This window comes from Leuresthes tenuis, unplaced genomic scaffold (genome assembly GCF_036924035.1).
Source record: "Leuresthes tenuis unplaced genomic scaffold, fLeuTen1.0.hap1 SCAF_20, whole genome shotgun sequence".
In the NCBI taxonomy this organism is placed as follows: Eukaryota; Metazoa; Chordata; class Actinopteri; order Atheriniformes; family Atherinopsidae; genus Leuresthes; species Leuresthes tenuis.
Window position 1 is genome coordinate 15,395,465 of NW_027325374.1, and position 203,604 is coordinate 15,599,068.

Sequence of the window (203,604 nt, forward strand, 5' to 3'; positions counted from 1 at the left end):
CTTGTCCAACTGTGTGTTGCAACCTGGGGTTTGCTTGCATTAGTTTAAAAATACGACAAAGTTGCATAATCACAGATCGACTGGCGATATCTCTGACTATAATCTCACATTGAAGGCTCAGAGTATTCTTTTGCAACACCTTAAAGAGTTCCCATGGCAGCCTGAGTGCAAATGCAAATGGGAGCTTTGTGCATATCAGGGAAGCATCTAAAACATTAAAAATGCAACATTACAAAGGGTCCACTCCTCTTGCAGCCTTGCTTTAACTCAGTCGAGCAGGGAGCACATCTGGAGAGTGTAGGACGTCTACTTTTCAGGACCTGCCTCCATAAAAGGAAAGGGGCGGAGCCAGCGCTGGTTGGATTTCACAGCCAGAGAACGTGATTGCAATGGTTGCCTTTGCGAAAGCTCTGCAAAAACTTGCCTGCTCTCTGAACGCGTCTCGCTGCCACTTCTAGGGTTTCCTCGGCGGGTAATTTCCCCCAGCACCCGTGAGAGCCACTGTATGGAGAACTGAGAGCGGGCAGAAAACTTTGAAAAGACCAGCGTCGTGGAGAAATACAGTTGCCCGACTGAACTTCCACCAGCAGTCCGAGAGAAGCGGGAGGAGGAGTCAACAGGTCCCAGGTATTACCATACACTTGTCATTGACAGCTTGTCAACATTTGACAGCATGTCTCAGGTTCTGTAGAGGGTGAGCCCGGTGCTTTATTAAATAGTTGCCGTTTCACCTGGAAGGTTTTGAATGCGTCTCGCTTGGGAACAGTCATAATGAGCACGGGTGTGACAGGTCTTTTTTTCTTTTTTTTTTTACGCTGTTCATTGTCAGAAACACACTCAATAACTAAAGGACGAAACTGCTGACAAGCCGGTAATCCGTGCACTCTTAAACATCCGGCTGCACTCGCTGAAAGAGAGTAGAACTGTGTTCTTTTAGGGGGCTTTGTAGCCCGTGGATTCGCCGTGCGTGTAGCTGTTCGGGCTGCTAGCATCCGAAGCTAGCGCTTCTTGGCTCGTGTGTTGTGAGGACGCCGGGACACACAACTGTATTTTAGCGCTGACAGTTCCCTCGTGTCAATTAGCAGAGCCACCTCACTAACCACCCGGCTGGGCAAGTCAGAAAAGTGCCGATGTGAGGAGTTACAGCCACGTAGTGCGTGTGTCCGGGCGCGTCTGTGCCCTCTCAGAGAGGAGCCACTGTCCTACCTAGTTGTGTACATTTCTAATGTTCGGCCAATGTTCTTTTGTGAAGGAAACTTTCCTCGAGCGCATAACGAATACCGACCATACACCCTCCTCGGTGTGCTGTAAGTGGACGGATTAGCTCGGAGGAGGGTGGTGGTGGTGGTAGCAGCAGCAGCCACCTCTTGCATTCTTTTCATGATCCGACAACTTGAAGACCCGAGACAAACACTATGTCTTCTGTCACACACTCAAATGAAAGGAGACAAAAACGAAGCCTCGAGGTTCTCGGGGCAAATTGGCAGATATCTGCCCCAATTTGTTAACACCCCTGATTATGCCCTGTCAGGATAATGTGGCGATTTGAGGTGTCTGCATCTCCTCTAATTAAATGTCAGGACTGTTACAACATTTGAGTTACATACCCTGCAGCGTGGAAACCTGCAGTGTTATCTTGTAAAGTGTTGTGTCTCGTAAAACCACAGATTACAGTGCTCATTACCCTCCATTTAAAGCTGTAACAAGCACTTTCCACCATAGATGTCTCCTTTTGCTTTGGCACAGTATTTTTATTTTTTATTGTCTTGATACTACGGATTTTATGACTAATCCTAATTTCCCTTTGCTCACTGCAAAGCAGGGAAAAAAAGTGCTGTTTTTTTTTCTTTGTGGAGGGGGGGATGCGTGTAAAGCTGGAGGTAGATGCCCGACCTTTTATCTGACAACCTGTGACATTCAGAGCAAGTCGCATTGGAGAAAGAGTCACTCAGTGGGAAATCTGGTGTGGCTGAGGGTTTTCCCACCCTGTCACCTCCTCTCCGGGTGTGATTCGCAGTTAAATGTTGTGGCCGCGTCATAATTTGAAAGTTTTTGTTGGGCCAAATAAAGGACTCGCCCAGAAAATTGTCCCATAAGATAAAAGATTCTGGCCATAACTTAAACAAGATGTTGTGATCTGCTATAATACCTCGTGTCATGCGGTGCCCATCACCGTACTTTGAAAACACATCTCCTGATAAGCTCTGAGGCTATCTGCAAAGTCTGATGTTGAAACTCTGAAGATAACGTTTTGATCAAGCACAGCGATAAGATTTGGCGAAATGACAGTTTCAGTGCTTCCCTTTTCCAAGCAACAAATTTAAACTGAAATAGCCTATTAAACTGCTTCTTTTCTTTTTATATCTTTCATTTGAACAAGTCTGTTTTCTGCCTTTTTGCAAGACAAAGGTGTTTTTGTCAAATAGCCGCACCAGTAGTCTACGGGAAGTCGGTCCTCGTTTATGTGAATAGTGCCAGTTTAAGGCCTAGCGTGCCACGGTTTCGTTTAGTAGACTGAAACCATCATCAAAGCGGAGGCTGCGGCACACTCGCACTGACACCCTGCCACCCCCTCAACGTGCCCCTCTCTCTCCTTTTCGGATTGTCAGAGTCAAGTGTGAAAAACACTGGAGAGGTTTTCTGTTGTCTCTGTTGTTGTGAGTCATTAGCTCCTGCTCAAGCTCTCTTGAGTTTTAATGCTGACACGTGACAGTTTTACCCCTCACCTGTGGAACAATTGATGAGAAGTGATGAGTTGTTTTTAGATTTGTTCATATTTGGAGATAATCACAAGCAGGGTACGGGGCTATTCAGTCTGCCCTTCCTATTATATAGTCCTTTCATTCATCTGAAGGATATGAGACTACTGTGTCTAGTAACGGTATAATACCAGAATTACCTTTGCTGGCAAAGTGAGTGACCATATTTCATATTTCAGTCTTATTCTTCCGCTTTCTTTATGATGATGCCATCCGTTTGGCTCAGTAGATGTAGTAGGGTTCAGTAAATTTGGCAAGTTAGAAGCGCACAGGAAGTCTTTCAAAAACGAGATATGCCCTCAGCTAAATTTGGAGCTAGTTTTCTCTGAAAAAGTCCTCCGTGTGTCAGGCGGTTTGGTCTGTAGTGGTCTGTTGCCACAGCAGCCTGCCACCCCGTCGTTGACAAGCCAGGCTGACTCAGAAGGCTGTGGCCGTGCGGCACAAACTCATCAGGCGCTGACAGATGAGGCGTGTGCCTCACAATGGCAGCTCACCCCGAAGATGACACCTGGTTCTTACTTAACGATAAACACCTCTACCTAGTCCCACCCACACGCTGTCACATTTTTACTGCTGGCATCTCTGTTTTTTTTTTTTTTTTTGGATTAGGAAGTGCTTAAAGTGAAAACCACACAGCAGAATTGGAGTTTCAGTCACCGTTAATAGAAAAATGTGTGTCTGCGTGAGGGCGGGGGTGTTGTTATAATTTGTTTTGATTTTCACGCGCTGCTTTGATTTTGAGGAATAGCCAGCAAGAGGCATGTTTAAACGAGAAACGGTTACTTTTACACATGGAACCCGGTGGAACCACGTAGTGTAGTTTTACACTAATAAAACCAGCCTTGACCCAAATCAAAGAGGCCCAGAGCCTGCCAGAATAAGTAGAAATAAATTGGGATATTACAGTGGTTTTGCTGTGGTGCCCAGTGACGTAGTCTTTGCCTTAGGGACAGGGGCGAGTGTGGGAAAAGTGGGAGAGAAAAGGGGTGGGAGCCGATATCAGGGGAGTGTAGCCAAAGCCGAGTGGGATTTTTTTTTTAAATTTATTTTTTATTTTCAAAGGGGGTGTGGAGCTGCTGTGATGTAGAAATGTGGGAGCTCCACTCAACGTTGGCCAGGAGCAGTTAGACAAGCCCGCTTTGGCATACTGATTCCCTCTCTGTTGCTTTCCACATGCCAAACTGGCGCTGCGCTGCCCGACATGTGAGGGTTAACTTTGTCTCCCTTTCATAGCGCCTGCGTTTGTTCCTCGTTTTTATGGCTTTGATGGTATTAAATAATCTTTACGTGTCAGAGTGTACGGCTCCCAGTGTTTGCGTAAGTGGAGTGGGAGAGCAATTAGGTCAGAGTGGTAGAAAACTTGGTTTCATCACAGCCTTAAAGCGGCAGGGTACCTCATTTCAACTTGCTCCTCACATGTTGGGAGTGAGGTTTTCAAAGAGGTCTAAGGGCAATGGGGTTATCAAAGCACTCAGAGAAAGGAATTTTTGCCTTTCTATTGTACACTCCCATAATAAAATGTCCCAGAATGGATCATTGGTTGGGATATTTTAGGTTCTTCACTATGTTAATTTGCCTGAAGAATCAGGCCACATTTGTCTTCTTTTTTCCTAATGAGGCTGAGCTAAAGACCCAAATAAACCATTATCCTGGTTATTGATCTGGAGTGTGTTTAAGGCTACAGATCGTTTTGGACCTTGAAATCATTATCATATCTGCGCAGTTTGTCCTGTTGCCTCAGTTTTAGAAAACTGATCTTTAAATATACCACAGAGCGATAATGAACTGAATGTGTGTGTTGTTTTTTTTTTTCTTTTTGTTACATTTGACATGATCTCACATGATCTGTGTTGATAGGTTTCCCACAGCTTGCTGTCCCATGTTTGAGGTTGCAGTCCCAACTATTTTGCATGCAAATGTTCTGGCCCATGTCAGTTTCTCACTGCCTGAGTTGTCACACAATTTCATACTATTTTCCACATGTTTTGTACCTTGGCTTTTTACGAAAGTGTCTCTGCCCAGTCCGACAGTCCCCTGGCGTGACGGCTGACATTTCCAGTGAAAGAGCCCTATTGTTGGTTCTTAATCCCCCTCCACCCTCCTCTCCATAAAACAATGGTATCAATTGCTTCCACTGAGTACATCCACAGCTCTGAGAGAGAGACAGGCTGGCTGGGCCTGTTGGCTAGCCTGCCAGCCGTCCTGCTAGACAGCCGGGACGACTTCTTCATCTTCAGTGGTAGCTCTGTTCTCGAGCCCACAGATTCCTCTGCAAACATCTGCTCCGATATGATCACTGTAGCTTAAAGAGCACCTCTTGATTGTGGCTGCACTGCCACCTCGTAAATGCACAAATAACGTGTCGTGTATATATTTATTTTCCTGGAGAGCCAGTGACACACCCCTACCCCCACCTTCTTAATGAATGATCTTTATTTCATTTTCCGGTGACACTGCCATTAACTTTGACAGATGATGTGTTCTTTCACCGAAACACTGATCCTGCGCACACTGTCACTGGAAATTGGATTTGTACACCCACCCCTTTTGCTCCTTTTCCTTTCTCGGTTTCTCCTTTTTCTCTTCATCCTCCTCATTCTTGTTGCTCCTGCTCAGTCTGCACCGAGGGACATGCTGTTAATATTCCTTTTAGAGCCGCACTCTACCGCCGAGCTGACAAGTTAACCCTCTGCTGCCATGAGTCAGACAGTGAGCAAATAGCAGGTGTCACTTACACAAATGTCTGACAAGCCAATCTGTCCTTAAGCACTCCTTGATAACACGAGTACTTATCTGAGCCAAGTGTGTGTCTTCACTAAGTTATTGGGACTGAAACATGTGAGTCTGCTTAGCAACGGCCAGGTTCAATTTCAAATCATCACACTAACGAAAGCATCTTAGCCCTGATTTCAGTGGAACAAATCCTCTGTTTTGTCCCTCCTGTGTGGGCGTACGTGGCATTTGACACTGTATTAGCCAGCTGCTCTGATTGCAGCTGCTTGGGCATTAGCTCAAGTTGCTGGGTTCACATTTATCAGTGTGAAGAGAGCACCACAGTGGAGATAAAGCAACTGAACCAAGATGATAGCGCCCTTGATCCTGCTAGCACAAGCAACCGGCTCCCTGGAAGTGGCTCAGCACAGAGCATCTTTATCCTACAGCTCTGCTGCCTTGGCTTGTGCCAACCAAGTCAGCATAGCTTGTGAGCTGCAGCTGCTTATTCTGCCTCCACGGGCTGTCATCGCAGTGCAGCCCGTCACCCTGAAGAGCCATCGCACCAAATCATTGTCGTGTTGAAACACTATAGCGCAGAGCCTGCTATTTGACTGGATTTCTATGTTTGCAGCTGGAGAAGTGGACACGAAGTTGGACTTGCTCAAAAAGAGGGAAGGAAGAAATGAATACACCGGTGTAGTAATTAATCCTCAGAGTTTTGTACATGTAAAAGCTATTTTATCCATATATAAACTGCGTGTACAGAGCATGCGAGGAAGGTATGTGAGAAATGCACCCTGCCCAGAAAACTCAGCCTCAGCCTTGCAGATATTTGTTTGGCGAGGCAGCATAAACTGCGGTCGTAAACGATCTGCATTCTCTCAGCGAGACTGTGGAACACTATCAATAACGACAAATTTTTTGATTGGTTCCGTACTTAATTTTGTGTCAGCATAATTTCCATTTTTCTTAGCTTTTTTTGTGTTGCAGTAATAATTCTGTAATATGGCGCCACAGACGGCATATGGCTGCCATTCATGATCAACAGCCTCGGTAAAGGGGTGACTGGAATATGCAAATGCCTGCATGCTAATGGAGTAGTAATGTAATGAAGTACGTTGTATATGGCCAATAATGAGCTCTGGTTATTGAGCGTTGATGGCTTCTTCTCAGCCAACCATTGTTGTTTCACAAGCTGCAGTTTTCTTGTTTGTTCTTTTTGGCACACATATACACATCATCACCCGCAACGCATCTGTACATAAAAAGGCGCTGGCACACTCGCACAGACGTGGATACATGAACATTGCATTCTCTTTTGATTCATTACAATGGGTGAAAAGCATATTGATAAATACCTGAAGTGCTTGCCCATTGAAATGGTGAAACTAAATTGGGCAGAACTGAGACAGATGCGGCGCAGTAAATTAAACAAGCGATCTTCTCTGCTGGGTGACAGCACAATGGTGATTAGGGTTTCATGTGAGCTGCCCTGCATTATTTATAGCTGTGCTGTGGGCCGCCTGCAGTTGAATGGACCCACAGTCCATTGACTGGGCATATTATTGGATGCCGACTTGTAGTGCGAAGGGGGTTAAAAATGGCTTTATTTCCTCTCGAGGAGGTCCATTTTCATCTAAATGAAGGTGGAAAGCCCAAGCGTGTTGTTTCCAGGCCCTGCATGTGCGAAATGTGTTGACTGTGTTCCAGGAGATTTCTCTGCACCATTTTGTGCTGTGTTTAAGGTGATTTCTGCCGAACCCCTCATTTATACACCTCAGCAATCTGCCTACTCAACTTATTACTAATGGCCAAGTCGTACATAGGCTGGCCCTCCTATACTTATCATTCCAGATGTCATTTACAGCTGAGTATCCAACTAAATGTTAACATTTTCTATATACCATAATACAGTCACTGTTTTTCTAGAAGTGGGACACCATGAAATAAAAAAAAAAAGCAGATTGCAATGATTTTCAATGATTTTCAAATCTCAAAAAACAGTATTTTCCTGAGCAATAGAATGTGGAAAACATGTTGAAATTGAGATATTTTAGAATTTTGAGAAAAAAACCTCAGCTCACCTTGTGCATGTATTATGATTTATTACAATTGATTGAATTGGATTCTAATTGGCTCGAATTGAACTGTGTATTTGAAGTGCCTTGAGATGACATTTGTTGCTATTAGCGCTACATGAATAGAACTGAGTTGAATGTAAATGTGTTGGTAGTGTAGTTAATTATTACCAAGTTAATTATTTATCAAGTTGAGTTCTCAGTGGTAGGAAATGGAACAGAAGGTAAACTAAAAGACAAAACCCAAAACATCTGTAAAGATAGTCAATCTCCTGTAGCCCTTACACTTGTCAAATCACCTAACCCTTGTGTGTTGAGGTATGCTTTCCAGTGAATAGAGTAGATTATGAATAACAAATAAATGGAGAGGATCACAAAGAGATAGAGCTTTACTTAATCCATAGAAAAAATGCACTGTTGGCCTCAATCCCCAATTTACACATCCCCCAGGGATGTACCTACACGGGTTTAAGCCTCCTACAACCGCAAACTATAGTCCTAAGGCCTGTTCAAGGTAAGTCAGTCGTACGTTTGTTGTGTTGTGCCTTGCTGCTCATTGTGTAAGATATAGAGATTTTTATGGTTTTATGGGAGGTTTGCTTTTGTACCTTTGAGCCTGCGGCGGAGGTAGTCGCAGAGCCGAATGTACGTCCGTGTCAAAGGGAGAGTCAGCCGGGTGGAATATGCCATACTGCCGTTGTTTTATCATGAGGGAATAAAGGCGAGCCAAGGCAGCTAAATAAGGCGCTGCGTTATAGTGTGATTTCTGGATGAAAAGGGCTGCGGAACTGCGAAAGAACTCAAGGACACTTCTTGTGTCAACAGAGAACACGCGAAAGAACTCTTTACATTGTTCAACGTCAAGAGCATAGATGTTAAAGAAATCTTTTCTCTTTGAAGGCATATAGAAAAGCATTTCCTTATGGCCTCAACGATCAGATTGTGTTTACATGAACAAGACCAAATAGTTGCATCGCACTTAGTTTTGCCATATCTAGGGCCATAACATTGCATGTGATTGTTCACTGGCAAACCCTACTGGGACATTTAGATAGAAAGTTAAACTTTCATAAATTGAGGATGGCTTCACCGGCTCTCCTTCCGTCTCCTCTGGTAAGCCGCTCACTATCTGACCGTCAGTGACGGCGCAGAAGTGACTGCTGCTGTTCAGGTGTGAATGTGGACGGCTGTGGTGGGAGCTACAACAGGAGAAATGATGAGAGAACTATGTGCAGAGCATTTGGAGTTCTGCCCATTGTCACACCCATGCACTGGTAAATAGGATGCCTCTGTGCCTTTTGACTTCGCTCTCTCTGCCAACAGTAATAGGTTTCCTGCAGTAAATGATTATGTTTCGCTCAATGTTTGGTAGTTTAATCAACTGGATTACAGTGGTGATGACTGAACATACATAATATTGTCTTGTTCCAGCTGTGTTTTTGCAGGTCATCTGTTCATGCACCGAGAAAGTGAAAGCAGGTGTCATCCTGCGGAAGGGGGAGTGTAATCGTGATGCACATACACATTTTAAAGATCTGTTGTTGTGATGAGTATTTTAATAGTTGTAAATCAAATGTAACAGTAACTGTTTCTGTTTGCCTTTCCATAGACTTGATGAGGTCTTTATTGCATCATATTTTCAGATTATGAAGCAATAAATTCTTTACGGATTCCCGCCTTCACTATTTACATCGTGCAACATCTGATACCCTGTTACGGTTTTTCCACTACTGTGACGATTGACTTTTTCCACAAACTAACAGAAACTGGATGATGCTAACACATCCTTGTCAAATGTGTGGTTTTATTCATTTGACCCAGTGGAATGCTTCAGATCTTTAACAGCCTTTGTTGAAGTTTGTGTAAGCCGTTCGAAGTTGTTGTTGATTTGTTTTTCTGCGCGTTGGAGGTGTGGGATACGGGTTGCCATCTGTAGTGTGCGTTTGGTTTGTGGAGTTCCCATTGTAGACCATCTGCCCATGCACAAGTTATAAAATGGTTAACAAAAAGGCTTTGTTTTATTTGTGAAATTAACTGTCATCTACACTTGATGGATACGTGTTACATGAGTATGTCGTAATTGTCTTTATGCACAACAGTGTGTTTCATCTCAGCTGGCCTCTGGCCCAGGATACCCACTCATAGTGTCTCCCACTTGTCCAGTGCGCCAAAACAATACTAAGCTGGCCGTGCTCCTTCAAAGAGCTACTGTCGGACAGTTCACTATGTAAGTGTTTTTTTTTTTCTGGTCTTCAGATGCTGCTTTGTCCTATCCACAATGTGACAGTGTGGCTGAGCTACAGCTCTGCAGATTCCCAGCGTTCAGATACCTTGTGTGGCTGCCATCAGAGCCTGGATAAACCTTCTTGCTCAATCGCAACTCTTTCATCTCCCAGCCATTGTTGCCGGCTCAAATTAAAGTTATTTTTGATCTTCCCATCCGAAGCGTTGAATCCAGTCATTTTTATTGGCATTGGCAGATATTCAAAAATCGGATTTGATCCAATATGTGCCCATTAAATGATCAGAATGATGTAATGTTTCGCTGCTGCTACTGTGTGCCAACATGACATGTTTTTCCACTTAAGCATTCCACTACTTGTCTCTGTCATAAACACGGAGCATCTGTGTGTTTCTTTGGACCCGGACAGCAAAATGTGGCTGAATTTCTTCAGAGAGAAGCTGCCTTTCTCATTTAGCAGCTTGCGTAGGTATGATAAATGTTACTTGTCACCTACTGACCCCAAAAGGTCGAGCTTTAGCCCCGTCAACCATCACACACCTCCTCCCCTCTGACTCCATACCCTGTGGATAGCCTTTGCTCTGCTCAGGGAATATTTTTTTTCTCTCTAGCTTTGCTTGACCACAGACAGATACCAGGCAGCACAGCTATGTTCTTTCCTTGTTTGCAGTTGATTGTGAGATGTTTTCCTCTTCCAGACTTATCTTTCCAGATATTTTTTGGCCTCATTCACAATTACGATTAGATACAGTTAGCCCAAGCTGATATTCTCTCCTTCCTATGTTCTCAGCCGCCTATATCAATGCCAGGTTTAAGCCAGGAGCTTACGGAGGAGAAGAGTAAATAGAAGCAAGTGTGAGATTATCTCCTGGAAAAAAAAACAAATTTAGTAACATTTTTAAGGAGTAGGGGCTTTAATGCACACACGCTTTGCACATGCACGTGTGACAGGGTCTCTGTTCATTTTGTTTTCCACTGGCAGTGTAAGGAATCAAAGAGGAGCTTTTGTTCTTTTGAAAATCCACCTGATACTGTTGGTAGCTGGCTCCTTGCCTGAGCTGGCTGGATTTAACAGGCAAAAAAAAAAGAAAAAGAAAAAACACTCCAGAAAAAAAACCACTCCAGTCTCCCGTGCCCACCCTAGTGCTACACACTTTACACATCCAGCACAGTGGCCCAGATTTTTCCACAACCCTTAGAGAAACGCCTTTTGTGTTTGGAGCCTTTAGAGTACATGGCAAATGTCATTTTCAAGGGAAAGCCCTTCAGAGTTGATGAGGGCAGCTCAGGTAGCAACAATGGAAGCAACGTTAGAATGACACTAGCGGGATGCCAAGTTTTTTGGGTTCACAGATAGGCCCTTACTTCCCCCTTAAATGGTCCACATGAGACTGATTGAGCCATTTCGTACTGCTAAGCTGCGTGAAGAGTGCTACTTTTATAATGAAAGAATACTGCTAAATCAGGGCTTGACAAATCTACTTTCTCCATGTCCCCACACTGAGGGTTGGAGGATTAGCCTCTAATTTTAGTGCCACTTATCTCTTCAGCTGCTTTTAAGAATTAGTTCCAAATAACAAAGAAAAAAGTGTGAAAAATGTGAAGGGGTTTTCGAGAAGTTGGATGGGCGGGTGGCGAGAGTTTTCCATTGTCAAGGAAGCATGGCTGTGAAGAAGAGATTGTCGAGTTGTTTCACACAAGAGTTAAAATTTACATACAGATCTCCAGGGGGAAAAAATGCTGGTGGTTGGCGAGAGGGCAGCCGTTAAACAGAAATCTTTGAGGCATTTTTTTCAGTCACCATTACTCCTTCCGCACAGAGTCTAAAGTGGCTTCATGAGATCACTGAGCCTGATGGAGTTTTGAGACAACCCCAACCATGAAAAATGTATCAAAACTCCCTCTCTTCTCTCCCTCAATCAGTTTTCCAGTGCAGAAGCTCAGATCCTGTGTAAGTGCAGGTGCCACTTTGTGTGCGTTGTTTTGTTTTTCAGTTGTCTAGCATCTAGTTGTTTCAGTGCAGTGAGTTCAACTGGCAAAAAAACAAAATCACACTTTTGTAATAATGTCACAGCGACCCCGGTAATTTGGACCTTTCCATCTCATGCGTATTTGCCGCCTGTGACACGTCATCAATACGGAACAACTATCAATACCCTGCTGGAGGCAGGTGCATTTAAAACAATGGAGGAGGCAGCGTTGGTGTGCATTCAGCACTTTTGAATAGCCGTCAGTGTATTGATTCTCCCTCAAGGCCGGCATCAATACTTCTCTGCCTGCTCTTTTCTGTTTGTGATGGCGGAGGGCAAATGCGTGTTTAAAAAAAACTTGCTGCTCGATTGAGTTGGGAGGGGTAGACCCATTAAAGATAGACCCTCTATGGTAGTTTCTACTCAGATATGCATTTCTTGGATGGGAGCCTTTGATGGTGAGGATGGTGTTTGGGTGTGATTATGTAATTCATCAGGGTTTTACTATAAAAGGTAGAGGGCGGGATGTGTTTAGGAGCTAGAAGTTAATAGCAGTGCAACTGATGATCATCATCTAGCAACTGCCCGGGGGCAAGAATGTTTTGTATGCTGATGTGTCCGACAGGTGGCTAGGAGACGCTAATTGATTAATGATCAGGGTGATGTATGAGCCCCCTCAGCCAACCTAAACATAAAGGCTCAGAGCGCCAGTGTCGCCCTAAATCATTTCCTACCAGGCCAGTAAACCCAAAACGGTTCCCTCGTTAGCATTTGAAAGGCAAATCGCGAGGACTGTGGCTTTCAAGCCCTTTGTAGACCGCCTATTGTCAACATCCTGAGTCCGAATTAACAGGCTAGCATTTTATGTCACATGAATAATGACAACAAAGATGGTTTTATCATAAGGGTCACTCAGCACTAATGAATGATGAACAGATCTCCGCAGTCTAAGCCTCTTATGCTATTTGGATTTTGTTCAGCTCATGTGTGGCTTTTGGCAGGAGCAACGCTGAGATGTAATCAGCTGTTATTTTACTACAGAACATAAAAAATTGTTAGAAAACCCCAAGTTGATTGAATGCGTTTCCACCACATACAATTACTGTTGCAGTTATTATACTGCAGTTGTCTCTCACTGGGGATCAGGTAATTTACATTTAATTTATGTATATCAGTTTTTCTTTCTACATTTTGGAGCAGTGTCAAAGTGTTGCTGAATAATGGAACTCACCTGGAATTCACCTGTCCCCTGGTGATCGTATTTTGCATTTGGCGCTCTATATAGCGCTGCCACAGTACATTATTCTTTCTCGATCTTTCACTAACTTCCTGTGTTTCTCTGTCTCTGAATCTCCATCTGACTCTCTGGTTATTTACCATTCCACAGGGGGCCTCGCGTGACCCTCCTCATTGTTTTCCTTTGGATGACTTTGAAGAACAATGGCAGTCTGGAACCTTGGCCGGCACCCAGCATGTGTGAATCTGCATCTTTCCACTGGGAGTTCTGTCCTCCAGTGTCATGAGAGGTTATGTGATCTGTGTGTCACTGAAGGGGCTTTCCACCGCTGAGAGTCAGAGCCTTAAGAAGAGTTTATCTTTTCTTAATGCGTGTGTGCGTGCATGCAACAGATGGAATTTTATACAACCAAGCGAGTTAAAACAACACATTGTGTCTGTTTAAATATGAGCTCATGACTCTCCCTGCAGGGCTGCCATTCCTAAGTAAGCACTTCTTTGCAGACTGCTGGTTATACCCAAAATCAGATTTTTATATATTTTAGTCTGTGGAGAGGTGATGGTGCCACTCTGATTAAGTTTATCCCTGAGCTGATGAATGATTTTACTTGAGAGTTGGTTTGCTTCCCTTAAAACCTTTTAAACTATCAACAGTAGAGCAACTCAAAGTCCCAGATGCTGATATTCGGCTGTGCATTGAGGCACGGGGTGACCATACGGTATTATTTTTAGGCTCTCCAGTGGAGAGACCGAGTTCCTGAGCCATCAAGGCCTCCATCTATGTGGAGCAAAGTGGTTTCCACTTAAAAATAAGGCAGACTTGTCTGGCATGGGTCCAACAGCAAGAGCTCTATCTTTTTGTTTGTGTATGTATGTTAAAGTTGAATGTCAGCAGTAAGCTGCTCTCACCCACAGGCAAAAACATAGACATGACTACCTGAGGCTACTCCTGTCCGCTCACATAAGAATATTCTCCAGGCTTGGACACACGTGCATATAAATGCACACACAAGGATTTAAGCTGCTCTTGATCAAGGGGACTAGTAAAACGCACCATTCAAATGCCATTCTGACTCACAAGCAGGAAGAAAGGGTGCGTAATAAAACAGGAAGTGCCAAGTCAAGGCCTGTGTGCAAATTACCTGACTGGCTTATTGTTTGGTGGGATAGATAATGAAAGGATAAACGCACTCAAAGAGCCGATGTCTTCCACATGAAAGTGCTTTCTGTTGGGGTTATAAATGGTATTTCATTACCAAGACCATAAATTAGGCATTTAGCTTGCAACTAAATGCTATGTCTATTATCAGTTTGACTTTGAGCCTTCACACGCAAAGCTCATGCCAAGTCTACGTATTTCACTTCGGCTGTAGGCAAGGCTATAGGTATTGCTTTCCGGATGAATGCAGTGTTGTACATGGGAAGGACTTACCACCTCACAATTCAAGGTAATGATAGTTTCAGGGCTAATGTGTGGCATTAGCAGAACAAGTGTGCAGTGTCTGGTTGCATGAGACGGTGCAGTATTTTTGTAATATTCAAGTCTGCACAGAAATCACTACAGTGAGGCTGACTTTGCCTCTTGGTAGTCTATTCTTGTTTTTTTCTAGATGTCAAGTACCCTTTGAAGACTTCTCTTGTGAATTGATGCTAAGTAGAATTTGAATTTAATTTTTTTCTCGCTCCATCCACTTTGCTCTACAGGCTACATAAACGTGCGTAGCATATAGGCCCCTGCATGTGAACGGTACTTTCTAGCACTTGGTGAAAGATCATTTTTGTCTGTTTCGCAAGTTTTTCTTCATCAAATCAGGATTTAGCAACCAGTTGGAATTGTGCGATATGTAAATTAAACCATTTGTGGCACAGAAAAATACACAATTTATCCTAAAACCCTATATTGATGCCTCTTTTGTTTCACTGTCCTCAGGAACTTGTGATAACAAATCAGTGTGAAATTCATTTGCTGCTTGTAAAATGGCACCAAGGCAACTTATGCCTGGAGGAAGGGTATTTTTTTGTAGCAGTGTCTTCTTCCGCCTTGACTTTTCTAAAGAACAACCATCAATGAGGCCATTAGGAAAGCTCTGTCCGGCCACAACTAGCTCTTTTTCTGTAACCGAGTTAAAGAAACGTGGTTTCTCATCGTGACAGTAAAATAAACCCAAATTGAACACAGTCTTAAATGTCATTGGTTGCTCTAGATGCCTGGCTTTGGAAAACCTTGCTCTGTTCCACAAGTCTACAAACCGAAAGACAGGACAGCTCAATGCTTTTGAGTGCTTTTAACACAAACCAATTTTCTATTCAAACAGGATTGGTTGTGACTATGCAGTTTGGCTTTTCTGTTGAATCAGTGAAATCGAACAAAGTGCCTTTAAGCATGTGCAAGCCACCATGCTGTAAGCAGTTGTCTGTGTGCAGTTGTTTTTGGTTAAAACCATCCGCGTAACACTTTCCAAACTTTCTACAGCACAAAGCTGCCATTTATCAGATGTCCTAAGTTGCCACATGACTCTTTCAATCTGGATCTGCCACTAGATCTGTTGGTAAACATTTCCTATAGTGTAGCAACATGGATAAATTAAAAAAAAAAATTGGCATTATTCCCACACATGCTTCAAGCTCATGTTGCAGGATGACTGTCAGTGGCAGCCATTCATCCTTACAGCGTCGGCCGAGCTGTGCTATGAAGAGATGACACGCCACTTCAGATTTTTCTGTCTTGCCAATGAAGGCGCCTCTGTGTCCCTATTTGTGTATCAGGCTGAGGGGATTTCTAGACCGCCACCTGATTCACATTGCTGTAATTGAGTTGTGCCCATAAGCACTACTGTGCCTGCCTAGGCCCTAGGTAATTCACACACCACAAAAGCACTGTTTCACTCCGCTTTTCACATGATGTTTGAAGCACAAATGCAGCAAGTGAGAAAGTCCAATCTATCGGAAAAGGGTGGGGAGATTACAGAGAGTATGAGTGGGGAAAAAGAGTGTAAGAGTTTTCATGTAGCGACGCAGGTCTGTGCCAGAGAGGCTTGGGAGTCACTGAGTCTGCAGCACGTGGATAAGGACCACAAAGCCGTTGGTTTCAAATATCTTTCTCTCTGTTTCTTTCTCTCTCCTCAGAGGTTAGGAGCTGCAATCGATTCAGTGGGAGATTTTCTTGGCCAAGGACTGAGAGATTGACGTTTTTGGGGTAAGCCCGAATTTGTTGTTGCTTTTGGCCCGGGATAATTGGACTTTCAACACTTGTCTTTTGGTATTGTTCCATCCTCTATCACATGCCACAATTGTACCATAGTCACAAGGCTAAGTGTGTAGCTCATGATTGAATCTGTTGTCATTGTTTTCCTGTGCCATGTCCTCTGGTTTAAAAAGGTCAGTGCTTGTCAGACCTGTGGAATCACTCTCTCACACCCACACAGGGATATGCAGTCTTGTGCTCATATTATCGAGTCTTATCCTGGGTCTGTTGCATCTGAGATGAAGCCTGGCAGCAGAGAGATTCGGTCTGTTATGTTAACGGGACAAAAACTGCTGTTCAACCTTAGAAAACTGTTTTTGTTGTTGTTTTTTTGGGCTCTGATTTCTCTTCCTTGTATCAGCATGTGGCAGCAGAGATACAGCACTGGTCATTATGGGTGCCATCCCTGAAAGCATTAAGGTACACATATTATTAATGTGCATACCTATTCCACTTCTTATTTAGTTTCTATTTGAGTTCATGTGATTTTACTAGAATCTTGATGCAATGAAGACTGACAGCAAGCAGTTGGCAAATTCCCCTCAGCCAGTTGAAGCACCAAGTTTGTTCAGCTGCATGTAGAAACTTGTGTTTTCCTACTCTGTCCTGTCCCCTCATATCTTGTCTTGTCCCATCCTGTTTAGCTTTTAATGTCTCTTTTTGGCACTGTGGAACGGTGATCTCTTCCGTCAGAAGAACATCTGCCCCAATACGAGACTCTAAGCATTAGTAAACCGAGTGGTATGAGTACCTGGATGTATATGCCATCCATAACCCAGAAGAGTACACACTCCCTCCACAAATCACTTGCTTCATTGGATACCGACATCAAACCCACAGAAGATGTTCATGTTTTGTAAGTGGGGATGTCAAGTGGTCTGGCAGACATTCCCCTGCTGGCAACTGTTTGTCAAGATTGGCTGACTGAAAGCAGGCATTTTGGCCTTATCTGCTTACAAATGTGAGATGCTTGGACATTTTTTTTAATTTGTCTTGGCTTCTGTAGACTTAAACTCGTTGCTGTAAGCTAGGAAAGAAAGCTGGGAAAAAATGTCTGTATTAAAGTAGGTCAGTTTTAAATTCAGTTTGGTTTTCCATGTCTATTCTTTTCATTACTCACGTCGTCCGTTCAGGATGGAACGCCGCACTTTTTGGAAATCGTGTAATTATTCCATTTGCTGCTTCATTTCATCGTTGCTGCTTTATTTTGTGAACTGGCACAGGCTACGTGCATTACTCTCCCTCTCTGTGTCTTTCTCTGTCTGAGCGAGCAGGCTTGGGGTTTTCATCTCCACGTAAAATGGTATTTAACCCCCCTCCCGTCATCATTTGGATCCAGTCTCATAAGTGGGTTGGGAGGCAGCCCCAGCAGTTGATGTGGAACACATGCACTTAATGATTCACACGGTGCGGTAGGTCGGTGATGACTGCTGAGCCCGCTGCCTCTTGCTCGGTCTAGAGTGGGACTTCTGTGTTGTTTTTTCTCGATGTTTCACATTTTTCTGACTCTCCTTCACACATGGGAAATTAGTGGAAGTTGAAATGTATTGTTTATGCCCAGCTGTTCCTGTGTAATTTTGCTTTGTTGGTAATTATTATCTATGATCATAGCTGGAAAGACCCGTACACTCTTGATGATTTTAGATTTTCTCATGTTTTAGTGTAATTGCCTTCTTTTTGTGGATGTGTGCCAAGTTCTTTGACACTCCAGTGGCATTTTGTACTCTTTCATTGTCAGACATTCAACTGTGGCATGCTGGAGCTTTTCCACGTTTATCTGCCAGCTGTACACAAACCCCTGAATTTAGAGAGTCACAGTTGAGTAAATGACTTCTGGCTCAGTTTTTATTTTTTTCCTACCGAGCTCATTTATTGTAAGAAATTTGAATAGCAAGACCTTGTGTGGCATTGTACTTCCTCACTATTGGCAAAATAGCAGAAGTGTGCTGCGAGTGCTGATGCTGAATCAGTTTAAGTGCGCACAGTTGCAAAACTGTATAGTTTACCATATTGTGTGTGTAAGTGGGAAGTGTCTGACTGTACAGTGGCTGCCAGCATCTGCGCTGACAGCGCATCAACTGAGATGGTTGGACGGTCATTCAAGCTGGCGTAAACTGCTTCCTCTTTTTGGTTTCACCGTCACCCTAATACCAACCTACATGTTTTCATACACGCATCCATCATTCGTTCTTCCTCTTTTCTGTCTTCCTTTGTCTCACAGTCCATGGTCCCACGTCGCTTTGGGTGTTCTCGTCTGACCCTTCCTTCCTCCAGTCGCACGCATCGCTCCATCTCCCACCGCATACACTTACGGGACATCACACATGCCTGACACCAAGACGAACGGCTCACGTCCCAGACATAACTCTGAATGTCTCTTTGCCTTTTTTCCAGTAACAAATTTTCTGGTGTCCACAGCCGCTGAGAGATTAATAGGCTTATTAACAATGACAAAAAGGATGCTCGTATGCTGTGGCTGACTCAAGACACATTGTATTAATGTGCAAAAGAATGCAGTTAGTAATTCTCTGGCAGCAATTTGACATGTTTTTGATATCATTTAGGGAAATGCCTGCATGTGTGCAGGTGTGTGTGTGTTCGGAGAAGCTCTGCTCTTTGATTTAAATTGAACTCTTCCTACAAGTGCTTGAAATAATGCCCTTGAGTTTACCAGTCCTGTTTACTATGTGTTTAATGTGATGGTGCTCAGTTTTTACAATGCCCATAATCCACCGCATAACAAAGTTCCCCTTGTAAAAGTGTTGCTTTATTGAAACTGCGCCTTTGTGCTGTTTTTTTGTAGTGTGTTTTGAGGAAATTGGTGTTAATCTGCGAAGGATCGTAAATGAAGCTTTCTGTTAGAACTTGCTGTAAGAAAAGTGGTTCCTCTCAAATTTGGCTTTGGAACAACACATTTTGGTCTGAAGTGTATGAGCGCCAAAACTGATGAGGAGACCTCCCTGAATTCAAGTGTGGCTACAAAGCACCACTCGATACCGTATGCAGAAAACCCCAGTCATACGAGGCAAGAGGGTGTAGCTCACAGTACTGAGTAGTCTGCAGTTCCTCTTTGGGGCGCCTCCTGACAGGAACTTGGCAGCAAGGAAACATAAACAAATTCCCTGTGGTGGGCTGGCAGGCGGAGCGGCGCGGTTCCCCCCTTGTTACCATACATGCACAGTGAAGCGCAGCCCTACTCAGGCTAGCCTGCTCAGCTCAGAACCCACAGACTGTGAGAAAAAGATCTTAAAGGGACAGGTGCTGCTGGCCCTCTTTGAAGAAGCCCAGGCCCACTCTTGTGTCTGCAGTCTGTTTTCCTTGTTGCCATCATACTCGCAGAGGCCAACACATTTGCCTTTTCACTGTTACTGTTTTCGACTGACAGTGATGAGTGTTGGTCCTGGTGCACTGACCTCTCTGAGCAATACAAAAACACCATGCGCGCTCTCCTGCGGGAGAGAAACCGATGCCGGGGGTTCCAAAGTGGTTGGCTGTGCTGAGATAGCAAAAAACTGCAGCAATGATGATGTAATTGTGTTTTGGAGAGGTGGAAGGGAGCTGAATTGTTGCAGTGTAAAATGAAATAGAGAAATAGAGGTGTATCCAGCAGCCAGAACACACACATACACACACATGTGGAACATTTGCACTATCAAAACATGTATTCTTGCACGCTTGTCTTATTTGTATTGTAGTGTGTGCGCACGCACAGGCTCTCATGCCTGCATTTTTCTTTTTCTTCTTCTCCCACCATCTCCAAACACAGTGGTGTATTGTGCAGCCTGACCTGGTCCCTGTCCAAAGGCAAAGAGAACCCAGATTGCTGAAGCAGAGGGCCCACTACTAATAGGCTGACCAGGCAGCAGTTGTTAAAGCCTGCTGTGGCCATCCAAAGCAACAGGGGCCGCATGCTGAGCCCAGAAATTAAGTCTGTCTGTACGTGTGAGTCTGTGCATATTCTTTTAGATCAGCTACTGAAGGGTTTTTTTGGACGGCACTTTTAGGAGCCAACATGGCACCTAAGTGTAATTTCATGAGCACTGGTAAAGGCATTTGACTGACTTTTAATAGTCCTCCTTCTCCATAACCTCATCCAAATGCTCTATTTTCAACCATCCTTTTGGGCAGTGCTGTGGAGGTGGGACACAGAGGGGAAGAGAGAGTTTGTGGAGGAGGAGGAGATCCTTCTCCATCTTTAGTTCGAACTCTGAGGATTAAATGCCTCAGTGGTTTATGTCTCCTGCTTGACTGGCTCATTGTGTACTTTCATATGATTAGCACCTGTATTAGCGTAGCATAGTTACAAAGTACAGTGTTTTTGACAGGGGCGGATTTTCCATGGAGAATGTTTTTTTCTTTCTTTTTCTTTTACTTTTTATGGTATTGCTACAACTATTTTGGTAGTCTAGATCCTCTTAAATGGTTTCCCGCTCAAAGTGATCTTCAAATACTATAACCCGGATAGTATAGATCAGTGTTTCTCAATTCCGGTCCTCATGACCCACTGCCCTGCACGTTTTCAATGTTTCCCTCCTTCACCACACCTGATTCAAATGATCAGCTCATCACCAAGCTCTGCAGTGGCCTGATAAGGAGCCATTCATTTGAATCAGGTGTGGTGGAGGAGGGAAACATCGAAAACGTGCAGGGCAGTGGGTCATGAGGACCGGAATTGAGAAACACTGGTATAGATACAGGGCACATGCTTTATTATTTCCTTGAATTTCCCTACTCTTACAGTCCACAAAAATGTGGATACAACTATGCGAGTCCAGACCTTTGACTAGTAATGATCAACTGAGTCCCTTTCCAAAAGTCATTTTTTTAGATATTTATATGTACAGGACCACAAACAAACCCTTATGATAAATAATTGCAGATACTTCAAGGACATGTAAAAGGTGGGAAATTTTGGGCGGGTGGAGGGATTGTGTTACTGCCAGACATTGTGTGGAAGTAACAGCTGTATTTGTACACATGCGTGCTTATAGAACAGTTAATGCTGTCTATATGAAGAGCAGAGCGGTGGAGAGTGATTATGAGAAGGGCATGACAGGAAGTCTCAGGATAGAGAGACCATTAAATGAATTAAAGGGCCAAAAAGTATCTGCTCTATTATGGTCTAAGCTGAGGAGTTTCAAAATAGGAAAAGGAAACAAAATGAGCACAATTCTCCTGTGGTACAATTTTGTGTGTATGAGTGTGTGTGTGTGTGTGTGTTTTTGTGAGTACGTGGATGTACATTATGTGATGCATTATATTCAATCAGGCTCTTCCTAATGCACACACTCCTCCACCTTTCTGCTTTAAACATGTGTGTTCCAGTACTCACGTAGAGTAAAACCTCTCACCAGTGAGGTAAAGAAGATACATCAAGGGCCCCAGATGTATCTTTACCCCCACTCCTTCTCCCATGTCCCAGTAGGCGCATTTCTGTAATGGCCCCCTATCGATTCTGAGGCCTCCTTGTCCACACTCAATGCCCATCGATCGGCACCTCGCAAAGAGTCTCAGAGGGCTGCTACACATGCTGTCACTATGGTGCGCTGTGTGGCGAGTGTGTGTTTTGCGTGCATGTCTGTAAAATAGCACTTGCTTAAGTTCTTTTAGAGAGGGGGACGCTGTCTCTGTACGCCAGCGCGTTCATACATCTTTGTGTGTGGGAATGTGTGCGTCCATCCCTTTCTGTTAACCTTCCTGTACTCTGTTAATGTATCTGGAGACCTTCAGTGAAATCGCCTCACTGCATCATGAAGTGAAGGCCTTAGTCTCATTAAATCGTGAATGATTCAGGCCTCCTTATCTTAAACCTTGCAGCATGAAGACATAAACCCCCGACATAAAGAGACTCGCACGGCAACGGCTGTTTCAAGAGACACAAGACCACAAAAAAAAAAAAGAAAAGAAAACTGTTGCGCTTTCCACTTAAAAAGGAGGGGAAAAAAAGACTACTGATTAATCAGTCAAGCCACATGAAAACTTTGCTTGTTATTGTTGCTGCTTGATTTATTGAAAGCTCAAATCTGGGTCAAGCTCCCCCTTCTCCATTTTGCTCGTCTTGCTTCTTTTTTTTACCCTCTCTGCCTTTTTTTCTACCTAAATAAGAGCCAACCCCCCACGTCTCTTCCCTTTGTCTCTCATCTGGTTTTCTGTTTTTGTTAAAGGACACTTGATTAATGGTGTCACAGACAAAGCCCACAGTCTGTTCTCAGCGCGGGCTCAGATCAGGCTCCACTCGAGGTAAACCAAAACACGTGTGCTTCTGACTTCCACTGGAAACTCCTGAGGAGAAAGAGAAGAAGTCCACGACGGTAGTGGCTGATTTTATATCTGCAACAGTTTGGGTCCCTCCTGTGCTTTGAATTAGAGAGCAGAAGGTAGAAGGAGCCAGGATGAGTTGGCATGTTCAGATCGTTGCCCGTCTCTCTGTTTGTGAGCAGCTACGATCTAGTTGCATGAAGCCAACCTCTGTCTTTTCATGCGAGCGTGGAATTTTCCTACTTCTCAGGCTGAGTTTTATCTCTCACAGTGTGAAATTGCACATTTTTAGTCATTTTCATGTAGTGATGAGACATCCTAGCACTTGATTATGGTTGCTTGCCTGCAGGCTCCTCAGGATTGAACTCCGTGCCACTGACAGTCCTATAGAAGAGAATTGCCTTATTGAATGATAATCGAGCATTTTATTCCTGTGACTGCATTGTTAGTTGTCTTTGTAATGGCAGGGCTTGACACTCATGACCAACTTCATTGCTACACACTTCTATGTTTGTGCAGCTTTGACGTGGTCTAATTGAGTGTGTTTGCTGCCTAAGGTAAACTTGTCCTCTCTGGAATTATTATCCAGAAGGTATATTGGCTAATAACAGTTATGTGTTTGCTTATACTATATGGCAGTGACTCACTGGACCATTCTACCTCCTTTCAATTTATATCTTTGTGTACAGTGCACTGTGAGCCATTACAAACACAGTATGGTCTAAATGTACTGTATGAGGAGAGATGTAAAATGATGAACTGGCATTAATGCCTCTGTGCTTCTGTTTTGTTTTTTTCTTTTTCTAGCCTGACATATTTCCCATGAATGTGCTTTTGTGGTCATGCTCTATCGGTAATACTAACACCACTCTCCACCTCTACTGTAGAGGTTCAGGGAAACAAGAAGTGTGACCAGCTTAGCCGCTTGGACAGCGATTTTTGTTCACTGCATAAGGAATCCTTGTCTGTTAAACTTAATAATTGGCCTTACCTCGCTCACATTTCTCTGCTGACTCTATTGTAAAATTCTAATCATCGCTGCCTAACCTGAAGCATGCGGGGGGGGGGGGGTTAACAGGGCACGAGTGTATGCTAGTTCAGAGTCGGTCAGAGAGATCCAGAGGGAGTGTAGCTGGTCAGCAGAGTCACTGACCAACAGCAACAACACAACTCTTTTTAAAATAATGTGCACCCAGGGGAAGGATAGAGCTCTCTTGATGGGCCCGTTGCAGTCATCCATTGCACTTCAACCAGTGACAATATGTGCCTGCGAGCTTGCTGCCTTTCCCAGTTCACATAGAATGATGCTGAAGCCTTCCTCAGGGTCTGTGAGGGATTAGCAGTGTCACGTGGAGCGCCAGAGGTGGTGGCAGTCTGATCAGATAAAATTGTTCAACCCTATAAGTTGATGAAGGCATTTAGAGTAGAGTTGAAACGTTATCACACTGTTTGTGGGATGTATTAGTATGCCAGCGAGAATGATAAAACAGTAAATACATAAACTGGATTGGTTACAGACGGCTGATGAGAAAATGCACCTGGGACTGTTCACGATAAACACTCAAACTGCAAACTGCAGTGCAGGTAGGCGGGTTCTTTTTCCAAAAGATTCCAGCTGGTGTGTAGGAGTCCAGGAGTGGAGTAGCACTCAGAAACGTTTCCTTTCTCCTTTTTCTTTTGAACTGTGGATTGAACCGGACGACTCGCTAATGCTTCCCTCCTGGTATTAAGATCAGGTGAAAGGAAAGCGTGTGTGTGTGTGTGGAAAAAAAATTAAAAAAAGGGCTCTTTTTAAAGTGTTGAAATAAACGGCAGCTCAATTTTTATTTTTTTCCCACTTTCGATATCGCTAATGTAGAAAGAGGGAGCAGAGATGTGTAGCGGATCCGAAAGAATAAATAAATGAACACACGGAGCTCTGTTCATGGCAGTGGTGTGGGTGACACGCCAGTTCTAGACTCTGTCGCCTGCTGTGGGGCCTGAGCAGTGTAGTCCAAACGAGCTCTGACTGCCATGGAGGCAAGTGGCTCATCTTCACTTTATTAGACTGAGCACTTGTTAATAATTCATACCTCACTTTCTCTGGAAGCACAACCAAAGGCTCAGCTGCGCCTGTCTGGCCTTATTTCTTATCACTGGACATTCAAGTCATATCCTGTTTTTGGACTGCAAGTTATTTACTCACTTACACCTCAGCCTATACCATACATTGTGCACCTGCCTGGATGAGCAGGTGATACTGTAGAGCCAGAGGCAGAGGAAGAGTGGCTGTGGCATGTGTGTTTTCTCATCTTTGTTGTCAGCTTTCTTTCTTTCTTTTTTTTTCTTCCCCTTTTTCTGTCATTACCTGCAGTCTCACTGCACTAAGACAGTGTGTACCGAGCACACTTTCTCTCTCCCTCCACCCCGTGCGAGTTCTTGTGTAATTTTTGCCTTATTTCGCTCTCCTGCTGCGCTCTGGAGTCAGATTTGGTTATGCATGCACCCCGTGTCTTTAATCCCCCATGCATCCCTGTATTGTGTACATTGCATAACCACCCACTGCTAACCCAAGGGGTGTACCTCCACCATCCATCTCTCTCTCTCCCCACCCTTCCACCCGTCTTTATCTTGCTTTTATGGCGGCAATCCAAATCATCACTTCTTTCCTCCCTTCCATACCTTCTTTCCAAAACCCCAAAAGTCCAGCCAGTTGATGTCTATCTCTTACTCTCTCTGTGTATTTGTCTTTTTCATACTCCCCTCTTGTGTTGCTGTTCCACTCCTTGCTCCCTTGCTTCTACTAGTTCCCATCCTTTCTCTCCTCTCTCCAGTCTTCATCCTCTCCCTGCCTCCTGCGCTCCATTCTCCCCGTGGTCTCATTAGGCGAGAAGGAGACTGCCTAGTGTGTGTGTGTTTTCTTATCCAAAGTCTTACTTGACTGAGCATGCCACTTGCACTAGCAAGGACCTGGGCTCCATTATTACCACAAAGCTGTCACAAATAGTGTATAAAGTAGCCTCCTGTTGCTAAGTAATGGGTGAGCACAAAGGCCGCTCTCTTACCATCGGCTGCAGCCACTGCTCATTGTTACTAGTACAAGAGAAACAGTTGTCAGTATGGTGGAATAGCCAATGAACCTCAATGCCAATAAAGAGAACAGAAATTAGACGCAACAGTAAGGTATGCACACATAGCTGCTCTGCAGTTTTTCCAGCTCACGCTGCTCCTAAAGCCACATACCAAACACATCTGTCTCCTCTTTATAAAGGCACCCCACCTATGTGGTCCTGCCTCTGGGATGTCCTCCTATCTACTGAGTGAATGAGTGATTTTATACCTATATATGTACACTTGTGTGTGTTTGTCTGTGTGTGTCCACAACTGTTTTGCTAGTGTCTAGTTACAGGGATGGGGCCTTGCACAGGAATCTCCGCTGCCTTGCTGGCAGGCCTGACCTCAGCGGGTCATCGTCCATTACCACATGAAACCTAAATGTCAAGCTCAGCCCCCTGCTATAGCCATTTGTCTTTCTCTGTGGGTCAGTCAGCCTGGATCCACATGTACATGCAGGCACTCTCACCTGCCAGTACTTGTCTGTGCACAGAAACCCGCTTCTATATAATTCCCTGTAACAAGTTTGGAGTTTCATTGCTGTTTTGGGACTGACGGATCCTGCTGGTAGCCGACAGTTGTTTAGCTTTAGGTTTTCTGTGAGATGATAGAGTGACCCTTGCTGTTTACACTGAGTAGTTAATGAGTAGACACGGAAAACAGAATACTGCAGATGTTATGCTCCTTTTCACTTTGGAAAAAACATCTGTTGGCGACTTCTTTTAGTCATTTTGTCTGCTTTTGAGAGTTAAACAAGATTTGTCAGACTGTCAGATCTGTGCAAAAGTGTATTAACTAGTTGAAGAATTTAGGAGAAAAGCCAGTCTGTTGAAACGTCATTTGCAAGGTCACATCGTGTGAATGATTCATTATCTGCTTGAATATTTATCTGGATGGTGATTAAGCACGGAAAACATATTTGTTCGTGCTCACCTGAAGCAAGCTTTCTAACCTCGTGTCAGTATGATAAAAGCACTTTTTCCCCTGTGTGCTGTGATGAGCCCTAACAGCCGTAATCAGAAAACACTCCAGCCTCCTCCATCACGTGTTACCCTCATTATTAAACAACCACAATCCATTTTGATAGATAAAGAACAGAGGGAGACTCGGGAGTGCGTGTTTTGATAGCCGCAGTAACCGTACGCACGCACATATATAAATATATGACTTGTTTACAGGATGCTGTCAGCCATGTGTCCTCATGATAAATAAAGAGTGAAGCATCCCCTTTTTTAATGACGGTATATACAGGCCTGCACGCCGAATATTGACGGAAAGATTGAAAGCATTCTCAGGGGCCTTTCTAACATGACATATGGCTCTCAGTCTGTATTTTTCCCCCCTCTGTCCTTCATTTCCACCCCTCCCTTTCCCTGCCAGCTCTTCTTTTGCTTGTCTTTGACAGTAGCTTTTGCAGGGGTCTGCATTTCAGACATGGACATTTCAGACATGGACAATTCAGACATGGACATTTCAGACATGGACATTTCAGACATGGACATTTCGTGACGCTTGTGTTTAAGCACATTTATGAACATATAAGGAAGTCAATAACTTGCAATAAAGGTTGACAGTTTTCATTTCATATTCGCATTCTCTTCAGAGAATGATGGGGAAAAAAAGAAAGGTTTAAGAGGACTGTGACAAATGTGCCAAGTTATTTTTTTTCTTTTTTTAGAAAACCCTTAGGAAACGGGGAGCTATTTCAAACAATGCCTGTTTGAATTTCGCAAGAGATCCCAAGCGCATTTATCAAGAGCTGCCAGCAACGGGGAAAGTACAAAGAGTATGAAAGACAAGTATTTAAAAATAAACCGAAATGCACAGGGTAACTAAAAGTATAGTGGCAAGAGAGAGCAGCTTGTTGTGGGGTGTTCACAACCCAGCTAGCAGTGGTATATCCGGATACTGCAGCAGCAGTGCCACCTGCATTAACAGTCTGTGCAGTAGATGCTGTACTCTTCCTTTTGATAAATGTTTCATTGTGTATGCTGTCTTTGTCTCAGGTTCTCCCTCCTCACACTGGTGAGTGTTTTCAGACACCGGCAAGCCTTTTGCCAAGTGTTAGTCAAGTATTTGATGTCGGTCCCAGTTGTTGTTGTTCTCCTGCCTCCTCGGGACCAGATCGCAGGCAGCGTTTGCTAATCTGCAGGTTCAGACACACAGCTAAGGGACCACTATCAGCAGGTTCTCTGTGTTCTTTTCTTTCAACCAAAGGGAGAGAGTTGATAGTTCTCAACTTGTTGTGTTACCTGTTCCACACAAAGACTTACACTGATACATGCTGATGTCACTGTGCTGATCGCTCAATTTCTTTTGCCTCTCTGGCCTCTTAAAGTTGCTGTTTAACCCCATTATCTGATTAGATGTGTGTGTGGCAGGTTAGGGATTATTTTTGTGTTGCTTATACGTTTAAGTGTGAGTCCCAGTTGCCTCACAAAGATGAAGAGCTCCCTCTTTACCCTAGGGGGATGGGGTTTGACAGTACTGTAGCGCCCCCACCTACCCCCCCCCCAACGCACACCTCCTAACCCCACCATCCCCCACTGCTGATAAATGTGTTTTTCTTAAGGGAAGGAAGTGGTTGGTTTAGGAGAATCTCTTTTAATGTGGCTTTTTTTCCGTGTGTGTGTGGCTTACTAATGCAGTGCAGGGCCGTGCAGCAGGGTTAGGCAGACTCGGAGGCAGGCCCGCAACCTCGACCTCAGCATCATTTGTTTGGACGAGGGCCGTCAGCGGCTGTCACAGGGCCCATGATGAAGTGTCAGTCGGTAATTGTCCCTGCGAAGCATCCACATCTCAGGGGGTGATGGTAGAGGGAGGGAGGATGGGGGAGGCAGAGAGCTGACAGAGAGAGAAATTACACCCAGAACTCCTATTCTCTCTCTCCTCCTTTCACTCCCCATTTCTTTCCACTTTTTCTCCTCGCTCCACCTACAGTTGCACCTCATATAAAGGTCTGCTGTGTGCATGGCTCAGACCGACAGCAACCATAGAGCTTCAGCTGGACCCCAGTGTCAACAAAATTCGTGCATCTACTATATATGTGAGTCTAACGTCAAGGCACCAGGAGGAGGATAGTATTCCTCTGCATTCGTGTATGTACCTTATCTAGATCAAGTATTTTTCTCAGCAACAGCTCCTCCTCAGTTTTTGTCTATCCTCTTCACCCCAGTCTGTCAGCTGTCGTTCGCTGTACTTAGAATTGAACATTTATTTTGCTAAGACTCCTCTTGAAACCTCTTTGGTCAAAATTGCCGCTTGTACTTCCCCACTTATCTTAAAAATGCATATATATTTATTTTAGTCCTGGTCCATGTCGTAATTAGATTTGGCAGGGTCGTGTATTGACCGAACAATGTCTCTATGTAATGAAAAGCTTTTACAGGACGCACAGCAGCTATTTATAGTGCAATCCATAATGTCTTCCCATATGTCAGGGCTCCCTAACGCACATCGTCCAGGCTCCTGTCTATAAATTGCCAGCAGAGGTTTGAAGTCAGAGCCTGATGTAAGCGCTCCATGATAGACAAGTTGTGGATGGACTATTTGGATAAGAGGGGGGGGGGGAGGATGGTAGGATTGAGATATTAACACACAGACCAAGGGGGAGGTGTAACAGAGAAGGAGGGGAAACAAAAATGGCAAAGACTAAGGAGGATCCAACCTGGAGAGAAAGTATAGAAGCTGAATACTGCAACCTTATTTCAGTGGAAATGGAAAGTGGGAAGGACAGGATTTGGAGGAAACCACTTGGATACAAGAGTCCTACGTTTGAACTCTCCTCTGTCCTTTATATAACTCCCACCACCATTGTAATTGGCAGCTTTGTGATGATGGGCTGAAAACTATAATGAATGACAGATTAGGACAGGCGAGGAAGAATTGGAGCGAAATTCTAAAGAATTCTGTCCAAAGATGAAGTGATGTCAGAGAGAAGAAAGACGTATGGGAGGGTAGAGGAGGAGTCTCCACTTTCTGGCTTGTGGCCACCTATGACACCCAAAGGATATCAGGTGAATTAGGGGCCAGATGGGATACATCCTGGTCCTCGTCCCTCTGTCTGCCAGTCTGCTGACTGCAAGCAGAACATGGGCAGCCACTCCTGTTGTCTAAAGGAGGACCCCACCCCTCCTAACTCACACATATGCACTGCTCCTCTGATTCTTCCCCCTTAATGGGGCGCTGGCCTGGGGCGCTGGACCAGCTCCCTCTGGTACAGCACACAAGCGGCATTCACACACGCTGATCACACATTACAGACACTCCTGGATGCCCGTGCACACACAAAACTGGGAGAGGACTATGAAACCTCAGCCCACTAAATTATGTTCTAGTCTGTGAGATGATTAATCTGGTTGGTGATTAGTTAGTTTAGGAGGGAGGCCACAGCTTAGGCCATTTTAATGGGCCATCATTCGAGAGATGACTCTATTGTCCTATCCCTTTTGACACTTGAATCCAATCAAACTGGTTGGCACTGTGGCTTAAGACAAGAGAGTCTGGGAGGGGTGGCAGGGCTGCCGGCTGGGGACAATTGATCTCTACTGGAGCATCTATTCCTATTGGCCTATGGAAATATAGGAATTTCTTCATGTGAATGTGCCGTGTCTTTAGTGTGGGCACAGACCGGTGCAGAGACTCCGTGTTACACTATGTACATGTATGACAGACGAGCAGTGAATGTATGGTAATCTTTACATGTTATTTCTAGCGGCAGCAGCCCAGTGCATAAAAGTTCATGTAAGCAAAGTCCGCATCAAGATACTAAAAGAATCCTCAATGAAAAAAAGTACTTTTAGCCAAGAATAACCAATTAAGTAGACTTATCTGTTATTCTAATTTTTTTTAAATAAATTCCAACCAGCAAACTTTGCACAACAAATACAAAGAAAGTTGCGTTTTCTCCCATACACACAAACACCACAAGGGATCAACTTTTTTTTTTTTTCTTTCTGCTCCTTATTACCACGGAGGAGATGCTCAGCTTGATTAACACTTCTCTTTCATCCTCTTCATTAGGAGAGTAAAACCACTGCAGCAGCTGCAGCTCCTGAAAAGAAGGCATGAATTAGAATCCACTTGTTCCATAGGCTGCCGCTAATTCCACACAAAGGCGGTTAATGGTGGGAAGTAATAGGAAAAGGGTGTTTCTAATTGTTTCTTTGGACGACGCAGAGTGCGCTGCGGCAGCTGTTTCCTCAGAGCGGACCAGGTCTGAACAAAGTCCAGCGGCTGCAGTGGAGGCTCTGCCACACGACTATTCGGTTCCATGGACCTTATGAGCAATAAATGCGCGTAGACGAGCCAATTTCCTCTGGCGAAGCGTCCTGCCGAGTGGAGGAGCATGGGCCTCAGTGGATGAGAACCACCTGGTGCTGAGGGAAGTGATTAGGGTTGGCACCACTATGAGCGAAGAGCTGTTTTGTTAAGTAGGATCGAGATGCAAGGAGGGAGAGCTCACACGAGTTACGTTTGCTGGAGAAATATTGACATTTCGCTCTTGTCAGAGCAAGATCTGAGGCACAGTGTTGTTTTGTTAGTCCCCAATTAGAGGGAATTATTTTGGTTACAGCATGTGTTTTAAATTTTGACACTGGTGCTGATTGTCGAGCCCGTTGGAGCGTGGGACACGCCACAACAGGGTGGGGGGGGGTTCAACTCCCAATGAGCTACGTGCGTAGCAGCTGAAAAGTCAGAATTGTTAAGAGTGGCTAACCATGGAGAACATGAACACTTTGTCTGCACTCTTGGGAATTTTATTGCAACCTCAAAAATTTGTCTGGAAATGTATAGAGAGTGGTGATGATATCTTTTAGGAGGTTCACACACACACACACGGGTTGGATAAAACCCCATCAAGTGGCATTCAATGTGCTTGGTTACAGCATTTCACTGTGACACTGAGTAGAAACAGCCATCACGATACCATCTGGAATGCATTAAACTACGTAAGCTGGCCCTGGTTAGTAGATCCCAAACTTTCTCTTTTTACGTCAAGAACTGGAGCCCAGGGATGTCAACAGCCAAAAAGCCCCATTTGTGAGTATTTACTGTAAGAGAAGTCCGTCTCCTTTATAGGAATTACAGCAAACACTGTCGAAATGAGGCTGTTATGAACCGAAATGACGTTTTCAACAAAAGAAAAAAAAAAAATGTGAGAAAGTAATGGAAATAGATAATTATGTATGATGCTCCTCATTTTCTGAGAAATAACCCTCTGGCCTCCGAGTTGCGGCACTTTTCATCTGATCTCGTTCACTTTGATGTCCGTCTAATTCGTTTGACCTTTTAATTCAACACGGCACGTCAGATCCCTCTCAGGTGTGTGTGTGTGTGTGTGTGTGTGTGTGTGTGTGTGCCTTCTCACAGGGGTTATTGCAGCCGAGTGAATGTTGGCTCGCGGACAGTAACTCTAATCCCATTTGATGATGGAAATACAGTACATACCACTGAGGATTATGTGTGCATTTGTGTATGCGTGTGCATGTGTAAACAAAGGCTGTGAACATTAAGACATGATGGTAGTTGTAGTTGTGGTAGTTGGGTTTATGCTTGTTGTTATTTTGGGGGAACTGCTCTTGGACCACCACAGCCGCAGCACTCATCTTCTATCAGAGTTTTTACTCATCTCTCCTTTTGGTTTATTCTTTCTTGTCATTTCCAATTTCCTGTGTATCTGTGTACTGTCCATCCAGCCCTTTTTTTTTCTTTTTTTTATCCTGCTCTGTCCTGCTCATTTGCCTCCTGCTGCCCAGTTCCCTCATTCATCTTTTAATCTCTCTTCATCTGGTCATCTCTCCCCAGTCTGGATCTTGGCATTGAGGCCTGTAATTGAGCCGCCGTCACTCGAATGCTTCATAAAGCGGGAACAACAGAGAATCTCGCCATCGTTTTCTGTGCCTTTGGTTTGAGTGGGAGAGCGAGACGGCTTTTAGAGAAAAGATAATGGTGACGATTAGATATCTTTGGAATAATTTGAATGTGTATTGCATTTTTGTATGTATTTTTACATATATTTGTTTATTTTCAAGTTGCATTGCATATATTTAGCTTTCTTCATTGCCGTTTTGAAAGTGCATGCTTAAGATACATACCAACAACAGCTATTAGAGACTGCATTTGGACAGTTTCTAGTTGGACAAAAGAGAACTTGAGTTTTTGTACATTTGAAAAAAAGAGTTTTTTCTCTGAGTGCTGTACCCAAAACATTTGCCAGATTGTACTAATATGGTCCAAACCTCTATCACAAATGCCAACCTTGAAGCAAGGAAAGATTGAGTCTGTCTTGAATGTTCATTATTGTGAGAATCCTTGTGTGCTAAATGTCAGTGGTTATAAAATTTTTACCTGGCATTTGCTGCTGCTTTTCTGTCCAGAGGGGCTATCCTGCCTGATCTTGTCCTCCTTTTAGCTGAACACCCATTACTAAAGAAAAAAGCTAAATCCGTTTTTCTAAATGTTTGTGTAATTTCTGGCTAACTACAGTGTGCCGCAGAGGTACTGATCAACCAGGGTGTGGATGTTTGGTCTCTTCTTTTTCTAATGCTACTGCTCTAATCTTTTTGCTTTCTGCCCGCGAGCCCCTGAAACTGTGCGTGTGCGTTTGTGTGTGCTGTGCTCGGAGCTCCATATCTCAGTATTATAAGTTTACTTTGTCAGGTGAGATGGAGAGGAGGAAGGAAAGTGTGAGTGAGTGAGAAAGAAGGATGGCGAGAAAGAGATGTTCTGAGCTCTCGAGTTTCAGTCTGAAAGAGGATCCACTGCAGGATGCCCCACAGGCAACTAACAACTAACACACACACACACACACAGAAACTGAAATATGAAACATTGGCAGCACACATCAGCACATACAGTGCAAGATATAGAGCCCACATTCACACACACACACTGACATCTACACCAAAATGTGTGTGTGTGTGTGTGTGTGTACATGTCTTTGTTCAGTCTGGCTGTCCTCTTGGCACGTAAATCATAATGGATCTCATTATCCAGCTGGGATGGCTTGGTGGGGCCTGTCTGGCAGGAGATGATAGCTGGATGGCTGAGGGGCTGCTATAACACATACACACACACACACACACACACACACACACTCATCTTTATCCATATACTGCACTGATGTTATTTAGCTTGTGTAGCTACTGTAGGTGCATTTATGTCTCATTTTAACAAAAATAACCTCAAGAGACACACTGACAACCACATGCATGCACACACACACACACACACACACACACCAATAGACTGGTGTGCATTTGCAGCCCATTCAGACACAATGGACATTAGAGGCTCAGCTTGCCGTCGGACAGAAGCGATGCAGAGCAGAGGGAGGGAATGATGAAAAATGGATCTTATCGTCTTGCTCTTTCTTCCTCGCTATCGTTCTGTCTGTCATTCTTTCCTCGCATATCTGGTTTTGAGGTTACGTTTGTTTCTCCTTTTGAGTGCACAAGAATTTTGGCTGCCTATTCACGGCACTGTCTCCCACACTTGATGCAAGCCAGCCATGAATTGCAAAATCAGTCCATGCAGAACACATCTGAATGAGCTGTTGGGGGAAGGGAGGGGGGACCCAACAAAAAAAAAAAAATGTTGTGTCTTGGTAAAAATGTATTGGTCTTGTACAGTACACACGCTGTAGCCCTTCTATGTTGGAGCACTGCAGCCCCTTGTGCTGTGAACACAGGCCGAGCAGTCGTCTGCTCTTAACACAGTTAGGGCCTGCGCTATTTGTCTGGACATGACCATTACCCAAGCCAATTACTGGCTGGTGTGCAGGCTAGTCGCCAGCAACCTAATGTTTTCCCGTCATGCCCGCCTCCCCCTCCAAACCCCTCCTTATTGAAACACACACACATAAACAGAAGGAGGGGTGAAGGGTAGAAAAAGATGGAGAGGAAGGTTGAAGGGCCTTGGGCGAAATTCCCAACCCCATCCGACTACACTGACTGATACAGCTAATAAACTTTCATTTAAGCTAATGTTCTTTTTTCCTCTATTTTTTTTTCCGCTCCCCCCTTTCTTGCCTTTCTTTATCTCTGCTGTTGTTTTTATGTCATTTATTTCCACTCTCCTCCTCGCTGATCTCGATTTTTTTTCTGCCTGTGCACCCGCAGAAGGGTCTGTTCGGACAATCAATGCGGGTAGTACACCAGCCGGAAGCCCAGTTGTCCGAACAGCACACCTCTCAATCAGTCTGAACAGCAACACCCAGTGAGGTAGACACACACACACTCGGTACATCTTGAACTGAACTCATTTTATGCATCACGTACACACTCTGCGACAGTGGTAAATGTCATACGCTGAGGTTTATACATCAAAACAAAGCCAACAACATGACATCAAAAAATTCAGAACCATTTTTTTGAAGCGTCCTTGCCTCTGCCAGCCCATGCATCTTTGAACACTTGAGATAAAATGCTAATTGAACTTTCAGACAAAGCAGCTGCTTTTCTTCTCTTGTTTTTATAGCAGGTGAATGGGCTTTGTCCGAGACCGCAGTTGGCTCAGTACACGTGTGGTTTTCCCTGTGATGGCTACAGTGTCAGTATGTGCTGACAGTGGACAGCCACATTGTTTGCTGTTGCTGTACTTTCACCGGTTTGGTTGCTGGGTGTGTGCAGCGCATGCAGTTTGCGTCTCTGTGGCGACTGGATTCTAGGATTTGTGTGGGATTTCGCTGCATTGTATATCTGTGCTGATCGTGATATTTATGAGGACAGCGTGCGTATGTTGTCATTTGAGCTGCTGTGGGTGTGTGATGAAAACAGTTTTTTGATTAATGTCCCGGGATTAGTTAAAGGCCTGCGTTTCTCTTATTTTAACCATTTAAAGGAGCTGTGTTGGGGCAGCCATGGCTCACAGAAATGGTGTGTGTGTTTGAATGGGCCAATAATAGAAACACTGAGATTCCTTGTGTGGAACGACGTGGAGGTTTAAAGCCATTTTGTATATAGGGCTGTCATGATTGTAAAATTGTGGACTGTGGTCCAGATGAGTGTCCTGGTCGAGCTGTAACTGTAGCTCAACTTAACTGTGTGTAAATCCCATTTATTGTGGCTTAATTTAGCTGCTTTCCTAAAGGTGAATTAAGACCATTACAACCATTGTGTGGACAGGATTTTCAGGATTCATCATTAATTTTAACAAGTAGTATGTAGGTGCAGACAACTTTACCTCGGTGTTCTCCTGAGTGCTTACCTGCAAAAGAGATGTTTAGAAACTAGATGTTTTTCCTCAAGCATCACGCTTATTTCAGAAGTGAATGGGAGTTGTGTGCAATTCCTGAGCATGTTTGGATATACAGTATGAATTATTGTTATTCTTTTCCTTTAGACGAACAGGTGCTGAGAACATTACTACACTGTCCATTTGTTGTGCCTGTATAGCAGTTTTTACACTCTTACTGCTTCATTCAGTGAGGCTTCAGACCCTTAGATGATTAGATGACTTTTTTATTATTATTATTTATTCAACGGCCAAGAAAAAAAAGTCTTGCAACATTTTGAACAAACTATGGCTACACTTTGATTTTAAAGCGATCAAACAGCTCCACTTATTATCTGGTTCTGTGAGAAACACTTTACCTACAAGCTACAACTTTACCAAACTCTTTATAAGCATACCTAAGCATAGCTGACAAGGAAGGTTTAGACTCGGTTGACTCTTAAATGAGTACTCTTGTGTTTTAAAGTGAGAATCCCCAAGAATCTGAGTCAAATTGTGTAGCAGTAGAAGATTCACAGCACAGGAAATGGACCACATAAACAGTAAAGGAAAACATGGCGAATCAGGGTTATCAGATGGCTTGCTTAGTAAGATGAAGTGCACATGCTCTCTCAAACGGCCAAAGTTTATTGTCAAGGAGCAAGAGGTTCCTCAAACTATCTGGTCCCTTAAAAGGTTCTTTGCTAGTCTTTGAATAGTGGAAGAAGAGTGCAGAAGATCTGTTGAGTGCAAAACATCCTGAAGCAGAATTACTTAAAATTTCTCTTTTATCTGCTAACATACAGGTGAGCACTCGCTCCGTTGCTTTGTATACTCGTCTGGATTTCTTTTGATGCTTAAAGTTCGCAACGAGGAGCGCCACACGTCCTTCACACCCAGGACTCCGGGTTCGATTCAACGTGTGAGTCGTTTCCGTGGATACTTAGAGCATTTTTGACATCCTGTTTTCCACCCCACAGCCTTCAAGTTGAGCTCAGCCACATTTTTGTGCAGACTTCAAAGCTTCCCCACATGGATCCATAAAGGTGCAGCCCTGCTGTCTGCTCATCCGTCCTGATGTGAAGAGCTCTCCTCTGGAGCTGGAGGTGTGATACAGTAGGTGAGCCAGACAGGCTTAGTATTTTTTAATAAGATGTGCAATAACAATAAATCCTACAGGCTAATCACTTACTCTCCAATAACCCACCCCATCTAAGTCCCAAACCCAGGGCGATGTGGCATTACCCCTCCGCCGCCTTCAATTACACCATTCATCATGTGTCTTATCCGGCCGCTGGTTTGATTGAGTGTTCAGTGGGAGGAGTTGCAAATCCTGCGTTCTTGTATCACTGCGTTTGTTGTGTGTGTGCGTGTCTGTGTGTGTTCGAGTGCTGACAGGAATGGAAAGCCGCGTTCATTTTGGAGGATGTGGGCATATATGTGTGTGTGTGTGTGTGTGTATGGGATGTATTGGGATGTATGAGTGTGAGTGTGCACAAGAGATCTACAGGAGTGTATAAATCAAACCAGATGATTGTCCCTCACTCTGATCCGCTCTGTCACAGCAAGTGCATTTCTCTTCTTTTTTTCTTTTTTCCCGCCTCCTGCCATCACTTCACTTCCTTCCTTTCTCCCTCCTTCTTCCTCCTCCTCTTCTCTGGAACAGATTTGTCTGGGGGCCCCCATATAATCTCCAGCAGTGCCCGTTGTTGGGAGACGGGCGACAAATTTTAATAAGCAACTGGGCGCTGTAATTTAACGGCCTGGGAGGGAGATTAGGCTGATTGATGCTGGGCTCGCCTAATGGTCCAGCCTACGGCACCCAGCCCAAATTGGTGGTAATGAAAGTTTTGTGCAAATTGAGATGGAGGAAAATAAGGCATCCACATATCTTCTCTCACTCTCCATCTTCATTCATTCTACACTTCTCTCTCGGATTCTCCCTGAATGTTCATTTTGTTCTCTGCACTCTCAATCTTTTTGACAAGGTGCGTCTTCTCCCTCTCTCTCTCTCTCTCTCCCTCTCTCAGTGATGTCCTCTCTTTCCTCCCCTCTTTTTATTCCTTATCTGCTTCACTTTCTCTCTCTCAAGCTGTCCCTCATCTCACCATCATTGTTCATGCCCTCTTTCCCCTTTGTCTTCTTCATGCTTACCCCTTGCTCTGCCTCTTTGCCAAAGTCGATTTGTCCCTCCTCTTCTTTTTTTCCCTCTTTCACTCTTCTCATTCGCGAGTTTTTCTCAGGCACTCATACCACCACTTAGTTTGCTATTTACTGTTATTCGCCATCAATGACACCCTCATTTGCTTCCCCTCTCCTGTCTTGGCTATGCCCGTAGGTGGTTTCTTTTGTGTGCTAATGTATTGCAGATGGGCTAAGTTATCTGTGCTGCTCCTGTGTTGTACGGAGAAAATGCATTTAGACTTGCAGGGACATTTATTTTTTTTAATATCCATCCCTCTAAATCAGGCTCCGCTGACTGCTCCTCTCTCAGACTTCTGCCAAGCACCATTAGCCATCTGAGATAGCCAGACGCTTTACAGGGTTTGGCAAACTTATGTCTTCACCCAGCACCTTGTCTGATCTGCAAATTGTTTATGGTTTTCTATTTTTCCTCAGTGTTTCATAGCGCTGCAAATCACAATTTGCTTTACCATAAAGTTAGTTTGTAATGAATAATTCCTTGTTCCAGCAGTATGCTTTGGATAAATAAGAGTAATGGCTTCAGTGCTCTCAGGCAGGAGCAACTTCATAAACATAAAAATGGAATAAGAAATCATTATTGTTATTCGACTCTCTGCTGTCTAAGTGCTCTGCACCAAGTATGTCAACATAAAAGCAACTTAGTTTTCCGCCCGTATGGGTGCTTGTATGTGGCTCGGGAAACTGAGGTTTTATAGGTTGTGCATGAGCAAATCTGTGTCCGTACTAAATCTCCAGCTTCCTTTGACCACCACTCCCTTAAGAGAGAGGCACACACACAAGCAGAGGAAAAAAAAAAAAGAGCAAAACCCATGCGTACTCAATGCAGGGAAGTACAGAGTGGCCTTGGTGGGGAAAAAAACAAGCAGTTAGTGGAGTGGTATGGGGGTGGGCAACGCTAATTCACTGGTAATGGAAGACCGCAGCGCTCTGTGTGGTATTTCATATTTCACATGTTATGAAGTCCCCTGAGAGTGGAAGAGATGTGGCAAAGTCACGTGGGACTCCTGCCCCCCCCTCCCGCCAGGAGTTTAGCTTTGATGTGTTTACATATGCTCTGTAAAGATGAGCCGTAATGCACGCATTCATCAGCAAAAACTTACACTCTCTGTATGGACAGTGTTGGCCAGCTCCGGTTCCATTATCCCTACAACATAACGAATATCTCTGGGCACTCTTCACTTTTCCTTTCGCTTAACTCCCACACAGCTCTCTACTTGCTGTAATTATTCCCAAAGGCGATGCTGGTGATGTTATGCGTCTCCTCTCTTGGTGCCACTTTGAGTTATTCAGTGATCTATCATTAATTACTTCATTTCTCCCCTCTAAAGCGCTCGCTTACATTGTTCTAACTGCAAGATGAATTCTCACTTAAATGTGAACCTCTTGAAGTCTTTGTTACAAAAGCGTAGGCGGGTCGGAGGTAATAACACCATCACACTTGGAGAGTTCCCAACATAAAGCATGTACACGGTCCCCCAAATAAGCATTCCTTCCTTTGTCCCCCTTGAAGGCCTCCTGTTAAGTGTGTTTCCTCATGTTGCACAACAAGCAACCTTTAGCAATATCCTGGACAAATGTGAACAAGAGCAACATTTCTTCCAAACCCAATCTGCAACTAAGCGTGTAAATAACCAGAAACTGTCTGAGAAGTTTATCTTGGCGAGAGGCGGCCCTTGTTGATTTCTAACCAGAGTCTGTGGTTGGAATCCCAGACAACACAATATAAACTTGCCTCCCAAGTCCCAGTAAACTGTTTTAAAACAGTGCGGTTGAGGAGCTGGTATGGGAAGTTTCAGATTAGATGTGGCCTCCCTCCACAGGAGCTGTTACAGCTTTGTAAGGCTCACACTCGACTTACCAAAGCGGTTTGTTCAATTTCATTTTGGGAGGAGACAGAGGGAGAGGGGTTTTTTGTGTGTGTATGAGAAGGACGAAGGAAACACTGGATGTGGCTCAGATTGTAAACTTGTGGGAATTCTCAGCTGCTGGTTTCCTTTTTACAGATGCAGTGTGTTTAAAATGTCCAGCAGTAATTTTGGCACCGTTCAGCGTGTTGCGCAAGTTTTTTTTTTTTTTTTTATGCAGGCTCGTATGCCTAGCTATTTTTTTGTTTTTTTGTTTTCTTTCCGAGAGACAGGAAGACGAGGCCATTTTAAAATGAATAAACCCTTTTGACAGCAGAAACTGTGAACAATGTTCAGCCGCTCCTGCTATTTTCTCTCTAGTCTTTGCCTCACTGGATTTTGATTTAAGCATGTTTGTTTAAGGTTTTTTTTTTTTTTTTTTCAAATACAGAGTGATCACAGACTGTCTACCTCCCATGATACAGGCTAGTGAAAGAGCAGTAATGCAGTTAACCAAGAGCCTATGAATAGCCTCTGTTTTCTGAATGCTTTCCTCCCACCTCATAGTTTTATGGTGGATGACGCTTTGAGATATTAAACAGGGTAACAGAACGCTTTGAAGTTCCCCTTCATATGATTGTGGGATATGGCTGATAGTATGAGCTGCAGGGGAAGGGCGGGTTTCGACTCCCATGACTGGTTGCAGTGGATGTAAGGAAGGGGAATGAGGGGCGTATGGTGGGGGAGGAAAGGAGATGGGAGAGGTGCTGATGGGAAATAGACGAATGGCGTGCCAGTGTCAGAAGTGGTCATGTGCAGAGGAAAGAGTAGGAGAGAATGAGAGAGGGAGGATGGAAGGAGGGCTTGACTGATTAACCTGTTTACCTCCCTGAAAATGCTCCAGGCGCCATTCTGATTAAAGTTCAGTCTTTCATCTATCATCGCCAAGGCCGGCTTGAGCCTTCAGAGCTGCCGATACCAACACTGTCACAACGATCGAGCCTCCAACCTGTGCTATCACCACACCCTCCAAGAGCACACCTAATACTCCCAGCCAGCAACATAATTTGCATCTCATTCTTTCTTGTCATCTCCTGAACCCCACCTTCTTATATTTCTCTCCATCTTTCTCCCTCACATGCTGAGGTTGTATATATGTCTCTCTTTATCTCCCCCCTCTAAGCTTCTTGCTCTCAAGGCTCACAGGGAATAGTGTCTCAGCCTGTTTGCCTCAGTGACGTGCTTTCCAACTTAAGGCTTTTAGCACCTCCAGCATAATACGATTACACCCGTTTGGGGATGGGATATTGTCAGCGGCTTTCTATAAATATTCCTCCAGTGCAGTCACAGTGGCACAGTAGCACTAGAAGTGGACTGCATGCAGAGATGGGAAGAGGTACATACAGCGTTTCTGGCCACATGAGCACCAATGGTAGCTTTTAAAGGCTTTTTGCACTGTCACAAGCCCAGTCTGGATGAAGACAGTCATATGGAAAAGCTGAAGATGGATTTACAATTAGGTTGGACCCTAAGGATTGTTGAAGGAATAAAGCAGACGTATAACTTTAAGTCTTAAAGAATGCACTTTTGTACAAATAAAATGTCACAATATGTGGAAAGAGGGATGTTGGGTAGGTTTTTTAAAAAAAAGAAGTATCCATCAGCCGTGACCATTGCACACACTATATTCTCTAACCTTTTTTATGATGACTGTCTACTAATCCTGTTGAATTAATCATTTTAACCACAACCAATTTTTTTAAAAAAGCTTAACGTCTAACTTTTACTCATACCACGGTCTCTGTTTATTAAATCATGTTGTAATCTAACCACAGTTTAACAAAGAACTGCAAAGGCCTGGTTAGGTTAAAAGGAAGAAGAAAAAAAAGCTTGTTCATCACAGATTATCTAGCAGAGATTCAGTTTTTGAAGAGGGGGGGGGGGTTATCTTATGACAACACGATTCATCATTCATCTTCTGTGCCCTTTTCCAGGCAAAGCGCACACAACATTTTTCAAGCAGACCCTTGTTTTCACAGTGCCAGGCTGCCTCTTTGCATCAAAATCTTGGCTGTTCAATAAAGAATAACGTGGAGTCATGTTGGTTGAGTTTGCCAGCATCAAATTCCTTCTGGTTATCACCGGTTGAAACAATTAAGTCTTCTTTGGTTTGAACAAAACATCTGCTGTTTTTTGGTCGGTCTCATTTCAGCTCGAGCTGTCCAAGATGCGTCTTAAATGGTTTTTGCATATTCATTTGGGTTAGCTGCCAGCAGCAGATGTTACACTGGATGCTTCTACTGATGTTCAGCAGTCTTCATGGACACAGAATGCATTGGCCTTGATTTCATTGCATTACAATTAGTGTTGACCTTCCTTTCTTTTTCTTTTCCAAGTTTGGTCAAGTTTTTCTGCTTTAATTGTTCTCAGGCAGTAATCCAGAAGAATGCTAATGCTAAAATGCTTCGTTGTTTTACTGCTCATTCTGTGTCTTATAGATCTGCCTCCCAATGCTCCGTCTCCCTCCATAAGTGAGGGTTGACTAAAAATGCTAAAAAAAAGCCCTCACATTTACATTTGACTCACACTTGTAGCAGTACCTGAGATTCCAGTACTTGGTTACAGCTTTAAAAACAGTTTTTTGTGTTGTGCTGTAGCGAATAAATGAATGGAAGGATATACTTAGAATATTTGCTGGCACTAAATCCTTAAAACAAAAGATAAACAGCTTTCGTTAAAGCTATGCTGCTCCCTTTGTGTTTCCAGATTGTACACCAAGGGATGATTTTATTTAATTTCTTTGAGTAGTGGGATGTTGCTCTTTCTTGGTATATTTGGATAATCAGTGTTTTGAATAAAATGGGCAGATGGATGTTCTATTGTGACTTGTGAGCTATCTGTGTACACAAAATTAGCTTTGAAGGTGTTATTATCAGTCTACATGGACCCTAACCAGGGGCAACAGGAAGATTTAGGTGTTTCCACATCAGCCCTGACAGCTTATATGGTGTTACAACGGCCGGTGATGGACTGATTTAATCCCACTGATGGCGCTCATAAGACACGAGAAGAGGAATAGACATTTGTGCATGCGCATACACACTGAGTTAACCATCAGTCATACATGCAAGCGTGATGGGATTGCGTGTGTGTGTGTGTGATAGTGTGAAAGAAGGTCAGAGGTGCTAACGCAGTCCCCTGGCTGCTCTCAAGGTTAATGTGAGACTGACAGGGGATGCTATTAGCAGCTTTCAGATGGTTACCACCTCCAATATGCAGAGCCGATTCATTCCGGTGGCAACAGTGCATTAAGATGTAACAGCTTTATTCCCAGGTGTCACTCACCCCTGGAGACAGAGCCTATATCATAATTCCCCATTTCCTATTAACTCCTATTGTCTACGCCCAACCAAGATGGTCCATTAAAGGGATAGGTGCTGCGGTTACTGCCTCATTCTCGCAGGTCACGTCATATATGTCATTATTTCATGTCATTCTGTTGCCTGTTAATTGAAATACCACCGGCGTTGTCTGTACGGCCCATTAAAAGGACAGAAGCTCTGTTTATGTCTGTGTCACCACTGCTTTAGGTGCGAGCTCATTAATTTTGAACGTCTGTGTCGGAGTTATACAGGTGGGGTTTTTGAAGGTGAAAAAAAGATTCCACCAAAAGATGCACACACACTGGCAAGTTTCACCTAAACCATTTAAACCTCATTTACATTTTAATTCAAAGTCATTAAACAGATGCTCTTATCAAGTGTGGGTTGACGTTTAGCATCATGCTCAAGGACACTTCGATGAGTAGGGTTGCGCATTTAAATGACAAGACTCAGAAAAGGTTCTCTGTTTTCATAGTCTCCAGAATATTTACTTATTTAGCATTCTTTTCTTTGGTGAGGATCCATTTTGTTAAATGACCTTGCTGTGAGTTAGCACAAAGCTTTTGGAGGGAAAATTGAGCTAAAACTGCTTGAGACTAGCTCAAATTTACAAAGACGTACTCTAAATTTAATTTGTAAGTATCATTCAGATGTGGGTCGTCATTTGCTGTTAATGCGGAGCTCAGTCCTGTGTTGTGTTCCTTGATTTTTTCACAAATACTTGCATAAGGGAAGGCTGGCAGTGGTGTTCACATAAAGACTAATGATGTTGCCGGCTCACTGTCGACTGGATGTCAATCAATCAGTTAACCGATCAATAGTCATCAGGTGACCGCCTAAGGACACTGGGAAAAATCTCCCAGAAGCACTTGAATCAATGACTTTTTGCCTCAGCCGCGGTGTCGGGCTCAGGTGTCTGAACCACACGTGTACACGCATATCTACACATGATCAACAGCACGGTTTTGGATTTATGCTTACGCAGACTTTTGGGTTGAAGTCGCTACCTCCCACTCATCCACATGCCCAAAACACCCAAGCCTCACATCGCAGTGCCATGGGAATGAGAAAAATGGGTAAATTCTGTTTCTCCCCTCATTCCTCATCCTTCCTCCTCCATCACCTCCTCTTTCTCCCTCCCTAATGGAAAGCAGCATTCCCTGGCTGCCATCGTCGGCTGCAGCCAGCTACACTGTAACACAGTTAATAGATAGGCCTGGCAGCTTATGGAGCCCATGCATTTTTAAATGGGATTTTATGACTCCTGAAGAGCGGGAAAGGGAGGAGAGGCAGTAATATGCTTGATATTTGTATCATGAGAGTGTGGGTCCATGTATATATCTGAAATGGTAATGAGAGAAGTATTGAGATCCCCTTAAGTAAAAGCGCTAATACGGCCATACAGAAATACTCCGTTACAAGTAAAGCTCCTGCATGAACAACCTACTTAAGTAAAAGTACGTGATAGCAGCAGAATGGAGTCAAAGTATTCAAGTAAGACTACAGGTTTAGTCTCTCTGCTGACATTTTGTTATATATCACAGCATCCAGTTATTTCTTTACAGATGCATCAGTATTCAGGCAAGATGTTTTGTTCCATGCTGCAATCAATGTTTGATTGAAATTCATTTTTAAAAAGGCTAAATCTTGTTTGGCTTCTCGCCGTCTTGTGATGGCAGATTACATTTCAGCCAGTGTCTTCTGCATCATTAGATCATGACCTTTTGCTTGCATGCAGCCAAAGCTTGATCAGATATAATTGGTCAATATGACTTTGGCTTATAAATTGTAAATCTCCTCCTTCCAAAGTCTTGCTCCTTGGCTGCAGATTCTGTGTATTTTATCTGCAGATATCAGTTTATAGAGCAGTGAAACCAGTGAGAAGTTTGGGGAGAGGGAGTTCACCTGCGTTTTGTTTGACAGAAGCCGAAAGGTTTTGAAACTACAAGTTCAATCTTTAATAATTTACCGTGCTACAGAAGTCTGATATTATCTGTTGTCTGATTTTTCAATTCCACCGCTGGTATCGCATAATTGTAACTTGGAAATAGAGCTGTCAAATAAATGTAATGGAGTAAAAATCCCAGTGAATTGTGGCGAGGTGAAAGTGTAAACTGGCTTATGGTACTTGGGAGAAAAAAAAGAAGAGAAAACTGAGGACATGGATTACTAACAGATTTGATTTCCTCTCATTTTATGTCTCTCAAAATCTTTTTGTGTCTTGCTTGCTTGGTTAAAGACGCACACACAGACTGAAAAGCGTAAGGTCACTCTTGTCGTTAGCCCTGGGCAGGATGTATACTGCTAACCAGAATCCAGCTGTTATTTTTACATTTATGCTTAGTTTCTCATGCTTCCAGATGGTCGATGGATTTACATGTGCAATTTATTGTGTGCGCGTTCGCCTGAATTTATGTTGGTAATCTTGTAGCTTTGGTATTTCTAGAACGACCTCTGGCCTGCGCGGTCTCCATCACATGCGCGTCCACACACACACACACACACGCGCGCTGGATAGCTAATGCGTGTGTCCTAAAAAGGTCACAGCCATTGACCTCAACTTGGTAGTATTCATCTGTGTCTGGCTTGACCCAAAATAACCCCACCCACTGTTTTATATAAGCATTAACACACATGAATACACACAAATGCATACTGGCAGTGCTCTAAGTGATCTCACTCTGACCCACATACTGCTTCTGATGCCCTGCTTGCTTGGCCGTAACAGTGGTGAGTTATAGAAATATGCTTTTTCTCTTAAGGGAAAGAATAACTTGCAGCAAGGAGTGCAGTTTCCTCAGGGGTAGTTCATGGGGGCCGTGGCCACAGTGAGTTGCAGCTTCGGCTGTGTAAGACTTGTGTATGCTGCAGCATGTGTGTGCTGGCATGCTTATTGACATGTCTGCACAAATGTTTCAGTCCAGCCCTGTGCACCCTCTTGTGTTGCGTGAGGTTCTTCAGTTAGGATTGTTACAGCTCTTAATGAGGGACAACAGAAGCATGTTCTTTACCCCTTCCATCTACTGCCCACATTTGGGTATTGTATTCGTTCTTTTTTTTGTCCCACTTCATCTTAACATCTCACTTGCGTGGCCTCTAAGACTAACTGCAAGGTTGTGTGCGTTATGAAAGTATCTGTTCTTGGCCTATTTTAGTTTTTTGTTTTTTTTCTGTTGTGCTGTGAAATGTTTTATTACTGTTTCACCTTCATGGACTGCAGCCCCTTTTTATTACTGTACCACTGTCGGTAAGAAAAGCGGTTAAAGTCCTTTAAATATGTTTACGTACGTACACACACACACACACACACACACACACAACAGTAAATCATTCAAGTAATTGAATTTAGCCCTATTTAAACGAGACTCTAACATGCCCTCTGGAAATATGGTGACATTTATACGGGTCAATGGAGCCGGCTTTTTGCTTCACAAACCCGCTAACACACGTGCTGTATGTACTTTGCACATCATACCTACATATTCAAACTACCACAGTCGTGGCTGCAGGACACACAGGCCCTTGCACAAGCACCTTCATAGGGGTATTACACTGAATAGGATAGTACTGCATAGAATATTTGTAGCACAAAAAGGCTCCTGTAGCCATAATTATTACTTAGTCATGTGAGAAAAACTCTTTTCATTTATATTCTAAGGTTGTATCTCTCGAGATGTATTAAAAACAAAGGTCCTTTTTTCCTTTTCTTTGTATATTCAACAAAACCAAAAGTGAAATGCAGGTCGCCTGCGCTGCAAAATAAGCTCAATTCATCAGCCCTCTCACCGTTATTGGGATTGGATGTGTCAGCTTCGGTCTCGTCTGTCCAAATAACTTTGTTCAAGAGGTCATGTTGTTTGTTCAGATGCAGCTTTGCAAACCCACGCTGTGCTGCCATGTACTTTTTTAGAGAAAAGAGGCTTTTCTCCTGCAGCCCTTCCAAAACAAGCCGTACTCGTTCAGTCTTATTCTAACCGTGCTGTCATGAGCTTTAACATTTAACATTCTAACTGTAGAGTCCGCGATGAACTTGCAGAGATGTCCACATCTGGGCATGCTGGTAACCTCTGCTTTTATAAGGCTGCTGTTGATCAGTTAATCAACTGCATTTGCTGCTACTTACCCTCTTCCTTCCTATGGAAGCAGCGGGGGGCCTGCTTAGTTTTTCAAACACCTCTTCTGCATTTTGGCATAATATTTGTTAAATAAGTAATGACGCAATGTGAATTCTTGTGTTGTTCTTAAAACAGAAAGAGGATGTAGTTCCTTTTTCACATTGGACACTTATTTCTGCTTGAGTTTGAAATCACACCATCAGACTTATTGTGCCAGTATAATTTGTTTGTATGAATAAAAATCTTAGTATTGTCATCGGCGCTGATTGCAGAAGCCACAGGCTGACCTGTTTTAAGAGGGCACACCCAGTCTTAAGAGCTCCTGTTTGATCCTCCGGCGGGTAAGTGTTGCTATAAACAGGAAGGGGCCCTACACTTTAGTGCGTCATTTGCTCTTGTGTCATTATATCTTCTGTGTTGAAATGTGCTTAAGTGTTTTGTATAACATTGTCATGCTGATATCCTGGATATGTACACAAAGGTGACACAAGCATAAGGACAGGCAGACACCCAAAATACTTGCGCTGCAGAATGTGTGTGTCTGCTGCAGGAAAAATGCAACATCCTCTTGAGGCAACTGTGTTCTGTTCCCTTGTGAACTGAGCGACGCCAAGGTGTGTGCAGACATGCACTGTATGTTTATACATACGAGGTATGACAGCCTAAGTCAGTAGATGTTCTGTGGGCACGTGGACTGTACGAATGATTCTCAGAAATATGGAGACATCATTGGTGTAGGACCTCTTTTCGTAAATTGGGTTTGAGGTGGACTGAGTTTAACCCACTCATGCTAATGGATGTGCTTGTACTTGGGTCAGAACACACTCAGCCCACTGTCTGTATACAAAGCAGTGTATTATGTTGTTTCCAGCCAGTAAATAAGTGTACCATCTACCCTTGCAAATATTACAAAGAACCTCTTCCACTTTGTCCTCGGCACTTTTATACTAAATGGAACCCAATTAATTTTGGTCGTGACTGACGTTGATGTCATTCACAGTACAGGTTGTTATGAAAGGGTTCTTTTTATATGCACAAAATATCCATGCTTGTATAAACATTCCTGTTTTTGGTAAGGGCCAAATTCTAAAGAAACTCTCCAGTCGTTAACAAAAGCTCCATCATTGTCGACTACATGAGTTGCATTAGAAAATGACTGAGAATAATTACAATAATTACGGGCATTTCTTCAACTCGAAATCTTCTCCCTTTAATGCCGCACTTGAGCTTGTTGTTTGGTTTGAACCATACATGAACAGCTGTATATAAGATAAAATGAACAAAACGCAATAGTTACTAATGATTTGCCATCACATGTGGTCACTGTATAGAGCTACTGCTGTGGGCAGGGATAGCCTGCACTGTTCTTAATTGTATCTCTGCTGAAGAAGCCTCTGGCTGAACACACTTTGATGTTTAATCGCCGTGTCAAGTTGAGGGTGTACAGTGGTTTCCATTATATTTAGAAACTTGTGAAGCATTGCTTAGTATTTAGGAAAAAATCTTAGTTTGTACTCCTCAGATGTTTTTATCTGCTTGTTTTTAGTGATGCATCTATCTTCTATAAACACTTTATCTTGTTGAGGGTAAAAGGAAAGCTGGAACCATCAGGCCCTCTCTGGTGAACTTTAGTCCAAGGCTGACCTAACGAGACAAGTACCTGTTTCCCTATTTGGAGCAGGAGAGCTTTTTTTTTTCGTATTCTTCTTGTCTATAGAAGGTGGATTGTGGTCCCTGTGCCAAGACAGGGCCGTGAACCAACCAGGGAAGACCGGCTGAGATGGTTCAGGAACCAGATAAGGATAATGCGCCCCTCCCTTTAGAGGTTTAGTGGGCACGGCTAATTGAGCGACCCAGGACTAATTATAACTCCCTGCTGGCCTAGAAGCACCTGGGGATTGTTGCTGAAAACTGATGCCATGGGCACAATGGACTCTTTCTTTTTTCTCCCAAGAGGACATAAGTCTTTTTGATACTTGTAAAATATCAAAAAGCGAGAAACGGCAAGAAACAAACTTGCGGTACAATTTTCTGATTCACATAACAGACTGAAGGCATGTCTTACCCTCAGGTTTTGCAATAAAGAAAAGTAAGAGGTGGCTGATGGAGCTACAAGAAGAGATTACCAGGAAAGTGCCAGATGGTTGTGAGACAGGACAGAATGAGTAGAGGCAATGTGTGATTATTGGGAAAGAATAACATGAGCTGCAGACCCAGACCACAGGAGGCATGACTCCCTCACCGCTGAAACCTCGAGGCTTTCTGCTCTGTGTTGTCCTTACTCTTTGCTCCTCTTTTAGCCGACTTCATGGTCTCTTCTCCTCTGATTCCACATTGCCACACTCACACTTGTTCTTTTTTCCACCTCCTGTCCCTCTTTATCTGAATGACTTCCCAATCCGGAGCACATTTAGCCTTTAACTCCCTTTCTCTGATAGCCCACCACACCCCTCTCATTGGCTCCGTTCCCTCTTTTCTCCCCAGCCCTCTCACTTTCTCCACTCTCTTCATATTTCATATTAAGCAATCCTTTCCACTGAGCCAGCTGTGTAAACAATAGGGACTGGCCCTTCATGTTTTCTCCAAGCGGGAGAAAAATGCTGGAAAAAAAACCCAGATACAAGGAGCTCGCTGCACGCCGTCCACATGGATGATCTATGGCCCTTTGTCTCTCTGACCCCCTTTGAGCACGAGAGGGATTCTCTGGTCAGATTTGTTGTCTTATATATATGTGTGTGTGTGTGTGTGTGTGAGGCAGTGCTAACCGTACAGGACTGTTTATCTGGGTATGGGAGCCATGTTACCACAGCCCCCTACAAATATTGACCACGCTGAATAGCTACAGTGAGAGGAACACTGCATGTCACGGTGGGACAGATATACCAGTTGTTTTGAGATAATTCAACTTACTAAAGTCATTATTTTCACATTTACTCCCTACTTCTTTCCCTAAATGTTTTTTTTTTTCAAGTTTTGATGTTGATGTTTAGAATCCAACCCTAGCTTTGTATCACATCATGCAGCTTATCTATGTTTAGCACAAGCACTGGCCAGCATTACCGTTCTGTCTATAATCTGTCTAATTATAGTGGGAACATCCTATTTTTACACCGATGCTCCTGGGGGTCACTGGTGTTCAAGGGATTTCATTGTCTTCCTGAGGTACTCTTTATTTAATAGTTGGTGGGCAACTTTAGTTGTAGGTTTCACTGACTTTGGCTGACACAATTCAAGAGTGCAGGTGTGTGGGTGTAGGTGTGCCACTGTCAAGGTTTATCTTTGTGTGTTTGTAGGTCTGTATGCATGCATGCTGGTGGGCAGATGGTCCAGTTCTGCACTGACAGCCACAGTCGTGCTCTTTTTGTGCGAGGATAGCAGGCTACCCTCTAACTCTGACACACACATACACACGGCTCATCCCAGGCTTTATTTTTTTGCAGGTGTGGTGCTTGCTGGCATTTGAGATAATTAAAGGCTGACCTTTCTTGGGTGAGCAGAAATGTCACCCAGCCAGCCTCCCTGACAAGTGGATTCACCCTGCAGGGGGCCTTGGCAAAACGGTCGAGGATTCTCGCTGCCATGGATGTGCACTTAGCACCCTTTAGCCTACTTGAGCCACACTCTCTGACATGAGGAAGAACCTCCCACCTCTTGTTCTCTCAGCCGCAGCGCATCGTCTTGCTGGGATTCTGACCATCGGTGGAAGGAGCAGTGAGGTCGACGTATTACTGGGTCGAATAGTTTGCAGCAGAGCATTTTGTGATTGTTATGATATAAAATTGATCAAGTATTTGGTCGAAGGCCTACACAAACACATGCGCTTTTGCTGTTGAAATGAAATTCTTAAGCTCTGGTTTGGCCAGAGCTTAAGAATTCTTCTCTTGCTGAACTTGAGCAACCCTGATCAGTGTCACTATATTTGCAAAAGCCTCTCAATTTGTACTGTCTGCGTTAACTTTTTCTTTTTTTTTTCTTTCACATTGTTGTGGTAAATGACAGCAGACCGCGTGTGTCATTTGACTCTTGTACCGGTTATGCCTTAATGCCTGCGGGAGCTGTAGCTGGATGCATTATATTTAATTTATTATTTATCATCGTGTTTGGCTGAATTTCTATTCAGCCACCTGTCCTTTTTTGTGAATGCGATAGCTCTTGTATGCTTGAGGGAATCACCTCAGATTTTTCAGAAAGCTTTAACTGCAGCACGGGGACGAAATGATCGGTTTTATGGTCGGATCACGCTCACTGTGACCTCATGATAGATTGGCCATAACTCAGTTAATTTAGTCATTCTGACAAAATCTCACACAAAATGCCAAATTGGATAAAATGACGGAATAATGACATTTAAATGTGGAAAAAGGTCAACTGCCAACTTCATTGTGACATAATTTGCAAAAATCACATCTCTGGTCCCTTTCAACACCAAGGAACAGACGGGGAGATGGTTGCTACATTTCACATTTGGTTAGATGCGAAAACGTATTCAATATCTTCAAAGTTATACTCCAATTATTGGATGTAAACTTCAGCTTGACTCGTTGGTTGCGTACTACGGTAATTCTATATTTTAAAGGGCTGTTGAATGATCCAAAGAAGCATATTAAATTATGCAAATGTGCTGGATGGTGTTCTGCCCCAAGAAATGATAGTTACTTGAACTATGGAGCTCACTGACAAACCAGACAAACGATAACTGTGATTTGTAATTAAAGAGATAGTTCAAATGTTGTTTTCTGTTTTCTTTTCTTTTTCTTTTTTTTAAGCGGGGTTGTATGAAATACTTCAGTCAGTCAGTGTCTTACCTACTCAGTTTGAAGAGTTAGAAACTTTTCTTGTGAGCTAATTAAAGCTGGAAGCTACTCAGAATCGACCACCAGAAGAAATAAATTTTTCCATATCTAAAACAACTTAAACCCATAAAAAAAAGAGGCTATATTGTGAAATTTGACACTTCTGCATCAGGCACTCGTACATGCTTTTTCAACTGCTAAACGTCTTACAGCAACGTGGTCTGCGGTGCATTCAAAAACGGTCCGGTTTGCAACATCCCGTGACAGTATGGCCCACGTTAAGCCAATCGAGCCCATGTAACTGTCCAAAGCAGGGGTGATGTGGTGGAAATCCACAAAATAGCTCTTGCTTGAACTGCTATGAAATATTCTAGTGCAGAGTTATTTTAGATGGTGGAACAATGAGTTTTTCTGTTGGCCTCTCTGTGAATAGCTTTTAGCTTTAGCTCATCTTTTGGTAAACCATCCCAAGTCCATGTCAAACTCAGCTATTTTGTGTTTGTTTGTAGTCTGGGCTTTTCCTCCGTTATTTACCTATGTAATTTGTTTTATGACCGCCTGGTAGCCTTTTTTTGCCGTACCCTCAACTAAAGCTAGCTACAATAAGCAGCTTCCTCTCTGTCTGCCATTATTTCCTTATGCTAGCCAGTTCAGCTGACTTTAAAATGTCTGAGCCACAAGTAAATTGCAGCCAATGTTCTGTTTCTGGCTGCTAACTGCTGAAAAACAGAGCATTCGTTCATGCCCAGCATCTGAAAAACTGAGGAGCTGGTGTATTGCTTTGATCTTAATGGTATTGTCCCTTCCCCACAGCTATAGAAGTACCTTTAATATTAGCATGTTGTCCAGATAATATTGCCATTAGCTTTTTTTGTATACCCACACACCCAAGACATGTCAAACTAGTGAAATTTTGCCTTGTGCAGTATTGTGAAACCTAAACATCGAGGGTATGGTGGGCAACTCTTTGAGGGCTTTATATTGGTGCAGCCATACTTAACCAAAGTTAAGTACCTTGTATCTTGCCAGGTCAGTTGACTCATCAGGGTCTTGAGGTTTTAGTAAGGGGTATAAGAGCTAAATAGGTGTTTAAGGCAAAGTGTGACAAGAGGGGCTACAGCAAAACACTGTATTAAAAATTAATGGTGTTGTATATACCACCAAAGCTATGTTTATATAACTATATACAACGTACAATATAGTAACACCTGGTATTTCCACATAAGAACATTACGAGCTTTTTAAACGTGCACAACATGGGCTTTTTGATAGTATAGCATGTATTTTCTAAAGTTCTGAGCCACTTATCACTTGTCAAAGGGTCCTCTTAGCCCCCACAACTCACCGAACTATACTTTATGCAAAGCTTAACTCATCTGATGTCGTAATGTAACAGTAAATGCGGTGTACTGGAAGACGCTCCCTGAGGGCACAAAGAGGACATGCACGTGTGATTTAGGGCATAACACTGGCACACATCAGTGGGTACACACACGCACGTAAAGCCTGTGTAACTCCGCACACCACCCACCTACTTAGACACTTGTTGATGTCCTATACATGTGGATTAGACCACTGCATACGCAACAATATACACATTCGCAGTGAACCGTGTTGTATGTACACACTTACGGGAGCACACATGCACATTTTCCGCCACAATATCCTGTCTCACTTCTTGCGAGTATATATCCGCCCACGTTGCTGTCTTCATTAAAATCTGAACGTATTGCGCTTCAGCGACTTCCATCATGCGGGTTTGCATCAGTCCAGTCTGTGACGTTTGAACGTACTGACTTCCACACAGAGCTGTCATCTCCTTGCCAGCTCTGCGGAGATGCAGTTTTTATGTTGAAGCCATTGCTGTTCAATTCTAAGTTATGCGTCTGAGTCTTGGTTGGTGAAATGCAATGTCGCTGTGGTGAAAACACCATAGAAAGTTACAAGTCTAAGTAAATTTGAACAGCGTTTCTACCATTTAAGCACCCCTTGCATCACATTATGCACGTTCCAATCACATTACTGCAGGAAAGTAATTACATTAAAAGCTAGTATCTTATAACAACATAGTAGCAATGGACCTAATACTGTGTTTATTGTACTTCAATATCAGTTGCCTTAGGCTGTGGTAAAATGAACTATATAGCGTTGAGGATTCCCATCATGATCATTTCACTGTGGTGTGTGGGCTTACATTTAGAACTGTGTAATACAGCTTCAAAGCAATAATCTTCCTTTAAAAAAAGGGCTGAAATAGCAAGCAGACTCATGTTACGTAGAGCCATCCTATGTAATCATGTTCTATGTAATATCATCATAACATCAGGCTAATTCTACTCGGGTCAACAGCATTAGCAACACATTAACATGTAGTGCAGACAGTTGCTGCTCTCAGACCAGATCTGTAGCCCAAGCATATGCATATGGGTAGTAAGTTATAGATTATCGAGGCCAATGTGTGCTTTCGTTCGTACTTGTGTGAGTGTTAATTAGGATGTCAAAGCCACACTGTTTTCTAGCTCTTGACATCAACGGGTGTTTGACTTTCTCTTCCTAACGTCTCTGAACTTTGTACATGTTTGCATGTACAGACCACATCTGTGCATTTATGTGCACCAGAGTGCCTCTGTGCGTCGTGTGGTGCCATCGCCGCCCCCCGTGGCCGTGTTTTGCGTGTCTTGTGCCCGTGCGGCATGACCTCACACTGCCATTTGCTGCCTTTTCTGATTAATGATTTAGTGTTTGCTGTCACAACCAATCTCGGTCTCTCATATCCCATAACCTCTAACCTTTCCTTCTCTCTGCATGTTACGTGTCAAAGGGAGTTAAGTCCAAGTGACTCGGATTGTTTTGGGGTTTTTTTTCCTTCAACTGTATTGCGTACATTCCCTCAGGAGCTGCCCTCCATACATCACCTTGCATGTGAGCCTTTGTGTGTGTTGAAATGAAACTAAATCATTAAAAAGATTTGCATTAATGATGCCATTTTTGACTTTATGCATTTCAGCAACACGTATCGCTGCTTAATCTGAGACCTCTGGCTTTTTTGCATGCCTTTCAGATGTCACCTATGTATAGCTGCTAGTAAATTTTTGATGTGTACATAGGCTGCATATAAAAAGTTCACATGCTTTTTCTCGTCCTTATTTGATTTTGATATATTTTCTTCTTCAGTGTTGGTATAGTGCAGGCTGCAAATAGTAAGACCGAGACTAGCATCTGTGCAGCCGAATGCATGTGTCCTCCTCATTTTAATGACCCCCTCTGTGTCAACCATAGAGTCTAGCTAACAAACAAACGCAGGGAGGCACCTGCTGAGGAGATTCGAGAGCACAGTGACAGGGGAATCAGTGTGAGACATCGGTGTGTACATACTTTGTGTATATGTGCAACTGTTGTTTTATCATGTCGCGTGTTTATAGTCGAGCACATGGACTTCAGCCCGCTCTATCCAGGTTGGGATCAGAGTACGCAGCTGTTTGTGTGCACAGTGACAGGTACGAGGATGCGGGGCGCTGCCTGCCAACTTTACCCAGTTTTGGTGCGGTGTGCCGTTTTTACGGCAGATTATGCAGATCCTCCATGAGTCCTCGCATCATGGCGTGTGTCTGATGTTTTTGCTTCTGATTGTGTGTGTCTTTCATCATCACTGCTGATAGAGGGGTTGACACAGCTGCATTCTGCTTGGGTTAGCATTGTTGAGGATTGGTGTATGTCACAGGCATGTAATTCAAATATATCAAGCAGTGCTTTCCAGTTCTCAGCTTCAGACTCAAGGACCTCCTTCACAAAAAGCCGCTAAAAACATTTACACGAGTATTCGTTTTTTGTGGAATTCATTAATGCTTTAAGTTTGGGGTAAAAATAGATTGACTAATGAACTAATACACATATTGATGTCAAATATTGAAAGTGAAAGTATAAGAATAAGGCTGAATGTGCAAACTGGTCTCCTCAGTTCCCAGATGTTCGTGGGCTGTTGACAGTGGTAAACATTCCGCTTTTCTATGGAATGCATAAACAACCTTACCTCACCGTAAATCAGCAGTCGTGTAAGGGAAATCTTTGACTGCCTTTAGGTCCCTCTGGCCTGTTACTATCACTCAGTGCGAATAGATCTAAAGCTGGATGTCCTGCAGCCGCTTTGTTTATCCCGGTCTATTTACTGTTCTACCACAAAAAGAATAAGATGTGGGTGCGCCGCAACAATGGTGTGAGATGCCACCTATAATTCAAAGCAGCCCACACATAATGGTGGGGAAAGTGGCCCATTTCCAGACTGTTGGTCTCCCTTTGTCCCAGTGAGTTGTAGCTCAACATTCAAAGACTCAGCACACAGAGCCTGTGACTGCGGGCTGTTTCATGAAAATTTATCAGGCTTGAAGTCACCTCAGCATGTATTTTTGACAACTTTGAGGCATTTTACATCATTGCACAAAAATGCAACGTGGAGTATATCGAGGCTATGTTCTACGACAGCAATGGTTGTGTCTGTATTATGGGGGGGAGGAGCAAATAAAATATTAAAAGCAAATAAAACTATACCCAACTCCCGTGGGCTTTAAAAAAAACTCTATAAAAGCTTTCAAACTAATACATTACTACCCATCAGCCCATGCTCCCTGACCACCGTACACACCAGCTCAGTGGGACAGGGTGAGCTGAGAGCACTTTAGCAATGAGAACATTTAAATATGGATGCTAATAGAAGGCTTATCCCGTAAAATGTGCTCCATCTTACTTCCCAGACTTCTACACGTGTGAAGAAACATACTGAGGAGTTGATAGTTTTGCAGCTATTTCTTTTACTTTCTGGATCCCACGTGAGCCTGAGCCTAAACAGTGGAGCATTGTCATGTATACCGAGAGTAAAGACACAAAATGAGCAGCACAGAGTCACTTACAGGGTTTCTGTAATGTCGGTTCTTCCCGGCGTTTGTCGCCTGCTTCCCACCAATGCGCCCCTCTCACCTGTCATACCCTGTTGCTTTATTTGCATCATACAAGTGGGAACAGGCACACGAATGTGTCCGACTTGACCCCTCCTACTTTACAGGAGTTCAACCTTGATGTCCTGGTGTCGTTCGTGCCAAAGTGCCACATTCTTGAACAACACTGCTCATGCAAAGACCCCCCCCCCCCCCCCCCCCTTGCTTTTTCTGTGATGTCTCTGCACGTGTTTTAGTGCCTTGTAGTTTTACTGCTGCGCATTACATCTACTGCTCATAAAAAGGTCATTACAATGATAAAAAAAAAAAAAAATGTGCTCATGTTATGACAAGCTATTTTGAAGAAATATTTTTTGTCCTACTCTGGTTCATATTCTGATGCTAATGCGCTGTTTTATGGTAAACACGTTCCTGGGGTGTATAGTTGTCAGTTCTCTCATGTCAGCTCCCGCTTTCTGTGGGGATTACAGGTCCGTTTGTTCATCTCTTGCCTTTAATTTGGAAGTAAACTCTGCAGCAGAAATCTCTAGCGGTTCCTAGAATGGCACCTTAGGTCTCACCTCTGCCCTCTGTAACTGGTGTAATTAGCAAAGTTTTCCTTTGTGTTTCTCTCTTCATTTATGTTCCAGCTTGCCTCCCACTGTATTTGTTAGTCGTGTCACCGTTAACGAGCAAGTGTGTGAACACACCAAGTTGTGAGGAGGCATCGCACACTCATGGCTCTCCTTGCAACTTTAACACTCAATTAGATAATTAAGGCGGATGGGGTGTTTTCATAACATTTCAGATGAGACATTACCACTAATTAGTGTCAAAAGAAAGGAGCGCTTTTTGCTCTTAAGTACAAAGGGAAGTGATCTCTTACCTTGTCACTGAGGCACTAAATGATCCCCTCCCTCTCTCTGTTTTCTTTTTCTTTTCTAGGCTAAGGCTTTGCAACCACAAAGAGGGGGCCGTCTCTTGTGGCATCATGTGATCTGCACATTCCCCTGGAGTGCTACAGTGAATGAGTGAATCTGCATGCCTGTGAAAGCATCCCAACCACTAGCACCCCCTATCACCAGCATCGCTACTCCTGACTGCTGCCATCAAAGTCACCTCTTCGTGACTCAACTTGCCTCCTGCCTCTCTCCCCCACCTTCATCTTGAAGATAAGGAATGGCTACGGTACTTTCTTGCCCTTCCAACGCCTCTTGCAAATAAGTCCTTTTAGCTTGTTTAACAAAACCAGATAAAGGAGGGAGAAAAAGACCCTGCAGTTCCCTTTTATATTTCTACCCTGTGTCTCTTTTTTTTTATCTTTTGTCCTTAGCAACTCAAGCCTCAAGACATACTTACTAAACCAACAGGATTTTTGTGTTGCTGACATCTACAGCAGCTGTTTTCCGGGCAACATTTTTTTTAACCTTCAGGAGAATTTATTGTTTTTTGTTTTGTTTTTTTAACAAAAATTCCCAAGAGGCTTTTAAATTTTTTTTGGAATACCTACTGATCCAGCATCCCTATGGGGGATTAATTCATTACGGGAATCCCTACTGACCCCCCTTTGGCTCTGCTACATCTTGTTAAGGGTTTTCTTTTCCTGTGAGCTCTGTTTGGGACCCGAGGTGGACTGAGCCTTCATGGCTGGGAAGGGCAACCCGGTGCCGGGCGGCCACCTAAATGGCTTCCCCATGTCCACCTACTCCTACTTCTTTCCCCACATGCTGGGGAGCCTGTCGCCTCCAGCCCTGCCTGGACTACCCATCAGTGGGTACAGCACCCCCTCCCCAGCCAGTAAGTAAACTTCCGATTGTTCCTATTTTTTTTTTTTTTAACCCTTTCACTGGTAGTTTGTACTTCGGTTGTGGAACTGAGCTGTGCTCGGGCTATAGTGCAGGCTGCAAGTGGTGAGAAGATTCACTTTTCTTTGTGTGTGTCCTGGTTTACCTATGCGGCGTTGGCACCCACTTTTCCTGCACTGAGTGAATGTGTGTGTGTGTGCATATATTTATGCCTACGAGTGCTGCTGGTGAAAGAAAACTTTCATCTCATCCTGTTTAGATCATTCCAGTTTGCAAGATGTGTGTGTTGGTAAAGAGAGAGAGGCAGCGGCACACACAACACCCCACAACCACATTGCCTCCAGCACTGTCCTTAATTTCCAAATGCACCCACATCAGCACACAGACGTACAGAAACATCAGTAGAGATCATAAGGAAATGAGGCAGGACAGTCAGAAAGACACATTGTTTATTTGGGGAATGCAAATTTGGCAAGTGTTCCTAAAATAAATCTCACAAACAGTCACACAACAGCTCCCTTTGTACAATCCGCGAAAAAGCCTCAGAACTAACAGGGAAAGTGTCTCATCTGAGTCCACCCAGGTGAAAAGCCCTTTTACTTTTTCAAGCGAAAGTAACAAAATCATAGGGTCTGAAATGGATACCCGCCCTCAGGCAAAAAGTACGTGGCTTCTTTCATCACGTTCATATGCAATATTTCATGAGGTAATTTTAACTGTGTCGTGCTCTGCTCTGGTGTAGTCAAATTTCCCAACAGCAGCGGCGGCAGAGAAAGGCAGATGGAGGTGCAGGCACACAGTAAGTGTGTGTGCATCAGTGCGAACAAGCCTGGCAGACTGCGGCCTGGCTCTCACGGGTTCACAGGGGGTCACCGTATTGACTTTCTATCTGCTGGAGTTTGCATTGGCCGTCGGGGCAGAGGGAAGTGAGGAACAGTTGGTGCCCAACCCAGTCACTCCTACTTCCCCAATACCAAATACCCCGCCGCACTCACAAAGACTGGAACTCCCGTCAGATTCCTCTTTTTCAACATTTTTCACACTGTTGCAAGCGTGTGCGTTTCCCTATACATCTGTGTGTGCGTCTCTGTGTGTATCCATCAGTGTTTGCCTTGTAGGGGGTCAAGATTTCTTCCCTGTTGCCTGGACAAACATTTCCTGTCTGTAAACACTGGAGAGCCAGGGACACCACAGTTTCCTGCCACGCACGAGTGCACACTCACACTTGTGCACACGCACGACGTAAACACAATCTTTGCCCTTCATGCTGGCTCACTTTCATGGCTCACATGGGAGAGACTCCAATGTAGGATTTACGCATGCATTTATGTATGCCACTTTTTTCCCTTCTTAACATGTAAAGTATCCCACTTTCCTTCTCGAGACGTCTCTCCAGGTCGGGTTCAGATGACAGATCAGTCTGCAGGTTTACATGACAGCAGACAAAACTAAATATTGTGTTAGTCTGCCCAAAACCAGACTTTCAAAGCATGTGTAAACACTGTTCCGCTCCCATGCGTGTGTATGCTCCTGCAAAGGATGATGGTCCAAATAAATGGCCAAAATAACCAGTGCCTTATACATAAAGTGGTTCTAAGTAGCATCATTAGTATTAGAAGTATTAGTAGTAGTATCATTGCCTATTGATTAAGGCTAAATCTGACGCAACCTCTGAAGTTGAGGAAGCAGTTATGAAGTTTAGTCTTGTCATTTTGTTCAAACTCTGAATTTAGCCGCCGTCAAAACCCCGCTCTGTCGACCTTCCCTTATGTCTGCTTATCTCTGCGCACAATCCTCCTCCAGCCCTCTCTCCGAGCTGCCCAGCTCCTCTACCTCAGCGTCCTGTAGCAAACCACAATGGGCCAATTATTTGCACCAAGCAGAGCAGAAGGGTTAATCTAGACCTATAACACAATGCTCTCTCCCCCGTTTTCAACTCCAGCCTCCTGGGTTACATCTTCAGATCACATTATCTGAAAATCATCATGTTGAGGTAACTCACAGGAGCAGATCAGTTGCAGATATTGATATTGCATTTATTGCCCGCAGCTTTGATAGTTAACTTAGTATTATCCTTTGGATTGATCACACTCACACTACAGCCATGCTGGTGGGTGACTTGCTGCTGAGGTCATCACAGCCAAGTATCCACAAGTGCTCATTACCTGCACACTAAAACATAAACAAAGCACTATTTTCATGTGTGTTTTTGCTTAAATTCATCAGGCCACGCACGTGTGTGACTATGGAGTTGTCTGGCAGTAAAACCCAAAGTATTGATTGTTTTTCTCATTGTAAAATCTGCTGTCTGTCACCAGGTCTAACACTTTCCTAATATATTGTCAGAGTCTTATGAGGGATCATAATGAATGGAGCCAGCTTGCTACCTGCTGCCACAGTGGACTAATTGGCTTTTCCCCACAGAGCGCTCTTGTTTCAGCAGCCACAGTAATTGCTCACTGCAAGACTGTTTCCTAGGGCAGCTATTACACGGGCACCATCTCCTTTAACTTATTAAGGGGTGAAATGGCATTTATGAATGCGCGTTTGAGCCACAAGAAGAAATATGGCATTTTCAGACCTCAAGGAAGGTTGTGTTTGTGTGTGTGTGTGTGTGTGTTATCCGTCCCATTAAACAGCCTGTGGCGGAATGTACTAACCGTGAGTAAATATGGTTATGGTAATGCTGATATGTGTGTGTGTTGTGTGGGTGGGTTTCTGGACAAACAGGTGGTTCCTCTCTGCCTCGGTGGTCTGCAGCATTGAAGGGGGCATGTCAGTGCACTCCATGGGTGGCAGAAACACACGCACTTTCTCATTCACGAGGCATGTGTGGTGGGGGATAAACATAATGACAGTGAGAAGCCCTTGGGTTGTGCTACACTTTGGCATCAATCCCAAACGTGCGAGTGCAGTGTCCGCATGCGTTCTATCGACTGAAGCACCTTGGCGATCAGGTTATTCGGTGCCAGCCATTTAACTACTTCAGAAAGACACAGACGCTCACTGAGGGAGATCCTCAGGGAAGCTGGCTGTCATTATTGGAAAGTCATCAGAGGGGTGCTGATGCTCTGCGAGCACGCAGCCTTATTAAACATGGCGTGTAAAACATATCTAGCATGGCAGCATAGCACACATTCAGCGTCAGCTTAATGACCTTTTTAATTAACTACTTAGTACTTGGAGTCAGAAAAATGAGCTCAAGGACTTTCCTATTCTTAACATTTAAAAAAAAAAAGAAAAAAAAGAAAAAAGCTATTGTCTCTGATGCTATTCTGAGATCATTGACATTACAGATTATTAGATCTGCTGAAATCACCTCTGAAGTGCAGTGGTTGGGAGTCCTTTTGGACCTCAGATCTGATTTGGCAGCTTGTGTGCATTTGTGCTTGGGAATTTGCTGATTTGAGAGTGGCCTTCTGTGATTTGATTGAGGATCAAGGGCCGTATGGCTGTTTTTGGCTCATTAGGATATCGGGTGAGAACAAAGGCGGCGGTGGTGAAAGGCGCTATCTGCATTTCCTAAGGAAAAATGTACAAACGTGAAGTGACTGAGGCTTTGAGAAAAGTTGGCTGGAGAGTGGATGGCGGAGGCACAGAGTGGTGGGCAGACAGCGCTGCGAGCATTCTGTGCAGATGTGACAGAAGTGGGAGCAGGCACACACAGACCCAAGCTCTGGCAGCAGCCGTGTGCGGTCATCACGTGCCAAAGCACCGGCGAGCTTTACTAACAGGGGCTCCGACATGAAAACTCACCACCTTCTCCACTTACCCCGCGGCCCTCTTTTCTAGCAACCTTTCCCTTCTTCTCCATTTCTCTTCCCTGTCTCCATCGCACCTTTCTATGCTTTCTTTGTCGCTGCTCACCCGCATCTCCTCAATCTACACATCTCTTTCTTCCACTCTCTTTCATCCCTCTTTCCTCCAAGCTTCTCTTTCTCCGCTGTGGAACTTCACAGAGCTATTATTAACGTGCCACCAATTTATTTGCAGCCTATTATTTTTCATTTGCTTTGAGGAGACTCTGGGCCAAATTCCTGCCCACAACACTCGATGCTAGCCACAGGATTTATACCTGATTGCTTTGGTTAGTGTGGTCCACTCCCCCAGTCTCCCCTTCTTTTTCCTTTTTCTCTGCCCATCTCTTCCTTCCTTCTCCCATGTCTTACTTTCTCGTTCTGTCTTCCTTACTGCAGGTTTTTCCCTTCCACGGCCGCTTATGCAAATAAAGGCCCTCCTTTTCAAAGAGCTGTCTACCCATAATCCGATGGATGGCTCCATTTTCGGAGAGCTACACAAACACGAGCACACACACACACACACACACGCGCACACACACACACTTGTATAGCAGAAAGCATCACACACTCTATCAGGAATACAAGGACACGTAGTATCTCTCATAAACACTCGCATCAATTGGCACATCCACACACACATGCGCGTACAGACACACACTCGTGGGCTTACACACAAGCAGAGAGATCGCCCTTCTCTGCAGCGATGGTGTTATATTTTGAGCAGCCAGTGCTTTAAGCGGTAGTTTGGCCATAACGACTTCAAAACCCAGCAGACTGTCGCCAGCAGCCACGCAGCCCTCAGTTGGGTAAACACTGGCATAATCTAAATCTCCCTCTGATGTGCCAGCGCAAGTTGCTTTATTCCTGCGCTCTTCAAAGGCCCCTCAAGGAAGTCAAGACAAGGGTAAAGCGATAACAACTCTGTTTTTTCTCCGTTTCCTTTCTTTCCTTTAAGTTTCTCTTGCACTGATCCCCTTTGCTTTCCTCCTCTGCCTCACCGCACACGCACACTTGCGTACCCTCACACACACACACACACACACACACACACACACACACACACACACACACACACACACACACACACGTTCATCTCTATCTTTTTATGCCCTTTTTGCAATATCCATTGCATAAAGCCATAATTCACAATGCCGCATACATTCAAATGTCAATGACTCTCTCTCAGGCATCGTTCCTCTATTGTCCTTTGATAAGCGGCAGGAATGACGGCATCTGTAAAATATAGGGCAGTTACCTAATGGAGGAGACGAGGGAGGGAGGAAAAGGAGAGTGCTAAGGAAGGGTTGTGAGAGCTTGTGCGGTTCTGCCCTGCACAGTTCGAAGAGTGATTGAATTATCAAGCAGAGCTTTGCTTGTTGTCCAAGGGGGTTTCAGAGGGAAAGCCCTTTTCTCAGCAGCTAATGCGCTTTTTCAGCCTAGCACAATGGATAGCTGTGTTGCGCAAAGGAGCTAAGAGAGCTCTGTTGGGCCAGAGCTTATGGGGCCACCAGGTCTCTCCTGGCACCTCTCTAAGGGGCCTCTGGCCATACTTAACCTCAAGCCTGTCTACTAGCATTAGCACATAACTTCTTCAGAGTGGAAAGATAATGCCCTTGTGACAACATTAGCACATTATAAGGCTAAGTGTACCATAGGCTCACTAAGGCAAAATGAACAGTGTTGTGTTAAATTAATCATTAGGATTCCAGAGGTATGTAGACAGCCGTGCTTAATGCTGTTGCTGCTGATCCTCTGTGTCCTCCTGGTGTACTCCAGGCTTTTTTTTCCCTCTTGTGTTCTTTATGAAAAATTAGTCTTTTTATCTTGTACCTTTTTTACATTATTTATCGGCCTTGATAGTTTTATTCTCACCAAACGCTGACCATTTGAATCCAGTTAAAACACTGCAGGGTTTCCTCTGCCGTGTATCAGGATACAGGAAACCCTGTTGTAGGAAGGTAAAGGTCCCTTTTTTTTCCCACTCATTGTCAGGAGTGAACACGCAGGAGGTTTATTCATCTACACGACAAACAGAAAAGCCCAGAAATTGTGAGACGGGAGCATTTTTATTTGGCTTTTTGTTTAGTCTAAGGAATAGTTTAGGCAACGTGCTGCAAACCTGTAACCTTGATATTTAATCCTATCACTGTGTGAACCGTATTTTTATCTAAACCTAACTGGGATTTCTTTACGCTTTTACCCTCATGAAAAGTTGATGAAACTTTATTTTCTTGTGTGAGATTCTGTGGTGACACGTGAGATTCCGCCACCTCTGCTTTCGTCTCTTAAGAGGGATTCACTTTGTGTCATTACTGCATGTGTATATTTAAGAATGCTTCGCCTTAAACGATCATATTAAAAAGAATGAAGAAAATCAAGAACTGTCGTCAGGAAGTCCATATGTCCACGCTGTCCCTAGATTTGGATCTACAGTGCATATTTGAGACTAATTTTTACTGGTGTGGAGGGGAAAGAAACACAAACATGTGTGGCCCAGACGGGATTAAAACCACTGAGCAGCACATGCAATATTAAAATCAACAAACCTCCCTTGCGTAAATAAATTCCATCTGCATAATGTGTCATGTGTGCTCGTGCTGTATGAAAAACAGATGTGGGATGTCTTAACTTATGAGGTCCACAGGTAGCCACCAAAATGAAAACCTGCTTCAATGAAACATAATTAAAGGTGAGGTTTGTCTTTTGTTTGCGTCCTTTAAATTAAACTATATACACAGTGCTGTCTGTATTTTATTCTTGGAGTGGGAGCAGTGCTTCTGCTTTTCCTAAGTGTGATATTTAGCAAGCTTTTGTGTTTTATTTTTCATGATCTTTCCAGTCAAACTCGCCATACTTTCCTCTATAAACGCATATATTTCTTGTACAATTTGAAGGTGACCTGTTTTGGGATGTTCTTACTGGACAGTTTGCATTATATTGAGGCAGTCACCGATACAAGTTTAAACCAGAATGATCCAACCTTCATCTTACACTTTTTAACAAGCCTCCCATTGACCATATTCAACATGCTGGTTGGACACTGTCCTGCTTCTGTACCCTGGCGTTGCTTTTAAGAATGTAAATAAATTCAGTGTCAGATGTTCAAATGTCATTTAGCATCTGGGGGAAAAGAAAAGGTGGGCAAAATATGCTTAAACTTACTTTTTTATCTGGTTATTATTCATTGTGAGTCTGTTTAATTCCCATGCTTATCAGTGACATGTGTGGAACTGCACTGCAGACTGGAGTATCTTAACAGTGAGAGGCAGGGTGCCAGCTGTCTCATGAATGTGTCATACACAGGTCTGCAAGTTCTTTGGCTCCGTTTCCTCTATCATACTAGTTTACTTTTCCCTGTATTGCTTTCATATTTAGTCTCGTTCACCTCTCTTATCTCTTTTCACTCTGTAGCCTCTTCTTTTCTTTCATCAGGGAAAAAAGAAAAACCAGCTGTCCGGCTGTTCGCCTGTTATTAGCGTTAAGAGGCAGCTGAAAGTTGCACTGTTTCACTCACACAGTCAGTCATGAGATCCTTTTATTGTTGCGGTCCAGTCTCTCGCTGCTCCAGGGAGACATTTTGTAAGTATGCTCGGACTGGGCAGACAGAGGGGATGTGATTAGTGACACAGATTTGCTCCCTTTCAAAATGACCTCCTATACGACTGGTGTAGATTACACCTTGATTAGTCCCCCCTGGTTTTATCTAATGCAACAAACAGCTGCTCACGCAGTCTTGCCAGCCACAAAAAAAAAAAATAGTGTCCCAGGAACCTGTTTGTAACAGCCGCCGTGTTTGCACTTGTATTTTGTATACCTGTCACCGCCACAACCTTATCTGTCTGAGCTCTTTCCCAAAAAACACACTGGCAGCGATACAAGATGCAACATGAGGTCACAAGTTAACCTGCACTGCAGAGTGGAGGCCTCCCAATCAAGGAGGTTTCTGAACACAGGATTTTCTTTTTCCCCATGTTGGCCCCACTGTAAAGCCACTCTTGATTGGGGAAAGTAGTTTGATTTGCTGGAGTTGTGAAGGAATTCCACAGCACTGACACTGACTGATTATTTACTGCCAAGAACAAACCTCAGGTCTTGGATCATATTTACTTCAACTAAAGCAGAACCATTTCTTTGTCTTCTCACTCCGGCAGACTTCTCGTAAAACACTCGATGAGGCAAGTGGTTTTACTGATTCTGTGCTCATTTGCTTGTAGAAGCTTGCGCGGTGCACATTTTGACAAAGCACCAGCACCACAAAATCACACATCAGGAGCAGGTCTTTTGATCTGCCGCCTGTTTTGTGTACACAGAGCTTAAGACTAACTATCATTATGGTTTATCATACGAATCAGTCTACTGCTGTCCTTTTGTTCGTTTGAAATGATCTGACCCGCCTCTGTGGACACCGCTGAAGAAATTATGAAAAATAAACATGGGCAGGTAGCACCCTTATATTTTAATATGTTCATTATTGTTACAGTTGTTGAAATTGAGGCCATCTGAATGCAGCAGCTTTGCAGAAGAGGTGACACAAACCTAGAAACACAAGCCCAGAGCTCCGCTGTGCAACGTTCATTCAGGAAGGATTTGTTATAAACGTTTAGTTCACTTTTTGGTTTTACACTCGGACACACATTCAGCATGGAACATCTGATCACGGACAAAGAGGCTGAACGACACAACGTACCCCGGTCAAACCCGGGACCTCTCCTCTTTCTGATCCTTTTATTTACTCTTTCTTTGAAAGCAGGACACAGGGCTGGAAATCAGGATAGGTGCAGAGAAAGAGCAGCTCAGGGGGGGAAAGTGAGTGAGGGATGTTTAATGGCCCCTGCAGGCATCTTAAATCACAGCAGGCCCAGACATAACCGGCAAAAAGAATCTAATAAGAATAAGGAACAGATTTGCACTTTCCACAAGTGACCCCCGACTCACCAATATACCCCACATCGCGATGCAGGTGGGTGTGGATTAAGCCACGCTGACCCATCTGTTGCTGTTTTTCTGATGCCTTCTTTGGGTGATGCAGAGGCAGTTTCAGTTATGTCAGCCATTCCGAATTTTTTGTTGACGCCCCCAGAATGTAGGCAAAATGTTTCTGTTTACTGTACGCAGAGAAAGAGAGAAACAGAGGGAGGTCAGGTGATGCCAGTGATGGGATTTCGCTGATTCAATATTTACCCCTCAAACACAGCTATTTCCTGTAAGCACTTGGCCAGATTCTCCATTTCTCCCCCTCAGGCTACCTTTCTGGTTTGCTCCTTGTCATCATTCTAAACTTTTAGAAGTTTGTTGTCGTTTGTCATTGTCTCCTGCATCTTTTTTTGATTCCTCCTCTTCTTTTCTCTGACCACAGCGGCCTCTTCATAGCGACTGTGTGACTTTCAGAATAGGCTGTTAGTCGGTGTGTGTGTGTGTGTGTTTGCATACACCGTGAGTGAGCTGTTTGACCTGGAAAGTCATGCTGCTTTGAATATCGAAGTAACGGTGGTTCTCATGGGTGTGTGCAAGACAAGCAAGTGTGTTTTAGCATTTGATTAAATCCAGGAAATGTCCACACCTCTTTGAATGATCTGCGTGTGAGTTTGTCTTTCTTTGTCCCCGTGGGTTTGGCTGAACAAACAGCGCACAAGACACTAAGTGTAGAAGTGTGTTTCGGAGGAGCATTAGCCCAGGCAGATATGTCATCAAAGACCACGTCTTTCAGACCTTTGAAAAACAGCCCTCATGACTAAACCAGATCGTTTGGACCGAAGGTTCACATGGAAAGTTGTGGAGGAGCTCCAGCGGAGAGCGTTTTGACAGGAATATTTTCAGTCTTTATTGTAAAGGTAGTCGTCTGCCTGTCGACACGTTTGGTGTGGCTGCCTGTGCTGGGTGCCCAGAGGCTGACGTAGTGTTCCCTTGTGGTGCTTGCATGTGCTATATGTGCACGTGGATTCTCATCGGTATATTTTTCTGTTTATAGGTTAGATACGTACCTACATAAAGCTTGTTCAGGTTTGGTCACATTGCTTTAGCAGAGTAGACCTTTTTTTTTTATCTTGAACTGACACGGAGAGCTTAAATGTTCCAGTTATGGACAGACTCGAGTTTTTTCAGCCTGGTCATTATGTTTTTTGTTGTATTGGTCAAATAAAAAAATGGTTTCCTTCAAGTGTTCGTTGGAAAAGGGTCTCGTCTAACAAGACTGTGAATGTGTCATCTCATCTGCCATTAGCTTTAATGTTGTGGCTGATGTGCATCTGTGGCTAATACATATGTTATTAGTTGTTTCGCAACAGCTAATAAGCAGGTAACAGTTCATCTGTGTTATTCCAAAACCGTCCAATGACTGCTTTTAATTGAATCACCATTGCAAAATGAGAAAGTTGCGCGTAGAAGCCCCATCAGAGTTCGAGGCCTTTTTTACCCTGCTCAAAAACCTCTCTGACATCTGCCAACATCTGGCGTTTGAGTGCAATGGGACAGGGATTAATCCCCGCTCAGCACTGTGTCGGACGACTCTGCGGTAGTCTTGGGTTTTTTATCAGCTCCACCTCTACTCCACGTTGATGAGAACTCGGCACTCTCCAGGTCGCATGCTAATTTTCAATGAGGAAGAAAGTGTGGTCCAACCGTGCCTGCGGGACGCAGCGTGTCATACCTTCACGTCACAGACTTTTGCCCAGGGAGGTTAGACTGGACTGGCGAGTTGTAGCTAATACTGGCGACGGGAACGGCTCGTTTTAGAGGGTGTATTCGCATTCGAAAAGCTTGTTTTCAACGTGTCACCCTTTTGGTGGGGGAAAAAAGGCATTGCAATGTTCTCCAGACTCATCTGCTTTACGGGTTTATGAAGCCGTCACATTCTGATGTCTTCCACAAGAGTTTGCCTTTGCAGAAATGTGGATGGGTCTCCAGCATTTTGATTTCTTCATTGGAAGCCTTTTGTCAGCACTACCTCAGGTGTGTCGCTTCAGGACGTTTAGAAGGCAATGAAATGAAAAGCTCTTTTCGCTCACACACACACGCACTCACGTATGCACAGACACACACGTGCACGCACTGAGGGAAATTTGCTCCTCCCCTCGCAGACTTCAAAGCTCGCTGTCCCTGAGGGAACTTCAAACGATGGGGAGGCCATTAAAAGACAAAAATTATTTTCTGTACGGCCGTGATTTATTTGATTGAAAAATGAAACCACGAACCCAACAGACATTATTTTTCTTTTCCAGAGCACTGCTTCACCAGGCACAGCCCAAATTGCTACCAGGTGGGAATCCTCTTAAGAGAAGAAGGGCTCAGTCTGAGAAAAAGAAGCTTTTCTTGCTTTCTCTTGTCTTCCAGACGCTCTTTTCTCAGTCCGTTTCTGCCTCTCTGTCTATGTCCTTCTTCGTTTTCCTTGCAGAAATCAGTTCTTCGTTAGTGACCAACTGAATAAAGATATGCAGACTAACTTGTCTGTTCTGTTGTGTTTAGTGTAGCACAGGTGGAGGCTTGGCCTGCAGTGCTCGAAAACAGCCCCTCGCAGCCATCAGTCAGTGAAGAACAGTTAAGAAAAAGAAAAGCTGGAAAAAGAGGGTGGGGAGTGTGTTGGAAAGAAACTGGGCAGCGTGTGAGAGCAATGGACTTGTGTGTGTGTGGAGACAAGTGAAAAGTTGGATAGAGTGCATAAAGAAACTGGGGATTTGAATGGAGAGTACCAGGAAGAAGCACTTGAAAAAGAAAAAGAAATACTGTAAAAAAAAGATTACTTGAATATTAGGGATAACTAGCAGCTACGCTCCAGTTGTATGGCAGAAGATATTTGAACTATTTCGAACATCCAATCAAATCAAATTTAGCTACTTTCTGTAGTTATTCAGCTTGTAAAATCAGGTGAAAATGACCATACCCCACACAGAACTGACTTTTCCCAGCTGCCTCGGTCCTAATTAAAACCACGAACTTGTTGAATGTAAATTGGTTGGGGGAAAAAAGAAAATTAGGAAAACTGTAAAAGACCCCAAACTAAAGTAATGTTCACGTGCTGAAATCATCCAAAATGTCAAAGTGTCTGTGTGTGGGAGCAGCAGAAGTTGACCCTCTGTCAGCCCCTGGCTGTGGTAAACTTCCAGCTTATTAGCTTTCGCACCCACATTCGACTGCATGTGGCGAGCTCACCTGAAACTCTCTCTTTTCCACTCATCATTGCATAACAATGAAGTGATTCATAACTGTGTGGGTTGATTGAGTTACATAGCATGAAAAGGCACCTGTGCACTTGTTTGCATGAGCCTAAATGCACTCGTGCAGCAGCTAGGATTTGCCGTGCATTTGCTCGGCTCGTTCCATAGGAACGTCAGGCTGACCTTTATAAGTCCAGGAGAGGAATTTGTTGTGAGATCTCTTGTGACAGTTAATGAAAACAACCTATTACGCATCTTGTCATCCTCCTATGCAACCGCAGATTGCAGTGCTATCAGAGGATGGGATTTAATTAGCAAACTTGTTTGGTTTTTCTTTGCTGTGTGTGTATCTGAATGAAGCTTTCATGGCAGTCATGGCAACACAACAGACCAGTACAAGGGGCTCTACGCTGGTGTGTGCCTGTTATTAGGAAGCGCAAAGAAAAATATGTTTGATCTGGCAACACGAATCCGCAGGCCTGGGCTACATTCAAGATGCCACACAAAGTTCTACATCCCTTGAAGTTGTAATTGTGATATTTTAAAAAAAAAGTCCTTCTTCTCTTTGATGATACAGCAAGTTAGCGTGTTGTGACAGTTACCACTGATGGATGCTTGTGTGTTTCTCTGCAGAATAAACCGCGGGGAGGTGATGTTTTCTTTGCACGGCAGTCGAAGTTTCTGTTTCTGTTTCTGTGAATGTTGTCTCGGCTTCGTGTGTGCGGGTGAAAAGAAGCAAAGCAAAAGAAAAAAACTGTGCTTTTCACAGATTACAGGCTGACATTTTCACCAACCATCTCGCGGTGTGATCAACTTGACCACTGAGCTCATGAATCACTCATTGCAAATATGTCTCCGTGTTGCTGGGTGTATTTCATCTTCCATGCGGATATTCCCATTGTTTGTTCATGAGTGCATCTGTGCGTTGATGCGTTTGTGCCTGTGTGTAGACCGCTGATGAAATTGCGTCTCCGCCATCTCCTCTTCCACCTCCTCCTCCTCCTCCTCCTGCTAATGTTATCTCACTTCCTCTGGGCCCCTGACAAACCCACCAAACAGGGAGAAAATAGAGCACTTTATTGGGACGCCTGTCAGGACTCCCTCTGGATTTATGGCCAACAGACAGCGTTTATCACTCAGCCGAGAGAGGCAGAGTAAAAAGGCGGGTGGAGGATGGGATGGTGGAGGAAAAAACAGGGTAAAGAAACGGAGGCAACTGATCTTTCATTTGGAAAACTGAAAGAAACCCTTTCTGAGAAAGGACCATTCATTTACTGCACTGTTTAGTTTAGTCTATTGCACTGTTAACATCTTGAACAGTTACACACTGGAAACTGATAGCTCGTCCATAGTTTTGCTGAAGATGAAGCCAGTGGAATAATCATGATGTAAATGTAACAAAGCGCTAACAGGTAGTGGATTAGCATCCATTTGGTCTTAAGGTCTATCCAAATTTCTGGAGAGGCGTTTTTTATTTTTATTTCTAAACTACAGAACATTTTCATTCCATGTTGGATCGTCATTGTTTTCCATTCGGCCTTTGGAAGTCGAAGCAAAATTTTGATTCATTTCAGCAAAATCCCATTTGTAAATAGCTTGGATGTGACAACGATACTGGGTGTACAAAAATCAAATAGCGAATATATGTTTGTTGACCTCCGCTGACTGGAGTTGAGCTCTGTAGTGCTCATTATGGGAGTGACCATAAAGATATTCAAACCCTTCTGAGCTAAAAGGCTGCCGCACATGCACACTCCTCACTTTGTAAGCCGCTTTAGAGTGTCTGCTAAATCGATGTAATGTGTTGAAGAGGGCTTCACAACACGCTGCAATGAAAAAGCGTGGACCCCCGCCCACAGTTAGGATATGCTGTCTGCAAGAGGAAAAGAAGCAGGGATGAGCCGTGCTGAGTCGAGCCGTTCTGTACTGGACCAGTATTGGAGAGATGCCAAACGATAAGTAGCTTGGCATCACAGCTCATCGAGCTTTGAGTCCAGCAAAACAAACTTCTCTTCACCTGGGAACTGCACGTATGGGAAAATCAGTTTTCATATAGTAAGTGATGTTATACCCTAGAGGTCGAAGTATGGCCTTGGCATAAGAAAGGCTGGTTTTATCCACTATGACTGCATTACGATCGAGCACTAACAGAACGGCAAAAGCTACTCGCGGTGACCATCGGAACTCATCACTCAGAAGAGAGCGCCACCTCAAAGCGTACCCTGCTTCATCATCCGTTTCCCTTTAAATGGAACCACATTTCACAAAATAAACATGCTGTATCGTATAAGACTCAAAATTCCTAATTGAGTCCAGAAACTCATTAAGAAAATCTTGGCTGGGCTATTAAATCAAGGGAAAATCTTGCTCTCAGACGTGGAGGTTGGCTGTTTTGTATTTAAGTGCAGTGTCAGAGGGTTGACTGTAGGGAGCAAATATGATATCAAGTTGTTGGTTCTATCATGATTTCCACTTTAGTGGTGTTAACGCCATAAATGCTGTTAATGCTGTAAACACTTTTATGTCCATAACAACCACTAAATTTAACTTTAACGTGGTGATTTTGGCAAAACACCACATGTGTTGACCACGAATGCAGGTAAACAGGTATGAACGTCTCCAAGAGTGCGGTGTTGTAAAGCCAAAACCAACTCTGCATCAACTGTCCCGTACATCTTGCTGTGTCTTAAGCACCAGGAAGTGATACTGTTGACAAACTATACTGATACTGTCGACAAACTAATATCTTATTGGCAGAATATGTTTCTAAAAGAGAGAATTCACCGCCTTTTATCATCTGCTTTCCTCCACCCTCTCTTCTGCTTCCGTCTACTGAGGGGATGAATGCGGGGTGACCGAGCCTCTGTATAGGCTTGAGTGAAGGGAAGAGGAAGAGGGAGGGAGGAGGGAAAGCGGGTTAACTGAGTCATTAACACACGATGATTTAACTGGTTTGATTTAGTGCCGTGCAACATTTTTCTGGCATCTTAGGCTATTCTCCTGTGGATTGGAGGGGAAAGACTTTGCCTTTCTCTTGCAATATCCTTCCTTCCTGCCCCTGAGGAGTTCCCCTCTGTTGCTCCTCTGCAGCTTCTCATTGCTCACCACCTTCTTTCCCCCTCTTTTCTAAATCTTTTTCAAACACAACCACTTTTTTTTTTAGCATGTTCCCTCCATCCTCTACTTGGGATCTCCTTTTCTTCCTCTCATTTTCTCCATCTCCTCCCCAGTGTTCATGTGTATTAAGATTTAATGCCCCCAAACAAGCTTTCAGTGTCGGCCCACTGAGATTGTCAGCAGGGGCGCTCTGTTCCCCCTTCTGTCGCTGCTGTGAGAATTGCTCTCCGAGTTACTTAGGCGCAGGCAGTCACTCACAGTGTGCTTGTGTTGTGGGCAAAGAAAGAAAAAACACACATGCGGTCTCACCCACTTTAGACTTTTTTTTTTTTTTTCCACATGCTGCACCTTAAAATGATGTCACGCCTCGTCTAATCAGGACACATCCCATCACAGCCTTGAGGGTCACGCCATGTGCTGCAGGAGTGTCGGCGTACCTTTGTGTCAGACCCACCCATCACACCTCCCCTGCTCCTTGGTTTCCCTCTCTGTGGGAAGCAGGACTTCCTGCCTGACTATCAGGAACTGGATCACGCAGCATCATGACTGCATTTGGCCTTTGACTCACGCACACTCAAGCTCACACACTTACACTCTTCCTGCGGCCTCTGTCAGCACCCTGAGGCCCCATACTGGCCACACATGTGCACACATTTGCACACAAACTGTGCGTGTTTAACTTTTCGAGTCTATTTAGCAAGGATTTCTGAAACTCACGGACATCCACACACGCTGCAGACCGTACACAAGCGCACACACACAAATCTGAAGAACTAGGGCAGCAGGTAACCTCCCTTTTCATCGTCCCTTTCTTTCTTTCTTTCCTTCTTTCTTTCTTTCTTTCATCATATTCTTTCTTTTTTCTTTTCTTGTGTCTTTTCTCTCCAAAGCCCTTAATCAGAGGGACTCCCCCCTCCTCCTCCTCCTCCCTCTACCCACAGGCCGTCCCATTTCACCAGCGGGGTGAATAATTAATGCCGGCAGGGCAAGTTGATTAAAATAACACGTCAGGTCTCCTTCGGTGATGGAGCTGGTGGTGTAGCTAAAGCCACGGCAGAGGGCGGACTTATTCTTCACATTAACACTGATTAAGATTTTGTGGTTGTAAGGCCATGTTTTAGCCCCTGTTGTTGTTTTTTTTTTTCGTTTTTTTTTTCGTTTTTTTGCTGCTGACACCATAATCTGTGTCAGCAGAAAAAATGCATTTTGAGCCCAACGTAAACAGAATATAGTTTGAGTTTTAAAGGAATTGCTTTTTTTTGTTGTGGGTTAAACCAAAAAACGAGCCCTACAGTTTAAATATTACACAGCTGATAGTGATTTTGTTTGTGATGCACTGGCTTATACAGGCTTATACAGAAAATGTATTAAAAGTATTAAAGGCATGAGGCCGTTGTTCTTATACGATGCATTGGATCCTAATTATTTCGGATGGATTGAAGAGATGTAACTTGAGGGTCTCGTAACTTATCTCATAGGAATTCCCATGATTGTAACAATTCATATATGTAAATGATTAACTGACCTTTTTATGAAAGAGTTCAACCTGATTTAACTGCAAAGCGGATGAACTGAACTCATTTTCCCGGTGTATAAGGAGAAATTAAATGTTTTGTTCTAACTGAAAATTGGTTTGGGTTTCCCACAAAAACTTGCAGAAATTGCTAAAAGTGCCTCTTTGCTGCCCCCCCCCCCCCCCCCCCCCCCCTCTCCAAACCCCTCTCCCTGCTACTGTGTGCTGCTCCTCATCTTCATAACAGTCTTAAATTGAAGCAGATGGCATTCATGGATGACACATGATGCACGCTCATGTTCCCTAATTATGTCTTCGCTGGGCCGTTAGCCTGTCTTCTTTCATTCTCTTGCTGCAACAACTGTACACTCACTACTGTCAGCCGAGGGCCCGCCCCCTCTATCCCACCCCCCCACACAGTCACACACTCTCTCAATCGCTATCGCAAAGTTGTTGCTGGGGCTCCCATATTTCTGTTTGCCGTCCTGAAAAAGGACACCAAGACACAGCACAGAGTCGAGGGCAATGCTGGGGATTGGGGGGGGGGGGGGGCGTTGTGTGTAAGAATGTGTTTATGGTTTTAATAATGTGTGTTCCCATTGAAGTGCTTGGGCAGAGGTCGGTTATGGAGTGTGCGCGCACGCATTAATGTGATATTGTTGAATGAGCTTGTGTTCAAGTGGGCTTGTTTACCATTCTGCTGCTGTGAACTGTCAGATGCTGACTGGCCAAACATTGCTAATAAGTTCCTCCTCAGCTCTGTTACACACACACACACACACACACACACACACACACACACACACACACACCTCTACTTCAGTCTACTCTAAAAGCATCACAGCAGCCACTGGGGGTCATTGTTCTCCGTGGCTCCACCTCAAAACTGTTGTTCTCTACGTTCTCCAAGTTTTGCGGGTGTTTTAGTGAGCGCCCTGGTCGCCATGACTCTGCACACCAAACCCACACTGTGCACACGGACAGATTAGCACCTCACTTGTTAATACAACAACAACAAGTGAGGCTGGGAAACGTCTGAATAATAGAAGGAGATTGGGTCGCTGCTCTGTCTGAATGATTTATTCATTTGTGACCTTGTTTTCCATGAAGCATATTTTTGATCCTGGCGAGTAGGCCTCTTTACTGTTTTATTCACAGCGGGGCCTCGTTTCTCCTGGTTTTGTGGGCCCTTTGCGCGTATTTTCTCTCCCTGAAATGCAGCGTCTCTTTAATCTTCTCCACTCTGTTTGTCTCAGTCTTCCAATGCGTCTCTCTCTCTCTCTTTTTTTTTTTTTAAACTTTGCCTTTGCTCCACGAATGGTGAATTTACTGGTGTTGACTCTATTTGGATGTTTTTTGCTCGATAGAGGAATTATCCATATTCGACGACCAAAATGCTGTTGTGGTGCTTATAGTTTGAATCTTTAGTGCGCAGCCTGGTTGCCGCTATGTGTCGAGAACCCGCTCTCACCTCTTCAGGTGAGTTTAGAAGTCCATGCCAACTATTAATGGAATTCCCGCTTGACCTTTGACTCAGAGGGCAAAGTTGTAAAGTACACAACAAGCACACGATGACTGGATTAACACTTGATTCCTGGAAATACTAAAGCTTGTTGGATCAGGAAACCAACGCTACAACTGACCCTGTTTCTAGAACACCCAGATAGACTGAGGGGAAAACTGCGTACATGCACACACACATTTAGCAACAAATAGCCAGCCAGGAAGCTAAGTGACACCAAGTGACCACGTGTTGTTTTTTTTTGTTTTTTCTTTACAATCGGCTTTCTCTGGATTGTAGCTCAGCCAGTCGCACTCCCCTTCCCTCCCTTTCTCATCACAAAGAGCGGCTGTTTTACGAGGTCTGCCTGCAGTAAAAGCCAAGGGTGGTGGGGGGGCACAGAAGGCTGTCAGAGAGAATGTAAATTACGCAAATAAAACTCCAGACTGGCACTGAGCTTCCCCCAAGAGAGACACAGAGACGGGGGGGGGGGGTTATTTACTATAACTTCAGAGGGGAGAGAAGTGGGACGGACAGAAAAAAATCTGAACATTTCTGCGGAAAATTAGAAGCATTTTCTGATTGTTTCCTTCTTCCTGTAGATCACCAAGCCTTTACTGTTGTTCTGGGAGCGTAGCAGTGTATTTTTATCGCCCGTCTTCAAGGAAGAGACTGCAGCAGGTTGAGCAGAAGTAGCAGGGATTGTGGCGCATTCCTGACGTCGCACTTCATGCGCGTAATAACCATCGCCTCCAGCCTTACTGGCACTTCAAGGGCTTTGTCCCATCCGCCTGTTGGTGCACCTTTACATTCCTCAGAGGGCTTCCTGAATGCTTTGGATGAAAGTTAATTCCTGCTGACAGTAACGTGCCTCGTTTCAACCTCCACGCTGTCTTCTCTGCGGCAGCAGAAGCTGCGACCAGTGGCGTTGGTTGAGGATGCCGGATGTGTTTGGCAGTGTGTTCAGCCTCAGGGTTTCTGCTAAAAATTCTTTCCATCGTTTTAAAATTTTTATTTTCACCTACTGGTGTAGTCTGAAAATAACAAGGAAGCAAACCACAGCATATTAAAATGCAATTTCTAAATGCCGGCTCGAAATCTTGTTTCTATGCAGAAATTCTTCAGTTGATCCTGTCGACTGTGGCTGATGAAATGACAAATAGTGTGATGAATGAAATGGAAAAAGTCCTGTTTCCTCTGTTCAAGGCCTAATGCGCTAACACTCATATTAACCAAGGGATTTAACATTCTAGTTATAACAAGATGTCGGTGCTGTTGTTGCTTGGTGGAAATCAAATATGCAGAATATTATCGCTTACCGATACAATCTTGCTGAGAGATAGTTTGTTTGTTAGTTAGTTAGAGCGGCAGCTGGCTCTTCTGTCACTGCCTTGGCCTCTTTCGACTACACAATAAGCTGAGGAAGTACAGTCGTGTGACCGCTCAACCTCACGGCTGCTCTGGATAGTGGCAGACGGCAAAGCAGTTAAGTTGATTATATAGAGTTGTACATTTCCGCCGGCAGCTAAGGAGATGTTGAGAGGCAATTGTATGAGGGAGGATGAAAACAATTGGAGGGGAAAGATGAGTCTGGAATCAGATATGAATAAAGAGGGAGATGGGGAGCAAGAAAAGAGAGGAGGGGGAGGAAAATGATGTGCCAAGACGAGCACAATTGTCTCACAAGAAGGTATGTCGAGACAGGGGTGACGTGGTAGGACACGGAAAGAAAGATTGCAGCATGGTGAACGCAGGGGTTTGTGCTTTGGTGTAACATAAATTTGACATATACCGTAAGAATTACACCACCTTGGCAAAGGATGGCTTCATTTGCTGAATTTATTCCACTGTCTGCTGCAGATCTCTCTCTCTCTCTTTCTCTCTCTCTATCTCTCTCTCTCTCTCTCATTACTGGAAAAATACGAAAAATAATTTTAGAAGAAAAAAAGATTAGCTGCACTTGTGTGTTCTTAAGCATGCTCTTTTTTTCTATGTCCCATTAAGCTGAAAACCTCAACCTCGTTCCTTTGGAAATAAGTGCATTCTTCCTTGAAAATGGATGTTGTTGTTGTTGTACTATAATTTTTTTTCAAGTCGGAAAGCTTGATGATTGCACTTGTTACCATGACGGCAACGGTCTTCTCGGTGTTTTTCTCCTGTTCCATTTCTGTTAAGATGCATCACGTTGTCTGCCCTGTCCATCAGGCATGAAAACAGAAAAACATTCCACTCCAAATTTATGTAACTTAAATGTTCTTGTACTTGTGCTATTCTTTTTTTTTTTTTTAGCTGCACTCATTTGACCTTCGACCCGATCGCTGATGGATGATGAGGTTTCAGAACTATGCGTTTTGTTTCCTGCTGAGTGCAGAAGATGTGGGCAAAAAGTTGAGAGCAGCATCATTAAAGCTATTGTATGTCACTTAGTTTAAAATGCCACACACCATTAGAATTCCTGCCCTCGTGAATGAAGATTTATACTTATGGGTGATAAGTTGGATAAGTTGGTCCTTACCTTAGAAATAAATAAATGATTAAAAAAAATCAAGATTGACAAAATAGAAAATTAAAGATATTAAATAGATATTAAAGCTAGCATATGACCCACAGGCCTTGAGCTTCAGTTCCTTTACTGTTGCCTGCATGTCACCCATATTGTGTGGTTTCGCTTTGGGACAGAAAAAAAGTATACCCTTGCTGATGTGTCCCACTCAGCTCTTTTGCCAGATGACTGGGTTTTTGGCACAAAGGGGTGGGGGGGGGGAGGCAGAGAGATAGCGAGTGGATGGGGCCCATTGTTATCTCTTTGCTGGAATGATCGTGCACCTGCATGCTGCTGATGGTGGGATTTACCACATGTGCGCTGTGTTAGTATGTGTTTGCTCGCAGCTGATTGTGGCAACAGTCATTTGGAAAACATTAATGGGGAGGTATTCTTTGGCTTTCATTCATTGTTTGCACACATCTGTCGAAGCAGGCAGTTGAATGAGCCTGATATAACTGGCATCTGCTTTAGACCATTATGACTCATCATCTGCAGAGTCTAAACTATGGCTGGGACACGCATATGGACGGTCTCTTGGTGATGTCGCGGTAATGGCCAATGTTACTCAGCAGAAGCCTTTCTGACACAAACTGTGATTATCACTCCAAGCTTAGCCAGGAGCTTAGCTACTGTCTCTGCTCCATGCCTTTGGGGGATTGTATGTAGCATGAGTGTACAAGCGTCAGCATTTGCATGAGAGAAGTAGAAAAGGAGGGAGAGTGTGCAGGTTCGCCGGCCGACCGGATTTATCGGCTGAAAAATACCGGCAGCAGAAATCTAATTATTTTACAGTGCGTTTTCTGTCATTTGTGTAGCACGGAGCATATTCCATTCCATTCCATATTCGATAACTATAGATTTAGCATCATGTTGCTGTTAATATTCAGAAGGTGACAAGATGATTCGTATGTTATTTATGCCTATAATTTCTTTCAATCGTCACAAGAAAGAAATAAACCAAATTAAAACCCCGAAAACCTCGACGGGTTTGGGAGTAATGCCTCAGAATATGTAGAATGCAGTGGTGCAGTGCCACTACTTTGTGTAGCTACTAGTAATCCAGGCTGCTTTTCGAGCAGAGACATTACTCATTACCGCCAGGCTAATTTACGTAACTTCACATGAACTCGCATCACAAACTCTCTGGACAAACCCTCAACTCCAGACTACAGCACACAGCCAGTTGTCGGCTGGTCGCCGGGGCAAGCTGTTGGGCAGGAAATGTGGTTTTATGTAAATGTAATGGTCGTCCACTGTTCTAGGCGAACTGACTGCTTGACCGACTGATTTACATGTATGGGATAAATGTTTACCTTCAATGTAAAGTTAATGTGAAGTGTTGGAAGACACTGATGTAAATCCACTAAACATTTACAGCCGTCAATTTAAGAGCATTTTCACATGGTTAGATATTTGAATTCACCGCGTCGCTGTTGGTTTGTTGAATAATGAATAGGTGTGAGTCATTGTGCTCAAATTCTGACATATACTTGAGAGTGTGCGTGCCCTCATTTGGCTGCTGTGTAGTTATTTGCCTGCTGTCCAATACTGAGAGGGATATTTTATGTGAATTTCTATTTGGGACAGATGAATGTCAACAGATCCATTATCCTTTATATGAACTCCTCATAGTGGAGCGAAGGGGGAGAGGGAGACTGGATGGATGGATGGATGGATGGATGGATAAAGCATTAGTGTCCTATGTCACACTCCCGTTAACTGTCACTTTCTGTCCTTTGTGAATTATTCACACACAGTTTCTTCACTTAATGATTTGCCATCTCCCCTGTTGGAAAAGCACACACACACGCCTCACTCTTGAATACCACACGCATATGTGAAGTCTGAGCCTTGTATACACAATGTTTTATTAATTCGTGTTTAGCATTTTCAGCTGTAGTTCTGTTGTGAGCTCAAAGACGTGTCAGCTGCAGTGCAGTGGGAACTGTGGAGACCCAGATTACGCAGTGACGGAGCTGCTGCTGCTGCTGCTTGGTAGCGCTTGCCACACAAGCGCAAGCACGCCGAAGACTGTGTTCAGTTATCGAACATATGGATATCATCTATTTTGCAACATGAGGAAGTTGCAGCAAATGAGGGAAGTGTAGAAACGTTTAGTTGTTGCCGCGTTTTGAACATCACTTACTGTATTGTCCCTGTCATCGCTATTGTGTCAAGGTCGTTACATTTCTCTGTTGCAAAATCTGTGTCAAAGTGCTTTAGATTTGGTAATACATGAGGTCAAAAAGTAAACCCCGGTTTAGCTGTTAAAGGCAGAAGAGTGATGGTGCTGGGGAGGAGGAGGGGGCACGGATCACCACTTCCCCTCACAGATGTTTTGTTGAAGTGGATCCAGCTCTCACACATTCAAAAGGCTCTGCAGTAGCTTCTTGCACCTCAGAGCTGTTGAACCCCTGCAGCAATTCTACTCAACTAAAGCGCCTTAATGGCTGTAACATAAGAGCACATTCACAGACAGACACAGGGCTGCAGCATCGCTACCTGCTCTTGTGACGCTATGTGTTTAGATGAAATTGACCATAGACAAATATACGATAATGTACATGAAATTAGAGGAATTAAAGCTGTCCGATCACAAGGTTTCTTTTATCACTTTGGAAAGTTTTACTCCACAGACCTTAATTTATGTTGCTCTTGTTGCCACTGTTGCTCTCTTCTATTCTTACGCTTTATGAGGAGAACGGTTCTGGATCAAGCTTTCCATGATGGCCACCCTTATCTGTAGTAGCAGCTGCATTGGTGGGGCTAACGTCGTGTACGGATGAGGATGCAGTAAGGAGAGAAAGAGGGAAGAGAGGCTGATGGATGACACATCCACCGGGACCGGGAGGTAACCAAGTAGGTTCGAGGGGTTAGTGTTGACGTCTGCTTGGTTGCATAGAAACTTCTCCAGTGTCCAAACACATAGACCAAGAGCCATACACACCTCCGGTCAAAAATAGTCTAGACACCTTGACAGTTAGCTGGGTTGCTAACTCAAATATGCATCCCTTGTTTATTCACAGCAAACACGAAAATGATCTAAAACCTCGACTCCTGTCGAGGTATGTGAGGCCTACGCTTTCTTACCTCATCACTAAGGCTGAGCCTTCACTTTTTTTTTTTTTTGGCAGCTAGGATGGAAAGACAGAAGAAGCTCCAGAGACAGCAGAGAAAGGAAGGAGAAGAAAGGGAGGCAGAATGGGGCTCTCCATCATGCTGTCAGTATGGTGCAGCTTTAGACTTAGCGAGGAATAAAGAGTGTTTTTAAAAGGTGCTGCGAGGTGCAGCTAAGAAGAGTCGGATAAATGACTTCTCTTTTTCATTCAAAGAGCCCAGGAAAGCCCACAGGGTCACCGTGTGTATGTGTGCATGTATGTGTAGAGACAGGAGAAAAAAAGAGTGTGTATAAGGTTAGAAACTGAGACGGCGGGCATGCCTTTGACTGGAGTTTCTGATTGAGAATGCTTGCGAAAGCCAGACTTTTGACATGGCCAGCTGATGTTTTTGTTACTACTGACACTAACGTATTATTTTTTTTCTGGCTGTTGCCCCTTCCCTTTCACCACAGAGTGGGAAAAGTAATGTAGTTCAGAGGGGGCATGTAAGGTGGAACAATGGCTCAAAAATATTGAATACGGACTGAAAGGGAGCCACAGCCTGAATGACAATAGGCCAGAACTCTGGGTGAGGACTGATGATGTAGGGGGAAAGACGGTCCAGATTGATGATAGAGCTCCACTGGTTAAATATTATCAGGCCTCTTTTTTCATGTATCACCCCCTCCTCCTGCCCTGGTATCATGCAGAGAATAGCAAGATGTGGCCAGATAATGATCTTTCTCTTTTTGTATCAGCCTGTTTACTTACTTTTGAGACACCCCCCTCTCTGCGGGTTCCCATCACAGATGGCTTGGGTTGTCATAGTGACTGCCAATGGATACGATCAGTCCACAGCCAAACCATGCTATTATTTATTTATTTTTTTAGAAAGAAAAATCTGCAACGTTGGATAATTTCAGCTTTTCAAAACTAGGTAAAGTGGTTCTAAAGTAAGAGGAAACTTTTTTTAATGATTAAATGGAACTAAATGAAGAATCCCCCACTTTTGCACCTCTTTAACACCTCTACTTGTTGGTGCAGATCTGTTTATTGAAAAAGTTCCAGTCTGTGAGAGTCTGAGATCGCAATGATACGTGTAACATTGTTAAGTAACAGCACAACAGCCTCTCTGTGCTGAGAGACACAGATGCACGTTTTGGCATATGAAAAACCATGTGATGTCGGTCATGTTTTCATTACTTCCCTATTTTCCTCAGAGTTTGTTTTTTCATTACCACCTAAATTCAACTCGCCAGGCCCCAAGAGCAGAAAGTTCACATCAATTTCCACAGCAGTTCCCCGGGTTTGCTGTCCGAGCCTCACATGCCTCTTTTCTGCTGCCTGTGGCTTAGCTGTGTAAACTCATGGACTGCAGAAGTAACCACAACACAACGAAAATGTGCTCTGGTGGGACAGTATTGACTGTCAGGGTTGTCCCCAGCTGTACGCACCTCTGGGACTTCTTTCATTCAATGAACCCCCTGTCTTTCGTGCACATGAATATATATGCACACGCTTTAGAGCCCGGCAGGGTTGTGTGGTGGGCAGTAAGAGACAGAGGGCATTCGCCACACCCCATTTATTGAAATGTTGATGGGACCTCCTCCCTCACCCTCACTGGTCTGTTTTCTCCTCTTTTTAACGTGGCAGAGTCATCCATTCCATTAACCCTCCTCCTGCCTCCCATCCCAAGTAAGAATGAGGCCGACCCCCACCACCACCTCTCTGTAGAAGGCAGGGCATCAGGGGCCACGGTGGTGACGATGGCAGGGGCATTTGTCATTTGTCTGAGCTGCAGCAGTCGGTTCCTCTCCCAAGAGACTCTGTTGTCCCCAGTTCCCAAGTTGCTGACTAAGCAGGGGATTTCACAACTTTCATTAACATCTGAAGCAGCTCGAGACTCCACAACATTTCACCTTACTTTGGGGGATCGTGTGCATCCACAGAAGTATGTGCGCTTAAAACATGAAAATCAGGATGCAGCGAGCAAGGTGCCCAGGAGAGAGCAGTCGGTTTTATGACAGAACAAGGCAGGATTAGAGCTGTATTACACATACCCCCGCCCCACTCCACCCACACGTGTGCACACTCTCTCTCTCTCACACACACACACACACACACACACCACAGTGTCGGAGAGTGTTGAGTACATATTCAGCCTGCGGTTATCCAACGTGTTTGTGTGTCTGTGGGTCACATTCATTCTTTGTGCAACAAGCACAACAATCGGTGTGCCCTGCCTGGTGCTGGTGTTAGGGGCACCGCTCAAATGGAGGTCACTCCCAAAAGTGTTATAATGCTTTGGGTTGGGGACAACAAGACAGAGGGCAATCCACTTAAAGCGAACCGCTAAGCCTCCCCCTTTCCACCTCCTCTTAGATCCCCTCCAGCATCACACTTCTGAATGGAAAACGGCAAATTGGCTCTCAGTCGCACTTCAAATTCTAAAGAGAGCAAAAGCAGTGAAAGGGGCGGAGGGAAATGTTCAGATCTCTGACGGGAGACGAAATGCCTCCAATTGGGCAAAAGAGGCAAAATCCAAAGCATAATAAGCTGTGATGAATGGAAGTCTTTTTGTTTTTCTGTGCTCTCATTGTGTCCCTCTGTGCGACATTGCTGGAGATCATCTGCTTCATCAACCTCCTCACACTATTCTCCGTGCCTGTTTCTCACTCTTTACTCAGTTGAGTAGTTACCTTATGTCTTTTTCTTCAGTGGTATTCCCAATACTTGGCACTGAGTGTCGGATGTGGAAATGAAGCAAGATGTCGCTGAAATTGTGCTCTAAGAAGCACAAAGTGCCTCTTTTTTTCATCCCTGTCCCTCTTTTCTTTCTTAATGGTATTAAATCTGTGTCCAACTGTAGGCACTAAGTGTCTCCCTGTTTCTGACAGCAAATGGGGACCACTCCAAGTCTGGGATGACTGATATGGAGAAATCCTTCCTCTGGGGTAACATCCATTGCAATTTTCTTTTTATTTGCTGGGTGATGGACTTGCTGCAAAGGAACATAAGCCTAATGATAGTTGAGTAGATGGGCTCTCTAACTTAAGGCTGGAGACTGTAGATGATTACATGCTATGGTATGACCTGCGTCTCCTCCCCCCTCCCCCGTCTCCTTCTCTTTTCCTCTGCTGAGGTATTTCCAGAATGCCGCCAGCCACGATGGATTTATGAGTAGGCCATACTTTGGTAAACACTGAAGGTGGGCAGCTTTGTCCTCCCCCCAGTGATATAGTGAAGGTCCCCATAAAAAATGGGAAAACCAGGTTACGGCCACCATAGAGCTCGGCTAAACAATAAAAGGCTTTATGGGCAGATATAGGCCTGTACCATAAATGCTGGAATCTGCTGTCGGAAGGACATTAAAGGGATAATGATCGGGGGGTACTTTCACAAAGATCCATGCAGCCACTAAGAGGGTCTATTTAAAGAAGACACACACAGACACACACACACACACTGTGGACAGAAAAGCACCAGTACTGAGATCTATAGAACAGTTTAACTTTGGCTCAGGGCTTGTATGTGTGTGTGTGTGCATCCAGGAGACTGACAGCAAGGAGGTGGAAGTGATCCAGTGCTCATCGATAACTGGAGCTTGTTTTCACATCGAAAGGGTCGGGCCCTCATTACAGATTGGCTCGCTGTCGGGGGGGGGGCACAGCTGTTGGGTTTGGCGGGTGCTGCCTGTACGGGCTGCGCAAAAGCAGCTGTGCAAAAGCAGCTGTGCAAACAAACAAACAAACACACACACAGAAACGGCTAAGGACAGTAAGAGGAACGGAGCGGTAAAGCACAGGTTGCAGAGTTTCAGGTAGACTTGAAAGCAGACATGCACTGTGGCACACAGGCATGCCATCAGGGGAGATGTGATCCTGGCATGAGGAAGTCAGCTACTTGGCCTGTGCAAGCAGTAGGGGGGGGGGGGGGGGGATTAGAACGCTGGTCATTGCAGTCATAGGATAATGCTGCCGACGTGCACAATGTTGTCCCGCGGCTTCACAGATCTCTGGACTGACACAATCATTATCCTCGCATGTCTTGTTGCCTCTCGAATCGGGACACATTTCAGCTCCTTACAGTGCCTCCCTTCTGAATCTGTCTCTCCCTGCTGTGTTGCTTTATTAGGTCGCCAGGAAGATTTAAGAACGATAGAAAGCTTTGCCGAGGCTTGTCCCAACTTCTTTTATCGTCTGGGCATTAGCCATCTGCTGGCACATGTGCAGGAGTGCTTGGGGGGAGGTGTAGCTTTGAGAGCCTGTTTGTGTAGTAGCCACAAAAGCAGACAGGAACTCTAAAATTAGGCCCTGGCTATTCTAACTTGAACATGTCTGGCCTTATCTCGTCAGGAGATGGTTTTTACCCAAGCCAAGTGTTGTCCTAGAGATACGTCTGTTTTTTTTTTTCTTTCTCTAACCTGTTATGTGTCTCCAGGCAGCCAGAGCTCAGCAGATTTTTCCATGACTTTAAGACAATTTGATTGTGTTTTGATTTGAATGTCCACTCCAATAAAGGAACGGCCTGTGCAGGAGATGTTCAGAGCCACAGAGGGAAAGAAAATGTTCTCCAGAGTGCGGGAACACAAGGGTCAAAGGACGGCTTATTGCAGATGTTGGTGGATCATCTCCAGAATCTGCTGAACATTCAACACAAATACTCACTGATTAGTTGAACCAAGGTCTGCTCTGTCACTGTTGACTCCACTTTGTGCATTTGCAGAAAATGTGCTCTCCCTCCTTCTTTTATCATGCACAATAATCCAAATGACAAAACAACCTATTGTTTGTTCTAACCTGCCGGCTCATCTCCTTGGGGAAGGAATGGCAATGGAAGCACTTTTTACTGCTTCCAAACACCCCTGATTGGATTGAGAGAGAAGGAGAGTGGGGGCAGTAAAAGTAGTTTGACACCCTCAAGGTCTAGCCAGCAATCTCCTCTCCACCCTAGCCCATAAAACTCTTAGAATCGCCTCCTAAAATCCCTCTCCTCTCTCCCCCCTCCCGCATGTCTTTGCTGGACTCTCATTTACGTTGCTTCAAATCGTGGACTCTTCTGCTGTCCCCTTAAACTATTTGTCGTTCGATAAGCATTGATTTCTGTGACTCCTCCTCATCTGAATGTCGCTTGGATCAGGCCTCGCCAACAGTATGTCTGTTTTTTTACGCTACCGCGCCTTGAAGCTCGAGCCCCACATCCAAGTCTCGGCTCGCAGCGACAACTTAAGAGGCTGGGACACGATCTCATTCTCCCTGGCTTTGCTGCACTAAAGTACTTTTTCATGTTCTCAGGAGTGTGGCGCTTGTTGACGCTAGAACACGTACGGCCACCTGGACTGGTGTGTTAATGTGGTCAGGACCTCTTGTGGCTCTTGTGCTCCCGCTCTTCTTCTCTCTCTCTCTTTTTTTTTTTTACAGTGTTTACGGAGTGATGAAGTCACAGTAGTGACATCTCTTTACTTTCCCTGTATTTGTGGCAGTGGTTGTCATACGTGAGCCCCAGAGCTTACATGAATGCATGCTTATACACTTTGTGCAGTCCACATCTTCTCCCTGTTGCACTCCCCCCTTACATAATGCAGAGACCTTCCTTTTATGGTAATTGGGCGTCCCGAATTGGCCGTATTTCTGAGGCACAGAGAGGGAACGATGGGACGACGTTCTTATGCTTCTGTGCTGGCACTGAAGCTATTAAAGAGCTGAGAGCTGGCAAGATGACACTGTTGTCATGTCTCTGCCATACCGACATGCCATTTGAAAGCACACATTGGGAAGGAGATGTGAACGCATGAAGGCCAACAACAGCAGCCATAACGGTGTCTGTAGTCTCTATTCATCCATAATCTCTTGGATATATTAAGTTGGGTTTTTCTTTTTCTTTCAGCATAGCAAAGTTACTTCTTTGTCTAATAATAAAGTGGGAAAGTTGTGGGAAAAGACGTCTTCATTTCAGTCTTATCTCTTACCCCTCCCTCCCCTATTAAGTAATGATCAACAGTCTGTTATGCTTGTCCTATGCAATCACGGGGTATCACTCGAGGATGAATGCTCTCCCCTTGGAGAAGAAAACAAAGCCTGGAAAATTAGCATTTTCTGACAGCCATTACTCATAGGGCTAATCCTGTCAAGGAATGTGTGGCTATCAATGCAGGCAAGGGGTCACCATGGCCGAGGCCTGCGCATTGGCTCTTATCAGGGAGGGTAAACACACCGGGGTCTGCATTAAATAAGTGTCACAGTCAGCGGGGGTGGAGCAGGCAAAGCCCCCCGCCAGTCTCCATGCTGATAATCCTTTTCAAAAACTGCACTGGTCAGACCCAGCTGTGGCCTGTTGCTCAGGTGTAAGAGACAAAGGGGGGAGGTGAGGGATCGTCCCTCATCAGAGGTGTCATTTATTTTTAGTTGAGTTTTTACATCAATGCAGATATTTTTTAAACAGTTTCTGCCCACCCGAGCAAATTTTGAAAAACTGATCCACACTGAGATGCTAAAATATTGCCCATCTGGAAGCACAGCTGATTTCCATCAATCAAAAAAAAAACAAAAAACAACCTCCTGAACACATCTCTCCATTTTTTTCCCCTCTCTTTGATATATCCAAGGCAGTTGCTTTTGTTTATGTCTTCTAATGTCCCAACTTGTGCTTCCGGTTTGCTCCCACGAGTGATTATTACTTCCACACGTTATGTAGCCTGTGCACCACCTTCTGACGACTATACATGTCCTAGTTTATTTCCTCCACACCAGGTAATGGAAACACGACTTAATTAACTTTTTTTTTTCGGTGAGTTTTTAAAACCTCTCTTCAGATTTGCTTAACAATGAAACACGACAGCCGAGAAGCTGCGAGGAGCTCAGACACTCGCAGGCTCCCAACTTTGTCGGGGTGTTCTAATCAGTGAGGAGACGCGTTTGATTCTATCATAGAGTATGTAGCCTTTGATTATATCGAAGTTGTGCTGGCAGCTTCAAAGTAAAAGAAAGAAATACACACAGGTGATTACAGCCTTGATCACATAACAGTCCCATGGGACTGGTAGTGAGTTTGTGACGAGCTGTGTTTGGAAGGTGGTGAATTGCTTCTATTGTTTCCATCCTAATGCAGCACTGGAAGGTATTTGCATCACGTGGCTTTTAAAGTCAAACTTCACGCTTTCATAGTTCTGCCGCAGCGCTTTTGGGGTTGAGTTGAACCTCGGGCCTGGCACAGCTGCACGTTTGCATGACAAGGAAGCGACAATGCTGCATGGAATGTTGCAGAGTAATAGCAGAGTAACATTTCACGGGAGACCTGACGCCACTCTGAGGCAAAGCAACTTCCTTTACTCCAGCTGTAAGTGAACCGGGAGAAAAGTGGGACTTACTATGACTGGGTGACTTTGCCACTTTTGTTTTTTTTTGATGTGGGCTGTGTGAACCGAGGCGCCTCTATGGGCAGCACTCGAGGAAAACTGTAATGGTGTTACTCTTGGTGTACAAGGTGGGAAACCTTGAATAATGTGAGATGAGAACAAGCCAGAGAGGCGAATCCGAGTCAGCCAGTGGGTCACCAGGAGGTGAGGCTGCCTTCTTCCCTGGGTTCAAGAAAAGTTCAGCAGCATAGCATTAGGCAAATTAGGGAGACAGGGGCTTGGGGAGAAAAAAAATCGGAGGGTAGAGACTGATGGGGGTCAAATTAGTTGGAAGGAGGAGCCCAAATAGAGAGTGAGAACTGAGGAGGAACTTCCAGGAGAAAGAGCAAGAAAGATGCTTTCTGTGGCAGCTCTCATTGTGTCCATGAACTGCGTGTAAAAATATGAAAGACTAATTACTGGGCTTATATAACGACATCGTGTCCTCAAATACATTCCTTTTTAAAGCCCCCGCCGCTCGGTTTTAGGGAGGGTGGCGGGCTCTCCCCTCACCGCTTCATGCAGTTCCAGTGTGCAGAGAGAGGGAGATCCATGGTGACGTCCCTGAAGGGGTTAAACGGAGGAGGAGCGACGCATGAAAGGCTCTGAGGGGAGGCAGAAAGGGGGGGAGGAGGAGGAGGAGGAGGGAAGAGCCCAGTGGAGGTGGAGCCAAAGTCCTCAGCTGCTGAGCCTTGTCACATTTCTGCAGGATATGATAGCCGCTCGGATCGCTGTGGGAATGATTTAGGCGTCTCTCTCGAAATTCTAACAAGGCGGTGCCGCATGTTTTGCACGGAGCTGGATGTCGGAGCTCGGGGTCTGAACGAGGGAAGCGACTGGTTGGTGCAGTGCACAGAAGGACGCCGGTTCATCCGCGGAGCTGACAGGAGTCCACCCACGGCGGGCGCGAACGGGACAACCGACCGTAACCCAAAGGACGAACTACAACTCCGCGGAATCTCCTCTGCGATTCGGACGCCTGCATCCACATCCACAGTTTCCGCGTGCTGCCGCCACGGACTAAGGAGATTTGCATTCTGTGTTCACTGGATTTTAATTCGTTTTTAACCTCTTCTTTGTCGTCTAAGATAGAGCCTCATATGTTGCTCCGTGTTTTTAGCGAGGCCGACAGAACCGACACATTCAGCTGAAGTTTTCTCCCTTTCGCTTTATTTATTGTGTCGTATTCCTACGCTGGACACAATGCAGACTGTTCTTTTAGATAATGTTTTCAAATTGAGCGAAGCCGATTAGGCTGTTCCGCGCACGCTGGTCTGTTTTTGTTTTCAGTCAGTGAAAATATGCCAAATGTTCAGATGTCCCCGCTGTGTCTGGATTTATCACTTTCCCCTCGATTTTGATGCCGTTTCCCCTCCGTTTGGCCCCCTCAGATTCTACCTCTGGTGGCGAGCAGAAACCCACACGGCTCGGCTGTTCCTGCGTGCGCTACGACACTTGTTTTTTTTTTAATATAATCTTTCCCCGTCGTCTCCCTGCTGCGTATGATGTACGAGAGTGTGGACGTTGTGGGACTGAATCCCAGCCCGAACCCCTTTTTAATGATGGATTACTACAACCAGAGCAGAGGATGCTTGATCCCGGAAAAAGGACTGGTGCCCGGAGCGCCCCATCCGTACAGCACGTCCATCAGAAACCAGCACTGGAACGGCTCCAATCACTGTAGGTGCCTCTCCAACTTTATCCCACTATTGTGGGAATTTAAAGTCTGTATGTTTGTATCTGTGATGTGGTATTTCTGTCACTTTACAGCTGCAGCTCAAATTGTCAGCCCCCCATCAACTACGTGAACATCATAATATGTGCCGAGCAGCGTTGCATGTTGTCACCATCAGCGAGGCTCCTTCCTGCAATCTATACACTTGACCCAGTTTCGTTCTCCCACATCTGTTTATGTCTCAGAACGCGCCTGAGTTATGTATATTTTCTCATCCCAGCTCGACCGATGCGCTGTGATCCAAGCCAACTTAATCTAAAGCTTTGGTATTCCTGAAATGTGCACTTTTAATACAATGTTTTGCAAGCCACGCCAGCGTTAATCAGCTCAAACGTCCCCGACAGTTATCCTTTGCTCATTTTGGTAATCTGAATAGCTGCACCCTCGGCCAGAGCTCCTGAGCAGCATCAGCAGCAGCCCAGACTCCACTTGGACACCTTTTTATTTGATGTTTCAGGCCTGACACCATCTTTGCACTTATTTTCAACCAGTGATTTGTGGTTTGCAGTGCAGGGTAACAAATTAAAGCGCAGTTTGCTCCCATGCATAGTGTTTAAGGCGCACACACACACGCACACACACCAACACAGGTCTTGCGTTAGAATGCAAATTCCTGCAAAACGCAATGTGAAACGAGTGTTTGTCAGCTCACGTGTCCAGAAGTAAGGATGGCAGGCAAGGTCTATAAATAACATCTGATTTTTTTTTTTTTTTTTTTTTACAGTGCTTTCATCAGGGAGACTGAGTTCAGATCAGTGATTTTTCTTCTCTTTGTGCGCGTGTTTGGTTTTTATATGGTGAGCAACCACCAGCAACTGCGGGGTGGGTAGGTAGGGGGGGGGGGGGGGGGCTTCTTTTTACTGATGCATCTGCTGCAATAAGAGAGAGTTTTATTGCAACAACAGAGTATGGCAGAGGCCTGTCCCATTCTTTACCTCCAATGGGGCTGCACCGCACGAAGCTCAGGCAGGCCTTTATAGAGGAGATGGTTCTGTTGTCTTTCACTGCAGTGGGAGCGTTAAAAAAAAAAAAAAAAGGCAGGAATCTCCACAGGCTCTTAAGGGCCAATTTCCTCCTCGTCTCAAGACTATAGAAACAAAGGGAAATTTCGACTGGATATTCTGACGTTTGGCAGCGATAACAAAAGCACCCAAAAACAGTTTTGTTTGCGTTTGTTGTCTTGTCTCCATCCCTCTCTGTCAATGCTTGCTTCTCCGAGTGAGATGAGATTAGAGGTTTTCTTCCTGACGCAAAGAGGCAAATATTCTTTTTAAAGCAGATATTCAGCAAGCTTGACGGTACATATTGAGCTGGTCAACTAAGCAGTTCTAGTGGCAGCATTGATTCAAACCATGTGAGCTCGTCTGAGGGAGACTGTGGGGGTTTGGCCCAGGAAAAGACCTCTGATCCCTCAACTCCACATTGTTTTGCTCAAAGGGGGAATTGCAGGAATAGTGTGTGTGTGTGTGTGTTTAAGGTGGGGGGTTGCATAGCTGCTCTTTGCCTTACTGCCTGAATGTAATAAAAAATTTAATGCACATCCGGGGGATGTTGATGGGGGACTGTAGAGAGGCACATCATCCGTTAGTGTCTTCACGTGGCTCGTAGGCTTATTGGATAATAGGGGTAGAAACTAAACAGAGTGAGATTTCTTCATTCTAGCTCCCGTTCTTAAGCAGGAATCCAAACCAACCAGGTTAAAAAAGCACACGACAATCCAAAAAAACATCGGGCTTCATATGTTCCTCTGCTGTTTTTCCCCCCTAAAAAAAAATATACAAAAATCACAGACTGCAGTCTCATGGTATGTTCCTCTGCACGTGTATTTAGAAATGAATAGCTGGTAGACTTTTTTTTTCTTCTTCTTCTTCTTCCTTTTTTTTTTTTACCCCTTCAGTGCTTTTTCTTTTTTTGGGCCTCTGTTTTTTCTGCCTCTCCACATTGGATCTAACTATTCATTATAGGCTTTATCGAGGAGCTCTCTGGCTCTAAAAGTGCACCCAGTGACATCTTCGCTGAAGTGAATCTGGCCTAAAATGGCCTTCTGGACCCATTAAGGGAGCTGGGCGTGAATCCAGATCTTAGGGATGCCTCATCCCTGATGTTATTAGTTCTTTAAAGATGCCTCCTCTTCAGCTGTTTGACTGTTCTCCTCCAGCGTCTGTCAGCACAGGTTTGCAGTCGCAGGCAGTGTGAGCAAGCTGCTTGTAATTTGGTTATATTCAGAGCACTGATTATGAGTGTCTGTGGTGAAAAGTCCCGAGCCTTGCAGATTAAATGCCCTTGATTTCTCACAGAGCGCCTGTCAGAATCCTTACAACAGTTTGGGGCTCATGCATGAAAGAATGTGCATGACCTTGTTCACATGACTGTCTCACACTTTAAAAAAAAAAAGGAAAAAAAAAGAAGAGGGGGTAGAAGCAAAGAGGGATTGCATCAGGGGCTCAAATGCCCAGCAGTCCATTGGCTGTTTGTTCTTTTTCTTTTTTTCTTTTTGTCTTTCTTCTCTGGCTGTCCACAGTATAAAGGAAAGCGATCACCAGGGATTTCCATACAGTGGAGACAAAGCAGAAGGGAAGATGAGCTTTAGCTAGTTTGCCTTCTGAAGTAAAGGGACGCAAAATGGGCTACATGAGCGATGTGTGTCTTGAGAGGCAAGTGACAGGCAGCTTAATCTGACTCATGTGGTATTTAAGCACGGAAGTCCTCTTGCCTTGCAGGAGATGAGGCCCATGAAAAAACAGATGGCGCTTTATTGTTTCTTGGTGCAATGGACTGTATGAGCAGGATGCATTTTCAGTGTTGTTGATGAGAGAGGTTGGTTGGAATTATGTGGCTTTCATGACAGAAAGTCTGAGGTTTCTGGTAAAACATTAACTTCTTTAGTTTTTTTGGCTTTCTCAGAAGCTGCAGGATCAGGTAGATCAGCACAAATGTCCCTGATGGTTAGTTCTGTCAGGCAGTGTGAAGACTGGAAGTGACGTTTTGGCATTAGCAGGGCATAAGAACCAAAACTGTCACTTCCTCTGTGCTCTTTAATGCAGATTTTATTTGGCTAGCGTGTCCTGAGAACTGGGAAAACGAGAACAACATAATATAAACAGAGTTCTGTCCATAAACAGAACTGGCCAGGATACTGTCAGTTTCTGAAAAGGGGGGGGGTAGCTTTCGTAAACGGTTGGATAAGAGTCATCAGCTATGGCAGAACATGAAGTACTAAATTTATTATATTCAACAATCCACCTGGGATTTCCCAGCAAAGCTACTTACAGCTTTAATATAGAGTACAGCTTGGGCCTTTGACATGATGCAGTAATGCAAATGTCAGGTCTTAAATAATCCTGAATGTCAGTTTTCAATTTTCAGTCTTTGTCAGTGTCAAGCCCTTAGCCCTTTCATAATCTACTGCATGCTTTTCTACATACATGCGCCTTAATTCTGTCATGGACTGGCTGTTTCAGTTCTCTTTCTCGAGCTTTGTTGATCCCAGCTTGATGGGACTGACTGAATAGATGGACAGCACTGAGGCAAGGTCCTATGTTCTCTCAGGGAAGGGAAGCATCAGGCAGAATCCTCATTGTGCCACGTCTGCCTGAAACCTCACAGCCAATGGCGACAGTGATTTAGTGGCCTGAAAGCCTGGAACGCCACGGTGTGTGTGTGTGTGTGTGTGTGTAAAAGAGAAGGAGAGATCAGTTTGTCCAAAGGAACACGCCTGCTTTCAGGTGAACATCAATAACACATTTTGTCATCAAGGTATGTTTGCAATGGCAAAAGGGTGAAATGAGTTCAACGGTGCCGCTGCCACTCTCCTGGGAACGGCCGCAGGGCAGCATTTCACAACCTGCCATCACTCGCTCCCAAAACAGCACCTTGCCACCAACCTTCAAAGCTGTTGCTTCCCTTTTTTAATGCAATTCATCGTTTACTAAATTGAGATGCCCCCAGAGCGGGATGTTCATCCAGCTGGAAGGTTAACAAGAGCAACAGACACATGTTTTCTGTTTTAGGGCCTGTTGTTTCAGTCACTTTTTAAGGTATAATGAATGGGTGTGGTCCGTCGCATTGAACATTGGCAGAGCAACTGGCTTTTCGACACGCACAAACAAATGCTGGAGCTGACTGGTAACTTTGATGTGCTCTTGGGGTTTAGCGTGCAGTATGTTGGAGTCATTTTGCATACATTAAAAGTTCAGTGTCATTTCTCTTTTCTCCGGACAGTTTTCTTTTTTCCCCCTTTTGTCCACACACGAACAGTCCGCTCATAATCACCGATGGGCCCCAGCTTGTTTGTAGAGAGAATTAGCCAGAGGCATCAGTCGGTGTACTGTACACCCGTTTGGCTTGACGCTAAATCCCCAAACAAGGGTTGGTGTACTTTGCAAAGCTCACTTTGATGAACAAAGCAGGGTAGACAGAAAAGATCCAGGCAATGTCATTGATTCATCAGGGCTTAAAGAAGGCAGCTGATTGCAGACATTGTGACAATAGGGTCGTAATCTCACTATCAATAATCCCCCCCCCCCTCCCTCTCGTCTGTCCTGCGGCGGCTAACGCACACATATACACACGTATACAAGCACAGACACATGGGTGGAGAGAAGATCAAAACTGTTCAGGTGAAAGGCAGGAGGGGAGGGAGAGGAGGGTCGGCCCTATAAAATATTCATAGCTTCTTCATTTAAATCAATTCATCTCTACAGGGGCAGTCAAGCATCAACTGTCAGAAATTGAGCTGGGCCTGTTGTAATCACTTCTTTACTTATTTCTACAGATGGCTTGTTCGCAATGGGCTCTGCATGGCTAGTTCACCGACACACTCTCCCATTCCTATCTCTCCAGCCCATCTCCATGTTTTATCCCCAGCCTCCCATAATGGAACACACTTAAATTCATCTGGGTATTGAACCGCGGACATTCATCACCCCAGAATTCATCTGCGCGGCATTTTCAGTCTCAAAGTGTCTCTTTTCTCCCACACACTTTCTCTACCTCTACCTCTGTTTCCATCTCCATGGTGGCATTTCTTCGCGTGGCACGCCAGAGCCTGGCTGTCGGTGTCACGATTAATCTTTAATGTTCCCCTGGCCTAATTTCCCCTCATATTTTACAAGATTTCTTTTTGCCCTCCATCCACCTTTTTTTTTTTCCCCAGCATCTGCTGTGTATAGAGTGATTACATCGTATGTTGCTTTGTTTCATCAGTTGCGGAGGCCCTCTGGCTGCCTCTGCCTCCCCTGTGCAGTTAACCATCTTCTCAGGCCACTCGCTCTAGGCCAAAGCACAGGACTGTTGTTTCCACCAACACACTTATTCCTGAGTCCCCCTCTGGGGATCTGTGTTAACGTCACATGGATGACAACTGTGCACACCTCAAGTAGCTCACACACACACTCACACACAACACGCATCACAGTGGAATGCCCTCCTATTTTGAGAATGGGACAGCCAAGAAAATAGGGTAGAGGTTAGTGTGCTAAAAATACAAGAGGCTGGCAGTTCTGCTGGGGCAAAAAATAGCACTGTGTTGCTGCCGTCTCAGTCAGTTTTGTTAATGGAGGAGCAGGGGAGAATGCTCCGCTCATGTTTGTGTTTAATGCATGAAACACGTTCTGAAAAGAGGTCTGAATCACTCAGACTTAACCCTATTTATTTTCCGCGCACAAAAGCAAAGGCCCCTCAGCGAGAGCCGTGCTTTTAACAAGCTAGCAGCCCATCTCCAAAGATAGAGAAAAAGATCCTCGACGTGTCGGATGATCTCATAAGGGAAGCCTATCTTTCTGAGCTACTATAATACCTGATGGGCGTGTGGGTGTTTTTTTTTTTTTATTATTTCTTTTTAGCAGACCCCAAGGACACATACAAAGAGAAGAAGGCTAAACTTTTTGTCTTGATTTATGGAAGCGTGTTTCTCAAGTAACATTGGATATCCATATTGTGTATCGCCTGTTCATATCGTCCAGGTCCAGCCCTGCTCAGCTAGACTCAGTCTGGTCCCACTTGGTGACACAGCAACCAGGACAGTCTGCACAGCCACTCTTGTCTCTTTCCCACAGTCCCTCTGAATCATTTCATATTCATTATGTGTTTGGTTGCAGCCTGGCCTCTGACATTTGACTCTCAAAGACCCACCTGGGACTGGAATGAAATAGACTGCCAACAGTGTGGTGGAGGTGAGAAGGAAGAGTGTAGTGGTAGATGGTGATGGATAGCGCAGCATGTTCGACTGAAGGAGGCTGACAGGCTCAGGTTACGCTTGTTGCCTGTTTGTGAGATGTTTTGTGGATCGAGTTAACTGACAAACGTCCTGTGGCTGAGCAGCTTCAAACGGTTAAAAGATGCGATTGGGAAAAGACGGAAACAACTGGATTTTGTTTTGTATGAATGGAACCGCTTTGTGTTAAAAGGGATGCGCTGATATCAAGCAGGCCTTTCTTTTCATATAGACATGTTGTACAACCCTGTTTGTGACTTGTGGTGTCTTGTAGGGACCATTATTAGTTAAATACTGAGAGGGAGATATAGTCACTTAGAGGATATCAGACTAATTAAGTTGTCCTGTCAGATGTTCAAGAGCTCTCATTGTTCAGGGAGAAATGAATTCGTCACAAACCTCTTTGCTGCTTTGCCCTGGTGCAGGGCTCAGTAGATAACCTCCTGCTTTTCTGATATTCATACCCAGAGACAGAGCATTTGGAAAGAAACCAAGATAAAGCCCTCAGCATGGCATTAGTCTTCCCGTTTGGACTAAACTAGATACAGAGACGTCTTTTGTCTGATTCGTTTTCCAAGTCATCTTTTTCAAAAGCCCTGTCGACCTGGATGTTCCTTCAGTTTGGGAAGAGGGTCGTCGGATGCAGCAGAGCACAGGGAGCTCATTCTGTTGTTCCGTTAGATTTTTAACAGGAAGCTGAAAGGGGCTTTTTTTTTTTTTAAAATAGTTGTATGAAAATATGAGAGAAAGGTAAGAGAGCTTTTTGTTTTAGTCCGTTTTAGGGTTGATTTGTCTAATATGGGATGGAAACAGTTTTTTCCAAATAAGTTCTGAGGAAGAAACAATTTAGCTCATATGGCTGATCACATCAGTTCTCAACTGTTTCCACTTCAGGGGAAGAAGCTTGGCCAGCACTGTCTTACGGTTTTTCATTTTTCTTTTAATATGGCCAAGGCATTAAGTGGTATTCAGTCCTTCTTTAAGGTTTTCTTTGGAGTTGGATGTCACTGGTACAGTGGTATGGGCTCCTCGCCCATATTTTCACCATCTGATGAGATCACCTGGATTATTTGCTCCTCTCTTGGTAAGGCAAACGTGCGTAATTAACATTTTATTTTAAACCGTTAAAAAATGTCATTCAGTAAGTGGCAACTTGTGCTTTTGCTTAGTTTTCAAAGTTAACAGTCCTTGGTTTATAATATTAGGATATGAGGACATATTTGTGGCTCAGAGGAATTCTCCCTGTTTGTGGAGAAGGAATCAGAAGAGTATTAGCTCTGTGATAAATAGGCTTTCCTCTCCTCACTGTCTCTTCTCCAACCGTGGAGCTGACTAATGGAAAATGTGACAACAGTTTGAACCAGCCTCGTCAAGTGGCACAGCGTGGCGCTACTATCTCCTTTGCTCGTAGCGTTCAGCGGCACCGCCACGCCGGGACACCCAGCTTTGCCCTCGCGCCATACGTGGGAAACCTTTGCACAGCACTGCTGCCACTGTAGCAGTTCCACAATAGAGCTGGATTATTGTGTCTGGGCTGTCAGCACCTCTCAGCTGAAAGAAAATGAGAGGGAGGTTAGGAGAGAGAAAGCGAGGTAGAGAGATCTCAGGCACGGGAAAGGGAAGGGAGGGCTCCGGGAGGGCTGGCATTTTCAAACAGTAATCTCTGTGGAGGCTTTCAGGGGGTTTAATGTCATTTTTGGCCTCTGGATTTTTGCCCTTTTCTCCTTTTGAACAAAAAAGCAGCTGAGAGCGGATGGGGAGGGAAAAGAATGAGGAAATAAGAAAAGGGATACAACAGAGACAGAGTGAGAGCCTCGGCTCAATGACTGATATTATTTGTGTCCTAGTGCGACTGATGGGGACTTGGCATGCATCCAGTAGCTGCCAACAGGCCAGTGATGGTGAATTGAGTCTAGTACACAATGACCTATATCTCCATCCTGTTTAACACATTACAGTGTCACTCTTCATGTTGCACGTCTTTTATTTTGAACGTTTTTGGGTTTCATCAAGCCCCATTTTTTTTCTAACTTGCGCTAATTTACCTGTAAAGATATTCACATATTCAGGAATATAAATTACAAGCCCAGAAAAAAGGGCCAAGTCATGTTTTTTTTACCAAGTTTTTCAAGTACAGTCTTTTCAAGTATAGAGCGGCAACACCAACTTTTGCTCTCTGGTGTGAATTATAGATCGGACCTAATGCAGCGATTAGTCACCCACACACGTGTCTCTCTTATGCTTTGCTGTCCAGCTTATTTCCCTTTTGCGGGCATTGCTGGCTGCCCATGAAAGTCTGGCATACAGTGCAGTTCCCTGTCCTTGCTACCCAGGCTTGTCCTCCTTACACTGACCACCTCTAATGAACCTCCAAAGCGACATGCATCCTGAGGCTGGCAAGTGGGGAAAAAAAAAACACAAACTCTGCTCTCGCACATATGCTAGCTAAAGCCTTTCATGTCAGTAATCCCCCGCACTGGGAAGAGCTGCATGGGAATCCTGGTCAGCTGACTTTAAAGGGAGAAGAAGGGAAGGAGGAGCTATTGCAAGGTTGAAGTCTAAGCTCCCCTTCCGTAAAGCCTGCTGGGATTCTCCATGGGCTTGACATAACCAACCTCACCTGCCCTCACTGCGCAGCGGGAAGCTCCATCACCGCCTTCCCCTGAGCTGGCCTACTTTGGACTGTTTGATCTCATTGTGGAAGATGCAAGCTTGCCCGCTGCCTGGCAGGCAGAGAGAATTCCTTGATGCTGGGGGTTGGTGAGGTGGAGCAGTCTTCAGTGGAGAGGCTTAATAACTGTATTAACATCGGTGGCTCCCAGAGGACGCACGCCTACACGCCTCTCACTTTTAATGCTCTGGCCTAATTTTCTCCCTTCGCCTCCTCTCTTTTCAGCTCATTTTTTTCAGTTGATTTAGAAATCAAGACGTATTAAAGTAAACACGATTTCTCTCTGTCCACCCTCCCCATCTTCTTTGTACAAGTGTTTCATTTGTTCCTCAATTTCTCTCTGTGCTCCTTTTGATTTACACTCTTGGCACATCCAATAATTCCTGTGGTAATCCACTTCCTGTAACTCTTCATGTCTTCATTATTTCCTCCATTTTTTTTTTCCTGCAGCTGATTCTTCTTTCTGATTTGCATTATTGCTTTTGTTGCTCTCAATGTTCCACTCATCGATCGGATAACTTTTCCCTCGAGATTTTTAATATTACATTCAACTTTGACATGAAAGAACTATACTCTTTCCCCGCCTCTGTTTGCCGCCTTTCATGACAGTTCCCCATATCCTCTGAATTATATATCGGAAAGGGCTGAATAATTGATTGGCCTCACTTAGTTTAATGGACAGAGTTAACTCTGAGCTGTGTGCGTTCCTGTTGCAGCGCAATAACTATGAGAAATATCTGGGTTGCAGAAACTTAAGGACCCCTTCACCCCGAGGGTCATAATGAGGCCCAGGACACAGGCCAGATAGAGATAGCAGCCAGAAACGGCCAGCTGGCTAAAGGTTTATTGGAGGGAGGAAGGAAAGAAAGAGAGCAGGAGGGAGAGGTGGAAGCATTCACTCAAAGCTCACCTGAAGGCTCGCTCCTGGTTACTTTCACTCAGTGTCTTTGACAGTCATGCTCACTGTCTTTGCCACACACACAAACCAATAGAAAGAGGAGGCATGCTCGAATCTACTCTTAGATCCATATTCTGGTTCGTTTGTTCACTTTTAAAGAAACACTGCATTTGAAATTCCCTATAATAATTCACTGTTCTCACTATGCTGATGTTTTTTACAAATGGTGCATTTGTATGGAATTTGTTGACTCCTTTCAAGCACAAACTTTAGGTCCAATGCATATTTAAAGCTTAGTATTGTTGCGTTAACCATACAAATTCATGGAAACTGGAACAGTAATCTTAAGCAACTGGCTAATCAACATTATTAAGGGAATAAACTGTGATAAATGACATCCACAGAAGAAGCAATAACGTGGAGGCGTTTTTATTTCCAGGCGACCATGTCCACAATAAAACTGACAAATCTATTCTAAATATCACATGAATTTTAATTTGTTTTTTTATTTTTTATATGCTAAAGGCCCCCTTTCTCTCTCCTTTTTTTGAACGGAAAGATCAACATTGTCTCACTAAGACCAGTCCACTGACTGGTGAGCGGCCATATCGCAGGAAATAGTGTGTTTTGTGTATGCGTTGTGATCAAATGGCTCCCCCCAGGCTACAGTGAAAGGTCAGGGATCCATGCAGGAAATTAGTGTCTGCAGAGGCACAGACAGAGAGCACACACACACACACACACACACACACACACACACACACACACACACACACACACACACAGGGTAAAAGCACGACACTTACCCGGGGAAGCTAAACATGTCCTTCATTAAATTCTAGTAACATCCCACTGCTCTCCCCTGATGACTGCCTGCTCTCATCAGCCATTTGTCCTAAACACACAGCAAACTTATGCTCCCTATAGACGAGTGCCTCCATTATTTTTACATTATTTCTCTTATTTTCTTTTTTCATTTGCACTGACTCAAAAGACAAATGATTCTGCCTCTTTCCGCCCACTCGTTCATCCCTCGCTCTGCCCAAATCTTCCACTAAGGAGCCCCCCGATACTACAGATCAGACATTTGAATCCAATTTGTGTCATCACTCATGGTTAGGAGGGATGAGCATGAAAGGAGTGGCTGGCTTAGGAGTGCTAAGGATAAGGTATTTATAGCGTGCATTGTGTTCTCTTTGTAGATTTACTCACCTTAATTTATCCTAAAAAGAACTAGTCAGTCAAACTCCAACTAATGCGTTTGGGTGAAAGCTTTTTGTATTACCGATGCCTATATACCTTATTTTCATGTGCGTCTTGCCATTTTGAATAATTCGGCCATCTCCCGGAGGTGTTTAGACCATTAACCCCTGTGCTGACATGGTAACCCCCCCCCCCAGAGCATCATCGGGACCTTTAACAGACCAGTGACAGAATAACGGCACACCTGCTTCATCTTCTTGTCCACGCCTTTGCAAATACCTCCTTTCTACATCCGCAGTTCTACCCTTTCAGTTCACCCTCATTTATGAAGGGAACTGTTGTCATTATGTTTCTCATGTACAGCCGCGGAATGCACATTAACCTGCTGAGGCTTGAAGGCCGAGTTAAATTACAAGCAAGTTTAACAGTTGGCTCTAACTCATGTTGACAAGCACATGCAATGACGAACCCAGAGTTTGAGGATTTTTAAAGGAAACAACCCGGTGAGAGGCCACATTATTTAGCATCACTGAGCACATGGTCTCATCCAGCCGAGTCACGCACATGCTGCACTCCCGACCTCACCCCCACTTCCACTGTCACGCTCCCACTCTGAAGTTGAGAAGATCAAACCCTCGTAATCTATTCCCCCTTGATTGACTATTGTGTTATCCACTGAGAGGGGTAGAGGAGGAGGAGGAAGGGAGAACATGGGTTGAGAAAGGCGGTTTAACATGACAAAGCCTGTCCCCGGTGAGCCTCTCTTTTCTCCCCAGGTCCTCATGAGTCTCTTCTCTTTCTTCCCTCTCTCTTTATCCCTTGTACCCTCCTTTTTTCTTTCTTTCTTTCTTTTTTCTTTTTTTTTTTTTTTTTAGGGATTTCCACCTCCTCCTGGTCCTTGCAAGTCCACTTTAACCCTCAAATGCAAATAGCCCTTTACCCCCTCCATATTTATGACCCTTCTTCCTCCATCGTTGAATATGCGCTTAAATCCGGAGAGCCTTGAATGCTGCCAGTCACATTGGATTAGTGAGTGTCAATGGGCAGATAACCTCTCAGTTAGAGTGAGTGAAGAGCTAACACTCGAGCATAAGCATTCATGACAGTCCTTTGGCCTCCAAACACTGAGAGGCACTGTGTGTGGCACTCAGCCCAATAAAGATGAATGGGGTCTGGTTAATGTGTATAGGTGTAATTTCAGTGCAGGCAGACACACTTGTGTATGAGGCGGACTTTCCAGCCCTCCTTTCCAAGGGATTGTTTTGGGTTTTTTTTTATGCTGAGAGCAGAAATGTGTTTATGATCTCCTCACTAATTCAAATAATCTGTTCCAAATATTACGTTTTTTTCTTAGACTTACTGTTCTCACAGCCTGTCTTCGCATGTTCGCAACTCTTATTTCTTTCCCAGCACCCGTTTCTTCATCATTACTTCTAAACCCCCCCACCCCCCCCACCCCGCAAAATCCATATTACAGGTTTTGATTTAAGTCGTAATTCTAAGCTCATTTGGTTGTTGTGGTGAAGTTTCCTTGGAATCCGAGTCATCCAGATGAGTAAACGTTAACCTTTAAGGCTTCTTGATTGGCCACACAGTGGGACTCTAGTTTGGGTGGCCCAACTTTAGCACTGCTTTGGCTCTGCTGGTATGCAAGAAGGAAAGCAAGCACACAATCACCCACTCGGGCACAATCTTACTGCGCGGTTGAGGCTTAATGTATTAGAAAGCTATTTTCACAGTCAGAGCAGTGAACAATTGGTAAAACTCTGTGCTTTTACTCGTGCGTGTGTTCCTGTTATGCCTCACCGATGACCTTGATCTTGAATTATGCGTCATTAAATATCACAGCTGGAAGACACTCCAGGAAGGCTGTATTATTTAATCGTTGACAAAGGGAGGTTACTCTTTAGTTACACCGGAGCAAACATGCCAGCGTGCACGGCTTTTATTTTAGCTTCCTTTGTCATGTTTGTCTTGTACGTCACGGATCCTCTCCTTGTCCTGTTGCTCGTCTCCTCTTTCTCCTCAGATGCACTTTCATTCTCTCTGTCAGAACCTGTCCCTCATGCCGTCTAATGAAGCTCGGTCAGGATACTGAGCTTGTATGCAACTGATCGGCTACTGTAAATAACTGTGTTCAGTAGCCGATCCACTGCCAGCTAACATTCCCTGTACCATTATGAGGAGTAACTGCTGAAAAGTCTTGCTAATGACAGGCCCACGCCCTGCTGACAACCCAGCCTTTGCTCAGAATGCCGATATCTTTTCATTCTCATGCACAGTCGTACACCGAGTATCGTGCATTCATGGAGTGTTACAGGCTGTTCAAACACACTTGCGTGCCTGAACTCATCCTGGCATTCTCTGGCCGATAAGAGCTGACTTTTGCCCTCTATGCCCGCCATTATGTCCCACCCCATCAACTGATGCCAGATATCTCAGGTCACCCTGGGGCATGTGCCAACTCGTATAGTCCGACTGTCACTCAGCATGCATTGACAGCTGCTGGGTAGAGGTGCACTTTCTAACTCGTGGTTGCAAAAAGTGTTGGTGCCAGGGATCTAGTGCTTCTCTCCAGCAAGATAGATTTCTTTGAATGCACATGGTGTCGACTGGACTTCTGAAGTGTATTTGTGTTGCCGCTGTCCTGTAGTTTGTCAGGAGTCTCATAATTAATTGTTCCAAGTCTGACGTGTGGCAGCAGCAGCCCACAGCAGCTACTACGGTTAACACAAAGTCTTTCCTCAAAGTCTAGTCACCTTTGCCATCTGCTCAATCACTCGCTGCCCCTCCCCCTCCATCCACACCCTCCAGTATGTCCACACATGTTCTCAGTTCTGTCTCCATTTGCCGGCAAGCACTGATAGCAAAACCTGGTGTGTTGTTATTTCAGAGGCCTGGCAGCACAGAGGGAGAGGTTGTCTCGGGCCCCTTGGAGAAGGACTCAGGAACACGGCGGGGGCTGCTGTGCTGATTTTTAAAAAAGAAAAAAGAAAAAAAAAAACAGGCCGAGCCTTGACAAGAACATGCTGCTGTTCACCACACACACAGGCGCTCGCACACATAGAAAACATATGAAAAAGCACACACTCCACCAGGTTCACGCTAGTTTGTACATTTGTGTTTGTTGTGTTCCTTCGTAGCAGAAAAAAATGCATGTCATATACGCAGTATCTGCGTGTGCACACCCCCCACCTCATGTCAGCCAGATGTAAAGATGCCATAAATTACTAATGCTAAGTACAACCCGGTGTTTTCCCCACTACTGGTCCAACACAAACACCTCCATTTCCTGGTGCTGAGGACGGATCGTCACAACAGGCAAGAACGACTCCTTGCTCTGCACCGCCTTGCCCTTCGGCCTCTGCTCGGGCCCTCATTTATCACTCACAAATGTGTGTTTTTCTTGCTGTAACGCTCTAGATGAGGTAGTTACTTGGCCTCAATTTGGAGAGCTATCCATCAAAATGTAGATCTCGGAGTCGGTCTCGGCTACAAATGCGGTGCACAATTCAAACTCAAGCTGTCACATCAATTTCTGCACTGTCTGCTATGTTTTAATATCCACAGTGTTTGCAAAACAACAGCCTGACGTTTCTCTGAAACGTGGACCACGGCAAACTGTCCAAGATGAAAGTGATGTGTTGTTTATTGCGGGAAATTATACTGGCATCAGGCTAAACTCAAGTTGGATCCAAGCTCTTCCTGCTGCACTCCAAGAGCACCGTGGCAACAGATCTGAAAGTGAAAAAAAATACATCGGAACAGATGTATGTACATAAATCATCCCAGATCGTAGTTATCAATTCGATGGTGTGCAGCAAAGCAAAACTGTTCCCTGGATAGAAGTAGGAAGGGAGAGGGCTGGACTCAGTAAGGGGCACAGGTGGGAAAAGGGGGAGATGAAGGTTGAAAGAGGCAAGAGAGGAGGATTTGGTTACAGTGAATATAAGAGGCATGAGGCATGCTGTCTGCTCTCCTGCCCCATGTTAACCTCCCCTGGCTCTCCTTTCTCTACTTGTGTGTGTGAGTGTGTGTTTTCACTTATGCCTGCCCGCCCTGCCATTAAATTCCTCCCTCTCTCGCGTCTAATAACTGTTCACACTCCGTGTTTGAACACAAACACGACCCAATGGTACTCTCCTTACAGCTGTCAGTCTGTGCGTGCCTGCTAGCATGTGATCGCGCACGCCCGCCCTCAGCCCGGCTCATATTCAGATGACATGCGTGGCTTTGCTGTCAGTAATCAGTGTGAGGGCAGAGAATGGAACCCAGTCCATTTTCAGCAGAGAGCTGTTATGACTCTTTGTTAGAGAATGGCAGGATTTCCCTGTAAGCAAGGAAATAGTGCCATTTCCCCTCTCAGTAATTGAAGAGTGCTGACAAAGCATTCCACATACACATGTGTGTATTATTTTCCCGAATGCTTATCCACGTTCCTGCATGGAAACCAAAAATAAACTCTGGGTATTTACCTTCAAGTCAAGCACAAAACATGAGCAACGCTCTGCTCACTTGTTCGTTTGATTAATTTCACATTAAAGCTTTTACATCGCTGCAGATCATTTTTATGGACACTCACGATAGTTGTGCAAGGGGGGTTTCTATCCCCGGGGTTTCTTCATTAGAATTCCCACTTCATTATTTTTGGCAGACCTCAAAGCTAGCCTTAATGGAGCAAGCTGTGACTTGGTGGTCTCCTCTGTCTGATGTCTCTTCTTCTGCACATTCAGTGCATGGAGAGACAAATGAATCTCTCTGTGTTCCTTCATGTACTTAACAAATGGTGAGCATGTGTGTGTCCTGTTAACCCAATGGAACCCCGAGAGCACAATGGTCCGCGGCTGAGTAGGATTCAACAAAGTGGAAGACCCTTTCCCCCCCCTCATCCCTTTGGCCTCCATTTTCTCCAGTTCTTTTTACCACAGTCCAGCCTGCCAGCCTGCTAATGTAGTTAGCTTCCCTCTAATGATGGTGAAATCTCATTAATATGCTTCACAACCGAGCCCAGTAACCAGTGGGGATGACGGTAATCAAATCTCAGAGGACTAACCTAGGGCTGAACCTCAAGAACTGCTCAGTTGCTCTGGTCCGAGACAGCCCAATGTCTGGAGGCTTGATAATAGCCAGTAGGCTTGTGTGTGTGTGCATGTGTGTGTGTTTGTGGTCTGGTTGCCTTTGAAGTGCTGATGTTTGCCAGGCTATCTTATGTCAGTGTTACAGCTGAGGGCAGTTCATCATCGTAATAGATTTCATTTCAGTCTTGTGCATATTTGTCCATTTAAGTCTGGTCCTGTGGTAAATGCTCACGGAGGAAGTGGCGGCGACGGCTCAGCTTCGCTCTAAGTGCACTTGAGGCTCATGATGTATGCAAAGTGAATTTGAAGAGTGGCATTACAGACCACTCACACTTGAACTTAATTAAATCACCAATGCGTTGGCTCTGAGTTTGAGAACACCTCAGTACATTAAGCTATTAGGGCCTGAGGGGGCAGCTTACAGGCATAAGTAGACATTGTTTTTAATTCTTGTCTGGGAATCTAGGTAGAGAGCTAAATAAGTTGTGTCTGGGGACTTTGACTTGTATTCTTTTAGAATTGGTTTTCTGATTGGTGCATTCTTCATTTCTGGCCGAAAAGATGTTGAAAGTATGATTAATAGCCACAAAAGTATAACGTGATATTTAAAGAATTTTCGGGGTGCTGTGTTAGCCAAACACAGGTGTTCATACTTTGAGATATAATCAGAGATCAGTTAAAGCTTGGTTGACCTTTGCCATTTAAACACAGTGAAGTGTCACATTTGTTTTTACTGGTTACGCCTGATCTTCTGAGCTGTTTATTCCCTGCTGCTTGGACTGGTCTGACAGCATACCAGACTGCACACTTTAATTCATCTTAATGTCTGATTAATGCTTTGCGTTTCACCTCCCCGCCAAACTACAATAGGTGTCTTATCAGCATCTCCTCCCGGTCTCCCACTTAAACACTTTTCAGCGTTGCTGGTTCCTGAGTCTGCATGCCTGAATGTTATTCTCCATTCATTGCGGCTCAGTATTGGATAAAGGAATGATATTCTAACTGTACATGAAGTATTGGTTACTGCGGTGACTTTGCCGGCTCTTTAGGGGCTCTGGTCTGGAAACCGTGCCAGGCACATTTCCAGTGCTGAAATGTTGCAAGAGTGTGGAGGGAAACTCTCCAAGCAAGAGTGAGTCAGTCTTTCCAGTGTTTGTGCATTTTCTTTTTTCTTTTTTTTTTTCTTCTATTAATTTTTTTGGGTGAATCACACAATAGGCAGGCTTGTATGATGGTTGGTGTTGATCAGAGCTTGGACGCAGGCTAGTGTTGAATAATGCCTGGGTGAGGGCTGCTAAGTAGCTCTGTCCTCTCTGCTGAGCCTCTCTGCCTGTGTGTCTTTCTGTCCACAGGCCGGCCATTGTTTTGCTCCATGCCTCAACTTGACAAGGCTCCAGAAGCCAGCCATTGTATTTAATTACAGGTCGCCAGCCCCCTCACAGACTCTTGTCCTTGTGTCCTAGATTTCCATGGGTGCTCTCATTAAGAGTGTACATTCTGTGTGTGTGTGCATCCGCGTGTTTGTGTTCAACTGATGTAGCATTTTTAATGGCCGTGTGAAAGCCTATAGCTTGTTCAGAGTTTGGTATAGATGCCATTTTTGCATATGTGTGGAAAACATCTGTCTTTCATTCTCCTTTCTTTTTCTGTTTTTTTTTTCTTTCTCTTTTTCAATACAGCAGTTTACATGGCTAAAAAGGTCTGTGGTTATCCTAATAACGCAGCCAGCGCCGCAATCAGTCCACATCAAGAGAGGCAGAAGAGTGCAGAGAACGGAGTGTTTTTTTTGCTAATGAGAAAATATGCCATGTTATGTAAGGACTGCTCTGTTTAAGCTTAATTTGCTTGACATGAGTGTCGTGACTGCATCGCCCTGTGGCACGGACAACAATAGCTCATAACGACAACAGTATAATGGCAATAAGCAGCAAAGCTTCTCTCCTGGCCCAAAATCTGCCCTTTTTCTCACATTTACTTGGACTGAATCCTTACCTCCTTTGCACAAAAACCACCTCTCGTTTCGCCTCACAAGCGTTTTTATTCTCTATCTTCGTCCTTTCCCCACCATTTACTCCAAGCTGTATTCTCCTATGAAGACACTGATTACCACTTATGTGCCACCCTCGTAACTCCACCTTTCACCCCTGAAATCATACTGACCACTTCAAATGGTGAGCTCGTGAGCTTGTTGCAGGTGTGAAAGTGGCCCAAGACGTCTGGGTTTCGTTGGGGACGTGTTTTGGCCCGATGGAGTGTCACCGTTACATGTTGCAATACGAGCTTTGTTGCTGTTTAGCTTAACTGTCCCAGACACCTGAAACCCTCTCGGACGTGGCAGACCGTAGACCTTTTGAAAATAAAAGGACACAAGAACCGTAGTCATGGTCAACAGTTATTGTGTCCTTTTATGTTTTCCAGGAATCCTTGTGTTAACGTGATGATCGGGTTGGTTTTTGTTTTGGTCTTTCTGAATGTAATCTTCATCTGCATCTTTGTTCATCTGCTACAAGTAAATGGAGACAGGGAAGCAGACTTGCACACATTTACTTGCACACATTTACTCGAAAAAGATAGTATAGGTCATATAGATGACATATTTAAATATACATATTACACATACGTCAGCCTCTGGGTTCACGTAATCCATACCTCAGTCATACAAGGACTGTTTAACCACATGGAAAAAAATAAAAAAATAAGGAGCTTCATGTTGTATTTGAATTATTTTGTTCAGATGGGAAAAGAAGTGTCTCGTGGATCTTCTAACGTTGTGTTCTCTACCTTTGGGAGTGAGATTGATTACGGTAACACCGGCATATCCTTGTGACAGCTGTAGATGCTGCTGATCATTTCCTTTTTCTTACGCCATTATTTTTCATTAAAACAGCATCTGGTGCACTCCCCACCCCCCATCCACACAAATAATCAAATCTGCCATCACAGGAAAGTCCCACCTTATTCAAAGCCCTATATGCGTACCTATAGCTGTACCTGGCTGTGAGACTAATTGGTACTATGTGAGCTGTATGTATCAGTGTTGACTTTTATCTGTAGAAGTTTTGCACTGGTTTGCCCTCTAGCTTTGGATCAAACTCCTCAATAGGTGGGCCAGGAAAAATCTACAAATGCAGGATATGCTGATGTATCGTGCTTTATCTGGCAGGTTTCCTGTGCATTTCTTCAGCTTGAGCAAAACCCAGTTTCTATTTGAGGAATTTAAAGTTGCTTGTCATCTAGTGTACAACCATCTCTGTTTGCTTCACGTGCCTCTAATTGAATTTCAGAAATGGGAAAGAAGTCTTCAGTGTCTGTGGAGACCAGCCAAGTTTTGCTCTTTTGACATCAATCTAGTTATTAGTCATCTTTCATTCCTCTATTTGTTTTTGCATCCAACTCTCACCCGTGCTATCCCCCAGACGCCCGCCTCTTTAGGTCGGTCTCCAGCAATTCTTTGCTGTTTTGTATTTTGTGTAAATGCTAGGATTATACAAGTACAAAATCTAAACTTAACTGCGTAGATAAATTGGAGATATTTTTAAACCACCCATGAAATTTTAATAGGGTCATTTAAGAAGTCCAGAATTCCCCTTTACTCTCCAGATTCCTGCAAGCTCATAGTCAACATTTGCCAATAGGGATTAAGAACTTATCCAGCTAAGGGGTGAAGGTCTGTGCTGTGATTGTTTTTACAATTGATTTAAGAGCTGGGTTTTGTAACATACATGATACTGAGGTCAAAGTCTAAGACCTATTACGTTAATGCAGTTTGCGTCCCCATAATCCATGCACATATGTTGTTTGCTTGGTCATTCTAACCTTTTGCTGGGTGAAGGTGAAGTTTATTTCACCCCCTGCTTGCTGATGTGATGTTAAGGTTGTGGAGGGAAAAATAGGTTTATGCTAAATGTGATTGGAGAACTTGCCTTCTGGAGTATTTTGAAGCACTTACACGATTGACACAGGTTTGAAAAATAAGGCAGAACTCTTGTATCAGGAGAAAACTTTGATACCTACGCAGCCCCTTGCTGTGGCACCCATACTCGCAAACGCATTTGTTCACCTACAAATAATAATAATACTGAATGGCTGGATTTATTGGTGCTGTTATGAACTCTGTGTGTTGTTTGAAGACATGTTATGGGATCAGGAAGTTGTCCTCGCATTTCTAGCTGTTTTTCTTTCCCCCCCAACACATAATTAGTTTCTTTTCTGGTTTATTGGATGCATTTGAGTGCCTTTCTGTCTGCTGTGAGTGGTATAACATCAGAGTGCACGTGTGCGCTCATGACATTGTATATTTATCCCACTGCTAATGGTTCAATGCTCAACTTCTGTCAGTGCTCCATCCGATAGTGGTCACTAACCCGCATTTGTTGCTGTTTCCTCTCTGCAGCAATAGAGACCCAGAGTACCAGCTCAGAGGAGATAGTGCCAAGCCCGCCCTCACCTCCCCCGCCACCCCGCGTCTACAAGCCCTGCTTTGTGTGCCAGGACAAGTCCTCAGGGTACCACTATGGTGTCAGCGCCTGTGAAGGCTGCAAGGTGAGACTCCCGGCCTTCCTCTGAATCTGCCAAGCAAGCAAGATTTTCATCAATCTTATAACCTTCGTGTGATTTGCACTAGAGGGAAAAAAAATCAAAAAAATACACACATCTTTAGAGCCTAAGCCCAGATGATGAAAATATAAACCGGGTCATGCTGAGCGTTTCACATCCTTGTGATTTTTTTCATGGTTTAATGCTGGAATTTGATCCGGCATGACCGGCATTATCACATGCTTTGTTGTGTAACTGCCAATATGTCTTAGACGGCTTGCAGTGACCTCTTTCAACATTCATACATTGTAAAACAAGATCTCTCATATGATGGACGTGTCTCTTATCGTGCAGAGTATGAGAGATTTTGTCATCTTTGCAGGTTTTCTGCTTTTTGAATGCTGTTACTCCTCATATCAGCTTTGCTGACGTGTCCATATAGGTTTTCTATTATCAATACAGCGTTGTTATACGGGTGCTTAAGAGGCCTCATAGCCCCCATCTGCTCTGTTATCAGTTGATTGTCGCTGTATGTGTGTGTGTGTGAGTGTGCATACATGCTCTCCTCTTATTATGAACACACAGACCTCTTTATCTTACTGCTTCTAAGGCGAGAAGTCAGAGTTGTGTAAGCTAAAACGAGGCTAGAGATGAGTTGGACATGTCTGCTATATCAGATTAAATGTTGCCACCAGGTCCTAAGCTCAAACCTCCAGAAGATAAGTTTAAAAAAAAAAAAATCTGTTTTTTACTGTTGGTTTATGTTTATATTTTGGTGATCATGAAATTAGCAGAGAAATGAAAGCAGGTAAAAGTAGGTAAAGAGGCACATTCGTTCAAAAATAAATAATGGTAAGCAAGGGTAGGCACCTAAGGGACTGTAGAAAATACCTACAAAAAGATTTGAGGATGAGAAAGATTGCAAGGAGCGAAGATGGTGTGTGTGAGAGAGAGCTGACTCTTCGAGGCAGAACAGGGGAGAAGTGGGGATGGTTGGAGGGGCAGAAGATTAGGTGGACGGGGTGCTGGGGCCACAGCTGAACTCATTGACACTGAAAGAAAGATGGTCAGCGCTTCAGAGTGTGGGGGTGGGGAAGGGAAAAGTTAGGAAAGAATGCCTGGTGAGGGGAGCACAGGGAAAGCGTGCAGTTGAACTCACACATGCATACACACATGTAACCCTTTAACAAGAACCCTCTGAGGGATTCATGAAACTTAACCTACTTCCCAAATGGAACATATAAAAAGTTAACAAAGTAAATAAAAGCTGACCCCAGAGCTGCTTTGCACGGGCAACCAAAGAGAGCTGCTCGCTCTGCTGCTCCACCAAGCTAAACAGCTACTGATACACCTCACTGATGGTGAAAATAACTGAGTTGCAGCCCTAATACGAACAGAAGAAAGAGATTGTGAGGAGGGCGAGGTGGATATGTATATGTCTGCATACATGACACATTTATGACACCCAGAGAAAGTGAGCGTTAGTGTGCGACTGCGTTGGGTCATTTTTGACCTTGTCTAGATGCGATCAATGCAGTTGCGTAATCAAATTTCGCCGTTTGAAAACTGGTGCTTAGTTTCAGAACAATGATGCAAATGTTTTGGTCATGGGATGTCTTGTGGGTCCAGAAAAGGGGTGCCCAGTTTGTTTTAACTGATCAAATTAGGATTTTAATGTGGTTATGTGCTGTAATTTAGGCTTAAGGCCAACGGTTGATAGAATTAGCAACTGCCCAGCTATGTGCAAATGGTTTGCATCGTGATTGTAATTGCTTTGCATTCATGTGTGTCCATTTTTCCTCACTTGTTAGCAGTTATTAAACACTTATTTTGATTTCAAAAGGTTTGGAGCAACTTAACGTTTAATCTTTTTTTTTACTTAACATGGCTTCTGCTTCTCTGAGGCACTTATAGGCATTCTTATAGGCACATAAATAGTGTAATGAGTATTAAGGTAACGTAATTGCTGTTAATGAGATTTTGAGTTGAAAATGAGATGGGTGGAGCAGGTTTGCTCACATCTTAATATTAGTTTGATATGTCAGAGTATTTAGAAAACAGAAAGAGGGCAGACTCTTGCAGCACAGAAATGATCTCAGTGTCAGAGACACAGAGAGTATTTTAGTTCAACAACTACAATCTTCATAGTTCAACAGCTAACATCAGCTTGTCCCTCACCCGTGAGCCGGCTGCCTGCCCACTCAATATCTGCTGTGTGAATTTGAAAAATTCGGAGTGCTTTCACTGTCTCTCTGACTTCAGAGGAAACGACTTGGCTTAGCATACTCAATAATTCAAGACTACAGGCATGTGAATGTATATGGTACCTCATCTGAGACTGGGGTAAGTTGAGGGTTAGCAGCGTGGGCTTTGCTGCAGCATGCCAAACTACAAAGACTTTTCCTGGGGGCTGCAGCAAACCGAGGAAACAGGGGTTCATGATGATCGCTGCTACTTGGAGACGGCTCATTCATTTGTTGTTAAAGTTCTGCTGCCTGCACATACTTACCAGGAATGCACTTCTTTTTCGCCCGCAGATATTAACACTAAAGCATTAAATATGCATGCCCACCCCCCGTGTTTATGTTTTTATTCCTGGAGGCATGACGGAGTGGAGAAGATGATATGTCTTCCTGATGCACACTACAAAGTGAGAAATGTGACCAATTTCAAGAAACCCCCAACGCGAGTTCATGCACAAATGTCCCGTTTGCTATGTTTCTCAAATGCTCTCATGCCAAACAGATGTTGTCTCTGCTTAGCAACAGAGACAGTGTCGCACAACATAAATATTAACAAATGCATGGCCGCAGTAGGAGGCTTGGAATGCACTCTTAATCTTTGAACAGCGTGAAAGTCATGTAAGACAGGACTCCAGTGCTTCCGTGTGAACCCGACAACCCTACACCCCCCCCCACCCCCACCACTTCCCTCTTAATAACGCATTTCCTCACACACGCATGCAAAGTGGATGGCAGTCATAAACACGCGAGGCTCATAATGCACAGGTAGATGGCACTGAGAGGAGGAGCACGCGGCATACGTAATCGCAAAAGTGTCGCTGCCATCCGTGCCGCTCTCTCCTCCCTCTCCTTGCAGCTCTCTTCTCCTCCAAGCCCTGCAGGGTGGCTGACAGACCCACCGAGGGCTCTTGTCGCCGGTTGGATTAAGAGCTGATACAAAAAGAGGCTTAAGGGCCGCAGGAAGCAATGACTCCAAAAAGAAGAAGAAGGGAGGGCAGGAAGGGCGGGAAGAACTGACTGGCCCACGAACTGACAGCGGCACCCAATCAGGAGATGCTGCGAGGGGGCACCTGCGACTCATGGTGTCAGGAGGGAGTGGATGAATCCCCTTCTGACACGCAGGTCAGGGTCAGGGCACTGTCGGATCAAAGAGGAGATGATACGCGCGCTCACAAAGACCACAGACTAATCCCTCAGCATCAGCAGCCAGAAATAACATTAAAACTACAAGCCTCGTTGTCTTCACTTTGTTGTTTGCTGAGGTCTTTAGCATTTCCGGGGAGTGTTACTCTGTCTGCCAGAGGTGGTAAACCATTCGTGTCTGGCTTGAATTGCTTCAAGGAAACCTATGTTTAGTTAAAATTGTGAGTGTTTTTTTTTTGTGGAACTGTCTGACACAGTGGCGTGAGACAGTCTGCACCCACAGTGGTAGTGCCTTGCTCAAACAGATGAAACGCATGACATACCGTGCACGCTTCCTCTTTGTAGTTCATCACAAGTCTGACTCAGTTCCACTCTGTGGTGACGGACGGGAGATGTGAGAAGAGGCTGGTGATCTGGGAAGGACAAATTGTGGGCTTATGTCCACCAGCCATCTGTTGGCCAGCAAAGCTAATCCCTCTGCATTGGCTCCCTCCCTCCCTCCCTCCCTGGTCCCAAACACGCTCCTGCCCACCAAAACATGACCCACTACATTAGATCAACCCTGACACTGACACGTATCACGTTTGTCCAGGGCCCTGCTTGTTGTGCTTTTTAAAAAACGTTTCTCTATTTGACGCTCATTGGACAGAGCAACTTTTTATAAGTTGCACAATGTTAAGAATGCTGTAAGCTGTGATGCATGACTTTTGAACTGATGTGTTGTTGTTGGTCTCTGATCATATGCACTTGGCCTGGCTCTATAATTACTCATTTGAGGATGGCTAAACTAGGTCACAGTTCTCTGACACCTGGTAGTCTTGTGCTTTTCACCTCAATAGCCCCCCCCACCACCACTTTTTCTCAAATGAACATTACCAGGCAGCTGGGCAGTCTTGTGCGATTTCTGTCAGTTTCCCCCAAGTAAGATTGAAGAATTACACCAAAATGTAGCATCATGCTCCGTTACGATACAGTAGCTGTTCTGGACAGTGAGCAAATCCCACTGATTTTCTGATTTGAATTGGAGGTCGGCTTGGGTGAGATGCCATTCACTGCATCGGCTTCTGAGGTAAATGGAGCACTACCATATGTCACAGATTAAGCCCTTTACAGACTTAAGTGCTTGATGGTTCGATGCCTTTAAATTGCATCTGTATGGTAAAGGGCCGTCATGCATCGCCTCTTTTTAATGTCACTTGTTTGAACAGTGCAAGTTGATCTGTTTATGTTGGGAAATGGATGTAAAGTGTCACCACGGGCTCGTATGTGATACTGGCAGAAACACCGAACTTAGCTCAGTTCTTTATTTGCAAAGACGATATCTTTTCTGCCCGTGCTTCCACAAACTCCCGACTCACCGCCTTCTCTCTGTGTCTTTGTGGACAGGGCTTCTTTCGGAGAAGCATCCAGAAGAACATGGTGTACACTTGTCACCGGGAGAAGAACTGCATCATCAACAAAGTCACCCGCAATCGCTGCCAGTACTGTCGGTTACAGAAGTGCCTGGAAGTTGGGATGTCTAAAGAATGTAAGTATAAAATTCCTGTTTCCCAGAATGTATTGCCACCAGAGGGCCTCCAGAGCCAAGTGCGATATCTCATTGTGGTTCTTTAATGCTCAAGGGGCTTGGCGCGGTACCATTGCAGGAGGCCTTAAGTCTCAGCATTTGTTGACATTTTTTCCCACAACGTATCAGCTTTGGCTGGGATTCAGGTGTGAATGTTCATGCTTAATTTTTTCGGATTTCCGTGAGACAATTCTATTAAGTTTGGCGTTACTCCAAAAAAGCGTAAAGTAATATCACAAATCAGATATTTGCTTTTACCCTTTGAACGATTTAATTTTTTAAATATATTTCGGAATATGGTTTGTGAGATTCCCTTATATCTGTGAGATGGTTCCGCTTTTGTTTACGTTTGTTTTGTTTCGAGAGACTAGATTGAAAAATGAGAAAAGGCAGCCGTGATGGAGACCGGGAAGAACAGTCAGGGTGTCGCCAGGCTTGGCAGGCTTCTGTGATGAATATGTTCTCACCTGCCGAGACTGAAAGAGCAGGCGTCTGCTCTCATCATTGCACCCTGGGGGCTGTGCGAACATACACACACATATACACGCACACACAGGCAGTCAGACTTGATAAAGTAATTGGTAGAGGTGTGACCACAGAGAGCTAAAAGGCCAGCAGGGGTTTTACCTCAACTTTGTCACATGACACACAGTTCCTCACACAGCCACATGCACCACCATTTTACACGTTATCAGTGTGTGTCTATTGGACACATTTGTTGTAATCGCTACAGAGAAATGCTATGTAAATGGAAATATCGGATCCAAACAGGAAGGTGTAGCACCTCTCTTCCCATCACGTGCATGCAGCCTCCATCTCTCTGTGCCTCCCATCTTCCCAGCGCTATTTACCTCATCTTTCTGCTACAGCAAGTGCAAGAAGCGCTCCCCGTGCTGCAGAACTGTGGCTTACAGTAAAAGAAGTTATCCTCTGAGCTCCTTACCTTTGAATGGGGCCATTAATCATGTTTAGAAGGATCACAGCAGCCAGTTCTTTTTACACACTGAGACACGCTGTGTGAGGGAGTAGGCCATGGTGGAATTGGAGTGCCACCTAGTGGTTAAAATGTAGAACTTCACAAGAACGAGCCTGAGAGATGGTTTTCTGAATGAACTCCTGCCTTGGCATTTTATTGAAGATTTGTAGATTTTCTGCTCAGATGTGCTTTTGAAATAGTAGCAGTGCTTTATTTTCCATGTTGTGTAGAGTGCAACAGTCGCAACAGTGACTTTGGCCAGTGAAACTGGTCTGAGCTGGGAGTGAGGGAGAGGGAGGCCATCTGGGGCCAGCAGGGACTCTCTTTGCCTCCGACACTGACACGAGACGGCACACGCTCATCAGAGCGCATAATAACTTGCTTGCGCTCAAATTATGCGCGTACAAGGTGACACCACAAAGCGGTATGAATAAAAATGCCTGAACAGAAACCCACTCAGACAGCACCACTTAGAACACCTTAAACTCTCTGTCAAGCACACATGCTTACAGAAAGTGGACCCCCCGCCAGCGCCGGGACGTCTGGGTGACCTTGTGTTTGCTGGCAGACAGCTCCAGACGGCAGTGCCAGGCCTTCTGCCAGGTGGCAGTGCCAAGCATGGCAGCATCAGAGGGAGGGGGAGTGTTGGGAGCAAGAAGAGGGTTACAAAGGAAACGCCTATAACTATGTTTTACTATTAACCTGACCGTGTGGAGTATAAGCCAAAATGCAGATGAAATATATTGAAATGTTTCTATGAATAAGGTTATAGGACATATGGATTAATTTATATGCAGTGCAAAAATTCTTTTCTTTTTCTTTTTTTTAATGTTAGACAAATCCAGTGACTCGCACCTGAGGGGCTGCTACGTTTTTAAGGGCTTTTATGATGAAAAACGGGACATTCCTCTTTATTTTCTGTGTGTGTACATGGATAATATACAGTATGTCTATAATCCAAATCCACTTGACTGTTTTGTTTGTGTTCCTCCATCCCTCAGTGTAACCTTCCCGTTTCTTTTTCTTTTTTGGTTAAATTCACAAAGTTATCGTCCACATTTTCCGCGCGGAAGGTGTTGTTCAGCAATAGAAAAAGTAATAAAAGTAAAATAAGATGAAGCGCAGAATGATAAAGAACAGGGCAAAGTGAGGATAACATCAGCCGAGGAGGCGGTATATAGCGAAAGATGAAGGCTGCGAGCAGGAAGACTATTGAACTCCGAGTGAGCGAGAATGAAAACCTAGAGTTGTGAGAAGGGGGTGTTGGAGAAACGAGAGGTGCTGAGGCGTCGGGGGGGGTTTCATCATTGTCAACTGTGGCTCTGCGCTGCGAGCAGCAGGAGCAGGGGGGAACATTGACATTTTTATCTTTCCATTGAATGTAATCTGTGTGATGGACGAGCTGCCAGCGCTTTAATTTTCCTCCCGCGAATTATCCCCGTCTACCCACCTCTCTCCGTCTCGCACACAGCTGCAAACACACACTGCATACACGGCACGGTGCTCAAATACTCTTTGAAAATGAATGATTGAGTGATGCCTGTATGTGTTCCGTCACAACATTTTGCACACGGTACACACTGGTTCTTATCAATCATTTTTATGCAATGAGCAAGTAACTACAAACAATCCAGAATGCAGCCTCCCTCATTTGCATTCATAATGCCTTTTGAAAAGTTCATTTATTGAAGCTGACACACAAAAACAAAAACCATCAAATGCACATTTGCGTCCACGCGTACGATAAGAAATCAAGGCGGTATTTCTTACATTTGCACCCCCCCCCCTCAAGTTATTGCATGTGGCAATTCGCCATGACAGATCGCCAGTCGTGCCTAATAGTTCTTTAATGACTTCATTAAATTGTGTTGTGCGGCTTATGATTGTGCTGCCAATTTGTCAGTGCGGGTAATGTCTGGGCACTAGGGATGCCCCACTTTTATTTGTGAATTAATTGCACATGGACTGTTAAGCAGCCCTCTGCCCCTCCCCTCATGGCAAACAGAACACTGATTCCCAATCAGAGCCATAAACAGGGCAGGCCTGATGTGTTGAGCAGCTTACTACAGTTTTACATAACCGGTAGTCAAAGCAGAGTGTCGTTAAACAGGCCGTTCTTTCACTAAGCGAGTCATAATTACATCATCCGCGTAAATGGAAGTGAAAAGCATTTTGATGTGCGGTGTCGTGACTGTCCATTAAAAACTGTTTTGATGACAACACTAGCCTGCCTCATAAGAGTCGATAAGCACTGCGAAGTAATGCATTAGCATGATCGCAGCAGGCTCTCTTTTATTTCTTGTTGTGGCGAGCAGTGCTTAGCAGTAACATAATGCAGGATCAGACTTCCAGCCCCCGCCTTCCTCCTTCCCTTAATGTTCTCCCTGGCAGGGAGGCCTGTCTGTGGGCTGATGAATGAGCAGCAGCATAAAGTAGTGCTTTCCCTCCTTGGCCCCAGTCCAGGCCTCTCTGTCAAAGATGCTGATCTCCCATCAGCCCGTGCGCTCTCACCCTCAGCGGTGAGGGTTTGGATTAAGACAAGGAAACTCTGATCTTGGGTCAGCTACGAGCGGAAAATGCAGGTTCCCTCGAGTGCAGATAAAGATGGGCGAGCTGATAGAGCAGCGGCGGATGATTTAAAGCTAAAACATGCTGTTTTGAAAAGAATAGACCGTGTATCAATGGAGAATGAAACAAACTGAGAGGATGCCAAGGAGAGTGTGAACATCCAAACGAGGGAGGGATGTGAGAGTGAAAGAGAGAAAGCTGGAGGGTTTTTTCGGTTATGGGCTCCACAGTCGAGCCCTTTTAAAACCATTAGAGGTGGGATATTTGTCATATTATGTTATTAGATTAGCAGGGACCCCTAATGAAAGTTGTGGCAATTTGTCAGCCTTATGGATGGCTCCATCCTCCAGTACTATTTATCAACTAGAACCCCATCTCACCCAATCCACCCCCAGCCTCAACACGCACATACACAACCTTGTCACAGCCAGCTTAGATGGGCTGGGAGAAATGCATCGAGGTTGTAATGGGATTCCAATGCTAAACAACCCCCCCCCCCACCACCACCTAGTGTTTTTTATCATTTGGGGTGAGCACACTACTCTCAGCCAGATCGCCCGGAGGGAAACGGCAGTGGATTATGTCAAGCTTTTTCTTTCTATTTTTTTAATTTTCTTTTTAAAAAGAATCTTTCCCCCATCACGCTCTCCATTACCATAACCCTTCTTGGATGGAGCTGTCTCACAACATTTATCTTTAAGTGTCTGATAACAAAAAATGGGGTTGCTGCAGGCTGTACACAGAGTAGCCCTGCCTCAAGATGACTTTGCCTTTAAATCTTCTTCTCTGCTTTGGTGGCAGCATGTAACAACAACAGAGAGTAACATGCAGACTGTGTGCCGTCTTCATGCATTTTAAGAGCTGCATAGACTCCGCGCTGTACAGCAGTTTGCAATAGATGAAGATATTTTGTTTTGGGTTTTTTTTTTTTTTTTTTGATCGTTGAAATGTGCCGCAGTTTAGCAAAGTTATGAAGCGATCGGCTCAGGTTTACGGTTTGTCGAGAGTTAATTCTTGTGTTTCTTTGCTCTGTGTAGCGGTGAGGAACGATCGGAACAAGAAGAAGAAGGATGAGAAGAAACAGGAGTGTACAGAGAGCTACGTGCTGAGTCCTGACACAGAGCAGATGATCGACAGGGTTCGCAAGGCGCACAAGGAGACTTTCCCCTCTCTCTGCCAGCTGGGCAAATACACTACGGTCAGTGGCATGAGGCCGGCCACCTGCGTGTCCCTCTATGTTCTCTTACCTTTTCGAAGTTGTCGTCGAGGCCTCCATCTATAACGAAATTGATTTTGTAAACGTTTGACTTTTTACAGACTAACAGCTCAGAACGACGTGTATCCTTGGACATAGACCTGTGGGACAAGTTCAGCGAGCTCTCCACCAAGTGCATCATAAAGACCGTGGAGTTCGCGAAGCAGCTGCCCGGCTTCACAACGCTTACCATCGCCGACCAGATCACTCTGCTCAAAGCCGCCTGTCTGGACATTCTGGTACGAACAGCGGCCCAGAAAAAGAATCTCATGTCGATACAAAATTCTAGATTAGATTTATAACAAACTAACTCGTTTTTTGGCTTTCCACAGATACTGCGGATCTGCACACGTTACACACCAGAGCAAGACACCATGACGTTCTCAGATGGACTCACGCTAAACCGAACCCAGATGCACAATGCTGGCTTTGGTCCCCTCACTGACCTGGTCTTTGCCTTCGCCAACCAGCTCCTTCCCCTGGAGATGGATGACGCAGAGACAGGGCTGCTTAGCGCCATCTGTTTGCTGTGTGGAGGTATGACACACCTTTTAAAAACATTCTTTCTATTATCCGGCAAATAAAAATCGGAAGGTGTTCCAAAGCCTTAAGCTCATTAAACCCCTTCCTTCTCTGACCTGAAAGCAAACACAGTTTAGAGGGGATACTGAATGGTTTTATGTACTTTGTTGGTTTTTCCACAGATCGACAGGACCTAGAGGAGGCAGACAAGGTGGACATCCTTCAGGAACCCCTTTTGGAGGCACTGAAGATTTATGTAAGGAAGAGGAGGCCCCACAAACCGCATATGTTCCCCAAGATGCTGATGAAGATTACTGACCTCAGAAGCATCAGTGCTAAAGGTCTGTTGTCTGCCAATGTGAACAATGTTGATGATCGTTGACATTTAGTATACAATCTTCCTTGTTTTTCTCTCGTTCCTATCCTAATGAAGTAGAATTTAAGAATGAATTGCCTCTATACCTTTTGGTAGCTGACATTTTATTGTCTTTCCAATACTCCCTGCAGGAGCTGAGCGTGTCATCACGCTGAAGATGGAGATCCCTGGCTCCATGCCGCCCCTCATCCAGGAGATGCTGGAGAACTCAGAGGGTCTGGAAAGCGGGGCCACGGGCAGTCGGCCCAGCGGTGCCCCCCCAGGCAGCTGCAGTCCCAGTCTCTCCCCCAGCTCTGCCCAAAGCAGCCCAGCCACACAATCGCCGTAGTAGCGGCCCGTGTTTTAAGGTTTTTTTTTTCCCATCTTCATGTTGGTCTCTGTCTCCTCCTTTGTTGTTCTGAAGAGGGGCAAAGGAGGAGGGCCTTGACCCTAACTGCTGAACACAGGCTGGCCGAGCCAACCTCCTCCTCCCCTACAACACAAGTCCCCACCACCTGACCTGCCAGCACTCACCAAGGAAGACTGTCCAGACGTGAGGGGAGGTGAGGCCGGAGCAGGCCGGGGAAAGGGGATGCCTCTGAGATACCACACCGTAAACACTGCTGATGACTCTTCCCCCACCCCCCCCCCCACTTTCCTCTCCACTGCTGCTCCTCCCCTCTCCACCTTTCTCAAAAAGACTGATGGAAACGAATCTGGGTGCAGCAGAGACCAGTTTTGAATGAAACTAAGAACGAGTGTGGCACAATGGGACAAATAAATGGACGAGGACAATGAATACAGACTGACTTGACGAACACCAGACACTTTTTTTGTTGTTGTTGTTGTTGTTGTTGTACTCTGAGGCAGACTGCAACTTTTGGGACTTGCTGAGGCCCCACTCCTCAAAGACTTTGGGTCTTTTCCTCTTTTTCCAATTTAAAAAAACAAAAAAAAAAAAGAAGAAAAAAACAGATTTCGTACAAAAGATATATGAATATATATAGAAAAACTAAGGAACTATTGTGATTGGCATGTCCTGAACACAATTGCAGGTTGAAATGAGGACATGTTCACTGAGCTGAGATTAGAGATTGTTGTACTCCCTCACCGTTTGAATCTTTTCATACCTATCAAGAGTAAAGAGAGGGACGTTTAAGTTTCACGTTTGTATATTATTATAATTAACAAAACGCAAAAGATGTTGAAATTTCTCTCAAAAGTCTATACATGCAAACACAAACACACAAATGTGCACAGAAAACAATGAATATCACCTACTATTCCAGGTTGGATTTGTTTGCCTTTTTTCTTTTTTTTTTTCCTTTTTCTTTTTCTTCCAAGAGAATGAAAAATTGATTGTATGAACTTTGTTGTATGATATGGTCACAGGTCCTTTCAAGAAATCAAATTAATGAAGATTCATTATTAAGGTGTATTTTAAGTAGCCTTTGAGTTTGTGTATATAAGCTGTATTCATTTCTTTAAAACTATGAAGAGTTTTAGGCTTCACCTGATTTTTTTTTTTTTTTTTAAATACCTTTTATGTGTTTTTGTTTATAGGTTTGTGAATCAAGAAAAAAATACATTTTTGAGCACATTTTACTGAAGGAAGTTCTTTCATGTTTTGTGTGTCCAGCTTAAATAGTGGACAGACCTTTCACCAATCACTGGCTGTTCAGAATGTGGCTTTCACAAACAATTGACATCTCTGCCCCCTTTCATTTTAAAGTTTTTTTTTTTTGTTTTTTTTTTCTTCATGTGCAGTAGATAAACAAGGTAGCACTCCTGTCGGGGCGTAGCTTTTTGGACATGTAGCAGAAAAATAAAATAAAGAAACAAAAATGGTGAGTTAGATGCCATCTGCAGCCTGGCGAGCTCGGCTTCACAGAGAGTTATAACAGAAGGAACGGTGTATAAACTCTGTATTAAACACTTGTCATTCTTGGTACTCTCTGAATGGATCAAACTGTAACGGATGGGAGAAGACTAGATTGTAGTGGTCCCTCTGCCCTGTCAGGGTTAAGACAGGTAAGTTAGGGTCCCAAATGTGATGAAAGCCCTCACAAATCTCCCCCTGGCAGCGTGTGGTAGGAACAAACATTTGACTTTACGCCGGATCCAGAGCAACCCTGCGCCGTGTGACTCACTTTACACCAAAACGCCTTCACCATTAATACACGTCATCTGGACCATCATTACTGTAAATGCACCAATGTCTCAGGAAGAAATCATTTTTGTGTGCTTGGCCTGTTATGTTTATGTTCTGTGATGCAACCCCTAAGCCTCCAATCACAAATGCACATGTGTACACACTTCTGCTACTGAGCCCCTGAATTTTTCTCCAATCACCCACTTTTGTTAGGTCTGGCAGACCAGGACTTGCGCAAAGAGACTCGGACCCTGAGCGCTCAAGCGTTGCGACATAGGATGCCAGTGTGTGTTCTTTTTATTTGTACGGTAAAAGGCTGCTTTCATCCTTTTTAGGTTTTAACCTGTCCAGAACAGCGCACAATGTTCCCCGCCACAGCTAATCTGGAATAACAAGAGACACACCGTCAAAAATGAAAAGTATGGAATATGTTGCAATTTTGTCAAGATTATAAAGAACTTTGAAAAAAAAAAGAAGAAAAAAAAACAAATAAAAAAGATGAAAAAATAAAACCAACATTTAATAATGAAGTGTGTGTGGGTGTGTGTGGTGTTCTTGTGTCATGTTTGTTCTAGAGGCTTTTGCAGTTGCGAGGCGATTAACTTTTTTGACAGTTCCAGGAAGCGTCGGAGAACCTTCAACAAAAAAAAGAAAATGAAAAATTCTTTGTGATCCATTGTCAGTGTCTTCAATTTTTCATTTCATCCAGATCAAGATGAAATCTTCTAACATATACATAGTATGTGTCCAGTCTTTAAAGCTGTATTCAAAGCTATAAAAAAATACTACACTTATGTCAGTTTCAGAAAATTTCTCCAGCTGAAGCAATTTTGACTTGTGGTTACTGTTCAGGGGGGGGGGGGATTAATAGATTTGGTTAAAAAATTTTCAAAAAAAGATTATTCTGACTATATTTACATTGTGCACCATCTGTTGATGATCAGAATATGCAATTCTTATTAAAAGACTTCAGGTGAAGATGAAGGTAACATTAATATTAAACAGTGTTACTTCATACGAGGCTGTAGGCTCGATATTCAATCGTGCTCTTGCCTTTTAACGCGTCACACGATGCAAGCGTTTCACAAAATATTATTTTGCTTTAGCTTACTTACTTGTAATCAACCGTGATTAAGGAGTCACTTAAAAAAAGATGGGACGTTATTGCAGAAAACACGTAAAAGCAATTAAGAATAATGGTCCAAATATTCTTTTTACGGGTTACAGTTGTGCATATATAACTATTACTATTACTATTATTCCTAGAGCTTCTTCTAACATTAACTCTACAACACACGTGTGTCTACATCTATAGACGTATTATATTTTATATGTAAATGCAATTTTAAATTCACAAGCTCAAAGTGAAGCATCTGAATGAACTGTAAGAAATGGCTCTAGCTTTATCGCTTCCGTACTGTGCCCCGCCCTCTTAGCGAGTGGGCAACATTCAGCCAATCATAAGCCTTCGCGCGGAATTTCAAATATTTTCAAATTACGATTTCTTCACTGAAGGGAGATTGCTCCGCCAACTTTGTAAACAATATAGGCCCTTTAATGGAAACGCAAGTGAAATTTTATTCAGACAGTCAAACAGAACTTTGAAATTCGGTGACGGAAAACAATACATATATTATACACAAAAACATTCGTTAACCCAAGTATTTTTGTATAGTAACTGCGCGTGCATGGCTTGGCGGAGTAATACCGCAACACCTCGCTGGAAGAGACTACTGGCAGCAAGGAACCGCTGTCCACTGTAGTTTACGTTAGATCCTTGTCGCTAGTTCGGCCTGTAGCTACATTTTTTAAAGTCTGATATGATATTGTAGTTAAAAACCACTTTGTAACATCCCGGTTGATGTTTATGGATTGCCAGACGTTGACGTATTTTTGAACGGATTTTTAAGGTAAAGCTTCACTGACTATTCCAATTAAACGTTAAGTTTTTCGTTTTGTTGTGTTCTCCAGGCGACGCAGCGTCAAGCTTATACGTTGACGATATAATGTTGTCGCTAAATTACTTACAGAGCTGTATGTGTAGCCGAAAGGGAAGTATTGGTTTATACGTTGTCAGTTAACGACTATGCTTATTTGTTTGCTTTTTTTTTTGGCAAGATGATAGTGTTACTTTGGAGGCGACGTCGCACGTGGGATTTCGCAGATTTGTCATTAGTGTTTAAATCTCGATTCATTATTATTGGTCTGCAGCATTAAAACGTAGTTTTACATTAACCTTGTCTACAGAGAATTTAAATGTCATCTATTCTTGGCAAAATTATCGTTCTGTACAGAATATTGTTAGTATTTTTTTAAAATCTATTTTCTGTCTGTTTTACAGTTTGTCTTCGGTGTGTGTGATTTCAAATGCTATACTTTATACCGATCAAGTGTGGTTGCGTTCGTTTGCCTCAGTTTTCCAGAGTTTTGACCAAATTTTGCTTGGTCGTGTCCTCAGGTAACGTTGCAAAATGCCACTGCATGGAAAAATAGTCGTGATTAAGAGGAGTGGAGGAGACGGGACTGAGTTTCCTCTTACTGCGACATGTTTATTTGGAAGGTGAGAACGGTAACAAAAAAAATGCTTTCTGGGCTTCTTAAGTATGTCATGTCTTTGAAGAATTGGATTAAATCATCTCGTATCTTCTAAATATGGTACTTCTAGTTTATTCCCAAACGCAGCAACTGTGCTGCACATTTAAGATAAATAACAGACAGCACATGTCAGTCTTTCGTTTATATGTTGGCCCTGAGAGATGGTGTTAAAGCTCTTAGTTTGGAGGAGGACCTTGAGTTGATGACGTCAGTTTACATGTGTGCTCTTGTTCAATTCAGTTCTAAGATAAAGCCCAAATATAATAGACATTTAACCCTCCGATTCACACTCCCTCTTAAATTTTGTAAACTGTAATGTTTCACAGACTTTCGTTTAATCGCTGCTGCATGACATGTTATGTTGCCACATGTCCATTGCCTTAGCTGCGCTCCCCTTTGATCCCACAGGAGGCCTGACTGTGACATTCGTATTCAGCTCCCTCATGTCTCCAAAGAACACTGCAGGATTGACTTGAATGAAAATAAAGAGGTAACGAAACGCACTTAACATGTACATGTGAACCGTGGAACCTAGAGAAGTCAGTGTAACTCGCAGTGATTGTGCTTTGAGCTCCTTTGACTCTGAGGTGATTCTGTGTCTCTCCCAGGTGATTTTGACCAATCTCAGCTCGTCCAATCCAACTCGAGTCAATGGAAAGGATCTTCAGCAGTCTGAGCGCTTGAAACATGGAGATGTTATAACCATTATTGATCGTTCTTTCAGGTGAGCGTGGAAAAGAAACATCTTGGCACCTTTTTCCTTTCCTCGATGTCAAACTGAATAGCAGTTGTATTCCCAGCTGTTAGTCGAGACGATATTTTCCCAGCCCTTAACGTGCAGATGTGTTTTTTTTTTTATTTTTGTTTTTTTTATGGAACAATCTCCAAACAAGTCTTTCTCCAGCTTGGGATATTTTATTCTGCCGTTTTTCATTATCAGTTAGTGCTGGGAACGGCTTCTTTTTTCTTTTTTCAGTCTCACAGTGAGCAAGACAGCTGTTTGCACTGAATTGCATTAGGGCCACCGTCCTTTTTTCATGCTACTGTCTTCATGATGGATCCCAACCAACGAGATATCATGTTTTGTTGTAATTTTTTTTTTTTTTTTTTTTTTTTTTGTAGGTTTGAGTACCCACCAGCACCTACACCTAAGAAGAGATCTTCCATTGGAGGCAAAGCGGAAACCCTCAAAGTAATAATTGCTCTTATTATTACTTACCTCTGCTATCCCCAGTTCTTGGATTAGTTTGCACTAATTATGAATTAGATGACTTTACAAATGTGTGTTGATGGAATAATCTTATGTCTAGGTTTGTCAAGATCAGCATGTGGGTGATGCCCGTATTGCTGAGAAGGGAGAAAAGAGGCTCTCTGAAGTATCCACAGGTGAGAATGAAATTGTGTCTGCTGCAGACAGCTGTTGATTTGCTTAAAAACTGCATTCTTGAAATCAATATTTATTATGTTTTTACATAATCTGTAATCTCCCAGTAGAGGGGAAATTAATGGGGGGGGGGGGGTATGTTTTTCTTTTCTTTTTTTTTTTTTTAGACCCTCATCTCAAAGATGGAGCTAACCATGACAACATCCAACGATCCCTTGAGAAAACTTTGGAGTTGGAGTCCAAGGAAGATGGTGGCCAGCTGCAAAGCAAGAGCAACTCTCCCTTTGGCGATCTGTATCAAATGATCAAGAAATCTCTGGATGTCAAGACCCCCCGCAAATCTTCTGTCAGTCTGGTTCAGACGCCTTCTTCGAGGTTTTGCACTCCTGCTTCTGTCAGGAAGAAGAACGATGAAAAACCCATCGCTCCCAAAAAGGACGACGCTGACGTCATGGCTAGTCCTGAGGGTAAAGTCAGTGGCACCCCGTCGTCTGTTAAGAAGCAGGGGCAGCTCTTCAAGGTTCCCTCTGCTGACGGATTCAGAGCGGGAGAAGCTGGACACGCGAACAAGTCTGAAGGAACTTCACCACGGAGAAGAAACAGCGCTACTCCTCAAAGGGTCGGTGTGGGTGAGGTCATTGGGCAAATCGCTGCTGAGACACCCAAGTCGCCTAAGAGAAGAAGGAGCAAGGAGGCCACACCAGCTAAGACTGCTGCAGCAGAGGAACAAGGGGAGGAAGCCGAGAAAATGGAGACTCCTCGAAGGTCATCGCCAAGAAACTCTGGGAAAGCAGAAAAAGGTTTTAATACAATACTGTTTTCTTATTTTCTTGTGTGTGTTCATTTGAATTGCATTACGCAAATATGACTGTTACATTTATGTTAATAAGTCAACTTTTCCTTCTCAGAGTCCAAAAAGCGCAAGAGTGGAGAACTTGGGGCAGACGTGCCAACACAGCCAATGAAAAGGAAGCGCGTTTCCTTCGGAGGTCAACTAAGCCCGGAGTTATTTGACAAACGGCTGCCTCCTGACTCTCCACTACGCAAGGGAGCCGCTCCACGGAGAAGCTTGTCTCTCTTTAAATCCAAGCAGTCTCTCCTTAGACGAGCTTCTGTGATTGGCTTGATCAAAGTAAGAATGATTGCTTGGACTTGCATGTATAATTGCCATATGTCATGACCTCCTATTAAAAGTTACTTTTATCTTTTCATAGGAGCAAAGTCCTGCAAAAAGAAAGACTCCATCACCTAAGAAGACACCAAGGGCCAAGAGTACTTCTCCCAAGACTCCAACTGGCAACATATTACCCAAATCTAAGTCTCCTTCTCCCAAAGCTGCATCCCCTGGGAAGAGGTCTCCCAAGACAGCGTCTCCTGCAAGTAAATCACCCAAATCTGGGTCTGCTTCTCCCAAGGCAGCAACTCCTGCAAAGAATTCACCAAAATCCAAAAGTCCATCAGTCGCAATGGGGAGATCTCCCTCCAAAAACAAAGTGGAAACTCCTAAGGTCGATAAACAGCCTAAAACTCCCGATCACACAGCCTCCAAAGTTACTCCCATTAACAAAAGAAGGTCCTCTCTGGGAATTTCAAGTCCCGCCTCTGTGAAAAATACCTCCCTGGTTGGTGTGACACCAGCTAAAACCCCCATGGATTCAGGAGTCCAAACCCCAACGGTGCAAGGTCGCTTCTCCGTGTCCCGCATCAGCACCCCCCCTCCAGCCGCAGAAGCCGGCGCCATCGCTGACCAGGAGCCTCTGCTCGCCGTCACCCCGAAAGTACCTCTGAAGAGGAAGAGCATGAAGAGCGCCTCGCGGAAGACTCCAAGTGTCGCCAAGAGTGCGGTGAAGATACTGCAGAGAAGGAGTGGGATTTCACGGGTATCCATGAAAGGTATTTCAAAAGATGTCTTTAATACGTTTTGGACTACGAATTGAAAATGAAAAATGTTTTCCAATATCAGTGAATCATTGTTTGTGTCTTCATGCTTCTTAAAACTCTCCTTCCAGTCTTAAATTCCTGGGCAGACATTGTTAAATTTGGACAAACAAAGGCTCCAGTCGTGGCTCCAACAAAGAAAAAGATCCCCCAAAAGACAACGAAGAAAGCAGTGTCCAAACCACAGGTTGGTTTTTCTAGAGTTGGGTTCAACTTCACTTTATTTCACCCCTGTTTTTAAGCTAAACTCTCTGTGATCATCAGCCAATACTTGTAAGAGGTGTTTGGATATTCATGGCGCCGCAAGAGATCTCTGCTTATGCCCCTAAGAAGGTTTAAACTGAAAATACTTCTTTCTCAACGTGTCAGACTCCTGCCAGGAAACTCAAGGGTCTCGTGAGCACCGGACATGCAGCTTCACCGGTCACCATTGTTGTGGGCAGAGCTCACAAAAGAGTTGCGAACCCAATCGGAGCGGCGCCACGAGTGGTCACCAACACTGCAGTCCTCACAAAGAACATGAAAATGGACGAGGACCTGACCGGTAAGTTGCCTCTAATCCATCGTAACAAATGGGAACAGTTGCTCTGATTTATATTCTGGACTTAAGGTTGTAGCTTCTTATGTTTTTTGGTTTGGGTTTTCCAGGTATTTCCGAGATGTTTAAAACCCCTGTGAATGAGAGGAGGAGGAGGAGATCATCTTTCTTCAATGAGAGCAGTGCCACAAAGACACCAGCTGGCAGTCGGGGCACGTCTGTGATGGAACCGTCGGTGCTGAACACACCAGAGGAGCCAGGTAACCTGTCTTCTTGTGCTGATTTGTTAGAATAAGCTTGCTAGGACTTAGTTGGTGAAAATATATCTATACACTGCTCTTTTTTCTGCTTATCTTATAGGTGAGATGATGGTGTCTCCACTGAGTGTTGCATCCACAGTGAAGAGTAGAAAATACAACAGCGAGGCAGTCCAACGCCTCCTTGATGGAGATCAAGAATCTAGCTTCAGTAATGACACCCCGGCCTTGGAAGTTCAGTCAGAGTCGAATGGACAGCAGCACACAGATTTGAAGACAACTTCTGTAACTACTCCCAAACAGAAGCCAGACCAACCAGAGTGTCTCCCCAGAGTCAAGAGGAGCCCAAGACAGAAAGCTGAACCTTTAGAGGACCTCAGAGGGAAGATCCTGAAAACTCCTAAGCAGAAAGCAGAACAACCAGAATGTCTCACAGGAGTCAAGAGGATCATGAAGACTCCAAGACAGAAAGCTGAACCTTTAGAGGACATCAGAGGAAAACTCCTTAAAACCCCTAAACAGAAGTCTGAGCAACAAGAGTGCCTAACTGGAGTCAAAAGAATCTTTAAGACCCCAAAACAGAAGGTTGAAGCCCTTGAGGACCTTCGAGGAAAACTTCTGAAGACTCCAAAACCCAAAGAGGTCGGTGATGTGAGTTTGGATGGTGTAAAGGAGCTTCTTCAGACACCAACACAAGTGCTGAAGTCCGACAGCCAGTCTGAAGTAACAGCTGTGAAAACGCCACTCGCAAACGGGTCCCAGGCCGTGTCTGTCACTGGTGCTGTGGGAAAGGTGAAGAGTTCTCCGGCTGAAGATGTGGTGAAGAGGCTCGTGAAAACTCCCAAACAGAAGAGTAAGCCTGTCGAGGAGAACTTCGGGCTCAAGAGGCTGATGAAATCGCCCAGGCTGAGGGGCAATCCTCCAGTGGAAGACTTTGAGGGACTTCAGGAGCTTATGGAGGAGCCACCGACTGACCCATCAGGTCAACTGGAGCCAAGCAAGGTAACAACTGAAAAGCTTGCATCTATAGTCAAATACTTCAGTGAGGTATTTTTTTTCTCTTCTCTTATTTACTATTTGTTTTCTCTCTTTTACAGAATGATGATCTAATGCTGATGGATTGTGGTGTCCAAGAAACAAAAGGTTGGATTTGATGAAAATAAGATTAATCGATGAGTCATGAGTGAAATGATTAACTTAGTAAAAACTTGTTTTTTTTCCTCCCTCCTAATTGTAGAACCAAATGCAAATGAAGGTGCAGTAACTGTGTCAGCTGTACCGCAGCAGCAACCCAAAGTGGATGCGACAGATGAGATTTCACCCGTAGTGGAGGAATCTGCCACCGATCGTAGCCCTCAGAAGAAATCTGTTCGAGGAAGAAGGGCAAAAGCCACCGACGCTGTGGACAAAAAGGAGGCACCGGAGCCTTCTGAAGATCCTGTCATCGCTGCTCCAGTCAGAGGACGAAGAGTGAAGAAAACTGAGGCTGCGGCGCCACCTGCTGTCAGACACAGAACAAGAGGTGGAAATGCAGAAAGCCCTGAACACCAGGAAGTTGAGCCCACAGTGGAAGAAAGTGTCCCTCAGCCTTCTGAAGTTGCTCTGAAGCCTAAAAGAGGAAGAAATGCCAGAAAAGTTGAAGAGGTTGCTGCCGAGACTGAAAGTACTCCAGAACCTGAGAGTGAACAGAGCCAATCGGCTGATGTCGAGCACAAAGCTGATGAGGCCCCCCCACCACCGGAGAAGGCTGAGCTGAAGCCCAAGAGAGGAAGAAAACCTAAAGTCCCTGAACAGCAGGAAACTGAAGATGTTCCAGCAGCTGACACCCAAAAAGGTAAGTTATCTTTCCTATTAGTTTGAACAAAGGGTAATTAAAACTGTTTTGACCCCCCCCATGCAGAAATCAGAGGGTTTCAGTAAATGTCTCGCATTCCTCAGTGTTCATTATTATGTACGTGGCATTAATCAAAAGGAAGACTGGAGTCGGGTAAATGTAACTCTCTCTCCTTCACTCTCATTGTTTTAAACGCAGATACAAGCAGTGAGCAGCCAGGTGGAATTGATGCAAACCAATCCGATGCTGTGGCAACTGTTGTCCAGGCAACTGAAACTGAGAATTTACCCGACACGGAGACAACAGCTTGCAAAGTCACAGAAACGACCGCGGCCGTGGTTCAGAAGAAACCTGCACGAGGCCGAAGAGCAAAGCTGGTGGAGCCTAAAGAAGACGAGGACCAACATGAGGCTGCGGCATGTGCAAATGAGCCGGTTGTTCCTGCTGCAGTCAGAGGAAGAAGAGGGAGGAAAATGGAAGCTGCAGCACCCCCTGCTGTTAAACAGACGACAAGAACCAGAAATGCAAAGTCTCAAGAAAGCACCTCAGCTGTTGAAACCCAGATGATGACAGAGATTTCCACCGAGGCTGTCAGTTCCCCAGCTGCTTTGATGGATACCATTCAAGAGAAGGACTCTGTAACCCCAGCAGAAGAAGTCGTCTCAAAGACGCTCAGAGGGAGAAAAACTAAACCAACACCCTCTGACTCAGAGAAATCTGAAGCAGCGAGTGTTGAACAGGAACAGCCCATTCCCCCCGCTGCTGGGAAACCCAAGAGAGGAAGAAAGCCTAAACCTGATGCTGTCGAACAAAATGAAGTGGCGGAAGACACGGTTCTCAACGTGGACACCAAGCAGCAGTCTCAGCCTCCAGTCAGGGCAAAGAGGGGAAGAAATGCCAAACAGGAGGAGGATAAAACGATGGATGTCAAGACTACTCCACTGGAGGCTCCTAACTCCCAAGAGCCAGCTCAAAAATTAAAGAGAACAAGAAAGCCTGAGCGGGACCCTGTAGAACCAAAAGAAGATGTCCAAACCATAGAAACGGTCGCTCCAGAGAAGGCAGAAACTCCACTTGCTAATTTAAAAACAACTGAACAGGCGAGTGTGGCCACAAAGCCCAGGAGAGGAGGGCGGAAAGCAAAACCAGACCCCGAGAGTGTAAGTCTGGAGTCCACCGAGCTCAAAGATGTTGGCTCATCAGAGCAACCTAAACGAGGGAGGAGAGAAACCAAGGTCACCGAGGAAGCTGCTGAAGCTGGAAATCCTGAGCTCGAGCAACAGCTCCAAGAGGAGAAAAATGCAGAGCCACGTGTCCAAGTCCTAAAATCCAGCCGGGCAAAGGGAGTAAAAACTAAAGCAAAAGCTGAGGTTTCACAGGCTGTTCCAGCGAAGAGGTCCCGTCGAGGTGCAGCTCCTCCTCCTGAGGAGACCAGCGAAGAAGCCGCAGTGCTGGCGCCGGAGTCTACTCCGGGACCAGTCGAGCCAGCAAAAAGGGGGAGACGAGGTGCTGCAAAGCCCTCATCAGACGAGGCCCAGGAGACCGCCAACCAGGCCGAACCCTCCGAAGATTTAAGCAAAGCTTCTGCTGACGACCCGAAGGTGTCCAAGAGATCTGTCAAGTGGAAACTGGACCCGGAAGTCTTCGACATTCCAAAAGCAACACCGGTTAAGGCCACTCGGGGTAGGAAGTCAAAAGCTGCAAACCTAGTTGACACCGAAAGGGAAACCATGTCCAAGGATGCCAACAAAACTGAAGAGGATGATCTCTCAGCTGAAGTTGCGGAAGCTCAGCCCGTGAAGAGAGGCCGGCGTGGAGCAAAGGTCGCTGATGTGGCGAGTCAGGGAGGCCCTGAAGATGTGGAAGCTGAGCCGCAGCCGAAAACCCGGCGAGGTAGATCAGCTAAGAAGTAGATGCGTCTGTACATAGTCCCATCATAATTACTGTTTTTCCTCAGCGTTTTTGTACTTGTCATTGTTTTTTTTTACATTTTAAGGCATTATAGTGAGTAGTTTTATCCTCTGAAAATTAAGCACTGCTTTTTGTTCCAGTACAGCAGGGATTATTGTTTTAAGCCTTTATTTCGGTTTTTGACAAGTTGTATGTTATTCTTCATCGAATCTTCAAATATTTTATTGTTGTGGGGGGGAAAAAAGTGTTTATTAAATTCTTTTGTACTACAATGGAAAGACTGGTGCGATGGTTTTCTTTATCAGCATTTGCGGCTTTTCTTGGATACGGCTGCACAAGGTGGGATTTACGACTGTCCAGATGGCCTCGAGGCTTTTTATACTAATTCAGGTCTTTTTGCATCTCAAAGTAAAGCCAAGTCATTGATTCGTAATTTCACGTAACATTTTCACATGTTGACTATGGGAACCGATGTGTTTAGAACGAGTATCTCATCTCTGATTCCAGAATGCTCTCCTGACTCTGTTCAGACGTCTTTGCTCCCGGGTCTTTGATTGTTCCTCCTCTGGTATAGACTGGGACAACCCACTGCTCTTCTGGTCATCATATTTTGGTGTTTCAGTTGGAGTCTTTTCAGCTGCTGTCGAGGTTTTCTGCAGATGGTTGTGCACCATTTGAAAGAGGAGACGTGCCTGTTCCAAAGAGTTTTAAACAGAAATGGAGATGTGCCATATATTAAGCAAAAACAGCAAGTCGAATATAGTAAACTAGGGGAGTTATCTATTCCAGAACAGCTAATCGCAATTATCAAACAGTAAATTCTATATAAGACTTTGTCACAGAAACTGCTGCTTTTTGGTTTCCATAATATATAGATAACAATCTTAGTTTTATAGAAGGGCATATTTAGTTTTAACATCTTAACGTGTTTCTTCTAAAATTGTTGATTTTTGACAGATATGGTGTCCTAATTTTTGCCACATTTCTGCATGAAATCATCGGTTTCACAAAAGTCCTTAAAACAAAGAGAATTCACCCGTTTGTTCATTGAAGAAAACCTATTGAATATTGTTAATCTGAGTGGAAAAAGTCTGAAGCAGTAACTGTAGATGAAGAACCTCTTCATTACGTCCTAAAAAAGACAAGCTTTTAATTGAAGGATATGCCTTGGCATTCCTTTCATGTTATGAATTGAAATGGCCATTAATACTCACATGTTCCCATATGTCCGTTTCATGTCATTCTAAATGGAAAAATCCAAACCGTTTCTTTACTTTTATAAAATCTTAATAGCTAGTACGATGTATTGTCCCTATTTCAGAAATTCTGTTACACCCATTCAGGTTAAAATTTAATTTATCACCCCAAACCCTTCAAAGAAGGAAGCTATGTCAAAAAGAAAAGATCGAGCCTTTCTCTATCCCGCTCTATCTATAACAAACAGTAGTTTTTTTTTAATAAATGGGCACCGCTTATCCTAAATAAACCGAGCCACGTTCGTGTCTGACCTACCACGGGGAACCTCTTGAGAACAACACGTGAACAACACGGACAGAGTTCGGAGGCGGACGGGACACAAGTCGCAGCTCGAACGTTGGAGGGAGATTTGAGCGGCTCGTGGAGGACGTCCGTCCTCACACTTTACTTTGGTTTCACTCCCATATTATCATTGTTTTATTTTCACATTTTTACCGTCATGTCATCAGACATAAAAACGACGCCGCGGGGCTTTCACTGCACCCTGTGCAACGTCAACTTACCCAACGGTAAGCTAACGCAGCCACGCGCAACTTCACACGAATGTTGGACTTTAGAAAGTTGCGCTGTGCAGGTTGCTAACTTCGTTGTCCAAAGATAAATTCTGGTTCCCTTAAGTTATATAACATATTCAATAAATGATGTATATTTTGTATTACTGTCTTTACTTCACACTTACTCATATACGCATGTATAATCTGTGGAGGAGTTAAGCGCGATATACACTGCCTGGACTAAAACAAAAAAAAAAAAAGGAAAGAGTAATTTGTAGTTTTGATCACAGCATACATTTGCCGTCACGTTGTTTGGATGAGTTTATGCAATGTACCAACATGCATTTTCACCCATGCGCTGGGTTACTTTCTGACCAAGAACCCGGAACTATGGAGCAGTCAGACCACTGAGTGTGGTCTTCTCCAGCCTGTGCCAGAGATTCTCAGTCTGGATTCTGAGACTCTTGTTTAAGGAACGAGAAGCTCTTTACAGCACCAGTGAGAGTTTAATACGTTGTTGCCAGATGAAACGCATTCATCGCTGCTGCACTTTCGTTTTTTCTTTTTTTCTTTTTAATGACTTGCAGGTCCGAGCCTGGATCAGCATGTGAAGGGGCGGAAGCATCAGACGCTGAGCAATGTGCGGGCCACCAGGAAGACCCAGGAGGAGCACAGTGTGTTTGTCAGTGGCATTAAGCCTGACATCTCTCAGACTGACTTAACCGAGTACTTCCAGAAGTTTGGGACTGTCGCAGATGTTATCATGGATAAAGACAAGGTCAGATGACCGCATACAACGAGATGCATGTTATTATTCAACGCTATGCCCTGCCTTACCGTGTTATTCCTGACAAAGTAGCATCCATTTCGAGATAGCTGACAGCGTGCTCTGTCAAAGCTTTGGGAAAAGTTACTGACGACCCGCTGATGTGTCTGCATGCTCTCACAGGGATTGTATGCCATCGTGCAGTTCGCTGAGACTGAGGGCGTACAGCGAACTCTGTCCTGTTCAGAGCACCAGATAAAAGGCCTAAAGCTGCGTGTCAAACAGCGAGAGAAGAAGGAGTTCAAGTTGATTCCCAAGAACAAGAACGACCCCCACAACCTCCAACGAGTTTTTGACCGCCTTAAACCTGAGCTGTGTCAGTTGGCGTCTGTAAGCATTGGTTTAGCAGCTTTGTTTGATATGAACCACACAAATCTGCTGCTCTTCCCGTACATGTACTGAGAACATTCTCCTGCAGGTGGACGCGCAGATGCAGTACACAGTTGAGCGGTTTCAGCTTGGAGAAAACGAAAAGAAGGCCCGAGGCTTGCTCGTTCAGCTCCTTCAAGAGGTTTTTGTGGAATTTTTCCCAGGTGACCCCCCCTAGAAATACAGTGTGTCTCGCATGATGATAGACAATAATGCAAAGAGTTGACTCACATTTCCATGTGTCGCAGACAGCCAGGTTCTGCCCTTCGGTTCATCCGTCAACACTTTTGGCATCCACTCCTGTGACCTGGACCTGTTCTTGGACCTTGAAAACACCAAGGTGTTCCAGGCCTGTGCCAAGACCACCACAGACCAGGTGTGCTATTTGTAAAAGGTTATTTGCCTGAGTGTTGACCGAAAACGCAGGATTAGAATCACCCAATGCGAGCTCCGCAGATAAATCTGGTCCCCTCGCTCTTTTTCAGGCCAGCGAAGGAATGTCAGACGACGGCCGTTCCGAGGACTCCATCCTGTCAGATATCGACCTCTCCAAAGCGTCTCCGGCGGAGGTGCTGGAGCTTGTGGCAACCATCCTGAAACGCTGCGTTTCCGGCGTGCACAAGGTCCAAGTGGTCAGCACCGCCCGCCTCCCCGTCGTCAAGTTCCATCACCGACAGCTGAACCTGCAGGGAGACATCACCATCAACAACAGGTCAGTAGATCTCTGCCTTATGATAAAGCATCAGACGTCTTCAGACTTGGTGAGAAATGCTTCAGACTTGTACGGTGAAGGCAGTAAGTCGACGCTTTTCTTCTGTCTGTATCCCTCGACAGGCTGGGAGTGAGGAACACCCGCTTCCTCCAGCTGTGTTCAGGCGTGGAAGACCGGCTGAGACCTCTGGTGTACACCATCCGCCACTGGGCCAAACAGAAGCAGCTTGCTGGTACGATGCAGTGATTAGTTACCTATTCATTTATTTTTAAGCATTTAGATGGTTTTTTTATGGTTCTTATCTGTGCATTTAGGGAGTAATTTCATCCTTTGGTCAACAGATGTCAGTAGAACCACGCTCCTGTCCTCTGATCAAACTGTCTGAACACACGTCACTGTACTGATTTTTATTTTATTTTATTTATTTATTTTTGTGGTGCCTTGCTTTGAAAGCTTTGGTCCAAATAAATACATCACAATTACAGCCCTTTGTGTGTACAGGCAGGGATTCCTGATGTCGCATCTTATTAAGGGTGTTCTTCAGTTAAGAGCACACCAATTACCTTGACTCCTGGACCGTGTCTCGCTTGTTCCCTTTGAACTATATTCCCGATGCTGCCACTGCGCCTTTCATCAAGGCAGAGTTCGCCGAGCACGGCGGAATAAATGCCGTAAAGGTGCCGATTTAAGCCAAACTAGGATCTCGAAGCGATTGCTTTGATCAGTGACGCCAGTAATGATAGAAAATGGTTGAATGTCAGAAATAAGTTTTCGAACTTCAAAATCAAACGGAGCACAATAAACGTGTTTGAGCCAAAGAGCGAGCTTCGGTTTACATCATGTCCATGGATTCATTGAGAGGACTCCAGTGACACGTTGGAATTCATCCTGTGAATTTGAAAGAAAAAGATGACAATCAAATCATTTTTGTGCTGTAAACCTAACAAAAAAAACCCGTTTTGCCACCTGTAACATCAGTGCCGTGCATCTGTTGATGCCAGACTGCAGGTTACAGAAGGCCCTCTGCGCCATTACCGATCTGTTATCTGCAAATACAATTGCTTGGCCATTTTCTGATTACAGCCTGTTCCTGTCATCAACCTGTGACCCGTAGGTAACCTCAGCGGTGCCGGCCCCCTCCTCAACAACTACGCTCTCACGCTGCTGATCATCTTCTACCTTCAAAACTGCGACCCTCCTGTTTTCCCCACTGTGGACCAGCTCAAAGCCATGGCATGTGAGTGCTGCGTTTGTCCCAGTTTGTCTCTCTGCCTCCTGATGAGTGTTTTTTTTGCCTTTTCTTACTCGTACCCACGAGTTTTTCTTGTTTTACGTGTAGAAAGCTGGAAACGCTCTCGGCTCCACAAACGCATCAGGAATGACTTGTCCCAGCCTGCAGGACTGCAGCATTTGTGAGATTTTGTTTAAATGATCGGTTGTTTCACCATAATATCGGTGAACAGTCAAAGATATCATACTGTTAGTATCCTACATTAAGCAGGATATTGACAGTATGACTTTTAATCCGAATGAACCAGATTAATCAAACTACCTTAACCCATCTAGACCACTCGACGTACCAAAAAACTCCCAGATTCAGATCACGTGCCTCCCTTCTGCATTCCTTTGAGGAGCAGCTCTTCTTTGTTTCACTTTACAAACAGATTTCCGAGGAGTTGGCACTTCCCTGGAGTAAGACGGCAGTTAGAGTGATTGCTGTTTTGAGCATCAGAGGCACGTGCTGAAGCTAAAAACTACTCAGAACGCATATAAAACACGTCGAACCTCAAAACGTAGAGCCGTACTGCCCTAAATGCTTATAAAATGTCTGATTCTCCGAACTGAGAGCACCCCAACTGCAGTCCACTGCATTTAAGGCACTCAACCGCACTTAAGAGAAAAGCAAAGTATCCCTTTTAAGTAGTTTTAACAAGCAAAAGGGGGAAATAACAGGAAGGGTCGGCGCGGCAAAGTAAGGTGACGTATAAAGTCTCCAAACCCGTGTGCAAATGGAACCTTTTTTGTGTTTTGATAAATGAAGCCAATGTAGATCGAGTCAGATATTTTCTGCTTTATTTGTGGGAGTGCCGTCCGCCGGAGGGGGGTGACGGCAAATTGGGAACAATCGAGGGGGGCAAAAATGATGGAAAAGCGTGAAAGTTAGCACATCAAGAGGAGGGTGCATCAGATCTAAGGCATTAGGTTCACTGAGAAGTGCACTAAGGTTAAATAATTCCAAACATGCACCCTGAGGAGGGCAGATTATATTGTTGAGGAGATATAAACCAGGATATGATGGTGTATTATTTTCGGTCAGATGTTCCTCGGTGGCCTTATAGAATCCAAAAAGTGCCTCAGGAAAGTATTACTACAGGAATCATCCAACCTGTGTTTGATTTTATTTTTCATATTTTCCCCCTCAACAGTTTCTGATTAGTTGTCACTTTCTGTGTGTCGGTTTCAATTTTACAAAAGATGTGGAGAGAAAAAAACAATGTGATATGACCCCGTGATTGTATTTTCATTGCAGACCACTACAGTTTAAACAGGGGGTGTGTATATTTCTTATTGGCAGTGCAGGCAAAAGCATTTAACGTCCAACTTCCCACTGGAACAGGAAACCTGGGTTCTCTTGGTACCTCAGTGTTCCACATGTTACCTTTAAGGCTTTTTGCACACAGATTGAAAGGATTTGCAGTTATACCATACATTGAGCTTCATATGGTTTGTTTTCCTTTATGAATCTCTTGCCAGGTGAGGAGGAAGAGTGTGTGATCGAAGGCTGGAACTGCACCTTTCCCAGTCAGCCTATAGCTGTGCCTCCCAGCAAGAACACACAGGACATCTGTAAGTGTTTTGAAGAGAAAAGAAAGGGTGTGTGTAAAAACTTTCACACAGCCAAACGCTGTGCCTACATCTTCATAAACCCCCCATGTTGTGTCTTCTGCTTTCTCTGTCCAGGCTCGCTGCTCGCTGGCTTCTTCTCCTTTTATGCAAATTTCGATTTTGCCGGCAGTGTCATATCTCTTAGGGAGGGTCGGGCACTGCCAATCGTAAATTTCCTCCGTCCAAATAAAGAGGATGAGGTGATGCAGGAAGAACAGCCCACCAAGGCTCATCACCAAGGTCCCAAACTGGGCCCCCTGAACCTCTTGGACCCCTTTGAGCTCTCCCATAACGTGGCAGGAAACCTGAACGAGCGTTCTCACCGCAGCTTCCAGAAGGAGTGCCAGGACGCTGAAAAGTACTGCCGCAGCCTGCAGTACCAGCGCAAGTCCGCCAAAGGGAAGTCATGGGGGCTGGTGCGCTTATTTACCCCACATGGGGAGGTCGCACACGCCAAAACAGAGCATCTAACCATCAGCATCCCCTTCAAGTCGGCATCGCTGCCAGATGTGCTGCGCGATGAGCTGCACATGGCGGGAGACGGTTTCCGGCTGCTGTGGTTCCAGAGGGTTTGTTCTGCTGTGGAGGGAGTGTTGAAAACGGTTCTCAAGTGTCACCTCGCTGCCTCCGCAGATGCCTCGTTTGGTGAGGACGAAATGGAAACCACATCTGCTTCCCTTGACTCATCAATAAATGACAGTGTTGAGTCTCAGAACGAAAGCAGCCCTCTGGGCACAGCTGTTGTCGGCGCCAAGAGGTCACTGTCCTCAGGCAGCGATGCTTCCGTGTCACCTCCAGGCAAAAAGCCCAGATTTGTAAAAGGGGGGAAGCCTGAACTCCCCCCGTGGATCTGTGTGCAGAAGCACATCGTGTGGGCCGGCAGGAGAAAAGTGAGACGGGAGCTGGTTAAAGATGTAGACTCGAGGCCAGAGGGCAGCTGTGTGGAGCTGGAGTCCCAGGTCACCGCTTACATCACTGAGAAAGAGCCAGAACTTAAGGAGCCTCTGGAGTTTAAAGTTCAGCCCCAGATGGTGGGTGGGACAGAAAGCACAAAGGCTGTGCTCAAGTTGGAGCCAAGCAGTGACACGGCAGGAGTTTTTCAAGACTTCTTTCACTTTCTGGAGGCATTCTTACCCAAGATGGTGGAGACGATGCTGGAGAAGGAAGTGGGCAGTGCTTAAACTTAACACTGACTGTAGATATCTGTCTCCGTCTATTTCAAACCTGCCTAATGAGCACAGATCAAGCTGTTGTTCTATAGTTAAACACCAATCAGTTTATTATAGATATTGGCTTTGTCAGAATGTTGAGTTTCCTTTTTTTTCTTCTTCTTCTTCTTCTTTTAAAGACTCATACTGTATAGTTGTACTAATATGTTTTACAGTGTTATCATATTCTGATTAAGCCTTCTTTTTTGTTTGTGACCTGGCTTGGTTTCTGTCATATTTCTGTTAAAAATGATAAAGAAGATTCTCTGCGGTCATCTGCAGGCCTTTGTCTTTTTTCATGGAGCAGTTTCGCTGAGTCGGGGCTATATTTACATATCATTCATTCAAGCATCATCTTGAAAGAAAAGGTTTCATTAAAAGGTCTGTTATTATTGTGCAGCAATGTTGCTCAAAATGTATTTCATAGAAATAGGTTGGTGCCTTAATTCAGCTTGTTCTGTGGCTTGCCCAAAGGCCTTTATTAAGTCGGTCTCTGCTGGTATGACTGAGACGGATGATAGTAATTACTCAGGCAGGCAGCGGGCTTTATTACAGCAGGACAAGTGGGACCTGAGTGATGCACAGAGCTCCTGTGTGCTGATTAACACCATTCGTCTCGCTTGTTAAAGAGAAAGCGATGAGAGAGATTTGAGAGGCCGCTTACATGCTAATATGGCACTGGTTCAAGTTACTGACAGGATGTTTGTTGTCGTGTAATTAAAGATGAAACAGTTTTATTACCCAAGAACTTGATGAATGTAATCCCTCTGTGTTCAATGTAAATGATTGTCAGTGTCTTAACTGTTTTTTTTGCATATATGATAAACAAATCCATAATTTGATGCCAGCAGCACATTCTGAAAAAGAGAGGCAAAGAAACACGTAAAAGTGAAGGATTCAGCAGCAGATTGATTTGGTGACAGGTGAGGGTGTCAGGATTGGATATAAAAGGAGCATCCATCAGCGGCAAAGTCTTTCCCAAGCAAGGACTTGTTGATGATTCGGTACCAAACTATCTGTTAAGGTGAGATTTAAATATCTTTTTTTTTTACATTTGCAGAGCACGGCATTGTGAATAGATGAAGGGAATATGGGGAAATCTCGGTTGTAAATGCCAAGAAACGGAAACCAACGCTGGACACGCGTGATCGTCAAAAAACTCTCAGGTGGCACTGTCAGAAACTGGAGCTACCATCATGTTCATCTCAGGTTGACGGAAAGACTGTGGATCCGTGTTCTTTGATCAGTGTGGGTTGAATTGATGATTCTGGAGCTGATCCAGATTCTGGTGGCTCGCATGTATGTGAGGTCACCGGTGGTGGCGACTTTTCCTGGGAGCCAAGTGTTTTTCCTCTAAAGGATTATGCTGGCCTCTCAGTGCAGTAAAGTTGGTCAGTAAACGCATCATTTCGTTTGAATTTGTCTTTTAATGAAGCTTCAAACGAATCGCAGGTTTGAGTTTTTGTTGGATTTCATTAGTATTTCCCAACTTTTTTTGGGAAAACAGTGTTTCTACTTTTTGGAAAAAATAACGATTGCTTGAACATCGGCCTCCATCTTTCACTGACACTCCCAGTCTACACCAATATCGCCATTCGCTTGGTCTTCGGACATGCGCCTGATATACGAGCGCTCGCACACCCCTCTAAGCCTGGGAATGAAAGTGATTGATGTCAAAAGTGGAGCTGTGTTTGCTGTCGGCCAAAAAAAACAAGAAAACAGACATTTAACTGGTCACTCAAAGTGTTTGCCGCAAGTTTCATCTTGACAAATAAAGCAATCAGTTGGAAAGTGCTCATTAGAAGGGACAGCAACATGTGCGCTCATTTATAACAATGGGAGGTTTTTTTCTTCATTAATTATTTATGATTGACCAATTATGTCTTGCTCACTCACAGTAATTACAATGAGAATCGTGGAACCTATTCTTCATTTAGACTGCTTATTTTGGTGTCTTCTGTCGGTCCAATCAAGCCCCCCCTGAGAGACCTAAAATCTGCACTGCTTCTGGGAAAAAGATCAGTTTACGATCTGCCCTGAAGCAGCTCCGCTGAGTCACATCTGGTGTGATCTCACTTTGTTTTGTAACGGGATACTGCGGAGCATCTCTGCACATTCTGACACCTAGAAAAGCATTACATGTTTTAAGGGGAGAATGCAGATTTCCCCAAATTTGTGGCCACTGAAATGAAATCATCCACCACTCCCGAGCCATTCAATCCCTCTGACATCATCTGTCCAAGTTACCCGAGGTGGTCACTGCCAGCTCGCTCACAAACACAGCAGTTTGGGAGATATTGCTGTAATTGGTCAGCTCTGCTTTCCAAAGGAGCAAAAAAAAAAAAAAAAAGAATACAAATGATGCTTCTGCTGGCAGTGAAGATCCCCCTGGGATCCAAAAGAGAACCAACTGAGGCAGCAATGTTTTCCAAAGCAAATAAGAAGTGGCTCAAGCGCTTGTTGTGTATCTGTTTTTGGTGTAACCGCCTCTTGAGAAGACAGAAAGACTGTAGTATGAAAGATATATGTGCATACGGTCATGTTAAGTCACTCGTCGTCTTACCATCACTCAATGGCCTCCTTTCAAGCCATTTATATGCTCATGAATTATCGCACTGTGGTAGTGGGTACCAATCAACCCCCCATTCTGTGTCCTGCTCTGTGCAAACAGACCAGGCAGCATGAAAAGCACTCTGTTCATATTAGTGGCTCCCCCACTGGAGATAAGGCAGAATAAAAAGTGCATAATCATTTCCCCCTTTCTGTCTGTGACGGCAGGAAGGAGTCGGACATTCTCCGGGGAGATTGCTCCTTCACTCGAATGGACGTCTGTGCATGTGTGTGTGCATAATCTTTTTCTATTTGGATTCGAGAGCATGCGTGATGTCAGTGGAAATGGATTCTCATCTAAAGTAAGAAGAGAAGTCCTGAAGAAAAGCTTTTAAAGCTACGGCTAAATTTGCGAGGCACAGGTAGATGCCGACAGAAAGTGGATTTTTTTTAAACATCAGGATTTGTTGAGGCTCTTACCTTCTGGTAATATTGTTATGTGAGTCGTCTGCGTGTTACCTAACACTGTCACAGACGTCAGTGGCACCAGGAAAAGTTGGTTAAACTGAACAAAATGAAAAAGTTCTGATAAGCACTGGCCTCCCACTGGTCTTATCATCGTGGCCTCGATGGCAAGTCGTCCTCTGTCTGGCATGTGGTAGCCCTAACAGCTCTTCAGGAGTGCATTAGCTGGAGTTTATTGGACTGTGGCAACTTAAACCGCCTGCCCTTTCTCTTATCTGTTAGGTTTTCACTGTTTACCTATAAACGCTGAAGCGAGCTAATGAGTTTGTCTTGTGCATATTGTTGTTACTTGCCATTGACTTTTATGGGCTGCAGAGAGAGTGCGGAGAGGTTGATTGCTGTAGTAGAATTAACTAAATGTTCAGGATAGCCACCGTTATCTGTGGGTGATTACCACAAATACTGGTTTCCTCAAACGGGAGGCAATATAGCCATTATTTGGTGACTTTTCACCAACTAACCCCTACTTATTGTTATAAGCCCCAATTTTCCAATTTAGATGAAATTTTCACTCTTCTGCAGCCATTTGAACATCTCTTGGCGTAAACACAAAGTGTCTCCATGTTTCAGTATGAATTATGACACAACAGTTACTCACAAATGGTCAGTCCAATCAATTTATAATACCACAATCCACTTGCAGCCTTTAAGGCATTCTTCTATTCACTTTAATTGCTTGTTTTTTGTCCTCGGCTCCGTGGAGACTGTCAGCGGGGATTTATGCTCAAATCAAGGTGTGTTTTTGACAAGGGCTTAGGGACAGACAAAGACAAAACCATTGTTTTTTACGACTCTATAAAAAGCGTGTGAAAGGACTTGTCATGACTTCCCTTGGGAGTTCGGCAGGGCAACACTTGCCCATGCTCTGACATTCGTTCCCACCATGACAGTTTCTCTGATTCATGCTGTAAACCCTAAAATATCACATAGTCTTCATTTTCCAAGGGCGTTCTGGCTGTTGGCTAACTGGCTTGATTGCATATTTCTGTCACATTTCTTTTCAAGTTTGCTCCGAACAAAGCCAAAAGATACATAAAAAGATAGGATTTGCACGATGAACATACACTATATCGTGGGGCCAATACCATAGTCACGCTGCCGATTGTTTTCCTGGTAGAAATCGTGGAACAAAATATTTTAGACCATTTAGAATCACCAATTAACCTAACATGGATGTATTTGGACAGTGGGAGGAGGTCAAGAGTACATGAACAGAGCTCAGCATGCAAGGGGGGACATGCAGACTCCACACAGAAAGGCCCCAATCCGGTATTTGAACCAAGAACCCACTTGCTGTTAGTTGACCGTGACACAACCGTAGAGCCCCCAAAGGTTCCAATAACCTACGTGTTTCCCCAGATCCACTGCAAACTGCTTTATGAATACAAAAGTTAAAGATCTTTGTCACTGAGGCTTTATGATATCCCTCTGTTTCACACAATGATAACAGCAAAGTTACTTGTTGCAAATGCAATGTACTCTAATTTGAAAGATGTAAGGCAAAAGTTAGAACCAGAAGCCCATAGTACACAAGAGAACATGAAAATAAAAAGCCTCAGTGAGATAATGCTTGTTCAGTAAGGCCTAAACACAGCACACTCCACTCATACACACAGCAGTACGACCCCCACAGCACAATAAAACTATAGTAAACTCTACCTGTACACCTGTAACTCCCCTTGCTGAATGAGCACTAATGTGATTAATAATACTGATATTAAGAAATTACAAACACGAATCTTCTTTTACATAATAGCTATAAACTTATATAACCAGGGGGCTTGTGTAAGGTAAAGACATTCCCACAACTAATCAGGTAAAAGGCAGAAAGTATGATAGCATTAAATAATTGTGAGACAGAGAAGTTCACGGCTAATCAAAACTGATTCATAAACAGTGTAGATGAAACACCAAAAGAAATACATAAATGGCTGAAGGAAATCTATTCTGTGGTAACTTTAAGTATCTTTTAGTTGGCAAACAGTTAAAGTAGTTGAGTAAAAATCCATGGTCCGTGCTAACAATACAGTTAGCTGTTGAACTGTTGAATTGTAGCAGACAGTTTGAATGGTTGGATTATCGGCTGCTGAGGAAATGTGAAGAGTTAAACAGCATGGCAGCTAAATGTAATGAAATAATGGTTGAATGAGTTAAAGATAACATTCAAAACAGCTTGAAACCAAGTTACACTCATGTGAGACAGAAAGTAGTCTTCTTTGACTCTGAAAATCAGCATGACTTTGAATTTGATCTCTGCAACCCCAGATGAGCATCAGCAGACACCATATCTCACAGTGTCACAGTATATTCTAACAAAAATGAAAGAAGAAAGCACAGGCAGGGAGTTTTACCTTTTACCAGCAGTAACTTGAAGAAATCTTTTCTGTATGATATCATCAGTCTCTTACATCATTTTGGACAACTATTCTTTACAACACTGATTCAGTTCATTGAGGTTTGTGGGCATTCATGTATCCACAGCAGTTCAATCAGGTTCAGATCTGGACTTGGACTGGAACATTGCAACACCTTGATGGTGTAGATTTGCTGCTGCATCATTGTCCTGTTGCATGACTCAATTTCAGCCAAACTTTAGCTGTCAGACAGATGGCTTCACATCTGACTCTAGAATACTTTGGTATACAGAAGAGTTCACAGTTGACATACTGCAAGATGTGGCTGCAAAACAAGCCCAAATCATCAGCCCTCCACCACCGTGCCTGACAGTTAGTATGAGGTGTTTGTCCTCATATGCTGAATTTGGTTTTCACTAAATGTGCTGCTGTGCATTATGACCGAACATCTCCACTTTGGTTTTGTCTGTTAAAAGGACATTATTACAGTAGTCTTGTGATTTGTCACTACACCGTGGACAGGTTGCCAGTCTATCACAGGGCCAGCGGTGGACCAGGTATTGTTTAAAGCTACAATGAACACACTGGGATGAGACAGATGGTGCTGACAGGCTTCTCGTGTCCATCCAGCAGGCCTGGAGGGATAATCGACTGAAAAAGGTTTGAAATCAAAGATCTAAACCAGACAATATCAGAACTCAAACCTCTTCACCTCCATCTGCGAGGCAGGTTACACGTGGTCTTTTTAATAATAAATTAAAGGGATTTTTAAAAAAGAACAGTTAACTGATAGAAATTAAACAGAAAATAAAATTGTTTAAAATTTTTAAGTTTTAAATTTCTACATTAAGTCAGCAGCATATCTCTGTCCTGTTTGCATACACCCACACACGCACTAAAGAAGAGATTGCACTTGCACTTGTTGGATAAGCGATGCTTTCAGGCATCATGAACTGAACAGCAGACCGTGAAGAGCCAAGATAAACAGAAGCCGCTGCAACGGTCGTAAAAGTGACCAATTACATTAAAGTGAGTCTGTCCACATCAAACCTGAGAGGTATTTGGGTACAGAATGTCTTTGTTAGAGTGCTCATATCAATCTCTTGACCCCACACGCACACACACTCACTCCATACTAATCAATCAATATATTTGATCTAATTTAGTTTTATCTTCAGGCTTCAAAATGATAAAGTTTGACTTTCTAACTTAAGTTATGTGTGCATGGATTTTAAAGTATTAAAGCATTAGTGTTAATAGTGTTCATTCAACCAAATTGTAGAGATGGCTTAGGTAAGTTCACTTCCACTAATATTTGAAAAGCCAAAGTAATGATCGAGCAGGTCATTCAAGTGTTAAGCGTGTGGCAGATATATTCAAGTGATGGTAAATATGCTCCATGACCAAACATTCTGGACATAATGCAGAACGAAATAATAAAATATCTTGTAACAGATAAAACAAACAACAACAAAAAACCCAGACTGCTGTTAAATGTGTTTTCTTCACTCTTGAGATCCCTTCTCTTTTCCCTCTAGTGTTGTTTCTTATAGTGCTTTGAAGATCACTATTTCAGGTGAGGGCCTGTTTGTAGCATCGTCTCTGATCTCTTGGAACCCTGCTGAGTGAAAGGTCTATGTGTGATAGATGATTGCCATGTTGTGGAGACACCGAGCCGTGACCAGCTGCTGTGAAACGGCAAGGAAACGTCTCCGTTCTCATTGTCGGGGCGCTGTCCGTAGTGCTGAAACAGTTTTTTTCTTCTTTTTTTTAAGTTCTAAAGCGACACAACACACAGTAAAAGCATGTTCATTTGAGTAAGCCCATGTTTTTTTTTTCATTCCAAATCAACTTTCAAAGTGTCAAAGCGTTAACCCACAGCACTCAAGTTGAAGGTCTGAGCACCTCCACGAGCACGTGAGCATGGAGACGTAAGTGCCAGTTTACTCGCTGTTCCTACAGAGAGGGGTGTGGTTAAGGGTTACTCAGTCCGCATCAGGTATCCATCCCACACTATATAATCCTGTGGACTGAGAGCAGGACACCAGTGAGGTGAAAACATCGGGAAACAACTCAAACTGTAAGTCCTTTGTTTTACCCTGTTGAAAGTCATTTTTCTTTCTCTAACATTGGAAAATGTTATGCTGAGCTTCACGTCTCTTTATCTGTTGCACATATCGCACTAAAACGTTTATGTAAAGACTGAAAAAAAAGGTGTAGGCTATTTTGATTTTCTTTTTTTTTCTTTTTTAAATACAAAGTTAACCCACAGTGTGAAATCAAGCCGTAGTGTTACTCCTCTCTCCTCAGATGGCCAAAATTCTGAGATCGTGGGTGATGTTCGCGGCGCTCGTTTTTTGCCTTCTGGTGTGTTTGAGCACTTTCGCGGACGCCTACCCTCCCAAGCCGGAGAGCCCCGGGAGCAACGCTTCACCGGAGGAGTGGGCCAAATACCACGCAGCTGTTAGGCATTATGTCAACCTCATAACCAGACAGAGGTGAGTCGGGAAATATTCCCTTAACCCATTCTGATTTCAGCCTGTTTATCTTATTTGGAAAAATGGAGACGAGAAAAATGTTGCAATTAAGTCTGGTATAGATTCCCCAGATATGCACATTTATTTCCCCAGAAATCCCTGGAGCTATGTCAGATTTGTGAGATTATTTAATTTCCCTAAAAGTTTACCACCTGGGAACACTGAGAAATATGGGACATTGAATGCAAACAAACACTTTCAGTAACTTGGTGTATTTTCATGCTTTGGTTGGCTTGGAGAGGTGTCCGCCTCCCTTGATGTGAGGGATTAAAGCCTTAGGCTCAAGGACAAGTTTGTAGAGATAGACATATGGAGTATAGTGCCCTCCTGTTGTGGTATGACTTCACATAACTTCATAAGGGCTGTTGAACACCCTGAAACAAGACATTACTGATGCTTGTCAAAAGTCCTGCTTCTCTTGAGCGATTTAATAAGCACTCATGAGATATTACCCCCCCCTTTCATTTTTAAATCAAACTAATTATTGAGGCTCTGTCCTCAAACCTACCAGAAGCCTGCTGTTTTACTACTATGACATATTAAACATTTCTTTTTGCCTCTTGCTGGGTGAAAAGATAAGAAATAAAAGAATATGTAAAACTCACATGGTGGTAGCTCCCTCAAGCTGTGGTTGGGTCATAGTATCGTCTCACTGTTAGCTCTCCTATTTTTAATTAAACTGGCCGGATCTGTCATTGCCCTCAAATCGCTGTGTGTTTCCCACTGCAGCCCCTCGTGCCTCACAGCAGGGTTTATTCTTCAGGGGGAAAAAAGTAAACCTTACAAAAAGCTAATTTAGAACACCCCCCCCCCCCCCCCCCCCAAAATAATTGCACATTTGATTTGTGATTTGTGCTGCAGAGATTGAGAAGAAAAAAAGCAGAAAGACTCAGTGGGGTGTGTGAGGTTAACCTGCCTTGTTGACAGCTTGATGATCCCTGAAGAAAAGACTTCCCACAGTTAAATTCGTGGCGGGTTTGATGGGGTTACACTAGGGCACTCGATGAAGCGGAGGAGGGAGACTCTCTCAGATGTTTGATGGCAGTCATTACATGCAGGTGTTTGATTTTCTGCAGGTATGGCAAGAGATCATCCCCGGAGCAGGCGATGGCTTGGCTGCTGTTCGGGGCAGATTCAAGCCAAGATGCTGAGCCACGGTGAGAAAACTTAAGCCTACGCATCTAGTGTTCTGACCGGTGGGCTGACATTGATATCTAGTGATTCATATTGTAAAATGAATACTGATAGTATTCTTCAAGCTGAAAACCAATGACACTTTTTCAAGGTAAAAAAGTCCTGGAAGGATCACATAATCTGTGCAAACAGATTGCTGTTACCACAGACCACTGATCCATTATTAAATGCAAGTCCCATTAGTTAACCACAGTTAGATGGGAATAAGATGGCAACCCAAATCTAATAAACCGCTGTTGTTTTAACCCCTGATCTGCTGATATGTCAGACCCTTCATCCGCCACATATTTGCATGTAAGGCTACGTTTCGGTTAATTACATCTGTTTTCTTTTTCTTCTTTTTGCAGCTCTGACTATGTCGATCCGTGGTAAACAAGCCCAGTGTTAACCCCGCCACCCTTTCCAACATGCCCGTCCTAAAATTGATCACCAATCAAAACCATTCTCAAGAGACAAACTGCACTGCATATTGAACTTACTCTCTACATTTAATTACCCTAATGTGCATGCAAATCTCTTTCTCTCCTTTTCTGTTTGACTGCTCTTGTCTGTAACTGTATGTAATTGTCGTCCCTCCCCCCTAAAAAATGTAAATAATTTGTATCAAAAACAATCTCTTTACAACAAAGATCTGAGTGGAATAAAAAAAAACTGATAGTCACATCCACGGTTTTTTGTGTTTTTATTTGATTAGATTTCATTTGTAGTAGCTGTAGCTACGCGTCCTGCCACTAGATGTCACTGTGTTGCCAGAATGCGCCCATGTGCAACTTAGGCTCGCTCCTCGCTGCTGCTCCATGGGTTCACATCGTCACCAGCAGACAGGCTTCAACTTCGCATAAAGGCAGAAGACGAAAAAAAAAAAAAAGAAAAGACGCGCTTGACATCACAGACCCATCTTGGACGTCTTTTGGGAAAGAGGACCACTGCGTGCACAGCAGCAAGCCGAATGGCTTTTTCGATCAATGGAATATATTTGGAGTAGCGCGCGCGAGCCGTTTTCGGTGAGGTAAAGATAGCGGTTTGTGTGGGCTGCTGTTGGCTGAAAGTGACTACACAGAAATAAGCAACTGAGAGGCGACCGCTGCTGACACCTCGGACTCGCTGCGTCCAGAAGAGAAGAAACATCTGGTTAAAAGGTGACTGGGCAGGTGAGCGACATTTCGCTGCTCCTTACTTACGAAGGGAGGCGTTTTATTCATGTTAGTTAATTGCACGCATGCAGTCATAAAGCCAAGGCTTGCCACAGCTTCGTTCCACCTTTACTCACCAGGTGGCTACTGTCTCATACAGCCTGTTATTACTCTGTTTTCCGTTTCAGTCAGTTGCTCCGTGTCTTCCGGAGGCAACTGTATCGCCACCCTAAATTACATTAGAATACAGTCATTATCAGAGCCTCGTATCTCGGGGTTACAGTAATTCTGCACGCGAGAACTCCCTGTACCACCAGCTCGTGCGCTTTTTTGTCCAATTTTTATTAAGCTAGCCTAAACTGTCCGCGGGCTATTAGCACCTGCGCAACAGTCGTGACAGGTAAACAAGACTGCGGCGACGGCAACCTGACGTAAAGTTAGTGTACCCTGGGCTGCATTTTAATGGTGAAATGTAGATAACAAAGAGTGCACGCGACGCACCTGTGCGTTGCCTTTGCGCATGCCCACACGCTGGAAGATGTGCACAGATGTTTTGAATGCGTCTGGACCAGCAGTGCTAACGGGCTTGGGGACGTCGTGTGGACGGATATGTTTTGGGGTTTTTTTTGTGGTCATTTTTAATTAAGAGAGAAGATCAGAGCTCCTTATGTTGTTGAAGGGAAAAAGCAAAGCAAAGAAAACAAAAGAATACATCCGCGTTTCTTTAAATGCTCCTGAATATTCTCAGTCTTTTGTGGCCAATTTACAAGCTTACTAATGTTAAAACAGAAACAGGTCAACTCAAATGCACTCTTCAAAATGAGAATAATGATTAAAACCTCGCTTTTCACCCCTTTCAAGGTACATAGTTTGATAGATTTGTCAGAATAATGCAGGTTGCCCTGATACCACTGTACTGTTCAACCACAGGACATCATACTCTCCATAATATATCATGTTCCTTTGGATTGCTGTTAACATTGATATGACTGGATGTCAATGCTTGTTTTGCTATGTCTTTTCTCACAGAATTGGTTGAATTCATAATGATTTAGACAAGAGTTTGAGCTATTTTTTTAATCCTTTGCCCACGGTGTCGTCTCCCTCATGTTTAACTACACAGTGTGAACATTATAGCTCGTGGAGATGAGGAAGGAAGGCAGCAAGAGCAAAGTTGCTGCATTTTCAGTAGGTAATAGGGATGGAGGGGGAAAAAGAAATGTTAGATTCCGGGATCAAGTGTGTGAAGAGCTTCCTGATAGGTTTTTAAAATGTTCGCCAGCCTCACTTTTTATGCAATCTTCTTCAAAAGTGTCACCAATTCTCCAGAGAGTAATTTGGATATCTGATTTTCATGTTACAGAAAACTACAGCTAACAGCGTTACCAAACAGGAAATGCGATTGTATCTCACCAGCATCCGAGCTTGATGTTCGGACCGGGCGTCTCTCCCTCTGCTGGTCCAAGAAGTTGTGTCATGTTGTCGTTACGGGGCGCTGCCATAAGCTGAAGAACAGGTTTTACTGTCAATACTGGCACAGCCTTTATTTGAACTGACTGGGACTGAGTTGTCAAGATGAGCTGCTGTGACTCCCAGTCATCACCTATAGCTTAATTTCCTAAGAAATTCCTGTTCTCAAACGTCAGATAAATTTATTCAAAGAATGTGATATTTGTAGAGATTTTTTTTAGCCCAGCTTAACTCTCTCCGTCACACTCGCCAACACTGATTAACTGAGTCTTTTGAGACTGTTTCTCTTTTAAGAACGTATTTTGTTTGCCTTGAAACTCCAGTTTGTTATTGTTTTACCAATAAAACTCACAAGTATTAGATTTTAATGTGATACTACAGTCACATAGATCTCATTCAGACGGCCTCTCAGGGATTAAAGGAACGTTTTCCTTCCTCTCAGCCTCTCTTTTGGACGTGAGAGCTTTACCCTCCAGTTGTGGTTGGCTGCTGTGGTCTTACCATTTCTGTCGATGTTCTTCTTTGACAATTTAAGAGCTAAGGCTTTGAAATGAAGCTCTTCACTCAAGCCTCTCTCTTGAAGATCCGACTGCCTTTTCTACGGCACATTAAATAGGATCAAATGAGAGAAGACTTGGAGCAGAAGTTCACGCTGACAAAAAAAACAGGCCTCAACCACAAAGTAATGCACTTTGAATTCATTACAATCCTTTTGATAGTGGTCACGCATGCAGGAAGACTCAAAGACGGAGCCCTGTGTAACTCCTGAGCAGATCTTGTTAGACCCAAGAAGTTCTTTGATGTCACACTCAGAATTCTCTTAGTAAGAACACTCTCCCTGCTGCCTGACCATGACACTGTTCGGTTTCACTGCTTTGAGGCGCTGAGTGATTAATTACCACATGCAGCAGGACTTCTAATCAGCTGGAGCCAGCTTATGGGATGGATTCAGTGACAGGACTCATCCACGCTTGACTCCACCAGGAGAATGATCTGCTGTGGCGTGTTCTCCCAGCAGCCGTGGTGTCATACAGAAAACTGTCTCACTCATTGCTCTCAGGCCTGCAGTCTCACATCCTTTTTTCGTCAAAGGCGGTTAACTCCATCTTTAGAGGCAAAGCCATCAAAGTGACGACTGCAAACTTGCATTTTCTGTTTATGTTTAACATGCTTGGCATTTTTTACTGTTATATTTGGCCTAACAACTGATACTGGTTCTCTGATAGCGCTGTGGGCTCCTCCAGACTGGGATATTTGGACAAGAATTGGACGGATTATGATTAAATCCAGAATACGCCACCTTGTTCCACAGAGAATAACTTTTATGTCTCTAGTCGTTACCTGACTTTTCATCTGGCACTTTTAAAAGGTTAACATTGTTCCTTATAGATCCCCTGACATGTTTTCGTGGCACCACAGTGAGGCTGACGTGTGATTCGTCCATCCTGAAGTGTTTGTGATGAAGGTTGGCACAAACATTCATATCTGCCACTGGATGGAAGCCTGACTTTCATCTCCATCGACCTCAGCTGCACTTGAACTTGCTGGGAGTCGTGCTTGTGCTCGTCAGTAAAAGTACAACCCCGGGCCTCATGTATTGTGCTTTACTTAAACATTTCATCCTCGAAAAAAAAACGTGAAACTGCCCCTTTACATTGTGATAATTACTCTATAAACCCTTTTTTTTTTCCAGAGAAATCAGAGTGACGTTGAGGGTGATGGTCGCTTAATGCTGCCCCTTTGCTCGATCACAGCTCTTTGCCTCAGTCCCTTCACCTCTCGGTGAAGGCGACATGACATTTAATTCTAATTACAGTCTGTATCCGCGGTGAGAAAAGGACGAGCCGCGTCGCCTAGGCGATTGAGATCTATTAATATTCCCGTTTTCAATTGCCATACAGCGATGATTGCAAATAGTTGTCGTGCTGTTTTTGAACTAGTAGTTTGGATTTTTTTTTTAATAAGGCAGCACGATGAAAACAGATTCTCACTGATATGGCAGATATGAGTCAACACACACACGGGACTTCTGATTTCTTCCCGTTTCAGAATCGTGGCTGAAGTAAAGCGTGTGTTCAAAAGCTATTTGCTTGATGGTTAATAATTCACCATTAGCTTGTTAAAGTGCCTTTTAGGTAAAGTTTCTTTAGTGTTCTTCACCGGTCGAACACGGAGCGCATTAATATGCAAGTGAAGCAGAGCCCCTTCGTTTCGAAGCCATTCATGCGCGCCGGATCCTTTAAACTTTAAACTGCTCTTTGAACGCGTCCTCTGCCTCGGAACGTCTCCGCACGCGGCTCTGATCTGCGCAGACAGAGACTTAGAAGTGAGCGCTATCCCAAAGGACGAAAAGGGAAATGGGTTTGCTTCTGTTTCGTTTGTCGAGCGAGAGTTCAGTATAGAATTTAGTGATGTTTTCTGTCGCGACATTTGGTGGCAGATCCCCCCAAAAACCTGCACATTTTTATGAACCCTGAGCAGAAATTGCGCCGTGTTTGCTAAGAAAAGTGCAAATGGGATTTTTGGAAGGAGAAAATAACACGTCAGTAACTTTGTGTGCTTTGTTTTGCCACCAAAGCTTTCAGAGAAATGACTAACATGAAACCCACAGTGCAGTTTATTTTCACACGGCTCGTGAGAGCGAGTGTTTTTCAGTTGACTGCACCCTTACATTTGAATTTAGATCTTAATCTAATCCATTTTCATGTGTTTTGTATTAAGTCACGGCATAAAAAAAAAACAATATTTGGATTAAACTGTGCCCCTCTCCTCCAGTTGATGTAGAATGTGATGCTGATGGAAAACGTTTGCTCAGATAAAGACTCAGACCATTTAACAGACCCAGTTTCAGCTCTAACTTATTATTATTTTACGCATTTTCCCTTGTTGCCATGGCAAAGCGCCGGGGAAAAAAGGCTAAGAGCTCCTCGTGGTTGTCTTGGATACGACAGTTTTCCCTTGTAAAGTAATGAGAGGAGCTGAACCTGTGGGAGCGCGGGGTTATTTTTAGACCTGACGCCAGCATGCATGTGTGGAGTAAGACTTGTTTGGTTGCTGGCGCGTTTGCTGGTGTGCGTGAGCATGTTTACAGGCTTTAATGCGACCTCAGTGTATGAACAGCCCAGGGCGTTTTACACTTGGCACACAAACACCTGAGCCACTGCTTGTGTCGTTGCTCCAGGACACGAATGTGCTGGGTGCAGGCTTTATTTGCACTTGCATGTTTCACATGTCTGCAAGCGCTGTCATCGCGGATATAGATATTTACATCTCATTTGTCGAGACCCGTGCTGATGGAGAATTAGGTATGATGGAATAATTTAGCTGGCTGTAACACAGTTATTCCCTTGAATTTCAGGGTTATGCCTAAAGCTCCAAAGCTTTGACCTTTTCAGTCATTACTAGCAATGTAAGATTTGGATGCTGCAGGAATTAAAATCTAGTATGTTGTTGCACTGAAAATATTTGGTAAAGCGCATTTAAAATGGCGAGGAATAGAATTATAGATCGGTTAGCACACAGATGGCCCAGAGGAACTTAAAACACAGCTGCCCTCTCAATTTAATAGACAGTGTAGAGATGATAGCAGGTCTGCAGATGTGATGTCATGGCAGCTGTGCTATTGAGCTGCTCTCTTCCTGCTATCTGATGAGGAGGATGGAGGTTTGTGTGAATGCATGTGCACGTGTGAGCTCCCTAATGGAGACAGAGGGGAATTCACTTCTACAAGAGATACTACATTGCTGCACAGATTGACCAACAAGTTGCACAACTGCAGATCACAGTTAAACTTGAACATTAACCTCTATGATATTTCTAGAACACCTTATTGGTCCACTGGTTGAAGGTTTTTTCTCTCATGTCCCCGGTCGCCAACAAAATACCGCCACCAGTTACGACTGCACCAACATTAGCTCTTGTTCATTTTTATCACACCAGTGTCATAGAAGGAGAGTGAAAAGGTTAAAAAGCTGAGAATATCCTGTTCCTTGCACTCAGCCCAGCTGTATCGCTCAGCCAAGCTCCGCTGCAATCAGCTTTGACTTCTGAGCTGACGTTTGGCCGCGGCATTCTTTTAACAAGCTCTTTTGTTTTATAGTGTGAACGCAGAAAGTCCTAGATAAGCCAGGGGAACTGGTATGCGGTATTAAATACACAATCCACGTTGATCATAGTTTTACTAAAGCCCTGAGTCCTTTCGATGCACTTGAATGACGAACCAATGAAAGCTCTTACAACTGTCCCCACCAATCAACAATGCAGCAAAAGTCGTAAAACAGGGTGAAATGAGCACTTGATTTAAAGACAAAGTAAACAATAGGCAGTCGGTTACACTGAATTCGGATTAAGTAAGTTCGATAAGGATTAGATTTCCCCAACAGAAAGGCTAAACCAACTAGAAAAAGCTGTTCCTGCGACACAGCAGTGAGAATGCTGATGAAGTTTAATTGGGATAGCTGAAAATGCTAAAAAAAAGTGGAAAATCTTTCAATTGCTGAAAATCCAGCAATTGCAGAAGTCTTGGTTGAAGGAATTTGAAGTTGAAATAACAATAGTGGAATGATTTAAACCGAGTGGAAGTACAGACAATTTGATGAAAGAGTTTTTTTTCATGTTTTTTAAACCATTATATTTCAATATTGGCTTAATATTTGAAAAAGCTTGAACCATTTGGTAATAGTTTGAGTGGTGTCTCTAGCTGAAAGTATGCAGAAGTGGTTAGGTTGAAAAGAGGAGAGACAGTTGAAACGTGAAATTTGCATAAAAATTGCAGAAAATGTGAATAAAATGTTAAATATTTTAAAAAGTCTAAAAGTTAGAAACACCAAAAGTGAAAGCCATGATCTCCTGAAAGAGCTGAACGTTTTGATACCAAAATTGTAGAAATTGGTGAAAGTATGCAGAAGTAGTTAGGTTGAAAATAGGAGAAAGAGTTGAAATTTGTTCACATTTTTAAAAACGTTATATTTCAATATTGGCTTAATATTTGAAAAAGCTGCTCCAGTTGGTAGTAACTGAATGTCTTGTGACCTGTTTAAAGTTTGAATGGTGTCTCTTGCTGAAATTCTGCAGAAATAGTTAGGTTGGAAAGAGGAGGAACTTTTTGAAGAGTTGAAAGCACTTTCCATTAATTTGAATGAGGAAAAAAGTTTAATTGTTTAAATAGTTTAAAAGTTATAAACACCAAAAGTCATAGCATAAATTTCCTGAAGGAGCTGAACGGTTTGATACCAAAATTGTAGAAATCGGTGAAAGATTGCAGGAGTAGTTTGGTTGAAAAGAGGAGAAAGAGTTGAAATTTGTTCACGTTTTTTAAACCGTTATATTTCAATAGTGGCTTAATATTTGAAAAAGCTGCTCCGATTGGTAACAGCTGAATGTCTTGTGACCTGTTTAAAGTTTGAATGGTGTCTCTAGCTGAAAATCTGCAGAAATAGTTAGGTTGGAAAGGGTAGGAAGTTTTTGAAGAGTTGAAAGCACTTTCCATTCATTTGAATGAGGAAAAAAGTTTAATTGTTTAAATAGTTTAAAAGTTATAAACACCAAAAGTCATAGCATAAATTTCCTGATGGAGCTGAACGGTTTGATACCAAAATTGTAGAAATCGGTGAAAGATTGCAGGAGTAGTTTGGTTGAAAAGAGGAGAAAGAGTTGAAATTTGTTCACGTTTTTTAAACCGTTATATTTCAATAGTGGCTTAATATTTGAAAAAGCTGCACCAATTGGTAACAGCTGAATGTCTTGTGACCCGTGTAAAGTTTGAATGGTGTCTCTAGCTGAAAATCTGCAGAAATAGTTATGTTGGAAAGAGTAGGAAGTTTTTGAAGAGTTGAAAGCACTTTCCATTCATTTGAATGAGGAAAAACGTTGAACCAAAGTTGAATAGTTTAAAAGTGTAAAAGATATAAACACCAAAAGATATTGCACACATCTCCTGAACGAGTTGAACGTTTTGATACCAAAATTGTGGAAAATCGGTGAAAGATTGCAGAAGTAGTTAGCGGACAAAAAACGTATGGAATAAGAATAATAGAGAGAAACAGGAAAGCAATTCCAGTATTCTCACAATTATCTCACGGATCTCTGTGAACAGATGTCTGTGGGCAAATGACAACATGTTCGGTACCGGGAGTGTTCTCGTGGCCGTCTGTAGTTTGTTTCTTGTTCAAAATTGTATTGATGGGTTTCCGTTCAGCGCCATTACCGAGGTGTGTGCGCAGTAGTTCAAGGTTCAATACGCCGATGGGATCACGTCCTTTTTGCCAAGAGCAGAGGTTAAAGTGTGGATTCGGGGCAGAAAAAGCCCAGACTGACTGGGGTCCAGTGAGTCCCAAAGGCAGCTAAACTTATGCAGCGCACACTTTATGTCTTAAAGAAAAAAGCAAAACTCCGATCAAGTGTCAGAGGACTTTGCGTCATGTAAATACACAGAGAACAGAATTATTTGCATGAGAGGATATGCCATGCAGTTAGTCACTTGGAGGTGTCTAACCGTTTGTTGTTCAGGATCTCGTCATTTCTCAGAGAAAACAAGAATTTACAGTCGATCTACATTTATTAAAGAAGTTCTCATCACTGCCAACCGCCTTTGCATCCAGTAATGTTTATACAGGAGAATTCCGTTTCCTGGCCAATCACATTTGAGTGGTCTCAAAACCAGTGGCTCCAGTCTGAGTGATAGCTTTTCATGAACCTTTTAACACGCGTCTGCATTCTAAGAACAGGTGGACCGCCACATTGTTTTCACTTCCAAGTGAAGGGATCGCTACACACAGGGATGTTTACATATTGTCCATCCAATCTGTATCAAAAGGGGCGGGGATGCAGTACTAAATCAGCTGTTATTTTTTGCTTGTTATGCTCCCCAAGCTCCAGATTGCTAGCATGTGAGGCGTCGTCGGTAGCATGCAGGAACGGCACACCATGCATCACAAGTAAATTCTCATCCTATGGGAAACACTACAGAGAAGTGTGGGCACTATTGTTGAAAGAGTGACTCAGCATGCACAACTTTGTTCTTTGGTGGTTATGTTGAAGCAAGGTCGAGGGTGGGGGAGATTATTTAGCAGCTGCCTCAGTGAGCAGGAGCTCTGCTCCTCTCTGGCTCACTTCATGCATTTAGCGTTGATGAGCAGCAACACTTTTCAAAACACAAATGTCATGCGGGTTTGTCCCATTCAAAAGGAAAGACAGCCCGGGTTACTTTTCTTTAACAGGCCGGCACGAGTTAGTGTCCAAAGGAATCATCTTAACACTTTAAGATTTAGGAGTAGCACTAACGCAGTCATTCTCAATGGACTCCGAAGCTTCTCCCAGCGTAGCTGATCAGTATTTGTTTAAGAAATCAACTAAATAAGCCAGTGGGAGGATTCTTCAATCAGGGATATTTTAATAAAATGCTCAGGCACAAAATTGCAGGCATGCAGATCTGAACAAATAGTTTTGTGTCAGTGCAGGCGATCAAATTAATAAAATGTCATGCAGCCGGGCTTGAAGACATCTTATTTGTATTCACTGGTCGCTGAGAGGATAGAAAAGAACTAAGAGAGGGATCCGTTTTAATGAAAAACGTCGCTCAGAAGCCAGTTTTGAAAGGTCTTTTGCTCAGCTGTCATAAAATATGAATGCGGCTCAATCCGGAGGAAGACGTGCGGTTAACTTTTTTTCTGTTTTCTTAACTCTGGAAGCCAGAGAGAAAGCATTTATGATGCAGTGATTGTTCATCCAATTACTTTGTCTGGATTGTTTAAGTTCTCGGATGCTGGAGAACAGTAGAAAATGTGCAGGCTGAGAAAGAAATGTAGGATATAGAACACATTGACCCTGTGATTTTGCTCAGTTTTGACCACCATAGCATTGGTTTCACCCTCAGCAGCCATTGTCATAGCAACTGGGAATTAGCATCCTTGGATAGGTGCTCTCTCTCTCTCTCTCTCATCAGCTGTGTTCTTATTCTCCTCACCATTGCTTTTCTGTCTCTGTTTGCCGCTCTGACCCCCCCACGCAGCCACAGCCTTCCCGCCTCACAACTGTCTCACCTTTCACATTTCTGGCGTCATGCTCCACAAACCTCATGCCAACTGATTGCTGTCTTTGCGTTTGTGTTCACGCTCCACAATTTGAAAGCTTTTCACTGTGACATATTTCAAGTGACCAGGTCCAGTTGTTGATCCCAGGCCAACAGCTTCTTCCTCACTCATTCCAACCATCTGTGAGGCTTGTTACTTTTTCCTGCTGTCTGATGTTAAACAGATCAATTAGAGTTTCACCTTCTCACTCAGTCTTTCTAACTGTTGCTAATTGCACTCGGGGCGGACGTGATGGCTAAAACCGGATGTTACCAGAGCAACGGGCTGTTCTATTTCTAGACATTAATAAAGTTAGCGGTCATGTGTGGGAGGCGGTTTAGATATAATTGGAATGCTCTGTGTTGGTCAAGCTGTACACCGACTGTACTTGGGATAGAAAAAGGGGATTTGTATTCTCTGGTTAGGCTGGATTAGGATTTTCTGTTCAGTATTTAGAAGGTCTGTACCTAACAACACGAGTCATTCCTTTGTTTCAGCTTGAATTCTACCTCAGCAGTTCGATTTTTTTTTAAAGGGTTCTGGCATTTATATTCACAGTCAGCACTTCCTCTTTTCGTTGCAGTTGACCTAACGAGTTTCTGGAGGATACTGGGAGGAGCTAATCTTTAAAATGCCTGTGGCAACATCCAGCTCTGACTCCGGTAAGTGTTTCGGCCTCACTACGATAAGAGTATCTGTGTGTGTGTGTGTGTGTGTGTAAGAGAGAGAGAGGGGAAGAAGAGGGAGGAGATACTGAATTGTTCGTGGTTATTCCCTCACAGAGAACATGTATCTCATCTCCTGACTTCTAATGTGACTTAATGAGGTGACTAATGGAGCACTAAAACTCCCGTCTTAGATCCGTCATGCCTACAAGGATTTAATGTCCAATGCTTTCCAGGTCTCAACTCGTGCCCAAACACATGTCAAATCTGCAATGATCATCAATGCATAAAATATTGGAAACGGAATTGATTTGGAGTCACTTACCGGATTTGACAGTTACATTCAAAAAGGATAGGGAGGTGGTTCATTTTCTATCCAATATTTCAGATGTTTTTTGAGACTTTGTAAAACTGGTCCCATGACGATCACATGTGCCTATTTTCGGTGTAAGACAACCTAAAACAGCCACATAAAAATAACATCTTGTCTCAACATTTATGTGGAACTGCTGGAAGTCCAGTCAAATTTGGCATCACATTGCATGATGGTCTCTTGGTTTCACATCAAATATTATCAGCCTGAAACTGTGATACTTTGAGATCAGTTGAATTACAGCTCTTGCACTAATGCCAGATTTTTTTTTTCTTTTGCCCACATTAAACTAAAACCTGGCACACGGCCAATCCGTCTCTGTATTCCCTCTTCACTCAGTGCCGAGGACAGAGATATAAGGGATGGAGACGGCTCGACCAGATGTCTGGGAAGGCAATCTCGGCATATTTGTATTATTTTTTTTTTCAAACAGATTGCTAAATCTAGAACTGAAAGCCTTAAACTATTTGATGATGGGATAATAGATTCCAGCAGCCAGCTGGAAAGAGGGAGGGATGGACTTCCATGGAGAGTTAAAGTGTGCGTGGAGTCTGCTGTCTTTCAGTCAGTTTTGATCTGAACACTAAGCAGAGGGCCGCCTCAGACAGGATGACTGGCTTTTTTTTTATTACCACGCAGTTAACAATTTCTCCACATTTGATTTTAAAAGCATTATTTCCAGCACTGATATCCTTTAGGGTGTTTTTGTTTGAAACAGTACCAATTTTTGTTCTTTCAGCCCATGATTAAAATGCTCAAATATAGATTTCCCAATAAGCACTGAGCCTATTTTAAAGTGAACAAACACAAACAAAAGGGCTGTACCGTCCACATGAGAAGCAGTGCGTTAGGTCTGCATGTCTGATGCCAGCTTCAGGCAGTTGCCAGCTGCAGAACCGACCAGCCATGCTCAGACAACGGGAGGGGGACGCTTACACAATCTCCTTGAGACACTTTGGTCTGTAGATGTGTGGTTTAGGAGTCCTGAGTGCAAAACGTTTGGCCAACGAAACAAGAGTGAAAATGAAAAAAGGTTTCATGTATCCCTAAGGGAAATTTCACTGTGGCAGTGTTTATTTTTTCTTATCAATCATCATAAGCTGTCATTATGCATGTTTGTTGCTGCTGGCAGGAATGACCTTCTGTATCATTCGGTGCTGCAGTGGAACTGAAGGAGCCTCTTACTCAGCACACTTTGTTCTTACAACATTATGTTAAGTGGGGGGTGGGCAGCGATGTTCCTCATGTTCATTAACTTATGTTGCATTATTCTTTGCACCGTTAGTTCAAGGGGTTCAATAGCAGGCCCCCAGCACAGAGACATACTCTTTTTTTCTCTTTTTTATCAATTTGTTAAGTCACAGGGTCACCGGCTCTGAGGCCGCTGCACCAACAGCCCTAACAGACGTACAGAAAATATGCAACATGTTGAGGACAGACATTGGGGGGGCCTAAGCTTCCATAAGAAGTGTGGTCTGTTCGGTCCCTACTTAAAGACAGTGTCAGTGTTGCGTTTCTGGTCTAGTCCAGGTAAACTCCCATTTATCTATATTCCTCAACCACCTCTGCCTCCTCTCCCAGGATGGAGACAATATCTGACTTACTCCCGGTCCTCCTAAAGTCCGCAGTCATCCCTTTTGTTACAAGTACAAGTTGGTCGGCTCAATCTTATTATATACCTCTAATCTAAATTTTATTGACAGTATTTTGATACAGTGTGAATGGGGCTTTTGGTGTCAGTAGTAAGGAATAGTACAAGTCTGCTCACCTTTTTGACCACACCCCCTTCCCGTAAGCCAACCCTCTGCTGCTTCTTCGCCAATGGAAGGGAAAAAAAAGAAAAAAAAACCCTCCCTGCCTCCTTTTCTCCCTCCTCCCAGAGAAGGCATCATACTTCCCTCCCTTTCATCCTTCCCCACCTCCCCCACCTCCTTTCTTCACTCATGCACCTCGCTCGTCTCCTTTCATTCATGCAGAGGAGGAGACGCTCAGCCAGGCGTCGCTTCTACACATTCACGTCAAGAGCAGGTGGAGAGGGAGGAGAGAACGAGGAGCCGTTTGGGCAGAAAGGAGGGGAAAAGAAAGCGGTGACAGATAGGGAGAGGTGATCTCTGAGACTGCCTCTGACACAGTCCTGGCTGTGTTACTGAGTGTGTTCCCCACAGTGAGGTGTTGTTCAGCATGGCTGGCAGCCTGTTTGGAAGGCTGTCTCTGGAGGAGGGGGACTCAGCCAACTCCTTGGAGGGCCTGGATATCAAGCTGGGGGGAGAAGGTAAGAACACCTGCTGGGTGTGGGTGGAATCTTTTGATGGTTTTTAAAACTGACGATTTAACCTGGGAAAAACCCGCTGAAGCCATTGCTAAAAGGAACCTTATGAGGGAGCGCTACGCTCATCTATTTGCTGCTTGTTGTTTTACATTTCCATTGCACCTGCACCTGGCGTACGAGTGTGATGAAGACGAGCAGAGACAGATTAGCACCCAGGGCCGTGTGTCATGTGTAGGAATCTGAGTAGACTGCAGAGAAAGGACAGCGGGACGTAGAAATAAAGCAAGCTCACAATACTCAGTGGAAGACCATAAATTAAAGGAGAAAGCCTCCCGTTTAAGTCTTTTTTCCATTTACAAAAAAAGCCTGATTGTCAAACAGGGAACAGTAAAGACAAGAGTGCTCTTCAGACGAGTAAGAATGAAAAAAAAAAGACGAGAAGTGATTAGTAGAGGTAGATTGTTTGTAGAGCAAGTAGTTGTTGTCCTGAATCATAATTCCTTGCATAATATTTGCTCTCACAGCATGGGAACCACCGTACATCACATTCATAATTGATGGATTTCATTAATATTGGATGGAGTTGCATACCTCACATTATTATACACGAGTGCTCTGACCCATGCATGGGCGGCCTGTCTTGGTAAAGCCATGTATGAAAATACTCCTGCGTCCCAGGTGAGGGAACGAGACTCAAAACAACTGTTTTTATGGAGTCATGCTAATCGAGACAAGGTTAGAGGCGTCGCTGCATCACTGCCAAGCCCGACGTGTGTCACTATACTATACTGTGTCGCAAGATATGCTCCCCTCTGTAATGGGGCTTGACAGGACAGCAGTGACAGCCATAATGAATCACATTTTCTGTCAAAGCGCTCTGTATAACAGTTCAGGGTGCATGCATGTGTGTGTGTGTGTGTGTGTTGGACAGAGATACAGAGAGGCAGACCTCCACTGCATTGTACATTCACAAGGAGTAAGTAGGGGGTCATTTATATGCAACAGTGTTCTGATTAGAGACGGCACTCTTGAAAGTGTCAGACTCACAACCTTCAAATAACTCCGACTCTCTTACTTTTCGCCCTTCTCCACGTACACACTGCACCACGCACTACCTGTCTGCCCCCGAAAGACTCTCGCTGTCAGAGGAATATACTCTGCGCCTTTTGGACTAATGAAGCTGTGTTCAAGCACAGATGATGGATCATTGAGCACAATGTGTTGGTGGGATTGGACTGTCAAAGATAATCACCGGGTTTCAAGAGAATGGGACAATTTCATTTTGTTCTGGCTCGTGGTGCTTGATAATGTGGTGACACCGGCAGTCGTTTCATTCATATCGCACCCCAATGATCTCCATTTGCTCTTTCATTAGCCGCCGCATAGAGAACATGTGTATAGTTAAAGGCAAAATGGCGTGTTTCTTGAAAGCAACTTCAGCGGATCAACCTGTCTGTGCCAGTTTAACTTGCGAAAGCGCTCTGTGGCCACGAGGGTGAGGTGTAATGGGAGCTGCTGTCCAGGCGCAAAATGTCAACAAATGTCACGAGCGTTATCTCCAGCGGTGACCTTCATCGAGAGGCAGGTCTCGTCACTCGGAAAAGTTAGATGATTTTGCCCCGAAGCAAGCCTTAACCCCCCCACCCCCCACTTGACCTACAGCTCAATTCAGGGAGCGAATTTCATCCTGTGCCTTTGCTTACGAACCCTCTTGCTTATTCTCACTCATTGCAACGTCTGGAAAGTCAACATCTGTCTGAATCCGCCACAGCACAGTTTAAAAGTGTGCCACAGCGCTCAGCATCACATATGCTCATTTGGGTTTGGCTTTTGGCTGCGGGTAGGAACAGGCAGGCGTCAAACAAAGCTGCAAAATTCTCCCGTACATTTCGATTTCAGATTATTCCAGCGGAGGGTCTGTTTGCCTTCATTATGCACATAATGTGGTCTGACCTGCATCCGAATCTTGTCAGCCTGGAGGAAGTATCAGCATGGCGGCTTGAATGTCAGCTTTAAAGTCACTTCTCCTGCTGATTGGCTATCCAGGACTCACACGAAGGAGGTCAGAATTACATTGTTTGACTGCAGTATTATCTATACAAATCACCCTTAATGTAATCTCAGCATGCATTCGTACCACCCTACTGCTGATATTTTAAAAGTCGTCCCACTAAAACTGCCTTTGCGCAGCAGATCATTTGAACTACTTCTACATTCTAATTATGAATATCTTCACGCTCAAACAGATGAGAGCTACTTAGAGGACAAGCCTGTACAAGTAGCACACAAACAAACACACACGGAAAGAGTGGCCACTCCCAAAGTACGGTACCCAGCATGTGCACACACAGGCTTGACATGATAAGCCAGTTGGTGTTGTCAGGGACACTTCACCAGGAGGATGTTGATTTAATAGCTCAGAACGTAGCGTACGAGAGCGGCACGTTTGTCTCATTCTGTTGTTGAATGCTCGACATTGTCGAAGTTTGTGAAGAGGCCTTATTACCTACGTAAGTGCCGAGGGGTGGAAAGAAATGTGAATCACCCAGCCTGAGGACACATTAGTCATATACTTTAGCGGTGAATGATTCATCAGTGCGGACCACGGAGGAATAAAACAATTCAGCATCATTCTCCTGCACTCTTAAACATTCATCCTTTGCTACCTGAGGGATTGATAGTAATTATCTTTTGCTGGAGAGCTGAGAAATGAAATCGGAGAACAACCTTGAAGTATTTAATAATGTCTGCTGAGGTGCAGGGGTGTTACTTTGCGTCGCCTGACTGTAGCATTCTTAAACATTCTCAAACATTCTTAGGGTCAAACCCAGCTTCCTCGTTGCTGACGGTAAGGCTGCAGTGATGTTTAACAACGTTTGCAAGAAATACCAGCGCTTTTTTGTGGAAAAAAAACACTCTTCAGAAGCCTGTCTTGGTTCTGATGAAGGCGAAATGTGGAACAAACACTTCATCTTAAGGTATTCTCTGAAGGTATTTGTAGTCGTCACCATCTGTGCTTCGCTGGATGTCAGACTGGCCACACGGCTTCTGTTCATCCAGTTTAAACGTTTCAAGACTCATCATCACCATGGAATTTCCTCTGCATGTGCAATTCTTCAATTGATCAGGGTTTTGTTGTTATTAACTTCCCATCTGGACTGGGATGTTTCTGTGAATAAAGGAAACATGCCTGTTTAAAAGATATCTGGCGTAGCGTGTGCGAGTTGCAATAATCCTCCATCTGAACGTTGGTTAGAGCCGTTAAATCTTGTTTTGATCTTGTTGACATATTAGATTTGACGGTTTTTAAAGAGAGGAGTGGGGGTAGCTCTTTTAATCATTTCATAAATCAGAAAGTGCTGTCAACAGCCAGACCTGGAATAAATTTACACTCTGTTTTTAGAAATGAAGAGTTCTGAAAGTCAGAGTATGAATAATGTTCGGACAAACGCTCTCCAAAAAAACATTGACATTGTAGATGGAAATAAAATAGGAAAGTTTGGAGAGGATTTCTGGCTCAGATGATGAGAGGACATGATTTAACTGTTTGTTTGCAAGCTTCCAGTTAACTGCTTACATGGATATGTGTATTAGAAGATTTCTTACTTTCTTGTTTGAATACGCTACTATCTCATTAAATGAATGTGTAAAAAAAAATCTCAGTGACTGAAAAAAGTCGTTTTTCATCATAGTTTATTTAAAAATGGAGCTGTGTGACGAGTGATTGTTGATTTTGGGTGCTGTCGATGTGGAGTTCTTTGCTTTTGAATGTTTGCATGTGCTGCAGTTGTAACGTCTTTTCTATTTCACGTATCATCATCATCTCACCAGTGCTACAGACGCAGAGCTCCTGTTTACACGTGGTCTTTGGTGGTCTGCTTTGGAACCAAGCCCCGCACGTTTCTCATCTTCAACGCCAACGTTTTAATCCTCCTTGAGGGAGGAACGAATGCGCCGTCGCGGATTACAAGAAACGTTAACCTCAGAGATGTATCAGCCAATAATGTTGGTTTTATAACCATTAAAGCGGTTTTCAGTGTGTTTCCTTAGAGTTTCAGCACATAGGCTGTTCCATATAGGAATCTGAAAAGTTTCAAAACCTTAGTTTCGTCTTAAATCTATCTACCCATCTATCTCTCTCATGTTCCATCTGTTCCAAACCCCTCAAAACAATGATCAAAATGCAGCTATTGATGTGACTCAAGCCGATCTCTGACATGTTTCTGTCTTCATTTATGATATAGTTGTTCAGGTGATTTTGCAGAAACATCAGTAGACATACTATTGATGTAGCTGGCAGTGTGTTCTGTTTGCATACAGAATGAGGAGGAAAGATCCAATCAAAAGTAGGGGCTGGAAACGCACGCGGCGATGCATTCTAATGTCAGATGTGAACTAGTTCTTGCCATTGGATGTGCTTCTTCTGAAAGTTACAAATACACACAAGACTGGAGCTCTCAAAGACCAGAACGCTCACATCTTTACTTGCCGCTAATTGGGCCTTAGATTTTATTCCTCTGTGATGGCACATTAACTCAGTCTGCATTAAAGGAAAACTTCATTTTGATCTCGCATCATTTCAGCAGACCACACAGCTCTGATGAGCCAGAAAGTGGAGGCACAGGGAGTCAGCTGCACACTGCACTCATCTGTGTTTAAGACCCCCTGAGGATTTGATACGGAGAAACAACAACACGACCGCTGCTCCCACATCACTTCCTTCATGCCCCCCCACCCCCTTAGCTCATCTGTGCATCTTCTCTTTGTTTACCGAACGGCTGTTCCTTAGCAACAGAGCAACCTTCACTAAGTGCCGGCTAAAAGGTTTGTGTACCCTGCCGTGCTTTAACCACAAACAATAACATCCCATATTGTTCGACTGCTTCTGTGACATTGAGTTTAATTGTAGCCCTCCTTCAGGGTGAGAAGGCACTTAAATTAGACTTTAAGAGACCAGAGTACCTTTAATTCGGCCTCCTTGTGAATACGTGGCAGCTGCTGCTGTCAGGGAAGCCTTTAATGTGGCAAAGCAACTGTATTGAAAATAATTGACGGTGATTATCAGTTTCAGATGAATGACCCACTGCTGACAACTTAGTGAGCGTAATACCCAAAGGTTTTCTCTAAATGGAATCATCAGCAACTGTTTTCCATTTGTAGATGTCAAATTTCCATGCACTATCTCGTCTCATATTCCTGTATCTCCTCAAGCATGAACAATTTTACATTTTCCAACATTTCCCTGCAAGAGGAAGTCGTGTAAAGCGCCTGACTCACAGGTTAAGTCCGTCCACACCCCTGGGTCCCCTTTGTGCCCTTTTAAGCCCCTCACCTGCTGAATGAAAGTTCTCAAATGGTATCGAGTTGCACCGCGTGGTCTAAGCAATTTGGATCCAGCAAAGCGAAAAATGACTTTCATCTCACCTGTAAAGGCAAAGTGGATGAAAAAGCTGGAGTATATTATTACACAGACACAACTTTCGGTGCTGATGTCAGGCACGAGCAGAAGAAAGATAAAGACTGTTAGTGATAAAAAGATAAAATGCATTTTGTCTCTTGCTGTGCAGCCTTTTGGGAATTGTATGCAGGTCTTTGCATGGGAGGATTGCTGTGACAGCGGCGGTAACACGATGAAATATTCCGCCTGAATGCAAAAGAGGAAGTCATTTGCAAAACAAAACTGCAGTTTAACAGGAAAGAAATGCCTTTGTCGGACATTTATATCGTTGGCGTGAACTTGTGACCCGCGTGCCCAATCCAGGTGTTTTTTTAAAAATGCAAAATGAAAGCAGTAACCTTTAATACACCATTTATGGATACTCGTACAAAGAGGAAAGCCAGCGAGACCCGAGAGGAAGGTCAAGTTTGATTTTTGATGATCTCTATGAATAATGGATCGACCTTAGCCATTCTCAGCTCTGGAGGGGATATTACTCTCAAGTCCTGTTCCTTCTGTCTAAATGCAGGCCCCACCTCTTAACTCCAGATGTCGTGTTGTATCCTTGATGCTGTTTGTAAAGCCAGCTCTTGTTTTTTGTTTTAGGTCTGACTGAGGCTTACATGTGCGACTAGCCAGAGCATATGGGGGGAAAACTATATATAAGAATTTAAAGTACATCATCCAATTTTAGCTAAAGCTATATATAAACGCACAAACAGAAATGATCAGTCACCTCTTCCTCGCCTCCTGCTTTGGCAGAGGCAAAAATCTTCCACACGCGACCGGGCAAAGCTGAGACAAGCACCATACTGGAGATTGTGCCGATGCAGGACAGGTCACCAGTCCATCACAGGGTCACATACAGACAAACAACAGCCATGCACACTCACACTCACTCCTAGGGACAATTTAGAGTCAATAACTCCCCAAACATGCATGTTTTTGGACGCTGGGATGAAGCCTGGAGAGAACCCACGCATACACAGGGAGAACATGCACACTCCACACAGAAAGGCCCCAGCCGGGTTTAGAACCAGGAACCCTCTGGCTGTGGGACGATGCTGCCAATCACCACACCACCATGCAGCCCACATTTAGATCCAAATGTTTAAAATGTGGTTAGAATTCAGTCTTTTTTTTACACAACATTGATCTGCAGTCTTTAATCGGACCTGTAATGTGCTCTATGTGCCCTTTTAAGGCGGCGAGACCGATGAAGTCGGTCGTGCAGCGTCTGCTGTGGACCACAAGTCTGTTGTTGTGAACATCAAGAACCGGTGTCCTATATTTAGCTCAGATAACAAAGACCTCAATGTCTGTTAAGTAAATTACAGCAGACGGATGTTCCCTGTGAATGAAAGTGCCCACTCTTTTCTATTCTCACGCTCTGCGTGTGCTGTGATTAATGCTTGCTGGTAGCTGGTGTCAGTCTGTTTGCTAGCTTAATGATTCATATTATTAGACTGGTGAGATGCTCCGGAGCCACATGGAACCCTCTCCGATGGTCATTGAATTGTTGACGCCGCCGCGAATCTGCTGATTGATTGTTTCTTTCTTTTTAGTAATGAGCCTTGTTTGATTTCGCATCTTCCAGGGGAAGGTGCATGAACGGCAGAATTTCACTGCTGACTTATGAGATATTGAAAACTGGGCTTATCCAGCTGTGGTTTGGTGCAAACGTGCAGAATGGAAGATGTCAAAATGTTTGCTCTCAGCAACTTTGGCAGCTGTGTTGTTGTTATGTTGGAGTGCAGTTACGTGTGTGTGTGTGTGTGTGTGAACACGTACGTAGGAGAGAGAGGAAGTTGGGAGTTGTGGGAGAAAGATACTGTCGCGTCTGACAGACTTATGAGCAGAGTGACTGACACGGGTGAAATTGCTTGGGAAACGATGTGAGGCAGACCCCATCTCGTCTCCCCCTCCTCTTCTCTCGTTCACTCTGTGAATGTACCTCTGCTGTTAATGGGCTCACTCATTCTATTCTCTCTTCCGGGTAAGCTTCTCATTATATTTCCAACGAGTGGCGGTTGGACCGGGAGGAGATTCTCGTAAAAATCAACTTTTTTTCCTCTTCTTTTTTCTGTGTGTTAGCCATGCATCAGGCCCTGGACACACTGAGTGACAGCACAAGCTCCACAACCGCCAATGACCTGGATCTCATCTTCCTTAAGGGCATCATGGAGAGCCCTGTGGTGAGAACAGTTTTATTCTGTATCTTGCACTGATAGCTTTATGCTGAAATACATAAAGGACACATTGAGGTTTTAATAGGAAATGATTTGGACAAATGTTTGGTTATGCCAGTGAGAAGGGATCTCTGCTTTAATGCTTTAATGCAAACTTTAAATCGGAAATGATCTGATTGGTTTGCAGCACCTATCACCCACAACATTAAAAACACCTGCACGAGTGCACCGAGATGACTTTTGTGATTTGGTGCTAAGTAAATGTAATCCAATGGAACTGAGATGAATTTTTCATGCTCCTCGACCAATTCACTTGACTAGAAGTGCCATTTCCATTGAGTTTTTGAATTACTGGTCCATCTTCATTTCAACCCTCACCCAGCACACAAGCAGGTGAAATGAGTTCCCTTTGGAGAGTGACTGGGCTCAGCAAGTGAGTTACACATGTGGAGGAAACGTGGAGTAGAGGGTTTGGGCATGTAATGAGGATGCCTCCTGGCCGCCTCCCTTTGGAAGTTTTCCAGGTACATCCAGTTGGGAGGAGACCCCAGGGCAGACCCAGAACTTGCTGGAGGGATTATATATTCCTTCTGGCCTGGGAACGTCTCAGGATCCCCCCAGAAGGAGCTGGATGGTGTCACTGGGGGGAGGGATGTCTGGGTGTCCCTCCTGGACCCATTGGATCATCATTGGATCGATTTCTGTGGAGGAGAAGGGGTGAAGGGGTGTGTGTGGACACATCTCGGTAACACTGTTTGCATTCCCTTGCTGTATTTACATTGAGACATAATTCAGAACAAATGATGTTTTCACTGAGATTTGAGGATCTTTAGTAAAGTGACGCTGCAAAACTAAAACTTTCTACAGCCAATCGTCCTCTTTGAAATTGAATTTTCATCTTGTGACAGCTTAGATCAAGTGCAGTGACATTTTCATTTCACTGTGCCCGCTTCATTGTGTCCTCGTTAGTTGTAAATGGTAATTAAAGAGGCGTCTCTTCACTCGACATCATGCTCGCAGAAAAACCCTCTGTGCTGCTCGGCCTTGTTTCCTGTAGGATTTTGTCCTGGAGGGACAAAAAAAAAAGTAGTTTCAGTAGTTTGAAGCAGAATTTGAACAAACGTAAAGATCTTGAGGGACTTGTGTTTCTGAATCTTGGAGACAGAGGAGGGAAAAGGATGACCAACAGGTGACCTTACCTTTACAGAAAAGATGGGATTGGCAGCTGAGGTAAAGCAGAACAGTAAACATGAATTTGACAGACACGGCAGCTCATGTTGTTTGTGCTGTTGTACAAACTTAGAATCAGATATTTCACACTTCTGTCTCAACTCGCTGCTCTTGTTGCCTAGTACCAGCAGTCTCTCTGTGATCGCCCAGGCTGGATGTGTCTTTTTTTTTTTTTTTAGCTATCAGTCACTTTAATAAGGCCATGTGACATTTCTATAACTAGGCAGAGAAAACACAGAACAGCCCATTAATCCTTGCCTTGTTTGACAAGTTGACGAGTGCAGCTGGAGCAGAGACCTCCACCATCAATGAGAAATGAAGGAATGATTGGCAGCCATTGGTTTGTGCGCCTGTTTGTCCAACGAACCTGTTAGAATGCTTTGAGCTTCATTTGGTTTATGATTAGAGAGTGGCTCACTTGCTCATTCTGGCGGTTTCTCTGCTTCAGGCATGATTAGAGATTTTATTGATATTCTGATGAATTCTTTTCCACAGAAGTGTCAAAAGTGTTGTAGAGGGAATGTATTTATGCTCACACAGCTAACTAGGGACTAGATCACATGTAACAGGTTACAAGAAGTACTCGTCTGCTTATTACTTATGAAGACAGACGGTGAGGAGACCACAGTGAACCTCAATATTGGAGGAGAAAAACACACAGAATCACCTGCGCCTCAAAGCTCAACACAACTTTATTAAAAGGGCGTCATGCTGAATAAATATGCTTGGTACAGATTAATTGCTCTTTGCTAGGCGATAAGAATGAATACATAAGATACGTTTTTCAATTTCATGCTCCATTTGTGCAGATCTCTCTTGGGCAGCTGCCCAGACCGAATCAAAGCTTTTCCTGATGGGGGTTCGTCTCTGAAGTTACTCCGAGGACAAGGTGGCTTTATCGAAAATACAGATATACCTGGCAGTCTTGTGTGGTGTGGACTGGTTTAGAAAATGTTTGCTAACAATACAGTACGTGCAAACAGCACCTCGGTTATTTAAGCAGATATCTGCATATGAATAGGCACCATAACATTAGGTAACTTTAGGTTCCACGATGACAGTGAACTTTACAGTTTTCTTTGTTCTCATGCGTTCAAACTTGAATCCATCGATATTGCATCTTAGTAGCTGCGTCAAAAATGCTCCGGTTTAGTAGCATTAAAGTATAAAAACACGTATTTGAATGGCACATTTCATCATATACAATCAATAAACAATTTCGAGTCAAGTTCTAAATGGAAGAAGTCGTGACTCTTCGTCATTTTTTGGGAACAGATTCTTGGGCTTTAGAACAAACTAAAAATGACAAAAACTGCTTATTTAACTCACATGTGTTCTTACACAGACAGTGTGGGACAATGATAAAAGAGGAGAAGTATGGATGACTACTTTTTTCTTGATTTCTCCTCTCTTTTCCCTTTGTTGGGCATTAATGATAATGGCTTCTACGTGCTCATTTTGAACACCTGTCAGGATAAATTTGACTCTCTGCCACGGCGCCCCTCATTAGTTGGCCTCCTAGCTAACCGTCTGTGTTCCTTATCGGAGGGACCGGCACCGGTCTGGCTGACTTGATGGGAAACATGGCCCCAACAAAGAAAGCTGTCTGTAGAAACAATGGAACGGATTATAAAACATCTTTGAGGAGAACTTGGAATGTTGCAAAAGGTTTTGGTGGTTCTCAGTCAGCTGGGTCTGAAACTGTAAGCAAGCACTGGGGCTTGTGGTGAAATGGAAACATACAGGTCGACCAAGTAAGAGTTAAAGAAAAGTCCAGGCAGAGCGGTATGCCTTGTTCATGGAAAATGCACAACAAAAGTTCAAAAAGTTACAAAGCAAAAGGGGGTCAGAAACAGGAGTCAATGTTTGTGACCGAATTGCTAGAAAAAGGCTGAAGGGGGAAATGAGACGTGCATCCAGAAAAGCAAAAGGTCACAGTGGGCCCAAGAGAAGCTGTCACGGCCTGCGGATGATATTCGGTGATAAATAACCAGTCTGCAATGGGAAAGGAGGTGATGCAGGAACGTTTGTTGGGTGCAGGTCCAATGAAACATGTGACGGTACTTCTCCCTCAGGAAGGACATAACTCAGTGACATATCCACCAAACGGTCCTGATCTCAGTCCGAGTTAAAAGCTGTGGTGAAAACTGAAAGAAGAAAGAAGAAGAAATTCTTCACGACGCCGCTGTATCCTTCAAAGCTGATCTGTCGACTGCCACACGGGAAAGTTGGAATCTGCCTCCACGCCTCAAAGAATTCAAGTGGTCATAAAAGGCTGAGGATGTGCAACAGACTGTGATAGTGTTTATTTTTGATTCAACTGACCTGAAATGGATCTGAAAAGGCAGCGATTTACAGCGACTTCGACATTTTTGAGGTCTAACAAAGTAAGAAGGGATCGTCAAAGAAGCTGATTGTTTGTGTATCAGATAGTTTTCTACTCTTTCTGTGTGGAGGATTATATTTCACTGTGTTTCTCCGTTTTCCTCACGTGAATCGCTCTGAACTAGTTTCTTCATATTTTCCTCAGGGTGCCGTTGTCACACACTAAAGCTCTTTGAAGTATAAGGGAGAGCAGTCGCAGAGCTTAGTGGAGGGAGACAGCCTTGTCAGAGTGTCTTCCCTCTACGTCTTCTGTTTCTCTCTCTCTCTTGTCAAAGTCTTCCACGTCTCGCCAACAGCACAATCTCTCGTGGCCTTTAAACAAACGTGGACTTTTTCACGGCCACTCCAAGCGCAGGAAGAAGTTGATTGCTGTGTGCTGCCAGAGTGCAGGGGGGAAATAAATGCTGCCACCACATGCCAAAAGTTCTTTTTTTTTTTGCCTTTTCTTTGCAGAGTCAAAAGTTGTGAGTTTGGAAGCACATTTATTCCCTCAGACAGGGTGTTGGCTGACATCTGCTGAGGTGGAAGTTGTTTTTACCCATGATGCATTTGCCAGAAACTTGCACAGAGACAAATGTAAAAAAAAAAAACTAAAAAAAAAACTGTTCAATATAATTTGGCTGCCCAGAGGCAGTTCTGCTCTGGAAACTTTGGCGTGGACTCCTGACAGCCAGTTGAAGGCAGCACTGCATCAAAAGCCTCCTATATTGCTGAAAACAAAGCCTCTTCTGCTCCCCTACATCTTCATTTCTCCTCTGGTCTTCCTTCATATCTCCTAGCGTTTGGTATCTTTCACGAAAGACTGATTGAATTCGTCGCCTGCAGGAAACTGGCGCGTTGGAGCGCGGCTGTAGTGTTTGAACTGGATGTCTGGCAGAGCACTTGGTGGTACCGGTGTATTGATGAGGATTCTCATAAAAGATTCATCGGCTGATGTAGCCTTGCTGAAGGATATGAAAAGGCTTTCCAAGATGATAGTTTACCTCTAAACACTTATCACGCTTTCACTCGATGCACTATGGCGCACAGAAGATGCTTACACAGGGATACAGAAACAAAACGGAGGTCCTGGTGTGGCACGGCACTGCATTGACAGTGAGTTGTGTTGATTAATATAGAATAATGTAATTAGCACAGCCCACAGTTCTTTAATGAATCAGAATAATTAGTGGGAAGAGAATGAGTAGATATCGACCAAACGGGCTGAGGTGCAAAAGGGCTTCCAGGTGCTTCACTATCAGCAGTTATGACTGGCTCTATATCAAACAAAGCATTCTGATGCAGTTTCAATTACTGCTTTTCGACAGCAGTCACAAACCCTCAAATGTTTTAAGAGTCACCATTTTCCGACAGGGGGCGCCTCTCCAGCGGTTCTATTGAAAATAGCTCACGCAAAACAATTGAGTTAATATGTGGCAAGTGGTCAAACTCTCAAAAGGAAGAGAGGAATTTTGTCCGTTCAGGGATTCAAGTTTTCATGTTTAGATTTAAGAACTTTTTTTTTTTTGTTATTTCAGAAGTTTAATAGTCTAGCTTTAAGGAATCTGATGCCTTTTCCAGACGTTTTTTTAAATGATCTTTTGGGACTACACTGATCATGGGAAGGCTTCTTAGTTATAGTGACTAATCTCCAAAGAAGGACAGTTTACCGGAGTATGAATCCATCTGAACTGTCACATGGAGATGCTGAATATAATTTCTCATCGTCAGATTTTTCTACACTCAGAGCCGCTGTGCTAATTAGCCGTCATTCCTGAACCGTCTCCGTGGAAAGGAGCGAGGCTCGTCGTGCCTGCCACCGATCACAGTTTGCTCCATGTTGAATAATGCTGCCAGGGTTCTGCTGCTGTGTCCCTAAAGGGGGCGGCTCGCTGTGCGCTTTAGACCACATGCGCATGGATTCCATTACAGGCGTATTTGAGCTATGAAAGTATCCACTACATGCAGTTCGGTGCACTTAATTATACAGGATGGTTTGTGTGTGGGAGTGTAAGTGTATTCATTTGTGCGCATGTACATTGTGTCCTGCCTCCCGGCAGGGATTCTTCCCCTCTTCCTCAGCAAACAAACAATGTGTCTGCCAGATTAGTAGTTAGTCCCACCAGACAAGCCCTCTGCACAACTGCCTGATAATAAGAATCTTCAAACACATCTCTCGACGTACAGTTGCACAACAGTGTTGGCGTAAATTGTTGTATTTGCATTTGATTATGAGAAAGTGTTTTATGCCCCGTGTCTTCCGCAGTTCAGTTCTGCAGGCACTGGCTGGCTTAGGCAGTGACGTACGATTACACCGCGCTGCACTGGAAGAATCTGTGGTGACACAAGGAAACCAAACCAACCAAAACCAATACACGATCTGGACAGATGTGGTCGAAATGTCTGTTCATGTGAATATCTAAAGGGGTAACAGACAATACACTGCTTATCAGAGGTCTATGCTCAGGTTTCCAATCAAGTTGAGACTGGGGACTGTGGGGGTTGTGGCAAAGCTTTCAGTATGCACCTGTTGAAGTGGACTACAGGGAATTTTTAGGTGTGTTCAGGATCATTATTCTGCGATGGAAGCAATCCTTTTTCCTGTCTGCTTTTTCTTGCAGACGGTGTAATGTTTGCTTCCACGATGAGCCGTAGATTCGTTTAATCCATTCTCAGTTTAATCCATTCTGGACGCAACGGAAGGTCTTTGTCTTCTGACTCCTCCACGAAGGTCATTTAGATGCAGGTGTGCCTGCACAGTAGAACAGTTTGTCACTGCTCCTCACTGCTACATCTATGACCTTGAACCAGGGGTCCAGCCATGTCCTCCTCTGCTCTTGGTGATAATGGAGGAGAAGATGAAAAATGAAAGTTCCCTGAAATATTCATATCACATGCTGTGCAGCCGACAGGGGTGCAGGATTTAGCACCTTTGTGCTTTCTTCTCTTGGTTTTTGCACATGCCAGTGTAGGTTTTTACCAAAACTGATTCGTGCTTTCAGGTAACTGTTTTTGTTGCTTGTTACTGTGCTCTGTACTGCTCAAAAACAAACACCCCTGCAGAAGGCAGAATACGTTTCATTATAACTCAGCGAGCAGCAGCAACTGCTCACTGAGGAGGAAGCTGTATTTCTACACAGTCGGTGGAAAGCACGGCATATGAGGGAAGTCTTCCATCAGGTAATGTGCTTAGGATGAGAGAAGTAGCCCAAAGTAACAGCCCTGTTCTAATTATTAAATCCAAGGCTCATGAGCACTTTGAGGAACCCAAGCTGGAGGCTGTGAGTGAGAACAACGTGGAACTGGTCCAGGATATCCTGAAGGAGCTCAACCCGCTCACACACAGAAGCCAGGCAGCCGACGAGCTCATCCGCATCCTGAAGGAACCTCACTTTCAGGTTTGGAGAGCAGAACATAACTATCCGATTGTTGCAGAGCACATAGCACGACTGTAGCCGCCTCAATGGTATGTTATTAACTGTTTTCTTTTCTACTTATCACTCGTCTCACAGTCCCTTCTGGAGACGCATGATTCTGTGGCGTCCAAAAACTACGAGACTCCTCCTCCCAGCCCCTGCTCCTTCATGGATGCAGCCCTCAACAATCAGCCAGTTCCCCCGGATGCAGTCAGGATGGTGGGCATCCGTAAGGTGTCCGGTGAGCACCTGGTAAGCCTGCTCAGTTAGGCAAAAAGCTCATCACGGCAAGTCTGAACCCTTCTTATAAACAGATACAATTCCTCAGCGAGTGGCGTGATATATAGTGATATACAGTGTGCTTTGGGTGCAGCTCATGCACTCAGTATAATGAGATCGCTTTAAACAATGTTTAACAACAGAAAAAAAGGCAGATTTATATTTCCTCGGTGGCTTGATTTATCTGCATTGGGCGGACTTGTTTCGCGATTAATGGCAAAAACTTCAGCGATAACTTTGCAAGCTGCTCATACATCGTGTTCTACCCGTAAGCTTCGACGTCTGAAGTCACTGATGCTGCAGGCCACGTCGCACTTTAGGCCCGCCGCTCCGAATGTTATCACAGGTGAGGGAGCTTCAGAGGAGCTGAGAAGGGAATACAAGATTCAATGCAACAATACTGCATTTTGGTTACATGACTGAAAAAAACATCTGGAATGATCTGGTGTGAGGAGTGTACTGACCACCAGTGCAGACTGCAACTAATACTCCCACACGCTGCCTTCCCTGTCCAAGCATATAAGAAAAGCTGTGAACATTTTTTTATTTGAATTGTGGATCATTTTGCCCCTCACTTTGTCAGATTTGCCCGAAAATGTGCTCTGGAGGACAACTCCAGACTGTTCTCCCGGGTCTTCTTCGAGTCCCTCGTGATTATAATGCTGCAGCTGTGCATCTGTTTATAGGGAGTAACTTTTAGAGTGGAAAGTGGCGAGCTGGTGATTGCCAGGATCCTTCATGGAGGCATGATCGACCAGCAGGGCCTGCTCCACGTGGGCGACATCATCAAGGAGGTGAACGGCAAGGAGGTGGGCAACGACCCCAAAGTGCTTCAGGAGATGCTGAAGGAGGCGAGCGGAAGTGTGGTGCTGAAGATCCTGCCAAGCTACCAGGAGCCCCACACACCGAGACAGGTCAGCCTATATTGAAAAGGACTATATCAAGGCCGATATAGTATGAAAAGTTACAATTTGCTTAAAAGGACACTAACATTTCCATCAGTAAGAAACACTTATTGTCCTCCCTGGCATCCGCTCGACATTCTGTAAGCTTGTGCGCCGAGCCAAGAGTCATTTATCTTATTCTATAGAGCTGCATTTTAAATCACTGGATATTTGGAGATAAAAAAAAAACCTGCATTGCAGTTTTGTCAGTTATGCAAATGCATGGTAGCTTTTTTCCCCTTTTAAGTGGCTCAATAATTGAGGCATTTATAAAAAGAATCCGACAGAAAGGTCATGACACTAAAGATCCTGTCTCATATCATGTGATTTGTCCTTTTTCATATGCTCTCAGCGTTCATGTATTTCATCTGTTGCGTATTACTCAAAGGAGGGATTTTGACGTTAGAGACTGAAGATGTTATCCAGTTTATACCAAAAGGACAAGAAAAGTTTTATTGTCTGCGTCTGCATTGCCAAAAGTTTGTGAGGATGAATTCCCACCAACACTGTGACCGATTGGTCGAGAAAGGGGAGCAGAGGAGTTTGAAGAGGCCATTATAAATTAATTCCTTACCCCAGACTGAAAAATACTGGAACACCAGCTCCAGTAGAAATGATGCAGATTGGGGTTGTGTGTGAGGATTCTTGTAATGGACTTGAAACATGAATTTGAAGCATATTTGGCTGCTGGGTGGAGGAAAAGCTGAATGAAATTCACTTATGAAAAGTGAGTTTTCCACTAAACGAGAGCTCAGCGTCTCTCAGCCAAAGACTTGAAGTGAAGTATATGTTACAGATATCTGTGATGCCCAGGGGATAGAATGCACATTCATTGGAGGAAATGTATTTAATATATCTCCCATTGCAGAAGAAGAGTGTGTGCACGTGTTAAGACCTCATGTATTTATCAGTGGTGCACGTCATGTGCATAAAAGAGGATGGAAACGTTTAGCAGAAGCTGTCAGTCGGAGATCTTAAAGCATGACTGGCAGCGCTCACACATTAAAGACCATGCCATTCCCAAAAGTTCCCTCAAAATGCATCCCAGCTGCCTGTTTGTCCAGACTGCCCTTGATCCTGAACCATTACATGATGACTAAACTTAGCTGACAGCTCACTTTGGCTCAAGGACTGACTGTGTATCCGAACGAATGAGAGGAGTGAGACCCACGGTACAGTGAGGGCTGTTGGGCTTCTTTTTATTTTTTTTCCCCTCCTTGCATCAGTTCAGTCAGAGACAAAAAAAAAAATACAACGTCAAGTGTAGGGGGAGGGGATGGTTGCCATGGCTGCAGATCTAGTCTCTCTCTCTCTCTGTCTACCCCTCTCCTCCCTGTTTCTGTCGGTCTGCCTCTCAGACTCTGTGTCCTGTCAGTGGGGGGGGGTTAGATGCTTTGGCTCATGAGCTGAATCCCACAGCCTTGTCGGGAAAGTGAGCTGAGAGATGGAGCGGGCCCTAAGTGCAAAAGGCTGTTCCACACTGACGGACACTTACTCACCCGGTCCATCCACCCCAGATCACACGCACCACACCAGAGACCTTAAAAGAATCGACCAGCTTACAGAACGGCTTCCTTTTAAATGTGTTATTCAGTCTCTTTGACATGCGTAAACATCTTTATCCATTCTAGGCTTTTGTGAAGTGTCACTTTGATTACGATCCAACCCACGACAACCTGATTCCCTGCAAGGAGGCAGGCCTCAGCTTCAGCAGCGGAGACATTCTGCAGATCTTTAACCAGGAGGACCTCAACTGGTGGCAGGTCAGTTCTGTCCCCGTGTTCAGCTCCATAAGCTGGCTGATGACTTTTACCCACTGGCTCTTTAACCCGTTCTCTCGTGTTCACGTCTCAGGCCTGTCACATAGAAGGAGGCAGTGCGGGCCTGATTCCAAGCCAGCTCCTTGAGGAGAAGAGGAAAGCGTTTGTGAAGAGAGATCTGGAGCTCGCTACCACAGGTACCCCTCGTCTCTCATTATGCAGATTTAAACACAGGCTCCTCGCTGCACAAACAGCCCGGCAACAAAGACAACATCTGTTCCCTCTCCGTATCATGCAAGTATTTCATCTGGCGCCCGATCGCTCCTCTTCCTCTCACCTCGTAATGAGCATCAGAGAGACTGCGGTGGCCAGATCCAATCAGATGGTTATTAAGCTGCAGGGTGTGACAGTCACAAAGCACGCTCCCTGAGAAGGAGCATTGATTCAGGAGAGGCGATATAAGCCTGTTAACAAAAACCTGATCAATAATGATCTCGCCTCATATGAGACCTGGAGGGAAAGGGGGCTTTATGTGTTTAGATTTATCTGCTAGGTGCAGAGTCCTCAGCAGCAACCAAACAGGTGGTGAGTCATAGGGAGCCGCATGCCCTTCAATTGTGGAGGAGAGGAAGATGACAGCCCAACTGTACTGCCCTTGGAGCCGGGGGAAAGGACACATCTGTCGGCCAGCACATTTTCCTCATATTTCCACATATTTTACAAACTCAGAGCCTGTTTAGAATAAAACACCTGAATCGAATGCTTTTGGATAGTGAGATCTGATGACGGTTGATACACCGATGTATCCAAACGTGATAAAATGATTTATATTTGACGCTTTTAGCTGTTGAAAGCAAAATGAAAACTCTTTGCTGCCCAAGCTTTAATACAACTGAGCTCATGTTTCCATGACCACAAAATGATCTGCCGTAGCGAACAGACGGTCAACAGATCGCCTGGTCACAGGTGTTCTCTGGCAGCAGAGTGCTTGCACACACTCATCAGTATTAATGCGCGGTGCCATCTAGTGGTAGAGTTTCCATATTCTACACTTAGGATTTTGAATTTATGACCTAACACAGCCCTCACTTCGGTAGTTTTTCATTTTAACGAGGGCTTTGTTGACTTGTCTGGCGAGGATAAGCACCAGGGGTGGAAGTTTGATTGAGTTTGGTGTTTGGTGTGGTCTCTGTCTCAGGTCCTCTGTGTGCAGGGATGGGTGGTAAGAAGAAAAAAAAGATGATGTATTTGACCACCAAGAATGCAGGTAAAACTGCCTGTATCATCACAATTTGCATAAGCTTTGGACTCAAAGACAAAGCACCTCATCGCTCATACCGTGCCTAATTGCTGTTTCCAAGAGTTCGATCGGCATGAGCTGCGGATCTACGAGGAGGTTGCAAAAGTCCCGCCCTTCAGGAGGAAGACGCTGGTTTTGATTGGAGCGCAGGGGGTCGGTCGCCGTAGTCTGAAGAACAAGCTGCTGGTGTCGGATCCTCAGCGCTATGGCACCACCATCCCCTGTAAGTGCAGCCATTCACTAACATGTGAATCTCATCGCAAATCAGTTTTTCTTTAGTCTCCCCGTTTTTGTTCTCACTTTCTAATTTCTGTATTTCTAATTCATTTCAACAAACTTTTTAATTTAATAAAGTTTGTTAGGTTTCCCCTTGCATTTTACCATATTTCTGCCATTCAGTGTCTGCAAACTAATAAGTTTCTTTAGTCGGTGTGTACTAGTGGAACCTTTGTGGGATCAGTTTCTGTTTGCATTCATCTTTTATCACACAGTCACCACCAGAAAGCCAAAGGTGGATGAGAGAGATGGTCAGCTGTACTCTTTCATGACCCGAAGCGAAATGGAGTGCGACATCAAAAGTGGTCGTTTCTTGGAGCACGGCGAGTACGACGGGAACCTGTACGGCACAAAGATAAACTCCATACACGAGGTGATAGAAACAGGAAAGATCTGCATCCTGGATGTCAACCCACAGGTAGAGGAAGAGCAAAATCAGCTGGAAACACTCGGCCTAACTTATGTACACACATTAAACTGAGTTAGGGGACTTTTTTTAATTCGCTGTTTGTTTTGCAACGAACATAATTCATCTTCATTTTTTGTGTTTTTCTCTGAAGGCTCTTAAAGTGCTGCGGACGTCTGAATTCCTGCCCTATGTTGTGTTCATTGAAGCCCCGGACTTTGAAGTCCTCAAAGCTATGAATAGGTCAGCAATCGAGTCGGGAGTAGTCACAAAGCAGTTAACGGTGAGTGCGCCTTCACGTTCATCCTCCAGTTGGAGATGGGCAACGTCAACTGACAGAAAAATGACACAACGCTCGAGTGTATGTTTGGCTCACACCAGCACTTTCACATGGTCTTAATGTCGCGGATCAACCTGATTTCTGTTATTTAAACTCATATCAACTTGTTTATACCTATAGTATTTATTATATCTAAAAATAGCTTGATAAAGCTTTATTAATCAATTCCAGGGGCTTTAAAAGTCAGTGCCATGACACACTTAAAACAAATACAGTTGTATACAGTAGCAACCCAAGAGTGGAAAAGTAAAAGTAATACTTAAAAGGTTTATGTGGTGGAAATCACTGCCTGGGCTCAGGAAAATCTCATTCAGATACAGTTCATCACTGCATCCATAAATGTTTAAACTCTCAGCTTTTTGGGAATCAGCTTCGGTAATTTGAAGAACAAATATAACTAATAACTAATAATTTGCTCTGTGCAGAGGAATCCAATAAGAAAGTTCTATTCTTAACATTTAGATCCTGTTCGCTGACTGATGTGAATAGTTTTGCAGGCTTCACAGTTGACTCTGGCGCTGCTCCGTTCAGTTATTTAACCTGCTTACTTCGTTCTGTTGAACTTCTTCTCTCTGCTTTGACATGCCCCTCACAGGACTCTGAACTGAAGAGGACGGTGGACGAGAGCGAGCGCATTAAGAGAGCATACGGACATTACTTTGACCTTTGCATCGTGAACGACGGTCTAGAAGCAGCGTTCCGAAGTCTACGGGTGGCGCTGGAGAAACTGTCGACAGAGCTCCAGTGGGTGCCTGTCAGCTGGGTGTTTTGAGAGTTGCCAACAGCTCCCCCGCCAGATTGTCAGAGTCACAGGTCGGGGGAGGATTTATCACCAGTAGCTCCAGAGAGGAGCTGAACATCGTAAACCAGTGCAAATGACCAGCCTCATGTAGAGCATTTTTGTACAAACTTAGTGTTCCTCTGTTGAGCCCTATGTTGAGTTGTATTTCATTTGTTAGGACTGGAAAAATTCTATTGACGTCTGTTGAGAAGGATTTAAAGCTGATTATGCGGTGTAGTTCAATAGTGGGAGTGAGCGTGTGTGCGTTATCATAAACGTTGGATATAGATTAATGGATATGTTTCGTAAGTATCAGTGCTCGGTTGGAGGTTTTTGTGAAAGGACAATTTTAGCCTTTAAAAATCTTAAATACTTGTAGTGTAATGTTTACATTGGATCAGTAGGACAGATTGACGAAAGATACCAAATGTCATGTTTGTATTGAATACTCTATATTTTGCCATTTGATCACATGGTATGATTGTATGTGTTCAGAAATGTGCTTAATCCTGTGTGTCTCCTCTGATTTGGAAAATTAAACAGCAATAGGTCATTTTGAATATACATGCAATACATTTACAGACACACGCCAGTGTGTCCACATGCGCACGGATATATTCAGAGAAGGCAAAGAGCGCATTGAAAGATGCTTCTGCTGGGACATTGCTGCAGTCTCGGTTTGTTCTACTTCATTTTTAGTGTTTATCACAGTGAGTGTTTCCTGTCCCGTCCTGGAAATGCTCTGGCTTGTTTGACAGGGAAACAGTCCAGCCAACGGGTCACAGTGATTCACATCTACCTGCTTGATTCCGGTGGGAGTTTTATTTGTAGCAGCGAGAACATTTAAACCTAAAAATAGAACAAGAAAATACCTAAACAAGTAGCCTAGACCAGAGTAAGTTAATAATTCAAGATGGATACTTGATGGAAGTACTTTTTTTTTGTTTTTGTTATTTAGATGTACAAACCATAGACCAAATGACCAGTGGCTTCTAATTCATGCTTACGTTTGCCTTAATATTGTTAAAAAGCCAAGGAAACACTTTTTTTTTTCATAATGGAACATTAAACTTCTATCACTGTATGTGTTCCTTCTTAGAAAAAGAAAAAATGACTCTGGCAACTTATTTATTATTGAATAAATCTTCATTTGAACCTGTAAGTACTGCATTGTAATAAAGCGTGTATAGTATAACATAGAGAAGCACTCGATGATTCTGCTGGTGTGTAGATGCAGTTGAACAACTACACTGTTTATTTGGTCTTCATATAAAAATGTATTAAAATTGAAATAGTTGAAAGTATTGTTTTCACTTTTTACGATTAAGTCAATTTTTAAGTTAAAGTCACAACATCATATTAAATAATAAAAACTTGTTTTTTAAAATACACAGGAAACACTACATGGTGCCTTTGTTGACATTTAAAGGGGAGTTTAGTTGATGGACGTGCTGTGTGGCCTCTGGGGGTTTGGGTGGCTGTGGCCATTGGGTGAGGATGGTGAGGTCGACCGTAGAGGCTCTGTGGATGCTGACTAGTAAAAAGGTGTAAGAGGCAGCGCTATTGGATACATCTCGTAAGCAGGAGGCGGGCTACTTGGCCACACGTTTGTCAGCCTGGGGTCAAACTGTAAGAAAAAAAAATAAAGGTCAAAGTTAATTTGTGTTTTCACGTTCAATTTCAATTATCAAAGTGTTTTTGTCAAGGATATTTCAAATTATGCAGTAAGGCTGAGCCTGGAGTCCTGCGTTATTAGCCTTGCAGTGAAGATGATAAGTTGTTAGACTCTTACAGGACCAGTCAAAAGTTTGAATGCACCTACTCATCCTGTACTGTGCTCACAATGTCAAAATTTCTTATTGTATTATGTTTCCAACTCAACGTAGGATCTGTTCAGTTTTCTGGAATCAGTCTTCTCAGTCTAGACATTCCTAAGTGTCAAAAGTAAAAACTGCTCTAGAGATTATGCTTATTTATTAAAAATGAGTAAAAGCACAATTATTTCGACCTTTTTCTTCAGGGATATTCTTGTTTCCCTCACTTAATGTGTGCCTGAATGCAGTCCTGTGTGTCCGGATCGGACGGCTTGATTTTCCCTCTGACCATCAACTGTGAGACATCATATGAACAGGTGTTTGCCATCACAGTGAGGTTGTACAAGCATCCAACTAGCAAACTGCCTGTTGGATGTTGCACAGGGACTCAACTAAGACAGTTGCAAGTGTCTGATTATCTATGTAAATGTGGTATTTCATATCTTTCTTTTTTTGGGTTAACTGTTGCCATTAGGGAGAATTGTATGTATACCGATAAGAAAGAAAAGTAATTGAACTGAATTTATTAATTTGGCACTTTCTCCTCTATTGGAAAACTAAACTGTGTGAAGACAGAGCAGGGAAATAGCATAGGTCATCCAGACATGACAGTTTTAAATTGAATTGAAACACAACAAAATGTGGAAAAATGTATAATGTCTGAAAACTCTCAGCATTGCATGTGCCAATAATGACACTAAGCCTGCATGAATGTCTCCGATATAGAAAAGCACTATGTAGCCTGTAACACTAATGACTAAGAGCTGTATGTGTGAATGTGAGTTGTAGTGTAGTGTAAAAGCACTTTGAGGGGTAAACTAGACTAGAAATGACCATTTACTTCGCTTTTTAGGTGAAAGGATAAACACAACACTATGTCTGCAGTATTTGTTTGGTACAAATTCCACCAACTTTACAGATGTTTACAGCCTCTTTATTATTATAATTAATATTTAGCATAATAAGTTAACATCTATACCACAGCTGTTTCTGAGGTTTTCACCTCGGTAGTTTTAAAGCAACTGCTAGTTAGCTTAGCTTAGCAAAAACACTGAAAACAGCTAGCCTGGCAACAGGAGGTGCAGGACTTGTTGTGTTGCCTGACCCAGGAAATACTAACCTATTAAAACATAATAAAAATAAATGACTAAATAGATAAATAAAAGGTGTTAAAGAAACCTATGAGAGACTAGTGTGGAGATTATTTAACATCTTTGTGCTCGCTGCCAAACCAAAGTGTTTACCCACCCATCCAAATTATTAAATTCAGGTGTTCCAATCACTTTCATGGCCACAGGTGTATAAATTCAAGTACCTTGGCATACAGACTGCTTCTACAAACATTTGTGAAAGAATGGGTCGCTCTCAGGAGCTCAGTGAATTCCAGCGTGGTACCGTGATAGGATGCCACCTGTGCAACAAGTCCAGTGGTGAAATGTCCTCACTACTAAATATTCCACCGTCAACTATCAGTGGTATTATAACAAAGTGGAAGCGATTGGGAACGACAGCAACCACGAAGTGGTAAAATGACAGAGCAGGGTCCACGGAGACATGGATGAGCGAGTTTGGTGTGGAAGAACTTGACCGGCCTGCACCTCAACCCGATAGAACACCTTTGGGATGAATTACAGCAGAGACTGTGACCCAGGCCTCCTCTTCTAACATCAGAGTCTGACCTCCCAAACACGCCTCTAGAAGAATGGTACAAAAAATCCCATAAACACACTCCTAAATCTTCCTGCCCAGAAGATTTGAAGCTGTTATAGCTGCAAAGGGTGGGCCGACGTCATATTAAACCCTATGTATTAAGAATGGGATGTCACTTAAATTCATATGGGTGTAAAGGCAGATGAGCGAATACTTTTGTATAAATATCCTATCACTGATCGTGTTAAATACTTTTGATACTGTAATCTTTTCTTTTTTTCTTGTAATATGTATGATATTTCCTATGAAAGGAAACGTCAGTGTTAGTGTTGATTCGTGGTATTTTGAACACACAAGTAAGTAGTAAAACTGTTCAAACACAGAGGAACATTTTGTCAAATCTCTTTTTTATTCTTGAAAAAAAAATACAGTAAAACAGTCATAATCCAATCAAGCAAATTTAATTAAAGTCCAAATTAGCCCATTTTGTACAATGCCAATTTAAAAAAGTTTAAGGAAAAAGGGTGAAATGGGATGATAGAGGTGGGGTAGGCTGTATGAGTGGAGTTACAGGAAGGAGGTGGGGTCAGAAGAGGGTTAAAGTAGGAGGAAAAACCTTGAGATTTGAAGGAATCTGAAATATGTTTCATCAACATGGCTTCGTAAGGTACCTGAAGCTGAAGGTTTTGATGGATGAGGTGCTGGATCTCCATATTTCGTTCTGCTTCCAGGTAGAGCCAGAGCTTCTCCTTCATCATCAGTATTTCTTCTACTTCTCCTTTTTCTTTCTCCAGCTGCTGGACCCTCTTCTCCCAACTTTCTGAGATCCCAGAAAGCTCCTCTCTGATGTTATAGGCAGCAGCTGAAAACTCCATCTGGAAGGTCTTCTTTTTCAGTTTGAGCTCTCTCCGATAGTGCTCCTCTCTCTCTCCGACAGTCTCTTGTGGAAATTTCCTTTGCATAGCTTTGCAGGCCAGTTGGCTCTCTTTCAGAGCTGCCACCATCTTATTAACCTGAACCAAGGTGTCAAGAGTGCGCCTTCTATTCTTCGTGACGGCCCTGCTTATCTGTTGGTTCACTGAAGAGCTCTTGCAGTTTAGCAACTTTCCTCTGCCAACTGTTCTCTGTGGCCCTGAGCCTGCTGGACTCAGCAGTGGTTCTCACCCTCTCAGCCTGCTGTCTCTGTATAAGGATGCTCTGCGGTTAAGAGAGCTGATCTTCTCGTCTCTGATCTCGAGCTCCTTGCTGGCTTTGTCGAAATCAGCCTTCAGATCATTTTTTTGCTTCTCAGTGACCAACAGCTTTTTTCCCAGGTCTTTGTTTTCTTCAAAAAGTTGAGGTGTTTGATTTATCCAAAAACCTCTTTCCTTGAGAACCAAGTTTTTGGTTGTGGTCCTCAACTTTCCATCAATTTCCTTTTATTTTTTTGGCCTCCATTTGTCTTTTCATATCATTAAGGCCTCTGATATAATCCTGTAAAAAATCATTTAGCAGAAAAATAAACAGATTTTTTCTTATCTTAGAGCAAAGCAACATAAACCTATAAAGAAATCAAATTAAATCTTACTATTTCCACTAATTCTTTCCGATGAAAATATTCAAATATGACCACAGAGACGAATAAAATTTATTTTATATAGTGTCTTATCATGTTTGCTTGGCTTTCTCTTCTTGACATGAGGATGAAATTGGAAATTATCCAACAAGTGTCAAAGCAGTGGAAAAATGTCACGTATCGGACAAATCGTTAAATATCAGGCTGCAGTACTTTGGTGTTCAACTGGTGAAACCAAGTGAAGTGAATGTCCTGATCTGCAAAGCCTTGTTCATATAGATAGTCTGCATTATAGAATGTCTTTCTTACGGATGATGACATGACAACAAATTCTCTCTAGAAGACCTAAATCAGTTCAAAAGAATAAAATGTATAATTTTATCATATCATTAAATATATGTAAATGGATAATGTCCCTAAATCAAAATGTTTTTCAGACTTTATTCACACTCGGAGGTCTCACGAAGCTTGCAGTCTCCCCCACTGTACCCGAGACACTATGCATTTGTAAGAAAAAAAACCCTGTCTGCCATACAAAGGCAATTCAATATTTTACAGTCTAAAACAAGGTTGTCATGTTTTAGAAATGATCAAAAAGAACACCTTTTCAAAGTTTTTTGGGGGAGGCAAAGTCTTGAAATGAAACAGAATATGTGATTTGTCATGTGATTGATGAAGACGTGGCCATGTTTTGTCCCATTCAACCAGAAATAAAGTCAGGATTTTTAAATCGGATGCCAAAACGCTTCTATTGAGTTTTTGTTTCCAACTATATAAATTGTTGGCGGAGGATTGCTCAATGAAATGAAGTCACCAATCAAAACCAGATCAATAAAGAGTTGTCATATAATGACAGTTTACAAAATAATAAAAAAAAATTCGAAAGTGTCTTTAGAATCAGGCTTTTTAGCCAAATCTCTCAAATTATGGCTACTGAAGTATAGTGTTGAGGTACTTGTAATTTGCTTGAGTATTTTAATCTCATAATCTCTTCTCCAAATTTATATTTAAGCTGTTACCTGACAAAAGATTATGATTTTAAAACCTATCATGATAAAATTAATTGTATTGAATACAATATGATATAGTATTAAAAAAGGCTTGGATTCAAACGAGCATTAATCCAGTAAATTAAATCAGCGGCCATTAAATTGTCATTGCTTGCATGTTATCCAGCGCCAGTTTAATTATGTTTGCCTGATCTTGAAAAAGATTAGGACTTTTCCAAACCCATGATAGAAAATGTAAAAGTTGTACCCCATATAATCCTTTTTAGATATTAATCCATGCACACATCTGTGTGCAAAGGGATCCAATGACATTGATCAGCTGAGAATGGAAATTGATCACGCACCAGTGAGTAGGGCGGTGGGAGCTCCACTGTGCTGTAGCGAGGAGGGAATCTGTCATAATGTGTGGCCACTTCGGCATGATCCTCAGGCAAAGAAATTGTATTTACTTGCATCGGTATGGTGACATCATGCGTTTCAGTTTTCTTTTTCAAATGATAGTAGAAGCAGAGGACTATGACAGCAATGGATATCACCAGGATTGGCAATCTAGGAACAAATTTAGAAACTTATTTAATACAGACAGCCAACTTCCACTTAAGAGAGATTCTTTCTTGGTTTGATTTGATAACTTACAAGTATTGAACGATATTTACTGCTGCAGACATAGCTGGAGTTATGCCAACCTGCTGGCATTAAAGTGTGTGTGGGGAGGAGAAAAGGATTTTATTGACAAATGGAGTAGCAGTTTCTGCTAGTTTCTGCTGCTTTAATCCACAACAAAACCAGAACATGAAATGAATGTTATATATATTTGGAATTTAAACAAAATGCAGCGTAAAAATGCGTGCAAGTTCCTCAAATCTAACGTGCTAAATATGCAAAACACAGACATTTTTGGAATAAAGTCTGGACATACAGCTGAGAAGAAAGCGTCATGTCGCATGACGTCATAGCTCGCTGGCTTTTATATTCATCAGCTGATGTTTGACCAGTGGAGCAGTTAAATGAGACTTTGATTGCTAACTGTCCAATTAAAAGGCTATGGCCAAGAGCGACCCAAAGGCGTTTCAGCAATTTTAACGTCATTTTAAAAAGCTGTGCCGTCGTGTACGACAGGACATAAGTGTTTTCAGTTTCCACACCTTGCATTGAACCTTCATCCTATAAAATCTGCCACTCATTATGACTGCAATTAAAAATTAATAGAATTCACTTGATTTTAACATGTAACACTAATCTGAGAGGGTTGTATGATAACTGGACTTTGAATATAATATCACAGAGGGATAGGCCTTACCTTATTTCCAATCCAAAACATACAGAAATGATCCTGACCTGTGGGTCGCTGTTAAAGGATAATGTGTCACTAAGGGAGGCGCACAGTGTGATTTTACAGCATCAGTGACATGCTTAAAGACACAGGTACGCAGAGTTGTGTTCTGTGTTTAGTAGACTTTTGCTTAAGGCACAGAAAAATCACTCATACAGCTGTTTTAGAAAGCAGGACTCATTCATTATTTGGTCACTGTGTGTGTCGAATGTTTCATTTGAGATGACGAAAATATCTGCCCACACCTGCACACACGCACATCTGCCACAGGTTCTTACTACACAGGTGCATACAGTGCCAGTCAAAAGTCTGGACACACCTGCCTGTTCAGTTTGATTAGTGTTTCTAAACTGTGTGTACTATTGTGATTTTGTTTAGGAGAGTCAAAGCATTTGGGGAGTCAAAGCATTTGGGGAGTCAAAGCGAAGGATCTGAATTATGTTTTATTTTAGGGTTTTGAGGGTCAATTAGTCTGTGAAAATTTAGGGAAAAAAAGCGTCGTTTTGTCATTGTAGGTTGTTTCAATGAAGACACATCGACAAAAATGTTACGTTTGTTCATTCAAACTTCTACCACACGAGAGTGAGGAAACTGAGGAGGCTCTCAAAACTCTCTGAAGCAGCTCCACAGACCATCGAAACCTTCCAACCACACCACTGTATGGATTCAACAAAACAAAGCGCTGAGTGCAAATTTTAAAAGTTGTTATTCCTAAACTGAATGGTTGAAAAGTACATTTCCATCTTGTTGTGTATTGTTCTTAAAATATAAAAAGACACCCGTACATTTATTATAACAGACTTATTGTGCATATAGTTACATTTAGAGTCACAAACAGGTAGAATCATCTCATATGTATGCTGTATACACAGCTCATTAATTAATGATCAGGTAGAAAATTATAGGAGATATTTTTTTCTTGGTGTGACCTACCAGTTTATGTCATTTATTTTGCCAACATTTAACCTTGAAACAATAGTTCCCTCTATACATTTATCATTTAAAACCTCAGATTGATTCAGGATTTTGGGATGAAACACAAACATGCAGCTTGAGAGATCGTTCGACGGGCTCAAGATCTAACTCAGCTGTACTTGATTTTGTGACTTTGTAAAAGAAAGCACAGCATGGTTCAGGAAGGTGCTTAAGTTGAGGAGGAGAAAGATGAGCAGGATGATCAGAACTGAAGAAGCCTTTCGGATTAGAGGTGAAACGTCTTCAAGAGCCAAAAAGAAGTCCAGTTGCCCTTATTCAAGTGCTTCTGATTACCATGACCTGGATGACTGAGAATCTTCATCAACATATGAGCAGGATCATGGCTGCTCTGAGTAAGCTGGAGGGTCCGTGTATGATGGCGGTGGGTCGGGATAGGATGGTGGTTCGAGCTTGAAAAGAGGAGACATTTACAAAGAAGATTGTTTCGCTTGCTTCCAAATGATTTAGTTTAAACATTTATAGGACTGAATTTGATTTAATAAACACTAGTATTCAGGATTGTTTATGAGTGGATGTGTGATGTACCGTATATGAAGGAGGTGGACTGTAAGAAGGTTCATTTGCTTCATATATGTCTTCCTCATCCTCCTGCTCCTCCTCATAGATGGGGATGATATATACAGATGGAGAGATGCCAGGCCTGTGAGGCCGGCCCTCTGCTTCTCTTCGTTTTTTTGCAAGAAGGCAACATAAAGCCCCCAGAATGATACTTATACACAACAGGGAAACCCTGAAATGAAGGACAGCTCAGTCATATGTGTGGCATGCGTGAAGTGAGGCGTACGCCTACTCAAATGAATCTTAACATGCAGAAGAGAGGGAATACTTACTCTAGTGTGAGATGATTAATGACCATGGCAGCTTTATTTTCACACCTGAGTAAAGATTGGAGGGAAAGAGTCTTGGTCATTAAAAAAATAAAGACCAAATAACCCCCACTGATCTCATTTCAAAACCTTGGGTGTAAGTGTAAGGCTTTTGTGATGGTTGTCATTCGATTTAATGATCAATCACTTTTGTAATGCTTGTGTAAAGTTCAAAGGTATCTCCTTATCTCCTCATTCATACCCTGAAAACACACCAACATTAACAGAATGTCTTTAGGGCATATGTGCAACTGTCTGTGAGAGCTTCACCCAGCTTTCTGTCAGTGGCAGAGCAGCCACATAATCTTAAATAATCAAATATACCTAAAATATCACGTTAACTTTCTCTATAAGTCGATTGTTTGGTTTCTGAAAATTCTGTATATAGTTACAAAAGCCGCTTAACGATTATTGTAACAACGGCCTTCTTTCTTTCAGCTGAGTAACTGCCCGACTTCATTTCAGCCGTTTGATATCCCTATTCAGGCATCATCTTTTCAAAGAGCTCCTCGCGTTTGTGCTCTCTTGTCTCTAAGTTTGTAAAGTTAACTAGTAACTAAAGCTGTCAGATGCTTGTAGGGAACAACCGAGTCTTCTGCAGTTTCGGTTTTTAAGTATTTGTACTGAAGTACAGTACGAAAGAGAATGTAACTGTGCTGATGTAAAACAATGAGTTCAAAAGTTTTAAAGGAAAGCTTCGAGGTTAAAATTGGAATTTGGATCAATAAAAAGGAAAGTACAGAGAAAAGAGCGTTCATATCAGAACACTTTCCGTTTAATTTAGATGAATACATGTAACAGGTTTTGTATCATCAGACTCGCTGTCCTCAAAATAAATCGAACAGCCCTTTTCGAGATGACGATTTAACAGGTTTGGCTAAGCTGTTACTGACTAATCTGCTGTTTCCATGCTACAAATGAACCTTACCTTCAACTACCAGCCATGTAGTGGAAGTTAAGTAATGTGCTGGCTTGCACCAAACAATTTACAGCCTCAGTGACCTGCTTAAAGACACAGAGTTCTCTGGGGTTGAGGCCAGTGAGATCTGCGGCTGAAGCTGCTCTCGCCACATGGAAAACTGACACCTGTTAATGCTGGTCTCCAGGCCTGTAAGGTGACAGAGAGATTGTAATGAGAAAGGACATAATCGAGAAGGGATATCACATTGCGGGGGGAAACGAAGATGACGGGAACACAAGAATCCCTGTTTCAGCTTGTCTTTAAGGAATGCAGCCGAGGTGTTGTTGAGACTTGTTGGAAGAATCTTTCCAGCAGCTCTCTGCAACAGCGCAACTCATACTGAGGGCGAGATTTTCTCTCCCAGAAAAATGCAATTTTCAGGCTCATGTCGGCCATTTCACACACATAAAACAATTCAAAGTTAAACCTCTACACACACTCTTCTGAACGTTCTTTATTCTGTCCGTCGATGTCACGACTGACCAGGAGGTCACGCTACACACATTTTACACATTAATCTCATGGCACAGCGCAGCATGCTTGCCACCAATCTGCCAGTATCCGTGTTAACGCCTAGGAGAGAGGGGCAGGAGGTGGTGGTGGAGGGGGTGGAGGGGGTGGTGGCACAGCAGAAGAAGTGCTGGTGTGAACGGCTGGTGGAGGGGGAAGCGGTGCGGCTCCTGGTGCAAGAGGAGGTGGAGGAGGAAGAGTGGCACTCTCGCCTACAGAAGGAGGAGGTGGAGGCGGGTAGTTGTTGTTCGACAGGCCGATGGTTGGAGGTGGAGGTGGAGGCAGATCTGAGGGTGAGGGAAACGAGGGCGGGGAGGGGAGACCAGTGTCCATGGAGGAAGGGGGGGGAGACAGGTTGGGGTCCAAATTGGCAGAAGGAGGAGGAGGAGGAGGCAGGCTGCTGTCTGTTGGATTGGTGGGCAAGGTGGGGACTGAGGGTGGAGGTACGGCGATGCCGAGACCGGATCTTTAAGCAGAACAAAAGGACACTTTCAGCGATCACAGCATGCTGAGGTTGGAAAATAAATCATAGTGTAATCACAGAACATGGAAGGTGTGATCATGATAATATCTGTACAGAACAGTGCTCTCAGAACAGCAAAGGATGAGGATGTGCACATACACTGAGATCTCTTCAGAGCTCTGTGTGCTGTCTGCGGTCTCTGTCCTCTTTCTGGGCGGCTGCTCAGTGACCTGCGGAGAGAAGATGACTGAAAGTGAAAAAAAAGAAGTAGTGTGCAGCTCACCTCCACGCACACCACTGTGACCTGACCACAGAGAAGATGGAGCGCAATTCTCCTCCCAGCCTGAGCTGAATGAGAGGTCTAAAACTTCACTTTCAATTCACAAACTTCCTTACCTGAAAACAGTGTCCAATGGAGTCCAAGATGGAATATGATATCGGTGCCCTCGCGTAGCTTCTCTCCGGTTCCGTGCCTAATGCCGGTGGGGTCATCGGCTTGGAACGAGTCTTGCTTTTGGGAGTCGTGAAGGCACCGATCTCCCTCCTGGCCACCTTCTCAATGTGGATCGCTGCAGCCTGGACCCCAGCACAGAGTGAACAATACACCAGATAACGTCGTATTTATCCAGCAGAAACACACACTCATAAGAGAAGCAACAATGTCCCACATGTAGTAGAGTACGAGCAGCCCAGCTTAAAGGCTGTTTATGTAATAAGCTTTTTGTGCAGCTTAAGAGTTTGTGGAGTTTTTGTCTCCCGATCAACGTTTTTAGCATTTCATTTCCATCTCATTTGAAACCGCTAAGATTTGGTGACATATTTTAATCCTGAGGTGGAAGAACAACCTGAAATCTGAAAAGGTTAGGATATGAAAAATGCAAATTCACAATAATAATAATAAAGATTCTTCCATTTACACCCATTCTGTTGCTGACAGCATGAATGAATCCCTGGTATTTCATGTTCCATCTCATTCACTCCCATTTGCTATTGTGCATTTGTTTGCGCGTTTCAGGTCTGCAACACAGTCTGAAAAAGTTGTGAAGGACATTTACACTTAGTAAAGAAGTAGAATATCAGAACTAAAATGCAGCTTCACACCGATGATGTCGGCAGGTGACTGCGGCGATGATGTGGTGCCAGGGATTCCTGAAAGGCTGAGTCTTCGAGGTGCCAAGATCAGCAGAGGATCTCTTAGAATTATTGAAGTCCTTGAAAACAGGGTTGCTCAAAGAGAGGCTGGAGGGGGACTTTCATGGTTTCCATGTCTAAGCAGCCAAAAAAACATATTTTTTTCTAAAGCAGCTGCAACAGTGTGTTTATTGATAACTGTCCAGTTGTTATTATTTAATCATTTAGTAATAAATAATCAATTCATCGGATTGATTTAAAGCTAAGTTGGTTAAAAACACTGTGATGAAAAGAAAACGAAGCCAATTCTAATTATTTTTAATAAAATATCCTGCAACCTGAAGACTCTAGAACGGGTGAGCCCGTCAGTGAGTGTCCCTCTTTCCTCTGCATGCATTTCCATCACCCTCCATTTGTGTTCCTTTCACCACCGGCTAAGAAAGAAGCCTGTGAAGGCCTGTTCGGTGCCCTTCTCACCAGTGACAGCAGGTTGACGGAGGACTCCATGGCTTTGACCTGCACGGCCTGAGAGTCCAGCAGCTTCAGCAGGGAGCTGGCCACGCTGTTGATCTGGTAGGTCACACTTGCTAAGGCCTGGGTAGCCAAAGCTTTGGCCTCCTCGACAGCCTTGGTTGAATCATCTGCCTGTGCCATCATTCAAAATAAATCAATAATAGTAATAGTAATAATAGGTAAATGAACAACGCTCTGAGTTATTCCCGGAGCTCATAGAGGTCTTGCGCCACCGTGAAGCTGTCATCTTGTTTGTGAGCTGCACTCACCTGGATAAAGTTGCTTTCGCAGTAGTCTGCCACTTGGAGGAGGTTGCTGTGGTTGTCAACGAGGTTCCTCCTGGCAGCTGGCGCCTCTTGCAATATCTGAGTAATAACTTCGGTGACAGTTTTTTGCTCCGTCATCTCTCCCGCGAACAGACGCTGTTTGGCGAGGATGGAAAAGTTGAGTTTTTCCACTCCTTTCGGGCAGGAGTCAGTCGAGGCAGGGAGGTGTGGGGACGGCGGGGGAACGCGGAAAATACCTCAGGGCAGACTTTTTTTCCTTTTAGAGCAGCTGCTCTCTGGGCAAGGCTGCGAAAGGTGGACCTCCGCTGAGACCGCTCAACATCTCACATCTGTCTCACACATACACACTGAAATATGCTGTTTTACATATTCCCCCAGAGATGCTATCATCCGTATTTAAAACATTATGTCAGGTGACTAATAATTTACATCTCGGGAGCATAAATGACGACCATTTGCATTGTTAGTGAGAATCCACTAGAGGTCAGTGCAATCCAGAGAGCGCAGCTTGGTCTGGTGAGTTTTAGAATAAAGGTCATCGCGGCAGCTATAGGGATGTTGTGGAACATTGTTGCACGTTCACGGTAAGCGAAGCCTCATCAAAACACATGGCATTGTTCGAGACATCCTGTATAAACAGCTTGCATCCTCCCACAGCATCCCCCTGTGCGTTTGAGTCTGAACAGGAGCTCACAGGCCCTCTGTCACTGAGTGGATGAGTCCCAAAGTGCACTCGTTTGCCATGTGTCGTTTCATCAGGAGACTGGGTAAATTTGCTTGAGCTCCACAGGAGAAGGATATTAGCAGTGGCGTGCACAGACTTTTTGAAGGGCAGGGGTGGAAAGAAAAAAAGGCACATATAGCGCGTCCTTACCAACGTAGAGGGCACTTTAGCACGAGAATGCACTTTAACACGCGTTTTGGCTCCCAAGAGGGCACTTTTGCCCGAGACAGATTGCCAGTTTAGATATGACGGGCCTTTGCAGGCTTCCTTCACAGAACATTACAGGAGATAAGGGATGACTTTATGTGTTTACTGGACATTTCTTTCTTTCATGTTCAACCCAATCCCGAGTTATATTGAGCACAACCCTCAATATAACACTTTGCCCTTTGTAACATGTTCTTTTCATTTTTGTGCATGACTTTCTGCATGTCCTCTGAAAGCTCAGCGCTAGAAAGAGTCCAGAAGTGAAAGGTGTCCCGTGATAAACAAGTGATTTGGTTCATCCGGTGCCACATGATAAAACAGGTTATCACTGGACTTCCAGACATGGCAGATTATTTGTCCTTTAATCCAAGTCCAAGATTCTTATCGTTCAGGGCAGCATTAACAGCACATTTATGATCTTGTTTACACAGCTGGACTATCCCAAGTATGAAACCAGCAGGTTGATTTGGAAATTCTTGTTGTTACTCAGAAGAGGGCGGGTAGAGCTTTGTCTATCATCCACAATAATATGAAGCAGCAAGTGGCCTTGTCTTAAACTCTCTATCTTTTTTTAAATGGCACAAATGTCCCTGTTTGGCTCTTCCTGTTCATGACTGATCATGAAAAGAGAGGCAGAAGAGCGTTATATGGACACCACTCAAGCAACATAGCCGGGTTTTGACAATGATTTAGCACTGTTGTCTTGCAACTAGCAACATGTTGCAGAAGAGGATGAGGAAGCTCACCGCAGTCTTGCAGTAAGGTGGTCCTCAAATACATAAAGAAACAGAACATGTAGAGCCAATAAAACTTACTGAGACAGTATAGGAAGAGGTGGAGGCCATAGACAAGCAAGGTGGCAGTCTTAAAAAGTCTCACATCCATCAGCATGGTACCAGTGCCTGTGCCGTCAGCAAGTTTGACAACACACATAAATATATGACTTTTTTTTTATGGGGCAAAAATCTGCATGACCGTAAGGCACAGACCTTTCGTGAACCTCTGCCTTAAAAGAGTCCTGCTTGCTAATTACAGCAATGCCGATCCCTGGCATTCAATCCACCAGCTACTCACTCAAGTGGAAATGGAGAGAAAGGAGAGGGACGAATTGAGCATGCATGGACAACAAACCAGCACAGGCCCTCACATGGAATAGATAAGCTAAACATGGGACAGCCAAACACCCGGAGCAGGGACCTGCAGAGAGACAACAACCAGAGTTGTAAATAGTGCAATAGTGCTACGCCTGATAGAAATAAACACCAAATGTACAACTGTTCTGTTTACCAGCTGTTTGTGATTAAAAACACTTTGTACATTTCCTTTGTGGACTAACAAGCATGTTCAGTCCATTTCCTTCCCCATTAAGTATTTCACATTCTGCATTGTTTGCATTCATGTTAGCCTGCCAGCACTCTCCTTCTCCTGCCTTACCTTTTCTGGTCCATTGCTGCATTTATCGGCATGTGACCACCAGCTGTTGCGTAATGTTCTCACTTTGTGCACATGTGGGTTTTTCTGAGGGAGCGGAAAATGTTGATGGGATTGTTGATGGGATTGCATGTTCGTCTGTCTTTGTGAAATCGAGCTCCAGCCCCCTGCAACCAAGACAAAATAAACTGGGTGGATGGATGGATCAACCTAGTCTAAAGAAAACAGTTGTTATGCTGGGATAAGGGTGAACTGAAATTGAATGACAGTAGATGCGGGGATGTGATTAAAGCCATTTGAACTTTTGGATGAAGAATTGAACAAGTCATCTTACATCCTATAATACATTCTACAGCCTCTGCAGCATCCATGTCCTACAGTGAGGAACAAATGCCGGTTTGAGGAGACTGGCTGGTCTGACCTATCACGGTCTCTCCACACTTCACAGACTTCCATTAAAGGTAAAGCTAAATTCAATTACAGCACTAATAACTGTGGGAAAACTGCAATTACAGGACACGGGTACACACTTACACACACACACAAAATGAGGCAGGAGTGAATTCTCACTGTGGACAGTTTTTTTTTTGTCTCTCTGAGCTTATTTCCAATTATTCTTTCAACACCTGCAGCCCTTTTCTGAAACTTCTTATTTCATTGGTGAGACACAGGTTTAAAAACAGTGAATACAGCCTGTAATGACTCTACTTTTGCTCGTGGACCTTTATCTTTTTTTTGTACGCTGTAAATAGATTGTGGTTTTTACGACTTTGTCCTCTTGAAGTGCTCACTCTATCGTGGCTATTTATCACCGGCCGCATGTGTGACAGTAACAAAGTCTCTCGGCACAGACACATAGACGCTCACCTCTGCCTGTTCGGTCCATCACAGGAAGCTGCCTTTTGATCTGCCCAGTGAGGATGCATGTTGTCTATAAATAACCCGCTGCTTCCTTGATGGTACACAC

General features: G+C 43.9%; 6 protein-coding genes across 12 annotated transcripts; 5 read left to right on the forward strand and 1 right to left on the reverse strand.

Annotated features, from left to right (window-relative positions):
* Positions 1–356: 356 nt before the first annotated feature.
* Positions 357–125,646, forward strand: raraa (retinoic acid receptor, alpha a). 5 transcript variants are annotated; one of them, XM_072372951.1, is made up of 10 exons: positions 357–627; positions 16,127–16,196; positions 58,030–58,875; positions 112,193–112,341; positions 117,108–117,249; positions 121,870–122,030; positions 122,150–122,326; positions 122,420–122,624; positions 122,792–122,950; positions 123,117–125,646. In XM_072372951.1, exons 3-10 carry the CDS (start codon positions 58,722–58,724, stop codon positions 123,311–123,313), a joined length of 1,344 nt encoding a protein of 447 aa, XP_072229052.1. In that variant the 5' UTR covers positions 357–627; positions 16,127–16,196; positions 58,030–58,721; the 3' UTR covers positions 123,314–125,646. The 5 variants fall into 5 exon arrangements, with proteins under 5 accessions (XP_072229052.1, XP_072229054.1, XP_072229053.1 ...); XM_072372953.1 differs by lacking the exon at positions 16,127–16,196; XM_072372952.1 differs by lacking the exons at positions 357–627; positions 16,127–16,196 and adding an exon at positions 36,837–36,930 and having other exon boundaries at positions 58,024–58,875.
* Positions 125,647–126,856: 1,210 nt separating this feature from the next.
* mki67 (marker of proliferation Ki-67) lies at positions 126,857–135,851 on the forward strand. The gene is made up of 16 exons (XM_072373960.1): positions 126,857–127,026; positions 127,575–127,676; positions 128,120–128,201; positions 128,320–128,435; positions 128,834–128,903; positions 129,022–129,097; positions 129,263–129,895; positions 130,004–130,227; positions 130,310–130,988; positions 131,105–131,220; positions 131,403–131,577; positions 131,682–131,831; positions 131,932–132,830; positions 132,926–132,971; positions 133,084–133,662; positions 133,861–135,851. Exons 2-16 carry the CDS (start codon positions 127,588–127,590, stop codon positions 135,573–135,575), a joined length of 5,649 nt encoding a protein of 1,882 aa, XP_072230061.1. The 5' UTR covers positions 126,857–127,026; positions 127,575–127,587; the 3' UTR covers positions 135,576–135,851.
* A 1,291-nt stretch (positions 135,852–137,142) lies between these two features.
* tut1 (terminal uridylyl transferase 1, U6 snRNA-specific) lies at positions 137,143–143,585 on the forward strand. The gene is made up of 10 exons (XM_072373714.1): positions 137,143–137,339; positions 137,912–138,102; positions 138,274–138,480; positions 138,569–138,683; positions 138,768–138,895; positions 139,005–139,231; positions 139,354–139,463; positions 140,346–140,468; positions 141,986–142,078; positions 142,193–143,585. Exons 1-10 carry the CDS (start codon positions 137,270–137,272, stop codon positions 143,296–143,298), a joined length of 2,370 nt encoding a protein of 789 aa, XP_072229815.1. The 5' UTR covers positions 137,143–137,269; the 3' UTR covers positions 143,299–143,585.
* Positions 143,586–150,754: 7,169 nt separating this feature from the next.
* Positions 150,755–153,148, forward strand: pyyb (peptide YYb). Its single transcript, XM_072373253.1, has 4 exons — positions 150,755–150,834; positions 151,065–151,252; positions 152,368–152,448; positions 152,833–153,148. The coding sequence occupies exons 2-4, from the start codon at positions 151,065–151,067 to the stop codon at positions 152,855–152,857; spliced, it is 294 nt and encodes a 97-aa protein (XP_072229354.1). The 5' UTR covers positions 150,755–150,834; the 3' UTR covers positions 152,858–153,148.
* A 150-nt stretch (positions 153,149–153,298) lies between these two features.
* mpp2b (MAGUK p55 scaffold protein 2b) lies at positions 153,299–187,746 on the forward strand. Of its 3 annotated transcripts, XM_072373669.1 has the most exons (13): positions 153,299–153,636; positions 163,741–163,819; positions 173,996–174,096; positions 180,930–181,082; positions 181,197–181,352; positions 182,066–182,293; positions 183,955–184,086; positions 184,178–184,280; positions 185,282–185,350; positions 185,445–185,606; positions 185,875–186,077; positions 186,220–186,348; positions 187,001–187,746. In XM_072373669.1, exons 2-13 carry the CDS (start codon positions 163,789–163,791, stop codon positions 187,175–187,177), a joined length of 1,644 nt encoding a protein of 547 aa, XP_072229770.1. In that variant the 5' UTR covers positions 153,299–153,636; positions 163,741–163,788; the 3' UTR covers positions 187,178–187,746. The 3 variants fall into 3 exon arrangements, with proteins under 3 accessions (XP_072229770.1, XP_072229769.1, XP_072229771.1); XM_072373668.1 differs by lacking the exons at positions 153,299–153,636; positions 163,741–163,819 and adding an exon at positions 166,058–166,467; XM_072373670.1 differs by lacking the exons at positions 153,299–153,636; positions 163,741–163,819 and adding an exon at positions 173,569–173,897.
* A 10,122-nt stretch (positions 187,747–197,868) lies between these two features.
* On the reverse strand, positions 197,869–200,393 carry abi3b (ABI family, member 3b). Its single transcript, XM_072373201.1, has 5 exons — positions 200,258–200,393; positions 199,953–200,120; positions 198,741–198,920; positions 198,504–198,574; positions 197,869–198,347 (listed from the first exon to the last, which is right to left on the reverse strand). The coding sequence occupies exons 1-5, from the start codon at positions 200,390–200,392 to the stop codon at positions 197,945–197,947; spliced, it is 957 nt and encodes a 318-aa protein (XP_072229302.1). The 5' UTR covers position 200,393; the 3' UTR covers positions 197,869–197,944.
* Positions 200,394–203,604: the final 3,211 nt, after the last annotated feature.

Coding starts and splice junctions, on each gene's coding strand:
- tut1 (XM_072373714.1), top strand. CDS start 137,270: ATGTCATCAGACATAAAAACGACGCCGCGGGGCTTTCACTGCACCCTG. Junction 137,340..137,911: donor CAACGTCAACTTACCCAACG/GTAAGCTAACGC, acceptor AATGACTTGCAG/GTCCGAGCCTGGATCAGCAT. Junction 139,464..140,345: donor CAAACAGAAGCAGCTTGCTG/GTACGATGCAGT, acceptor TGTGACCCGTAG/GTAACCTCAGCGGTGCCGGC.
- pyyb (XM_072373253.1), top strand. CDS start 151,065: ATGGCCAAAATTCTGAGATCGTGGGTGATGTTCGCGGCGCTCGTTTTT. Junction 151,253..152,367: donor AACCTCATAACCAGACAGAG/GTGAGTCGGGAA, acceptor GATTTTCTGCAG/GTATGGCAAGAGATCATCCC. Junction 152,449..152,832: donor AGCCAAGATGCTGAGCCACG/GTGAGAAAACTT, acceptor TTCTTTTTGCAG/CTCTGACTATGTCGATCCGT.
- mki67 (XM_072373960.1), top strand. CDS start 127,588: ATGCCACTGCATGGAAAAATAGTCGTGATTAAGAGGAGTGGAGGAGAC. Junction 129,896..130,003: donor CTCTGGGAAAGCAGAAAAAG/GTTTTAATACAA, acceptor TTTCCTTCTCAG/AGTCCAAAAAGCGCAAGAGT. Junction 131,832..131,931: donor GAACACACCAGAGGAGCCAG/GTAACCTGTCTT, acceptor CTTATCTTATAG/GTGAGATGATGGTGTCTCCA.
- abi3b (XM_072373201.1), bottom strand. CDS start 200,392: ATGACGGAGCAAAAAACTGTCACCGAAGTTATTACTCAGATATTGCAA. Junction 200,121..200,257: donor GCGAAAGCAACTTTATCCAG/GTGAGTGCAGCT, acceptor ATGATGGCACAG/GCAGATGATTCAACCAAGGC. Junction 198,921..199,952: donor CCGTCAACCTGCTGTCACTG/GTGAGAAGGGCA, acceptor GCTGGGGTCCAG/GCTGCAGCGATCCACATTGA.
- mpp2b (XM_072373668.1), top strand. CDS start 166,377: ATGGCTGGCAGCCTGTTTGGAAGGCTGTCTCTGGAGGAGGGGGACTCA. Junction 181,083..181,196: donor TGAAGGAACCTCACTTTCAG/GTTTGGAGAGCA, acceptor CTCGTCTCACAG/TCCCTTCTGGAGACGCATGA. Junction 186,349..187,000: donor TAGTCACAAAGCAGTTAACG/GTGAGTGCGCCT, acceptor TGCCCCTCACAG/GACTCTGAACTGAAGAGGAC.
- raraa (XM_072372950.1), top strand. CDS start 91,503: ATGATGTACGAGAGTGTGGACGTTGTGGGACTGAATCCCAGCCCGAAC. Junction 117,250..121,869: donor AGTTGGGATGTCTAAAGAAT/GTAAGTATAAAA, acceptor TGCTCTGTGTAG/CGGTGAGGAACGATCGGAAC. Junction 122,327..122,419: donor CCGCCTGTCTGGACATTCTG/GTACGAACAGCG, acceptor GGCTTTCCACAG/ATACTGCGGATCTGCACACG.